This window comes from Lithobates pipiens, unplaced genomic scaffold (assembly GCF_037356315.1).
Source record: "Lithobates pipiens isolate NorthernLeopardFrog02 unplaced genomic scaffold, aLitPip1_a1.2 Scaffold_16, whole genome shotgun sequence".
NCBI lineage: Eukaryota > Metazoa > Chordata > Amphibia > Anura > Ranidae > Lithobates > Lithobates pipiens.
In genome coordinates this window covers 316,358,391-316,646,748 of record NW_027507748.1, presented here as the reverse complement: position 1 = coordinate 316,646,748, position 288,358 = coordinate 316,358,391, and the positions used below count along the sequence as shown (strand labels likewise).

At 42.5% G+C, this 288,358-nt stretch overlaps 1 protein-coding gene across 3 annotated transcripts; it reads left to right on the top strand.

Annotated features, from left to right (window-relative positions):
- Positions 1–70,308: 70,308 nt before the first annotated feature.
- ADORA1 (adenosine A1 receptor) lies at positions 70,309–260,172 on the top strand. 3 transcript variants are annotated; one of them, XM_077481656.1, is made up of 4 exons: positions 70,309–70,596; positions 126,224–126,595; positions 151,992–152,093; positions 259,418–260,172. In XM_077481656.1, the coding sequence occupies exons 2-4, from the start codon at positions 126,261–126,263 to the stop codon at positions 260,067–260,069; spliced, it is 1,089 nt and encodes a 362-aa protein (XP_077337782.1). In that variant the 5' UTR covers positions 70,309–70,596; positions 126,224–126,260; the 3' UTR covers positions 260,070–260,172. The 3 variants fall into 3 exon arrangements, with proteins under 3 accessions (XP_077337782.1, XP_077337784.1, XP_077337783.1); XM_077481657.1 differs by lacking the exon at positions 70,309–70,596 and adding an exon at positions 86,679–86,823; XM_077481658.1 differs by lacking the exon at positions 151,992–152,093 and having other exon boundaries at positions 70,315–70,596.
- The last annotated feature ends 28,186 nt before the right edge of the window (positions 260,173–288,358 follow it).

The window sequence follows — 288,358 nt, the reverse complement described above, 5'->3', positions numbered from 1 at the left end:
TCACTTTTAATTCACATATTTAAAATATCTCAGCAAAAGTATAAAATAGAACCAGTTCCAGTTCAAGACATGTTTCAGCCTAATAAGGTCTTGTTCACAAAAGTCAAACGACCATCCTGTGTTCTATTCCCTTTTCTCTGGGGTCCTCAAAACAGTGATCGCTCTTGCTTTATTGAGATATTAGGGTTGATTTACTAAAGGCAATTGACCATGCACTTTGCAAGTGCAGTTGTCCTCTGCAAATGCAGTTGCTTTAGAGCTTAGTAAATGAGGTGAAGCTTGATTTTGCAAAGAATACCTAATCACATGCATGGAAAAAAAAATGCATTTTTGCTTGAACATGATTGGATAATTGAAGTCAATAGAGCTCTCACTCATTTACTAAGCTCTGGCGCAACCGCACTTGCAGAGTGAAACTGTAGTTCCAAAGTGCACAGTCTGTTTGCCTTTAGTAAATCCACCCCATTGCTGTATTACGTACTGAAGACGTCTATAGTTTACAAGTGATAGAAACCTGTCATAATGCAAATGTTAATTCTGCCATTGTTGATATTCTCCTGAAAGTGCTAATTGCCTGGCTGTCTCCAGCTTTAATAGTGTCTGCATCGCCCAGGGCCGATTATAAGGCAGTATAGATGACCCTCTTGTACCAGGCCCCAGAAGTTCAAAAGGGGGGCCCGGGCATCTGTCAAGCAGGAGGGATGGCAGTGCTGCCTTATTGCTTCTCTTGTGTATTCTGCTGCAGCTCTGTCGGCTCCCAGGCTGTTATCTTTTTTAATTTTGTCATGAGGTTCTCCTTAAAATCTATAGCAGACCCAAAGGGCCTGGTATGCATTGGGGGGGACCCCACATCTTTTTTTAATTTATTTTTTATTGCTGGCATTCTTTTTTTTACATTCAGCAGTCAGTGGGGAAACCCGTCGGCAGCTGATGAGCCAGCAAGTTTCCCGGGCTGCTTCTTAACAACCAGCACAGAATTTGAATTGGTCAATCAATTTTTGACCGATTCAAAGTCTAATCATTCTGAAAATTTGGTATTTGTTAGAAAATAATGAAACCAAATTAAACTAAACAAATGTTTCCATTCCATTCTATGTCTAATGACCTTGTGGAGCACAAACAAAATTATCACATTGGTAAAAGCCAAAGTTGCATCAAAATCACATCAATTCGCAGGGTAACGTTGCAATGGAAATCACACAATTTTTAAGTTGCACAAGTGTGAATGAACTCTAATGCCACGTACACAAGACCGGACTTTCCGGCAGATAAGGTCCAATGGAATCATTTCATTGGATATTCTGATTGTGTGTGGGCTTCATTGGACTTTAAAAAAAAATAAATTCTGACGGACCTAGAAATAGAACATGTTTTGAATCTTTCCGACTGAATCAATTTCAATCAGGAAAACCGTTCGTCTGTATGCTATTTCGACGGACCAAAAACGACACAAGCTATTGGCTACTGGCTATTGAACTTCCTTTTTCTAGTCCTGTCGTATATCATCGCGTTCTAAACAAACAGACTTTGGTGTGATTGTGTGTAGGCAAGTTCATTTTAGTGGAACTCCGTCGGAACTCCGTCGGAACTCCGTCGGAAAGACCGTCAGAGTTTATTCTGATGGAAAAAACGGTCGTGTGTACGCGGCATTAGGCTATTTTTTTCTATGGAAGAAATTTCTCTAGAGTCTAGTGAATGGGGTAAAATGGTACTTTGCAAAGAATACCTCAAACACATGCAAGACAAAGAAAAATACTTTTGCTTGCACGTGATTGGGTGATGGAAGTTGGCAGAGCTTCATTTCATTCACTAAGCTCTAGGGAGAATTTACTTGCACTTCTCTTTCAAAGTAATCCATCTAATTTCAAGCCCAAAGTTTCATCTGCCAATCCACAGAAGAAGATCAAAAAATTGTGCTAAAATCTCTGTGATCAGATAGGGTGGGGTTTAATAATAGTGGGTCGGATTTAACATCTAAGACAATAATCCAGCACTAAGTTCATCGTGAATGACTGGTATTACTTTAATAATGCCTTTAGGTAAACTTATAGTGACTTATCAGTAAACAGTTTATGTGATGTAATAGGAGTTTACAGCTTTGATGTAATTTAGCATGATAAAGAGAAAGAGATAACATTTTAAATGTATTATACAGTCAGGGTCGGATTAAGAACATTGTGGGCAATGAGGATTTTGGTGGGGCTTTTTTATTAAAAATAAATAAATAAATAAATAAAAATGAAAACTATTTTTTGTTATAACAAATTAAATTAAATAGAGAGAGGGAGGATGGGAGAGATAGAAAGGAGGAGAGAGGGGTGAGGGGTAAGGGAGGGGGAATGAGAGAGAGGGGGGTGAGATAGAGAGGGGGATGAGACAGAGGTGAGGGGTAAGGGAGGGAGAATGAGAGAGAGAGGGGGATGAGACAGAGGTGAGAGGTAAGGGAGGGAGAATGAGAATGAGAGGGAGAGCGGAGATGAGAGAGAGAGAGGATGCACATGAGCATGCGTGGGAGTGACATCAATGCAGCCCGGCCAAGGCAAGTGAAGGAAGAAAGACTGGGTGAAGATGGAAGCGCCCAGGACCTGCCGGATTGATCCCAACACAGACCTGGAGGGCTCAGTCTGACACGTAAGTGTACCCTAATGTGCTAATATGCTGTGCATACTAGTACATTATGGCATAACCTACCTCAGGGCCTCTAAAAAGTAGTAATGTTAGCAAAGTTTACTACCGCTTTAATATCACAGGATCATAGGAACCTATCATGGGGCCCCCTACTGACCCGATGGCCCTTGAGCAGTGCCCAAGTGCATAGTTGCCAACATTAAAAAAAATTCAAGGACACTTTTTTTTTTACCAGTGGTATATTTAGAGTAGCTGACATCCCCTATGTTCCTCTATACATCAAAGTAGTAATCACAAAATGAAATGAGTACTAATAATGGGCAGAACAAATATGGTGACATTGAGGATATTCAGTATAATTTTAACCACTTAAGGACCGAGCTTCTTCAGTGTTTACAGGTTTCTTTGCTAGAAAATTACTTAGAACCCCCAAACAGTATATATTGTTTTTTTTTTCTAACACCCTAGAGAATAAAATGGCGGCCATTGCAATACTTTTTTCACACCATATTTGCGCAGCGGTCTTACAAGCGCACTTTTTTTTGAAAAAAATTCACTTTTATGAATAAAAAAATAAGACAACAGTAAAATTAAAGTAAAATTCAGTAAATTGATACCCAACATGTCACGCTTCAAAATTGCGCCCGCTCGTGGAATGGCGTCAAAATTTTACCCTCAAAAATCTCCATAAGCGACATTTAAAAAATTCTACGGGTTGCATGTTTTGCGTGACAGAGAAGGTCTAGGGCTAGAATTATTGCTCTCGCTCTACCGATCGCGGTGATATCTCACATGATATGGTTTGACTACCGTTTTCATATGCGGGCGCTACTCACCTATATGTTCGCTTCTGCACGTGAGCTTGGGACGTGGTGTTTTTTCAAAAAAAAAAAAAAAATTCTTATTTATTTTACTTGATTTTATTTATTTTTACACTGTTTTTAAAAAAAAATGGATCACTTTTATTCCTATTACAAGGAATGTAAACATCCCTTGTAATAGAAAAAAGCATGACAGGTCCTCTTAAATATGAGATCTGGGGTCAAAATGTCCTCAGATCTCCTATTTGGACTTAAATGCAATAAAAGATAAAAAAATAAAAAAAAATGTCACTTGAATAAATGACATTGAAAAAATGTGCCTTTAAAAGGTATGGGTGGAAGTGACGTTTTGATGTCGCTTCCGCTCCGTGCTATGGTATGGAGACGGGTGGGGGCCATCTTAGCCTCACTTGTCTCCATACCACAGAGAAGGCCTGTCCTGATCACCTCCGCCACTACCGACGGCTCCGGTAAGTGGCAGAGGGCACTGGAGAGTGGCGGGAGGGGGGTGGCACCTCTCCCGCTGCCGATAACAGTGATCTCGTGGCGAACCCACCGCAGAGACCACCATTATCATACACATGACCGGCGCCTGAAGAGATGGATATCTCAGTTGTGGCAGCAGCTGCTACCATTAACGAGATGTCCCTCTTCAAAAAATGGATGTACATCAGTGTGCGCAGGTCGTAAAGTGGTTAAAGAACTGTTTTTGTAGGTAAGAGGTATAGGGGAGGAGTATGGATGGTATAAAAGTGGGTGTATGTGCAAGTGAGTGAGAGGAATGTGGAGGGTATAACAGTGAGCACTATGTATAGGAGAGGAGTGTGGAGGATATGGCAGTGGGCACTATGTACAGGAGAGGAGTATGGAGGGTATAACAGTGGGAACTATGTACAGGAGAGGAGTGTGGAGGGTATGACAGTGGGCAGTATGTACAGGAGAGGAGTGTGGATGGTATGATGGGGCAGTATGTGCAGGAGAGGAGTGTGGAGGGTATGCTCGAGACAGTATGTACAGGAGAGGAGTGTGGAGGGTACAATAGGGGCAGTATGTACAGGAGAGGAGTGTGGAGGGTATGATGAGGGCAGTATGTACAGGATAGGGGTGGGGAGGATATGATTCGGGGCAGTATGTACAGGAGAGGAGTGTGGAAGGTGTTATGGGATCAGAAGGTACAGAAGAAGAGTGTGGAGAGAAAGACAGTTGGCAGTATGTACAGGAGAGGAGTGTGGAGGGTATGACAGTGGGCAGTATGTACAGGAGAAGAGTGTGGGTGGTATGGCAGTGGGCTGAATGTACAGTAGAGGAGTGTGGAGGGTATGACACTGGGCAGTATATACAGGAGAGGAGTGTGGAGGGTATGACAGTATGTACAGGCGAGGCGTATGAATGGTATGATGGAGCAGTATGTACAGGAGAGGATATGGGGGATATGACAGCGGGCACTATGTACAGGAGAGAAGTGTATGACAGTGGGCAATATATACAGGAGAGGATTGTGGGGAGTATGACGGGGGGCACTATGTATAGGAGAGGAGTGTGGAGGGTATGACAGTGGGCACTATGTACAGGTGAGGAGGATGAAGGAATCTGGGAAGGAAAATGTAAAGGTTTGTGGAAGGATGTTTAGGGACTGCGTAGTGGTAAAGCGGGCCATACATGGATTCAAATTAAACCAATTAAGCAGAGACCAGCCATAGTCGATCTATGTATGGGCTAGCTGATTGTACACGTGTTAATCTATTAACCGACTTGAGTCCAACCAGCCTGTCTGTTTTTTTGGGGCCTTAAGGAACAAAGCTAAATTTTAGACAACAAAATCCTAATTAACAAGAATTCAACTGCAGGTGATTCTAATTATTCATTAACCGCTTCACGCCCGCCCTATAGCCGAAAGATGGCTACAGAGCGGACGCTAACTGCCGGGAGGCCGTCCCGTGTCATCAGTGCCACAAAGTGCCATCTGTCATCAGTGCCACATATTAGTGCCATCTGTCATCAGTGCCAGGTATCAGTGCCATTTGTCATCAGTGCCACCTGTCAGTGTCACGTGCCATCTGTTGTCAGTGCCACGTGTCATCAATGCCACTTATCAGTGCCATCTGTCATCAGTGTCACGAGTCATCGGTGCCACGTATTAGTGCCCTCTGTCATCAGTGCCACGTATAAGTGTCATCTGTCATCAGTGTCACGTATAAGTGCCATCTGTCATCAGTGCCACGTGTCATCAGTGCCACGTATAAGTGTCATCAGTGCCACGTATCAGTGCCATCTGTCATAAGTGTCACGTGTCATTATCCTGGTGCTCCAGGGCCTTCAAAAGTGTAATAGGTAGTCAACAAGTTAGATGTGTAATTTATGCTCCTAGAACACATGATGGCGCTCCCTGCATGTTGGGCCTCTCTATGTGGCCAGGCTGTGAAAAAGTCCCACACATGTGGTATTGTAATACTCAGGAGGAGTAGCAGAATTTTTTGGGGGGTATCATTTGTGGTATACACATGCCACATGAGAAAAATAACCTATTACAATGACAATTTTGTGGAAAAAAAAATAAAAAAATCTTAATTTTGCAAAGAATTGTGGGAAAAAAATGACAACATCAAAAAGCTCACCATGCCTCTTACTAAATACCTTGGAATGTCTACTTTCCAAAAAGCGGTCAGTTGGGGGGTATTTGTACTTTCCTGACTTGTTCGGGTCGCAAGAAATGAGATAGGCCACCAGTACATCAGATGTGATCAATTTTATATGATTCGCACCACAGCTTGTAGACTCTCTAACTTTCACAAAGACCAAATAATATCCACTAATTCGGGTTATTTTTACCAAAGAGATTTAGCAGTATAAATTGTGGCCAAAATTTATGAAGAAAAATTAATAATTTGCATAATTTTGTCACAGAAACAAAGAAATATGCGTTTTTTTTCAAGATTTTTGGTCTTTTTTCATTTAGGCTGGGTTCACACTGCTGCGGGGGGAGATCCGGATGTGATTCGCACAGCAAATCACATCCGATCTCCGTAGCACTGCGAGTTCAGCCATACAGATAGTATGGCTGAACTCGCAGCTGTCCCGCAGCAAACTCGCACAGGACCCTTTTTTGGGTCCGCAACGGAATCGGATCGCATGGGGGTTCACACCATGCGATCCGATTCCTGTGCGAGTCGGCAGATCGCACTGCGATATGCCGACGGATCTGGGGGTGTCATTAACATAACATTGACACCCCCAGCCGTCCGCATAGGGCAGTGTGAACTGCCGGCGGGAGGTATGCGATGCGGGAAAACGCCGCGGATTCGCGGCGTTCCCGCATCGCAATAGTGTGAACCTAGCCTTATAGCGCAAAAAATAAAAACCCCAGAGGTGATCAAATACCACCAAAAGAAAGCTCTATTTGTGGGAAAAAAGGACAAAAAATTCATTTGGGTACAATGTTGCATGACTGAGTAATTGTCACTCAAAGTGTGAGAGCACCGAAAGCTGAAAATTGGTCTGGGCAGGAAGGGTGTTTAAGTGCCCAGTAAGCAAGTGGTTAAACAGGTGTCCATCAGAATATTGATTATAAAAGCCATTACTTAACAAAGAAAACCCCTTCCTGTTTCATGCTGTCAGCAATGGCACCACATGGAAGAGATATGTCACAAAGCCTGAGAAAGAAAATAATTTCTTTACACAATAAAGGTGAAGGCTACAAGAAGATCAGCAAAGCTTTATTTATCAGAATACTGTAGCAAAAGTGATTAAAAAATGTAGCAAAGAAGGAAACGGCAATCATCTCACAGAGACGTCCAGACCATCCACGGCATTAACATATTTACAGGAGTGTCTTCTGATGAGAAGGGTTGAAGAAAATCACCATGCCATACCAGTTCACAGCACTTAACTAAAGAAATAGAAAGCCAAACCGGGGTGATTGTTTCCCATGACACAATACAGTGTACACTGCAGAGGAATGGTATGCATGTGTGTCCGCCATGAAGGAAGCCTCTCCTAAGGCCCATGCACAAAAAAAGCCCACCAAGAATTTGCCCGAGCCCATGTTGAAAAAGAAGAAGACTACTGGAACTCTGTACTCTGGAGTGATGAGACCAAGATAAATGTTTTTGGAACTGATGGCTTCAAAAGTGTATAGCGTCGCAAAGGCGAGGACTGGGAGTACAAAGAAAAATGCACGAAGCCTACAGTGAAACATGGTGGTGGCAGTGTCCTTCTGTGGGGCTGTATTATTGATGCTGATGTCTGGGAGCTGCATTTCATTGATGGTATCATGAATTTACAGATGTACTGCTCTATATTGAAAGAGAAGATGCTACCATCACTCTGTGCCCTTGATCATTGTGCACTTTTCCAACATGACAATGATCCAAAACACACATCTAAGGTCACTGTTGAATTTCTGAAGAAGAACAGGGTGAAAGTGATTCAGTGGCCAAGTATGTCTCCTGATCTGAACCCAATCGAACATCTATGGGGAATTCTGTAGAGACAAGTTGAGCATCACTATTCATCCAGCATTCAGACTCTAAAAGAGTCCGTTCTTGAATAATAGAAAAAGATAGATGGTGCAATATGTTGCCAACTTCTTCATTCCATGCCTAAAAGACCTGGTGCTGTCCTTACAAATCATGGAGGTCATACAAAATACTAGATGTAGTAGTTTTCATTGTGGGGTGTATTCATTTTTGCATCAACTGAAGATTTTGTAATCAAAGATATATTATTACCTTAACTGTCATGTAATGAGCTAAATAAAATTATTTTTAACTCAGTTTTGTCAAATTTTTGGAAATTGTTCTTGTGTTAATTGAGATATTGATTACAAATGTACTTTTTAAAAGTGGTGTACTCATTTATGCTGAGCACTATATTTATTAACTAACACATCCATTGCAGATTCCAAAATGATTTTTTTATTTATTTGTACTTTTGGTATCAAATAATCACTTGTATATTCTTTCACTGCATATGCAGCAGCAGCACATGTTTTTTTGCAATAATTAAAGTATAAGGGGATAATCTAATTATAAGATTTAAGGTCATTTTCTACAATTATGTGTGTATCTAAACCTCTCTTGTTGATAATCCTGAGCATTTATACAAATCTGTATAATCCCATACAAGGTATATGTTACAGAACAGAAAGTGGTTAAGTCATTATAACAATAAATTACACATTTTTCTAAATGTAGTAAATAAAATATTTAGAATTTTTATATTGTTTTTATTTATAGTTGTGTCATTTTGTGGAAAGTCTTAAAAACAGGTGGAGGGGTTAGAATATTACCCAGTTTTTATTGTGGCCTGTGTTCCCATTGGGAATTTTCACGCTCTCTGTTTCAACAACAGATTAAAAGAACATATTCTGATCAGATAAACAAAAATAATTTGCCTTCGTCCCTATCACAACAGTTTTTCCACCACCTAGTATTTGGTGCAATTATGTTTGTTTTAATGGTTTAAAACAATGTATAATGGAGTGACTTTTTTTTTTTTTTTTAGAAATAAAAAAAATATTGTGTGAATTATGACAATTGTGTATTGACACATTATAAAATTGTTCTGTATAGATTGGTCTACTCAGTAATGTGCTTCATATAAAGTGCATCCTCTCTGTTTGTCTGCATCAGGTATATGCAATTAGAGGACCTCCAGCTGTTGCAGAACTACAAATCCCATGAGGCATAGCAAGAATCTGACAGCCACAAGCATGACACCCAGAGACAGAGGCATGATGGGACTGTTTTGCAACAGCTGGAGGTCCGCTAATGGCATATCCCTGGTCTAGATGATCATTGGCAATGAGGCAGAGAAATCCAAAACAGGAATAGAGGTGAATGCCTCCAAAGTGGACACCTCTTCTAATGACAACAAAACCCGGCAATACACTGACTGAAATTCAGGTTCAGCAGGGATTGGGCAAGTTTTGAAAAGTGTGTGGCAGTCCTGAATAAGTAATAATAATTGAATTCTGTTGATGGGACATGTTGAAATGTTTTCCTCAATTAGTCACTACAGCCAATCAGCTGCAGCTGTTTATCAGCCTATATTGTGAAAGAGACGGGTGTCACCATCAGAAAGCAATGTCCCGGTGGAGAGGAGGGCATTCATCCATAAATGTCGTTTGTGTGCATGGAGGAATCTGTTAGTTGGCTGATTTTTTTTAGAAAAAACTTAAAGTATATTGCTAGATTTAGAACAGATTGTCCTTCGCTTTGGAGAGATTTCTTCTCACTTCCCGATCTGTCTCTGTGACAGGAAATAAAAGGAAATTTCCTCAAAACAAAAAATAAAACAAATGGGGCTTTACTGCCCATATGCTACCAAAAGCTGAACAATTATAGCTTTAGATACACTATATTGTCAAAAGCATTGGGACGCCTGCCTTTACACGGACATGAACTTTAATAGCATCCTAGTCAAATGCCGTGTACACACGATCGGATGTTCTAAGGGGAAATGTTGGATGTGAGCTTGTTGGCGGTAAGTCCAACCGTGTGTATGCTCCATTGGACATATGTTATTGGACTTTCCGCCAGCAAATGTTTGCTAGCAGGTTCTTAAATTTTCCACCAACAAATGTTTGTTGTCCGACTTTCTGATCGCGTGTACACAAGTCCGTCGCACAAAAGTCCACGCATGCTCAGAATCAAGGATGAGCCAGCAGCGATTGGTCTTGCAAAACTAGCGTTCGTAATGGAGATATCACGTACGTCTTGTACGTCACTATGTTCGTAATTGTTGGCCAACATTTGGGTGAGCGTGTGTATGCAAGACAAGTTGGAGCCAACACCTTTCAAAAAGAAAACCATGGTTTTGTTGTCAGAAAGTCCAATCGTATGAATGGGCATTAGTCTGTAGAGTTCAATATTGAGTTGGCCCACCCTTTGCAGCTATAACAGCTTCAACTCTTCTAGGAAGGCTGTCCACAAGGTTTAGGAGTGCGTCTATGGGAATGTTTGTCCATTTTTTCAGAAGCACATCTGTGAGATCAGGCATGGATGTGGATGAGAAGACCTGGCTCACAGTCATCGCTCTAATTCATCCTAAAGGTGTTCCATTGGGTTAAGGTCAGGACTCTGTGCAGGCCAGTTAAGTTCTTCCACCCCAAACTCGCTCATCCATGTCTTTATGGACCTTGTTTGTGCACTCAGGAGTTCTGAGAGCTGATTAGAGGACAGGGACATGCCCCCCCCCTTAACATAGCACACAGGAACAGAGCTGAGGCTATGAATCAGTTTAGCCCCCCTCCCCGTCACCTTTTTACTCTTGGTGTCAGGAAAACTTGTCAGAAGTGACTCATGCAGGTAGCAGAGGAAGGAAGCAGCAGACAGAAATTACACTATGGGCTCTTAATTAAGAAAAGTACACATTATAAAGGGATATGCTTTGTTAATATTTCATGTCTGAGGTTTACAACCACTTTAAGTTCTGTGAGTAAATTTGAACTTGAGTTTTAGAGCTCTGTAAACTGCAGAGTTACTCCACAGAACAAAATTATGTGAAATGAAGCCAAGCTTCACTTGTTTCAAGAAAAAAAATAATTAAAAAGTCCATATACAATATTTTATTTTCACCTTTCTAAAATGAACATAAAACATGTTTTAAACATTTGTAATAGTACTGACTATAATATTTTTGATAAAAAAAATGTATCCTTTACATCCAAGTGAGCTTTTGCTTGTGCAATTCTACAGTTTCTTTATAAAGTTGTTTTTTTTTTTTCACAGAAGCCCTATGGGCTCATATCTAATATTATTCACAACCATAACTTGTGATGGGGAGATCCATTCCTATGAGAGGTTCATTCACCGGTGGTTTTCGCCGTTCTGTCGCCACAGTGCCATTACCTCAGCTCCTGGGGGGAATGTTGTTCCCACAGTGTCTCCAATCGTTAATAACCTTATCTATGCTTTTTAACCACTTGGGTACCGCGCTATTGCCGAATGACGGCATTAGCGCGGACCTAGATTTCCAGGACTACGTCTATTGACGTCGTCCTGGTTACGAGCGGCCTGCGCGCCCCCTGAGGGGCGCGCGCGGCGCGCTCTGTGATCGGCGAGTCCGTGAGACTCGCCTGATCACCGATCCGTGTAAGGGGTCGATCCCGACCCCTTATCACGTGATCAGCTGTCAGCCAATGACAGCTGATCATGTGATAGAACGGAGCCGGTAATCGGCTATTATTCCTCCTCGCGCTGACAGCGCGAGGAGAAAAAAAAAAAGCCGATCACCGGCGGCCGTGATCGGGACATTAGTCCCGATCACGGCCAGCAATGAAAGGCACCACATGCCACCTGCCAGTGCCCACCTGCCTCCCGCAGTGCCATCCTGAAATATAACAAAGTAAAAGTAAGTGCCCCCCGTCTGTGCCCATAATGCCCACAGTGCCACCCCACAGTGCCACCCCACAGTGCCACCCCACAGTGCCACCCACAGTGCCACCCACAGTGCCACCCAATCTGCCTCAAAGGTGCTGCACCCCAGTGCCGCCCATCAGTGCCCAGCAGTGCCGCCCATCAGTGCCCAGCAGTGCCGCCCATCAGTGCCCAGCAGTGCCACCTATCAGAGCCACCTATCAGTGCCACCTATCAGTGCCCATCAGTCCCATCTATCTGTGGTACCTATCAGTGCCCATCCGTGCCACCCATCCGTGCCACTTATCTGTGCCACCCATCCGTGCCATCTTATCTGTGCCCATCTTTGCCCATCAGTGCCGCCTTATCTGTGCCCATCGGTGCCGCCTTATCTGTGCCTATTAGTGCCGCCTTAACTATGCCTATCAGTGCCCACAAGTGCAGCCTATCAGTGCCCACCAATGCAGCCTATCAGTGCCCACCAATGCAGCCCATCAGTGCCCACCAATGCAGCCTATCAGTGCCGCCTTATCAGCGCACTTCAATGAAGGAGAAAAATGACCCGTTTGCTAAATTTTATAACAAACTATTAAAACATGATTTTTTTTTTTTTTTTTTTTGCATCTTTTTTTGTTTGTTTAGCAAAAAATAAAACTCCGAGCTGTAACTAAATACCACCAAAAGAAAGCTCTATTTGTGGGAAAAAAATGATAGAAATTTCATTTGGGTACAGTGTTGTATGCCCGCGCAATTGTCATTCAAAGTGCATCAGCGCTGAAAGCTGAAAATTGGTCTGGGACTGAGGGGGGTTTAAGTGCCCAGTAAGCAAGTGGTTAACCTAGATTCTACCCATAGGTAAATGTTGCGACTAAAGGTTTTTAGTTCCCTCCCTTCCCGTTATATTAACTACTATTTACGGTTAATTTACACTTCATTACAGACATATCCAGTATACAGCTGCTCCTAATGAGTGTAAATTGTCCACGAAACGCGTCAAGATTTTATCAATGTTATGTCACAGCAATCATGCGTTTACCATGTGTTTTTTACTTGTTTGAATCATGAATCAATTATATTTTACTAATCATGTTTGTACATATTTGGGTACATTGCTATTCTATTATTACTTACATGGAGTAATGTTATATTATGCAATTAGGCAATTATTTTTAATATTTTGTGCTTTGCCAATCGTGTTTATTATAATTCTGTATCTTATCTATTGAGTTGGTACTTTATTACCTTGCATTATGCTCATTTGTACTAATAAATATTTTATTTACTAATATTGATTGATTCATTCTACCTCAGTGATGTGTTTCATACAAAGTAACACCATCTCCTTTTCCCCATTTCCCCCTCTTCTACAGTTTCTTTGTTTTTCCTTGGATCTCAGCTTACCTGTGTTACTTTCCAATGTTGCTGTTTCAAAGAAAATGTACAATTAGCCTAGTCCCCCTAGCCAAGCACATGTTCCCCCTATAACTAATATTTCATTAAAACATGAATCGTGACCCATAAAACATAATTCTGACTTGGTATAGTTTGGTCCTGATTAACCAGTCATTATCTAGTTTATATTATTACCTAAGCAGCCTATATCAAAGAATTTCCTGGATGAATCACGTCTTTGAAATGCTTTTCACTAGCTCACGGCACCACTTATCATTTAGCTTACCCTTTACTCTTTCTATAGTATGTCAATAAGTATTTGTTTACTCTCACCTCCATCTTTGCCTTGGTGTTGGTACAGCGACGTCATAGAGGTGACTGAGGAATTCTTTAAATTCTTTTATTATTTATAACTTTGCTTCAAATGCAAGAGTGTTTTTTCCCTGCATTAAGTGGAGACCTATATTAAACTTACAATATATTTAAAGGCATTGTGGAAATTTCCCTTTGTTTCCTGTCTCAGAGACACATGAGGAAGTGAGAAGAAATCTCTCCAAAGGGAAGGACAATCTGTTCTTTGGTGTCAATAGAACAAGTGTCTCTTTTGGAAGCTTTCACATCTATTCTTGTTCTGGATTTCTCTTCACTTTCAGTCCTATGGACTATGATCATCAGAACAAATAGAGACGGTTCATTTTTCCAACAGGGACACAGACCACACTAGAAACTGGGAAAGTCTCCAAAAGTCTATTTCAATTAATACGTTTTGTAATTACATTTATTTTTGCTTTTTATTTACTTACTATACTTACTACAAAAATAAAATCTAGCTAGCGGGTAAAAATGTCCAATGCAGAGTAACAGCCTTCTGCAGGCTATCTCTACAACTATAATTATCATGTTTCAAAGCATACATTTTGATTTATTTAACTGTTTATTACATGTATTTATATAACGCCAAGCATTTATGCTGTGCTTTACATAGTTACATAGTTAGTCAGGTTGAAAAAAGACACAAGTCCATCCAGTTCAACCTTAAATACAAATACAATTAAAAATAATCGTACAATCCAATATACCGTACCCAATTTTATGCCCACAATTGATCCAGTAAATACATACCTATTTACTAGACAGTCACATCAGTCCCTGCCCTTGAGGAGCTTACAATCTAAGGTCCCTAGCTCACAAACATACACAGATACAAGGCTAATTTGGAAAGGAGCCAATTAACCTACAAACATGTCTTTGGCATGTGGGAGCAAACCAAAGGCCCCACGCAAGCACAGGGAAAACATGCAAATTCCATGCAGGTAGTGTAATGCTTGGGATTCAAACTGTTGATCTTAGTCTTCCACGTAGTTTAAAACTTTTGTTAACCAAATGTTCTTTTCTTGTTCAGATCAGAAACGAGTAGTGACTGCCAGTACAAAACATGTCTGCCCTATGTCATGGATAAGTCTCAGTATAATGTGAGTAAAAGGTTTACAGTATATCAAATAGAAGATTATGGGTCTGTCAATGTTTAACCACATTTAATAAAACCACTTCTACATTTTGGGCATGTCCATCGCTTGCTGCCATTTTTCTCCATCAAACTTCTCTATTTGTTTAGCCACTCGCCCTATAAAAATCATGGTTTGCTTCTAATGTGTGGATTAATTAAAGGAGAAGCACAGCCAAAGCTTGTTTGGCTTTACTTCTCCTGTAGACCACAAGAGTGCAGTTTGTTTTGTACTCCTGAGACCTGATTTCAGCAGACAGAAGGCTAAAGTCCGCTGTCTGCTGACATCACAGAGCGGTCCAGGCTTGGGCAAGATTGTGACAATGGAGTCAGGATCTGCCCACATGTCTGGACCGGCACCTGGTTCAGCCCGCCACTCCTGCCCCACAGCCCAGCACTCCAGTGAGCGCAGGAGGGGGACAGAGCAGACAGCAGTGACTAACAGTCAGCAGCTCTCTGCTCAGGGTGCTGTGAGAACCGAGTGATCTGCGTTGTTGGATTGCTCAGTTTTCAGTGTTAGAGGCGCCGGGGGACAGATGCAGCATCAGACCAAAGCAGCATCCACCTAGGTAAGTATGATTGGGGGAAAAAAAGTCCATACTTCTTTATTTAATGCCAAGGATCAACCATAGTGACCTTCTTACAGGAGCAAGATGCTTGTTTGGAGGGGATATTAAAGCGGAGGGCCGTTAAAAAAAAAAAAAAAAGTCAGCAGCTGCAAACACTGCAGCTGCTGGCTTAATCAGCCCACTTACCTGTCCAGGGCGCCCGCGATGTCGGCCGCCCGAGGCCGACCCGTCCCTCGGCTCTCGGGTCCCGGCGCCGCCATTCCTTGTAAGGGAAACAGGCAGTGGAGCCTTACGGCTTCACTGCCTGTTTCCTACTGCGCATGCGTGAGTCACGCAGCGCTTTGTGAATGGGACGCGCTGTGTTCTGGAACACACAGTTCGCAGAACACAGCGCGACCCAGAAGACGCCGCACGGAGGAGAGAAGAAAGAAGATCTCTGCGGAGGAGGAAGAGGCAGATTAGGATTATGTGCCTAGCAACAGGCACTTCTGGTAAGTAAAAAAAAAAAAAAAAATTCATTTTTTTTTTTCGATTTTTTTGTAATTTTTAATATTTTTTTTTTTCAGGGTGGCCCTCCACTTTAAGAAGAGAGCTTGCTCTGGAAAAGTCAAAACAAGGCTGAGAAACAATTATCAATGCTTGTAATACCACCAGCCACCACTAAAGAGAAACTTATAAAAATCTAGCTGATTGTACTCAAACAGGCATATAGAAATCTTGCATGCAATCTGGTGCCCTTTTAAGCTGGCCATAGATGGGTTTGCAGAAAAGGAAATTGCTTGATTCTCCCAGCAACACAGTCACTCTCAGAAGGGGGAGGAGGTGCAAGGAGTCGTCCCAGCCAGGAGATCCCACAATTGTTATTGCTAGCGGCTCTAGCCGCTGGCAGTAATTACATGGAAAATCAGACCTACTGGTTATACTCAAGTTGATCAATTGATCAACTTGGGTACAATAAGCCTACCTATACATGGTTCAAATCTCGGCCGATCCCTGCTAAACCTCTATTCCCGCATTCCACACACTTGATATTGATGGGGACATCACTAACACTGAGTTATTGTATTGTGAGAGGACTTCCCCGCCATCAGAATATACTGATCAGTGCTGCAGGCTAAATCTGACGGAGCAGATTGTACAGGTAAAATCTGAAAGGGCGGTTGTAGAGAAGTTGATCGACTTCTGTAAAACCACCCTGCCTAAACATGGTTCGAAATTCAGTTGGTCCCTGCTGGACCAGCAGAATTTTGATCCATGTATGGTCGGCTTTACTGTTTTAGGGAGTACCATTTTATTCTGTTGATGGGAGCACACCAAACGTTTGTGAATACTTATCCTGCTGGTTTTGTAGTCGCTGTGTCTGAAAGATTCTTTTGATAGCTTGTGAGGTGACAGTTGATTAACCTTATCTAAACACAAGCCTACAGGATTCTCTTGGGGATTGGTTATCAACTAGATGGTAATTCCTTCAATTTCCTGACCCAAGCTGTCTATTCAGATTGGAAATCGTGAACATTTGTCTAAACTGCCGACCACTGAATTAAGAAAATATCTGTAATATCATCATATGTCTATATTTTATTTTTTGTCACAATAAATAATTCCTGGAGCTGATGCATGTAATTGCTACATCTTTGAAGTGTTGCATTGCCTTTTTAGCCTACTTGAAGCCTCATATATACCCCAGACATTTGCACACAGTGTGGTTCTGCTAATGTTTCAATTAGCAATGTTAAAAGTGTTATTCATTAATCTTTCATGCTACATCAAATGTATATCTCCTCGGGCTACTTGTTATTATTTTACTAGAGGTAAAAGGGTGTATTATAAGCATTGATTGCTGCAATACAATATGTCACCCAAATATAGGGTCAGAGGCAGGGGCGGCCCGTCCATTAAAGGCGCACAGCGCCGCCCCCTCTCTTCAGCCACCCCCCTATAGGACTAATAGATAGATTCCCGCATAGCATGAATCTATCCATGGCCACTGCTGCCACCCCCTATTCAGGCATCCGGCCCATTTTCGGATGCTGGTTGCCTGAATTTCAGCGGCGCGGGTGTTTTTTTGAAGCACCGGAATAGAGCCATAGGCCGCGTACACACGGGCGGACTGTTCGCCCAACTTTGTTCGTCAAACAATCCGACAAACAGTCTGCTCAAAATTTGCATGAACGGACTTGATCACACACGATGAACGAACAGTCCGCTGAAAGCGTGCGCGATGACGTGAACGGCACGTATGACGGGACGAGAAATTCGACGTCCAATACACTGCAATGCAACCTTCGCCGTGTAAATCCTTTCTGAGCATGCGCGAAACTTAGTTTGTCGAACAAGCCTACACACGAGCGGACTGTCCGCTGAAACCAAGTTTCAGCGGACTGTCTTACGGAAATTCCGAAAAACGTTGTTCGTCAGACTGTCCGCTGAAACTGTCCGCTGAAGCCCACACACGAGCGGACTGTCCGCTGAAACACTGTTCAGCGGACAAAGTTGGGCGAACAGTCCGCCCGTGTGTACGCGGCCATAGGCTCTAATAGGCTTCAAAAAGGGTGGACTTGGAGCGCAGAACATTGCGCTCGCAGTCCATTCAGGTGTGTTAGAAAAGCAAATTAATATTTGCTTTTCTAACACTAAAATGCCTCTCTGCTAATCAGGTAGCATGGGTCTAATACCCATCACCTTATTGGCTGAAGGCACAGGTGCTTGTAGAATGGAAGAAGAGAAGAGGGGGAAGCATGGAGGATACAAGAGCCATCCCACAGCTCACTGGCTGCCTGACCCGCCACCAAGATGTGGTAAGTTCCAGGCAGAAAGCTGGTGGGCTGGGATTTGATGGGCACAAGTGGCTGCATTTGACGGGCACAAGTGGCTGCATATGACTGGCACAAATGGCTGCATATAATGGGGCACAAGTGGCTGCATATGATGGGCACAAGTGGCTGCATATGATGGGCACAAGTGGCTGCATATGATGGGCACAAGTGGCTGCATTTGATGGGCACAAGTGGTTGCATTTTACGGGCACAAGTGACTGCATATTATGTGTACAATTGGCTGCATTTGATTAGCACAAGTGGCTGCAAATGATGGGCACAGTGGCTGCATATGATGGGCACAAGTGGCTGCATATGATGCGCACAATGGCTGCATATGATGGGCACAAGTGGCTGCATATGATGGGCACAATGGCTGCATATGATGTACACAATGGCTGCAGGTAATGCACAGTGGCTGCTTTTGTTTGGCACAATGGCTGCATTTGATGGGCACAATGGCTGCATTTATGTGCACAGTGAGGCTGCAATTGATGGGGTTTTTTTCAGTATTTTTCAGAGTTAAAAGAAAATCTATGGTCACAGCATATACTTTGTTTTTATAACATCAGTGTTGTGATGTGGACATAAATACTGCTTTGGATCTCTACTTAGACTACCCTGATCTTATTCAGTGGATTCTGCTGAAGGGTGCAGGCTGGAAGTGAGTCCATCCTGGAAGCGAGTACACTGTGAGGGCATAAAATTCCGGTAACCACACAGCAAACCAAGGTGTGTATCAAGCAGATATTAACAGCCTCAGCTCACTCCATCTAGACCACATCCCTCAACGCATTTTGCACCTGGGCTTAATCCATGATTAGGCTCTGGGGCTAGGTGAAACACGTTGGAGGGTGTGGCCTAGACGGAGTGAGCTGGGGCTGCTATAATCAGTTGATACACAGCTTGGTTTGGTGTACAGTTACCAGAATGTCTTCTTTGCTCTCAAATCAGCATTGTAATAGCAATACAAGCAATAGTTATTTTAGACAATTCAATATACGCTTACTTAGAAAATCTCCTTTCATGTGTGCCTATCTGCTGGTTATCTCTTCCTACCGCTTCATAGACTACCTGTAAGCTTTGCAGCTTCTGCTCTGCTATTTGCTTTTCATTTTTAAGGACTACATATCCCACGGTACCTTGCTGCCTGCAAGCTTTGATTCCTGTATTGACTCCTTCGCTTGAAACACCTCCTCTAAGCACCTCTGTAGATCAGAATTCAGGCTTTGTGAAATGTGCGACACAGCAGTGCCTACCCACAGAGTATAGTTAATACGGGTGACAGAATTCAAGGAAGTAAATGTGTGGGGATCTTCACAAGGTGATTTTACAAACTTCAAAATCATTCAGATTAACAGTAGGCTAGATCACCTCCACACAAATTCTAAATGTTCAGGGTGGATAGAAACATAGTACAAGCACAATTGACATGGGCTTTGTCAACACATGGCCAGTGTTTCAAAGATTTTCACAAACTTTCAAGATAGCCACCTCTGCAAATTAAAATAGCCACCTCTGCATCATTCAATTCTTGGTTGACATTTATGTTGACATAAAAGAAAAGCAATACCACCAAACTATGTTCTATATCCGAGCAAGAGGAAGTTGAGCAAGGAGCACCAGATGCCAGAAGTTCTCAACATCCCTCTCAATGTCTAGTGGTCGTAAAGGTAATGGCAAATCTAATGAGTGTCAGTCAAGATTGGAGATCCAGTCAATGTGACATTAGACAATATCCTTCAAAAATAATCCAAACACACTTTGTCTTTCTGTCTCCTTGTAAAATCTTTTGTGAAAAACTGAAACTCTCTTTTTCCCCTCACTTCCATTTGTTTGGAAAAAGCAGTGCGGTCATAGTCCATAGTGTATCTTGGAAGCAGGAGGAGAGAGCTTTTGGTCAGAAAAGCATATGCTCCATCAGACTTTTACTGGCAGAATTCCAGCCAGCAAACGATTGAGAGCAGGTTCTCTATTTTTCTATTGTAAAAAATTCCGATTGGAAATTCCAATCATCTGTACAAATTCCGACGCACAATATTCCTACGCATGCTTGGAAACAATTCAACGCATGCTCGGAAGCATTGAACTTCATTTTCTCATTTCATAGTGTTGTACGTCACTGCATTCTTGACAGTCGAAAGTTCAGGAAACTTTTGTATGACCATGTGTATGCAAGCCAAGCTTGAGCAGAATTCCATCAGAAAAACCATCCAAGTTTTTTCTGACGGAAAATGCGCTCATGTGTACAGGGCATAACAGTAATGTCCTGTAAACACGGTCGGATTTTCCGATGGAAAATGTTCAATGGGAGCCTGTTATCGGAAATTCTGACCGTGTGTTGGCTCCATCGAACATTTTACATCAGAATTTCTGACACAAAATTTGAGATCTGAAATTTTCCGACAACATAATCTGTTATCGGAAATTCCGATCAGGTGTATACAATTCCAACGCACAAAGTTCCACACATGCTCGGAATCAAGCAGAAAAGCGCACTGGCTATTGAACTTCAATTTTCTCACCTCGTCGTACATCACCGCGTTCTTGACATTCGGAATTTCCGACAACATTGTGTGACCATGTGTATGCAAGACAAGCTTGAGCCATGGATTTTGTTGTCGAAATGTGTGATTGTGTGTACACAATATTAGTTGGATCACAATAGCAAAAAACTGCAATTTGGAGATTTGGAGGAGGCCAAGGGCAATAGAAGGTACTTTTTTGAATTAAGAATACATATTTGAACATAACTTAACCAGAGTTTAATGTCCCTTTAAGGAGAAATAGCTGCACAGTGACACAACAAGAGGTGGGCGAAGAAGGGTTCTATTATATCTTACGGCTTGCTACTTTTCTTCCTCCTACTCCAACTTTGCAGCCTTTTTCACACCCCTTTTTCATTCATAGAAGCTGTACTATAGTTTCCATCAATGAAAAGAACTCTGAATAGAGGATGGGCAGATGAATGAAAGGTCCACCTATTCCATTCATAGATAGCGTTTCATTAATGGAAGCTATAGTACAGCCTCTATAAATGGAGGAGGGGTGGAAAGGGCAGGCATAGTCGGCACGCTTGATGTGTGCCTATGACAGGTGTGGCAGCTGTATTAACCCCTCTAGCACCAGAAGATTACTGCTGTGGGGGTATGGGGAGGAGAGGACTTCAGATTTAATGTAAGAGGGCTGCCAGCAGCAAAAGGGACACTTCTCATTGAACGGAGTCTCATTATTTAGGAAATTGGCCATAAAAACTATTGCTTTCTTCACTGCTCTACAGGTTTGTCTGATGTATACCTATATAGTCCTAAAGTGGCTGGAATGGAAAGATGGACAGGTGGAATACTAGGCTCCATTCACAAAGTGGTACCTACCACTTTAAGAAATATGGAGTATTTATTTCATGAAACTATGTGGTATTTTATCTTATGTGATTTCCAGTGAGATGGATACAGTGGAGAAGGATTGGAATCCCTGTCGGTTTTTATTGCTAATTAAGACATAAAGAGGATTAAACCGTAGAAATATGCCAACTCACTAAGTCAGTGCAGTCCCTGCAGCATATGTATTAATAGATATATGCACACTGAAATATTTTGTTTCGAAATTTCGTTTTCATCCGAAAAATAAATTTATTTAGTTACTCCCGAAATTCATTTTTATTTATTTTGTTTAGTGAAAAAATGCATTCGTCTGAAAATCCAAAATAATTATCAAATCAAATCAAAGGGATACTTCTTTCACAGGACACATGTGGTGTATCAAAAACAACTAAGTTCAATTAAGTAAATACAAAATATCTTTGACACATATTGAATGAAAATGGTATCAAAAATCACACACATATATAAATACCCTTCTTCCACCATTAAAAAAATACAACATTGTCTTTTTTATTAAGGGTATGTGTGATTTTTTGATACTATTTTCTTTCAATATTTGAAATTTCTAAAGATATTATGTATTTACCTAAAGTATAACTAAAGGAAAAACTTTTTTTTTTTTTTTGTATTGGGTAGGGTGGAAAGGTATTAGAACACGTATTCGTTTCTTATTGCTGTCTGTCCTCATTAAGAGATTCACCCTTTATTTGTCCTGTTTTCCATTGTCATTGAAAGTGAAAGTAAAAGAAAATCCAAAATTTGGGGTTGTTCTGGTGACCTGGGGGACCCCAAGGGATTCCCTTAACCCCCCTAGCGGTAATCCCGAGTCTGGCTCGGGGTAGGAATTTACTGATAGGAGCGGTAACCCCGAGCCAGACTCGGGATGGCTTCGCTCGATGCAGGGGAGGACACAGGGATCGTTACTCACCTTGTCCCCTGGATCCAGCGATGTCCGCCGCGCTGTGCGATCGAGCTGTCCTCCGCTCGATTTACAGTGCCGAATGCCGCCGAGCTCCGTTCCCTGCGACGTTACGGCGCACGGGAGCGGAGAACGGCGGCAAATTCAAAAAAGTTAAAACACACTAAACACACACAGCACTGTAATCTTACAGATTACAGTGCTGTATTAAAAAATACACACCCCCTTTTGTCCCTAGTGGTCTGTGCAGTGCCCTGCATGCACTTTTATATTATAAATACTGTTTTTTACTGCCTGGAATTTGGAGATTGTCCATAGCAACCAAAAAGTGTAAATTTTTCAGTGTTTTAGGATTTTATTACATTATTGAATAAATGTTATTATTCTTTATTATATTATAAACTTTATCATACCCGGGATGTCTACTAGACTCTGGTTTGAACAGATTTAAGAGCGTTATTCCTAAGAATTACAGGACTACAAAATAAAAGCCAGATTTCCGTGCAAAATAATTGTACCGCTTTCAGCACCTAATTCCAGACTGAATCATACCGCCAGGGAGGTTAATTTGCAGGGATTGCTTCTCACGTCCTGTTTTGGCAATGGGACAGAAAGTGAAGGCAAAAAATTCTAACCTGCCATTCATTGCTCTATCCAAAATGAAAAAGAAAGTTTTGCCTTTAGTTACATTTTCAAGCTTTCTCAACTTTTTTCAACACAGAGGAATCCTTAAAATATTTTTCCAGTCTCAGGAAACCCCTGATAAAAATGACCATATTTACAAATCATGATACATTGGTATGATGTTCAGTGGTAAGAATGCACCTTACACTTGTGGTCACTGGAAAGAATTACCCACTCACAGATTAGACATGTGCAGACTAGAATATTTCGTTTCGTTTTTTCGTTTTCGTCTGTAAATTTTATTTATTTAGTTACTCCCGAAATTCGTTTTTATTTATTTCGTTTTTCGTGCAAAAATTGCATTCGTCCGAAAATCCACATGAATTACGGTCGAATCTGTCTTGGAAGGCTTATGGTATCTGTCGAATGGATAAAGAAGATTCGATGGAGCTGCTAAACTATATAGCCTATAGGCGGAGCATTCGATTGCCGAAATGTACGATTGCAGTGTCGTATAGTTGCGACGATCCCGTCGAATATTATTATAAACGTGCAACGATCCCGTCGAATATTATTATAAACGTGCAACGATCCCGTCGAATATTATTTTAAACGTGCAACGATCCCGTCGAATATTATCATTATTTTTTTTTAATTTACTTCCCCCACCCAATTCCAGTATCGTTTCTCTCTGTCGATTCTGTTCTCTCTATGTCGAATATTTACTCTCTGTCGAAGCTTTTCTATATAATAGGACTAATAGAGGTAAACGAAACTTAGGCACATTCGACCACAGGTTCAATAGACATATGGAGTCATGTCGAATCTCCTATTCTATATCGAACGGCCACTTCGAATCTCCTATTCTATATCGAACTGTTGTAACAACGAAAACGAAAAAAAGCATTTATTTATGTCGGATCTTTCGTTTTTCGGAATCTGCACTTTCGTTATCGTTTGTCAAAACGAAAACGAAAATACCTGAAATTCGGACGAAAATGCATTCAGACGAAAACGAATGCACATGTCTATCACAGATAACTAAAAACAGCATTTTCTGCTTGCACATGATTGAATGATGGAAGTTAGCGGAGCTTCCCCTCATTTACAAAGCTCTGGAGCAACTGATCCACCTCCACTTTATCCAAAACTAAAAAAAACTAGTTTTTTCTTTAGTTTTACTTTAGATAAATCAACTCCAATGATTTCCATATTTCGGTTTCTATGCATTACTGTTGAGAGAACTGATCCAAAAAGGCAGAGACTACTCAAAATTGGCTAACATATTTTTACATTCCCTAAATACCACATGCCCGGACCACTACTTAATTACAGCATGCATTTAATTATTTAATTCCTTCTGTGAATTGAGTATGACGCTTTTCCATGCGTTACTTACTGAGCGTTTTCAGCGTTTTGTGGTAAATACCGCAAAATGGGATAGTGAGTTGACAGTTTCAGGATCTAATGTGATATTTAGGGGAAAATGTGCCCAGACACCTAAATAATACTTTAGTGCGTGTAGCCCACTGTGAATTCTGTGTAGATTAATTTAAAAATGACTTAAACTTGCACATTACAAAGTATACATTATTATTATTATTATATAAGAATTATATAGCGCCAACAGCATTCATATAGCCGACATGTAAAATACATCTGATGAAGGAAACTGTACATGTACAAGCTGTAGCAAAGTCTGTAAAAAAAAAAAAAGAGTCCTCCTGCAAGTTAATAGCACAATGAAATACCTCCTTGTGGGGTGAATAATAGTGCTGAGTGCGTTTCCTATGGGTCACCTTTTTAAAGAAGCACTGAATGACAGTTTTAAAGAGCACATTGTCACTTTATTATCTGCATGATACTTGGACTTTATAGTGCTCCAGCACAGTTCACTCAATGACTGTATATGCATGCTGAGCCTAGTACAATATTATTATTATACAATGACTTCAGCTGCGATTATTGCACAGGAAATTATCCACTTTTTAGTGCACTATAAATATTTTTGCAGCTTGGGATTAGCATATAAGAGTGTGTACACAACATTGTGTTGTTTTGATTTGTTTGTGTTTTTCTGCACTTTTGTTTATGTGCCAGTTATCACAGTAATAGCATATCAGTCTGGTATAACTGCTCAGACATCGGCACTGCTGCACTTTTTTGCACATTTGCTCTTTATTATAGCATTTGTTTACTTAGGATTTACACCAGGAATTCCCCATGAATATAGAGGGTTCTGAGCACCCAAAACTAAGACCAGCGCCAATTCTATCCTTCTCTTTTCTCTAAACATTATTATGAGCTTACCTGTAGGTACAAATGACCAAGCAGCATTTACTACCGCTTTAATGATAGCTGTCCTTTAAGGATGCCTTTTACTTTAGCTTAATAACGTTTTCCAATACAATGATGAAATACAATTTTCCTTTTTCAAATTATTATTAAAAAGGCCGAATTTAAGCCTGTTTAATCTTCTGCTGAATGGTTAACTCCAAAGTATACACATTTCTGTTAGCTTTGCTTTTCTGTTAGATCATCGGAATATGACAAGGACAATGGAAGCATTCAGCATTACCATGGCGCAAAGTAAGCAAACATGATGAATGCTACAGGGTTAAATGATGTGTCAAAAAATACACATGAGAAGACAAGTATATTTCTGTACCATTCCATGCAGATTTCCTTCGGTAATTTTAGTCTACCTCAAAGTGTTTCCTAGTCAAATATAAGCATGTTTATTTAGTGAAGTGAGAAAAAAAATCTACGATGTATAACGCTGAGCTCAGCTGACATAGTAATACTGATTTACTAACTGTCATGCTTAGTCAAACACCTTATTTGATCGTTTGCTAGAAGAGTTTTAAGGATCCCCAGATCTGAAAGGCACTATGAGTACTATGTTCAACATAATGACTATCATCTTTTATGTGTTCACTGGTTGCTTCACTATTACTGTTATAGTACAGCTTCTATGAATGGAGGGTGGAAAGGGCAGCAAGGTCGGCATTCTTCACAATTGCCTATGATAGGTCATGCGGCTGTATGAACTCCCACAGCACTGGAAGACTACTGCTGCGTACGGGGGGGCAGAGGACTTCAGATTTCAACTGCCGAGTACACACACGATCAGAATTCTTGTCAGAAAAAGCTATGATGGTTTTTCCGATGGAATTCCACTCAAAATTGGCTTGCATACACACGGTCACACAAAAGTTTGCTGAACTTTCGACTGTCAAGAACGCGATACAACACTACGATGAGCCAAGAAAATGAAGCTCAATGCTTCTGAGCATGTGTCGAATTGTTTCCAAGCATGTGTAGGAATTTTGCGCATTGGAGTTGCTACAGATGATCGGGATTTCTGATCGAAACTTTTTCCGTCTGAGAAATTGAGAACCTGCTCTCAAATTTTGGGAGTGGGAATTTGGGCAGCAAAATTCCGATGGAACATACACACGGTCGCATTTTACGATGAAAAGCTCTTATCGGTCTTTTGCTGGCCGAATTTCCGATCGTGTGTACGCGGCATAAGAGAGCAACCACCAGTGCAAGGGACACTTCTCGATGAATGTTAGTATTGTCCCTTGCTGAATACAGAAAAACAAAACAAAAAAACCTTAGGCTTTAACGTAATGCACGTTAATACTTGCCATAACACTCCCTGATGTGTGCATTGACGCACTGTAACATGCCTGGTATACACAATGATATTATCGGACAAATGATTGCCCATTTATTTATTTTTTTTGCATGCCAATCTCAGATTGAATCTGATGAGTTTACTAAAGTCATGAAAATTCCTGTAGGACAGAAAAAAATTTGAAAGTGATGTTATGTGTTGTAATGCATTTGTATTGCATTTTCAAACGATAGCTGTACTGATTAAACTAAAATCGTACAATCTGGCATCGTACTAAAAAACATTTCGTGCATGTCCGATACAATAATATCAGATAAACTGTCATGATCAGCTCTCGAAAGCTCTGTACTAACGATCCGATTATCGTACAATCGCTTCGAAAGCGGTATTTTCCATACGATTTTCTGATCGCGTGTACGGCTTAAGTGTGAATGTGGCCCTTAAAAAAATTCTACTTGCTAATAAAATAAATTTTTCTGTGTATAAACCTTACAGCATAAAGATATAATTATTTCCTGCACAATAAATTATATGCAGACTGTAAATTATGTTTGCTCTAGCTGGTGTTTTGGCAACAGTGTAATTACTAGTTGGCAACTGTTCATTAGAGTAAATTATTTGTAAAGGAAGAAGTTGATGTTATTTATATACTTTATATAATCAAATGATTATTTTCTCGAGACGTGTCATCTTCAGCTACAAGGAAATTGAATAGTTCATTGGAAACGACATTATTTTGGCACTAATAAAGATACTTGTCATGAGGAGAGGAAGTACAGACCTCATCGGGGGTTATTTACTAAAGGAAAATCCACTTTGCACTACAAGTGCAAACTACAAGTGCAAAGTGCACTTGAAATTGCACTGAAATTCACTTAGAAGTGCAGTCGCTGTGGATCTGAGGGGGACATGCAAGGAAAATAAAAAACTGCATTTTAGCTTGCCCATGATTGGATGATAAAATCAACAGAGCTTCCCCTCATTTCAGATCTTCCCATCAGATCTACAGCGACTGCACTTCCAAGTGCACCTTTAGTGAAATTTCAAGTGCAGTTTGCACTTGTAGTGCAAAGTGCATTTGCCTTTCATAAATAACCCCCATAATGTTGGTGTTATGGTTGCCTATTATGCTGGTTCACTGACTTCAGTCAGTTGCCAAAAAAGTATGCAGATCGGGAGTACTGACTTCACTTACCTCTGTTGTAAAATTGTTTTATAGGGAGTCACAATGACAAGCAGGCATCTTGCATTTTCAGAGGGAGGCCACCAATATGGCCCATGTATTTTTCACTTATCAGTTATATGTTAAAGTGTTACTAAACCCACAACAGTAAAATCAGTCTGTGTATGCAGTAAAGCATGCTTGTTATGCCGCGTACACACAAGCGAATTTTCCGGCGTACTTAGTCCGGCAAACAATCCGCCGGATAGTCTGGTGGACTTTCTACCAAACGGACTTGGCCACACACGGACACACAGTAAGTCCGGCGTTTGCTAGCGCGATGACGTACAGTACGTACGACGGGACTAGAAAAAGGAAGTTCAATAGCCAGTAGCCAATAGCTTCCTTTTTCGTACTTGCTTCTGAGCATGCGTCATTCTTAGTCCGCCGTACTAGCATACTGATGAACGTATTGTCCGCTGAAACCCAAGTACGACGGGAAGATTGGAGTGCAAAAATACTTTCTTAGTCCGCCGGACTTCACGCTGGAAAAGTCAGCTGAAGCCCACACACGATCAAATTGTCAGCTGAAATGCGTTTCGGCGGACTAAGTACGCCGGACAATCTGATCGTGTGTACGCGGCATTAGACTCACTGTGGAACCTAAGGGTTTAATCCTCCAGATTGTGAAAAGGGCTGTTTGATCATGTCTTCTCTGATCCTTCCCTTCTTCCACAGTCCCCAATCCATCTCCTGATAGTACGGAGCCTTGGCGGCACTCTACACATGCTCAGTTTGGTGTGTATTGCTAGAAAGTTTTTATTTTCTTGGAAGGGTGCATGTGATCAGCACAGGGTCAGCACTGTCCAGACAGAGGGTCAGGGGCCCTGCAGCATCATAGGACAATCAGAGGAGAATGAAAACTTCTCCTACAAGCTTTAACCGGTGCTCAGCCAGACACAAAAGTCACAAAACTGCTATATGCTGCTGATGAGAAAAGGTATTTAGCAGTTTAAACTTACTAAAATAATTGCATCTTCATGTTCTGGGCAGTGCCAGTACAAGGTTATCCAGCGCCCAGAGTGAAGGTGGCAAACTGTGCCCCCCCCCACCTTTTTACCTGGGAGGATGGGGTGGAGCTAAAAGGCAAATGTATGTAATGTTTGTGGTATGCACTGAAATAGCACCAATTGTTGTGGTACACTGTCTGCAGCAAACTGAAGAGTTTAAAACTGAAGCACAAATATGGGGTTAACACAGTAGTGGAGAAAAAAAAATTCTCTGTGACAGTGGTGTTATTGAAAGGAAAAAATGTTCCTGTGTCAGCGGTGCTTCTAATGCCGCGTACACATGATCGGAATTCTTGCGGGAAAAAGCTCTGATGATTTTCCCAATGGAATTCCAATGGAATTCCACTCAAGCTGTCTTGCCTACACACGATCACACCAAATTCCGATCATTTAGAACGTGGTGACACGTACGACGGGACTTGAAAAAGTAAGTTCAATAGCCAGTAGCCAATAGCTTCCGTCTCGTAGTTGAATCTGAGCATGCGTGATTTTTGGCGTGTCGGAATTGCATACACACGATCGGAATTTCCGATAGAAAGTTTTTCCATTGGGAAAATTGAGAACATGCTATCAGTTTTTGGCTGGCGCAAATTTGAACAGCTAAATTCCAATGGAGCATACACACGATTGCATTTTCCGATGAAAAGCTCTCATTGGTTCTTTTCTGGTCGGAATTCCGATTGTGTGTACGCGCCATTAGAGAAAAAATGGTGCTGCGTCACTAGTGTTAGTCTGAGGACGGCCGTCAGTGGGACGAAGTAGGGATGGGGAGGTGGGCTCTGAGGGGTGCATGGAACTAGAGATTCTAGGGGGGCCATTTCATTTTTGCTGTGGATGAAAAGCAAAGCTTTGTGGTCATGGCATGAGTGCAGAACAGCTGTATCACCTTGTCCAGGTAGGTGGTGGTAAAAACGTGGCTCAGCTGCTTGCTTTTAGCATCCTTGGCCCACCTATGTAAAGGAATACAACAAGGGCCTTGTTTAGACTTGTGTTTGGGGGTGTTAAAAACAGGTGGCTAAGATGTGCCTTTCTTTACTGCCTCTCAACTGCCCACGCCCCCTCCCACACCCTATACAACCTGCAAAGGCAGTCATATAGGGGGATACACATGCACGGCAAAAATTACAATGTTGTATCCCCTATCACATTTGACAGGCAGGCATCCCACTGAACATGATTCATGTGAATGGGGCTGAGCTGCAGCCCCTCCACAACACCATGCAATGCATGTGAATTTTGAACGTGGTGCAGAATTTAAGTTAGGGTTAAAAAAAGGCTTGGAGGAGGCAATATAACGCCTTCTCTCAGTCAGGTAAACAATCTTTGAAAAGCAATCCAATGTAAATAACTTTTCAGAGGGCCATTGCAATCGTAAACTAGCTCTAAAGCTCTGAATCAGCAAGAGATCTGCTCATGGATCCTCTGCAGATTGAAGTGGGCTTTGCTCTGTTGGAAAGAATCCTCAGGGCTCCCCACACCTGACTATCTAAACATAAAACAGAGCTACTACCAGCTGGTCACATGTCACAGCCACCATACTGAGCTTAAACTGCATTTTGCTTTCGTTGTTGTTGCCACTTCATCCTTTTAAACCCAAACACATATAAATTACCCAGGTTCTGAGGCTAATTTCCATAGTTACATAGTTAGTCAGGTTGAAAAAAGACACAAGTCCATCCAGTTCAACCTTAAAAACAATAAATAAATAAAATTAAAAATATTGCACAATCCAATATACCTAATTTTATACCCACAGTTGATCCAGAGGAAGGCAAAAAAAAAAACATCGGAGCATGTTCCAATTTGCTACAGCAGGGGAAAAAAAAAATCCTGATCCCCCAAGAGGCAATCGGATTTTCCCTGGATCAACTGTACCTATAAATGTTAGTACCCAGTTATATTATGTACATTCAGGAAAGTATCCAGGCCTTTCTTAAAGCAATCTACTGAGCTGGCCAGAACCACCTCTGCAAGGAGTCTATTCCACATTTTCACAGCTCTTACTGTGAAGAAACCTTTCCGTAGTTGAAGATGAAATCCCTTTTCCTCTCGATGTAAAGAGTGCCCCCGTGTCCTCTGGGTGGACTGTAAATTGAATAACTCAACTCTTCGTTCACTATATGGACCCCTTATATATTTGAACATGTTGATCACATCCCCCTTTATTCTCCTCTTCTCAAGAGAGAATAAATTCAGTTCCTCTAATCTTTCCTCATAGCTGAGATCCTCCATGCCTCTTTTCAGTTTGGTTGCCCTTCTCCGCACTTTCTCCATTTCCCCGATATCCTTTTTGAGAACTGGTGTCCAAAACTGAACTGCATATTCCAGGTGAGGTCTTACTAATGATTTGAACAAGGGGCAAAATGATATCTCTCTCTCTGGAGTCCATACCTCTCTTAATACAAGAAAGGACTTTGCTTGCTTTGGAAACCGCAGCTTGGCATTGCATGTTGTTATTGAGCTTATGATCTACCAAAACCCCCAGATCCTTCTCCACCATGGATTCCTTCAGTTGTACTCCCCCAAAAATGTATGATGCATGCATATTCTTAGCCACCAAGTGCATAACTCATCTGCCACATAGTCGCCCAATTAGACAGAGCATTGAGGTTGGCTTGTAAATTGGAGACATCCTGTAAGGACGTTATTCCGCTGCATAGCTTAGTGTGATCTGCAAAGGCGGAAATGTTACTTTTGATCCCAGTCCCGATATCATTTATAAAGATATTAAAAAGTATGGGTCCCAGCACTGAACCTTAGGGTACACCACTGATAACCTTAGACCATTCAGAGTAATAATCATTAACCACTACTCTATGAATTCTGTCTTTTAGCCAGTTTTCTATCCATTTACAAGCTGATATTTCCAAGCCTGTAGACTTTATTTTACACGTGAGCCGTGTGTGCGGAATTTAATCCAGCTAAGTCACTAAGTGAGTTTAATTACCGTCTTAATCAGCCACAGAACCTGTGTAATTCATATGCTTTGGTTTTAAAGGTGGCAACCCTAGGTAGTATGGTAATTATCAAGTTAAATCCCCACTTATCAAACAATCCTAAAAAGCCATCCAAGCATAGCTTTTCAGAGGAGCAAGTCACTTTCATATATGTGAACGAGCCCTCAAAATATATTGGTTGGCCTTCAATATTGAGAAATACCATGATGTTTAGGTGAAGATTGAACTGTTTAGCCGAGGACCTGGACAATCCTTCTCTCTTTTCATTTAAAGTCTTCATGGTGCATGTGATACTTCATTCCATCATGCAAGTCCACCTAAAAAATGTTGTCAAAAGATAGCCAAACAGAAAAATTCCTCAATCTAGGTACAACTAATCTACAAGCATGGAGCACTAGCCCTGGATTCTTTCTCCTCTAAACTTTACCTACAGTAGTAGAAAAGTGTAGCCAACCAAACAAATGCAGGGTAATAAAGTGTTTATCTCCTTACCTGATAAGTGAATGATCACCGCACACCCAGGTTACGCCTTAGTTTTTACTGCCTGGCTACAGTCTACCCTGACATGTCAAGAAACACAAGCAGTGCACTGATAACTGAAGATAGCAGCACTGGGGCAGCCTGTAACAGCAGACCAGTTGGGAGATCAAGATACCGATGTCAGCCCGGTATTAAATAAGGCTGAGCCTGAGCAGAGAATGTTCTGTTATCATGTAAGGAGATAAGATTTATTTCCCTGTATTTGTTTTTGCCTACAGTAGAAAAAGAGAAGGGAACTGCTGGAGCTCCAAGTGCGCCAATGCTTGTACACAAAGACACTGCCCTCAGGGCAGAAGCCCCTTCCGCCCATGCCTTGTACCGGCCCTGGTTCTGGGGCTGAATTACTGGTGCAGCTCTCCATAGAAACCAATCAGCTATAGGGCTCACACTGGTACGACACAACAGTCGTACCACTTTGGATCCGACTTTGTCCTGCGACTTAAAGGCCCCCAGATGCCGGCCCCCCACCCTATGTGAATGAGTATGGGGTATATTGTACCTCTACCCATTCACATAAAAAAGTGTCAAAAATAAAACACAGTGCACCGGTTTTCAAAGTAATTTATTAAGGCAGCTCCGTCGTTCTGTCTCTTCTCCCCTCTCCGACTCTTCTGCCTGCTTTGCTGACGTCTTCTGCTTCTGACAGTTCTTCTCCCCTCTCTGGGTCTTCTCCGCTGATGTCTTCTAGTCCTCTCTGATTCTTCTCCCTCTGTCTGCTGCCTCTGCTAGGTCTTCTCCGCTATATTCTTGCTCTTTTGCTGGGTCTTCTCCCCTGTCTTCTCCCTCTGTTCTTCTTCAGATGTTGACTCAACGCTCTCTCGCTCTAATGCCAGGTGCGCGGTGTGCCACTACTTATATAGGCATGGGTCGGGGTCACTGGAAACCCACCCCTTATGGCGTTGCCATCCATCATGCCCCGGGTGGTGATGTCATAGGGGCAGGGCCTCTGGATTATGTCACATGGTGACCCCGCCCCATGCCTATATAAGTAGTGGCACATCACGCATCCGGCATTAGCATGGGAGAGAGCATTGAGTCAACATCAGAAGAAGAACAGAGGGAGAACGGCAAAAGGGCAAGCAAAAGAGCGAGAAGACAGCAGAAGAGACCGGGCAGAAGACAGTGGACAGAGGGAGAAGAACCGGAGAGAGAGTGGAGAAGAGCCAGAGAGGTGAGAAGAACTGGCAGAGGCAGAAGACATCAGCGGAAGAGGCAAAAGAGCTGGAGAGGGGAAAAGAACAACAACAGTCAGAGTTGTCAGGAAGAGGCCCTTGTCCTCATCAACATAATGACAAGGTGCTATTGGGTGGGGCGCAGGGCCCCCCTTCCCCAAGGCACTCACCCCCATGTTGAGGGCATACAGCCTGGTACACTTCAGGAGGGGGGCACTCACTCATCCCCAGCCCCTTTCCTGACCTGCAAGGCTTTGTGCTCGGATAAGGGTCTGATATGGATTGGGGACATGGGGGTTCCCCTTAAAATCCATACCAGACCGAAGGGCCTGGTATGCTCTTGGAGGGAGAACCCATGCCATTTTTTTTATATTTGAACATGGGGTTCCCCCTTCAAGATCATCAGAGCACAAGTCACATGCCACATTTGGATCAGTCAAGACAGTGGTCTGACGTTTATTCAACTTCATTGTTATTCAATGGGCTGAAATAGGATCAAAGTCAGACCAAAGTAGTGCAGGGAGCATTTTCAAAGTTAGACTGACTTGTGTCGGACATGTTAAGACGGCGCCCATAGCGAAACATTGATTTTTCACACGTCACCAATGTCGGAGCGTTTGTTGAACCAGTGTGAACCCTTTTTTTTTTTTCAAAGCTTAGTTGAGGTTAGAAGCTGATTGGCAACCATGCACAGCTGCACCAGATTTTTCACTCTCCAGTTTTAGCAAATCAACCCCTCTGTGTACTGTGTGAGACCAGATATAGTGAATGCAGGGTCCTGGGTTTAGTAACACTTTAAGGAGATATATAATAAAAGTATTAAAATCCTCTAAGACTAAGGCCTCATGCACACTGGTTTATTGTAAACACTGGTTCTCCTGACAGGCATTAAATCAGCGTTAAAAATGTACTGCATTTTTTCAAACCAGTTTAGCAGCGTTTGGTGTTTAGGCATTTATTTATTTTGTTGGCCAGAGCATTTCATTTACTCTGGCTATTGAAATGAGTAAACACTGAAGTGCTGAACGTGCCTAGCATTTAGACGCGTTTAGACGTGTCAAATGTTTTTTTCTGCCAATACTCCGCTGCTCCTAGACACACTGGCCGTGCCATTTTTTTTCCTGTCTCTAAACTCTGCTACCACTAAATGCTGCTAAAAGCCTAAGGGTGCACAGACACATAGGCTAACATGCAGGGCAGTTTAAAAAAACGCCAGAAGCCCCTGGGAGCAGCTGTAAAAACGTCCAGTGTGTATGAGGCCTAATGCTGGCCATACGCCTTAAAATCTGATTATACAACTACACTGAATGCCTTGGGTCATTTTTAAACCTGATTAACTATGTAACTGTTTAGCAATCTCCTTTAGCTCTACCAAACTTTGCAATCTAAGGGTCTGCCTGCTTGGATACAGATTTATTGGATTGTTAAGATCATGCTGCTGACCATCATATCTATATAGGCTTGTTGGCATCCAATACCACCACCTCTCCTTAGTGGCTATAACTGCCTCTGCTTTTCTGCAAAGGTTTTACTGCAAGATTTTGGAACATCTGTGCAAAATTGTGCATATTCAGTCTAGATTTGAGAGATAAAGTACTGATGGTTAAAAAGACCTGGTTTGACATCTGTGTTCGAATTAATCCCAAAGGTGCAGAGTAGGGTCAGCACTCTGTTCAGGCAACTCAAGTTCCTCCAAACCCAACTATGCCTTTATGGACCTGGCTTTGTGTAGCTGAAGTATTTTAGAGAGATATCCACATACCTTTGTTCATACAGTCTATGTTACAATTGGCTAAAAGAGTCCAGAAGGTACTCAAAGGATCTGAGAAGTCACAATGAGGTCAGAACCTAACATCTAGCCAACTAGCATGTTTAAAAAGAGAGGTCAGCAATTGCAGTATGCTATTTTGCCTTTTATGTTACTGCTAGATATGTGTGTTTTAATTTTTAGCTCATTTTATTCCAACAAAGGTCTTCTCGCCTATCACTCAGCCTGTGGACACATGCTGTTATTCTTTCCACAGACAGTGATACAATTTAAGACAATCATAGGGCAAAGGGATTGAAGCTCTAGAGAGACCATGTAGACTTTGGTGGGAGTCACGTAGAGGCCAACTAAGGATATGGAGGGACATCATTTTGTTATATATGAGTTTGTCTTGTTAGAACTACATTTAGCAGAGGTAAGTATTCTTTCAGGGACAAACAGCTTGCAATAGACTATCATGTGCCCCTTATTCACTCCTGGAAATAGATGTATGTTTTTTATATATAGGCATGTAGGAAAGCTGCATGTAGGGAGAGCAACACAGTATATAGTATTGGATTCAAAATATCGCTCTGCCTAGTTGGAGCTTTCTAATACAATTTATATGATATATTCTAAAATGAGTGAAACCTGGCTATCTCACTGCTTTGAAGTTTCATCCTGGTTTCTGATGGAATTCACTGAGATGATAATGGTTATTCAAACAGGCTTGTTAGTTTCACCAGTTCCTCCAGAGAACAATTCTTCAAAGACAGAGAGCAATCTTCCCAGCTGGAGGTGTAAATAGCATTCTAACAAAAGTAAAGCCTAATGCACACTATCAGTGGGCTGAACGTAAAAAAAAAATATGGAGGTACTGGAAGGAGCTCACTGTATCAACTATCCAACAATCTACCTGCTGAGCTTTTGTGTTTTGACAGGGGGACTTTCCTCACCAGAACACATCAGTCAATGCTCATCGCTGATTGGATGCTGAATGGTGTACACACGGTCCGAATGTCGGTCGGTTTCTGTTGAACTGGCCGATACCAGCTGATATTTGGCCCCTGCGTACCAGACTTAACACAGAAGCACAGATTGTTACACAAAAGATCTTCTAAATACAAAATATATGCAATATACAGTATCTCACAAAAGTAAATACACCCCTCACATTTTTGTAAATATTTGATTTTATCTTTTCATGTTACAACACTGAAGAAATGACACTTTGCTACAATGTAAAGTAGTGAGTGTACAGCTTGTATAACAGTGTAAATGTGCTGTCTCCTCAAAATAAGTAAACACACAGGCATTAATGCCTAAACCGCTGGCAACAAAAGTACAGAGTACACCCCAAGGTGAAAATGTCCAAATTGGGCTCAATTAGCCATTTTCCCTCCCCGGAGTCATGTGACTCGTTAATGTCTCATGTGTGAATGGGGAGCAGGTGTGGTAAATTTGGTGTTATCGCTCTCACTCTCTCATACTGGTCACTTGAAGTTTAACATGGCACCTCATGGCAAAGAACTCTCTGAGAATCTGAAAAAAAGAAGTGTTGGTCTACATAAAGATGGCATAGGGTATAAGAAGATTGCCAAGACCCTGAAACTAAGCTGCAGCATGGTGGCCAAGACCATACCGTGGTTTAACAGGACAGGTTCCACTCAGAACAGGCCTCGCCATGGTCGACCAAAAAAGTTGAGTGCGCATCCTCAGTGTCATATCCAGAGGTTGCCTTTGGGAAATAGACATATGAGTGCTGCCAGTATTGCTGCAGAGGCTGAAGGGGTGGGGGGTCAGCCTGTCAATGCTCAGACCAAACGCCTCACACTGCATCAAATTCATCTGCATGGCTGTCGTCCCAGAAGGAAGCCTCTTCCAAAAGTGATGCACAAGAAAGCCTGCAATAAGTTTGCTGAAGACAAGTAGACTAAGGACATGGATTACTGGAACCATGTACTGTGTTCTGATGAGACCAAAATAAACTTATTTGGTTCAGATTGTGTCAAGAGTGTGTGGTGGCAACCAGATGAGGAGTACAAAGACAAGTGTGTCTTGCCTACAGTCAAGCATGGTGGATGGAGTGTCGTGGTCTGGGGCTGCATGAGTGCTGCAGGCACTGGAAAGCTACAGTTCATTGAGGGAACTATGAATGCCAACATGCACTGTGACATACTGAAGCAGAGCATGATCCGCTCCCTTCAGAGACTGGGCCGCAGGGCATAATTCCAACATGATAACAACCCCAATCATACCTTCAAGACAACCATTGCCTTGCTAAAGAAGCTAAGGATAAAGGTGATGGACTGCCCAAGCATTTATCCAGACCTAAACCCTATTGAGCATCTGTGGGGCATCTTCAAATGGAAGGTGAAGGAGCGCAAGGTCTCTAACATCCACCAGCTCAGTGATGACGTCATGGAGGAGTGGAAGAGGACTCCAGCGGCAACCTGTGAAGCTCTGGTGAACTCCATGCCCAAGAGGGTTAAGGCAGTGCTGGAAAACAATGGTGGCCATACAAAATATCGACACTTTGGGCCCAATTTGGAAATTTTCACCTAGGGGTGTACTCATTTTTGTTGCCAGCGGTTTAGACATTAATGGCTGATATACAAAAATGTGAGGGATGTACTCACTTTTGTGAGATAATGCCTATATATATATATATATATATATATATATATATATATATATATACATCTACAGTATTATTATTATTATTATAATATAGGATTTATATAGCGCTAACAGTTTGGGCAGCGCTTTACAACATGAGGGCAGACAGTATACTTACAATACAAATCAATACAGGAGGGATCAGAGGGCTCTGCTCGTTAGAGCTTACAATCTAGAAGGGAGGGTCAAGTGGAAACAAAAGGTAATAACTGTGGAGGATGAGCTGATGCAGAATATGAAAATACAGCTGTTAGGTGTGGGTAGGGTAGGCTTCTGTGAAGAGAACGGTTTTCAGGGATCGTCTAAAAGCTAATAAAGTAGGAGATAAGTGGACAGATTGGGGTAGGGCATTCCATAGGTTTGGAGAGGCTTTGGAAAAGTCCTGAAGTCGAGCATGGGAGGAGGTGACAAGGGAGCTAGAGAGCAGGAGGTCTTGAAAGGAACAAAGAGAATAAGTAGGTTGGTATTTAGAGACTAGGCTAGTGATGTAGCTGGGGGCAAAATTGTGGATGGCTTTGTATGTAGTTGTTAGTATTTTGAGTTTAATTTTTTGACCGAGCGGAAGTCAGTCGAGGATTTGACAGAGAGGAGTAGCAGACACAGAGCGATTGGTAAGGTGGATGAGTCTGGCAGCAGCATTCATGATGGATTGAAGAGGTGATGGACTATGTAGAGGTAAGCCAATGAGAAGGAAGTTGCAGTAGTTGAGGCGTGAGATGACAAGCGAGTGAATTAAGAGCTCAGTTGACCCAGGGAGGAGGTGTAGATTGAAAATAGGATAGGTCCAAGAACAGAACCTTGGGGGACCCCAACAGAGAAAGGATGAGGAGAGGAGGAAGTAGAGTTGTAAGAAATGCTAAAGGTGTGGTTGGATAAGTAGGAAGAGAACCAGCAAAGAGTTCAGTCACGGAGACCAGGAGAAGGAGTACAGAAAAGTGTTGATTGGTTTTGGCCATTAGTAGATTGTTTGATAGTTTTAGGAGAGCAGTTTCTGTGGAGTGTTGAGGACGAAATCCAGACTGAAGGGGATCAAGAAGGCTATTATCAATGAGGTGGATGCTCAGTCAGCTGTAGACCAGACGTATATATATATATATATATATATATATATATATATATATATATATATATATATATATATATATATATATATATATCAATCATATAAAACAGTATAATATGACGGCCCTATAAACTGTTGTAGACCTTATTTTTAATAACAGTGTGCTGCATTTAATTGAGGGGAAACCTGCTACCATAAGTTGCACTGGTATCCAAAACAGGTGCCACTGGGTGAAGAGTCTATTGCTGGGTAACAAACAGACACACAGCCAAGATCTTTATTGTGTTATTATTATAATCATTTGTTATTTAGGCTAAAAAGTAACTTAGCAGGCTCCATTTGTTATAATAGGGTAAAAAGTAACTCAGCAGGCTCCAGGCTGTTTCCTTAGAAGCAATAAACATGTGGATGTGCATGAGCGATTAAATGTCATTGCAGTTCTTGGGCACTCAGAGCAAAGGTACACTCCTGAGAACACAGACATACAGACAATAAACCCGTACAAATGTTCCTATTTATATCAAACCATTTTAGTATTGGACTTCTGGGTGTAAGATAAAGCATGTTTTGTTTTAGTAAAGACAATTTAGTAAAGTACATTTAACCAATTTAAAACATTTTTGTGTCTGTATGTATTGGCTTGTTTCCGTGCACCTGACTACACCCAACATGCAGAATCTCATGATTTCTAAATGTCCTTGTTCCCACTTGTACACTCAATCACCCTACTCTCTTTGCACTATGCTAAAAAAAACATATTTGAGCTTTTATTGGCATATTCAGGCAGTTTTGGTCCCATAGGCGTCAATGGAAACACGCAATAAGCACATTTTTGTGACTGAAGAACGCCTGACTTTCTCTAGAACCTCTCCCCTCATCTGGCCTAGCCCATTAAGCAAACACCTGAAACTTGATACTCATGCAAAAAAATGCATGAACAAAGCTTGCAAAATGCTTGTAAGGGGCCTTCCACATGAAAGGTCTGATCGGGTCTGCCTGTCCGTTTTTCAGTCTAGCCAGACCCTTCATTCTCCTCTATGGGCAGTCCGATGTAAATGGATTTGGGGATTCATTCCCCTCTGTCTGGTTGGACTCGATCGGAGGGCAGTGAGGTGTAAATGGACAGCTGATCTGTTTACATCTGGCTGTCCATAGAGAGAGGGCTGTGTCTATGTCAGCTCTGCATAGGCAGAGCAGACATGGACCTGTCATCTGCCCGCTCTGCTCAGCACTGCAGGGGATCAGCAGACAGGTTCCCTGCTGAGCCAAACCGGATCTGGCCCATGTAAAAGGGGCCTAAAACTACTGAAAATAATTCTTCAAAATACACAAGAATAGAGATGATCTTAGGTGTGTTCGGACACAAGTCTGAGCCTGCCTAAACTATCCCGCTGGAAAGCTGTCAAAGCCAACATTCAATCTGAGGTAGCCTTTGATTGGCTTTTGGCATTGACAGCTTCTTGGCAGAATAGCATAGGTGGGTTTGGACTCATGTCTGCACTTGACTGGGCTCATCATTGCTCAGGATTAGGCTCTTCTCACATGTGAACTCTAAAAGATTCTGCTGAGTAGTGATGAGAGAATCTGCTTGGGTTGGATTGAAGGGCAGATTTTGCACACATGTTTATAGTCAATTGGATAGCCAAGCGAAGGACATGGGGAGCTGAGCACTGCCAGAAGGGACATGTACCAATGCAAAAAATAAAGAAAAATACACTTCAGCCATGTTCAATAATCTATAAATACCAATCTTGGGGAGATGCCTTAAAGTGTTATTTAAGGTAGGATTTTTTTTTCAAAATAACAAACATCTTATACAGTATTTAACTGCTCTGTGCAATGGTCTTGCCCTGATCCTCCTCTTCTCATGTCCCTTGCTGGTGCTCCTGGCCTCTCCCTGATGCTAAGTGCCCCCAGAGAAAACAGTTTGTTGTGGGGGCACCCAAGCAGGGTCACTCCCAAACCAATGCTCTGCGTGTCCATTCAGACACAGAGCCGCGGCTCAGCCCCACCCCCTCTCTCTTCTCATTGGCTCAGTGGCTGTTCCTGCTACTGTCTCAGCCAATGAGGAGAGAAGGTCCCCGGAGAGCCAAGGCTCTCATGCAAATCAGTGGATCACACCCATAGGTGCTAAAAGACATTTCCTAGCCGCTTTATTTTGTTTTAAATAAAGTAGCCAGAGATTCCCTTTCTATCTATACCAGAGCCTTATCCGAGATGATCCCAGAAAAAAAAGAACAGCGAGCTTAGGCCTCCCTCTCCTGAACCACACCAAGACTAAATGCCAAATTACTGCCCCACAACCATATAAATTGTGTGCAGTTGCAGGGCGGTTGCAGTGAATGTGTCGCGTTTGGTGGGCAGTAGTGCATTGCTAAGTGCCAAAGGGAGTATAGTTCCTGCCATGCCCAAACACCCCAAGCTGATGCCTTCCCAGGTAAAGGGGGAGTGATTGAGAGGTGGTAAAAATGCAGCTCAACCACAGACTTTTACTACCCCCTCATCAACTGCAAGTGTACACAAGCCCTAAGAGGTACTGTACATAATACCCCTGGTTACTTATTCACAAACAATTTACAATATAAATAAATACAACGCACATGAAAAAGCCCTTTAATATTTTTTTTTTAAACCTAATAAAAGTCCTGCCGCATTGCAAATCCATCATTAATCACGTCATCTGGAGATGTAGATTCAGACGCTGGGCCAGGACATAACCCACTCCTCTTTCGGGAGTGGGTTATGTCTGTGGGTTTTCCTGGCAGGTTCATTGTAATTGACATGGATCTACATTGATGACCTGATTTTTATTTTTTTTAGGGGGGGGGGGTTATTTTACCGACTTCAGCTCCAGAAGGTTTCCCCTCCTTCATGACCAGGCCATTTTTTGCGATATGGCAATGCAATATTTTAGCTGACAATTGCGCGATCATGCAACACTTTACAAAAAAAAATGTATGTCCTTTTTTTCCCCACAAATAGAGCTTTCTTTTAGTGGTATTTATTCACCTATGCGGTTTTAATTTTTTGCGCTGTATACAAAAAAGTATGATAATCTTGAAAAAAAAAAAAATATTTTTTACTTTCTGCTATAAAGCATTCCCAATTTTTTTTTTTTTAAATCTAATTTCTTCATCAATTTAGGAAAATATGTATTCTGCTAAATATTTTTGGTAAAAAAAAATCCCAATATGTGTATATTGATTGGTTTGTGCAAAAGTTACAGTGTCTGCAAACCATGGTATATGTTTATTTATTTATTTATTTTTCACTAGTAATGGCATCAGCGACTTATAGCGGGACTTTGATATTGTGGCAGACAAATCGGACACCTAATTGACACTTTTGACACTTTTTAGGTACCAGTGACGCCAATACAGTGATAAAAAATATGCACTGTCACTGTAATAATGACGATGGGAGTGAAGGGGATAACATCAGGGTGATCTAAGTTTTAGATGTGTTCCCTGGGAGTGATTACTAACTGTGGTGCATTGACTGGGGGAATGAAAGGATTTGTGTTCCTGCTTAACAGGAACACAGAATCAGCACATGCCCCTCTCACAGAAGGGTGATCTGCCTTTTTTCATAGGCAGACCACCATTCTGTATTTCTCCAGACCCACTCTAGACCCGCTGATTGGCTCTTACTGTGTCCAATCACAGAGGAAGTGGGTCGCCGACAGCATGCCCCAGACCCAGAAGTGTCAGATCACGTGCCAGGTATGTGATCTGGTGCAGAGTGGCTGCCCTGCCACAGTAAACCTATGGTGAGCGGTCTCACTAAGACTTAATAAAAGACTTGTATGGTGTGTTTATTTGCTGCTTATTTTTTTATTTTTTTTAATGAGTAACCAGGGGTACTTCTTGCTCATTGATGTAATGGGGTCTGGATACCTTTTCTAAAGGGAGCTTCCAGATTCTGATAAGCCCCCACAAACAGATTCCCACATCCACCAAGTTAGGGATGTGGGGAAGAGACCCTTGTCTTCATTAATGTGGAGACAAGGTGCTTTGCTGGGGGGGCTACCACATATTGAAAGTAAGTAGTCTTGTATGCTCAGAGAAGGTATGGATTTTGGGAGGGGCCTCATAATTCTTTTTTGTTATTTTTTGCATAGGATCCCTACTTTAAAATCCATACCCGAACCACATTCTTACCATTGTCTATTTTATTATCACGTGTTTGTTTAGCCAACTGAGATTAAAGCTCAAGTTTAAATTCTCAATAAAAAGATATGTGTTAACAACAAAAAAACCTGGAATTGATTACCAGGTGAATGCTGCATGAAATCAAGGTGACCCGACGGGGATATATTTATCAGAATAAGGGCCTGCCTCATGTGACAGCAAAGCAAACTTTTCAGTGGAGTGTGTTTAATCTGTTTGGTGTACACTAGATATTGAACTTTAACAGTGAGGCTCCATTCTTACCATTAATGAATGGAGAGTATGTTCTTAAATCAATTTCACCTTCCACAAAATCTGTTTTGTAAGCATTTTACACATTTGCTAGAGATATGACTGATTCAAGCATCACTTGTAACAGTTGGGGTTAACCAAATAGCATTGACGATTGTCCGGTATGTTTGGAAATGCTCAGTTGCTCAGCAACTGTTCTCATCTCTCCCCAGAAAAGAGAATTGGCCTTGGATAAGCCATGCTTGAATCACATTAGTACTTCAAAGATTCAAAAGAGAACAGTCATATCTGTCAGTGCTCGGTGAAAGATCTCTTGATGTATGGAACTCTTATAATAGCTGTAGCTCCCATGGCACCATTAATGTGTGTATATTTGTCAGAATACCTCTTACAGGCTTACAATTCCATACAAAGTATCATGGTGTGCATCAACCCACAATAATTAATCAGATGTAGTTGTTGGCTTAGGATGTCTGCTGATGATGTTTGGAAGCTTTTATATCTTTTTGTTGGTTTAAATTAAACCTGTTATAGGATAAATATAGGGGTTGCCATTGTCGAACTTCATCTAAAATATGAGCCGTCTAACTGTTATGCTAATGTTCTGCCTTCTGAAACAAGTATCTAGTTTGCATTATGCAAACTATTCTGGATCAAGGATCCAGTATATAGTATGCTTACTATTCCAAAATAAGTATCTAGTAACCAGTATAGCAACTGTTCTGGAAAACATATTCAGATAAGGAAAGCTGAAGAAAAGTCAGAATCCTTATCTACATACAGTGCTTGTTGTAGGCCAGTGCATCAGATGGAGGTAGTGCCAGTTAGGCAAGAAGCTTTTGCGGAAGACCCCAACATTGGCAGCCTCTGTATCTATCCCATTACAGGTTTTGTTTATTAGGGATACATGCTTTGTTACTTATATTAATGCCACTGCTTCCTATGATGTTAAAATGTCATACTAAATCTCATGGATATTTGATTAATATTGGTTTTTCCAGGTTCCAAATAATAAACTCTTCTGGTTAACAGCCCGTAGATTCTTTATGGATACATTTATAAGGTCTATTACCTTTGTGCATTCCTTTGACTATCGAACAACCTTGCATTCTTCTATAGGTCATGGGAACTCAAAAGAAGTCAACATGTACTGAAAAGAGTTTTCTGTGAACACCACAATAATAACATAAAATAATTCGTATGACCAATACAGCACAATGAGATATAAAAATCTATTCTTAAGGAAGTCCATTGGCTGCCTATTCTAAAGTATACTGTGGCCATTTGAATGGATTAAAGTTATACAAAAAGTTGCGCTAGATATACAAGAAATCTATAGTGAAAAAAGTAATAAAACTCAGTATAGATTATATATTAAAAAACAAATAAATCAAAAAAGAACACCATATGAGAAATTCAATCAAAAAAAAAAGTCCTTATAACCAAGAAATCCTGGTTCTAACTAAAGAATAATGAACAGGCAAATCGGTCCTTCTCAAAAATTTGATGAGACCTTCCTGGTTTTGCCAGTATCCCTTCCAGACCGGAAAAAAGTTGGACTCTTACCAGAATGGGTGGACTCCAAACCAACGGAGTCGTTAGCGCTGGCAGGCAACCCTCTGCAGGGATCACATATGCGTATTCCGTTCCCACACGCTACTGAGGGCGTGAGTACGTGCGAATCCTCTGAAGATTACTGACACGGGCCGAAGTGTTCCGGAACCAGCCGATCGTCCTGCTTTTCCTCTCGGTCGATACGAAGCAAAAAGGCAAGGTGGCCGTCCGATCACTATGAGTTCCTGGAGTTATCCAAAGCTCTCCAATAAGTTGTCATATACGAAGGTTTTTCAGTGAACAAACCTGTAGTAAAACATAAAACACTCGGGCCACCCGGCCACGAGCGAGGGGAAGTGGAAAACAAAAGTGGACTCCGATCGTGAACGTACCGTTAAACAATCGACAAATTTATTAAATAAAAAATAAATATACAGCAGACCAGAGGTATGACCCAAAATGGCCCGGTTGTAACAAATAAAAAAGAAAATAAATAAAAAAACGGTTAAATTAAGAACAAATATACACCCGTGCTGGGGAATATTCTAAAAGTGGTGGTATCAGCACAAACAGCCCTTTTGAATGGATTGCATTCTCCATATGAGCAAATTACCTGCTGGTTCAACTAAGGTGTAGTAAGTTTGGATGAATGCAACCGAATACAGTTTTGCTCATCTGTAGGGGAACACAGAGGTAGACGTTCATGTGAAGGGATCTTTTAGCATTCTTAAGCAAGCACGCTATCTAAACATCAAATTAAACTTCCTATACTGGATGAGTACAGCTTTTTGACCATATTCCACATTCATTTTATACGGATCCAACAACACACCAGCACACCAGTGGCCAAAAAATCAGGCTTCACTTTAGTGTTGTTGCAATTTATTCTATAGATGAGTTGGCGGAGAGAGGGTTAGGGGTACAGAGCTAGTAGCAGAAATAATGGTTGTCCTAATATGCTCAGTAGCATTTTCCTAATACTAAATTGAACCTTAATAAAGTAGAAGTAGCCAATTTATCTGCATTGACCCTGATATATTAGTAGCAGTCATAGTGAGCAATTGATTGACAGATAATCTCTTCCTTTAAGTAGATTTCTGACCCTTGACTCTATAAAGCAGCACAGTCACAGGTACTTTGGATGGCTCAGCAGAAATCCCCCTTGCGATTTCCTCTGGGAGCAGTTCCCCCCACACTCTCAAGAATGCTATATTGCATAGCTCCCAACTGTCCCTGATTTTGAGGGACTGTCCGTGATTTGGAACAAAGTTCTTCTGTCCCACTTTCCTCCTCATTTTGGTCTGATCTGTATAGTTGTATATAAAATGTGCTTTTTATCTTTCAAAAAGTGTTTCACAGTGCTAAACCTTTCATCCAATTTTTAAATTTCTGCATTTGTATATTTTTAAAGCCAGTATAAGGACTATTGGTGGTAAAAAAAGAACTTGTGGGTTTAACTTGTAGTGCCGGCTCCTGAAGAGCACGCGCTAAGTTTTTCTAAAGTTAAGGTTACACCTGAACTGCAGTTTGGTTTGGGTGAAATTGTCTAAATTTGGACCTCAGCATCAGTCTGACTGGACTATGGGGTGTTCAGCCTGGCCACAGGGGGCATTGTCTCTTCTGGCAGGCATGGAACTAGTCTGGTTGGATGCTTTAAGTTTATCCTCTCTCAGAGCCCGCCCAGTGGGAGTGACGCCCTTGCTGTGCTTTCTGGGAGAGGGTACTTAAAATGCGGATGTCAGGTGGTTCGGGGTTCCGGTCCAGAAAGATGTGCTGACTTCATGGTCCTGGTCCTCCTGACTAACCCCCAGGAAGGCTATGGCCTGGGGTGCGGATCCACCCGTCTTGTTGTCTCGGGCTGGCTAGCCCAAGGCAAGGAAACTAAAGGAGGATTCTGAGGTGTTTGGGTGCTGTCTCCAGTTTGGGAGAGACCCAGTGACTTCCTAGCTATCCAGGGGAGGACTCTTCAGAAGAAGGCCACGTACGGGTTGGTTTTGTAGCAAGAGCCTGGAGGAGCTGAAGTATCCGGTCTCGTGGATATCGCCAAGCTGGCTGAAAGATCCAGGTATCACACGAGTGTTCTACAAGTTTAGTTTTCCTACAGGTTCTACAACGTCTGTGGCAGAGACTTATTCTTGTATGTTCTACAAAAACGTCTGTGGCAGAGACCTGTTCCTGAAGTTAAGCACCTTGTTGGCTGCTAGACCTTGTGAGAGAGGGACTATTCAACTTGAGTGAACATCCAGTTGTGAATGGCTATTCTCTGGATTCAGTCAAAGTAGGCAAGTTCTTCATTATTGACTTTAACACTAAGAGTACCAGAACTTTCTTCCTAACCCTCTGATGCCAATTTAAGAGACTGTTCATTGTGTAAGTTTTTGCAAATAAAATCCCTTTATGCAGATCTGTCATCAGTCTCTCAAGTTACTGGGCCGTCTACCATGGGACACCCCTAGACGTGAATTGAGGAAAAGAAGGTAACGGTAAGCCCAATCAATCAAAAGAAGGTAACGGTAAGCCCAATCAAACCAGCAGCTCCTTCGGGGTTAGTGCTACAAACTAATTGTTTTTTTCTGTATAATTCTCCTTTAAGTGGGTGTGGCAGGGTGTGTGTCCTATACCTACAAACATTTGCTAATAGGTGTCCTTCATTAGCATCTGAAAAAGTTTGGAGGTATGATACTGCACAGCAGTCTCCTTTGAAGATGCTCCCTCTGGGTAGTCACCTTCCTATTTCTTTGGTTTCTAGCACAGGCCAGCTTAGATTCTGTTCCTTGGGCCTCTGCCACACGCCAGCTTAAATTCTATTCACTGGGCCTCTGCCATAGGGCAGCTTTGATTCAATTATTTTGGATTTTGCCACAGGCCAGCATAGATTCTGAGACCCTTGCACAGGTCTATGACTGAGGCCAGGCCCAAGAAAAACACACCTATTCACATTAATTTCCCCTGCAGACAAAGGCCTGAGAGGTAAGGCCAAGATCCTCTTACATTGGCATCCTCTGCAAGCAAGGGCCTGGGAGGGAAAACCCTCCTCACCAGGCAAAAGCCTAGCTTGCAAAAACCTTCTAGAAGTTTCCTCCACATATTCATTCTCTACTCTCTGCTCACACCACTGGAACAAAGCCCTCAATAAATATTACTAACTGATTACTCCTCACACTAACTAGTAGAGACAATTCAATAGCAGCAGGCAAAAATAATCAATGTCCAGACCTTAGGAGAAACCTAACAAACACAGAAAACATAAACAAAGCTCAAGCTGGCTACAGCCCCTAGCAGCAAAACACACCAAATTGAACTAGGGATACTCCAGATTAGGACAGGGTCTCCACATTAGCACCTGAACAGATTAGCCTAATGTCCAGCTATATTTACCATTATGGAACTGATGGATCAGTGTGTCTAGGGCAGCAGGATAAATAGGGAAACATCAAGTCACAAAATTTCTTAGCTTTCCCCACTGAAAGAAACACTGAAGAAATGTTTTCCCTCAAGTTTTGATTAAAGCGGGGTTCCACCCATTTAAAAGTCAGCAGCTACAAAAAGTGTAGTTGCTGACTTTTAATAATCACTCACCTGGCCCATGGTCCAGCAATGCGGGAGCATGCACGAAGCCTCTCTTCTCTCCCCCTCCTCTCTGCAGTTCCGGCATTCTAAAAGTTGGTGCACACACTGTGCATGCGTGAGCCGCGCTGCACGCTGTGAATGGCTGAGCAATCTTCTGGGACCTGTGATGAGTCCCAGAAGATTGCAGGGAGGAGGAGGGAAGTGGTCTTACTTCCGGCGCTGCGGCAACAGGGGAGGAAGTGGGAGCTGGGTGCCTGTAAAAACTGGGTACCCGCTCCCCCTCAAAAAAAATTACATGCCAGATGTGGCAAGTCAAGGATTTACGTTACCAGCACTTAAAACAGAAGTTCCATTTTTGGGGGGAACTCCACTTTAACAATACCCTTCAGAATCATGTTTAACTAATACCCTAATACATGGACGGAGATCTGAGAGTGATTCTTTGAAGTTCCCCCTTTCCCCCCCTTCTGATTCCTGGTGTATCTTTGAGGAGGCTGCATATACGCTATATTTATTTAGCGGGGAGGTAATTACCCAGTGTGTACACTAACACGTGGAATCACCTGTGTGGAGGAAGATTCGTGATGCACTTTATTAGCACGGAGTGACTTTATATTTATATTTGATACTTTCACTGGACTGTGTTCTCTCAATTAGTTGATTGTGTGTGTCCCAGCTGTTTTTTTCGTTTACTATATGCACTTAGCACTTTTTATGCAAATTTGCTTCACAGTTAGATTACTGTGTGTGTTTCAATTTTTTATGTTTACTATATGCACTTAGCACTTTTGATGTGTTATACAGTCATAAGATGCACTTAGCACTTTGATATCCAATTATTACGTTTATTGTTTATACACGGCTTGATTTATACAAGCACTTTAATTAAGGGTCATATTAATTTCCTTGTTGTGCTTGGTTTTTTTCATTATTATATTTGATTTTAGTTTTACCAAAATTATATTTTGGGGTGATTACACACCATTAGGTTACACTCCTAGTGAATAATCAAGTCTCCTCGGGCTCTACTTTAGTGTTCCACCCCCTTGGAAGCACAATACAACATTAGTTGTTGAGCGGAACAAAACTGTATCTGAGTCCCACAAACGAAAAACACAGTTTAATTCATTTTTAATGGTCAAAGCAAATTCACCCATCCATCACCCATCCTTCTAGAGCAGCTGATTCATGTAGCATTTACATCCTGGAACTTATCTGCTCTTAGCTCAGACATGCAGGCAGGAGGGCATGCTTAGCTGATAAGGCCCCTCCCCCTCCAAAATAAAAAAAATGCCCATGAAGACTCCTGGGATATATGACATCATCTTGGCCTAAGCCAGAAACCAGGAAGCAAAAAAAAAAAAGTTTAACCACATGCTGACCAGTGCACGACGATGTACGTCGGCACAATGGCACAGCTGGGCAAATGGGTGTACAGATACATCCCCTTTAAATCACGACATGGTGGGGTGCACACGCACTTCGTGTCCATGCCTGCAGGTCCCGCGGACTTGATTTCCGCTGGGGTCTGCGATCGTGTCACAAAGAGGCAGAACGGGGAGATGTAAACAAGGCATTTCCCTGTTCTGCTAGCAACATGACAGAGATCTACTGCTCCCTGTCATTGGGAGCAGTGATGTCTGTCATGTTCTAGTGAGACAATTTCCCCTCACAGTTAGAATCACTCCCTAGGACACACTTAACCCCTTGATTGCCCTCTAGTGTTTAGCCCCTTCTCTGCCATTGTCATTTACCCAGTAATCAGTGCATTTTTATAGCACTGATCATTGTATGAATGACATTGGTCCAAAAATAGTGTCAAAAGTGTCCGATGTGCCATAATGTCGCAGTCACGATAAAAATTGCAGATCGCCGACATTATTAATAAAAAAATTAACAAAAATGCCATAAATCTATCCCCTATTTTGTAGACGCTATAACTTTTGCGCAAACCAATCAATATATGCTTATTGCGATTTTTTTTAACCAAAAATATGTAGAAGAATACATATCGGCCTAAATTGAGAAAGAAATTTGTTTTTTTTATATATATATTTTTGGGGGATATTTATTATAGCAAAAAGTAAAAATATAGCTTTTTTTCAAAATTTTCGCTTTTTTTTGTTTATAGCGCAAAAAAATAAAAACCACAGAGGTGATTAAATACAACCAAAAGAAAGCTCTATTTGTGGGGAAAAAAAGGATGTCAATTTTCTTTGGGTGTAACGTCATACTACCGCACAATTGTCAGTTAAAACGTCACAGTGCCGTATCACAAAAAGTGCTTTGGTTTGGAAGGGGGTAAATCCTTCCGGGGCTGAAGTGGTTAAAGCCAGTAAATATAATATACTTTCCTATCTATTTACTAGGGCTGGCAGCATAAGGATTAAAAATAGTCAACGTTTACTGAGTGTTTCATTCTGCTGTAGATCTTCCATATAACAGGGCTAATTAGAACTGGAGTAAAGAAATAGGTCTAAACTGAAGTTACTACCCACAGCCACAAATTACAATTCTTGCTGCTTTTTTCCATTAATTGAAATGTGAAACCTGATTGTTTGCTGTTGCTAACTATTTTTGCTTTCAATTTATTCTTTCCAGTTTTAACAAATCATGTCTTTTGTTTTAGATCCACTGGTCATTTTCTTGAGAGTAACACAGAGACTGTCATTGATCTCTCTCTGGCTGATAATGCTAGTTTCATATGCCATGCAGTCACTTGGATGCCACCAGATTGTCTTTATCCTTACTCTGAGAATTGAGGAGTCACTGCTCCATCTGTTGTATACAGTCCAAATTGACCATAGACATTTAATGGGTATCCTTCCCACCTGTTGTGGGGTAAAAACTTTTTAGGAGGCAGCTTTGTTTGCTGACCATCTTGCTTCAGTGCTTTAAAGCAGCGGTCTCCAAACTGCGGCCCTTCGTTTGCTTTTATTTGGCCCTTGGGGCACTTTTCCTTCCACTGATGCAATTCACTATTCCTCCCACTGAAACCAACAAATTGGCATAATTATTGTTACTAACATCAACAACGGGGCAACATTTTTCCCATTGACACCAATGCTTGGTCACTAATTCTCCCTTTGACACCAATGATGGGGTGCTATTCCTCACACTGAAAATAACAATGGGGCACTATTCCTCCCACTGACACAAACGATTGTGCACTATTTCTCCCCCTAATGTTTAGTCCCAATGGCCACAGCCTGGCCCCCCCTAAAGTCTGAAGGACAGTAAACTAGCCCTTTGTTTACAAAGTTTGGAAACCCCTGCTTTAAAGTATAACTAAAGATAAAACTTTCTTACTAGTTTTGAATAGATTGAAGATGGATTAGAACCCCTGTTAGTATTTATTGCTGTCTGCGCCCCCCCACCCCCCCATTGAAGAGGTTCACACTCTCTATTTGTCCTGTTTGTCATTATCATTACGGTTGGGTTCACACCTCCAACGGATGCGGCTTGCAGCGGGAGTCCGGTGTGTCCCTGTTCTCTGTTTCATGGACGAATCAGGGCCAAATTTTTTTTTTACCGAACTACCACAATGTACTGTGCCACTGCACAGTGCATTGAAATCCCTGATTGGCTGAAGAAATGAAAGCTTCACTCAATCAGGGCACAGAACAATGTCAGAGCTATAATTGGATGCTGTCATGAGGACTGTATCCAATCATGGCTCATTGCTCTTAATCCCGCCCCACACTATAAAAGTATTCTTTCCATAGCGGCCATTTGTAGTGTGATAGCGGCGTGGAGAGAGATAGAACAGGGCTCTGTTTAATGCTATTAGACAGTGGGCTACTCTGATTCTATTGTCAGTGTAGAATATCAGTTAAGTGTGAATCTAGGGATAGTTCAGTGTGAGAGCAGTGCAACCATTTATCTTTACATTAGTGTTAATGTAAAGATAGTTCAGTCAGTGTAAGTGTAGTGCAACCATTCATCTTTACATTAGTGCGAATGTAGGAATAGTTCAGTCAGTGTGAGTGTAGTGCAACCTCCATTAATCTTTACATTAGTGTGAATGTAGGGATAGGTCAGTCAATGGGAGTGTAGTGACCGTTTTACACAGTATATTTTATTGCGTTACTGCACTCTTAACGCAGTATATTTCAGTTGCATTACTGCAAGTTTAACGCCATATAGTTCTGTGCGTTACTGCAAGTTTAACGCTGTATATTTCATTGCAATACTGCAAGTTTAATGGCATATAGTTCTGTGCGTTACTGCAAGTTTAGCACCATATATTTCATTGCATTATTGAAAATGTAAGTAGTTGTGTGCATTACTGCAAGTTTAACACCGTATAGTTCTATGAATTACTGCAAGTTTAACGCCGTATATTTCATTGCAATACTGCAAGTTTAATGCCATATAGCTCTGTGTGTTACTGCAAGTTTAATGCTGTATATTTAATTGTGTCACTGCAGGTTTAACACGCATATATTTAATTGTGTTACTGCAAGTTACTGCAAGTTTAACGCCAAAAAAAGACACAGACACTGGGATAAGTCCTTTATTAAAAATAAAAAAAAGATTCCAGCAGTGGTAATCTACTCTTGGTATCCTGCGATGTCTGATCTCTTCTCCGGGATTCAGCGATGGCTGATCTCTTTTCCGGGGTCTAGTGATGGATGATCTCACCTGATGATGTCCAGCGCAGTGCATCCTGTCTTCACCGGAGACACAGCGGGAATCCCAGCAGCCTGACAGGCCTTAGCTGAAGAGGACGGGGCCTCCTGTCACCTGACCCCACCCCCCTCTGATGCAAGGGGAAACCCGGGCTTCCCCAGTGACGTGCGTGTTACCCCGCCCTCCTCTGATGTAACCCAAACCCCTTTTAGGACAATAACTTGCATATTAGCCTTTAAAATTAGCACTTTTGAATTCGAACGTTTGAGTTCCATAGACTTTAATAGGGTTCTAAAGTTCACACAAATTGTAGGTCTGTTCGCAGGTTCTGGTGCGAACCGAACCTGTGGGTGTTCGGCTCATCCCTACTCAGGAATGCCAATGCATTGAGACTGAACAACCCCCACCCTTGCATGAGAGGTGAGAGGGGAAGCTAGTGCCCCGTACACACGAGCGGACTTTTCGACATCCAAACTCCGACGGACTGAGTCCGGCGGACTATCCGATCGTGTGTGGGCTGCAACGGACTTTAGCGAAGCTAAAGTCTGACGGACTTTAGAAATGAAGCATGCTTTAAATTTTCCCGACGGAACTCCGCCGGACCCGGTCCCCTTTGAAAAATCTGCTCGTGTGTGTGCTACTCCGACGGACTAAAACCGACGCTAGGGCAGCTATTGGCTACTGTCTATGAACTTCCTACGTCGAATCCAGTCGTACGTCATCACGTTCGACTCCGTCGGAGTTTGGTGTGATGGTGTGTGGTCAAGTCCGTTCGGTCGAAAAGTCCGCCAGAACTCCGTCGGAACTCAAGCGGAACTCCGGCGGAACTCCTTTGGAGGTCTGTCAGACTTAATTCCTCTCGTGTGTACGGGGCATAGGTCTCATTAGAAGAGTCTGTAGCACAATAAGGCTCAGAGGAACTAGCCCCTTTAAAGAGCCCTCTCAAGGAAACTGCCACAGCTTCACGCACACACAAAGACACACGTCTAAATCAATCTTCATCTCAAGAAAATAATTACATTATTGATGTTATTTTTACATTTTACATTTTGATATTATTCTTGTAATATTTTGCAATTTTATTAGTAAATCAATTTTTGAGTTTTTACATGGGAACTGAATGTTTTTTTTTTGGAACTCTCCTTTTTAATGCCATATATTTCATTGCGTTGCTGCAAGTTTAATGCCATATAGTTCTGTGTGTTACTGCAAGTTTAACATTGTATAGTTCATTGCATTACTGCGAGTTTACCGCCATGTAGTTCTGTGCGTTACTGCAAGTTTAATGCCGTATAGTTCTGTGTGTTACTGCAGGTTTAACATTGTATATATCATCACATTACTGCAAGTTTAACGCCATATAGTTCTGTGTGTTATTGCAAGTCACTGTATATTTCATTGCATTACTGCAAGTTTAACACCATATATTGAATTGCATTACTGCAAGTTGAACCTTGTATATTTCATTGCGTTTCTGCAAATTTAACGCCATAGAGTTTTGTGTGTTACTGCAAGTTTAACACCGTATAGTTCCGTGCGTTACTGCAAGTTTAAGGCCGTATATTTCATTGCATTACTGCAAGATTAACCTCATATATTTAACTGCATTACTGCAAGTTTAACACTATATATTTCATTGAATTTTTGCTAATTTAATGGCATATAATTCTGTGCATTACTGCAAGTTTAAGGCTGTAGATTTCATTGCATTACTGCAAGTTTAATGCCATATAGTTCTGTGTATTACTGCAAGTTTAATGCTGTACAGTTCAGCGAGTTATTGCAAGTTTAACGTCATATAGTTCTGTGCGTTACTGCAAGTTTAACTCTGTATATTTCTATGCATAACTGCAAGTTTAACGCTGTATATTTCATTGCATTGCTGTAAGTTTAATGCCATGTAGTTCTGTGCATTACTGCAAGTTTAACTCTGTATATTTTGATGCATTACTGCAAGTTTAATGCTGTATATTTCATTGCATTACTGCAAGTTTAATGCCATGTAGTTCTGTGTGTTAGTGCAAGTTTAATGTTGTATATTTCTTTGCATTTCTGCAAGTTTAACACTATATAGTTCTGTGCATTACTGCAAGTTTAACGCTGTATATTTCATGGCGTTACTGCAAATTTAACGCCATATGGTTCTGTGCATTACTGCAAGTTTAACGCCATATACTTCTGTGCATTCCTGCAAGTTTAACACCATAAATTTCATTACATTACTGCAAGTTAAACACCATATAGTTCTGTGCGTAAGTTTATCACCAAGTAGTTCTATACGTTACTGCAAGTTTAACGCTGTATAGTTTGGTGCATTACTGCAAGTTTGATGCTGTATATTTCATTGCGTTACTGCAAGTTTACCATCATGTAGTTCTGTGCATTACTGCAAGTTTAACACTGTATATTTCATTGCATTACTGCAAGTTTAATGCCATACATTTAATTGCGTTACTGCAAGTTTAACGCCATACAGTTTTGTGCGTTACTGCAAGTTTAACGCCATATAGTTATGTGCGTTACTGCAAGTTTAATGCCATATAGTTCATTGCATTACTGCAAGTTTAACACCATGTCATTCTGTGTGTAAGGTTAACACCATGTAGTTCTATGCGTTACTGCAAGTTTAACGCTGTATAGTTTGGTGCATTACTGCAAGTTTGATGCCGTATATTTCATTGCATTACTGCAAGTTTAACACCATATATTGAATTGCATTACTGCAAGTTGAACCTTGTATATTTCATTGCGTTTCTGCAAATTTAACGCCATAGAGTTTTGTGTGTTACTGCAAGTTTAACACCATATAGTTCTGTGTGTTACTGCAAGTTTAACACCGTATAGTTCCGTGCGTTACTGCAAGTTTAAGGCCGTATATTTCATTGCATTACTGCAAGATTAACCTCATATATTTAACTGCATTACTGCAAGTTTAACACTATATATTTCATTGAATTTTTGCTAATTTAATGGCATATAATTCTGTGCATTACTGCAAGTTTAAGGCTGTAGATTTCATTGCATTACTGCAAGTTTAATGCCATATAGTTCTGTGTATTACTGCAAGTTTAATGCTGTACAGTTCAGCGAGTTATTGCAAGTTTAACGTCATATAGTTCTGTGCGTTACTGCAAGTTTAACTCTGTATATTTCTATGCATAACTGTAAGTTTAACGCTGTATATTTCATTGCATTGCTGTAAGTTTAATGCCATGTAGTTCTGTGCATTACTGCAAGTTTAACTCTGTATATTTTGATGCATTACTGCAAGTTTAATGCTGTATATTTAATTGCATTACTGCAAGTTTAATGCCATGTAGTTCTGTGTGTTAGTGCAAGTTTAATGTTGTATATTTCTTTGCATTTCTGCAAGTTTAACGCTATATAGTTCTGTGCATTACTGCAAGTTTAACGCTGTATATTTCATGGCGTTACTGCAAATTTAACGCCATATGGTTCTGTGCATTACTGCAAGTTTAACGCCATATACTTCTGTGCATTCCTGCAAGTTTAACACCATAAATTTCATTACATTACTGCAAGTTAAACACCATATAGTTCTGTGCGTAAGTTTATCACCAAGTAGTTCTATACGTTACTGCAAGTTTAACGCTGTATAGTTTGGTGCATTACTGCAAGTTTGATGCTGTATATTTCATTGCGTTACTGCAAGTTTACCATCATGTAGTTCTGTGCATTACTGCAAGTTTAACACTGTATATTTCATTGCATTACTGCAAGTTTAATGCCATACATTTAATTGCGTTACTGCAAGTTTAACGCCATACAGTTTTGTGCGTTACTGCAAGTTTAACGCCATATAGTTATGTGCGTTACTGCAAGTTTAATGCCATATAGTTCATTGCATTACTGCAAGTTTAACACCATGTCATTCTGTGTGTAAGGTTAACACCATGTAGTTCTATGCGTTACTGCAAGTTTAACGCTGTATAGTTTGGTGCATTACTGCAAGTTTGATGCCGTATATTTCATTGCGTTACTGCAAGTTTAACATCATGTAGTTCTGTGCATTACTGCAAGTTTAATGCTGCATATTTTATTGCGTTACTGCAAGTTTAACACCATATAGTTCTGTGTGTTACTGCAAGTTTAACACCATATATTTCATTGCATTACTGCAAGTTTAACACCATATATTTCATTGCATTACTGCAAGTTTAACATCATATATTTAACTGCGTTACTGCAAGTTTAACATCATATATTTAACTGCGTTCCTGCAAGTTGAACGCTATATATTTCATTGCATTATTGCAAATTTAACGGCATATAGTTCTGTGCATTACTGCATGTTTAAGGCTGTATATTTCATTGTGTTACTGCAAGTTTAATGCCATATACTTCTGTGTATTACTGCAAGTTTAACACTGTAAAGTTCAGCGTGTTACTGCAAGATTAACCTCATATAGTTCTGTGTGTTACTGCAAGTTTAACTCTGTATATTTCTATGCATTACTGCAAGTTTAACGCTGTATAGTTTGGTGCATTTCATGGCTTAACTGCAAGTTTAATAGCATATACTTAATTGCATTATTGCAAGTTTAGCGTCATATATTTAATTGCGTTAGTGCAAATTTAATGCCATATAGTTCTGTGCATTTCTGCAAGCTTAATGCCATATAGTTCTGTGAATTCCTGCAAGTTTAACACCGTAAATTTCATTACATTACTGCAAGTTAAACGCCATATAGTTCTATGTGTTACTGCAAGTTTAACACTGTATATTTCATGGCATTACTGCAAGTTTAATAGCATATATTTAATTGAGTTATTGCAAGTTTAACGTCATATATTTCATTATGTTAGTGAGAATTTAACGCCATATAGTTCTGTGCATTACTGCAAGTTTAACGCTCTATATTTCATTGCGTTAGTGCAAGTTTAACGCTATATAATTCTGCGCGTTATTGCAAGTTTAACGCTGTATATTTTATTGCATTACTTCAAGTTTAATGCCATATAGTTCTGGGTGTTACTGCAAGTTTAATGCCATATAGTTCTGTGCATTCCTGCAAGTTTAATGCCATAAATTTCATTGCATTACTGTAAGTTAAACGCCATATAGTTCTGTGTGTTACTGCAAGTTTAACACTGTATATTTCATGGCATTACTGCAAGTTTAATAGCATATATTTAATTGAGTTATTGCAAGTTTAACGTCCTATATTTAATTGTGTTACTGACAATTTAACGCCATATATTTCTGTGCATTACTGCAAGTTTAACTCTCTATATTTCATTGCGTTAGTGCAAGTTTAACGCTATATAATTCTGTGCGTTACTGCAAGTTTAACGCTGTATATTTTATTGCATTACTTCAAGTTTAATGCCATATAGTTCTGTGTGTTACTGCAAGTTTAACGCCATATAGTTCTTTGCGTTCCTGCAAGTTTAATGCCATAAATTTCATTGCATTACTGCAAGTTTAACACCATATATTTCATTGCATTACTGCAAGTTAAACGTCACATAGTTCTGTCCGTTACTGCAAGTTTAACACTATATATTTCATTGTGTTACTGCAAGTTTAATGGCATACATTTAATTGCATTACTGCAAGTTTAAGAACATATATTTAATTTAATTGTGTTACTGCAGGTTTAACGCCATATAGTTTTGTGCGTTACTGCAAGTTTAACACCATATAGTTTTATGCATTACTGCAAGTTTAACGCTGTATAGTTTGGTGCATTTCATGGCTTAACTGCAAGTTTAATAGCATATACTTAATTGCATTATTGCAAGTTTAGCGTCATATATTTAATTGCGTTAGTGCAAATTTAATGCCATATAGTTCTGTGCATTTCTGCAAGCTTAACGCCATATAGTTCTGTGAATTCCTGCAAGTTTAACACCGTAAATTTCATTATATTACTGCAAGTTAAACGCCATATAGTTCTGTGTGTTACTGCAAGTTTAACACTGTATATTTCATGGCATTACTGCAAGTTTAATAGCATATATTTAATTGAGTTATTGCAAGTTTAACGTCATATATTTCATTGTGTTAGTGAGAATTTAACGCCATATAGTTCTGTGCATTACTGCAAGTTTAACGCTCTATATTTCATTGCGTTAGTGCAAGTTTAACGCTATATAATTCTGCGCGTTACTGCAAGTTTAACGCTGTATATTTTATTGCATTACTTCAAGTTTAATGCCATATAGTTCTGGGTGTTACTGCAAGTTTAACGCCATATAGTTCTGTGCATTCCTGCAAGTTTAATGCCATAAATTTCATTGCATTACTGTAAGTTAAACACCATATAGTTCTGTGTTTTACTGCAAGTTTAACACTGTATATTTCATGGCATTACTGCAAGTTTAATGCCATAAATTTCATTGCATTACTGCAAGTTTAACACCATATATTTCATTGCATTACTGCAAGTTAAACGTCACATAGTTCTGTCCGTTACTGCAAGTTTAACACTATATATTTCATTGTGTTACTGCAAGTTTAATGGCATACATTTAATTGCATTACTGCAAGTTTAAGAACATATATTTAATTTAATTGCGTTACTGCAGGTTTAACGCCATATAGTTTTGTGCGTTACTGCAAGTTTAACACCATATAGTTCTATGCATTACTGCAGGTTTAATGCTGTGTAGTTCATTGCATTATTGCAAGTTTAACACCATGTAATTCTGTGCGTAAGTTTAACACCATGTAGTTCTATACGTTACTGGAAGTTTAACGCTGTATATTTTGGTGCATTACTGCAAGTTTGATGCCGTATATTTCATTGCATTACTGCAAATTTAACACCATGTATTTCTGTGCATTCCTGTGAGTTTAAAGCTGTATAGTTCTGTGTGCTACTGCAAGTTTAACGTTGTATATATATATTTCATTGCGTTACTGCAAGTTTAACAGCATATATTTAATTGCATTACTGTAAGTTTAACGGCATATATTTCATTGTGTTACTGTAAAATTAACGCCATATAGTTCTGTGCATTACTGCAAATTTAACCCTCTATATTTCATTGCGTTACTGCAAGTTTAAAGCCTTATAGTTCTGTACGTTACTGCAAGTTTCACGTTGTATAATTAATTGCGTTACTGCAAGTTTACCACCATATAGTTCTGTGCATTTCTGCAAGTTTAAAGCCATATATTTCATTGCTGCATTACTTTCTTTCATTGCTTGTTACTGCAAGTTCAACACTGTATATTTCATTGCGTTACTGCAAGTTTAACGCCATATAGTTCTGTGTGTTACTGCAAGTTTAATGCCATATAGTTCTGTGTGTTACTGCAAGTTTACCACTGTATAATTTGGTGTTACTGCAAGTTTAACACCATATAGTTCTATGCATTACTGCAGGTTTAATGCTGTATATTTCATTGCATTATTGCAAGTTTAACACCATGTAGTTCTATACGTTACTGGAAGTTTAACAGCATATATTTAATTGCATTACTGTAAGTTTAACGGCATATATTTCATTGTGTTACTGTAAAATTAACGCCATATAGTTCTGTGCATTACTGCAAATTTAACCCTCTATATTTCATTGCATTACTGCAAGTTTAAAGTTCTGTACGTTACTGCAAGTTTCACGTTGTATAATTAATTGCGTTACTGCAAGTTTACTACCATATAGTTCTGTGCATTTCTGCAAGTTTAAAGCCATATATTTCATTGCTGCATTACTTTCTTTCATTGCTTGTTACTGCAAGTTCAATACTGTATATTTCATTGCGTTACTGCAAGTTTAACGCCATATAGTTCTGTGTGTTACTGCAAGTTTACCACTGTATAATTTGGTGTTACTGCAAGTTGGATGCCGTATATATTATATTGCATTACTGCAAGTTTAACACCATGTAGTTCTGTGCATTACTGCAAGTTTAACATTGTATATATTTAATTGCATTACTGCAAATTTACCACCATATAGTTCTGTGTGTTACTGCAAGTTTAAAGGCATATATTTCATTACGTTACTGCAAGTTTAACGTCATATAGTTCTGTGCGTTACTTCAAGTTTAACGCTGTATATTTCATTGTGTTGCTGCAAGTTTAATGCCATATAGTTCTGTGTGTTACTGCAAGTTTAACGCTGTATAGTTCACTGAAAGTTTGATGTTGTATATCTCATTGCGTTACTGCAAGTTTAACACCATGTAGTTCTGCGCGTTACTGCAAGTTTAATGCTGTATAGTTCTGTACATTACTGCAAGTTTAACGTTGTATATATTTCATTGCGTTACTGCAAGTTTAACAGCATATATTTAATTGCGTTACTGCAAGTATAACGCCATATATTTCATTGCGTTACTGCAAATTCAACACCATATAGTTCTGTGCATTACTGCAAGTTTAACGCTTTATATTTCATTGCGTTACTGCAAGTTTAATGCCATATAGTTCTGTGCATTACTGCAAGTTTAACGTTGTATAATTCATTGCGTTACTGCAAGTTTAACGTCATATAGTTCTGTGCATTACTGCAAGTTTAACGCCATATATTTCATTGTGTTACTGAAAGTTTAACGTCATATAACTCTGTGCGTTAGTGCAAGATTAACACCATATAGTTCTGTGTGTTACTGCAAGTTTAATGCTGTATAGTTTGGTGGTTACTGCAAGTTTGATGCCGTATATCTCATTGCGTTACTGCAAGTTTAACACCATGTAGGTCTGTGCATTACTGCAAGTTTAATGCTGTATAATTCTGTGTATTACTGCAAGTTTAGCATTGTATATATTTAATTGCGTTACTGCAAATTGAACACCATATATTTCATTGGGTCACTGCAAATTTAACGCCATATAGTTCTGTGCATTACTGCAAGTTTAACGCTCTATATTTCATTGTGTTACTGAATGTTTAACGCCATATAGTTCTGTGTGTTACTGCAAGTTTAACGTTGTATAGTTTGGTGCATTACGGCAAGTTTGATGCTATATATTTAGTTGCGTTACTGCAAGTTTAACGCCATATAGTTCTGTGCATTACTGCAAATTTAACACTGTGTGGGGTTATTTATGAAAGGCAAATCCACTTTGCAATACAAGTGCACTGAGGGGAAGATCTGAAATGAAGGGAAGCTCTGCTGATTTTATCATCCAATCATGTGCAAGCTAAAATGCTATTTTTTTTATTTTCCTTGCATGTCCCCCTTAGATCTACAGCAACTGCCCTTGAAAGTACACTTGCAGTGCACTTTTAGTGCAAAGTGGATGTTTGCAAGTTACTGCAAGTTTAACACCATATATTTCATTGTGTTACAGCAAGTTTAACACTGTATAGTTCTGTGCGTTACTGCAAATTTACAGATGTATAGTTCTGTGCGTTACTGCAAATTTACCGCTGTATAGTTCTGTGCATTACTGCAAGTTTAACGCCATATAGTTCTGTGTGTTACTGCAAGTTTAACACTGTATAGTTCATTGCGTTACTGCAAGTTTACCGCCATGTAGTTCTGTGCATTACTGCAAGTTTAATGCCATATACAAACTAAAATAGTGTAGCGCTAAGGCTAATAATAGCCATGTGAAAAATGAATCAAAATCACAAAGTGAACAATAGTGTGCAGTATGCTAGTGAAAGTCCAGTGACCAATGTGAAACTGGTAAATACAAGTCTGTCTGGAGGATTAAAATCCAAATCGAGATCAACTGTAATGTCTCGGAGATGGTGACTGCACAAGGATGTAAAGCTTGTGACACGAAGAACATCAATGCTTAAAACACTCAATGAGGTACTCTTACCAGCAGAGGTGGACACACATACCATATGGCAGTGGGTCAAATGCGCATGGATGGTTGTCCTTGGGTACAATGGCAAGGTCCCAGATGGCTCTCTTTAGGTATGATGATGAGGTCCCGATCACAGGCATAGGTTCACAGCCGGAGATGATCTCTAGGCACTTCCACAGCTTCAAAGTCCCACTCATCAGTATTCACCGCTACCAAAAATATCATGAAAAAAGAGGGGTAAAAAGGGTGCTCCAAATGGTGAAGATCAGCCAATAATGTTTTATTGGAAAATTTCTCACAGTCAAGGAGACATAAAAAGAACACAATTGTGTAATAAAAATGGCATAAAAACGTTTAAAAAGCAGTATGGGAGTCTCAAATAGCCAGTCCTACGCGTTTCGACTCAAACGGTCATCAACAGGGGCATCATGATGTTGTGCATTTCTGCAAGTTTAATGCCATATATTTAATTGCGTTACTGCAAGTTTAACGTCATATAGTTCTGTGCGTTACTGCAAGTTTAACGCCATATATTTAATTGTGTTACTGCAAGTTTAACACTGTATATTTCATTGCATTACTGCAAGTTTAACGCCTTATTTTTAATTGTGTTACTGCAAGTTTAATGCCGTATATTTCATTGCGTTACTGTAAGTTTAACGCCATATATTTCATTGTGTTACTGCAAGTTTTATGCCATATATTTCATTGCATTACTGCAAGTTTAGCGCCATAAAGTTCTGTGTGTTTCTGCATGTTTATTGCAGTATATTGCAGTATATTATAGTGTATCCGTGGAGTGTGTCTGTGTAGTGAATACTCAAATTAAAGTGCAACAAACACCACTTTCAATTGATTAAAGTGCATCCACATACACATTTACACATCTTTATTACATTTTGTTAATAAGCACCCCCCCACACTCACCCCCCCATCATGTCTGGGAGGACAACAAGGAGAGGCAGACGTTCCCTGTACACTGTATGGAGGCCAGCAACGTATGTGTCCACAGTTAGAGGTGGACATGGCCAATCCTCAGGCAGGGCATCATATCAATTTTTGAAATGATGCCCATCATTTCAGACCAATTTTTCTTCACCTGTTTGACAGGTGTATATCATTGAAATTTTTGACAGCAAGGCCAATACTTGCTTTCATCAAGAGTACCTCTATAGGTTTAAGGTGTGAAGGTGCCACCGACACACAAAGACCAATTTTTCCACACCCCTTACTTCTATCCAAAGTCTGTGGTAGAGGCACCAAAATGTATCCCAAAAAATCTCTAATCTTGTTCCAAGTGCACAACATTGTGGCCTCATCATACAGCATGGCTCCCCAAGCCTTTGCTTACAAAATAAAGAAAGCTTGCATGAAAAAAAATTTTTTTGGGCTTTATAAATGTAATTATTGCTGCAGAAGCTTCTATACACAGTACAGATGTGCCACTTTACAGGTGGACTAAAGGGACCCCCCAGGCACTGTATTAAAAGGAATTTAAAATTTTTATGCTTTCACTTTAAGCATCAATAAATCACCGCTCACTTAAAAATAAAGTTTTTTGCTAACTTTTTTTCATTGATATATGTCCCCCAGGGCAGTACCTGGACCCCCATAACCATTGTATGCCCAATTACTTGTATATAAGCCTTTAAAATGGGTACTTTTGATTTTTCGTGTTCGGGTCCCATAGGCTTCGAAGGGGTTCGTTATTTGGTTCTGAACTTTTGCAATGTCTGAAAGTTCTGGTGCGAACCGAACAGGGGGTCGTTCGACCCATCCCTAGTGATGGACTGGCCAAGCATGTCTCCAGACCTAAATCCTATTGACCATCTGTGGGGCAGCTTCAAACGGATGTTTCTGTGATGTCTTCATGGAGGAGTGGAAGAGGACTCCAGTGGCAACCTGTGAAGCTCTGGTGAACTCCATGCCCAAGAGGGTTAAGGCAGTGCTGGAGAATAATGGTGGCCACACAAAATATTGACACTTTGGGCCCAAATTGGACATTTTTACTTAGGGGTGTACTCACTTTGTTGCCAGCAGTTTAGACCTTAATGGCTGTGTGTTGAGTTATTTTGAGGGGACAGCAAATTGACACAGTTATACAAGCTGTACACTCACTACTTTATATTGTAACAAGGTATAATTTCTTCAGCATGGTCACATGAAAAGATATAATAAAATATTTACAAAAAGGGGTGAGGGGTGTACCCACTTTTGTGAGATACTGTATACATAGGGAGAGAGAGAGAGAGAGTTCTGGTTTTATTTTCCTGATCAGCATTCTATTCTGCGCCTGTGTTACTTTCAATACTTCTGGGTATAATAAAAAACAAAGTAAAATAAGAAACTGTGCTAATTTGAAAGGGGAACGAAAACGATTGCTCCAAGCTGCAACTCTTCTACAAGATACATACAGTACAAATATTATATTTCAAAATGAAGCACGCTAACAGAATCATAATAATTAGTGAAATAGGCATAAATTATAAAAAAGTCCACATGTGTAGAAATAAAATGATAATTGATCGAAAATCAACGGCTATGGTGGTAAATGCTGTTGATATTCAACCAATTATCATTTCATTTCTACACATGTGGACTTTTTCTAATTTAGGACTTTTTCCTTAATTATTAATATTGCGTTATCATGACTCATTTGGAAATATAATCAAAAAAAAGAGAAAAAGAAGATTGTGTTTTATTTATATATCATTTTAAATAATGCAGATTTATTCTGCAAGTGTAATGAAGCTTTGCATTTTTCTTAATAGTGATGTGGTAATATGCGCTGTAAATACTCCTACGTTTATTCCTCTGAGAATTTCTCTATCAGTGATTTAATGTACAGTATGTGTTTAATAATATTATGAGTCTCTTTATTAGTATTCATCTTACATTACTCACTGAAGTATTTATAGGAAATTAGACTTCCTTGCAATTTTCTGATTTCCAGACCAATCCCTCCTGTGCGTACAGTACAATAAAACCTGTGCCAAGCAGTGCAGATATTTGGTGTCTTTACAATTAACCCCTCTAGTGAGTGATGAGAGAAGTGCAGCATGCGGGAAGAAAAAATGTAATTGATACAATATTGAAGCATGCCTTGGACAATGTGCAGTACAAAACAACCGCAGTTTCAAATGTACATGTGAGTTAGCCATTTATTATAGTTATGTTAAAGAGAAAAATCCTATGTACATAGGAAACTGCATTGCAAGATGCATGATATCCCTATGAAAAAGAAAATGATTCTAGAATGGTGATTCTTCAGCTGCATATTTAGTTTATTGCCTTGCTGCAGTATGCACTTTTCACAAGCATAATGCAGTACATCTACAGTATTCTAGCAGAGATTTATTATGATGTTTTATGCAGGTGCTAAGTGACAATCATTTAGCAGAAACCTGGCTAGGACAGTGCACAGCATTAAAGCATATGTAAGCCCAGTTGATAAAATCTTGTATAAGCTTTACCATACTAATGTGATTTCATAATTCAGTCATTTTTAATCATTTTAATCTGTAGCTGAATATTGGGATTAGCAAATATTCTCTAAATCTAAAAGGCAGGTGTATTCTTACTTAAATCTTGGTGTGCTTTGTGTATTTCTCCTAGATCTATGCAGTAAGCCAGTGTAAAATACTGTCTCTGTCCAGAATAAAGACCTATCACTGCTGCTCTCTTTCCCTGTGCACGGTGACTGGTCTTGTCCTGCCCCCCCCTTCTGTATATTTCTGCAGGCAGCCTTTAGTGGGTGGGTTCTGCTGGGTCCCTCCCACAGCTCTGCTCTCTGCACAGGCAATGTACAGCACAATGATGATGCCACAAGGTAATAGCTGGGTAAAGGTATTGTGGTGCTCACAATGAGAGTTTATAATCTTTGTGGATATTAGGAAATATAATGGGAAAGGTTTGTACCTGAAATCCAGCTTTACCTACTACAGTACTAGCCTGCATTGCCTCTCAAATACCAGACAATTTTTCAATTTTCAGTGCTGTGATAGTCCATCATGCAACTGTGTCCCCAAATAGATGTTTTATATAATTTTTTTGAAACAGATAGAGCTTTCTTTTCATTGTATTTAAAGAGGACGTAAAGTCTTATTTTTTAATTGTACCTACAGTTAAGCCTATAATTAGGCTTACCTGTACATACTGTGAATATCTCCTAAACTTGCACCGTTTAGGAGATATTCAGAGTGCATGCAGCCGGTGATGTCAGAGTCTATGCTGTGCTAACAGTGGCTTCTGCACGCATGTGCAGGAGTGACGTCATCAGGGCTCTGGCCAATCACAGGGCTGGAGTCCACAAACCTGGAAGAAACTCAGGGGAAGATGTCAGCTTTCTCAGCGGTGTGATGGCACCACTGAAGGGCTTTGTTCTAAGTTAAGTATTTCATATTCTCATTATGCCTTTGTCTTAGAAGTTTTTTTTCTAGGGGTTTACAACCTCTTTAACCGCTTGCCGTTGACCATCGGGAGGGCGTCCTATGATGTCCCTCCATTTAAACAGGGAATGCGTATGATTCCCTGTTCCTTCACTGGCGGCGCGTCACGGAGACACCCTTCGCCACGAGGGGGGTGAACAGTCATTGGGCATGGCTGTTTACCACATGATTAGCCGTGATGAAGTCACGGCTGACCACAGGTGGTACCGCCCCACTTTACGCGGTGCATGCGCGCGATCTCGAGCGCGCTGCTCGTGCATGTCAGTGGCGACATGTTCCCGGGAACACTGCTCAGCACCGATGCTGGTAAACAGCCATTGGCCGGCAGTTGTTTACCACGTGATTGGCTGTGATCCTTTTACAGCCGATCACTAAATGTCAACAAACCGCGGTAACATCTCGTTCTCCTCCTCACACACAGATCAATTATCAGTGATTGGCACCATAGTTTGTATACTCTATAACTTTCACAAATAATATACACTGATTTGGGTTATTTTTACCAAAGATATGTAGCAAATATGTAAATTTTTATAAATTTTGGGCAAAATTTAGGAAGAAAAATTACTAATTAGCAACATTTTATGACAGAAACAAAGAAAAGGGCTTTTTTTCACAAAATTTTCGGTCTTTTTTTATTTATAGCATGAAAAATAAAAAACCCACTAGTAATTAAATACCACCAAAATAAAGCTCTATTTGTGTGAAAAAAAGGACGCATGTTTCATACAGTGTACAGTGGGTACAGTGTTGCATGACTGAGTAATTGTCATTCAAACTGTGAGTGCGCTGAAAGCTGAAAATTGGTCTGGGCAGGAAGGTGGTGTAAGTGCAAACAAAGTATTGTCCTCAATTTATGTCCCTCATTAACTGACTCAGAGAGGTAGGCTGATGATGTCACAACCTCTGACTCAGCCAGTCAGAGGAAACTTTGTATTCATTGCTAGAATACATAGCTTTCTCTGAATGGCTGAGCTCCACTGTGATAGACTGTAATGTGTTCCGGGGGGAGATAGGAAGGTCTCGGCTTGATCCCAGAACACAGTGCTGTATACGGCCTCAGCTACATACAGTTTATACCGCACATCCAGCTGCCTCACATGTTAGTGAAGGACATATTTCGATTAGGCTAAGCTGGCCCATCAAAATCCATGTTTGTTCCTCTGTGCCCCTGTGCAAAGTAAGTCTATTGGGCGTGGTTTTGTAATTATCAGTCAGCTTCGGAACCTGCAGGCCATTAATGAGGAAAACTGCTGGGTCTGCAACCTTTAGACGTGATTTCCTCTTGGGAGTAGCTCACGAAAAATTACATTTTTGTTGCATGGGATGCTTGAAATCTGACTTGTATCTAAGTGTAGATTTCTGGGAAAATCTGGCATCAGCACATGTAGATACAGGGAATATCTCCTGAAAAGTGCAGGTTTAGGAGATATCCGGGGTAGCTACAGGTAAGCCTCATTACAGGCTTACCTGTAGCAATAAGTGGATTGTAAGGGTTTACAACCACTTTAAAGAAATTTGTGTGATAAAGTGCTGCGCTAAAATATCAGTGTATATCAGCATTTCATTTTTCCCGATGGTGGATATCACTTCCTTGGTGGTCAACCTGAGGTCTTATGTTGAATTGCCTACTATCACGGGATTATTTACACTCTGAAGATTAATATATTTATATATGCGTCATTTAACACTGGTCTGTTTACACTGTTCAATTTGGGACCATTATCACCTTTATGCACGTTATATGCATGCTCACTTGTGCGGATTTTTTTAAACATTTGTTACATATATTTTGTTATTCGCATGTAACACTAATTTTTGATACAATTGTTTGTATGTCATATATGTAATCTTTAATAACTGCCTATGGACTGTCATTGGTCCCCAAAAAGTGTCACTTAGTGTCAGATTTGGTGTTGCTAAAGCGATCTTTGCTAAAGATCGCTGATCACTGCCATTTCTAGTAACAAATATAAAAAAAAAAAAAAAAAAAAAAGTTCCTAAATCTATCCATAGTCTGTAAACGCTATAACTTCTGTGCAAACCAGTAAATGTACGCTTATTGGAATTTTTGTTTTCACCAAGAATATGTAGCAGAAGACATATTGACTTAAATTTATGAAGAAATTCGATCTTTTACATTTTTTTATTGGATGTGTTTTATAGCAGAAAGTAAAAAATATAGTTTTTTCTTTTCTTTTTTTTTTTAATTGTCAAACTTTTTTTGTTTATAGCACAAAAGATAAAAACCACAGAGAAGATCAAATACCACCAAAAGAAAGCTCTATTTGCGGGGAAAAAAAGGACATCAATTTTATTTGGGTACAGCGTCGCACGACCATGCAATTGTCAGTTAAAATGGCCAGGTCATGAAGTGGGTGGGGGGGACCTTCCGGAGCTGAAGTGGTTAATATCAACATTGTATATATTTAGAATATTTTCTATTTATGATCACAGTTGAAATATAATTGTGTAGTTCCTTTCAGTAGTGATATTTTAGAGCAGCACTTTATCACACAGGCTCAATTACAATATGATTTGTGTCGCAATTGTATACACTGTAATATTTTTTCTTTGTCTGCTGTTTTTATCCCCCCATGAAAGTGAAGTTACCCTTTAAAGTAACGCAGTGGCGAATAGCAGAAAATGGCCTGGTCATGAAGGGGGTAAAATCTTCCGGAACTGAAGTAGTTAATGAGAGAAAAAAAAGTTTATTATACAAACTAGATGTCATTCATTTGGTGTTTACAGTGACTTTCGCAGCATTGATTGCAGCCACAGCAAGCAATGGGTTACAGCTAAATATTTTGACAGCCAGCCAATGACACGTTTCTCCCCTCCCACTCTGCCTCTGCAGGTTAAACCCCCCCATTCTAGCAGGATGCTCTCCCTTTAAGTAACTCTCCAGAGACTAGTCCTGAGTATCATGTGATTACTGATTCATTGCAACATTGTTGGAAGCTAGTAAAAGCAGGCAAAGCAGAAGGAGTAGAGGTGTATCCAGGAGAGGAATGTACATTTGGATGACACCGTACACTGCAGTGTTGTATCAGGACCTTGCTGGGAGACACTGCAGGACCACTTCAAGGACAGCAGCGAGGGGGGGGGGGGGGGGATGCTCTGAATTGGGGACAATGCAAAATCTGCAAGCGATTGAAGATGCAGGAATGGATTGTGACAAAGACATGGTAAGCATCTATTGAATGCTTTGTAATTGTGTTGCACTAGCTTCAGGGGATGGTATTTAGACTATGTGGAATGAAAGTATGATCATTGCATGGGGAGCAATTAATAGCAAGGGTTCTTTATCTTATTCCCAAAAGTCAATACGTAAACATGACATTATCTAATGACAACAAACACGTGTGTAGACAATATACACTGCACATTAATCCACCGCAGGGACGGCCATAGAGATGATGGAAACTGGGAGAAGGGGAAATCAAACATGCAATTTAACAAAAAAAAAAAGCTAAAAGTTCTTTATAGATCAGGGGTGTGTAGGTCTATTTTAACAAAAAAATAAAAAAAATTCAAGGATCAATAAAACAAAGCTGAATTCATTAATCATGCTAATTGGTTACTATATGTCACGTACTTTGTTGAACATCATTGTTTCTTAATAAGGCCATATGTATCTCTGGCTTATTTTTGCATTTTTCCCCTCCGTAGCACATAGATATGATGCAAATGAATACTTTAGGCTCGATTGCAAGCACAGACAGCATTGTGCTTACATGCCGGGTGCCTTCGCGCGCCTGCGCGTACGTGAACATTGCTTGATCTTTAGGCTGTGGCTAGGTGATTACATACATAGGTGAAGAATAGTTCACTAGGAGTCATTTCCAGCTCAAGAATAAAATAGATGTAGAATATAAATGAGAAATAATGCGTTCCAATATTTATATTTATTGATCAATACATTGGGATGTATTGGTATACATGCAAACCATTTTATATATTTTTTTATATTATTTCAATTCTTCTACTTAAGCTATTTGAGTGCTTTTATTGATTTCAGTGAAGCAACGGTGTCCAGCCTGTATGAGTATGAATAAGTTCCAATACATTGATTTAACCATATTCATATTCTATACATTGGAGTGTATTGCTATGCCATCATATGTTTAAATTGTTTTTTTATTTAAAGATATTCCAATGCCCTTTTCATTGACCTTAATAAGCAAAGCTTTTGGAGCTATGTTGACACCAGAAAATTTACTTTTTCACAGGTATATAAAATAATTTTACTATATGTAATCGTCAATACATTGGGGTACCTACAAACCATTATATAGGTTTAAATTTATTTTTTTTGACTAAAGAGATTTCAATGTCTGCTGTCCACTAAATTGATTTTAATTAAGCAAAGCTTTTGGTCTGTATATATAATTGTTATGGACATGCAGACAAGCAAAAAAGTAATGCTAGGGGGCGAAACGCGTCTGAGGGAACTCTCCTGTGGGTAGAGAGTAGAGTTAAAGCCATCCTACATTACCTGGTTTAGTTTTGGTCACAGTGAGTCTATGTCTTGTGTAAGATCAGTTGCCATTTTTCTGTAGCATGTTGAACAGTTAACTTTTGACAAGTACATCAAAGAAGTTTACCAGATAAGGTAAGCTTGTCGCAACACTGAACATAGAGAAAATGCATAAGCAGAGGTTACCTTCAGTAGAAGTTGCATGTGAAAGCATTTCCAGACATACAGGACAGCATATGCAAACATGACCTTGAAACAGCTTTTGCACTTTTTCATCCTCTAGCCAGTTTAAACTGACTGGTCTGTGACAGGTTTACCTTTTGTGTGAGGGCTTTTTCACACGGATGACCGGGGGGGGGGGGGGGGGTGACAAAAACAGGCTATGATGTTGCTGCCCCATGACTACCTAAACAAGGACATGCAGCTACTCAGGTCTATAGCGATGCTACAGTTGGTGTAAAAATGAACCAGTCTGTTCAGTGCTGGGACCAGATAATCCAGTGCCCAAGGCAAAGATGCCAAATTGTGCCCCCCTCCCCTGCTTCATTATGTGTGAACCTATGAAGAGGTGAAGGAGAGAGAGCACAGCCTGCATCTCCTCCAGGTTCTCTGCTCCTCACTTTGCTGCTTCCAGTGCTGGGCTGACAGAAGTAGTGAAGCTGCTGTCGCTACTCCTGTTGGCCTTATAGTAGAAGGAACTTGCTGTGCCCCCATCTTTGCAATACATGCTGTGCCAAGGGCAGCTACCCATTCTGCTACCCATTCTTCCCACCCCTTGTCCTGGTCCTGCCCCTGTTAAATTCATCAAACAGTACCATCATTGAATGTGACCCATTCAACTGCGTGCAGTGCTGTGTTTTACCCTTTTCAGGGCTAGAACAGGTGGTGATGAGACAACAGATACCTGTCAACTGTCCTCTGTGAAGGTTCTCATTTATCCAGGTCAGGGTATAGCAGTTAGTTACATTCAGCTGGAATTAATATTAACCACTTTAGCCCCAGAAGATTTGGCTTCTGAATGACTGGGCCATTTTTTGCAATTCGGCACTGCGTCGATTTAACTGACAATTGTGCAGTCGTGCGATACTATACCCAAACAAAATTGGCATACTTTTTTTTCCCACAAATAGAGCTTTCTTTTAGTGGTATTTGATCGCCTCCGAAGTTTTTATTTTTTCTGCTATAAACAAAAAAAGAGTGACAATTTAATAAAAACACACAATATTTAGTAATTTTTGCTATGATAAATATCCCCATTTTTTTTAAAAAAAGCTAATTTTTTTCTCAGTTTAGGCCGATATGTATTTTTCTCCATATTTTTGGTAAAGCAAATCGCAATAAGCGTATATTGATTTGTTTGCACAAAAGTTATAAAGTCAACAAAATAGGGGATAGATTTATAGCATTTTAATTATTTTTATTTTTTTACTAGTAATGGCAGCGATCTGCGTTTTTTTATCATAAGTGCGACATTATGGCGGACACATTGGACAAATTTGACACATCGGTGATCGGTGCTCGATGCTATAAAAATGCATCGATTACAGTAAAAATGTCACAGGCAGTGAAGGGGTTAACACTAGGGGGCGATCAAGGGGTTAACTCTGTTCCCTGGGAGGTGATTCTACCTGAAGGGGGGGGGACTAACTAGAGGAAGTGACGGATCCTGGTTCCTAGCTAATAGGAACACATCATCTGTCACTGCTCTCATAACAAAACACGGATTTGTGTGTTTACACACACACACTTCCGTGTTCTGTCCCTCATTCTCACAATTGTTCGTGGCTGGTGGTCATCTATGCAGCGGGTGTGCGCACACACCTGCTATTCTGATCCCGCGAGCCAACGTATAGCTATGACGGTTCGCAGGATCGTGCCAACCTGCCACAGTATAATGATGGCGGCTGGTCGGCAAGCAGTTCAAGATGCTTGTTGCTGCTTGTTCACATGGACGGCCAAGGGTTGGTAAAAGCAGGCAATTGAACCGTGATTTTAATCCCTTCTCAACTGCCCACTTAAAGAAGGGCATGCAGTTGCTCAGGGTTGTATACGTGCTGCTGCAAAAGTAAAACCGCATGTCGCGCTCAGCAGACAGTACTGCTACTGAAAGCAACCTATTTACATGTATAGGGCCTTTATTTAACCGCCCTTTAAACCTCCACAAAAGATTGCTTTTCAGAGGGGCAGCAAGGGCTGCCATACGTCACAATCAGTGCATAGAACGGAAAGAGCTGCTTGATAAGCAGAAAAAAGTATTCAATATATTATAGAGCCATGAGACAAACTAGCACTATTTGATGGCATTGGTATATGACAGAGTTAGGAAACAAACCTTTACATTTCTTAACATAATTGTAAACCCTAACCTTTGTGTGCCAGGGCACTATGGGGTTCATTTACAAAAACTGGTGCAGCTCTACATGAAACCAGTCCGCTTCCAGTTTTTTTTTTTTTTGTCAAAGCTTAATTAAACAAGCTGAACATAGACGCTGATTGGCTAACATACACAGCTGCACAATATTTTCACTATCTGGTTTTAGTAATTCAACCCCTATGCTTATAAATTGATTAATGGCATGTAAATGGGTTTTAATTATGGTAAATTTGTGTGTGTTAAGTCCCTAGTAGTATATTCCTGTCTATTTTAGGGTATCAATTAATTTTATAGTGAGCAAAGTATGCATGATGTTACCATTTAGTTATATCAGGGGCTGTCTAGGCAGGTGAATGGCTGTGAATAGTTAGTGAATGGAGTAGAGATGATATGACAATGACCCCTTATGTATAAGGACAAATGTGTGAACCAAGTGATAATGTACTCAGTGGCAGCACATGGCAACGTGGAAAGGTGTGAGAATAGCAGATAACAAACATTCTTACTGTTTCTATAGATTATTGGTCACGCTACTCACTGACGTCACTGCACTACTGAAACTATACATGCCTGCACACTGATCACTGAACGATCATAGCAGCCTTCTATTCTGTTTGTTAGGGTCTAACCCATTATATCTTAGTCTGCTGTAATGTTCTCATTTGCATATTTATCTATCATTACCTATCATTGCAAGGATTTGCCTACAATCTGTAGAACAAAGCAAGCTCCTGTAAGCTCTAAAGGCATTGCAAGGGTGTCCAAAGATCCATAACATATATTACAGCAAAGCCAATCGAACTTGCAAATTTGATCATAATGTCGCATTTTATTGTAGATTCAGACAGCTTCTAAAGTAATTAAAATTTAGAGCCCAGGGTGGCATTATAGAATACTGATTCGTTTTGCAGTTCATAGGGTTATATAGTAGAGATGCATGAACCACTCCCCTGGCTATTTGTTTGATTCCCATGATCTGCTTTACGATGAGAATAACTATGCAGGGGTGTATCACCCCCCCATTGGCTATAGGATTATTTTTTTGTTCTTTTTCCTGGCAAAAAAAATAATAATCCCTACTGAATATTCAAACGTCAGCTGTTTTGTGATCTGAACACATGAAAGACAGAAAGGTGTCCAGAGGGAAATGTTATAGGCTTTCCATTTAATTCTAAATTACTTTTTGTATGCCTGTTCTGGGAGGTGTTGCATTAGAGACAGTTAGAAGTAAGGAGCTGATGGTAAAGAGAATGGTTTTTATTTTTAGTTTTTTTCTCTTTTGGAGCAATAATATCTGCAGTGTTCTCAATACAAGATTATATCTGTGTAGAATGTCATTGTTCTACAAACACCAGAAATAAATATTACCAGGTATACTGTATGTAGGTTGTATTTAATACATCTGATCATCTATGAGTAACATGGCACATTTTCATTGGTCTTTGTCGACCTTTTGTATTTGATATAATATATGTAAAATTAAATGATGGATAAAATGTAGACTTTAAGAGACGCTCGTACACTGGTCTTTCATCTTCCCAAACACCCTAGGACACATTCACTCAGGGTGTTCCATCTGCAAAACTTGCTTTTCAGCTCAGATGTGAAGGATGCAGGAAGGAAGCTTAGGAGATAGAGGCTGCCATTGGCAAATGAAGTGCTCCCAGGGCACTCAAGAAGATAAGCAGTTAGCATAGACACCTCAATGGCTGACTTTACCTCTGGGTTTTTTTTTTTTAAAGATTACATTCCAAACATATTCAGTTCCTATGTTTACAGCTTTGGGCTTGTGTCAATGGCATTAGTTTGGCATCAAGTTTGAGATGCTTCTGAGATCATTTAGAATTCATTGACTGGTGTATTTGACTAGAATTTGACGTGAGGTCAGTTCTATTTTACATTCCCATAGACTTGTATGGGAATGCAAAGCCTGTTGCCACAAGCCCATGAATAGTCTGACATAAATGCTTTTTAAATGTTTACATTTTTGTTTATTTTATTTTTCAAGATGCTAGTATCCTTCTCCCACCCTTGTATGCAGACTGTCAAGCCTTTTCCATGATGGTTAAATCAAGGGACCATTTAATCTTTAGTTAGAGAAATCCGTGGGTTATTGCCTTGGGCTGCAGGTGGTATCGCCAAAGGGGAAGCACAATATTGATGAACAATGTTGATTGAAGTGAAGTAGTAGACGTCATAGGATACAGGAGAAATAACTGCTGCAGGGATATAGAGTAAGTGTAGTATCAAAAACTTCTGCATGTGTACCAGAGTTCTAAATCTAAAACCTAATTGATGCAGTATATAATGAAACTGGGTCTCCTGAAATCTAGGCTATATTATTTTTAATAAGGAAATGGTACACATTATAACATGAAAGAAAAATTACTAAAGAAGTAAAATTGTAGAGAAAAATTCATTGGACAATTTGCATGTAATATATACAACGTGCAATAAAACTTTGAGAGTTTCGGATATAAGGCCCAGGATTCATGAATGAGCACAGGAAAATTTTCTTTTCTTTGAGCCTATTATTGAATTACAGCCACGGACTCTGTAAGACGCCTAGGGTTATTTTCAGCTATCCAGTCTGCTTCCTGTGGTTTACAGTGGTCAACTTTGCAAGCTAAAGGCTGTGGCTGGGCTACAGCCAAATGTCCTTTGTGCTTGCCATCTGGTAAGCAGTTTTAAATTATGGTGGTCGGGCACTTTTTCTTTGTGTGGTGTCACTGTTGTGTCATGTAAAGGAGGACTGATTTCCCTATGGACTATTATTTTGCCTAATCATCATTTATCTACTACATTTAAATTGGGCTATTTGGCACAGTTCTCCCCCTTTTTCTTTTAATATATCTGTTGGATTAGTGTACAAAAAATAGCTGGCAAAATGTCTTTTTTTTTCCCCACTAATCTCAACTACGGTAATCACTATGCAGTATGTACAAAAATATGTTTCTTGCGTTGTATAAACCACAACATACTGTATTTAATATACCTTGTATAATGTACTGGCTTGATCAGAGCAAACATGTAATTTACCAAGCCAGTGTGTTGTGGCAAACATCTGCATATTCACCACCTGTCACTAGGAGAGATGCTAGGTGGAAAAACTGTAATAGATGTCCGAAAGAGGTTGTTTTATGGACATACTATTTTAGAGATTTTTCCTTCCTTTCCACTTGTCACTTGGAGAGGATCTGAAGAAAAATCTCCCCAACAGGGACATAGCAATATGAATTTCCATATGTTTTAAACAGACACTCTAAAATAGCCCCCTCCTGTAGATACATAGGGGTTGATTTACTAAAGGCAAATATACTGTACACCGCCCCGCATAATCTTGATCATTTTTCTACTTTTTCTGATTATAATCTCAGAGCATCATCAGTGAACTCAGTTTAGTCTAGTTAACTTTTGTAAAGAGCTTGCTTTAACTGAAGTGAGTGTAAGAATATGTATATAGTTTTGTGTGCTTAATCCCAAAGCAGTGGATCTCTGTAGATCAGTGAGTTCATGAAATGCACAGTGAGTATCTGACTGTGATTCCTCAGGAAGTTACAGCCAGCTGCCCAATCCAAGATCACTGAACCAGGGACCCACAGTGGTGAGAAGAATTGGTAATGGGAAGACGTCACTGGACTCCATGGGCTTGTAAGTACCTGTGTTTTTTTTTTTGTTTTTTTTTTAAATTGTCAGCAGATACATATGTATTTGTAACGGCTGACTTTTATTTATTTATTTTTTTAAATGGGTAAAATTCCTCTTCAAGTAATTCTTTAATGATTTACAGGGCAGATCTTGGGCAGGGAAATGATCATAGGCAATTGTGGAAAGTAGAGACGACCCTCAAATACTAAAGTCCAGATGTGTGAGAGAAGTGATAATGTACGTGCACACAGTAACAGCACTCTGCAGGGTGAGATAGTGTAAGAACAGCAGATAATGAACATCCTTGGTGTATAAATAGTACAATGTTTGTGTACATCAGAACCAACAAAGGAAAAAAATGGAACAAAAGTCACTGTGTGGTGATTTAACGTTACGTATATCAGACAATAGTTCCCAACAAAGACAAGTTCCTTTTATTTTAAATCATTTGTTTCTTTAATTAGTATGATAGTACATTGTTGGCGAGGTTGAAAAAAGTCATCAAGTCCAACCTGTGTGTGTGTTTTTATGTCAGCATTACACTGTATATCCCTGTATGCTATGGTTGCTCTGGTGCCTATCTAATCGTTTTCTGAAATTATCTATGCTCCCTGCTGAAACCATTGCCTGTGGAAGAGAAGTCTTCATCCTTGCCGTTCTTATAGTAAAGTAACCTCTACGCAGTTTAAGGTTAAACCGCTTCTCTTCTAATTTTAGTGAATGGCCTTGTGTCTTTTAAAATTCTGTTTCAAGAAAGAGTTTTATTCCTATTGTGGGGTCATCAGCACGGTATTTGTATATTGAAATCATATCCTCTCTCAAGTGTCTAATCTCCAGAGAGAATAAGTTTAACACTTGCAGTCTTTCCCCATAGCTGAGATCCTCCAGTCCCTAAAATAGCTTTGTTGCCCTTCTCTGGACTTTCTCCAGTTCTAGCACATCCTTCCTGAGGACTGGTGCCCAGAACTGGATAACATACTCCAGGTGCGTCCAGACCAGAGTCTTGTAGAGTGGGAGAATTATCGTTTTATCTCTGGAGTTAATCCCCTTTTTAATGCATGGTAAAATTCTGTTGGCTTTGCTCATTTATGAATACATTAAATAGGATTGGACCCAGAACAGAACCCTGGGGGACCCCACTTTCCACACCGGACCAATCTGAGTACCCTCCATTTATCACTACCCTCTGAGCTCACCCCTGTAGCCAGTTTTCAATCCATGTACTCACCCTTTGATCCATGCTGGCAGACCTTAGTTTGTACAGTAAACGTTTATGGGGAACTGTATCAAATGCCTTTGCAAAATCCAGATAAACCATGTCTATGGGCCATCCTTTATTTAGATGGCAGCTCATCTCCCCATAGAAGGTTAATAGATTGGTTTGGCAAGAACGATTATTCATGAATCCATGCTGATTACTGCTAATGATACCGTTCAAAAATCTTGTATATAGTCCCTTATTATCCCCTCCAAGAGCTTGCAAACTATTGACGTTAGGCTAACTGGTCTGTAATTCCCTGTGATATATCTTGGTCTTTTTTTAAGTATTGGTGCCACATTGGTTTTTCTCCATTCTTCTGGTACCATATCATTCAGTAGATTGTTCTTAAAAATAAGGAAGTCTGGCAGTTACTTGACTAGAGTTCCTTAATGACCCTTTGGGTGCAAGCCATCTGGTCCAGGTGACTTATTAATGTTAAGTTTATCAAATCTATTCCTATATCTATCCTCTGTTAGCCATGAGGGTGCTTTCTGTGATGTGTCATAAGGATAAACATTGTAGTCCTGGTTTCTGATTCCCCTTGTTTCCCTCGTGAACACTGAGGAGAAGAATAAATGCAGTACCTTCGCCATCTCTCCATCTTTTGTAACCAGATTCCCTTCATCATTCTTGATGATGGTAAGGTTCAATTGTGTGACTGGATGCTATTTTGGGGCAAACTCAGGTCCTATAGGTTATCTTATATAGTATTGTACCACCTGTTTTTTGTTTTGTTTTGTTTTTTATCAGGAAAATGTTTATTGTACCAAAAGTCAACAGGCATACAATACACTAAACAATAAGGGTAAGAAACCCAGGACATACAATAAACAATTCTACATAATTTACTATATGTACACTGACAATATGACCTGGTTCCCATATTACCCCAAAATTGTTAGGTAAGTAGAGGATATTTTAGACATGAAACATGACACATAAGTACAAAGTCAAAACAAAACATACATTTAAAAAAAAAAAAAAAAAAAAAAATGTACCCAAGAGTATTATTTTCCCCTTACGGAGGATGAAACCAACAGCCAATAGGCCATATATAATCTAATGTTTTGCCAACCCAGGAAAAAGTAACAGAGGCAGCCTCCCCGACAGAGAACTAGGTGCAATTTTGAATCCGTCTCGTGTAAGATTACTTAATACAAGTCCAATTCCTCCGTGTCCTACCATGGATAAGGAACTAAGAGATACTGAGCACTTATACCTGCAGTAATCTATGCTTAATCAGTTGAGGTGGGGTGAGCCCAGGAGTATCCAACCATGCCTGCCAGATAGAAGAGAACTTGCGATTGCCATTTCTGTGTTGATATGTTAGCCATTCTCTTATAATTATGCAATTGACCTGTTCTATGCAATATTTCCTAGTGGGAGTGTGTGAGGATAGCCGGAATCTAGATATTTGTTTCCGGGCTATGTACAGAAGCTTCAGTACAGCTATATTACTCAAGGAGAACAAAGACTTCCTCATCTACTGCTCCCAACAGACAAACCATAGGATCTGGTGGAACCTTAATCATATATACTGCAGAAATAGTATAAGTAGCATCTGTTTAATCGTTTCCAGGCATTGATTTTATAAGGGCTTGGTGGATATCCAGTGCATAGGCATGCGCACAAGGTGTGCCAGGTGTGCCCATGCACACCCTAATCACCCTGTGCAGCAAAGATTCCCCCTACTACCCTGGCTCTCCCCAGCTGGCTTCTCTCCTCTCCGCTTCCCCAAAATGTTGCTGCAGGGATGTTTTAGGATAGGTAGGGGAAGGGGCCGGTAAATAGGTAGGGGAAGGGACCTGTAAATATGTAAATTGCCGGCCCCTTTCTTTTCTGAACGAACATCGCAAGTGATGAGTAGTGTATGTTTGAGCTTTGGGATGCACACCCTAATGCACTAGGCTGCACACACCTATGATCCAGTGTATCACCACCATTACTTGCCATAAAATAGAAGTAAACCTTAAAACATAATTCCACTTTTGTTGAGAAAAAAACATCCCCCTCTGGATGATCTATGTACATTGCAAGGATTATAACAACCTTTGCTGCAGATTCCTACCTTTTGTTATTTGAAGTAATCCATGTGTGTTTGTCTGTGCCTCTGTACTGAGTGCGTCTAATGGAAGTGGTTTCATAATTAACTGTCAGGTGTGCAGCTGCAGGGCACTAATGAGTAAATCTGCTGGGCCTGCATCCCTTCAGACATGTTCCTATTGAAAGTATCTCTTCAAAAAGGACAAAAATGAAATTTTTGTGTCCTGAAATCTGACTTGTATCATAGACCCCATACACACTTTTAGATTTTCTGCAGATTTTTTGTTTTCAGATTTACCAAAAACCCTTTTAAAAAAAAAAACAACATCTATATACCAATATACAGTATCTCATGAAAGTGAGTACACCCCTCGCATTTTTGTAAATATTTTATTATATATTTTCATCTGACAACACTGACGAAATTACACTTTGCTACAATGTAAAGTAGTGAGTGTACAGCTTGTATAAGTGTAAATTTGCTGTCCTCTCAAAATAACTCAACACACAGCCATTAATGTCTAAACCGCTGGCAACAAAAGTGAGTACACCCCTAAGTGAAAATGTCCGAATTGGGCCCAAAGTGACAATATTTTGTGTGGCCCCCATTATTTTACAGCACTACCTTAACCCTCTTGAGCATGGAGTTCACCAGAGCTTCACAGGTTGCCACTGGAGTCCTCTTCCACTCCTCCATGATGACATCACGGAGCTGGTGGATGTTAGAGACCTTGCGCTCCTCCACCTTCGGTTTGAGGATGCCCCATAGATGGTCAATAGGGTTTAGGTCTGGAGACATGCGTGCCCAGTCCATCGGTGTGTCCCCTGACCAAGCTTACACCAGTAACAAAGAGATAACCCCTGCCCACACCTATAACTGGCCTTCACAGCAAGAAACACATGGAAGGGCGAATGCATTAAAGACAAAACCAGAGAAAATTCCCAGCTAAAAAAAAAAGTGTTGTTTGTATAAATTAGCAAAATGGAAAATATATGAACCCAAATCAAATCAATATTTGGTGTGACCACCCTTTGCCCTCAAAACGGCATAAATTCTTCTAGGTATACTTGCACACAGTGTTTGAAGTAACTTGGCAGGAAGGTTGTTCCAAACATCTTGGAGAAATAACCACAGGTCTTCTGTGGATGTAGGCTGCTTCTTTCTGTCTCTTCATGTGATCCCATACAGACTCACTGATGTTGAGATCAGGGCCCTGCGGGGACCAAACCATCACTTCTAGGACTCCTTGTTCCTTACATCAAAGATTGTTCTTAATGACATTGGCTAAATGTTTGGGGTTGTTGTCTTGCTGCAGAATACACTTGGGGTCAATCACACGCTTCTCTGATGGTATGGCATGATGAATAAGTATCTGCCTGTATTTCTCAGCATTGTGGACACCAGTGATCGTGACCAAATCTCCGACTCCATTTGCAGAAATACAGCCCCAAACTTGCAAGGAACATCCACCATGCTTCACTGTTGCCATGCTTCAACAAACTGCCTCCTGCTACAGCTAATTAATTAAAATTTTGCCTCCTCAGTCCAGTGTACCTGCCGCCATTTTTCTGCACCCAAATTCCTATGATTTTGTACATAGTTAGGTTGCTTAGCCTTGTTTTCACATCGGAGATATGGCTTTTTTGCCATAATTCTTCCATAAAGACCACTTCTGTCTAGAATTTTCAGGACAGTAGATGGATGTACGTGGGTCCCACTGGTTTCTACCAGTTCTGTGCTGATGGCACTGCTGGAAATCTTCCAATGTCAAAGCTAAGTAAGCATGATGTGTCAGCTGCATTAAGGTTCCTTGGCCGATCTATGCATCTACAGTCCTCAACGTTGCCTTTTTGTTTGTGCTTCTTCAAAAGAGCTTGAACAGCACTCCTCAAAACCACAGTCTGCTTTGAAATCTTTGCCTGGGAGTGACCTAGCTGATGCAGTATAACTACCTTGTGTCTTGTTACTGTGCCATGGTGTATGACCTGTGACATGAAATGGTCTTCCACAATTCCACAACCACACCTTAGCAGAGTTTGGCTGTTGCACCCCCCCCCCCCAATTTTTAAGTCTCCTACACAGCTGTTTCAGGTTTTGACTGTGTTTAAACCTACATATGATATTAATCATTAGCACCTGCTTGGTATAATTGATCAAACATACATCTGACGCCAATCCTACAAAGCACATTTTGATTTGAATTTTTCTTCTGTTACCTCACTATTTCATTTTGTAAATTGATAAAAAAAGTATTAAATTTATATAATTTTGAAATCATTCTTACTTTACAACATTTTGTGTGTGTGTGTGTGTATTCTATTTTGGCTCACAATATTTATTATATTTTACATGTATTTAATTGCACTATGATATATATATATATATATATATATACACATACATACCGTATATACTCGAGTATAAGCCGAGATTTTCAGCCTCTTTTTTGAGGCTGAAAGTGCCCCCCTCGGCTTATACTCGAGTCATCGCTGTCTGTCTGCCCGATCAGCGTGTCGAGCAGACAGACAGCGGCCATTCTAGGATTCAAAGGCCGCGCCTCCGTCGGTGATAGGCGGAACACTGAATTTCCCAGCAGTCTGTGTTCCGCCTATCACGGACATCCTCTCATCCTCGTCCGTAGTATGAGGATGAGCGGACGTCCATGATAGGCGGACCACTGACTGCTGGGAAATTGAGTGTTCCGCCTATCACGGACATCCGATAGGCGGAACACTCAATTTCCCAGCAGTCAGTGGGAAATTGAGTGTTCCGCCTATCACCGACGGAGGCGCGGCTTTTGAATCCTAGAATGGCCGCCGACGAAGAGCTGAAGGACGGAGGCTTGGCTCGGGACGGGCCGGGACGGGACGCAGGCTGGACGGGACGCAGGCTGGACGGGACGCAGGCTGGACGGGACGCAGGCTGGACGGGACGCAGGCTGGACGGGACGCAGGCTGGACGGGACACAGGCTGGACGGACACAGGCTGGACGGACACAGGCAGGCTGGACACAGGTAGGCTGCACGGACACACACACACACACACACACACACACACACACACAGATGCATGCACACACACACACACACACACACACACAGGGATGGATGGACACACACACACACGGATGCATGGACACACACACACACACACACACACACACACGGATGCATGGACACACACACACACACACACACGGATGCATGGACACACACACACACACACACACACGGATGCATGGACACACACAGGGATGGATGGACCCACAGGGATGGACGGACACACAGGGATGGACAGGCATGTCTCACCCTCGGCTTATACACGAGTCAATAATTTTTTCCAGTTTTTTGGGGGTAAATTGGGGGCCTCGGCTTATATTCGGGTCGGCCTATACTCGAGTATATACGGTATATATTTTGGCACACTTGGCAAGTGTATATTACATTGAGCGCAGTTTATATAGTACTAGAAGTGTTGTCTGTCTTTATGATATTGAAGTATTATTAAAGGTTTTTTCTCCAGCCAAGTAATACAGCCAAATATTCCTGAGCTTTAAAGTTATTGCAACGGTGTCACTCCAAAGATTTTAATATAGATTTGAGAAAAAGAATTAGACTTGAAAATGTGATCTTAACCACTTACAGACCGGACCATTTTGCTGGTCAGAGACCAGACCACTTTTTGCGATTCGGCACTGCGTCGTTTTAACCGACAATTGCGCGGTCATGCGACGTGGTTCCCAAACAAAATTGACGTCCTTTTTTCCCCACAAATAGAGCTTTCTTTTGGTGGTATTTGATCACCCCTGCGGTTTTTATTTTTTGCACTATAAACAAAAATAGAGTGACAAGTTTGAAAAAAACGCATTATTTTTTACTTTTTTGTTATAATAAATATCCCCCAAAAATATATAAAAAAACTTTTTTTTCCCCTCAGTTTAGGCCGATACTTATTCTTCTGCATATTTTTGGTAAAAAAAAATCACAATAAGCGATTATTGATTGGTTTGCGCAAAAGTTATAGCGTTTACAAAATAGGGATAGTTTTATGGCATTTTTATTAATAATTTTTTTTTTTTTTACTAGTAATGGGGGCGATCAGCGATTTTTATTGTGACTGCGACATTGCGGCGGATACATCGGACATTTTTGACACATTTTTGGGACCATTGTCATTTATACAGTAATCACTGCTATATAAATGCAGTGATTCCTGTGTAAATGACACTGGCAGTGAAGGGGTTAACCAGTGGGTGGCAGTGTAGGGGTTAAGTGTTCCTAGGGGTGTGTTACTAACTGTGGGGGGGCTTGGCTTTCATTTAGTGAACACTGATCTCTGCTCCAATCACATGGAGCAGAGATCAGCGTCACTAGTTGCTAGGCAGAATGGGGAAATGCTGTTTACACGGCATTTCCTCCATTCAGCCGCCCCGTGAGACGATCGCTGGTATGGCCGCGGCGATCGAGTCCGCGGGACCCGCAACTGGACTCACGGGGGTCCCAACCGGCACGATGGCAGGGCGGCATTGAAGATTGGACGTACCTGTACGCCAATATGACTGCCTGTGCCATTCTGCCGACGTACATCGGCGTGCGCCGGTCGGGAACCGGTTAAATGTCAAAAACTATTGAAAAATGGGACTGCTTATGCTGTAAAACTAAATTTTGACTAGGCTTGTTATTCAGGATTATCTTAAAAAATCTTAATTCTAACTATAATTGTAGGCTTTGTTTTCACCTTTTTGTGTTTTTTAGAGCTTATTCCATCTAACTCCATCTTTTGCATCACATTAAACCTATATAGCAGGGATATGCAATTAGCGGACCTCCAGCTGTTGCAGAACTACAAGTCCCATGAGGCATAGCAAGACTCTGACAGCCACAAGCATGACACCCAGAGGCAGAGATATGATGGGACTTGTAGTTGGAGGTCTGTTAATTGCAGATCCCTGCTATATAGGATGTAACATAGGGTGCAAATGGGACCCTCAGACCGCCCTCCCATGATAAAGCACGGGAGGTTCTTTTCAACAGCCTCTCTGCAACAGCTGTCATTTTTTGAAATAAATGTACATTTTTTTCCCCTGCAAATATTTTTGCCTTTATTTATTTTTCTAAAAAGTGGAAAATTGTGCATGTAAAAAGCACCTAAAAAACCGGAGGCTGCACAACACTCTTGGGTTGATTTACTAAAACTGCAGAGTGCAGAATCTGGGGCAGCTGTGCATGGTAGCCAATCAGCTTGTTCAATTAAGTTTTAATAAAAAAAAAAAGAAATGGAACGCGATTGGTTTCTATGCAGACCTGCACCAGATTCTGCACTCTCCAGTTTTAGTAAATCAACCCTCTCTGTGTTTTTGATGTCTTCATCAGACAGAGAGTGATACAAGGCATACTTTGCTTTCAGCCACAGGGTGTTGCATGCCTTATCTCTGCTGTGTTGTGTAAAAACTCATACTCTGTTGCATGTACAAACTCGTGCATTGGCTGGGTGCTGCCTTCAAGTAGCCACTACGGACACTATCTGGTCTTCCCTTACTGATTTATCGTAGCAGACCTGGAAGCGATCCCTTTGCTTTTTATGACATGCCTGCTTATGTCATGTGTTTGTGAGTATAACTACTGTTGTTTTTCATTTCTCAATACATTTTATTAAGGTAATGTACTAGGTCGGTGTGCCCTCTTTGTTGTTTTGCAGTGTATATAAGGATAGCCATTGTCCTGAGGGACAGCAAGACATATTGGTGGTGATGAAGAGTTGATACAAATTTGCCTCAAAGCATATCATTCGATCCCAGGAGAGCATTCTTTTGCTGCCTTTAAGTGAACCTATTCTGTACCCTTATGTACCCTTATGTTGGGACTAGGGCTGAAACAACGAATCGATTAATCGTCAACTAATCGATTATGAAATTAATCGATTACTATTTTCATAATCGATTAATCGCCCAGTAACATAATGGGTTAAAAAACACTAAAATGAGCCCTTTATAGTACAAAAAAAGCAAATAATCGCTACTGTAAATATTACTCTCACTGTTCTACAGTAAAAAAATATTAACCCCTTATAGTAGTGATTATCTGCTTTTTCTACTATAAAGGGCCAATTTTAGTTTTTTTTAACCCCATTACATTACTAAACGTGTTAGACCTGGTTCACATCTATGTGTTTTTTGGTGCTTTTTGCAGAAATGCACTAGTTCATTTACATGGTTTCCTATGGAACACGTTCACATCTGAAAGGGTCAGGGACTTTTAACGCAAAATGGTGTTCAATATACTTCAATGGAGAAGCTGCAGAAAAGCATGTAATGCGTTTTTGCAGCAATTTGTGTTTTTTAATCTGCCCAAAAAATTGCAAAAATGCCAACTGCAGTAAAATTGCGTGCGCAGAAATCAAAACACACAGCAAAAGGCACTGCAGAAACAGATCAAAAGCAAACTGCATAGGTGTGTACCGAGCCTTATGCTGGCCACACGGATCAATTTTCGGATTAGAATATTCAGACAAAAAAATCTTTGTACATTCGCTGAATGAAAGAATTTTGTTTGAAATTTCCACTTGTTTTTAAAATGAATTTAATATCTGAACAAAAACCACATCCACTGTCTGAAAAGTCCCTTGACGAAGAAGTTTTCTATTATTTCTAAATTTTCCCATCACTGTGGTTGAAAATGAATGTCAATTTGACCCACTTTTTTTTTTTTTTTTTAAGGTTATTAACCGATTAATCGATTAATCGAAACAATAATCGGCCAACTAATCGATTATGAAAATTATCGTTAGTTGCAGCCCTAGTTGGGACCCTTATGTAAACAACAAAGGTCTTGTTTGCACTCTTTCATTATATGCAAGCAAATCCAGCCACTCATCTCAGTTCTGGTAGAGTTTAGATATACTTTACGACAGGCGTAGACAAATCTCAGAGACTGGTTAGCCAGCTGAAGAAGGTAGGTGTCATCATGAACAGGTGTGACCAGATTGTGTGGATTGCAAAGAGGAAACCAAAACACATGTAAAGTGAATAAGAATAATGTTTATTTAAGATAAGTGATATAAATAAGTAAACACCGCAAATACAAATAGTGCTCAACCAACCAACAGAAACCCACAGACAACAGATAATATATATAGCCAAAGGGAAGTACCGAAATCAAACACGTTAGCCAGGCCAGGGTCATACACAGGGGATCAGCAAATGAACAAGGGCAGGACAGGAGAGGGAGATAATGGATGGGATCAAGCTTACAAGGGTACAGGAACAGAGGAGACACAGGATCAGGATGGGTTCAGGCTCAGGCTCAGGCTCAGGCTCAGGTTCAGGGTTCAGGGTTCAGGTACGGGTCAGGGCGCAAGGAAGAAAGATACCAAGGCCAACATGTGAGTGCTTGCTGGGTATTTATGGGACTGCCAGTGATTGTCCTCATGTAACACCTGAGCACAGGGAGTGTTGTCTGCTCCATACTGCCAGGATCCATCCGCTGGTGGACGTCAGTACTGTGGCCCAATGATGACATAACATCAGCAGGGAAAGACTCTCCTGACAGTTCCAAACTGCCAGGAGACACCTGTGGGTGGACCTCAGTACTGCACACCAAATGATAGATCTTACCAGCAGACGGACCCTTTCCTGACAGTAGGATGTAGCACACTACAGTTGGTTGCCATGTCTGTTCATTTCTCAATCCCATTTTACTGATAAACGTGTGTGTGTTGGTTTGTGTGTAACTAGATCACTAAAACTGACCCAGACAAATCCTGTTGCTATTGCTTTTTTTTTATCTGATCCATACATGTATGTGGTACACAGTACTGATGACCTGATCTGTCCACACACACACTTACACACACACACACACATAATTGACTCATATGCGCTCTATTTCAAGGTACTGACCTATATGTTCTATCAATCATTTGCACACAAAAAGCAGCAGAAGACACACTTGCAACCGGTTGAGGAAATCTAGTGGTGGTTGTCAAAACTGCATATAAAATTCCTAAATATCTGGTTGTAATGTCCCAAAAATTCCCAAATACTTGGTTGTAATGTCTCTTCTGCAAGGAAATAAACTTTCCTGCCTGTGTGCAGTGGCTCACAGCATGTAAGCTGAGCTGCTCATGGGCCGGTCTGATCCTCAGTGTGCCAGAATGATGGCTTCCTGTGCAGGAATGATATCATCCTGCACCGGTCAATGAAGGCGTTCAAAAACTGGAACACAGAAGAAGATGCCTCTAAGGGACAAGACCGTTGATGATTATAGAAGCTGCCTTTATTTAACCTTGTCCATTTAGAGGCCCCCCCGCAGGCTTTTTCCGGGTCTATTGCACTTTTTGGGGTTTCGTGTTAACATGGCCTTATGAACAGAATATAAAGCTGCAAGGATCTCCTGTGGGTTGGAATCCCACTGAAAATGACAATCTCATCCAGCTATGCCAAAGCATTTGCTTTGTGGGCTCATGCGGTACATTCTCTGAAATGAGGTTGGGGGCCCCACGTAGGGCAAAAATGAGGATCCTGCACTGGTATGACACATCTAGTATCACAAAAGCTGATTGTGGTTAGTGTTTAAGGGATCTTGCCAATGCTTTGAGCATCAAATTTGAATATTTCTTGCCAAATTAGTTTATTATTTTTTAAATATAACAAAGATTGACAAATTGAGTACATACAAGGATGGTACAGCGCTCTAACTAAAATAAAATGATTACTAACATATTAAAATTAATAAAAAGTTCAAAGATAGCTTTTGAGTCAAAAAGTCCACGTGAGGAATCTTCAGTGGTATACAGTCAGTTCATGCATAAAGTGACTTAGTGCCAAGGGGGGGACCACCACCAATGGTAAAATTGGCTGCTCACCTCATCGTATGGACCCTTTAAATTACAGAGGGTCGTATGCACTTAAATATCAACTCATCCAATCGCTGTACTCCTCTCCGACAATATCCGACCAATTCACAAACGAAAACACAGCTTTCTCCTATTCAGAGTCAAATGAACTGACACGTTCGTGGAATACCCACACTGGATCGGTATATAGCAGTATTCACAATTCCTCAGACCATGTGGATAGAAAGACAGGCCATAGTGCTCTCCATAGAAAAACGTTTTAATGATGAATATACATAAAAAACACACTTACAATAACGAAGCTTCATACGATCTTTAAAATGATCAATGACCGCGGGTGACGTCACGTGATCTCCGTCCATACGTTACGTCCCTATGGGCGGGACTTCATCAGCGGACACGGCTTTCCGTGTCCGCTGATGAAAAAGATCGTATGATAAAGATCTATGAAGCTTCGTTATTGTAAGTGTGTTTTTTATGTATATTCATCATTAAAACGTTTTTCTATGGAGAGCATTATGGCCTGTCTTTCTATCCACATGGTCTGAGGAATTGTGAATACTGCTATATACCGATCCAGTGTGGGTATTCCACGAACGTGTCAGTTCATTTGACTCTGAATAGGAGAAAGCTGTGTTTTCGTTTGTGAATTGGTCGGATATTGTCGGAGAGGAGTACAGCGATTGGATGAGTTGATATTTAAGTGCATACGACCCTCTGTAATTTAAAGGGTCCATACGATGAGGTGAGCAGCCAATTTTACCATTGGTGGTGGTCCCCCCCTTGGCACTAAGTCACTTTATGCATGAACTGACTGTATACCACTGAAGATTCCTCACGTGGACTTTTTGACTCAAAAGCTATCTTTGGACTTTTTATTAATTTTAATATGTTAGTAATCATTTTATTTTAGTTAGAGCGCTGTACCATCTGTTTGATATGTTGTATTTTGGGATTTGGTAATTGATCCTTGGTGTCCAGCAGCTTTTCGTAAAGGGGTTGTACTGCGCTGATTTTTTCTGTATTTACATACAAGGATGGGGGTACAACATTCAAATAGCAATAAAGCTAAACATATTGATTTATGAACAGGATGAGTACATGACAATGTAAAAATGTAACAAGTAGTACAACGAATAAACTAATAAAGTATTACATCGAAAGCATTAGAAAATTCCATCACAACAAAAAAGTAAGCTAGTGGCTCATTTTGCAAGAGCAGTAATAAGGAGATCGATCTAATAGGTATATTTTAAAAACAGAAGAGATCATGGGGGTTATTTACGAAAGGCAAATCCACTTTACAATACAAGTGCAACAGTGTACTTGAAATTGCACTGAAAGTGTACTTGGAAGTGCAGTCGCTGTAAATCTGAAGGGTAGCTCTGAAATGAGGGGAAGCTCTGCTGATTTTATTAGTCATTCAGCTAAAATGCTGTTTTTTTATTTTCCTTGCATGTTCCCCTCGGATCTACAGCGACTTCCAAGTGCACTTTAAGTGCAATTTCAAGTTCACTTTGCATTTGTAGTTTGCACTTGTGGATTTGCCTTTAGTAAATAACCCCCATGTGTTTCTAAGTACCGCACAATATTTAAAGAAAGGTAGAAAACAAAAAATAGGAGTAGCTAGAAAGAAGAGGGTAGGCAAAAGGGGGAAAGGGAATGGGGGGGGGGGGTGTTACAAGTGGTGATGCGATCCCAAATGAATAGAAAGTACTATCAAGGCAAGTAGAGTAAAATTACCAATAATAGTGTGTATCAAAGTCTGGAGGTAAACAATGTTTAACCCAAGGAAGCCAGAGTTTCTCAAATTGACCAAATCGATCTCTTTTGATTGCTTCCATTTTAGCATGAATAAGAGCTTCATTAGTTCTGTGTATGGCTTGGCTAGAATTAAATATTGAGTTTTCCAAGCCTTAGCAATGGTTTGTTTGGCGGGTTGTTAGGAGCTGTAAAAGAAGGCAAAACTGATTCTGTGTGATCCCACCAGGCTTCAGGTTTAACAGGCTTGTAGCAAGATTGGACTGAATAGGTGTATCAAAGATTTTGGAGTCAAAAACTGCTAAATATGAAGTTGAGTGCCAGACTCTGAACAGCCACAAAAACAAGCTCCAGGGTAATGAGAAGCATATTTTGATATTCTAACAGAAACCAAATACCAACGAGTTAGTACATTAAAGTTAGTTTCCACAGCAACAGCATTAGAAGAAATAGTTTTAGTGGTGGACCATATGCTAGACCAGTGATTCTCAACCAGGGTTCCGTGGAACCCTAGGGTTCCTCCAAAGGTTGCTAGGGGTTCCTTCAGCATTGGGCAATTTCTGCCAAGTTCTCACTGACACCATTGATCTTTTTAGCCATCTGTAAGGAGGTTATTCTTCCCAATCACCCTAAACGTAAGGACCATTCTTCCCACTGACCATCACACTAATGTATCATGAGTTGTAGATTTCTAAAATTTAGCAGGGGTTCCCCGAGACCAGAGAACTATTTCAAGGGTTCCTCTGTGTTGAAAAGGTTGAGAAAGGCTGTGCTAGACAATTCAGTAGCATTAAATGAGTGATTAAGGTCTAATTTTCATTTGGAGACATATGAGGGGGGACCAGTGTTAGTACTAGCTAAAAAAGTCCTCCAGCATGAGGGTCAGAAATACATATGCATTCAAACTACATCTGGGATAGTTGGAATTGAGATAAGGTTGGAAAAAATAATTGGTTTGCAAATATCGGAACAGTTCTGATTGAGGAAGTCCAAATGTATCACACAAAGTATGAAAATATATGGAGGAGGCAGATACCAAATTATATAAATGGGATAAATTAGCTGTATCCCATTATTTGAAAAAATTAAGAGCGATCCAGGGTAAAAAGCAGGATTTGTAACAAAAGAAAGGATCGGTAAATGAGGAGATTGAAGGCCAAGAGAAGTTTTGAATCTGTCCCAGATGGATAAAGAATACGGTGGGGTTTGAAAAATCATTAGCACCTCTTTATTCTATTTATCATGTGCTTTCAGAAAATAAATGGGTTGGGGGGTCTTTCACAAATTCTGAAAGCTATAAGTGAAAAATAAAAAATAAAGGAAAAATTGCAAAAATGGTCTTGCACCTGAGTGTACGAAATGGAGCACAGAGCCTGGCAGCAAAAGGGTAAAGGACTTTGTGAAGCATTTTTTCAAATTGCCTCAGAACAGAAAAATGAGCAGGGTCTGTAAAAGATGTCATATTCCCTGTGTGTTGCAACAGATACCTTAGAGCGCTGAGAGGATTTTACTGAGAGTGAGGTACCAGGGGCATGGGATGCAGCTAGTGCCATTCTGACTGAAGCCTGACGCAGTGCTTCTTTGTTGTTTTTTGGCTTCATTTTCAGGCGAGAACTCTCAAGAACCATTACATTTAGTGCTGGGGGTTATTAGTAGACCAAGTAACAATATTTACCGGGTGAAGCTGAGCCGGGACACAATATAATACGGTAGAAATGTCCCATCAGGAGCAGAGCTCTAAGCTGGCATGTGCCTGACAAATTTGAATATTTAATTCAGTTTCTGGAAGTTGTTTTAAAACCTTTGGCTGCCATTTGGCTTGGGTTTAAGCACTATAGGGGTTTGGCCACTAGCTGTTTTAGATTCCTGCATGATTAAGGGCTAACTTTTTCTGTACCTTTTCTAAAATAGCTTTACTCTGAGCTTTAGGTGCCCAATAGGGTATCCTAAGGCCCATATGAAGCACCTGAAGCTCAGAGAAAAGCCATTTCACAAGAGGTACAGAAAAAGTTGGCCCTTACTGTCATACAGAAATCTTAACAGCTATGTTGACATGAGGCTCAATCAAAATGTTATAGTAAATTAATTCGGTCTGGTAATTCCCTGGGCTCAGTGTCATCCTAACCTTTGGTATACATTTTCGCTGGTAATTCTTTAGGATTGCTTCCTGCTGAAAGTATGTTTGAAGGGGCTTTCCCTTTTTGAGCTGGTATACCTGATAGTTTGATATCACTGACTCTCTCTTATCTCATGGGGTCCCTGCCACTTTGCCATAAGTTTACTCTTTAAAACGGGCACCAAAATTAAGACACTGTATTCTCCTTAAAAGGTTCAGATTTTGGCAGAGCAGGTATAAACTGTAGACTGCATCTCTTGGGCTTGCTGCATACCTTCCTGAACTCTGGCACAGTCATTGGCAGTTATAATTTTTGCACAGTATTAAGGCAGTTTAACACTACAGTCAGATAATGTGTTCACTTCCTCGTCATCCATGTCTTCTCTGCTCCTTCACAGGTAAACTGCTTTTAAGCATCTTAAGCATTTCCCTACTGTGTATGCTTGACAACTGACAAGCAACTGCACCATGGCAAATTGCTATTAAACATCTTAACCATTTTCCTTCTCATAATAGTACCCTCTCTCTCCTTAAATTCAAATTTAACTATACCACAAGGCAGAGTACAATATACTGTATTTATTTAATGCTTATTTCTACTCTGTCCTTATTAATGCACTCATCACCAGTTGTCTTCAACAACTTATTCCTCCAATCAGCAATGAACTCTTGAAACCTTCACTATTTTAATCTCTCTGCTATATACTACCTCAACATCAAAATCTTAGCCCTGTCTTGTCCTGACATAACTGCTCTGGAACAGCTTGCTCTCTTCCTGCCTTAAGACTTGTCCCCCTTACTACACACAGAATTTGACCGCAACAGGTAATTCCTTCTTCTATGCTGCCATTGAGACTTATTACATAACTTTCAATTAAACCCTCTTATCCAGTCCTCCTCAACTCTCTTCAAACTTTTTAACTCTCTACTGTGTCCTACACCTTCTAATTCATTCACTGCCCAGGACATTGACAATCATTTAAATTAGAGATTTTATAATGAATCGCATATATCTTGTTTTCATTTTTATTTATTTTTTCCTCTTTTAATTCTGCTACCACTGGGAAGGTTGCTAAATGCCTGATGCCCACATAACCACTTGGACCCTGTTCCCTCACCGTGGTTATCCTTTTGCTCTATTCTTCACTCTCATAAAAAGAACAAATCCTCTGCTCTTCCAAGCCACTAACTAAGCATATGGCAGTTCCTGATTAGGTGCCCCCTAATGGGTTTCCCAAAATACAGGCAGCAGATGTACCTTTTTTACCATTCTATCAGCAGTCAGCCTTTCACCCAGCAGCAGGCTCTCACATTTTTGTGAGTATTTGAGCATCAGTCAGATTTCATATATAAAGGCTTGTGGGTACAGCTGAGACTAAAACCCCTGTAAAAAAAAAGTGACCAACATTCTGCCTGTGTGTATGTCAGTTGGCCTCCGTCGAACGTGCATGCTGGAAAACCAGCATTCTTCCAACCCCCAATCAACACTTTCAGCCAATGGCAGAGAGTGCTGATTGCAGTGTTCTGGCGGGGGGACTATCCCCCTGTCAGAACACAACAGCTCAGAGGGGGAGATCGCTGGACTTACCTTGTATGGTTAGTAAAGTTTTTTTTTTTCATGCAACCCACTGTATTTCATAAAACAAAAAAACTGTAGTGTGTACCAGGTAAGATGTGGACCTAGAAACTGAGGCTCCACTCCACGCAAAACTCTACAAAGCCTAGGGGCTGCAGGACCCAGTCAAGCTAAATCTAAAAAAAACATTTTCTCCATTAACAGGCACAAATACCATCACCATGTACAGTGGTGTGAAAAAGTGTTTGCCCCCTTCCTCATTTCCTGTTCCTTTGCATGTTTGTCACACTTAAGTGTTTCGGAACATCAAACCAATTTAAACAATAGTCAAGGACAACACAAGTAAACACAAAATGCAAATTGTAAATGAAGGTGTTTATTATTAAAGGTGAAAAAAAATCCAAACCATCATGGCCCTGTGTGAAAAAGTGATTGCCCCCCTTGTTAAAACATACTATAACTGTGGTTGTCCACACCTGAGTTCAATTTCTCTAGCCACACCCAGGCCTGATTATTGCCACACCTGTTCACAATCAAGGCATCACTTAAATAGGAGCTGCTTGACACAGTAAGGTCCACCAGAAGATCCTTAAAAGCTACACATCATGCCGAGACCCAAAGAAATTCAGGAACAATTGAGAAAGAAAGTAATTGAGATCTATCAGTCTGGAAAGGGTTATAAAGCCATTTCCAAAGCTTTGGGAATCCAGCGAACCACAGTGAGAGCCATTATCCACAAATGGCGAAGACATGGAACAGTGGTGAACCTTCCCAGGAGTGGCCGGCCGCCCAAAATTACCCCAAGAGCGCAGTGACGACTCATCCAAGAGGTCACAAAAGACCCCACAACAACGTCCAAGGAACTGCAGGCCTCACTTGCCTCAGTTAAGGTCAGCGTTCATGCCTCCACCATCAGGAAAAGACTGGGCAAAAATGGCCTGCATGGCAGAGTTCCAAGGAGAAAACCACTGCTGAGCAAAAAGAACATCAAAGCTCGTCTCAATTTCTCCACAACACATCTTGATGATCCCCAAGACTTTTGGGACAACATTCTGTGGACCGATGAGACAAAAGTGGAACTCTTTGGAAGGTGTGTGTCCAAGTATATCTGGCGTAGAAGGAACACTGCATTTCATAAAAAGAACATTATACCAACAGTAAAATATGGTGGTGGTAGTGTGATGGTCTGGGGCTGTTTTGCTGCTTCAGGACCTGGAAGACTTGCCGTGATAAAAGGAACTATGAATTCTGCTGTCTACCAAGAGATCCTGAAGGAGAATGTCCGACCATCTGTTCATGTACTCAAGCTGAAACGAACTTGGGTTCTGCAGCAGGACAATGATCCTAAACACACCAGCAAGTCCACCACCGAATGGCTGAAGAAAAACAAAATGAAGACTTTGGAGTGGCCTAGCCAAAGTCCTGACCTGAATCCTATTGAGATGTTGTGGTATGACCTTAAAAAGGCCGTTCATGCTCGAAAACCCTCTAATGTAACTGAATTAGGACAATTCTGCAAAGATGAGTGGGCCAAAATTCCTCCAGGACGCTGTAAAAGCCTCATTGCACGTTATTGCAAACGCTTGGTTGCAGTTGTTGCTGCTAAGGGTGGCCCAACCAGTTATTAGGTTTAGGGGGCAATCACTTTTTCACACAGGGCCATGATGGTTTGGATTTTTTTTCACCTTTAATAATAAACACCTTCATTTACAAATTGCATTTTGTGTTTACTTGTGTTGTCCTTGACTATTGTTTAAATTGGTTTGATGTTCCGAAACACTTAAGTGTGACAAACATGCAAAGGAACAGGAAATGAGGAAGGGGGCAAACACTTTTTCACACCACTGTATAGTAAGAAACCTAGATGACGCAAATAAACTGGCCACAATCCTGCCAGCCAGTTGCTCCCAATATGAGTGTGTGCGCATTGCATGTTATATTAGATATATATTAGATATATATATTACATGTAACTCCACACAGTTTAGTGAATTGATCTCAAGCCTGTGGGGTAGCTGCAGGAGATTCTGTCTGAGAAAGATCTGTTGAGAGAATTACTGGATAAAAAGTTTGAACATTGTCCTGCTAAAAGAGACGATTGTTTAACCACTTGAGACCCGCGCTATAGCTGAATGACGGCTACAGCGTGGATCTCCTTTGCCGGGACTACGTCTATTGACGTCATCCCGTGCACGAGCGGCCTGCGCGCCCCCTGAGGGGCGTGCGCGGCTCGATCTGTGATCGGCGAGTCTATGAGACTCGCCTGATCACCGATCCGAGCAAGGGGTCGATCCCGACCCCTTATCACGTGATCAGCTGTCAGCCAATGACAGCTGATCATGTGATATAACGGAGCCGGTAATCGGCTATTATTCCTCCTCGCGCTGACAGCGCAAGGAGAAAAAAAAAGAGCCGATCACCGGCGGCCGTGATCGGGACATCAGTCCCGATCACGGCCAGCCCTGCCAGTGCCCACCTACCCCCTGCCAGTGCCCACCTGCCCCCTCATCACTAAACAGCATTAAAAAATAAGTTCCCCCCGTCAGTGCCACCCAGCAGTGCCCATAGTGCCACCCAGCAGTGCCCACAATCTGCCTCAACAAAGGTGCTGCACCCCAGTGCCACATATCCGTGCTCATCAGTGTCATCTACCAGTGCCCATCAGTGCCGAGCAGTGCCGCCCATCAGTGCCCAGCAGTGCCACCTATCAGAGCCACCTATCAGTGCCACCTATCAGTGCCCATCAGTCCCATCTATCAGTGGTACCTATCAGTGCCCCTTAGTGCCACCCATCCGTGCCACCCATCTGTGCCACCCATCCGTGCCATCTTATCTGTGCCCATCTTTGCCCATCAGTGCCGCCTTATCTGTGCCCATCGGTGCCGCCTTATCTGTGCCTATTAGTGCCGCCTTAACTATGCCTATCAGTGCCCACCAATGCAGCCTATCAGTGCCCACCAATGCAGCCTATCAGTGCCCACCAGTGCAGCCTATCAGTGCCGCCTCATCAGCGCACTTCAATGAAGGAGAAAAATGACCTGTTTGCAAAATTTTATAACAAACTTTTAAACATGATTTTTTTTTTTTGCATCTTTTTTTGTTTGTTTAGCAAAAAATAAAACTCCCAGCTGTAATTAAATGCCACCAAAAGAAAGCTCTATTTGTGGGAAAAAAATGATAAAAATTTCATTTGGGTACGGTGTTGTATGCCCGCGCAATTGTCATTCAAAGTGCATCAGCGCTGAAAGCTGAAAATTGGTCTGGGACTGAGGGGGTTTAAGTGCCCAGTAAGCAAGTGGTTAATAAATGAGAGCTGATTTGAACAGTTTAAATATTTTTCACCATTAACCTAGTGTGGTTGAACATGCTAGAAATCCAGCAGTGATATAAATGATCTACGTGATTTTGATCAAGGAGCACGAAATCCCAGTTGTGCAAATGCAGCAAGTAATAACTGCCACAAGTAATAACTGGTATGATAGCTCCAGCTATTTATTGTAGTATACTCTGAATCAAGAACAGGTAATCAGTGGTCCAAATAATATATGTACATTACTGCAGCATAATGCCATGTACTGTTTTTACATTAATTTATCCAAAGATAATTATTGCAAAAAGATTGACTGGAATGCCAGGAAAGGGTTAAAATGACATTATCGCTGTGCCATATACAGTGACCTTGGACTCCAAGCGTACTATTTTTTTATTTATTTTTTTACTCGTGTTACGGAAAGTCCTAGAAAAGTGCCTGTCATACATGACTGTGCTCTGTATTTGGTTTATTTTTGTGTAGGGAAGAAATATTATCAGGAATTTCAGTGTTGGAAATATAATTGGCTGGGAAGGTAGTAAGAAAATAGCTTGCAAGAGAAAACTCAGTGGGCAGTGGTCATTGGCATTTTAGAGTGTGTGTACTTTTCAAATTTGCATCTGAAATGCTTTCTACTACAATCTACATACCTTTCCTACTTTTTATAGTTCCTTGTAAACTTAATTGTACCCTCCCTGGTGTATTGTTCATTAACATTACTGGCCTATTTTCTATCCAAAGATAATGATACATTAGTGGGTGGAAACTGACTAGTATAATCCACTTGTATTAGTAAGTTTCACCTAGGTGCATGTACCGTATTTGCCGGCGTATAAGGCGACTGGGCGTATAAGACGAACCCCTATTTTTCAAGTGAAAACATAGGTTTTGGGCAATACTCACGGTATAAGACTACCCCCCTTCTGAGGCAACACCATTTAAAAAAAAAAACATTATACCCATTAAAAAACACAAAGCAAGAATGCCAACTACTCATCCGCCATGCTGTGATATGTCATAAAGTAAATCAAACATTAATAACACAAACAGAGATCTATTGAATGCCACAACTCTGGAAAGTAGAATTTTTCACTAACCAAACCTATACCACTTTTGGGTTACAGTCTATGGGAATTGTCCACCAAAATGCATTTAATAACCCCCCTGTGGACGTTGGGCCCCCCCCAGAGTTCATTCGTCAGTGGGAAAGAGACCTGGGACTATGCTTTACCCCCCAACAGGTAGGGAAGATCTTAGCACTGACACACAAGGCCTCACTATTTCCAAGAATCTGGCTATAAAATAGTATCCCGTTGGTATAGGGTTCCCTATCTCCTACATAAGATGAACGACTTAATTTCGGACGAGTGTTGGCGTTGCCAGTCCGCGATGGGGCCCATGATCCACATCTTCTGGACGTGTCCTATGCTGGACGCGTTTTGGAGGGATGTGGTGGAGACAATTAGGCGGCTTACCTCGGTGGATCTTCGGGGTAACCCCGCCGCATGCCTTCTTCATTTGACAGACCGGCCCGTCCGGAAGTATAAACAGACTCTGACAATGCAACTACTGAACGCGGCGTGCGTATGTATACCGGTGATGTGGAGGCAACCCCAACCCCCTACGAAGACCTTATGGTATTCTAAAGTTAATTATGTTCTCCGGATGGAGGAACTGACCGCCCCCCTTTACAATACTGAGGAAAAGTTCTGTGAGAAGTGGAGACCCTGGAGGTACTTCACTGGCACTCAGACATACCTGCGCGAGGTTGCAACTGCGACCGACCTGGCAGCTGCCTGATGCCTATGTTGGCGCGTTAATCTGGGAAGCTGGAAGCGGGCCCTTGGCCATCTTCCATGGATGGAACTGGAGTCCCCCTGTGTGGTCCCTTCTGATGCCTACACCTACCCCTCTCCCTCCCCCCCCTTTTTTTTTCTCTTCTCCTCTCTCTCTCTTTCCCTTTCCTCATCCGCTACTCTGTATCTATCTCTTCTTTCTTGGCCCGCCGGGCCACGGCCATGTGGGCCCGCGGTGCTGGTACGGCCCTGCATGGACCGACTAGCTATGGAACGGCCGATCTATAATGTTACTCTCTGGGGGGGGCGTCACTAGGATGCTGGAGACCCCCTGGTAGCTAGCTTTTTTGCCACAGAGAGCACGGTACGTCCATGCAGATCAGCATATGTGTACATTGTATAGGCGACTAAACATTTTCCACATACGATTTCATATCTTTTACTGCTTGTACGTTGAACTGAAGTGTATGACAGAGCCAAATTGTTGTGTTTTTCAGAATGTATTGTTTACTCTGTACAACTGGCTCTAAAACTCAATAAACGAATTTAAAAAAAAATAACCCCCTGTCATATGTCCCAGATTTACCTGTCCCTCTTGGGTGCCTGGGACCTCAAAGGCAAACAGCAGGATGTATAGTACTAGGAGATCAGTGAATGGATTTACCCAGGGAAGTATGGTGAGCAGTGTATTCTTTTAATGAATACAACGCCTGCTTGGATTGGCAGAGGCTGTAGCATCATCAGCCCTTGCCTCTCTCTCTCTCTCTCTCTCTCTCTCTCTCTCTCTCTCTCTCTCTCTCTCTCTCTCTCTCTCAAAGCCAATTGACAGAGGTTGTTACTCCAATCCAAGCAGGCTCTGTATTCATTAATAGAATACATCGCTCGCCGGGATTGGCTCAACGGCGTATACTGTTTGTAGCTGAAGCCACATACAGTATTAGCAGACATTTGGGGGCTGACATCCATCGGGCAGCATTGTATACCCGGCGTATAAGACAACCCCTGATTTTTGGGCATTTTTTTTAAGTGTAAAAGGTAGTCTTATACGCCAGAAAATACAGTATATGCAGATAAAGCTGGAGTAATGACTAATGGGGAGTTAACAACTAATTTTAAGAGACGGTTAAAGAGGCCTTGTTGGACCGTTGATCTCAACAGCAATCTTCTAAAAAAGTCAAATTTGCTAGCAAGTTAGGAGGCACATTGGAAGCCAAAAAAAAGTTGTTTGGAAAGGGAAACATGCTGCAAACAAGCATTTTAAAATATCTGATTTTTATATGTTCTTACCTGGAAATTTTAAGTTGGTGACAGGGTGTCTATAGATGTTCCGGAAGCTGAAGGATAGTTAGGAGGCACTTTTCTGCCTACTTTTCACACAGGAGCTGCAGGATGAAGACTGCTAGATTCAGTGACCTGTGTCTGTGTACAGTGTAGTTTTCTTTTTTCATTGACCTCTTCCCGTTCTAACCAAATACGTGTTATGGTTGGAGCTGAGTTTTCAGGAATACACGCTGAATTTTTAGAATTCTATTTAACTGGGTAAATGGATTACATTGCATCTTAATATTTCATATTTACCATTTTCAACCAGCAGGTAGTACTCTTTTTCAACACATTCAGGCAAAGTCAGCTTTTCCCTAATTGAATCATTTTTACCACTTTGCTGTGAAAAGGTTTTACGATATACTGCTCTGAACACACAGCACAGGTTTAGTGGAGGGACTTCTCTCCCATTCCTCCACACCTCACCCTGCTCAGATGGTTCTATATAAATAACTATTCCGAAAACAATTGCTGAGTTGTCATACTAGAAGACTCTAAAACTGTATCAATACTGTATCATGATAGCACTTTTTTTTTCTTTTTTTGTTTCTGTGTGTTTTGGGGCGATTCACACATTCAAACGTTGTCACCAGAGCAGAGGCAAGGGTAAAATCAGCCAATGGGGACAAATGCTCTGGTGACACCTGCCTAAAGCTTTCCATACATTATACAATTTTTTTTTATTAAATTTCCCTTAGATTTACCTTCAACTATGTAGTGCAGGTGCCTACCTGATTGCAAATAAATTTAAAGTATTTAGGTTTGACCTCTTATTATATGGTTTTGGTAAATCTAAAGGAAAATTGTATAATGTATGGACAGCCTAAAGCCTGGTATACACTAACAGTTTATTTTTTGGTCTGCATGAAAAAAACAGACAGCTCCAGTCGGAGCCGCTGTACAAACCATGCAAGGTTAGTTCAGCGATCTCCCCTGCTGAGCTGTTGTGTTCTGACAGGTGGATGGCAGAACACTCCAATCAGCACCTTCACATTGGCCGAGAGGGCTGATCAGGAGTCGGTCAGCTGCTGGTTTTTCAGCATGCATGTCCGAAAGAAGCCGGCCTAACGGCTCGCTTCTGTCGGACAAACTGACATTCATAAGGGCCAAATGTGAGAACCAGCTATTGTCTTCCAACATTCGGCCCATGTGTATGGAGCTTAACCACTTCCCGACCAGCGCATGACGATGTACGTCGACAGAATGGCACGGGCAGGCATATTGGCATACAGGTACGTCCAATATTCAATGCCGCCCTGCCATCAGGAGCGCGCCGCCGCCGGCGCGCTCCCACGCTGGTCGGGACCCCCGTGAGTCCGGTCGCGGGACCCGCGGACTCGATCGCCGCGGGCATCCCTGCGATCGTCTCACGGAGCGGCCGAATGGAGGAAATGCAGAGTAAACAGCATTTCTCCATTCTGCCTAGCAACTAGTGACGCTGATCTCTGCTCCATGTGATTGGAGCAGAGATCAGTGTTCACTAAATGAAAGCCCAACCCCCCACAGTTAGTAACACACCCCTAGGAACACTTAACCCCTACACTGCCACCCACTGGTTAACCCCTTCACTGCCAGTGTCATTTACACAGGAATCACTGCATTTATATAGCAGTGATTACTGTAAAAATGACAATGGTCCCAAAAATGTGTCAAAAATGTCCGATGGGTCCCCCACAATGTCGCAGTCACAATAAAAATCGCTGATCGCCGCCATTACTAGTAAAAAAAAAAAATAATAAACAATTATTAATAAAAATGCTATAAAACTATCCCTATTTTGTAAACGCTATAACTTTTGCGCAAACCAATCAATAATCGCTTATTGCGTTTTTTTTACCAAAAATATGTAGAAAAATACGTATCGGCCTAAACTGAGGGAAAAAAAATTTTTTTTATATATTTTTGGGGGATATTTATTATAACAAAAAGTAAAAAAGAATGCGTTTTTTTCAAAATTGTCGCTCTATTTTTGTTTATAGCGCAAAAAATAAAAACCGCAGGGGTGATCAAATACCACCAAAAGAAAGCTCTATTTGTGAGACAAAAAGGACGTAAATTTTGTTTGGGAGCCACGTTGCACGACCGCGCAATTGTCAGTTAAAGCGATGCAGTGCCGAATCGCAAAAAGTGGTCTGGTCTTTGACCAGCAAATTGGTCCGGTCTGAAAGTGGTTAAAGTGATTCTAAAAGCTTTTTTTTTATCTTAATGTGATCTATGCATTAGGATAAAGAAAACCTTCTGTGTGCAGCAGCCCCCCTCAGCCCACCTAATACTTACCTGAGACAAATTTTCCTCCAGCAATGTGCACAAGTGCCTCAACCGTTCAGGACTCTCCCTCCTGATTGGTTGAGAAACAGCAACGGCATCATCCGCTCCCGCTGCTGTCAAAGTCAGTTAGCCAATCAGAAGAGGGGGTGGGGCCAAACCACGTCTCCATGTCTGAATGGACACACAGCGCTGTGGCTCAGCTTCAGGTGCCCCCATAGCAAGCTGCTTGCTGTGAGGGCACTCAACAGGAGGGAGAGGCCAAGAGACTCGAGAAGAGGAGGATCTGGGATGCTCTGTGCAAAACCACTGCATAGAGCAAGTAGGTATAACATGTTTGTTATTTTTAAAGACAAAAGAAACAGAACTTTAGAATCACTTTAAGGCAGGAATTCGCTTCACTTTGTGAGATTTCCTCTTGATTCATTGAACTTCTGGGACAGAAAGTAATGGGACATCTACTCAGCAGGGTTCAGAAAGCAGAAAAAAGGTTCTGGATATTAAAACCTATTATTATGCAATTTTAATGGCACGAGTGGTGGAATGGGTAAAGGATAATAAAGAAAAAAGCTGGGTTAAGTTAGAAAAATGGTTAAGTAATGTTTCATTAGGTAAAGTGATATGGATTCTGTCACAGCTAAGAGATTTAGATGTTCACACTCACACAATTACATGGACCGCAAAGGTAATATGGGATAGGATTCATAAAAAACTAAAATGGGACCACAATTCCCCCTTTAATACCCTTATGTGATACTAATTATTTTTCATCAGGGAAAGAAAGGACATTCGGAGGGTGGATTAGAAATAGGGAGGCACAAGTAAAAGATATCACTAATAAAGGTAAAATCTGCACATTTCAGGAACTAAAGACAAAAAAAGAGGTTTTAGATATTAATTGTTGGAGATACGCTCAGCTGAAACATTTTGTGGAAACCCTCCCACACCCGATTAGATCAGCAGACAGCTTGCTCCCATTAGAGCAGTTGTGTGTGGCGACTGAAGGAAGGTGAGGGATTGCGAAGATATATAAATTACTGAGTGGTTTAAAAATAACGGAACCCCCTGCATACATAAAAAAATGGGATGAAGAGATTGGGATAAGAAGTACGGAGGCAGAGATTAATAAGATATTAAAGATGCCACATGCAATCTCACCGGACTGTAGTTTATTGGAAATGAACTACAAGTGTATGGCCCGGTGGTATATAACCCCAGATAGAATACAGTGGTGTGAAAAAGTGTTTGCCCCCTTCCTCATTTCCTGTTCCTTTGCATGTTTGTCACACTTAAGTGTTTCAGAACATCAAACCAATTTAAACAATAGTCAAGGACAACACAAGTAAACACAAAATGCAATTTGTAAATGAAGGTGTTTATTATTAAAGGTGAAAAAAAATCCAAACCATCATGGCCCTGTCATTGGATGTGATTGACAGCAGCGCGAGCCAATGGCTTCGCTGCTTTCAATCCATCCACTCCAGCCAATCAGCGGCCAGGCTGAGCGGCGAAGAGGACGGCGGGGGCGAGCGCGGGATTTTCGAGGGGTCAGGTAAGTAAAACGGGGGGACTGGGGGCGCCAGCAGTGTGAGATGTTTTTTCACCTTAATGCATAGAATGCATTAAGGTGAAAAAACATTTACCTTTACAACCCCTTTAAGTGTGACAAACATGCAAAGGAACAGGAAATGAGGACTTTTTCACACCACTTTTTCACACCACTGTACATCAATTTCAAAAAGGGCTCTCTAATCCATGCTGGAGGGGATGCTCAGAAATAGGCTCTGTGGTCCATATTTGGTGGTCATGCCCTAAAATTTAAGTTTTCTGGAAGACTATTACGAGTCTAGATATCCCAGAGGACCCTAGGGTATGCCTGATTCATGGGACCACCTTGCCTATTAAACAATACAGGCTAGTTTACTAAATGCTGCAAAGAGTTTAATCCCCTGCCAGTGGAAAAATCCAGAGACTCCCTCTTTGAAAAGTTGGTTTAGTAAAATCAATAAAATTTATAATCTGGAGTATTTTAAGCATAGTGGAGAACCAGGAGAAACAGGATTTGTAAAGAGATGGAAAGCCTGGGAAAAATACCAACAAACACCAAGATATGTTGTTAGGATGGCAGAAGTATTATAGAATGAATACGGGCTGAATGTGTTGGTTATTTGATACTGAGTAGAGTGTATTATGTGTAGTACCTCTGCGATGAACCCTATAGGTATAACATAAAGGGAAGATGGGCTACTGCTGCATACACTGGTAAAGGGGAAACTCTGACCCCAATAAAAGCAGAAAAAAGACGTGATAGTGTTGCGCTGTATAAGGAAAGGGGAGGGGGAGGGGCAAAAGGAAAAAAAGAAAGAGGGGGAGGGGTGGATGATCAGGGGTGGATAAAAATAAAAAATGTATATATATATATATATATATATATATATATATATATATATATATATATATATATTACACCATAAAAGTAATTAATCGTGTACACATTATGTATTCCCTATAGTAAATGTAAAATATAAAATCAAGCAGTATGTGAATCAAAGTGTCATAAAGATCTATATAGCATAACTAGCAAGTGCTAAAAGTGCAAAAAACTTCAAATAAACCTCAAAGTGACTAGTGCACACTTCAATAAAGTGACTAGTGCACACACGAATAAAAAAATGACAAAATCTCATTCAGAAAATAAATGCGTGGAGCAATTCATATAAATAAAGTGATAAGTGCCAATAAGTCCAAATAATTAGTCGCGTAGATGAAAAAACGCTGGAAGAGAAATCAGTGCAACTATTGCGGTTGTGCTGTTCAAGCAACAAATAAAGCCATATTTTGTGCTGTGCAAATCATGCAGACAATTCAGTGGCACACTCCTCCTTTCCCCTTCGTGGGATAAATGGGTGGATGGCCCCTTACCTTACCACTGTAAGGTTACAGCGTATAGTAACATATGATGGCCAATGTGAAGATTCCTTTCTCTTTATATCAGATGATATGGTGGCAGATGAACCTCATAAAATGTAAGAGACGTTGCCAGATAGTGTAGTATTTTGATCACTCGTTTTTATTAAATAAAAATAATCTAGCTACTCACATTTTTGAAGTTAAAAACAGGCATGCAATGTAAATACAGTGATGGACAGCAGGTCTGGGCGTCACTTCCTGGTGTCTCTCTCTCTCTCTCTCTCTCTCTCTCTTTCCTAAAGAGAGAGGGACACCAGGAAGTGACACCCAGAGCTGCTGTCCATCACTGTATTTACATTGCATGCCTGTTTTTAACTTCAAAAATGTGAGTAGCTAGATTATTTAGTCTAGTCTTTAATTTTATGGTGTACAGTCCAGTCTACTACCCTAGATAGGTGGCACGCCCAATAATAATTTGTGCCAGTTGGTTGATTATAGCTGATCTGTGGATGGCCATGTCGCCATAAGAAATCTACACATTTCTTTTTTGTAGGAGTTGAGAAATGTAGTGTGTAGCTTGATGGAGGTTGCCTGCAAGAAGAAAAGCACGGAGACGTAGGAACGTAGGTGCAGGGCTGGCATGACTCATGCACCAGGATAGCCCCTATAGGGTTAATCAAAAAGGAGAGGGGGGGTGGAGCTGTCAGCCGAGGAGAGGGGCGGAACCCTATTTAAAGGGGGGAGGAGTCAAGTACGGCAAGCGTGGGTCACAGCAGTTGGAAGTTGCTGGACGCGCTGCCGGATCGTTCGTTGCTGGGACAGCGTGGTTGCACGGGCGGGAGCGGTGAGCTGTGCGGGGGGGTCGGACCATCGGGCGCAGTTTGCGGTTGCGGTTCTCGGGAACGTGCGGGACTGGTTGCCAGTATGTCGGACATTGCGGAACTTTTAGAGAGGCTGCGAGCGGCGGCCGCCACGAGGGGGACGGACTGGCTACAATCACAGGTTACTGCCATCATGCGGGAGGCGGCGGGGGGGCCTGCTTCGGGGGGGGGGTTCCACGCCACGTGCTCGGCGGTCCAGGCCGCCGGAGCGCTTCTCGCCTGGGCCATCTACCAGAGCCCTGCGCCAGCCTAGGAGCCCGATAGCGGACCCGCCGGCCCCCCTTGCAAAACGGTCTTCTGCTGGGGCACGGGGGGGGGTCCGGGCGGAATCCTCTTCTTGGGCAGGGCTCGGGGAGTGGGGGTTTGGGGTCTGGGGACGCCCCCTCCCCACCGGCGCGGACAGAGGGAGGAAGGAGCACGGTTCCCCCGGCCGCGGCGGTGTTGTTGCCGCAGGGGGAGACCCGTCGCAGGAGGAACAGCGTCACGCCTGCGCGGCAGCTACCAGACGCTGCTGGGAGGCCGGTGCGGGCAGGAAGTGGAGCCACACCTGGACACAGAGGGAGGCCGGCGGGGCCCGCGCGGGGTCGCAGTGCGGGTGCCTTGCACAGCGGGATGGCGGAAGGTCGGGCCTATGGCGACGGCGGAGCGACGACTGGCAACGCAGACACGCCCCCGGGCCGCTCGGCGACCGGAGGGCCTTCCACGCCTGTGCTACCTGCGGCAGAAGTGCGCTCTGAAGGTGAACTGTCGGGTTCAGAGGCGGAGGTCCACGATCGGGAGGAGGCGGCTGGAGCATCCGGTGGGACGGCTGGAGGGAGCAGACCCAGGCAGCCAGGTAAGAGTTTGCCTTTATCTTCTTCTTCTCTTTTCCAGGGGGCTTTTGGGGCTGGCCTGGAGGGGGGGGTTGGGGGTTCCACGGTGCCGCGGGGGGCGGGGGTGCTACCCGCCTCCTGTGGGACCCAGGTGTCGGTGCAGGCGTTGCTGGGGGGTTTGCAGGATTTGATAAGGCGCTTCGCTGCTGGTGATGGTGGGGGCCCCCCGCAGATTGCCCCCTGGGTTGGGGACCTGGGGGCGGGCATGGGTTCTCCGCGCGGAGGGGGAGTGTCTCGGGGGGTCGGGGCAGTATCTAGGGTGGAGGCTGGCGAGGGGCTGGGGCCGATGCAGGTGAGTACTGAGTTGCAGGCGCCGGGAGCGGTGCCAGGGGGTCCGGTGTCGGCGGCTGCGGCCGGGGTGCTGGAGGTAAGTTCCGGGCTGGGGGCGGGGGCGCCGGTGGCTGGAACGACCTCGGGGGAGGACAAGTCGGCGAAGGAGGTGACAGCGCGGTAGGACGTGGTGCGTTTGGCGGACGCTGCCAGATGCGAGGTGTATGTTTGCTACGAGGGTCCCTTGGGGGCGCATTTGAAGCAGGACGTGAGGGACAAGATCAAGAAGGGTGAGTATGTGGAGATATTTTCACTGCTGCCCCTGGAGAAATTTAATTTGGATCGGGTCAAGCCGGATAGTTCTAAGAAGGATGATGAGGAGAAGAGGAGGTATCGTTTGATTCCGCGGACTTTTTCTAATTGGCTGCAGGCGTTTGCCATATTGGCGAGCGTGATTGGGGAAACGGCGCCGGAGCACTGCTCGGCTCTGTTTTGTTATATGGACGCCATTGGGGAGGCGCACCGGGTGTATGGGGGTTCGGCTTGGCTGCGTTATGACGAGCAGTTTCGGCAACGGAGGGCCGTGCGTCCGGATATTCGGTGGGACCACAAGGATATCAGCCTCTGGATGCGCTTGATGTCGTCGGCGAGGGCTCCTCAACCGTTTTTTCATGGGGGGGCCGGGGGAACTTCCACCTCTGGACTTCCGGCCGGAAAGAAATCAGGGGTGTGCTGGCAGTTTAACGAAGGGTCCTGCAAGTTCGGGGGGTCCTGTCGTTTTCGGCACGAGTGTTCCGGGTGCGGGGGGGGTCACTCGCTCTCCCGTTGTTTTAAGAAGGGCAAGCGTGCCGGCGAGCCTGGTTTTAAGAGGGACAACCCCGGTGAGGGTGGAAAGGATGCGTCCTTTCCTAAGTAGATACCCGGACAGGGAGGCCGCGCGGGTGTTGGGGGAGGGGTTTTCGGTGGGTTTCCGGATTCCGTGTTCTTTGGACGTGGTTCCGCCGATGGCGAGGAACTTGCGGTCGGCCTTGGGGAATCCCGGGGTCGTCGCTGACAAGCTGGCGAAGGAGGTGGCGTTGGGGAGGATGTGTGGCCCGTTTGCGGAGCCGCCTTTGCCGGATTTGGTTGTGTCTCCATTGGGGGTGGTGCCTAAGAAGGAACCTAACAAGTTTCGGCTTATTCACCACCTTTCTTTTCCCAGAGGGGGCTCGGTGAACGATGCTATTGATCCCGAGGCCTGTTCGGTGTCGTACACGTCCTTTGATGCCGCGGTGGGTTGGGTGCGGCGGTACGGGAAGGGGGCCCTTATGGCTAAGTCCGACATCGAGGCAGCTTTTCGGCTGTTGCCGGTGCACCCAGAGAGCTTCCGGCTGTTGGGGTGCTGCTGGCAGGACCAGTTTTATGTGGACAAGTGTTTGCCTATGGGCTGTTCGGTGTCCTGTACTTTGTTTGAGCTTTTTAGCTCGTTTTTGGAATGGGTAGTGCGCGACGTGTCGGGTTGGGCGTCGGTGATTCATTACCTTGATGATTTCCTCGTGGTTGGGCCTCCTGGTTCCAATGTGTGTGCGATCCTGTTGGCCACGTTGCAACACATTGCGGATCGATTCGGGGTGCCATTGGCGGCGGACAAGACGGAGGGGCCGGCTTCGGTTATGTGTTTCTTGGGCATTGAGATAGACGCCGACATGATGGAATGTCGGCTGCCGGCGGACAAAGTGGAGGGGCTGAAAAGGGAGTTGAGGGAGCTGGTGGGCCTGCGGAAGGTGCAGCTGCGGAAGCTGCAGTCGGTTTTAGGTAAGTTGAATTTTGCTTGCCGGATCATACCGATGGGCAGGGTTTTTTGCCGGCGGTTGTCGGCGGCTACAGCTGGGACACAGGTTCCGACGCATTTCATTCGGTTGACTAGGGAGCATAGGGCGGACATTCGGATTTGGCAGACGTTTTTGGAAGGATTCAACGGAAGGTCGGTGTGGATGAAAGGGCCGGTGAGTAACTTCGACTTGGAATTGCTGACGGACGCGGCTGGGTCCACTGGCTATGGAGCCTTCTTTCAGGGCCAATGGAGTGCGGAAGCTTGGCCCCGGACGTGGGTTGAGGCGGAGTATACGAAAAACCTGGTGCTACTGGAATTGTTTCCGGTGGTGTTTGCGGTGGAGGTTTGGGGGGAGGCATTCCGGGATTTGAAGGTCCGGTTGCATTGCGACAACATGGGCGTGGTGCAGGTGATCAATCGGATTTCGGCGTCCTCGCTGCCGGTGGTCAGGCTGCTGCGTCACCTGGTACTGCGCTGCTTACAGATGAACATTTTCTTATATGCCGTCCATATTCCGGGAGAGGACAATAATGTGGCCGATGCTTTGTCTCGATTTCAGTGGCCGAGGTTTCGGGCGTTGGCTCCGGATGCGACGAGAGAGGGGATCCCCTGCCCGGGGTGGCTCTGGGAAGTTGCGTTGGAGTATTGCCGGTGTCAGTGTTATTACAGTGTCTTTATGTCTTTCACGTAATCTTCTTCCATTGAGTTGGTGCTAAACCAATATGAACAATTGGGAGTGGCCAGATTGGATTTTGATCACTTTGATCACTTCTCTTCTCCTCTTCTCCTCTTCTTCTCTTCTTCTTCCTTTGCGATGTTGACACAACGCTCTCTCTCTGGCCGCAATGGCAGGGACGCATTGTGCGGCGACTTATATAGGGACAAGGGGCGGGGTCACCGAGTAATGTCACAGAAGATCCCCCAAGACAGAAGAAGAGAAGACCACCGGAGCTGTCTAATAAATTATTTTAAAAACTTGTGTTGTTTTTTTATTTACACTTTTTTTTCACCAGGTGAATGGGTAGGGGTACATCGTACCCCATACTCATTCACATAGGGTGGGGGGCCGGTATCTGGGGGCCCTCTTATTAAAGGGGGCTCCCGGATGCCAATAAGCCCCCCACCCGCAGACCCCGTCAACCAGCGGCCAGAGTAGTCAAGAAGAGGCCCTTGTCCTCATCAACACAGGGACAAGGTGCTTTGGGGTGGGGGGCCCCAGGGCCCCCCTTTCCCACAGCATCCCCCAAGTTGAGGGCACGCGGCCTGGTACGGCTCAGGAGGTGGGGCGCTTGCTCATCACCACCCCCTTTCCTGACTGGCCGGGCTGCGTGCTCGGATAAGGGTCTGATATGGGCTTTGGGAGGGACCCCCACACAATTTATTCGGCATAGGGCTTCCCCTTTAAGTCCATACCAGGTGACGGGGCCAGCGAGGTGTCAATCTCGCCGCCGAAATCGGCGATATTGACTTCCTTCACTAGTCCCGTCTACCTGAAGTTCAAAATGAGGTGTCAATCTCGCTGCCGACTCGCAGTCCAGCGGACAATTTTTGAGTCAAAACTTCCTTCTAAGTCCGCCGGACTTTTGGGGGAAAAAGTCAGCCATAGCCCACACGCGGGCAGAGGGTCCGGCGGACTCTGGTCTGCCGGATAGTCTGATCGTGTGTACGCGGCATTAGTTGAGCTACAAACTGAAATTTTTTAGGTGGAGGGAAGTAAAAATAAAAACCTAAAATAATATGGTTGTATAAGTGTGTACTCCCTTAAACTAATACTTTGTTGAAGCACCTTTTGATTTTTTACAGCACTCAGTCTTTTTGGGTATGAGTCTATCAGCATGGCATATCTTGACTTGAGTTTCTTTGAGTAGTTGTCATGCTGAATGATGTTCAGCTTAGTAGCAGAAGCCTGAAGGTTTTGTAACAATATTGACTGGTATTTAGAAGTGTTTATAATTCCCTTTACCTTGACTAAAGTTCCTGCTGAAGAAAATCAGCCCCAAAGCATGATGCTGCCACCGCCATGCTTCACTTTTGGTATGGTTTTCTTTTGGTGATGTGCAATGTTGTTTTTGTGCCAAACATATCTTTTGGAATTATGGCCAAAAAGTTCAACCTTGGTTTTATCAGACCATAATACATTTTCCTACATGCTTTTGGGAGATGTTTTCGCAAAATTTAGCCATTCTCAGATGTATTTCTCTGTAAGAAAAGGCTTCTGTCTTGCCACTCTACCCCATAGAATACAGGAGATTTTTGTCACATGTACCAGACAGCCAGTACTTGTCAGATATTCCTTCAGCTCCTATATTGTACGCCACTGTTGGCAGCCTCACTGACCAGTTTCTTTCTTGTCTTTTCATCACTTTTGGAGGGACGTCCAGTTCTTGGTAATGTCACTGTTGCCATGTTTTCTCCACTTCACCATGACAGTCTTCACTGTGTTCCATGGTATATCTAATTCTTTTGTACCCTTCTCCTGATAATACCTTTTAGCAATGAGATCCCTCTGATGCTTTAGAAGCTCTTTGCGGACCATGACTTTTGCTGTAGGATGCCACTAAGAAAATGTCAGGAAAGACCTACTAGAACAGATGAACTTTATTTGGGGTTAATCAGAGGCACTTTAAACGATGGCAGGTGTGTACTGACTCCTATTCAACATGAGTTTGACTGTGATTGCTTAATTCTGAACACAGCTACATAACGAGTTCTAAGAGGGTGTGCACATTATTGTATTTTTTTTTTTTACTCATCCCCCGCCCCTAAAAGACTTCAGTTTGTTTTTTAACTGAGTTTTACAGTTTATAGGTCACATTAAAGGTGTAGAAAGTTCTGAAATTACTTATCTTTGTCTCATTTTTTTACATCACAGAAACCTGACATTTTAACAGGGGTATGTAGACTTTTTATATAAATTGTATATACCGGAATTTTTTTATTTATTTAAATTTTTTATACTAGTAATGGCGGCGATCAGTGACTTATAGCGGGACAATTGGACACTACCTGACACTTTTGACATTTTCCGGGGACCAGTGACACTAATACATTGATCAGTGCTAATAAATATGTACTGTCACTGTACTAATGACACTGGCTGGGAAGAGGTTAAACATCTAGGGTGATCATAAGGTTAACTCTGTGTCTAGCCAGTGTCGCAGGGACAATAAATCCATCACTCCCCCCCCCCCCCCCTATCAGAACGAAGCTCTGCCATGTTTACATAGGTAGTGCTCTGTTCTGTGTCTCTGCTCGGTGATTGTGGGTGCCAGCGGACATCCAGTTCCTGGCATCCACGGATTTTGCCGGCGGTTGTCGGCGGCTACAGCTGGGACACAGGTTCCGACGCATTTCATTCGGTTGACTAGGGAGCATAGGGCGGACATTCGGATTTGGCAGACGTTTTTGGAAGGATTCAACGGAAGGTCGGTGTGGATGAAAGGGCCGGTGAGTAACTTCGACTTGGAATTGCTGACGGACGCGGCTGGGTCCACTGGCTATGGAGCCTTCTTTCAGGGCCAATGGAGTGCGGAAGCTTGGCCCCGGACGTGGGTTGAGGCGGAGTATACGAAAAACCTGGTGCTACTGGAATTGTTTCCGGTGGTGTTTGCGGTGGAGGTTTGGGGGGAGGCATTCCGGGATTTGAAGGTCCGGTTGCATTGCGACAACATGGGCGTGGTGCAGGTGATCAATCGGATTTCGGCGTCCTCGCTGCCGGTGGTCAGGCTGCTGCGTCACCTGGTACTGCGCTGCTTACAGATGAACATTTTCTTATATGCCGTCCATATTCCGGGAGAGGACAATAATGTGGCCGATGCTTTGTCTCGATTTCAGTGGCCGAGGTTTCGGGCGTTGGCTCCGGATGCGACGAGAGAGGGGATCCCCTGCCCGGGGTGGCTCTGGGAAGTTGCGTTGGAGTATTGCCGGTGTCAGTGTTATTACAGTGTCTTTATGTCTTTCACGTAATCTTCTTCCATTGAGTTGGTGCTAAACCAATATGAACAATTGGGAGTGGCCAGATTGGATTTTGATCACTTTGATCACTTCTCTTCTCCTCTTCTCCTCTTCTTCTCTTCTTCTTCCTTTGCGATGTTGACACAACGCTCTCTCTCTGGCCGCAATGGCAGGGACGCATTGTGCGGCGACTTATATAGGGACAAGGGGCGGGGTCACCGAGTAATGTCACAGAAGATCCCCCAAGACAGAAGAAGAGAAGACCACCGGAGCTGTCTAATAAATTATTTTAAAAACTTGTGTTGTTTTTTTATTTACACTTTTTTTTCACCAGGTGAATGGGTAGGGGTACATCGTACCCCATACTCATTCACATAGGGTGGGGGGCCGGTATCTGGGGGCCCTCTTATTAAAGGGGGCTCCCGGATGCCAATAAGCCCCCCACCTGCAGACCCCGTCAACCAGCGGCCAGAGTAGTCAAGAAGAGGCCCTTGTCCTCATCAACACAGGGACAAGGTGCTTTGGGGTGGGGGGCCCCAGGGCCCCCCTTTCCCACAGCATCCCCCAAGTTGAGGGCACGCGGCCTGGTACGGCTCAGGAGGTGGGGCGCTTGCTCATCACCACCCCCTTTCCTGACTGGCCGGGCTGCGTGCTCGGATAAGGGTCTGATATGGGCTTTGGGAGGGACCCCCACACAATTTATTCGGCATAGGGCTTCCCCTTTAAGTCCATACCAGGTGACGGGGCCAGCGAGGTGTCAATCTCGCCGCCGAAATCGGCGATATTGACTTCCTTCACTAGTCCCGTCTACCTGAAGTTCAAAATGAGGTGTCAATCTCGCTGCCGACTCGCAGTCCAGCGGACAATTTTTGAGTCAAAACTTCCTTCTAAGTCCGCCGGACTTTTGGGGGAAAAAGTCAGCCATAGCCCACACGCGGGCAGAGGGTCCGGCGGACTCTGGTCTGCCGGATAGTCTGATCGTGTGTACGCAGCATTAGTTGAGCTACAAACTGAAATTTTTTAGGTGGAGGGAAGTAAAAATAAAAACCTAAAATAATTTGGTTGTATAAGTGTGTACTCCCTTAAACTAATACTTTGTTGAAGCACCTTTTGATTTTTTACAGCACTCAGTCTTTTTGGGTATGAGTCTATCAGCATGGCATATCTTGACTTGAGTTTCTTTGAGTAGTTGTCATGCTGAATGATGTTCAGCTTAGTAGCAGAAGCCTGAAGGTTTTGTAACAATATTGACTGGTATTTAGAAGTGTTTATAATTCCCTTTACCTTGACTAAAGTTCCTGCTGAAGAAAATCAGCCCCAAAGCATGATGCTGCCACCGCCATGCTTCACTTTTGGTATGGTTTTCTTTTGGTGATGTGCAATGTTGTTTTTGTGCCAAACATATCTTTTGGAATTATGGCCAAAAAGTTCAACCTTGGTTTTATCAGACCATAATACATTTTCCTACATGCTTTTGGGAGATGTTTTCGCAAAATTTAGCCATTCTCAGATGTATTTCTCTGTAAGAAAAGGCTTCTGTCTTGCCACTCTACCCCATAGAATACAGGAGATTTTTGTCACATGTACCAGACAGCCAGTACTTGTCAGATATTCCTTCAGCTCCTATATTGTACGCCACTGTTGGCAGCCTCACTGACCAGTTTCTTTCTTGTCTTTTCATCACTTTTGGAGGGACGTCCAGTTCTTGGTAATGTCACTGTTGCCATGTTTTCTCCACTTCACCATGACAGTCTTCACTGTGTTCCATGGTATATCTAATTCTTTTGTACCCTTCTCCTGATAATACCTTTTAGCAATGAGATCCCTCTGATGCTTTAGAAGCTCTTTGCGGACCATGACTTTTGCTGTAGGATGCCACTAAGAAAATGTCAGGAAAGACCTACTAGAACAGATGAACTTTATTTGGGGTTAATCAGAGGCACTTTAAACGATGGCAGGTGTGTACTGACTCCTATTCAACATGAGTTTGACTGTGATTGCTTAATTCTGAACACAGCTACATAACGAGTTCTAAGAGGGTGTGCACATTATTGTATTTTTTTTTTTTACTCATCCCCCGCCCCTAAAAGACTTCAGTTTGTTTTTTAACTGAGTTTTACAGTTTATAGGTCACATTAAAGGTGTAGAAAGTTCTGAAATTACTTATCTTTGTCTCATTTTTTTACATCACAGAAACCTGACATTTTAACAGGGGTATGTAGACTTTTTATATAAATTGTATATACCGGAATTTTTTTATTTATTTAAATTTTTTATACTAGTAATGGCGGCGATCAGTGACTTATAGCGGGACAATTGGACACTACCTGACACTTTTGACATTTTCCGGGGACCAGTGACACTAATACATTGATCAGTGCTAATAAATATGTACTGTCACTGTACTAATGACACTGGCTGGGAAGAGGTTAAACATCTAGGGTGATCATAAGGTTAACTCTGTGTCTAGCCAGTGTCGCAGGGACAATAAATCCATCACTCCCCCCCCCCCCTATCAGAACGAAGCTCTGCCATGTTTACATAGGTAGTGCTCTGTTCTGTGTCTCTGCTCGGTGATTGTGGGTGCCAGCGGACATCCAGTTCCTGGCATCCACGGATTTTGCCGGCGGTTGTCGGCGGCTACAGCTGGGACACAGGTTCCGACGCATTTCATTCGGTTGACTAGGGAGCATAGGGCGGACATTCGGATTTGGCAGACGTTTTTGGAAGGATTCAACGGAAGGTCGGTGTGGATGAAAGGGCCGGTGAGTAACTTCGACTTGGAATTGCTGACGGACGCGGCTGGGTCCACTGGCTATGGAGCCTTCTTTCAGGGCCAATGGAGTGCGGAAGCTTGGCCCCGGACGTGGGTTGAGGCGGAGTATACGAAAAACCTGGTGCTACTGGAATTGTTTCCGGTGGTGTTTGCGGTGGAGGTTTGGGGGGAGGCATTCCGGGATTTGAAGGTCCGGTTGCATTGCGACAACATGGGCGTGGTGCAGGTGATCAATCGGATTTCGGCGTCCTCGCTGCCGGTGGTCAGGCTGCTGCGTCACCTGGTACTGCGCTGCTTACAGATGAACATTTTCTTATATGCCGTCCATATTCCGGGAGAGGACAATAATGTGGCCGATGCTTTGTCTCGATTTCAGTGGCCGAGGTTTCGGGTGTTGGCTCCGGATGCGGCGAGAGAGGGGATCCCCTGCCCGGGGTGGCTCTGGGAAGTTGCGTTGGAGTATTGCCGGTGTCAGTGTTATTACAGTGTCTTTATGTCTTTCACGTAATCTTCTTCCATTGAGTTGGTGCTAAACCAATATGAACAATTGGGAGTGGCCAGATTGGATTTTGATCACTTTGATCACTTCTCTTCTCCTCTTCTCCTCTTCTTCTCTTCTTCTTCCTTTGCGATGTTGACACAACGCTCTCTCTCTGGCCGCAATGGCAGGGACGCATTGTGCGGCGACTTATATAGGGACAAGGGGCGGGGTCACCGAGTAATGTCACAGAAGATCCCCCAAGACAGAAGAAGAGAAGACCACCGGAGCTGTCTAATAAATTATTTTAAAAACTTGTGTTGTTTTTTTATTTACACTTTTTTTTCACCAGGTGAATGGGTAGGGGTACATCGTACCCCATACTCATTCACATAGGGTGGGGGGCCGGTATCTGGGGGCCCTCTTATTAAAGGGGGCTCCCGGATGCCAATAAGCCCCCCACCCGCAGACCCCGTCAACCAGCGGCCAGAGTAGTCAAGAAGAGGCCCTTGTCCTCATCAACACAGGGACAAGGTGCTTTGGGGTGGGGGGCCCCAGGGCCCCCCTTTCCCACAGCATCCCCCAAGTTGAGGGCACGCGGCCTGGTACGGCTCAGGAGGTGGGGCGCTTGCTCATCACCACCCCCTTTCCTGACTGGCCGGGCTGCGTGCTCGGATAAGGGTCTGATATGGGCTTTGGGAGGGACCCCCACACAGTTTATTCGGCATAGGGCTTCCCCTTTAAGTCCATACCAGGTGACGGGGCCAGCGAGGTGTCAATCTCGCCGCCGAAATCGGCGATATTGACTTCCTTCACTAGTCCCGTCTACCTGAAGTTCAAAATGAGGTGTCAATCTCGCTGCCGACTCGCAGTCCAGCGGACAATTTTTGAGTCAAAACTTCCTTCTAAGTCCGCCGGACTTTTGGGGGAAAAAGTCAGCCATAGCCCACACGCGGGCAGAGGGTCCGGCGGACTCTGGTCTGCCGGATAGTCTGATCGTGTGTACGCGGCATTAGTTGAGCTACAAACTGAAATTTTTTAGGTGGAGGGAAGTAAAAATAAAAACCTAAAATAATATGGTTGTATAAGTGTGTACTCCCTTAAACTAATACTTTGTTGAAGCACCTTTTGATTTTTTACAGCACTCAGTCTTTTTGGGTATGAGTCTATCAGCATGGCATATCTTGACTTGAGTTTCTTTGAGTAGTTGTCATGCTGAATGATGTTCAGCTTAGTAGCAGAAGCCTGAAGGTTTTGTAACAATATTGACTGGTATTTAGAAGTGTTTATAATTCCCTTTACCTTGACTAAAGTTCCTGCTGAAGAAAATCAGCCCCAAAGCATGATGCTGCCACCGCCATGCTTCACTTTTGGTATGGTTTTCTTTTGGTGATGTGCAATGTTGTTTTTGTGCCAAACATATCTTTTGGAATTATGGCCAAAAAGTTCAACCTTGGTTTTATCAGACCATAATACATTTTCCTACATGCTTTTGGGAGATGTTTTCGCAAAATTTAGCCATTCTCAGATGTATTTCTCTGTAAGAAAAGGCTTCTGTCTTGCCACTCTACCCCATAGAATACAGGAGATTTTTGTCACATGTACCAGACAGCCAGTACTTGTCAGATATTCCTTCAGCTCCTATATTGTACGCCACTGTTGGCAGCCTCACTGACCAGTTTCTTTCTTGTCTTTTCATCACTTTTGGAGGGACGTCCAGTTCTTGGTAATGTCACTGTTGCCATGTTTTCTCCACTTCACCATGACAGTCTTCACTGTGTTCCATGGTATATCTAATTCTTTTGTACCCTTCTCCTGATAATACCTTTTAGCAATGAGATCCCTCTGATGCTTTAGAAGCTCTTTGCGGACCATGACTTTTGCTGTAGGATGCCACTAAGAAAATGTCAGGAAAGACCTACTAGAACAGATGAACTTTATTTGGGGTTAATCAGAGGCACTTTAAACGATGGCAGGTGTGTACTGACTCCTATTCAACATGAGTTTGACTGTGATTGCTTAATTCTGAACACAGCTACATAACGAGTTCTAAGAGGGTGTGCACATTATTGTATTTTTTTTTTTTACTCATCCCCCGCCCCTAAAAGACTTCAGTTTGTTTTTTAACTGAGTTTTACAGTTTATAGGTCACATTAAAGGTGTAGAAAGTTCTGAAATTACTTATCTTTGTCTCATTTTTTTACATCACAGAAACCTGACATTTTAACAGGGGTATGTAGACTTTTTATATAAATTGTATATACCGGAATTTTTTTATTTATTTACATTTTTTATACTAGTAATGGCGGCGATCAGTGACTTATAGCGGGACAATTGGACACTACCTGACACTTTTGACATTTTCCGGGGACCAGTGACACTAATACATTGATCAGTGCTAATAAATATGTACTGTCACTGTACTAATGACACTGGCTGGGAAGAGGTTAAACATCTAGGGTGATCATAAGGTTAACTCTGTGTCTAGCCAGTGTCGCAGGGACAATAAATCCATCACTCCCCCCCCCCCCCCCTATCAGAACGAAGCTCTGCCATGTTTACATAGGTAGTGCTCTGTTCTGTGTCTCTGCTCGGTGATTGTGGGTGCCAGCGGACATCCAGTTCCTGGCATCCACGGATTTTGCCGGCGGTTGTCGGCGGCTACAGCTGGGACACAGGTTCCGACGCATTTCATTCGGTTGACTAGGGAGCATAGGGCGGACATTCGGATTTGGCAGACGTTTTTGGAAGGATTCAACGGAAGGTCGGTGTGGATGAAAGGGCCGGTGAGTAACTTCGACTTGGAATTGCTGACGGACGCGGCTGGGTCCACTGGCTATGGAGCCTTCTTTCAGGGCCAATGGAGTGCGGAAGCTTGGCCCCGGACGTGGGTTGAGGCGGAGTATACGAAAAACCTGGTGCTACTGGAATTGTTTCCGGTGGTGTTTGCGGTGGAGGTTTGTGGGGAGGCATTCCGGGATTTGAAGGTCCGGTTGCATTGCGACAACATGGGCGTGGTGCAGGTGATCAATCGGATTTCGGCGTCCTCGCTGCCGGTGGTCAGGCTGCTGCGTCACCTGGTACTGCGCTGCTTACAGATGAACATTTTCTTATATGCCGTCCATATTCCGGGAGAGGACAATAATGTGGCCGATGCTTTGTCTCGATTTCAGTGGCCGAGGTTTCGGGCGTTGGCTCCGGATGCGACGAGAGAGGGGATCCCCTGCCCGGGGTGGCTCTGGGAAGTTGCGTTGGAGTATTGCCGGTGTCAGTGTTATTACAGTGTCTTTATGTCTTTCACGTAATCTTCTTCCATTGAGTTGGTGCTAAACCAATATGAACAATTGGGAGTGGCCAGATTGGATTTTGATCACTTTGATCACTTCTCTTCTCCTCTTCTCCTCTTCTTCTCTTCTTCTTCCTTTGCGATGTTGACACAACGCTCTCTCTCTGGCCGCAATGGCAGGGACGCATTGTGCGCCGACTTATATAGGGACAAGGGGCGGGGTCACCGAGTAATGTCACAGAAGATCCCCCAAGACAGAAGAAGAGAAGACCACCGGAGCTGTCTAATAAATTATTTTAAAAACTTGTGTTGTTTTTTTATTTACACTTTTTTTTCACCAGGTGAATGGGTAGGGGTACATCGTACCCCATACTCATTCACATAGGGTGGGGGGCCGGTATCTGGGGGCCCTCTTATTAAAGGGGGCTCCCGGATGCCAATAAGCCCCCCACCCGCAGACCCCGTCAACCAGCGGCCAGAGTAGTCAAGAAGAGGCCCTTGTCCTCATCAACACAGGGACAAGGTGCTTTGGGGTGGGGGGCCCCAGGGCCCCCCTTTCCCACAGCATCCCCCAAGTTGAGGGCACGCGGCCTGGTACGGCTCAGGAGGTGGGGCGCTTGCTCATCACCACCCCCTTTCCTGACTGGCCGGGCTGCGTGCTCGGATAAGGGTCTGATATGGGCTTTGGGAGGGACCCCCACACAGTTTATTCGGCATAGGGCTTCCCCTTTAAGTCCATACCAGGTGACGGGGCCAGCGAGGTGTCAATCTCGCCGCCGAAATCGGCGATATTGACTTCCTTCACTAGTCCCGTCTACCTGAAGTTCAAAATGAGGTGTCAATCTCGCTGCCGACTCGCAGTCCAGCGGACAATTTTTGAGTCAAAACTTCCTTCTAAGTCCGCCGGACTTTTGGGGGAAAAAGTCAGCCATAGCCCACACGCGGGCAGAGGGTCCGGCGGACTCTGGTCTGCCGGATAGTCTGATCGTGTGTACGCGGCATTAGTTGAGCTACAAACTGAAATTTTTTAGGTGGAGGGAAGTAAAAATAAAAACCTAAAATAATATGGTTGTATAAGTGTGTACTCCCTTAAACTAATACTTTGTTGAAGCACCTTTTGATTTTTTACAGCACTCAGTCTTTTTGGGTATGAGTCTATCAGCATGGCATATCTTGACTTGAGTTTCTTTGAGTAGTTGTCATGCTGAATGATGTTCAGCTTAGTAGCAGAAGCCTGAAGGTTTTGTAACAATATTGACTGGTATTTAGAAGTGTTTATAATTCCCTTTACCTTGACTAAAGTTCCTGCTGAAGAAAATCAGCCCCAAAGCATGATGCTGCCACCGCCATGCTTCACTTTTGGTATGGTTTTCTTTTGGTGATGTGCAATGTTGTTTTTGTGCCAAACATATCTTTTGGAATTATGGCCAAAAAGTTCAACCTTGGTTTTATCAGACCATAATACATTTTCCTACATGCTTTTGGGAGATGTTTTCGCAAAATTTAGCCATTCTCAGATGTATTTCTCTGTAAGAAAAGGCTTCTGTCTTGCCACTCTACCCCATAGAATACAGGAGATTTTTGTCACATGTACCAGACAGCCAGTACTTGTCAGATATTCCTTCAGCTCCTATATTGTACGCCACTGTTGGCAGCCTCACTGACCAGTTTCTTTCTTGTCTTTTCATCACTTTTGGAGGGACGTCCAGTTCTTGGTAATGTCACTGTTGCCATGTTTTCTCCACTTCACCATGACAGTCTTCACTGTGTTCCATGGTATATCTAATTCTTTTGTACCCTTCTCCTGATAATACCTTTTAGCAATGAGATCCCTCTGATGCTTTAGAAGCTCTTTGCGGACCATGACTTTTGCTGTAGGATGCCACTAAGAAAATGTCAGGAAAGACCTACTAGAACAGATGAACTTTATTTGGGGTTAATCAGAGGCACTTTAAACGATGGCAGGTGTGTACTGACTCCTATTCAACATGAGTTTGACTGTGATTGCTTAATTCTGAACACAGCTACATAACGAGTTCTAAGAGGGTGTGCACATTATTGTATTTTTTTTTTTACTCATCCCCCGCCCCTAAAAGACTTCAGTTTGTTTTTTAACTGAGTTTTACAGTTTATAGGTCACATTAAAGGTGTAGAAAGTTCTGAAATTACTTATCTTTGTCTCATTTTTTTACATCACAGAAACCTGACATTTTAACAGGGGTATGTAGACTTTTTATATAAATTGTATATACCGGAATTTTTTTATTTATTTAAATTTTTTATACTAGTAATGGCGGCGATCAGTGACTTATAGCGGGACAATTGGACACTACCTGACACTTTTGACATTTTCCGGGGACCAGTGACACTAATACATTGATCAGTGCTAATAAATATGTACTGTCACTGTACTAATGACACTGGCTGGGAAGAGGTTAAACATCTAGGGTGATCATAAGGTTAACTCTGTGTCTAGCCAGTGTCGCAGGGACAATAAATCCATCACTCCCCCCCCCCCCCTATCAGAACGAAGCTCTGCCATGTTTACATAGGTAGTGCTCTGTTCTGTGTCTCTGCTCGGTGATTGTGGGTGCCAGCGGACATCCAGTTCCTGGCATCCACGGACTGGCCTCTGCTGAGGAATGATAGCAGAAGTGGCCTGCCAGCGGATGATGTCCCCGCCTATTATGATGTCACAGTCCCAGCATCCTCTGGGACTGTGACACCGGTGATGTCCCTATATAAGTCGCCACGCATCGTGTCCGTGCCATTGTGAGCGGAGGATGCAACGAGACAACATCTGAAGAGAAGAACAGAAGGCGGGGACAGCGGCGACAGAAGACCGCCTGTAAAAGAGCTAGAAGAAGGCGCGGTGGCCCGGCAAGAGGAACCCCGAAGAGGGGGACAAGACCCCGAAGTCGGAAGAAGAGGGCGGCGGCGAGGAAGAGAGCCAGGCTCCTCCGCTAGTAAAAGAGCTAGAAGAAGATAGTGGAGGAGTCCGGCGAGAAGACCCCCGAAGACGGAAGATCCCCGGAGCTGTGCAATGAACTATTTTAACCCTTGTGTGTTGTGTTTTTTTTTACTTTTTTTACTTTTTTTTACAGGTGAATGGGTAGGGGTACATTGTACCCCATACTCATTCACATAGGGTGGGGGGCCGGGATCCAGGGGGCCCCCTTATTAAAGGGGGCTCCCGGATTCCGATAAGCCCCTCGCCCGCAGACCCCGACAACCAACGGCCAGGGTTGTCGGGAAGAGGCCCTTGTCCTCATCAACATGGGGACAAGGTGCTTTGGGGTGGGGGGTGGTGCGGCACCCCCCATGTTGAGGGCACGCGGCCTGGTACGGCTCAGGAGGGGGGCCGCTCGCTCGTCCCCCCCTTTCCTGGCCGGCCGGGTAGCGTGCTCGGACAAGGGTCTGATGTGGACCTGGGGGGGACCCCCATGCCGATTTTTTTCGGCGTTGGGGTTCCCCTTTAAGTCCATACCAGGTGGTGGGGCCAGCGGTGTCTCCTTCGTGGGCCCCGCCTACCTGGAGACGCGCTCAAAATGAGCGGACTTTTCTCTGGGCGGGAAAAGTCCGTTCATTTCAAAAGTGCGGCGGACTGGCATACGCACGGCCGGATTGTCTGCCAAAATGCAAGTCCGGCGGGAAGATTGGAGTGCAAAACTACTTTCTAAGTCCGCCGTACTTTCGGGTCAAAAAAGTCCGCCGGAGGCTACACACGTGGGGATTGTCTGGACTTGAGTTTGCCGGACTTTTCCACCCGATTGTTTGATCGTGTGTACGCGGCATAAGTGTTACTCCAGTCAAAAAATTATGTTTAAGTTTTGGATAGCATAAGGAAGGATTAACTGGTCATGCAATGACATGGGATTGCTGAGCGGTCCAGACAGTAGGTGGCAGCATGTGGTGAGAAGCATGATGTCCACTCGGTGGTTTCCAGGACCAGCGTGATGTCAGGCTGCCTCCATTCTTAAGTACGAGTGGTATGTAACTAGGATGTTTTGTGACAGGGGGACTGCCTGCAGTTTGTTCAATTGGTTAACCAAATCATATAGGAATGATAAGTAACGAGATTTTGGAGATAAATCACTGTTTGACACAGAATGCTTTTGTAAATTAATCTTGTACATGCTGTGCATTGTGGTTACATTTAGTGTCAAGGTGACTACACAAAATATTGCTCATTTAGACCAGAATGCATACTTTTCAAGCACTCAGTTTGAATCCACTTCAACAGCAAAATGAATGCTCCCGCACACTACAATGCTATCTTGGAATGAAGAGGCTGTACTAAAACATTATGTATTTTATCATGTCCACTTAATTTTTGTTTGTGCTAAAAAATACTGCAAAATGCATGGCAAGGCACCTGGGGTGAGCCATCCCTTAATTGTTGCTTGAAGGTAAAAAGGCTTGCTGAACTGGCATAAAAAGGCACGTTCATCAGCACATATGCAAATTATTAATAGAATAGTAATTGTAGATGGCATTGACAGCTTATGGGATGTATATTAAAAGGTTGACAATGCTGTTAAAGACTATGCAGTATACATTTACTGGCAGACGCACTGCACTATGTGCCACCCACTTTTCTTAAGATTCCACTAAGTCAGCATGTGTTTAATATTTGATGTGCGCTAAACTAAGCATGTCTATATTTTTCTAATGACACCTATTATTCTCCACTGCAATGTGCCATGCATGGCAATTTTTTGGATTTACTGTATCTTACAAGGTTTAATTTAACATTTTTTATTTCCAGGTTCAGGATTAACAGCCATTCTCCACATTAAAGCAGCATGGGCACCTCCGTCTCACTAGCTGTCTACATCATCATTGAAGTGCTGATAGCCTTGGTCTCGGTACTCGGTAACATACTGGTGATTTGGGCAGTAATTGTGAACCAGGCACTTCGAGACACCACTTTCTTCTTTATTGTGTCATTGGCTGTGGCTGACATTGCAGTTGGAGCACTGGTCATTCCTTTGGCCATTATAATTAGTATTGGATTGGAAACTGAGTTTTATAGCTGCCTTATGGTGGCTTGTATTATGCTGATTCTGACACAGAGCTCCATACTGGCATTGCTAGCCATTGCTGTAGACCGGTATCTACGTGTCAAAATCCCTACAAGGTAGGTTCTAAAAAAACTCATTTTAAGTGTGGTTCGTATAATGGTTTGTCTTTAAGGTCTTCTTAATTTCTTTACCCTTGTTCCCTTTAGGCCTACAAGCAATAGGGTTGATTTTACTAAAACGGGATAGTGCAAAATCTGGTGCAGCTCTACATAGAAACCAATCAGCTTCCAGGTTTTTTTTGTCAAAGCTTAATTGAACAAGCTGAAATTAGAAGTTGATTGGCTACTATGCACATCTGCACCAGATTTTGCACTCTCCCATTTTAGTAAATAAACCTCAATGTCTCTTCTCCTTCTGTCAGGAGTAAATAGTCACTACTGTGATTATGACCCTGTGTTCTTAAATTCTAATGGAGATAAGCAATATTTGATGCCAGGCAGGACAACCTATTGAAGAGCTTGGGAGTGGGCTAAAAAACAATTGGTACATGAATGATTGGGAAAATAGTTAACCACTTCTGTACTGGCCTGTGTATATACCCCTTCTTTATCAGGGCATTTTTTTCAGTGCTGTGATAATATGCCTGAAAATCTCTTAGCCATACCACAATGTACCCAAATCATTTTTATAACTTTTTTTCAGACAAAGATTTCTTTTGGTTATAGTTAATAACCACTGAGTTTATTTGTTATCATATAAAGGAGAAAGGACCAAGAATTTTGTGAAAAAAAATGCTTTCCTTTTCTGTTATAAAACATGTCAAATGCCAAGACAAAAATTACCCCTTTTTTTCCCCCAAGGTAATCAAATTTTTGCCACAATTATTTTGGAAATAAAAAAAGCCTGCTGCTATTGAAGTGATTACAACATGGAGCCTTGGTACACTATACACACCACATCATTAATGTATATATCATCGGTCAACCATAGCGATTACATGGTACAGAGCTGCTCAGATCAGCTCTGTACAATGTCTATGTAACTAGCATTCCTGGAAATAGACATCCACTTCCTGTTCATGTGTCTTTGTTTTTTTTTTGTTTTGTTTTTTAAACAGCGGTAGGGAGGTGGTTAAAGGACAACTAATTAAGTTGTCCATTTTAATGAACGTAGCAGTAATACTAATGCATTGATAACGTATTTATAATGATTTGATCTAACCACAAGTATTCGGTAAAGAAAAACAGTTCTAAGAGTGTGGATTATAGCACATGTTGTTCTCTGATCTTTTTCTAAAGAAATTGCTGTTTGTTTTACAAATCCTTTCTCAAACCAAATATTGAATGGGAAGGTTATCTTCCTATAACCCTCTGAGCAATATTGATGTGTTAATGAACCTGCAATGTATGCATGCGTATGAGTGAGCCTGAGAGGGTATCTCTGCAGAAGACGCATGAAAATTTACTTTTTTTTGTCAGCACAGACGTAAAAAAAAAGCAGTGAGCCAATACCATGAGCCAGAAATTTATGAGGGGAAATCTGTATAGAAAGTGTAGCACTAACCCCCGAAGGAGCTGCTGGTTATTTTTGGGCTTACCATTACCTTCCGCTTCTCCTTGTTGCACATCTAGGGGCTGTCCCGTGGTGGGTGACCCAGTAACTTGAGACTGACAATAGATCCAATTGAATGGATTTTATTTGAAAACTTCAACCATTGAACAGTCTTTTAACTTGGGATCAGAGGGTTGGAAAGGAATTCGGTTACTCTCAATGTCAAAGTCTATAAATGACTGCATCCAGAGAATAGCCATTCGCAGCTGGATGAACACTCAGGTTGGACAGTCCCTCTCTCACAAGGCCTAGCAGCCAACAAGGTGCTTACTCAGGAACAAAGTCTTTGTCACAGACGTTGTTGCAGAACACGTAGGAAACTAAGCTGTAGAACACTTGTAGGATACCTGGATCTTTCAGCCAGCTTGGCGATTTCCACAAGACCGGATTCTCTTGGTTACTTCAGCCCTTCCAGGCTCTTGTTAGGAAAACCAAACTCACACGTGGTGTTCTTCTAAAGAGTCCTCTCCTGGAATTCTCGAAGTTCAGTGGGGTGTCTCCCAAACCGGAGACGACACCCATCCACCTCAGAATCCTCCTCTAGTTTCCATGCCTTGAGCTAGCCAGCCCTGAGGCATTAAAGTCGAGTGGAACCTCACCCCAGGCCTTAGCCTTCCTGAGGGCTGGTCAGGAGGACCAGGACCAAGTAATCAGCACATCTTACTGGACCAGAACCCCAAACCATGTGACGTCCGTATCTTAAATACCCTCTCCCAGAGGGCACAGCGAGAGGGCCACTCCCACTGACCTGACTCCAAGAAAGTGTAACTTAAGCAATTGACAGGAACCTTAGTTCCACGCCTGCCACCAGAGACAGTGCCCCCCTGGTGCCAGGCTGAACATCTCACAGTCCAGTCAGACTGACACAGAAGTCAAATTTAGACAAATAGACCCAAACCAAACTGTAGTTTGGGTAAGGTTTTAACTTTGAAAAACATAGTGCGTGCTCTTCAGGAGCCCGGCGCTACACCAGCATGTATGGAATGGCTCCAGGTTGCCATATTGCAGGGAAGCAACTTATAATTTTTTTGACCCTTTAAAAAAATTGTATTTGTTGGAAGGTTCTTTTACAACAATAGATTTAAAAAAATTGCTCATGTAGCAATTATATATGTTGTGTCAATTCTTTTTCTTTTTTATGCTATATTTCTATTAACCATTTTGGACCCACTGACCTAAAAAAAGTATGCAGATCAGGAGTTTGGACTTTACTCTTACTTTCCAGTCTTCATATTTGTTATGGGTCAGCAGTTCTGCTTTTTACAGCCGGTCAGCAATGACCAGGGACTAAAATAACATTTCCACAAAATATATCCTTTCTACCACACACATATTGTTTCATAATTTAGATGGGAAGAGATCTCCTCCTGTTGCAGCTCCCTGGCCTTCTAGAAACCAGAAGCCTCAATCTCATTATATCTGCCAATCTCAGGTATTCAAGCGTGCCATTCTTTTTGATTTATTGCAGTCTGTTTTCAAGGAGAAAGGTGTTTGAGCAATCTAGATTCATATGCCTAAAAGCACTTACTATAAATCAGATTAAAAGTCCTATACCCATTAAAATAATACTAAGCAGAGCCTGCCAAGTTATTCACAACCTTGTAGAGAAGTGGAGTAGAATGGATGTGGGGAAGTGGAAGGGATGAAGGTAGGTAAAGTGCTTCTGCATGACACAGCTATTGAAGTTTGTGTTTTGTAGGAAACCAAATTGCTTTATGAATGCAGGAGAGCTCACCCATACTTTGGCATTATAATGATTGCTACTGCTTTGAATATTTATATGAAGCTGAAAGTAGATCCCTGCTAGATGGGCTTACTTCTTGCCAAGAAAAACATCGGGCTGATCTGCATCTTTTTGCATACTTCATTTTGTTGTTCACAGGACAGTTCTAAAGGATGGGAACCTTACCATGTATTCTATAACGAAATGGGTAATATTTGGATGGAGGTGGGGGGGGGGGGGGGGGTTATGTTTGTAAATTCCCTTTCTGAATTCCAGGTATTTATTTTTAGCATAGTTTTATTTGATCACTTTGGACCAATGCAAGTATACATACAGTACCGTATACGCTACCTGACCAATCCCTGTGGAAGCAGAGAGTCACTGTAGTAGCAGCAGCTAATGTCTTGTTCCTTTCATATCCCCTGCTGAATGGCTGCCTGGCTGCATAGTCATTGTTTCCGCAAAGGGCACCATGCAGAGCACACTTTTCAGTTTTCACCATTAGCTCCACCTTGTCCAGTCAGAGAACGCTTTCATCAATTGGAAAAAATACAAGACTTTCTTTAAATGGCACCCTTGCTGAGTGAGTGATCATACAGGCACAATAGAATGTCCACAGGGGTCAGTAGGGCATGGCATATGTATATTTACTTTGTTACTATGTAAAAACAAAAACATGCATACAGTACAACCTCCTATGCTCAAGTGTGATGCTCAGGTACTGATAGACTTTCACTCATCAACTCTTTAGGCATGTCCATGCTTTGCTGCCCTCTTATCACTGGGAAAGCCCTAATAACACTGAAACAGAAAAAGAGGGCACACCAGCCTAATGTATTACCTTTTTATAAACCTTTTTACTGTAGCAATAAAATAGATGTATACTCACAAATAGCTGCATATTAAAAGCTTAACAGAATGATACACGGTCCATTCTTTCAGATCTGCTGTACATGTTTCAATTACGCAATGTTCTCATCCAGACCTGTGTGTCTTATGAATTTTGAGGAGCTCTGTAAGTTTTAGGCAGATGTGAAAAATTGCTGTAAATTTAGGAATGCTTCCTTTAGAAATAGAAGTGTTAATAGTTTATTTTTTTTATAAATGAAATAATGGGAAGTAAATGAACAGAAGAGAAATCCAAATCTAATCAAGATTTGGTGTCACCACCTTTTTGTCTTCAAAGCAGCATCATTTCTTCTAGGTACCCTTGAACACAATTTTTGAAGGAACTCGGCAGGTAGGTTGTTCCAAACATCTTGGAGATCTAACCACAGATCTTCTGTGGATGTAGGCTGCCTCAAATCCTTCTGTCACTTGATGTAATCCAAGACCGACTCAATGTTTGGGATCAGGGCGCTGTGAGGGCCAAACCATCACTTCCAGGACTCCTTGTTCTTTTTTACATTGAAGATAGGTTTTTAATGACACTGGCTGTATGTTTGGGGCTGTTGTATTGCTGTGGAATAAATTGAAGCCAATCACCCAATTCCCTGATGTTGTGGCATGATAAATAAGTATCTGCCTGTATTTTTCAGCCTTGAAGACACCACTGATCCTGACCAAATCTCCAACTCCGTTTGCAGAAATGCAGCCCCAAATTTGCATGGAACCTCAACCATGCTTCACTGTTGCCTGCTGACACTCATTAGTGTACCAAGCTCCAGCCCTTTGGCCAACAAACTGCCTCCTGCTACAGCCAAATTTTTCAAATTTTGACTCCACAATTTTTCTGCACTCCAGTTCTTAAGTTTTCATGCATAGTTAAGTCACTTAGCATTGTTTCCACGTTGGAGATGTGGCTGTTTGGCTGCAATTCTTCCATGAAGACCACTTCTGGCCAGAATGACCAGGTTTTCACCAGTTCTGTGCTAATGACACTACTGGATATTTTCTAATGTCGAAGGGAAGTAAGCATGATATTGTCTGTTTTCTGCTGCACTGAGTGTCCTTGGCTGACCACTTTTTCTATGGTCCTCAACATTGCCCCATACAATGGTGATCTATCTTCAGCTCAAAGATGAAAAAGGAGTCCTGGAAGTGATGCTTGACCCCCACATAGTCCTGATCTCAAGGAGTCTTTCTTGGGTTACATGAAGACACAGAAGGATTTCAGGTAGCTTCAACCACAGAAGATCTGTGGTTAGTTTTCCAAGATGTTTGGAACAACTTACCTTCAAAACCTGTGTACAATTGTACCTAGACAAATTTATACTGTTTTGAATGCAAAGGGAAATCACACCAAATATTGATTACATTTAGACTTGACTTCTGTTCACTCATTTTGCATTTTGTAAACTGATAAAGATAAACAATTCAAATATATATTTTTGAAAGCATGCTTACTTTACAGAATTTCTCCACTTTTGCACAGTGTTTGTGTGTGTGTGTGTGTGTGTGTGTGTGTGTGTGTGTGTGTGTGTGTATATATATATATATATATATATATATATATATATATATATATATATATATATATATATATATAGTTATACGGTATCTCACAGAAGTGAGTACACCCCTCACATTTCTGTAAATATTTTATTATATCTTTTCATGTGACAACACTGAAGAAATTATACTTTGCTACAAAGCAAAGTAGTGAGTATACAGCTTGAATAACAGTGTAAATTTGATGTCCCCTCAAAATAACTCAACACACAGCCATTAATGCTTAAACTGCTGGCAACAGAAGTGAGTACACCCCTAAGTGGAAATGTCCAAATCGCACCCATAGTGTCAATATTTTGTGTGGCCGCCATTATTTTCCAGCACTGCCTTAACCCTCTTGGGCATGGAGTTCACCAGAGCTTCACAGGTTGCCACTAGAGTCCACACCTCTATGATGACATCATTGAGCTGGTGGATGTTAGAGACCTTCCACCTTTCCGTTTGAGGATGCCCCACAGATGCTCAATAGGGTTTAGGTCTGGAGACATGATTGAACATTCCATCACCTTTACCCTCAGCCTCTATAGCAAGACAGTGGTCGTCTTGAAAGTGTGTTTGGGGTCGTTATCATGTTGGAATACTGCCCTGCGACCTCGTTTCCGAAGGAAGGTGATCATGCTCTGCTTCAGTATGTCACAGTACATTTTGGCATTCATGGTTCCCTCAATGAACTGTAGCTTCCCAGTGCCGGCAGCACTCATGTAGCCCCAGACCATGACACTCCCACCAACATGCTTGACTGTAGTCAGTAGACTGTAGTTTGTACCCCGCACCTGGTTGCCACCACACACGCTTGACACCATCTGAACCAAATAAGTTTATCTTGGTCTCATCAGACCAGAGGACATGGTTCCAGTTATGCATGTCCTTAGTCTGCTTGTCTTCAGTAAATTGTTTGCAGGCTTTCTTGTGCATCATCTATAGAAGAGTCTTTCTTCTGGGACAACAGCCATGCAGACCAATTTGATGCAGCGTGCAGCGTATTGTCTGAGCACTGACAGGCTGACCCCCCCACCCTTCAACCTCTGCAGCAATGCTGGGAGCACTTATATGTCTATTTCCCAAAAACAAACTCTGCATATGACGCTGAGCACATGCACTTAACTTCTTTGTTCAACCATGGCAAAGCCTGTTCTGAGTGGAATCTGTCCTGTTAAACTGCTGTATGGTCTTGCCCACCATGCTGCAGCTCAGTTTCAGGCTCTTGGCAATCTTCTTATAGCCTAGGCCATCTTTATGTAGAGCAACAATTTTTTTTTCACATCCTCAGAGAGTTCTTTGCCATGAGGTGCCATGTTGAACTTCCATTGACCAGTATGAGAGAGTGAAAGGGATAACACCAAATTTAACATACCTGCTCCTCATTGACACCTGAGACCTTTTAATACTAACGAGAACTAGTGTAATACATCGTATACTTAAAGAAAAACTTCACTTTTGTTAGAAAAAATAATATAGCATATAAAATTACTACACATAATGTGTTTAAAAAGTACCTATCATTGTAATATGGTAAACTAGTGATGTTCTGTACACCATTGGTGTACAGAATGCCTCCAAAAATATTTCATGCTTGTGTAATTAGCGCACTGCTTGTCCCAAAAGTCTGCACTAAGGTATGCAAAATATTTTGCCATTTCCCACAGTAGAAATGTTGGCTAAACGCTCCTTAAGGTTTTTTTAAAGGGACATTGTGGCTTTCTTCATTAGAACACGTTGATTTGCTTGGGTGATTATGAGAGCAAATCCTTCCATTTAGGAATTAGTCTAGAAAGGACATGTTAAAACTAACAGCTACTGTTACGGTAATAATCTGCAACAAAGCTTGGTCGAATCCTAACAATCTAAACAGATCACAAAGAGGGGAATGTTGTGTGGTGTTCTTGTGGGTGGGTTTTTTCCCCTCAAAGTGGAGATACATTTTAATATAATTCAAATAAAATCAAAATTACTATTGCTTGAATCTTGCAGACAGCATGGTTCTGTGATTTTTAAATTGAGCTCTCCAATTTATGTATGGTCTATGAATTTTTTTCACCCAGGATTTACACAATTCCATATATATATATATATATATATATATATATATATATATATATATATATATACACACACACACAGTGATAGAAAGTAATTATTGACATTATATGAGGCACAGTCAGAAGACTGCACATTCAAATCACAATTGTATTTTTACAAAACTGACAATTATTGGGCTATATAACAGACATTAGAAGTAAGTGTGCCATGAGCAGGTTCAATGCATATGAAAAAATGCATTATTGAAGATTTTATCAGTAAATCCAGATATGCAACAACATTTTTCCATGCAGATTTCACATTTTCCTTCACAACTCAATGCTGACGGCAGCCTTCTCACATCCTAAACCCCCCGTTAGTTGGTGGGACTTTTATTATATTAAAGGTACAATAAGGAGACTGTGGGTGGAAGGTTTGTTGCAAAGCTTGACTTTTTTTGACTGGAAAAGTTTAATTTCTCATCTAAAATTAGCTGCATCTAATTATTAATAGACAGTACCTGCTGATTTTCTTTTTTTCATGCACTTCTGAATCCTCGCAAGTACTGTATGCTTAGAAGACATATGCTTAGTAACAGATTGTTTTGTTTGATACAGACTTCTAGATTTTTCTGTTTGACTGGGCATCTGTATACTGGTTAGATACTCATTTACCATGCCTAATGGTACATGACAGCATATATCATACCTAATGAAGAAGACAACCATTAGGTTGACTTAAAATCATGCAGTTTTAATCTATGCAGCCAGCAGACTATAGCTGTTCACCTTTACCCCCCTTTAGTCAATAGGATCTATAATTAATAATGACAGTTGGTATACGGTATTGTTTTAAGCTCCCTGGGTGGTGCTAGCAGTACGGCATACTGGAGAGAAAAAATAAAATGCATAAATGTTCTTAACAGCCCCCTCCAAGATTACTAAATTGCATACACTGTACATTTTCTACCATCCACCTCCTCATCACTTCCTTCTTTCGCACCTAGGTGAGCATGACATATGCTGTACAACCCACAGCCTCTTAAGATATTATGTCATGTATCGTAGAGAGCTTCAAGCATTAACTCTTGAGCTTTTGTGAGATTTCATCTTACGCTTATATTGCTGATACTTTGTAAATGGGTAACCAAAGCAACTACTTGGCTAGATCCCTTGTGGCTCATTGTCAGGGGCACAGCAAAAAAAATCTGCCCCACCTGATATGCCAGGAGACAAACTGGGAGTGCCGGAGAATTGGGGCAGTGGGAAAAGCTTGGAAGAAAAAAGTTATCTATGGACCGCATGGAATAGTAGAATGTTCTTCTTCTTTTGACTCTTTTGGGAGTATGGACAAAGGGATGGAAGCTCTAATTAAAGCAGAACTTCAGTAATTTTTTCAACTTCCCATCTATTAACCACTTAAGCTCTGAACCATTTTGCTGGCCAAAGACCAGAGCACTTTTTGCGATTCAGCACTGCGTCGCTTTAACTGACAATTGCGTGGTCATGCGACGTGGCTCCCAAACAAAATTTACGTATTTCTTTCCCCACAAATAGATCTTTCTTTTGGTGTTTTTTTATCAACTCTGCGGTTTTTATTTTTTGCGCTATAAACAAAAAATAGCGTAAATTTTGAAAAAATAATTTTTTTTGCTTTTTGCTATAATAAATATCCCCCAAAAATATATAAAACATTTTTTTCTTTCCTCAGTTTAGGCCGATATGTATTCTACATATTTTTGGTTAAAAAAAATCACAATAAGCGCTTATTGATTGGTTTGCGCAAAAGCTATGGTGTCAAAAAATAGGGGATAGTGTTATGGCATTTTTATTAATATTTTTTCTTACTGTTAATGGCAGCGATCAGCCATTTTTATCATGACTGCGACATTATGGTAGACACATCGGACAATTTTGGCGTGATTTTGGGACCATTCACAATTATACAGAGATTAGTGAAATTAAAATTGCATTGATTACTGTGTAAATGTGGATGCCAGTGAAGGGGTTAACACTAGGTGGCGCTGTAGGGGTTAAGTGTGTCCTAGGGATGTGTTCTAACTGTAGGGGGGTGGGCTAGCTGTGACACATCACTGATCATAGCTTCCGATCACAAGGAGCTATGATCAGTGACACTGTCACTAGGCAGAACAGGGAGATAGAACAATATGGTAACCGGGGTAATTGGCGCTACCTACAAATAAAACTCCTTACAAATAGAGTGAAGAGAAATCCTTCTGCCGGGATTCCTCAAATCCTATAAGATCCTAATTGTTTACAATAGGATCAAGAAAAACGGCAACAGAAAACAGTTCCTACTAGAATCTATTACAATCATACAATCATAAAGATAGTCTAATGTGCATCAGCCACACCCTACAGAGTAAGGTCGGTATATATAAGAATTATATATATAATCCCGAATAGATCATGTGTTCATCCTAAAAAATATATATATAATAAAAAAGGGGTATATGCCAAAAAGTGAGCAACAGGGAGATGCTTGTTTTATATTAGCATCTCCCCGTTCTTCCTCTCCGTGAGATGATTGCAGGTATGACCTCAGACATCGAGTCCACGGGACCTGCGATCCCACTCACGGAGTTCCCAGCCAGCGTACCTGTGCGCTGCCAACGGCACACACGCAATGGCATGGTGGAAAATTCAAAGGGACATACAGGTACGCCAATTTGCCCAGTCATGTCATTTTGTCGACGTACATCAGCGTGCGCCGGTCGGGAACTGGTTAAATCTTCTGCCCTTGTTGTTTTAACTTTGGATAGTAAAACTTTTTTTTTTCTGCCAGTGAATACCTTATACAGCCCACTTCCTGTTTCTTGTCTGGTAAAAAGCCTAGGCTTATGACATCATGCACAGCTCTCTCCCTCACTCTTGTGAGAGTTTGCCAGGAAGGGGGGGGGGGGGGGTGAGTCATAAGAGGGCCAATGAGAGCTGCAGAGCTGGAGGTGTGCCTCTGTGTGGTTGTGTAAATCCAGGAAGTGAACAGGCAGCAGCTTCAGCTGCCCACAGTTAAAATGGTTGCAGCCAGACTCAGTGAAGGGAGAATTCTTCAGGATATTTGGCAAGTACAGAATCATATATATAAGATAATATGCAAAGTGGTTGGAGGGAAGCTTTAGAATGGGAAAGATATTTTTCTTACAAATTATGTGAGCAGACTGCAGTTCCACTTTATGTAAGAGAAAATGGCTAGAAAGCTGTTGTAAAAACACACCATGGGAAAATTTTGAATTTCAGGCCAGTAAGTACATATTCAGAGCACTTTTAACACATTTCTCTGCTAAGCTTTGGTCTGAACCACAATGGAGGCTTCCGAGATCAATTTACTAACCGGTAAAAACAATCTACTGGAATTAGTGAGGCAAACGACATACAATATTTATAGTTTATTGTAAAAGACTCATCAGAGTGCACTATAGAGCTTTATCTAGAAATTACTACTTAAAAAAATAAACTATTCATATCCAGTTAATTCAACTCAAATGTAACCGACTGTAAGCAAGAAGTGATTTTTTTTTGTCACATTTAGGTAATGTTTCGAAACATTAAGCTTATTTTCACTTTAGCTATAAAACCTCTTCATCTGAAACTGATTTTTGAGGACTATCTATGATACAAAACAGACCTAAAATAGGTACATAAGCACTTCTACAGAGGAAAGAGACAACAGTAAATACAGTATTGTATGATCATTGGGAATGGGTACATTTTTCACAATCTGCTTTTTACTGCTTGGAGGCTTTCAGATCTCCATACATTGTATAGTAGTCTGATTAGCACTGGGTGCAGATAAGTGGATGTTAATTCTGTCCCACCCAAGATTAACAAAAGTAGCAGCATCTGGCTGATAAAGGTTGATGTGTTTCTGGAAAAAAAACAAAAACATTTTATATATATATATATATATATATATATATATATATATATATATATATATATATATATATATATATATATATTGTTTTAGCAGACGTTGTTGCAACTTTTTACGTCACAGTATTTGCGCAGGAATTATTTTCAACTTTTTTTGGGGGGAAATAAATTAATAAAAAAAAAACAACACTGACGTTAGCCAGATTTTTTTGTATAATGTGAAAGATGATGTTACGCCGAGTAAAGAAGTAGGTATTATTATTATTATTATACAGGATTTATATAGCGCCGACAGTTTATGCAGCTCTTTACAACATTAGGGTAGACATTACAATACAATAAAATTCAAGACAGGGGGAATCAGAGGGCCCTGCTCGTTAGAGCTTACAATCTAGGAGGGAGGGTCAAGATATACAAAAGGTTAATAGCTGTGGGGGATGAGCTAATGGAGAAAATAGTGTAGTTGTTAGATGGAGGCAGGATAGGCTTCTCTGAAGAGGAATGTTTTCAGGTATCGCCTAAAAGTGGATACATTTGGAGACATTCTGACAGATTGGGGTAGTGAGTTCCAGAGGATGGGCGAGGCTCGGGAGAAGTCCTGGAGGCGGATATAGGAGGAGGTGATGAGGGAGCGAGAGAGCAGGAGGTCTTGGGAGGAACGAAGTGAGTGATTAGGCTGGTATTTTGAGACTAGGCTAGTGATGTAGCTGGGGGCAGAGTTGTGGTTGGCTTTGTAAGTAAGTGTTAGTATTTTGAATTGAATTTGTTGGGCAAGTGGCAGACACTGTGCGGTTTGTAAGGTGTATGAGTCTGGCAGCAGCATTCATGATGGACTGAAGGGGGGGTAGTCTATTTAAAGGTGAGCCAATGAGGAGAGAGTTGCAGTAGTCAAGGCGAGAGATAACCAGGGAGTGAATCAGGAGCTTTGTGGTTTCATCGGTTAGAAAGGGACGTAGTTTAGAGATGTTTCGGAGGTTGAAGCGGCAAGCTTTGGAAAGTGATTGGATGTGGGGCTGAAAGGAGAGTTCAGAGTCCAGGATAACACCTAGCACCCTGACATGTGGGGATGGGTGGATGGTTGTGCCATTACTCTTGACAGTGAAGTCAGGGGAAGAGGCACGTTGGGGAGGAAATATTATAAGTTCGGTTTTGGACAAGTTGAGTTTGAGGAAGTGTTGTGACATCCATACAGATATGTCTATTAGTAAGTTGTTGATACGTGAGGAGACCATAGATATCTAACATGTCACACTTTAAAATTGCGCACACTTGTGGAATGAAGCCAAACTTCTTTACTTATAAATCTCCATAGGAGATAATTTAAATTTTTGTACAGGTTACATCTTTAGTGTTACAGAGGAGGTCTACTGCTAGAATTATTGCTCTCGCTCTAACGATTGCGGCGTATGTAACCTATGTGTATCTGGCTCTGATATTAGACAGTGCCCCACCAGCCACTGACCTCACCGCACGTCCCTGGTTCAGATGGCTTCTTTATTTTACTTTATCTCAAATTTTAAAGATCTGTAAGCATATGCCGTCCTAACACAATAGTTATGTAAGTGGTGGTAATATTGGAAATGGGTATTGGTTCAGTTGAAGAATTTGGCATATTTACAGCCAGACATAACAAATAACATAAACACTGCTAATAACTGATATATTGCTTGATGTACTAAATAAGCTTTAAGTGAACATGTGGCCAGGCTATAGACATTCAAATATATTTTTATATTCGTATTGCTAACAAGTAGAACAAGTCCTCAGTGACTTGTGTAGCTGCGGGCACTGTAAAGTAATTCCTCCTCAAAATGAAGTACAGTAGACTAAAGTCATTCAAGACATTTTCTAAATGGCTCCACTCACCCTACTCTTCCAACAATATCTCCTCTTTTTTACATGGAGAGTTTGAGGTCAACAACTCCAGTGCTTTTTCTTTGAACTTTGAGTTTGATTTGATGTATGGTGCCTGCAGCTATAGAGTTAAGTGAGAGCTTGTTTTAAAGCTCATTTCTTTCAGTACAGGATAGAAGCTTATATTAATCAAGACAATGGTTTATTTGCTGCAATTTTCAGGTGAGAACACTAGTACCACCCCTACCAATCCTCTGCTGGGTTCACCTCGGTTACACAGAACATGCCTTGTTTTACTGGCCCTAACCTAGCTTAGACTATTGTGACCCTGCAAATAATATCTTATGATGTATGGTGTTTTTTTGTTTTGTTTTTTGTCCATAATATTTTAATAAAAAATAATTAACCACACATAGGCAACATAAACAATGAAAAAGAAACCGTGTGGTCAATTACAAACATATTCACTCCCTACACAAAATGGGCCTATCCGGGCCAGACCAGGTAAGACAAGATAAATGTGATCTACAAAACTGAGAGCACCGTCCATATGTGCCTGCCTCCTGAAACCATAGCCAGGTGTACCGCTGGATGTTGCCATTGGGAGCAGTGCATTGTTCCAGATCCCAAACTAATTACTAGCAGGAGCCAATAAAAAAAGGATTTAAATGGCTTGCGTAGACTGTCGCCTGTATCCAAGATACCTGGATTACTGTGGATTAAAGGCAAAAAATTATATTTGAACAATAAAGTAATTAAAATAAAAAGGGGGAGGGGGAGCACATCGGAAGAAGGATAAATCTTGTGAGGAGGTGAGGGGCCCACTCCCAATGCCCTCGCCTAGAATGGCACAATGAAAACACAACCATAAAATGGAGAGGAAAACCGTGCAATACACACATGACAGATCCAGGTCAAAGCCATGACTGCCCCTTGGTAGTGACATTGCAGCTATATCAAGGGGGCAATGTAATCTGTTTGTACTCATCCAAAGATTTATAATGAAGCCAGCACGCCCATGTTTTTGTAAAGGACGACATTCAATCTTGAGCTGTATAAATCAATTTTTTAATCTTCCCGATTTTTATTCATGTGACTAAGCCATTCCTTCAAGCTAGATGGGTGGTTATCCAGCCAATGTGTTGGCACATAACCCAAGTGCATTAATCATATGCAATGGCAAGGATTTGTGACATTTTGTTATTGATTCACTAAAGATTAAAATTAAGACATTCATCAAAATGAAGACTCTTTTTGTGTCTTTGTATGGAAGAAATGTATTTATATATACAATTTAAGTGCTTATTGGCCTAAAAATAATGCTAAGAAGCAGTATCCTATGTTATCATTGAAGTGCTGATAACCTTGGGGTACTGATAACATTGGACGTCTATTTCTTAAATCCATGAGTTTTTGGAGCCATTGTATTAACGATCTGATGTTAGTACAGCAATTTTCCCTGCTGAGCTGTTGTGTTCTGACAGGGGGGGGGGGGCAACCCCCCATGCTAGAACACTTAACACTTCGGTCAGCGATCTCAGCCATTGGTGGAGAGCGCTGATCGGGAGATGGTCAGCTTCTGGTTTTCCAGCATGCAAATCCGACAGATGCCAGCCAAACAGTGGCTTCTGCCGGACCAGCTGCCATACACATGGGCCGAATGTCATCCGTTTTTTATTGAACAGGCATTCGGCTCATGTGTACTAGGCTTAAGTCTAGAGTTAATGTGCCCTGGCAGGTAAATGGCTCTGGAAAGTGAGACCGTAAAATAAGTTTTTTGAGCTATTGGGAATACTGGGTGAGGGATTCTCGTAATACACATTCCCCAGTAAACTATTTATTAAAATTCATACCTCAGCACTTGCAGTTCATAACTCTCAATACTGCTAGCTTTTGCTCTCAGTGCTGCTTCCCTGAACTTCTGCTCTTTACAGAAGAAAGTTAAAAGTGAACAGTGGAAACTGGTGTCAATCTTTTTTTAAGGAAGGAGGAGGAGGGAAAGTCAAAGGATGCCTTACCATCTTAGTCTTTAGAGCTGTGTGCTTCTATTGATGCACACAGAAAACAAGCTTAAAGGGTAGGTAAACCCTAACAACGAACATATGTCCCATTTGTTTTTATTTGGTCTGCTAAACCTAACGCTATAAAAATGTTTTGCTATATCTGTTTTAAAAATACCTGTTGATTTTGCCAAAAATCTTGTGAGCTGATAAATTTCTGAACCCTCTGTGCTCTTTGCCTGTGCACATAGAATCAGAAGGGGTGGAGGGTGGAGATGAAAACAAAGAAGGCAGGGCTGACACTACTTGTTCAGGAATTCAGAGTCATGTCAAAGAAGGAAGGTTGAAGAATAGTAAATTTACCCCCCCCCCCACCCCCCTTCTTTTTTCTTTTTTTTTCTAACCTTGCTTTAAAGCAGAAGTCTAGTTCATTTGGCTGGGCTTCTCCTATCCTGTGACCCGTTTTCAGCGGAGAGCGGTCTGAAGTCCGCTCTCTGCTGATGTCACTGGAATCAGTCCAGGCTCCGCATCATTCTGACTTAGGAAGTCTGGATCCACCAGGTGCCTGGACTGATGGCAGTCTCAACCTCTCAGCAAGCACCTGAGATGGCTGCTCCCCACCCCTGCACAGATTTAGCGCTCCAATGAGCATGGAGGAGCAGAGCAGGAGAGCTGCTGATTGACAGGCAGCAGCTCTCCACTCGGGGAGGTGAGAGAACCGAGCCATTGGCGGTGTTCGGTTGCTTCCCATACTTCTCTTTTAAAGGGAACATTTTAAGAAGGAAACCTGCAGGCTGCCATTGCAGCATAGCCAAAATACAACAAGTGTTTTGAAAAGGTTTCCTGCAATGATGGCAGCTCCTGTTTTAGCACATTATCTTTTACTAGTATGTTTCTCTCACTTTAAGTTGTATAATATGCAATATATTATCACGTATGGCAGGAATCATAAAAAGTAGGCAATATAACTTGTAGTTGGATAAATCAGACTCAGTGTAGCTGAATGATGGCACTTTTTTCCCCCTTGAATCGCATATGACGTCCTTCAGGTTAAAACAATGGTAAGACCATTGCTAAGTTTATCGGCCTATGCCTCAGAGTATACTCTTATATAAAACAATATGCCTAAAGCTACTAATGCCCTTTTCCTCTGCTATACCTGTTGCTTGTCTGGAAGCATTTTGTATTTATAGTATTGTGAATATTTAATGTTCTTCTCACCCAATCTGTTGTACTAAAAATAACTTAACAAAATGTCATAATAAAATGTGCTGTTTTCCTTGGTTCCCATTTGATTCGAGACTAAAGGAGTTATATTCCTACATTAAAAGTGGTGTTATAATTATACTTGACAGCTGATGCAAATTACATTTTTCACATGCATGTTAAAATCCACATTTCTTGCTAGAAATTACCTGGAACCCCCAAAAGTTTTATATTTTCTGAAAGCAGAGGCCCTGGGGAATAAATTGTGGTTGCTGTCATTTGTTGCACACATTTGTGAAGCCCTTTATCAAAGGCAAATTTTCAGGAAAAAATTAATTTAACTGCATTTTAGTGCAGTAGAAAAGATGTAGCTGGTGCACCCAAACACAATTTAATATCCATTTTTTTTTTTATTAAAATTTCTTAAAGATTATATTGCATCAAGTTAAAGGATACCAAATACAGTGCCTTGAAAAAGTATTCATACCCTATGACATTTTCCACATTTTGTCATGTTACAACCAAAAATGATCTTTTATTTTAAAAAGATTGTATGTAATAGACCATCACAAAGTGGAACTTAATTGTGAAGTGAAAGGAAAATAATAAATGGTTTTAAATTTTATTTACAAATAAATATCTGAAAAGTGTGGCGTGCATTTGTATTTAGCCCCCTTTACTCTGATATCCCTAACTAAAGTCTAATGCAAGGGTCTTCAAACTATGGCCCTCCAGTTGTTCAGGAACTACAATTCCCATCATGCCTAGTCATGTCTGTGAATGTCAGAGTTTTACAATGCCAGCTGGAGGGCCGTAGTTTGGGGATCCTTGGTCTAGTGGAACCAATGGCCTTCAGAAGTCAAATTATTAGTAAATAGAGTCCATTTGTGTGTAATTTAATCTCAGTATGAACGCCACTGTTCTGTGAAGCCCTCAGAGGTTTGTTAGAGAACATTAGTGAACAAACAGCATCATGAAGGCCAAGGAACACACCAGACAGGTTAGGGATAAAGTTGTGGAGAAGTTTAAAACAGGGTTAGGTTATAAAAAAATATCCAAAGCTTGGAACATGTCACAGTGCACTGTTCAATCCATCATCTGAAAATGGAAAGAGTATGGCACAACTGCAAACCTACCAAGACATGGCCATCCACCTAAACTGACAGGTTGGGCAAGGAGAGTATCAATCAGAGAAGCAGCCAAGAGACCCATGGTAACTCTGGAGGAGCTGCAGAGATGCACAGCTCAGTTGGGAGAATCTGTTCCCAGGACAACTATTAGTTGTCCACTCCACAAATCTGGCCTTTATGGAAGAGTGGCAAGAAGAAAGGCATTGCTGAAAGTAAGCCTTAGGAAGTCCCATTTGCAGTTTGCAAGAAGCTATGTGAGGAACACAGCAAACATGTGCAAGAAGGTGAGATGAGACCAAAATTGAACTTTTTGGCCTAAAAGCAAAACGCTATGTGTGACGGAAAATGTACATTGTACATCACCCTGAACACACCATCCGCACAGTGAAATCTGGTGGTGGCAGCATCATGTTGTGGGGATGCTTTTCTTCAGCAGGGACAGGTAAGCTGGTCAGAGTTGATGGGAAGATGGATGGAGTCAAATACAGTGCAAACTTAGAAGGAAATAAAGACCGACATATCAGGTTGTACCGGCATTTTCCTGTGTGGACATCTCCTGTAAGGACTGATCCCGTCCACTGAGCATATACAATGCTTTACTGAAGCAACTTCTGGGATTGGTGGTCTACTCTATACACATACTGCTTGTTTGGAGCCATGCTAGATGTCATCTGAGCTAAAGCGACTGGATTTAAATCTAAAACCTCATGCATATTGATCCCCCTGAGTAAGGGGGTTCGCAGGCTCTCTGCGAAGGAAAGGAAAAACCAGCAAGGCTGACTTCAATGCCATTTTCCGTTTGTTTCCAATGGATGGATCTATAATGATGTTTATGAATCCATGCTTTACTAGGCTTCTATAACGTGGAGTCTAGCTATCCGGTAAGGGTACATCTATTATATTTCACAGTGGAAGGTGCACTTTGAGTGTTTTTGTCATCCATCAACCCAATAATCAAGTCCTTGGCCTCTTTATGGACACTTTTTGGACTAATTATTATTATTAATTTTATATCGTTCATCAGACACTAGCATGACAATCTTTTGTCTTTTATAATCTTAGAAGAGAACCTGTTAAGAGTCTGCAAAAAACTTGAGACCGGGGTGGAGGTTCACTTTGCAGCTGGACAACGACCCTAAACATACAGCCAGAGCTACAATGGAATGGTTTAGATCAAAGCATATTCATGTGTTATAATGGCCCAGTCTAAATGCAGGCCTAAATCCAATTGAGAATCTGGGGCAAGACTTGAACATTGCTATTCAGACACTCTCCATCCAATCTGACAGACCTTGAGTTATTTTGCAAAGAAGAATGAGCAAAAATTTCACTCTCTGGATTTGGAAAAAATGTGAAACCCATTTATAATTTTCCTTTCACTTCACAATTATATGCCACTTTGTGTTGGTCTATCACATAAAATCCCAATAAAATACATTTATGTTTTTGGTTGTAACATGACAAAAAAGGTGTATGAATACTTTTTCAAGGCACTGTATGTCAAGATTTAACACTTGCGAAATGGCGAGAAACTATACTACTTCAATTTACTTATATTTTTATTTTATTTTTTAACTTATCAACATGACCTGTACTCTTTCTGGAGATCTGTCCTCTACCCTCCAAGGCAGGCGTTCAAACAGAGATGTTTGATCAGCAGCTTCTCTGGCTATAATGGCCAGGGAAACACAGCACTGAAACCGCGTCCTTGATGATGTCATACATCCCAGACGGCTTCAGGAGTGAGCTAAGGGCAGATGGATTCCAGGAAGTAAATGCTACATGAATCATCTGCCCTTATTCAAGATAGCTACAGCCAGAAATGCTAGAGGGGGTTTTTCAAAGTGATTTCTCAGCAAAATAAAGCATGGAGACATGAATGGATGGGTGAGTTTGCTTTGAATTCTATAAGCTATTATCCTCAAATACTTTTCAAACATTCCCTATGCTATGTACAAACTATGGGCTCTCAAACAATGAGATATTTCGATATCTAGAAAATTAAGTATTTCTATATGCCTCTTATTGGGTCAGGTTTAGCACTTCGTCAGATGTCTAAATTTGAACATATTTGTATAAGTGACCCACATGTTAAAGGTTTAATTTCATATGTGTACCAAACCCTTATTACTACGCCCAATGAGGTACTTACATCATATTCTGTTAAATGGGCACAGGATCTGGGTCGAATATTCAACAACAATGACTGGTCCAACATTTGGTTAGCTACTAAATCATCATCTCCCAACTGTTATGCTTTGGAAACTAACTTTAAAGTTCTGGCTTTAAACTTTAAAGTTCTGGCTGAAACTAACTTTAAAGTTCATTTTCGATAAAATGACAGCTATTGAAAACAATAATATTAGTAAATTTCACATGATTTGGCAACCATGGGTTAAACATTTCTTTCCTTCTGATTTTGACCAGTCATTGCTGTTCCCACAATAAAATGTATCGCTGTTGTGCTATTGATTTATGTCATGTACCAGGTCACTACCTCAAGAGTTTTCATCTCATCCCTTTTCTTCTCTCTTTTCCTCCTTTTCTATCCCTCTTCTTCTTTTTTATTTATTTTTTTATTTATGTTTTATCTTTCAAAAGTTGGTTTATTTATCATCAACATAGAGAATCGATCTCTCTTTTAGAGGATCTATTCTTCAAAACTTTCTTTAAATACTGGTTGTGCTGAGCTAAGGTTAACCAGGAAAAGTTTAACTTTTTAATCACATCTGCCCCCACCTGTTCACAGCTTGAACCCATTTGGGGTGGACAGGTGGTCTGGAGGCATATTTCATTAATTCTCTCATATAGTTCGTTCCTAATTTAGTTCAGTACTTATAATATTATAGTATACCATCTCTATGTTACTTATACTTTCACTTATAACATACCTAATCTATGTGATCAATACCTGATTATAACTATATTGTTCATTTACGATACTCATGATATGATGCTCGTTATGATCTGTAAACTTCCCTTTTTTTTTTTTCCTTGAAATTCAATAAAAAGATTTAACGAGTTTGCTTTGAATATTAAAAATAAATAAAATGGTGTTTTGGTTTGTGGTGCTCAGATGCAGTGTAGTTCCGCTTTAAGTTTTTGCACTGTATGTGATGGATCACCTTTTAAGCAAAGCCAGCTCTACCACCAGGTGCAGTGAGACTGACATCCCTATAGGTACCATTCTATAGAAAACAAAAATGTAGTCTAAAATGTTTCATTGCAGCTTTGCATCTTTAACCGGTTCCCGACCAGCGCACGCCGATGTACGTCGGCAGAATGGCACGGGCAGGCATATTGGCGTACAGGTACGTCCAATCTTCAATGCCGCCTTGCCATCGCAAGCGCGCCGGCGGCGGCACGCTCGCGTGCCGGTCGGGACCCCCGTGAGTCCGGTCGCGGGTCCTGCGGACTCAAACGCCGCAGGCATACCCGCGATCGTCTCACGGGACGGCTGAATGGAGGAAATGCCGTGTAAACAGCATTTCTCCATTCTGCCTAGCAACTAGTAATGCTGATCTCTGCTCCATGTGATTGGAGCAGAGATCAGTGTTCACTAAATGAAAGCCCAACCCCCCCACAGTTAGTAACACACCCCTAGGAGCACTTAACCCCTACACTGCCACCCACTGGTTAACCCCTTCACTCATTTATATAGCAGTGATTACTGTATAAATGACAATGGTTCCAAAAATGTGTAAAAAATGTCCGATGTGTCCGCCCCAATGTCGTAGTCACAATAAAAATCACTGATTGCCGCCATTACTAGTAAAAAAAAATAATAATAAAAAATTATTAATAAAAATGCCATAAAACTATCCCTATTTTGTAAACGCTATAACTTTTGCGCAAACCAATCAATAATCGCTTATTGCGATTTTTTTTACCAAAAATATGTAGAAGAATACGTATCGGCCTAAACTGAGGGGAAAAAACTTTTTTTATATATTTTTGGGGGATATTTATTATAACAAAAAGTTAAAAACAATGCGTTTTTTTCAAAATTGTCGCTCTATTTTTGTTTATAGTGCAAAAAATAAAAACCGCAGGGGTGATCAAATACCACCAAAAGAAAGCTCTATTTGTGCGAAAAAAAGGACGTCAATTTTTTTTGGGAGCCACGTCGTGCGACAGCGCAATTGTCAGTTAAAGCGACGCAGTGCCGAATCGCAAAAAGTGGTCTGGTCTTTGAGTGGTTAAACACCCCCTACACTCTTGTTACTATTGCACAATACAGACGTGAAAGGAGGATTACGTGGGTAAGCAGTCACTGCAGCCACTGCAAAGGTTCTGAAGGTGAGGGTGAGGAAAGTTACTAACTGGAGAATGACTGTGATTTGTCCCTAGGATAGTTCTATAACAGGGGTGCCAAACTCCATCGCCCCCCCCATGCCGAACTGCATGAAATGGTGGGTGTGGCCAAATTGCACTAACAGTAATGTGCAGAGTTCCTCTGTAAAGGAGGGCTGTGCTGCACCTGTGCTCATTCCACCAGTCCAGCAAACCTATGTTACCTCCCAGTAGCCGAATGGAGTCCCACCAACAAATGGCATGGACCCCATGCACGCTCTTACTTAACTCTTCACTTCCTGTACCACATGACCAGGCCATAGTTCTCTGTAACACTAGTCTGCTCCCGGTTGCCATTGGAGACAGACCACTAGGAAAGGGGCCAGAACATCAACCCCCCCTTGCTACCAGAGGACCTATGACCATACCAGGTACCATGCTTAACAACTGGTTGCTCGTAAATTGTTCCTCCACTTGGTTACTCATCACAACTACGCTCCTCCTCCTTGTAGTGATGTTACTTCATACCTGCTGTTACAGACCCAGGTTTTTTTGGAATATGCCAGCACCAACAGTTTTACTGTTGCAATGCTGCATGGCAATACAAAATAAATAATGTTCTGTCCCTGACCCTAACTAATAAAGCATAGTGGCCCAGGCATACCTCCATGAGGTGAGAGTCCATAAAGGCATTGTCCATGGCTTGAATGCTGTCCGTGATTCCTAGTCTCTTAAACGCCAACACTTGTGCCCTCAGGTGTATTTTCAGTCTGTTCCCTAGCCGCTGGTCCCTGCTCTGATCTTGGCTGTCCCCCTATTTATACTACAGGTGGGCCCACCAAAACCAAAAGCCCAAAAAAACGGAGCTGAAAATGTTTAACCCTTTCCCCCAGCCTGGGCTGGCTGCTAAATTATTAACATACACATTCCAACCTGCCTACACAATGGTTATTTGCATTGCTATGCCATTGAAAGTGAATGACAATGCATTGCAATTGACATTGTGTTTTACTATGTGGTTGTAGAGCACAGCACATTTTACTTTAAATGCATATGTGTGAATTGGCCCTAAAGTGGTTTCATTGTATCTGTTGAAAGTTTTTTTTTTTTTTTACTAACCTCTTTTTTACTTTGCTATGTTTACATTGCTACTCTTATTTTGCCGTGTACCGTATATACTCGAGTATAGGCCGACCCGAGTATAAGCCGAGGCCCCCAATTTACCCCCAAAAAACTGGGAAACCTATTGACTCGTGTATAAGCCGAGGGTGAGATATGCCTGTCCATCCCTGTGTGTGTGTCCATCCATCCATCCATCCCTGTGTGTGTGTGTGTCCATCCATCCCTGTGTGTGTGTGTGTCCATCCATCCATCCATCCCTGTGTGTGTGTCCATCCATCCATCCATCCCTGTGTGTGTGTGTGTCCATCCATCCATCCATCCATCCCTGTGTGTGTGTGTGTCCATCCGTGTGTGTGTGTGTGTGTGTGTGTGTGTGTGTGTGTGTGGCCTTGTGTGTCCAGCCTACCTGTGTCCCGAGCCTCCGTCCGGTCCCGAGCCTCCGTCCGGTCCCGTCCCGTCCCGAGCCTCCGTCCGGTCCCGTCCCGTCCCGTCCCGAGCCTCCGTCCGGTCCCGTCCCATCCCGAGCCTCCGTCCGGTCCCGTCCCGTCCCGAGACTCCGTCCGGTCCCGTCCCGTCCCGAGCCGAGCCTCCGTCCGGTCCCGTCCCAGGATCACCGCTCTTCGTCGGCGCCCATTCCCCTGTTCAAATGCCGCGCCTCCCTGTCTGTGATAGGCGGAACACAATTTCCCAGCAGCCTGTGTTCCGCCTATCACGGACATCGTCTCATCCTCGTCCGTAGTACGAGGATGAGACGATGTCCGTGATAGGCGGAACACAGGCTGCTGGGAAATTCAGTGTTCCGCCTATCACAGGCGAAGGCGGAGCCGGAGGCGCGGCTTTTGAATTATAGAATGGCCGCTGTCTGTCTGCTCGACACGCTGATCGAGCAGGCAGACAGCGATGACTCGAGTATAAGCCGAGGGGGGCACTTTCAGCCTCAAAAAAGAGGCTGAAAATCTCGGCTTATACTCGAGTATATACGGTATGTTTTTTTTCTTTTGTGGTTAGGTTATTTGTCACACGCTGTAGATTATGATTTTTTTCAAAGGTCCCCGAGAATCCCTGGGGCCATAGCAAACATAAGCTGCCTTTAAATCCTCTTGTTCAAGTGGATCTAAGTTTTAGACAAAACACAACCTGTACCCACCCACCTTCCCTTGTTCAATCATTTAAGCTAATAACAGCTATGTATTTGCCTGTCTGCAGTTTCAGGATCTGTGATCAGATGGCGCTAATTATTGGTTGACTCTGCCATCTACTGACCGCTTGTGCCCTGCCACCAGTTGGGGTGCCTCCATTAAGGGCACATGGGCGCCACCCCCCCCCCCTCCAGCCACCCCCCTATATGTATCATGGATAGATTTATACATTGCATAAATCTATCCATGGCCGACGCTGCCACTCCCTATTCAGGCGTCCAGACCCTTTTCGGATGCCGAGCGCCTGAATTACAGTGGCGGATGTTGTTTTGAAGCACCTGATTAGAGCCATATGCTCTAATAAGCTTCAAAAAAGGTGGATTGCGAGTGCAGAGCATTGCACTGGCAGTCCACTCAGATGTGTTAGAAAAGCAAATTAATATTAGTTTTTCTAACACTGAACCTCCTCTCAGCCAATCAGGAGGCATGGGTCTAATACCCGTCACCTGATTGGCTGAAGGCACAAGCGATCCCATTGGCTGCCTAGCAGAAGGCAAGAAGAGACGCACGGAGGACACAGGAGACACCGACTGACTCGCGCTACCTATCCCACAGCTCGCCACTGTCACCCGCTGCCTGACCTGCCACCACAATGGGATAAGTGCAGGGCAGACAGTGGGTGGGCAGGTGGGTGTCACAGTTAGCTGCATATGATTGACACAGTTGGCTGTATATGATGGGCACAGTTGGCTGCATATGATGGGCACAGTGGCTGTATATGATGGGCACAGTTGGCTGCATATGATGGGCACAGTGTCTGTATATGATGGGCACAGTTGGCTGCATATGATGGGCACAGTGGCTGCATTTGCTGGGCACAGTTGGCTACATATGATGGGGCACAGTTGGCTGCATATGATGGGCACAGTTGTCTGCATATGATGGGCACAGTTGTCTGCATATGATGGGTAAAGTTGGCTGCATATGATGGGCACAGTTGGCTGCATTTGATGGGCACAGTTGGCTGCATATGATGGCACAGTGAGGTTGCATTTGATGTTTTTGTTTCAGTATTTTTCAGTTCGTTTGTGCCCCCCCAAAAATTTTGAGCACCAGTCACCACTGCCTGCCACAACAGCTGGGCACAAGTAGGGGGATTGGAGCTGCTGACAGGTAAGGGCTCATTCAAACCATGTGCGTTGTGTGGTATTGCACAATAAAGTCAGTGCTCATTAAGAAAATGGTAATTTGGCTACTGCTGGTAAAAAAAAGTAATGTAAAAAAAAATTCAAAATGTATAAAATGCATGTCAGTGCAAGTGTGTTGAATCCAGTGTGTGTTAAAATTGGTTACATTGAGCCCTGGTTCACATTGATGCTACTTTGAAATCATGCAACTTCACTTGAAGTAGCGCAATTTCAAAGTAGCAAGGTCAGCACGATTTCAACTGCTACTTGATAGACATTTTTGTGGCTTCATGCATAGATGTCTATTGAAGTTGCACCTGAAATCGGCAAAAGTAGTGCAGGAACTACTTTTGCAAATTGGTGCGGTGCCGCAAAATCAGTGTTGCACCAATTGGAACAGTGCCATTGCTTCCAATAGGCTGCGACTTATCATGCGATTTGATCTCTCAAGTTGCATGACAAATCGCTCCAATGTGAACCTAGGCTTAAACTAGGATTTAGGTCCACTTGTGAAGGCATTTCAAATAGGATTAGAACCTAAGCAGAGAAAGTTGCAGTCTAAGCCTTGGGAATACTGCAATCATGTTTTAAAAATAGATGAAATAAACACAATCTTAAAATAACATCTCATTAAAAACACCAGTGCCCATTATGATGAGTCCTTATGCTCTACAGAAAAAATTGCACAAAACTGGTGTTCTGAAAAAAAAAATGTATTAAAGAGGTTAATATAAATTACAATAAATGGTTGTAGAGTTGAGGAATTCCATGGTAGTGTAAAGGGTCTCTTACTGGAAATTATGGAAAGGTAGAACGGGGAAATATATCTGACTTTTATTACATTCTTTCAGTTACTTGACCCAGACTATTGCTCATTGCGTTTTCCCACCTATAACTGGAAGATCTTGAATTACTTTTTATAGGAAAATTCAGAAATGGAATACGGTAACTGGATGACCCTTGGGATCACGGATAGCTGTAAATGATTTTTAATCTGCATTATATCTTGTTATGCCTTGTTGTACTTTTATAATCCGGTCAGATAAGGTCATGGGAAGTAGAGATTTCATGTGGGCCACAGACGAAAATATTCTAAATTTCTTTTGAAGTCTACATTATTCAGTTGGCCAATTCTGTAATTAGAACTAGAAGAAATAAAGACTGATATTGATACTGTTCCCATGTTAAGGAGTCCTTGCCAAGTGCTAAGGATATATCAATATATGGGCAAAAGGAGGCTTTCTAGGAAAAGCAAGATGGAATTATGAATTATTAAACTGCAAAAATAACCATATTTCGTGAATAATGTGTTATTACATTTACAAGAAGTGTTAAAATAATCAAATAAAATGGCTTTGTGTATTGAATAATGTAGTGATTAGGTTTGTTAGATCACACTCTAGTTATTATTATTATTATTATAATACAGGATTTATATAGCGCCGACAGTTTGCGCAGTGCTTTACAACAGTAGGGCAGACAGTACAATTACAATACAATTCAATGCAGGAAGAATCAAAGGGCCCTGCTCATTAGAGCTTACAATCTAGGAGGGAGGGTCAAGTGATATGAAAGGGTAATAACTGTAGGGGTGAGCTGATGAAGGAAATAAAAGAACAGTTGTTAGGCGGAGGCAGGGTAGGCTTCACTGAAAAGAAAAGTTTTCATGGATCACCTAAACATAGATAGATTTTGGAGATAGTCTGACAGATTGGGGTAGGATATCCCAGAGGATGGGAGAGGCTTGGGAGAAGTCCTGGAGGTGAATATGGGAGGAGGTGATGAGGGAGCTAGAGAGCAGGGGGTCTTGGGAGGAGCAAAGAGGACGATTAGGTTGGTATTTTGAGACTAGGTGAGTGATGTAGCTAGGGGCAAAGTTGTGGATGGTTTTGTAACTTATTGTTAGTATTTTGAATTTCATTCGTTGGGTGAGTGACAGCCAATGGATGGATTGGCAGAAAGGGGTAGCAGACGCTGAGTGGTTTGTAAGGTGGATGAGTTTGGCAGCAGTATTTATGGTGGACTGAAGGGGGGATAGTCTATTTAAAGGTAAGCCAATGAAGAGGGAGTTGCAGTAGTCGAGGCGACCGATAACCAGGGAATGAATCAGGAGCTTTGTGGTTTTATTGGTTAGGAAGGGACATAGGCTGGAGATGTTGCAGAGGTTGAGGCAGCAAGCTTTGGAAAGGAATTGCATGTGAGGCCGAAAGGATATTTCAGAGTCCAGGATAACACCTAGCACCCTGGAATGTAGGGATGGGTTGATGGTTGTGCCATTGCTCTTAACAGAGAAGTCAGGGGAAGAGGCATGTTGGGGAGGAAATATTATGAGCTCGGTTTTGGACAAGTTGAGTTTGCGGAAGTGTGTGACATCCAGACAGATATCTCTGTTAGTAAGTTAGTAACTCGTGAGGAGACTGATGGAGTGAGTTGAGGGGTGGAGAGATAAATTTGGGTGTTGTCAGCATAGAAATGATATTGAAAGCTGTGTGAGGCAATCAGCTGACCCAGGGAAGAGGTGTAGATTGAAAATAAGAGAGGTCCAAGAAGAGAATCTTCGGGGACCCCAACGGAGAAGGGAAGAGGAGAGGAGGGAGTAGAATAGTAAGTGGCACTAAAGGTGTGTTGGGATAAGTAGGATGAGAGCCACCGAAGAGCGCAGTCACGGAGACCAAGGGAGTTTTTTTGAGGAGGAGGGGGTGGTCAACTGTATCAAAGGCAGCTGAAAGGTCCAGAAGTAGTACAGAATAGTATCTGTTGGTGTTTGTGATTAGTAAGTTATTTGTGACTTTTAGAAGAGCAGTTTCTGTGGAGTGTTGAGGGTGAAATCCAGACTGAAGAGGATCAAGAAGGTTATTCTTTATGAGGTGGTCACACAGTTGGTTGTAGACCAGGAGTTCAAGGAGTTTAGAGGAAATAGGGAGCAAGGAGATAGGGCATAGATTGTTAAGGTGGTGATAAGAGAGGGGAAAAGGATTGTTGGAGAGGTTGCATGGACCCCATAGGTAGGAGAATACAAGGTTAAGGATGTTGCCATCAGAGTGAGTAGAAGCCTGTACCCATTGCTTCAGGTCAAATGAGGAGGTAAGACTTATGCCGCGTACACAAGATCGGAATTCTCGTCGGAAAAAGCTCTGATGTTTTTCCCGACGGAATTCCAATGGAATTTGGCTCAAGCTGTCTTGCCTACACATGGTCACATCAAATTCTGATTGTTTATAATGCAGTGATGTACAACACGTACAATGTGACTAGAAAAAGAAAGTTCAATAGCCAGTAGCCAATAGCTTCTGTCTCGTAGTTGAATCTGAGCATGCGTGATTTTTGGCGTGTCGGAATTGCATACACACGATCGTAATTACCTATAGAATGTTTAGAAGTAGCAGGAATATTTGTATTAACAGGGATTTAGAAGTCCATAAGAAGGATTGTGGGTATTTCAGAAGATAGAAATTAAAGTTGATAATGATCCAGGGGGATGGTAGATCGCAGCAATTCTTAGTTCTATTGGATCACTGTTTAAAGAGGACCTGCCACTTTCTGGTTTATGTTGGATTACTGGTTTACTTGTAAATAGGAACACTCATCACATTCTTGTTAAAATATACAGGGCCGTCTTTAAGGCAGGGCAAAAGGGGCAGCTGCCCTGGGCCCTGTCATTGTTGTGGGGCCCAAAGCAGCTGCCTCATACTTGCCAGCTATCCCAGTTTACATTTCCTTGTCCGTTGATGTTTTAGTCCTGTGCTGCTACTAATGCTGCCCAGCTCTGCCCTTTTGTTGTGTACAGATGACTCACCCGCAGACCCTGTGTTTACATGTAAATTGCCAGCATTCATATGTAAATAGCAGTGACATGCATATGTAAATAGCTGAGGCCAACTACATTGATATGTAAATAAAGGCAGCATTGATAGGTATATCATGCCCCCCTGCAGTGAGGAGAAGATGTGCTGTAACCTATAGCAACCAGTGAGCAGTATTACTGTACAGCAATCTCTAGCAGCCAATCAACAAGCAGAAATGTGCTGTAACCTCTAGCAACTAATCAGTGTGCCTTAAGGAGTGCTGTAACCTCTAGCAACCACTCAGTAAGCAGTAATGATATGCTGTAACCTCTGGCAACCAATCGCAATCGCTGCCTGATCTGATACAGTAAACTGATTTTAAGTCTAGCTGCTATTTATTGTATGTCTCAGAGAAGGTGGAGAGTGAAATTGCATGGAGGGAGGGGGGCCCTAAGAAATTTTTTGCAGAGGGTCCAATCAATATTAAAGACGGCCCTGAAAATATACTCTCCATCTTTAAAAATCATATGACTTTGAGCAAAGGAGAGTGAATTACCTTTGCTCATGCACTCTATTGCTCTGTGAATTTGCTTTCTCACGGAAAGACAAAAGGCAAAAACTGAAGTGCAAATTAACTAACCCGTAGCAATAATTCAGAAATTTCACTGAAATCAGATGAATAAAGGCTGAATGCTAATGGACTTTTTGTGCCTATTGCACTTTTGCTATGAGTTAGCCTCCATCCACTGGGTTTTTAATGGCATACATTTCCCAGAGAATATTGCCTGACGTGAATACTTTCATTCTCATGAAGTCAGTGCTACGGATCTCTTTATGATTATATAGCTCAGATGAGCCCATATAATGCTTTACAAACAATGGATGTTAGATCAGTGTAAAAACCTGCATTGTAAAATTTACCTATGCCCAAAAATCCTATACCTTTTTCTAGAGTGGTATACAAACAAGCCAAGAATAATTAATTTATAAGTATATTTATTGATGTAGTTAAATGCAACAAACTAGTTCCTTTCAAATTTAGATATACTTTGTAATGAAGTCTAATTAACATTGTTCAGTTTTCTAGAGTATAGTTGCCTGATTCAGGTCAAATTATCCCATGAGCTGAAAAGTCAACCAGAAGTGTAATTATACAAGATAGGGCACCATTTTTTTAGGGCTCCCTAACCTCTATGTTAAATGCTTATATGTCTAATTACTGCTGTCTATTTAACCCCTACATAGCTCTTTTTTTCCAGTCCTTGCAAGAGATGCTTAAAGTGATTGTAAAAGCTATTTATTTATTTTTTAGTTAACAATAACAAACATGTTATACTTGCCTGCCCTATGTAATGGTTTTGCACAGAGCAGCCCAGATTCTCCTCTTCTAGGGTCCCTATTCGGCTCTCCTGGCCCCTCCCTCCTGTTGAGTGCTCCCACAGCAAGCAGCTTTCAGACACAGAGCCTCGGCCCGACCCTGCCCCCTTTCTCTCCCGATTGGCTGACTGACTTTGATTGAATGACGCCGCACTGCGGGCAGCCGAGATAATCCTGCAACATCACTGGATCTAGAGGGACCTCAGGTACATATTAGGGGGGCTGCTGCACACAGAAGGCTTTTTATCCTAATGCATAGAATGCATCAAAGTGGATGTAAACGAAATTCATGATATTTGAGCTGGGCACATATATCTGCAGTGTTTTCTTATCTCTCTTCAAAATGCTATGTCCCGTAGCTGTCTCCTGCCCCGTTCTTCTGTTATCGGCCTGATAACTCCTGACAAGTTCTCTGTCACATATGATAAAAGCAACTGGAGTTTTGTGTTGGGGAGATTGCTATAAATAGTGTAGCGCCAGCTCCTGAAGAGCACGTGCTATGTGTTTTTGAAATTTAAAGTTACCCTTAAACCGCAGTTTGGTTTGGGTTTGATTACTCAAAATTTTGACCTCAGCATCAGTCTGACTGGACTGCCGGGTGTTCTGCCTAGCCAAAGGTGGTGCTGTCACTTGCGGCAGGCATGGAAACACAGTCCAGTTGGGCGCATTAAGGTTGCTTTCTCTCAGAACCAGCCCAGCGGGAGTGTCACTCTTGCTGTGTCTTCTGGGAGAGGGTACTTAAGGTGCGGATGTCACATGTTTCGGGGTTTCGGTCCAGAAGTATGTTCTGACTACATGGTCCTGGTCCTCCTGACCAGCCCCCAGGACTTCCATGGCATTGGGTGCGGATCCACCCGACTTTACGCCTCGGGGCTAGCTAGCCCGAGGCGAGGAAACTGAAAGGAGGATTCGGAGGTGGTCCAGTGCCGTCTCAGTTAGTGGAGAGGCTCAGCAACTGTGAAGTTATCCAGGGGAGGACTCTTCAGGAGAAGGCCACGCAAGTCTGGAAAGCTGAAGAACCTAAGTGAATTCAATCTTGTGCGGTATTGCCAGACTGGCTGCAAGATATTGGTACCATACAAGTGTTCTACAAACTTTCAAGTTTCCCTCACGTGTTCTATACCAAATTCTGAGGCAGAGACTTATTCCTGACTCGAGTACCCTGTTGGCTGCTAGGGATGGTGAGAGAAGGACTATCCAATTAGGGTGAGAATCCAGTAGTGAATGGCTATTCTCTGGATTTATTCAAAGTGAGAGACTGTTTCATACTGATTTTAACATTAAGAGTACCTGGACTTTTCACCTAAACCCTCTGATCCTATACTGAGAGACTGTTTGTTAACTACTTTTTTGCAAATAAAAATCCCTTTAAGTGGATCTGTCGTCAGTCTCTACAGTTCTTGGGCCATCTACCTCAGGAAACCCCTAGACGCATACGAGGTGAAGAAGGTAACGGTAGGCCCCATAAATTCAGCCACTCCTTCGGGGGTCAGTGCTACAATAGATTAGCACTGAGCTGAACAATTCAACAAAGAGCTGAAAGTCTCTACCTATGAGGAGAGGGGGGTGTGTGTCTTTCCTCTAGTCAGCTGTCTTGGCTGTATTCCCAGGCTTCACTGTAGTGTTAAACAGGAAGAGAAAATCTCCTAACACGATGTGCACTTTCTAAACAGTAAATACAGATGAAGACAGCAGATATACATCCCTGTGTATCATCTAAGGCTGTTCACTTCACTGGGTATATGTGAGGGTTTACATCCACTTAAGATAAAAAAAACTTCTGCTTTTCAACCTCTTTAATTCTCTCACATCAATTGTAAATGTTGGTCTTTAGGATGGCCATAGGCATGTGCATAATTGAGGACATCAGGCTGGAAGACTTTGGTCCACTTTCTTGTTCAATAATTTTTATTGTAGGTATATCAAAAATATACAGTAATACATATGCTCCTAGAAGGCCTCCTTTTCAAACAGGCATATCAAACCTAAATGAAACATATATGTATTTTGGGGAAAACCCCATAATTGCCCAGGTGGCCAGGACATTTTTGTCAATGATTCCTTAGTGGGTAGTCCTGGACACCAATAGGCAACTAAAGAGGGCTGAACAACCCATCAAAAGAAAAAGAGCAGAGAGCAAAACAGGAGCGAGAGGGAAAAGTAAAGTAAGGAGGAGAAAAGAGGGGTACGGACCCAGGGTCGCCTGAGACATCAGTTAGAGTCGACCCACGCTTGTCAGGGGAAAATCAGGGAGGGCATAAGTCAATCATGGTTCCCAGACCATGGTGTGTCGTGGAGAATACTAGACATCATTAAGCATCATGGCCATAAGACATCCCTCACTCCCTGTAAAGGGACTGTGAGTATCTTTCAGGCCTGGGCAATTGTCCTTTTGGCTGCTATGAACAAATAAGATGCCAGTTTTTGCTGACGAGCAAATAGGTCCGAAATTGGGCAATGCAATAAAACAAATTTAGCGTCCTTTCGGATATTTAAATGGAGCAACACTATAAGTCGGATTTGCTTGGGCAATACAGGCTGGAACCCAATACTAGCGCAACAACACTTTATACGCTGCCTCTAAGGTGGCAGTATTAAATGAACATTTAGCGATCAAAGGCCTTAATCCAAACATTGGTCCACTTTCACACATGCCTGTATCTGCAGGGACTTAAAGTGGAATTTGAAAGTATGTGAGCACCACAAACCAAAAACGCAATTTATTTCATTTTTAATATTCAAAGCAAACTCCTCCATCCATCCAGGTCCCCCATGATTTATTTTGCTGAAAATCACCCTGAAAAAGACCCTCCTAGCATTTCTAGCCTCGGCCATTTTGAATAAGGGCATATGATACATGTAGCATTTACTTCCTGGAATCCATCTGCCATTACTGTGATGAATCCCTAGAAAATCTTGTGCACGCATGGTACAATATACCAGTGGCGGAACTACCGCCATAGCAACACATGCGGGCGCTATGGGGCCCGCAGTCAAGTGGGGCCCGGTGAGGACAGGCGCCACGGCTCCGCGGGAGATAGCCGGCGGCTCCGCGGGAGGTCCGCGGGTAGTCCGCGGCTCCGCGGGTGGTCCGCGGGCGGCTCCGCGGGTAGTCCGCGGCTCCGCGGGTGGTCCGCGGGCGGCTCCGCGGGTAGTCCGCGGCTCCGCGGGTGGTCCGCGGGCGAGAGTGGGCGGTCCGCGGGTGGTCCACAGGCGGCTCAGTGAGTGAGAGCGGGCGGTCAGAGGATCCGTGGGAGGCGGATGAGAGTGGCCAGTTCGCTGGTGAGAGAGTGGGCTGGCCAATCAGGGAGCTGACAGGCGGGGAGCATAGAGATGACATCATCTCTGGCCGCCCTGCATCCCTGCAGTGCAGTTCCCCCCTCACTGGGCAGGCAGCCAGGAAGCAGAGAGCTGACATTATCTCTCTGCTGTCTGACTGATAATCTGCTGCCTGACTCTGTGACACAGCAGGAAAGTGGCAGAGCAAGTGACAATCCATAATGTGTGGCAGGCGACGTGGCAAGTGACAATCCGTAACGTGTGGCAGGTGACGTGGCAAGTGAAAATACATGACGTGGCAAATGACAATCCATAATGTGTGGCAGGCGACGTGGCAAGTGACAACCCGGGACGTGGCAAGTGACAATCCATAACGTGTGGCAGGTGACATGGCAAGTGACAACCTGGATGTGGCAAGTGACAATCCATAACATGTGGCAGGTGACGTGGCAAGTGAAAATCCGTGACGTGACAAGTGTCAATCCGTAATGTGTGGCAGGTGACGTGGCAAGTGACAACCCGGGACGTGCAAGTGACAATCCATAATGTATGGCAAGTGACAATCTAGGATGTGGCAAGTGACAATCTGTAATGACGTGGCAAGTGACAATTCGTAATGTGTGGCAGGTGACGTGGCAAGTGACAACCTGGATGTGGCAAGTGACAATCCGTAACATGTGGCAGGGGACGTAGCAAGTGAAAATCCGTGACGTGGCAAGTGACATTCCGTAATGTGTGGCAGGTGATGTGGCAAGTGACAATCCGTAATGTGTGGCAGGTGACGTGGCAAGTGACAACCCGGGACGTGGCAAGTGACAATCTAGGACGTGGCAAGTGACAATCCGTAATGTGTGGCAGGTAACGTGGCAAGTGACAATCCGGGATGTGGCAAGTGGACAATCCACAACATGTGGCAGGTGACATTCTGCAACGTGTGACAAGTGACAATCTGCATCTGGTGGCAGGCGATGTGGCAAGTGGACAATCCGCAACATGTAGCAGGTGATGTGACAAGTGACAATCCTTAATGTGTGGCAAGTGACAATCCAGGACGTGGCAAGTGACAATCCATAATGTGTGGCAAGTGATGTGGCAAGTGACAATCCAGGACGTGGCAAGTGACAATCCATAATGTGTGGCAAGTGACGTGGCAAGTGACAATCCAGGACGTGGCAAGTGACAATCCATAATGTGTGGCAAGTGATGTGGCAAGTGACAATCCAGGACGTGGCAAGTGACAATCCATAATGTTTAGCAAGTGACGTGGCAAGTGACAATCCAGGACGTGGCAAGTGACAATCCATAATGTGTGGCATAATGTGTGACTTATCTATCTTGGCAAGTGACAATCTGGGATGTGGCAAGTGGACAATCTGCAACATGTGGTAGGTGACATTCCGCAACCTGTGACAAGTTACAATCTGCATCTGGTGGCAGGCGATGATGGCAAGTGACACGCTCAGGGATCCCACTGATTTTGCATTATGGTGAGTTGAACTATTTCATTTTATATAACAGAACAGAAATTGGTTAGAAGGCCTGGAGGTCTGCAATGTGTTCCCTTCAGGGGCTGCATACAGTATAGTGCATACTTTGTTGTTCAAAATTAATATAAGCTGTTGCCTGGGTACTGTGCCACATGGGTGTGGTAGTCTGTTGTTCAATGGCATTAGTTCATTTTTTTTTTGATGGGGGGGGGGCCCATACAACATTTTGCTATGGGGCCCTGTGATTTCTAGTTACGCCCCTGCAATATACATTTAAATTTTGGAAGGTCAGTCATGCAGGTAGGAGGGCATGGTTAACTGAGGAAGCCCTTCAGCCCAGATGACAGAAAAAACAATGTCCATGACAACTCCTGGGAGGTATGACGACATTTTGGCCTAGGCCAAAAACAAGGAAGAAGCTTACGAAATGTTAAAAGGGTAAAAACAGTGTTTAAAACAAGTGAATATATTATAACTTCTTATCTATTTACAAACAGTGGCAGCATATGGATTACAAATAGCTCTTGTTGATTGAGAGAGGAATGTCCCTGCTTTAATAGAGGCAACAAAATCCTTGTCTGCTACACTGTGCTTTCTTCCTTTCTATTGGGGAATCCTTGTAATAAAAAGCTTATGACTGCTAAGACATAGCCCTAAACTAATGACACTGAAAGTTTCTTAGTAAACAAAAACATTGGAAAGATCTTAAGAGAATCTGCTAATCTATTTTGTAGGGCAGCTAGAAGGATGAACACTGGTAGTGTTTGTGTGAGTAGCCATTTAGTGACCATTTACTGGGCGGGACAAGATATGCAATATTGGAGATCCGTTATGTTGTATAATGATAGTCATTTGCAGAGTAGTAAAATGACAGTTATTTACTAGATAGGGCACTTTGTAATTACCATGTAGGGGAATGATAGTTAATTAGAACATAATTGTGCTAATTTACTCCCATAGGACTGTGTTTTTCTCCTATTTCCTGCCTAAGTACTGCTTTTTTCTATTTTAAGGAATGGTGAAAGCACATTTAGTTTGAAGAAATTAAAGATATTTGCTGAGGATGATGGCATCATTTTTACAGTAGGAAGATTTTACACTATGACCAGTTGATGTTGCAGTTTACCAAACCTTAAAGCTGGTGTCCATGTTTCTTGTAAATTTAAATAGTTCCTTTGGACCAAGCTGGTCATTATTTTAAAAGCCAGCAGCTGCAGTATTTGTAGCTGCTGGCTTTTAAAAAAAAAAACACGGCGGAACTCCCGGCGGACTCCCGCTTTAAGGAAAAGTGACAGAAAAGTGAGGCTCTCCGAAAAGCATAAACCTTTTTGTCTATAATTAGCACTTTTATTGAAAAATTATTAAAAAGTATACGGTACAATAACTGGCTAATGCGCGCTTATGGGCAGGATCAACAGGTCACTGTCCAAAATCATATGGGGATAAAGTGCAACTGATTGAGTCCTAATCACTGTCAGAACAAACACAGGTGGGGGGATCGAACACATAGCAAACATATATATAAACGTATACAAAAAACCTATAAGAAAGACACGTCCGGACGCCGGTGAAGTTGGTGTCAGTCCAAAATGACGCTAATAGTATGCACCAAGAGATCCAAAATAAGGATCAAATGCACTGCCACCAATTTCCCCGGGGGCTCGAACCAATTATAATGGAAAAGGTAGGGCTCAATGTCCAAAGATACTGTTATATTGGCAACAGTATTGCCTATTAGTTCAAAAGAGTAGTATAAGTCACTATATAGGTGCCGTGGTGCATTGAAAAGTTATTTCCTGTGCATCCATGTACCATATAATCATAAGGATGGAACTGTTCAAAAATAGTGCTTACACATCCGGTGATTGGAAACAGGTTGCGGTATACTCACAGAATTCGGATGTTCATCTATGCCTTTATTCAGGCATATATAGCATAACGTGAATGTTGTATCCTGTGGCTCAATGGCCGTATACCATATATTAGCTCCCTTTGCTGGCGGGGACCCACAGGTCATGTTTATCATCCAGCGTGTCTGTGCTCGTAGCCCAACTGGGGATCAGCGCAGTAGCGCCGTGTCCAGGTGGAAATGACGTCAAAAAGGTTTATGCTTTTCGGAGAGCCTCACTTTTCTGTCGCTTTTCCTTAAGTGACTTCTTATCTTCATGTTATAGTCTATTTAGAGGTTAGAAAGCATTAACAGTCTGAATTTAGGTACTTTTAACGCGTTTAGTAGGCATAGTTGTTACTATTATTATATACAGTACTACTTTAAGCCTTTAAGCTTTGTAAACAGGTGTGTGTTGTTTTTTGTTTTTGCCCCCCCCCCCCCCCCTCCATATTATATCCAAGGGTTGATGAGTAACTCCACTTTCGAGGAGAAAAACTAGGAAATAAAAAAAAATTATATAGCATATACAATTGTGGCTCAAGTCCTATTGTAAGTTAATATTAAAAATTACCCTTCCTTTTTAACCTGCAGCGCTGTCATTTTCTATAAAATGCAGTATTGCTACCTGGAGGTATTCTATACACAAATGTCCCCCAGAACCTTTCCTGCCTGTATGATTGGCTCACTGGTTTTCCCAGAAGTCTGCACGAAGATAACAAATCAGATTTCAGGCATCCCCTACAACAAAAATTTTATTTTTGGTGAGATGCTCTCAATAGGAAATCGTGTCTAAAGGGATGTAGATACTGCAATTGTCCTCATTAGGACCCTGTAGGTGCAGCAGCTGATTGATAATTCTGAAACCACTCCCATACAGATTCATGTTTCACATGGATACAGACAAACACAAAGTGATTTCTTCAGAATAACAAAAAGTAGGTTTCTGCAACAAAGTTTGTTAAAAATCCTTGTAATGTACATAGATCACCCAGAGGCGAATGCTGTTTTTTTTCTCAATAAAAGTGGAGTTACTCTTTAAAGTAAAAGCCATATTAATTGCCTTACAACTCCCCCTGGCCAGTTTCTGTGCTCTCCTCCTCTGCCCAAAGCTCCGGGTTGTGAGTATGGCCCTAGAGTTATTAGGTACAATACAGGGAAATTCAACCCTGTATTGTGCTTGTAGGGATGCATGAAAAAGGTGTACATATTTATCTTATTCCTCACTACAGCAGGGTGCCTCCAGCGCTGTGACAGAACTCCCACAGCCTGCTCTGTAAACCTGCAAATGACTCCGGTCCCACTCCAGCCTCCTCAGTAGATAACAGGGTTAATGTCCTTGTATTGTATGGGATGATGCAGAGGCTCCTTCCACAGAATGAAGCTGCGACCAGAGGAGGAGAGCACCGGAATGGGAACGTAAGGCAAGTACTATAGCCTGAACTTTAAAGTGGCTCTAAAGTATAGGTGTTTTTACCTTAATGCATTCCCTTCCAAAAACACCCTAATAACTATCTTTCCCTTCACCACTTACCTGACTCCTCTCATACTCCAGCACTGTGCCCATTTGCCATTGGCTCCTACTGCTGTTTGTCAAATTCTGTGAGGAGGTTGGAGATTGGAAGTTGGAGGTTGGAGGAGTGGAAGGAGGATAGGGGCCTCTGGGATTCCTGTGGGTGTATTTGTGTATGTGAGTCCCCCATCCTAACACTTGGATGCCTTCCCATTTCCTCCCTTTGTCCCCTTCTCTTAGCTTTCTCAGCTCTCCCTTTTTTTTTCTTTTTCCCCTCTTTATCCTTGCTCATGAGGGAGTTTCCAATGTAATGTGTTAAACAAAAGGCTGTTATATTGCAATATAATCATTAAAAATGTCTCATTCCACCTAGATGGCATTTATAGAAAGTCTGTATTGATAGCTCCTGATGAAGAGGACCTTGTCTGAGAAACGTATTGAGCTGTAAAAACTATTATAAGCAAATTACTGCAGTATTGAGGCTGGTTTTATGAAACTGTATTTTATTGTAGTCTGTTTTAAATGTGGACTGAATATTGTCTAATTTTAGGTAAATTTGAATAAATAATATATTCTGCGCTTTAAAAGTCCAGCGCCTACACTATAAGCCCTTGTACACACGGTCGGATATTCCGATGGACAATATCCGATAGGACCATGTTGTCGGATAATCCGACTGTGTGGAGGCTCCATCGGACTGTTTCTGTCGGAATATCCGACAGACAAAGTTTTAGAGCTGGGCTATAAAACTTTCCGACAACATGATCCGATTGGACTTTGTCCGATTGTGTGTAGAGAATTCCGATTGGACAAAGTGCCACGCATGCTCAGATCAAATTCCTAGACCAAAGCTATTGGCTGCCTGAACGTAGTCCTGTCGTAACGAATTAACGTCATCCCGTTGCGTACGGTCAGATTTTCCGACAACTTTGTCTGACCGTGTGTATGCAGCACAAGTTTCGGACAAAATCCTACAGATTTTGTTGTCGGAATGTCCGACCGTGTGTACAAGGGCTTAGTATAGTTTTGATGCATCAAGTTTAGGGATGTGGCACAGAAGTTGAGATGAATTATACTTCTGATTGAAAGCAGCGGAGAGAGGGGGGTGTGGAAGGTTGGCATGGCTGAATCCTGATGTGTGGGTTTATTGGTATACACACCCTGGCTTGGGAGCATGCGCCTGCATGGGTGCCCCCAGAGCACACAGCTTGCTATGGAGGCACCTACAGGAAAGAGAGAACAATGCTGCTGGGAACTACCAAGGAAGAGGTAAGGGACCAGCAGCACAGAGCAAAGTGTACATTTCTTTTTTGTATTATTTAATTAAAAAGAATTGTCTTTAGAACCATTTTAACCCCTAGACACAATGAGCAGTCAAACCATGCAGTACAGAAGGCCCCTCAAATCCTGGATTTGAATTTCAAATAGTGGTACTAAGCAGTCTTGAAAAATTTGTAAAAAAAGAGCAAAGAGCTCTACCTGATGACTACATATGAAAAGAATACATTTGTATGCAAAATCTAACCATAATAACTAGCAGAATTATTTTTAAAACTACTATACAATCCCTTTACAATGAAGACCGATAAAAGCATAATTCACCTTCATCAAAAAACTGCCTATGCAGATAAGGGGTATCTGTAGATTAAAACAAGCTGTGCCGCTCCATAGTTGAATAACCACATCTGTATTGGGGTGGGGGGGGGGGGGGGGGCATGTGAAGAGGCTTTAAGAACTCTTATGAATATGAAAAAATTTGAACTTTGATTTACTTGAATTCTGTGACATGTATTCACAATGCCCTGTGAACAGACATTGCTGTCACACATTTCACAGTGCCTGCCTTCTGAACTACAGAGGTGCTGAGAGGAGAAGCTTCAGAAGGAGGAATCAGTACAGGAATCATTTCTAGGCAGCAAGGTACCATGGGATATATAGTCCTTAGAAAATGCAAGTAAACAGCAAAGCATTACAGACAGAACTACACAAAATGAAAGGGTGTTTTTTCAAATAAGCTTATATTGGCTTTTCAAATAACAACCTTTTTTATTATTACAATGCAGATGTTATAAAATGAAAGTGAATACCTTAACATTGCTCATAGGGATTTTATTTAACCCGTCCCATATTGGTGCTTCTCCAAAATGTTATTGTGAACTTGGTTTGATTATTACTTGGTCTTCATAATGATATTAAAATACCTTCTTTAAAAAGCCCATGGCGTGCAAACACACCCAAAAAACTTCCACCCGGTGCATAAAAAAAGTGCACACACATAAAGAGTGAAACACTAAAAAGTGCAGACGGGTGCCTGATGTCCTCCAAAAGAAGGACCATACCCTGATCCCCCGGGGCGTTAGGCTCCAGACGGGGACTGAGGTACCAGACTCAACAAGTGGTCCCCGGACGAAACCGGAAGACCTCCTTTCCCCGGGAGGACTGCCGAAACAGAACCTCCTAGGTACTTGGTACTGTGGGGGCTTCCCCGAAGGTAGGCCCCCCCTCATGGAGATTGGACCAAGCCAGAAGGCCTATGTCCGCTCTCCCACAAGACATTCAGGATTGGTCTGAGGACCGACACCCTACTAATCAAAACGTGAAGTGACAAACAGTGACAAACACACACAAATAAAATAAATAAAAAGTGAGGAAGGCATAGTGAAGAGGAGAGTGAAAAGTGGCCATTGTGCAATACAATGACCGGCCCTCCGGCCAGGAATCAAAAATTCCTCTGGTCCTAGCCAAAAGGCCGGGCCCTAGAGGCAGGTGTAAAAAAAGCGTGTAATGGTGACGTGACCTAGGTGCCTAAATCAAAGTGCTGACGCATAATGATATTAAAATATACCCACTAGCAAATTCTGGGGCCCTTCAGAAATGGATGTATTTATTTATTTACTGTGACATTTTAATGGTGGGATTCCTTCAACTAATTGTGACTTCCTAATTTTTTTTTTTAAGATTATTTTTTTTTATGGAAAGGGATGGGGGTGATTAAATGGCTGCTAACCATTAGTTAGGCTCTTGTTAGCTAAGCATGATGGTCTTCAAGTACATATCCACAACAGCTTTGGCAGTCTGGTAAGACAGCTTCCAAACCACCCACCAGTGGACCACTGTGACTCAAGGAATGGTGGGCGGATCTAAGGATGTTTCTTCTCTTCAAACTGCATAAGACTAAATAGGCTGGCACTCTGTCCCCCAACACCCACCTTCCTACGACCTGCCACTGGGTATGATATTAAGAGCTGAAGAACTCGAGAAATTGCAGCTTCAAGGAAGAAAAAATATTTCAACAATACCACAGCATTTTGAGTCAATGATACATGCTCTTTATTAATAATGTAAAGAATTTGACTTTACTACTCCTGGAACATATTAGAAAATCTTTAGGAAATTGCAGGTAAGTCGCACGAAAATCACAGGTACTCCCGCACTGCAGCTAAACCACAGCACAGCAGTGTGAAAAAGCCCTTACATGGCTGCTTTCATTTGTATTTACTTCTGCCTAGACTAAGCCCTTGTACACACGGTCAGAGAATCCGTCGGAATGTGTCCTATCGGACCGTGTCGTCGGATAATCCGACTGTGTGTGGTATGCATTGGACTGATTCCGTCCGAATATCCGTCTGACCCAATTTTCCAACATGTTGGAAATATTTCCCGACCAACTGGGCCGGTCGGACATACTCCGATCATGTGTAGCGAATTTTGATCGGACCAAGTGCCACGCATGCTCAGATCAAATTCCTACATCAAAGCTATTGGCTACTAGCCTGAATGTAGTCCCATCGTAACGAAATTACGTCATCACGTTCTGAAAGATCGTATTTTTCGACAACTTAGTCCGACCGTGTGTATGCAACAGTTTCGGACACAATCCGTCGGACTAAATCCGACTGACAAAATCCGACGGATTTGGTTGGCAGAATCTCCGACTGTGTGTACAGGGGCTTAGGCTGGGCTAACATGGTTGAATTTTGAAAGAATTTTCTTTTGAAAATCAGAAAATTTGTGCGATTTCTGATCCGATGGTGCTAACATTGATTTCAAAATTCGACAAACCAAGCCTTCAATTTCTCCTAATGTTGCTACAGAAAAGCATTTTCTTTTCGATTACATTTCTTGCACAAATCTCCCATTATTGATTAGAAATTCATTAAATTTTTGAAAACTTTCCAACAGATTCGATGGGCGCATGAAAATCGTCTGTTGCTGCAGCCCGCTAATGGTGCGATATACGAACGAAAATTCTTAGATAAGATTTTCGAAAGAAAATTCTTTCAAAATTCGACCCATGTATGGCCTGCCTAAGGCTTCAAACTCCCAGTTATATTTAATTTATTGCCAAGTTATAGCACAAAAAAATGTGAAAAGTCCAAGGATGCTAAATGGAAATCACAGTATACTGTGCATCTGTCACCGACCAACTGAACATTAGAAAAATACAGTAGCTAAATTTTTTTTTTAGACATTTATAGCAAATCTGTTTAATTAATAGTGACATGTCCAAATCAAGTGAACTGAGAAGTAAAAAATAAGCTCAGCTTATTTTAACCCACGAATGTTAAAATTAAAAAAAAAAAAAAACAGCCTTAGCAGACATTCATCCTTCCATTTAGTTTATTTCAGTGGCATGCATCTTAGCCAATGTCAGATACTGTCTAGATCCTACTGTGATCACCTACAAAATGTCATTTCTGCTTTGGATGTAACCTTCTGCCCCTTTTTCTGTGTCATTCGCTTTTGAGAGATTGATCATGGGAATAGTTTAAGCTCAATAGCTGTTTATATAATGCGCAATATTAGGGATTAATGTTCAGAGGTGAAAAATGTAGCTGAAATGTTTTAGAAGTAATTGTTTTACACACACCAGTACATTTGAGATCTGAGTCTTCCTTAATATCAGAGTGGAGGAGGACTGTATGGATAGCTGCTAAGAATACAGAAAAGAAAATGATGCAATATCTCACTGGGGGGTGGGGGGGGGGGGATTGAGGTCAGACACAATTTTCAGCTGATGTTTACATTTATATATATATATATATATATATATATATATATATATATATATATATATATATATATATATATATTTGAACATATACCATGAACAAGAAGGTTTTTAAAAATGTACCAGTCTATGACAATTTAGACCCTTTTCACACAGGAGCGGCAGGTTTTAGCGGGGCTTTACCGCTGTTTAAGCAGCTTTTTCGGGCGCTAGCGAGGTGCTTTTAACCCCCCAAAAGTGGGCATATTACGGCGATTCGGAAGCGCTGCCCATTCATTTGAATGGGCAGGGGCGGTGTAAGAACGGTGTATACACCACTCCTACACCGCCCCAAAGATGCTGCTTACAGGGCGTTTTTTCCCGTCCCGCAAGCGCACCACCCCAGTGTGAAAGCACTCGGGCTTTCACACTGGGGAGGGATGAGAGGCAGTTTTCAGGCGCTTTACAGGCAATATTTTTAGCGCTAAAATGCCTTAAAACTGCCTCAGTGTGAAAGGGGTCTTAGCCCTTGTACACGCGATCGGAGATTCCGACGACCAAATCCGTCTGAGTTATTCCGACGGATTAATTCCGGACGAGGTCCGGAATTGATGTTGCATGCACACGGTCGGACCAAGTTGTCAGAATTTCCGGTTGCCAAGAACGCAGTGACGTAAGCCGCGTTCGGCGGGACTACGTTCAGGCTAGTAGCCAATAGCTTTGGCCTAGGAATTTGATCTGAGCATGCGTGGCACTTTGTCCGTTGGGGTAGGCTACACATGATCGGAGTATGTCCGATCGGAGCATTTTGTCGGAAAATATTTCCGGCAAGTTGGAAAAGTTGGTCCGACGGATATTCCGACGGAAACAGTTCGATGCAGACCACACACAGTCGGAATATCCGACAAAACGCTCCGATGGGAAACATTCCAACGGTTTTTGGAAATGTTTCTAATGTAAGGAAGATGGCATCTGCTGGTACAATAAAATTGAATCACAAAAGCCCTATCCAAATCCTTTTACTGTAAACATGAACACATGGATATGGTCTTCTTTAATTGAGCAATTAGTATGTTTATTTATATTTTATTGATCATTTGAATTTCACTAGTAATATGTCTGGGACCCTTTTCCAAATACTGTAGCAAATAAAACCAAACCAACAAACAGCTGCTGCCCAAAGGGGCCCATTTTTGTTTCTTCTTTCAGATTCAGCAAGAAAACTGATTGCTATAGGCAAGTGTTTAAACTGCATGTAAATCAATAATACAAAAATATTATATTGATCACCCCCTACTTTAGCATGCAAACTGCACCCATTATTAAAAAAAAGTTCCCCCTTTTTGAAATGACGCGTATACTAAGAGGCATGCAAAGCACTGTATCCAAGGACAGCAACTCTCTCTGTGCCTAACGCCAGTGTGCAATGATGCCGTACCCTGTCAGGAACTATAACTTTCTGAAGTCCTTGCTTTGTACTAGTACACATGGTTGTCACCTAATTGGCGGAAGTGCTGGGGCAAGCATTATAAAGCCTAATTTCTTAACTGGGGCTAAATCCACTACTAAGAAAATACTGGGACACTTATTTTCCAGCCATGACCATTTTAGATACACGTTTACACTAACCAGACACTTTATTAGGTACACCTTGCTAGTACTGGGTTGGACCCCCATTTGCCTTCAGAACTGCATTTGTGGCATGGATTCAACAAGGTGTTGGAAACATTCCTCAGAGATTTTGTTGATATTGACATGATAACATCATGCAGTTGCTGCAGATTTGTCAGCTGTACATCCATTATGCAAACCTCCTGTTCCACCACATCCCAAAGGTGCTCTATTGGATTGAGATCTGGTGATTGTGGAGACCATAGGAGTACAGAGAACTTATTGTCATATTCAAGAAACCAGCTTGAGATGATTTGAGCTTGGTGACATGGCGCATTATCCTGCTGGAAGTAGCCATCAGAAGATGGGTACACTATAGTCGTAACAGGATGGACAAGGTCAGCAACAATACTCAGGTAGGCCGTGACATTTAAACGATGCTCAATCAGTACTAATGGCCCAAAAGTGTGGCAAGAAAATATCCCCCACACCATTACACTACCACCACCAGCCTGAACCGTTGATACAAGACAGGATGGATCCATGATTTCACGCTGTTTATGCCAAATTCTGGCCCCACCATCTGAATGCCACAGCTGAAATTGAGACTAGGCGATGCTTTTCCAATCTTCTTTTGTCCAATTTTGGTGAGCATGTGTGAGTTGTAGACTCAGTTTCCTGTTCTTAGCTGACAGGAGTGGCACCCAGGGTTGCCTTCTACTGCTGTAGCCCATCTGCTTCAAGGTTTCGATGTGTTGTGCATTCAGAGATGCTATTCTGCATACCTTGGTTGTAATGAGTGGTTATTTGAGTTACTGTTGTCTTTCTATCATCTTTTTATCATCTCAAACCAGTCTGCCCATTCTCGTCTGAGCTCTGACATCAACATAGCATTTTTGTCTACACAACTGCCGCTCACTGGATATTTTCTCTTTTTTGGAACATTCTCTGTAAACCCTAGAGATGGTTGTGCGTGAAAATCCCAATAGATCAGCAGTTTTTGAAATACTCAGACCAGCCTGTCTGGCACCAACAACCAAACACCAACAAAGTCACTTAAATCCCCATTCTTCTCCCGTTCTGAAGCTCGGTTTGAACTTCAGCAAGTCGTCTTCATCACATCTAGTTGCCTAGATGCATTGAGTTACTACAATGTGATTGGATGATTAGCAGTTTGTGTTACCAAGCAATTGAACAGGTGCACCTAATAAAGTGGCCGATAAGTATATGTTCTAGGCTTTTTTTTATTCAATTTTTTTTTAACTAGTTTGTTTGTAAAGTGCTTGGCACTTGTTTGGACAGTGATTAAACCTCATAATATAGATAAACCAGGTGAAACTTGTATCCAGCCTGAAGCCTGGTACACACAATGAGATTATTGGATGAATATTTTTTTCTTGCATGCTAGCTTTATATCAAAAATGAAGAGGTTACTAAAGTTATGAAAATTCTTGTACAACAGATTAAAAATTCGGAAGTGATGTAATATTTTGTATTGGAAGAAACCTGTACTGATTAATTGAAAATCATATGATCTGGTATCATATGGGAAAATTTTTCGTGCTTGTCCCATCAGATAATTTCACACAACCCATCCTGATCGATTTTGAAAGCGGTATACTGAAATGATCAGTTTATCAGTTTATTGTACGATAACTGATATTGTTTGTATCATTTTCTGATCATGTGTACTAGACATTAGCCTACATTAAAGCTGTATCTTTCTGATCTGAATGCAAATTTGCTGCCAATTGCAGTATAATGCCGCGTACACGCGATCGGAAATTCGGCCAGCAAAAGACAGATGAGAGCTTTTGGTCAGAAAATGCAACCATATGTATGCTCCATTGAACTTTTGCTCGCCGAATTCCAGCCAGAAAAAGATTGAGAGCATGTTCTCAATTTTTCGGTCGGAAAAAGTTCTGATCGGAAATTCCGATTGTCTGTACCAATTCCTACGCACAAATTCCTACGCATGCTCGGAAACAATTCCACGCATGCTTGGAAGCATTGAACTTAATTTTATCGGCTCGTCGTAGTGTTGTATGTCACCGCGTTCTTGATGGTCGAAAATTCAGTGAACATTTGTGTGACCGTGTGTATTCAAACCAAGCTTGAGCGGAATTCCGTCGGAAAAACCATCCAAGTTTTTTCAGATGGAAAATCCGCTCGTGTGTACGGGCATACATTTTTTTTTTTTTAACTATCTGAATTGGTTGTGCCTACATTCTGGGCTCTTTATCTAATTTAGAGATACTCCCGGAATCAAGTGGCTTAAGAGCAGCTTAACAATAATGTCCCCCAGATTGTGTTGATCTTAATGATCCTAGGTAGATAATTCAGTGATATATACATCACAAACGTCAATGGAGAATAGCTTCTAGCTGTAGAAATTCTTGGTGAAAAGGTCTTTTTAATTAGTGTGCACTTTCTGGAGGTGAACACTGTACTGATTGACAGGGCTGTCTCTCTAGAGATTCCATAGAAATCAGGGCTTTTCCATTTCATAGCCTACTGTTCCACTGTGCAAGAAGCTATTCATATGCAGCTGGCGTGATCACTTGTCAAGGCATCATTTTATATTTTACAGTTCTTTTTTTACAGGCTGTCTGTAATCCAGTTCAACACCATTTTACAAATCCTTATCTTTGATAATTATCCTAGAATAGGTTGCAAATACAACCAGGCCAGTATTGTGTGCCCACGGTTTTCTCAGAGGCGTACCTTATCATTTTATTGGAAATTCTTTTGGTGTAATGGATGTTTTTATTACTGATCTGGGTGAGTGTTATACCCCGTGCTTAGAAAATAATGTTAACTCTGCTATCAAAACGTTTCCTCAATTCTTAACAGCAATGCCTCAGACAACACTTTTTTTTTCATTTGTCTTCCATGGAAATGGTTGCCTTATAATGAAAGTCACATCTGTTTAGTCTGTATTTGCATAGCAACAGAAATCTCTGATGGACGTTCTTATGAATGCCCATCACTGTCTAATGGAGTTTTTTTAATTATTATTATTATAAAGTACTCTCTATTTTACTTACCTGTTATAAATGGAATGGAATTCATTTGAATATACTATCTGGCCCTTTGCTAACCACACAAAATATCTTGAGTACTCAAATCAAGGTCCAGTCTGTATTGCATACCTCCCAACCATAAAACCTAATAGAAGAGGGCACTTTGGGACAATAGTGAGTGTGGCTACTTTTGAGATACAACACGAAAAAAGCACGGCTTTGATCAATGAGGCAAAATGATTTTCAGTAAAGGTCGGCTGTTCCTTCCCAAGTGCTCAGGCTCGGATGTCCTCCCACACATCCATGTAGAATAGCTCAGGCAAGCAAACAAATGGAGAGCCGGCCACTCTGGAATACCTTATGAAGTTTATTGAAAGATGGTTAAGAGCAAACATGTTTCGGCAACCCTAGCCTTGATCACAGCACTTTGTGCTGAATATTGGACATGGGTAAATTAGTCTTGAGCCTTATTAGTAAAACTACCTAGTATACACTGTACACATCCTGAAGTCCTTGCACCTATAAAATATCCCTAAATTATTATGCTATGAGTGTGAGCCTCAGACACACACACACACACACACACACACAAAGCTAAAGGATAATAAAAACATAATAAAACTGAATATAGACAGAGCTGACTCTTTGTCTGAGCCTACTTTTATGGCCAAGCACAATTTTATTGATTTTACAAAACCATATTACAGATTGTGGTCAAGGCTTAGGACAAAAAGATTGTTCATTCTTGTAAAGTGTAAAGATGGTAAAATAGCTTCTCTGCTGTAATGGTATTAATAAGCGGTATATTGTTGCACTTCAATAAACAATAACAGAGCATAGCAAGAACTACAAATATGTGGTGGTATAGTAAACAAAATCTTTGCAAATATAAGGGTCAAACTTTGAGGAGTGCATGGTAGGGGTGAGCAAGGAAGAGTGGGATTAAGAGGGAAAGAGGGGAAAGTTGACAAGGAAAACAGTAGAGTGGTGGTCTAGCCCAACCTAAAATACAAACAAACTATCTGTTCCAGCTAGGAGAAAATCAACAATACCTAACAGCCAAGTATATTCACATTGTGTCAGTTACCCTGGCCTTCATGTTCTCATGTAGCAAAGTTTGTGTGATCCAAGATTTAGTTTTGGCTACAGTGGAGGTCTTCCACGCTCTGCCAATAGTATGTTTAGAAACTGTGAGCAGTGACGTCACTAGGGTTGGTATCACCTGGTGCAGAAAAACATGGTGTCACCTCCCCCCCTCCCAAAAACAATGCTGTATGTTGTCAGGGTACAGATTGTACATTATATGTACACCATACTGTTCATGCTAAACAGACCAGTCTGTACCTTGACACCATACTGTACGTTATATACACTGGTCTGTATATAACGAGAGGAGAGATGCGGTAGAGAGAGCGACAGGGGAAAAAAGAGTTGGCAGAGGAAGAGGGAGGCAAAGATAGAGAAAGTGGGGTGGGTGAGAGAGGATGGGCAGAAAAAGAGGGGGTGGAATAAGGGGGGAGGGGAGAGGGGAGGAAGAGAGGAGAGTAAAAGAAATAAGAGAGAGGGGGAGAAAAGATATGGGGGGGAGAGAGAGCAAAAGGGGAGAGAGAGTGAATGAAGGAAGATGGAGGGAGGAAAAAAAGGGAGAGCAAAGGAGGGGAGTGGTGAATAACTGAAGAAACTGAAGACTGAAGAAAATGAGAGAGACTGTAGGGGGGCTGGGGGGGGGGGGGAGAAGAGAAGAGAAAGAGATTAGAGAAAGATAGAGGGGGAGAAAAAAATAAGGGGGCAGAAAGAGAGGGGGGAGCTAAAGAGGAGAGATAGGTGGGTGAAAGGGAAGAAGAGAGGGGGAGCAAGTAGGGGGATAGTGTGAGGGGTGAGAGAGAAAGGGAAGAGGAGAGGGTGGAGATTAGAGAGAAAAGGGGAGAAAGGGAAAAAAGGAGGTGAGAGAGGGGGAAGAGAGAGAGGTGTCAAAGGGAGGGGGGATGGGGGTAGAATAGGGATGAGAGAGAGAGGGTGGAGCAAAAAGAGGGGCGAGAGAAAAAAGGAGGAGGAGAAAGGGTGCTGAAAGAGGAGAGAGTGTGGGGGGGAGGGGAGGAAGTGAGACGGGGAGAGAGAATGGAGAGATGGAGGCAGAAGGGGAGGGGTAGTGCAAAAGAAGGTGGGGGATTAAGGAGTTTTGTTCTGTGTGCAAAAGTTTCACTCATTATTATTTATAATTTATTATTATGCCTCCCTCCTTTCGGGCTGGTTCCCCTTTAGGCAGCTATAGCAGCCATTGTTTCATATCTCCCACCTAGCTGCTCACAAAACACTGATCACAGCTCATTGCAGGCATTGTACGCAGAGGATTGGCTAGAAACAAATGGGAGGCAAAGTGTGGCATTGGATAGCTGGTGAAGTGAGGGAGGAGCTGGGAGAATGGACAGGATGGGACTTTGAGCACTTGCAGCTCGATTGCTGAGCAAGATGACCCTCCTGGTGACAAGTCAGGCAGAGTCCTGCTATCTGCCCTTAGAAATTACTGTGATGCAGAGATAGGGCACCAACCACCTGCACCTCCGAAGATAAAAAGTGCCATGACTCCTACCTCCTCTGGGCCCCCATGGGGCGGACAGAACATACTTGTGGTGGCCCTGGTGTCACCCCTCTGGTGGGTTTTAACCGGGGCGGTCCGCCCCCCCCCCCCCCCCCTGCACCCCCCTAGAGACGCCACTGGCTGTGAGGACTTGACTCATCAGTTTAAATTGTACTTTGAATAGGTAGAGGGATCGAATACAAAGAAGGGCCTATAATGGCTAACAAGAACTGCTGAGCCAGCAGGCAAGTCCACTATATATGGGAAAAGGTTCCCATTTGTCTACAACCCCAAAAACAGGTGGAATGGTAACCAGAGACAAATTGTGCAATTTTAGCAGGCACCAAATACCAATGAGTCAAGACTTTATAGTTGGTTTCTTGTCTGAGCCTACCTTAATGTAACACACAGACTGGATTGGTCTGACTGTTTGATCCCAGGTTCCATTCCCTAGTAGGCACACAGCAGCCAGGCACAAAATATTTTTATACTTAGAGACCGTAAACAGACCATTCAGCCTTTTTTACTTTTTTTTTTTTTTTTTGTATTTTTATTTATTTTTTGGTCTAAAACTTGGATGGGGTAGGTGAGCCTAGGTATACTCCAGGAAACTAACATACTGATGAGGACTCTAAACTGAACCAGAACTTCAGGGTGAAAACGCCCCCTTTAAAGTTAAGAGGAGTTAAGGAAAGTCTGTAGAGCCAAAGAGGCTGGTACTCACACTTTCTGATTTCCAGGCCACCATGTGCAGGGTCAGCAAACTTCAGTACTCCAGCAGCCTGTATCTGGAATCTGTAGTGGACTTTCTGAGAAATCTCCAGGAAGGATAGGGCTGAGGTCCCCCAGCCTAACAGCAGCAAGGGACCCCACAAAATGTTGCATTCCATTGTGAATTTCTTAGGGATGCCACAGCCCTCAGACTGTGTCTTACTCTCCCAGGAACAAGAGATTTCTTCTCTGGACTCTGATCCATTTATACCTCCCTCAGCCGCTGTTGGTCACTTGCATCTCATCCAAGAATTGGCTGAGGAGATATCAATATGCAGGCTAGGATTATAATTCTTCCTCCCACTATGACCCAGAATACCCTGAGAGACAGGGGGAAACAACTGAGCCCATACCATCATACCAGCCCAATTAAGTCCAAAGCAGACCTTACTAATCAAACCATGCCTCCCTGATTACATAGAGGCCAAAAACGAAATTTAGCATAACAGTAGCTCTGGATGCACTACATTAAATAAGAAATAATTTGTAAAATAGACATAAACAAGCAACTGTTAAGAAGAAAAAAAAACTTTGAATACAAAACCTGGTGTATAGAGTGCAGGGTTTAGGTCTATCTTACACACTAAGTAAAGTGTAGCAGTCAGCATATACAATTTACATCCTTGTATACAGGATGCAGTAGTCAGCTGTATGTATACTAAGGACTCTTACGGTATATTGCTAATTGGTGGAAGTAAAAAATTCTACAGCCAATGGAAGTTAAAACGACCCAGTTGTGGTGTGGATAGAAATCATGCCAAGGGTAAATGTCAGGGAGGAATGCTTGGTGCCGTTGTTTAGTGTCAGGAAATAATGACCTGTTAGTAGTTAGCAGAGAAAAAAATGTTCAGCGTCATTGGGAGGACAAAATGTTCAATGTTGGTGGTTAGTGGGAGCAAAAACTGCCCAGGGATGGTGGGTAAGTGGGACCAAAAAAATGTCTGGCATCAGTTTTTTTATGGGAGAAAAATGCTTTGACATCAATGGTCAGCGGAGGAAAAATTGTAAAGAAAGGCATTGGTGTCAGTGGCATGGGGGAAAAATGCATTAAGCCCCCATACACACCATCATGTGTTTTTTGTGTTAAAGCCTTTGGACTGTAGATGAGAACCCAAGCTCTACCGCTGTATAATGCAATTAGCGTGCAGAGTAATTGGTGCTCTGGCTAATTGAGTTCACAGTGAATCCTTAACAAGTACAAGCATCATAGTATCACAGCAGTAACATCATCTAAAAACTGACGCGTTTCGGCCTAAGCCTTCATCATAGCATGAATATATGACTTTAAAAACAGGTATATATAAAGAAACAAACTTCCTAATGTGAGAGGGGTGGTATTTAGCTTAATTAAAAATCTTCACATTGATGACAAATGGAGATGATCAAAACCTGGGTCCGGTGATCACATATGACAGGGGGTTTAAACAGGAAACACAAGATATTAACCATTAAAGTCCCACTGATGCAACAGTGGAAAAATGTCTTTTAAATCACAGTACAAAATAAATAATACATTTCAAAGTCTTATTTAAAAAACAGGCTAATATCCATCCTGTTATTCATACCAAACGGCATCCTATTTTTTTAATGTATGTATCCACCACACCTCCCGTTGGAGCAGGGTGCGATGGGTGTCCCCCCTCTTGTAGATTGTTTAATTTGTTCTAGACCATATAAAGAAAAAGTTTACCTCCATGCACTGTCTTGAAATGTTTAGATACATTAAAAATGTTTTTAGCATTTTTAGCATTTGGATTGGCAGTGTCATTGTAATGTTCTGAAACCCTGATTCATAAATGATAAATGGTACACCCCATATATTGTATTTGACAGGCACTATATTCCACTGCATAGATCACTGATTTAGAACTACAGTTAATAAAATGTTTGAGAGTGTAGGTTTTGCCTGTAGAATAAGAGGTGACAGTTTTGGTCTCTCTGTGTCTTTTGCATTGTCTGCACCTGCCACAAGGGAACCATCTTGTGGTACTTAGCCATGTGCATGAAGGCTGATGTTAATGAACGGCTGGGAGGTAAAATAGGTCCCAAGATGGGGGCCCTTCTACTAGAAAAGCTGCACCCCTGCTGCAAAATGTATTATAATGCTTTATCTGCTTTATATAAAATAGGAAGATATTGGGGGTTATTTACAAAAGTCATATCCACTTTGCACTACATCTTAGGGCTCTCTGCATTTTTTAACATGCTATTTCTGTCCAGGGCTGGACTGGGGCAAAAATTTGGTCCTGGACTTCATCCAGACTGGCCCACTTTAATAAACCAAAACAAAAACAGTATATAAACTATACACAATTCCGTAAAAACACATAAGTAAAAACATTCCACTATTGGGCATAGGACAGGGCATAGGACAGGGCATAGCCTATTGATGCAGCCTGAACAGTGCTCATCGGCGCAGTCACACCAGTGCCCATCAGCGCAGCCACACCAGTGCCCATTAATGTAGCCTGATCAGTGCCCATCAGTGTAGCCACACCAGTGCCCATTAATGCAGCCACTCCAGTGCCCATCAGAGCAGCCACACCAGTGCCCATCAGTACAGCCACACCAGTGCCCATTAATGCAGCCACACTAGTGCCCATTAATGCAGCCTGATCAGGAGCCTTTACTGTATATGAAGGTATCAACTTTGTGAAACCTGATGTAAAATGCATGCTTATGCAATCCACAATGTAAATCCCAGTGGCAGGCTGACATACTGCAAGGCCAAGACATAGCCACCTAACAGAAACAGCAGTTGGCTGCCTGTAATTGCTTTTTCTATTTCACAAATTGGTATTTACATAAACATTTGGGGTGGTGCAACCAAACCTGCTGGCCACTGATACTGAATGATAATGTTAGATTGTGGAGCTTTGGATCATAACAGTGTTGCTTAAAAACAGTTAACAAGGAACTTCATGTCCATCATACTTTTTTTTCTTTTCATCTGAGTCCAGTATTTTACCGCAGTGATCCACTATTGCAAGCCGGGTCCCACTTGGCCATTTTCCCTTCTGACATTATTGGAAGCCAGTTTGCCTCTTCTTGATTGAGGCATTTAGCCCCCTGATGACGTATGCCCAGGTGCGCCCTCCTCTGGTCTGTGTTGAAGCTAATATTTCTGGGATGTGACTTGTGTATTCTATGACCGCAAATCACTCTTTTTAGTAACACCCATGATGAGGGATAGGCCCAGAAAGGTTATAAATTCTGAAACATTTATACGTTTCAGCCAAATTCTCTGGCAAGGGTCAAATTTGGGTTTGTGGCAATAAATTGATCGGCATATAAATTTAAACCACAATAGATTGGAAAAGATTTTCAGTGAAAAACAGCTCATAAAAGCCAAGGGGAGTAAATCCCGCTGTTTCCACTTGAATTCTGGGTTGGTCAGTGAATGGGGGAAGTACGGACACTGCAGAAGTGGTGGGCTGCCAATTAGGATTTGCAAGCGTACCCAGGAAGGACACTATGGTGGCTGCGGGACACTACTTGTGCTAGCCACCGCACCAGCTTGAACTGCACTTATAGGACTCACCACATCTCCAAGTGTTACTGCAGTGCTGGTTTGTCTACGACCAGGATGTACTAGGCCGCTGATGCTTGCCAGTTCACCAGAAGGTAGAGTGGCACTAGTACTTGATCTCTGCTGCATACAAGAACCATGCGATTGCTGCACCTCAGTAACAAAAGAACAGGGTCGGGTACGCCTGACCTTAGCAGGGACCACTACTCTGTCATCAGAGCAATCTGTCAGGTGTGACCGGAAGGCCTGTGGAACCCAGAATCCCTTGGAGAGGTTGGGAAACCATTGTTTCAGCTCCCCATGCACTTAATATGTCTAAGTCACCTGTGTCCATTAGGGGCACAGGGTGACTTAGATTCCTTAAAATGGGACAGTAATATTTAAGCACAATATCTCCTAGGATATATAGAAAGACTATTTTTGGTTTGTTTGATTCTGAACACAACATGTTAATTGAAAAAGCTGATTACATTGGCCTCTGTACAATATAGGAGACAGACCAACTCCTACTGAAGCCCCTGCTATTGTGAGTGGGTGTCGTGTGTTTATACATATGATTAATGTATAATCTACTGTGTGAAGCTCAGTGACAAGTCTGACCTGTAATGAAATCCCTATTAATAACAACAATGGCCAGGTGGGCATGGAGTCACCTTGGCTGCTTTAAGGGACTAATTGATTAGCTCATGTTAATTTATGTTTCTGGTTACAGGTGTATTGTTAGAGTAATATGAGCGGGGGGAACCTCCTCTTTAAGTATATAAGACTGTATTCTTGTTCTAGTAAACAGTTCATGCTGAGCAACCAACCAGTATTGCCTTGTTTGTGGTTGTCAGTGGTTGAAAAATCTGATATCTATATTCAGACTGGGAGGAAGCGGTATATGACGAAAACACTCAAGCGGAGTGTGGGACGTTTGGTTACATCAGGATTCCGCTGCTCTCTACAGGTTTGAATACTGAGCCTGATTCTTACAGTGAGGCTTCCCCTTCGCTCCCATCTGTCAGCATTGTTTAGGCCTCTTCACTAGTGTACCTCTATTTGGACATTATGGCCAATAAATGTATAGGTATCTAGTGTGACTCACAGGTAAAAAAGCACCTGGTCTTCAGAAACTGCTTGAACCGCTACAAAAAAATGTAACTGCTAGTGCTAGCAGGGATCAGGCGTGACTCTGCTAATGCTGTGGTTTTCTGTACTGTGTATTGTAAGTGACAGTGATCTACTGATACTGCACTTGGGTAAGCTGGGCTGGGCAGAGGGGCTAAACGCAGGTGCTGGCAGGTGTCTGGGCTGATCATGCTAACGCCGCATTTTTTGGGAACATTATATTATTGGGGACACTAGTGTAGTTCTGATCAGAAAAAAGATATTGATCCATTCAAATGCTATTCTAGTACTGGAGATGTATGGTGTGTGTTAGTGCTACTGGCAATCAAAGGGTTAAAATCTGACGCTGTCTGGGATTGAAGCTGACGCTGACACTAACTGACGTCACCCGTGACACTAATACCGTGATCAGAAAAAAGATCTGTACGCTATACTGATGTCACTGTGACAGGAAGTGAAAGGGTTAACTGGGGGTGATCAAGGGGTAAACCTTTATTAAGGACTATATGGCGAGTACCCTAAACCTATCTGGGACTACCGCTAACTGTCCTAAAGCTGTTCAGTTTCATAAGTGACACCAATACAGTGATCAGTAAAAAATCGGAAAACTGCACTTAATGACACTGTGACAGGGAGTGAAAGGGTTAACTGGGGGTGAGGGGTGGCGATCAGAGGGTTAAAAGTGTGCCTACGTGTCCTGGTGTTAGTGTAGTGTTTGGTGTACTTACAGAAATGGGCTCCACGAGGGGAGATGAGGAGACTCTGTCATTCGCCAGAACCTTGCCAAAATTGCGGTGGGTGTTCGGAAACTGGTTAAGGGAACAGGATCCTTTTTTTTTTTTTTAGGTTAGAGGCACCCTACACTACAGCACTAGGGTGCATTTGATGTCATCAAGACCAATGCAGGAACCATGGCAAGGGACAGTAGACACAGAAGCACTGTTAACTCTTGCAATGCAGGCACAGCCCTACTAAAAGGGAGATTCAGATTTAAGAACTGGTGGTAAACTGCAATTTATTATATTTTTGGAAATCAGCAGAAATCAGCAGAAACTCCCCCAACAATTGGTAACACAGTTTTAAAATCTCCCGTTTTTTTTTTTCTTATTTAATAATTTTTATTGAGATTAGGAGAAGTTTTACAAACGTACAAAGGGTAAGTGAGCTCAAAGTTTACATATGTGTGACATATTGCATTGCATACTGTGTAGCCATATATAGCTTAGGGTAACAAAGTGTTTAGACCAGAACGATATTAAAGATTGATGAATAAGCATAATGAGAATGAAGTATGGTTCAGTAGGGGTCCTGCAAACTGTATACATACTTGGATATAACCTATGAGTAGAGTAGGAGAGAACCAGGAAAAAGTGGGGCAGCAGGAGAAGAGTTAAAGAAGAGGAGGAGGGAGGGAGGGTCCAACCAGGAGGAGTGTCACCAAGCTGGGATGCATGTTGTAAAAATATTGTCATAATTCCAATATTGGCAGTCAAAATTATACGTAAGAAGATTTGAGACCCAAACATCCCAAAAATCAATTGTATTTTTAATGACTAAACATTGTGGAATGATTTGCTTATTTTATATTTCTGATATATTAACTCTGTACTGAAAGTGTATATTTGTGTATGTACATTATGTGTATTCTTCAAACAGAGAGGATTACAATTTGAGATTGGTCCCTGTGGAGATAATGCAGCCAGCTGCAGGCTCCCCACAACCAATCTCAGGAGAGCGGTAGGGAGGCGAGAACACCCGGGATGACAGCTGTGAGCCAGAGTGACGGGGGTCTCCACAGTTCAGTTCCTGGAAAAGCTGCTCAATACATCCAGATGTAAATCCTGTGTTAGCGGTCCACCCAGATGCTGGGGGGGTGCCAGCGGCACTGGATACCACTCCTTTGGGAATTAAAAGTTGGAATTGCAGAACCCTGGCATGAAGGAATAGATGGCTGTAAAATAACATGAAAGCATCTGCCATGACATAGTTAGCCTTGCTGAGCTCAAAGTGAACAAAAATAACCCCTGCTCTGTGTCATCTCAAGTTCAACATTGCTCTTTTTTTCATTTAAGAGCCACGTAAGGGGGAATGGAGGTAGGGGTAGATCAGGGGACCCTATGCCCCAGAAGGGTTGTTTAACGTTAAGTAATGACTACATGCAATTGATAGACCCCGATTACTTTGGCCTGTAATCTTCAATCCGCCATTGCCTAAGCCAGGAGCTGTGAGTGACTGGTGAGGAGGACCACCAGCAATTCAAGCCTGAATACGAGTCATTCATACCTTTACCAGCACAGATAATCAGATATAAATGTATATGTGTACAAACCGGCTACTTACTCATTATTTATCATTTGCCAGGAACATTGTATTCAGTGTATAAATGGTTACTTTTCTTTTAATGGTTGGCAGACAGCCGTGACTGTTTTACTGATTAATATTGTCGGTAAAATAATAAATGTATCACTATTTTTTATCATTACTGTCTTCAACCCAATTGATGAAGAACTGAAATGGTATGTGTTTTTTTTCTTTTTCAAATTCAAATTCTTACATTTATCTGAAGCTCGTTATCTATTCAATGTTACCTGACTTATTGCATTTTATACATCCAATACTATTGGCTATAGGTTATTTGGTTTCAACTGTGACCCAGAGGAGGGGATGTTGGCTTGATATTGTATTATGTTTTTTCTAGCCTTTATGAACAGGGTGTTTTTTTGGACCTCTGAAACGCAAGGGCTCGGTGCAGGACACAATTCCTCCACACCAAACTCCTTAAACAATGGCTTAATGGAGCTGGCTTTGTGCAAAGGGGCACAGTCATGCTGGAACACAAAGAAGCCTTCCCCAACTGCTGCCTGAAGGTTGGAAGTGCACACTTGTCTTTTATGCTGTATCTTTATCAGTACCCTTCACTGGAAACACCTGACGTCAATAATTTGGAGGAACATCCAGATTCTTTTTAAATCATAGAGTTTAGGCTTGTTTTACAAAATTACCTGCACAGTAGAGTTGCACGATTGATCTTTAAAAAATTGCGATCTCGATTCAACCCTCCTTACCACAGCATTTCCTCAATTTAGTGCAGAGAGTTCTCTGCGCACAGCTGACAGCTGTCAAAAAGAAAAGCAGGCAGCCTGCCAAGTTTATCACAACATTGTCAGTGCTGGGAGATAACTATAAAAAAAGAATCATTGAGTTCTTTTAGATCAAAGGAATGAACTTCAGTGTGTAAATTAGGTCAGTTTAACCACTTAAAGACCAAACCTTTTTCTGACACTTTTTGTTTACAAGCTAAAATCAGTATTTGTTGCTAGAAAATTATTTGGAACCTTCAAACATTATATACTGTATCTCACAAAAGTGAGTACACCTCTCACATTTTTGTAAATATTTTATTGTATCTTTTCATGTGACAACACTGAAGAAATGACACTTTGCTACAATGTAAAGTAGTGAGTGTACAGCTTGTATAACAGTGTAAATTTGCTGTCCCCTCAATATAACTCAACACACAGCCATTAATGTCTAAACCGCTGGCAACAAAAGGGAGTATACCCCTAAATGAAAATGTCCATATTAGGCCCAAAATGTCAATATTTTGTGTGGCCACCATTATTCTCCAGCACTGCCTTAACCTTCTTGGGCATGGAGTTCATCAGAGCTTCACAGGCTGCCACTGGAGTCCTCTTCCACTCCTCCATGACCACATCACGGAGCTGGTGGATGTTGGAGACTTTGAGCGCCTCCACCTTCTTTAGCAGGGTAGTGGTCATCTTGGAGGTGTCCTTGGGGTTATTATCATGTTGGAATACTGCCCTGTGGCCCAGTCTCCAAAGGGATGGGATCACACTCTGCTTCAGTATGTCACAGTACATGTTGGCATTCATGGTTCCCTCAATGAACTGTAGCTTCCCAGTGCTGGCAGCACTCATGCAGCCCCAGACCATGACACTCCCACAACCATGCTAGACTGTAAGCAAGACACACATGTCTTTGTACTTTTCACCTGGTTGCCACCACACACACTTGACACCATCTGAACCAAATAAGTTTATCTTGGTCTCATCAGACCACAGGATATGGTTCCAGTAATCCATGTCCTTAGTCTGCTTCTCTTCAGCAAACTGTTTGTGGGCATTTCATGTACATCATCTTTAGAAGAGGCTTCCTTCTGGGATGACAGCCATGCAAACTAATTTGATGCAGTGTGCCATGTATGGTCTGATCACTGACAGGCTGACCACCCCCACCCTTTCATCCTCTGCAGCAATGCTGGAAGCACTCATACATCTATTTGCCAAAGACAACCTCTGGATTTGACGTGGATCTTGTGCACTCAAATTCTTTGGTCGACCATGGCGAGGCCTGTTCTGAGTGGAACCTGATCGGTTAAACCAATGTATGGTCTTGGCCACGGTGCTGAAGCTCAGTTTCAGCGTCTTGGCAATCTTCTTATAGCCTAGGCCAGTGATGGCGAACCTTGGCACCCCAGATGTTTTGGAACTACATTTCCCATGATGCTCTGGCACTCTGCAGTGTAGTGGAGCATCATGGGAAATGTAGTTCCAAAACATCTGGGGTGCCGAGGTTCACCATCACTGGCCTAGGCCATCTTTATGTAGAGCAACAATTCTTTTTATTCTGATCCTCAGATAGTTCTTTGCCATGAGGTGCCATGTTGATCTTCCAGTGACCAGTATGAGAGAGTGAGAGCAATAACACCAAATTTAACACACCTGCTCCCCATTCACGCCTGAGACCTTGTAACACTAACGAGTCACATGACACTGGGTAGGGAAAATAGCTAATTGGGCCCAATTTGGACATTTTCACTTAGAGGTGTACTCATTTTTGTTGCCAGTGGTTTAGACATCAATGGCTGTGTGTTGAGTTATTTTGAGGGGTCAGAAAATGTACACTGTTATACAAGCTGTACACTCATTACTTTACATTGTAGGAAAGTATTGTTTCTTCAGTGTTGTCACATGAAAAGATGTAATAGAATATTTACAAAAATGTGAGGGATGTACTCACTTTTGTGAGATACTGTATATATTTTTAGAAGAGACCATAGAGAATAAAATGGTGGTTGTTTCAATATTTTATGTCACACTTTCTTTGCGCAGTGGTCTTTCAAACACAGTTTTTTGGCAAAAATACGCTTTAATGAATTTAAAAGAAACAAAACAGTAAAGTTAGCCTAATTTTTTTGTATAATGTGAAAGATGATGTTACTGAATTGCGAGAGAATTGTGATCTTTATTCTAAGCAAAAAATATCATAATTCTCCTTTTAGCCAGAATCGTGCAGCTGTATTGGACAGATATTTCTTTAATCTTTAAAATATTAGACAGTAATGGCAAGTTTATGAAGCTTAAATGCTTGATAGCCAGGGATCCTAAGGCCGCGTACACACGCGCGGACTGTTCGCCCAACCTTGTCCGCTGAACAGTGTTTGGGCGGACAGTCCGCTCGTGTGTGGGGCTTCAGCGGACAGTTTCAGCGGACAGTTGGACGAACAAGGTCTTACGGAAATTCCGAAAAACTGTCCGCTGAAACAAGGTTTCAGCGGACTGTTCGCTCGTGTGTAGGCTTGTTCGGCCAACTAAGTCTCGCGCATGCTCAGAAAGGATTTCCACGTCGGAAGGTTGCATTGCAGTGTATTGGACGTCGAAATTTTCGATCCGTCGTGCGTGCCGAAACGTCATCGTGCACGGTTTCAGCAAACTGTTCGTCCGTCGTGTGTGGCCATGTCCGTCCATGCTAAGTTTGAGCGGACTGTTTGCCGAAACTGTTGGACGGACAAAGTTGGGCGAACAGTCCGCGCGTGTGTACGCGGCCTTAGACCTATGTTTTAGGACACATAATAAAGTTAAAAGGGAGAAACAAAACAGGATGCTGCATTATCCTTTATGATAGGTTAAAAAAAACTTTGGCTACAGGCAGCTCCAGCAAAATAGTTTGTAGTTAAAGGGGTTGTAAAAGTAAATGTTTTTTTTTACCTTAATGTATTCTATGCATTAAGGTGAAAAAACATCTTACACTGCCGGCGCCCCCAGTCCCCCCGTTTTACTTACCTCACCCCTCGAAAGTCCCGCGCTCGCCCCCACCGTCCTCTTTGCCGCTCAGCCTGGCCGCTGATTGGCTGGAGTGGATGAATTGAATGTCATGATGTCATGATGAAATGCTGTCAATCACATCCAATGACGCGGTGCGCCGGGGGGCGGGGCCGTGTGATACAGCGAGCGGCTATAGCGAGGGAGCTCGCATGAACGTGAGAAGTACCTGTGGGAAGAAGCAGAGACATCCGCCGAGGGACCCTAGAAGAGCAGGTTCGGGGCCACTCTGTGCAAAACGAGCTGCACAGTGGAGGTAAGTATAACATGTTTGTTATTTAAAAAAAATAAAAATAATTTACTTTACAATCCCTTTAAGGCAGTAAACATCGATTCACATTCTTTTATTGCTAAGCCCTGTAAAACCGTTAAATATTTATTTTATTTTAAATAAATACTATTAATCCTAGGAACTGGAATTAGAGATGATTTTATGAAATAAAAAAAAAACACCTAGAGAATTGCTAGTTCACTGTAGCAAAGATAACTGACCTATGAATGTGCAAAGTACAGTGCCTTGCAAAAGTATTCACCCCCCTTGAATTTTTACCTATTTTGTTACTATACAGCCTTTAGTTCAATGTTTTTTTAATCTGAATTATATGTGATGGATCAGAACACAATAGTCTAAGTTGGTAAAATTAGAAAAATATATACATAAAACTATTTTTCAGAAATAAAAAAACTGATAATTGGTATGTGCGTATGTATTTACCCCCTTTGTATGAAGCCCATAAAAAGCTCTGGTGCAACCAATTACCTTCAGAAGTCACTTAATTAGTGAAATGGTGTCCACCTGTGTGCAATCTAAGTGTCACATGATCTGTCTTTACATATACACACCTTTTTGAAAGGCCCCAGAGGCTGCAACAGCTAAGCAAGAGACACCACTAACCAAACATGGCCATTAACCAAACACTGCCATAAAGACCAAGGAACTCTCCAAACAAGTAAGGGAGAATGTTGTTGAGAAGTACAAGTCAGCGTTAGGTTATTAAAAAAAAATCCAAATCTTTGATGATCCCTAGGAGCACCAACAAATCTATCATAACCAAATGGAAAGATCATGCCACAACAGCAAGTCTGCCAAGAGACGACCGCACACCAAAACTCATGGACCGGGTAAGGAGGGCATTAATCAGAGAGGCAAGGTAACCCTGGAGGAGCTGCAGAGTTCCACAGCAGAGACTGGAGTATCTGTACATAGGACAACAATAAGCTGTACGCTCCATAGAGTTGGGCTTTATGGCAGAGTGGCCAGAAGAAAGCCATTACTTTCAGCAAAAAACAAAATGCCACTTTTTGAGTTTGCGAAAAAGCAGGAGACTCCAGAAATGTATGGGGGAAGGTGCTCAGGTCTGATGAGACAAACATTTAACTTTTTGGCCAGCAAAGAAAACACTATGTCTGGTACAAACCCAACACATCACATCACCCAAAGAACACCATCCCCACAGTGAAACATGGTGGTGGAAGCATCATGCTGTGGGGATGTTTTTCAGCAGTCAGGACTGGGAAACTGGTCTGAGTTGAGGGAAAGATGGATGATGCTAAATACATGGATATTCTCAAGCAAAACCTGTACCACTCTGTGTGTGATTTGAGGCTAGGGCGGAGGTTCGCCTTCCAGCAGGACAATGACCACAAACACACTGCTAAAGCAACGCTTGAATGGTTTAAGGGGAAACATGTAAATGTGTTGAAAAAGCCTAGTCAAAGCCTAGAACTCAATTCAATAGAAAATCTGTGGTCAGACTTAAATATTTCTGTTCACAAGGGCAAACCATCCAACTTGAGGGAGCTGGAGCAGTTTTGCAGGGAAGAATCCCAGTGGTAAGATATAGCAAGCTCATAGAGACTTATCCAGAGCGACTTGGAGCTGTGATAGCCACAAAAAGTGGCTCTACAAAGTATTGACTTTAGGAGGGGTGAATAGTTATGCACATTGACTTTTTCTGTTATTTTGTCCTATTTGTTGTTTGCTTCACAATAAAAAAATAAAAAAATCATCTTTAAAGTTGTGGGCATGTTCTGTAAATTAAATGATGCAAATCCTCAAACGATCCATGTTAATTCCAGGTTGTGAGGCAACAAAACACGAAAAATGCCAAAGGGGTAAATAGTTTTCCAAGGCACTGTAGGTTAGATAAAGTTTAATTGAGTTTGTAGACTAATGGTAGACAATCTGTTTGCAGCAACTTAGGCTGCCATATACAGTGCAAATTTCTTCCCTGCATCCACAGGTTGCAGGAAAGAAATTTACATGATTCCCCCATCAACACAGACAGTGCTGACAGGAGAATCCCTCCTGCGAAGCAATTGTCTGCTCCCATTGGGGTTGGGGGGGGGGCGCCCCCACCAGGAGAAGAGAGTGAATATTACTAGCGGCTAAAGCAGCCGCTAGCAATAATCGTAAGAGAATCAGGCAGGCTGGTTGTACCCAAGTTGATCGATCAAATCATCAAGAACATTCAGCTTGCTCATTGACGATATATATAGATATATATATATATATATATATATATATATATATATATATATATATATATATATATATATATATAGGAAAAACAATGAGACACGTGCTTACGATGAAAAAAATCTTCTTTTAATCCAAATTTTCAGGAATAATTACATAGCAGTATTCGCAGTAGCCACTGTACAGTTCCGAGCACACACCCGCTCTTCGTCAGGCTATCTCTGGCATGTGTAATATCCTACTACTCACACTACAGCCTCATACACACGATAGGACTTTGTACAAACTTTCCCTTGGATTTTTGTACAAAGGGCGTCGGCCGAGAACTTGTATTGCATACACACAGCAGGACTTTTTCAGCCAACTTTCACCAATTCACGTGGTTTTTCTGCTCTTTACCGCCACCTTTGGTCAACTTCTGTATTGTTGTCTGATCTTTTGCATTGGTTCTGAGCATGCCTGTTTGTACTTTGTACAAAAGTCCTATGGTTTTCTGTACACACGATCAGACTTTGCTCCATCGGACTTTTGTTGCCAGAAAGTTTGTCTGTTCGCACAGCCAACAAAAGTCTGATGAAAACCCAAAAAGTTTGTCCGATGGAGCGTACACACGGTAGGATGTTGCTCCAAAACAGCTAATTTGCATGTTTGTTGTCAAAAAGTCTGATCGTGTGTATGGGCCTTACCTTATAACTACTAACCCTCAACAGGTATACTGCTCAGGTGTGTAACCCAAATCACCTAATCGCTACAATCCTAGTGGTTAAATCTTAACCCCTTCATATTCAACCCACATCTGAAAGTCACACTTTGTCTTCCATATTAAGAGCGAACGATAAAAAAAAGAAGATTTTTGCATCGTAAGCATGTGTCCCATTGTTTTTCCTGAATCTAATGAGTGGAAGATTGGAAGCTCCATAGTGATGGTGCTTATCTAAACTTCAAGTGATAAGAAAACAAAAAAAAAATATATATATATATATATATATATATATTTATTTTTTTAAACTTAGCCCTTGTACACACGGTCAGACATTCCGACGGAAAATGCCCAATCGGACCATGTTGTCGGATAATCCGACCGTGTGTGGGCTTCATCTGACTTTTTCCGTCGGAATGTCTGACCAAAAAAGTTTAGAATTCCGATCGGACAAAGTGCCACACATGCTCAAATCAAATTTCTAGACCAAAGCTATTGGCTTAAAATAAGAAAAAAGAGCTGCACCGACAAACTGCAAGAAACAAATCACAAAGTCCATAAAAAGTTTGTGTTATTGAGGAAAAGGAGCCGATCGCACCACAGTGATTCCACACTTCCTTATCACTACTGTGCCCAGCCACCGGAAAATAAATGTGCTTACCAGACGGTAAAGCATAAGATGGCTACTAGCCTGAATGTAGTCCCGTTGTAAATAAATAACGTCATCACATTCCGAAACAATCGGATTTTCCAACAACTTTGTCCGACCGTGTGTATGCAACACCAGTTTTGGACAAAATCCGTCGGAAAAAATCCGATGGATTTTTTTGTCGGAATGTCTGACCGTGTGTACAAGGGCTTAGAATTTGGCTCTGGCAGATTAACAAATACTTTTCTGTTCTTGCAGCATTTTTAAAGAGACAAAACATAAAGGAAATGTGCAAGCAATAAAGAGTTATGCTGATTTATTTGTGTTTTGTCTAAACATGCACTTTAAGGATTTTAGCATGAATACCTATTTTCTAAAATATAAATTTCCTAATTCCCATCATCCAAATGGCACTGAAGATCTGAACATTGCATTATTCCTTTTTAACTAATTAGATTTCATCTTTCAAACAACCTATGGTCAGAACAATGTCTCGTGATTGCTGATTAGTTGTCTACCAAACTTTGCACACTACTACTTGCCTTATTAAATGAGCCAGATATTATTTCTGTCTGTCTGGTCTTGCATTGTTCACTATATATACATAATTTCATTTGTGAACTTAGCAAGCGGCATGAATATAAGTTGCGTTCCGTGAGCAATGATGCATAGTGTTCAGCCCAGGGTGAATTCTACTCTACTTACGGAGAATTCATGTCCTTTTGCTGGGATCTATTCATGTCTTCCAGGCTAGGTCTTAACTGTCTTCACACTTGTAAGAATTATACATGCCCTAAAATATTTAGTTTAGAACTAAAATGAAACCGACAGCTCATCTCCTCTTACCCTCCAGCCACTTGTGCAATGAAATAAATGTATGTTTAATTCAAATACCAATTGCAAATAGTTGTGGCTTATTAGGAAGACTTCACAAATAAAAATGAAAAATCTCAATATTTAAATACAAGTAAAACTAAAAAAACACTTTAATAACCGTGTGGGTTTAATGTAAGCTGCTATTGGGAAGATTGTAAAGATCTTGTTATTTTGCAAAGTTTTCTCAACTGTCACTTTTCTTAAATAGAATGTAACAAAAAAGAAGGTTTTCCCCAATGCGTTTTTCAGATTCTGTACAATAATTATTTCCACTAAGGCCTAATGCACACTGGAGGTTTTTTACAGCTGCTTTTTTTGGCTTCAGACATTTTTTTCTGTAGCCAATAAACTCCCCAGCATGTTATCCTATGTGTCCATGCACATATAGAGGGTTATTCACTAAAGGCAAATCCACTTTGCACTACAAGTGCACTTGAAAGTGCAGTCGCTGTAGATCTGAGGGGGACACGCAAGGAAAATAAAAACATGATTGGATGATAAAATCAGCACAGCTTCCCCTCATTTCAGATGTTCCCCTGAGATCTACAGCGGCTGCACTTCCAAGTGCACTTGTAGTGCAAATTGGATTTGCCTTTCGTAAATAACCCCCATAGGCTGTTATCAGCAGTTTTTGGCAGGGGCGTCTTCTGGCTGGAAAAAAACCCAGAACTAGGGGTTTTTAAGAGAAGTTTTTTTGCTGTAAATACACTCTACCTGAAAAAAAGCTTAAAAACGCTGAAAAGCGCAGCTATTCTGCATTTATCAGCGTTTTGGAACCATAAGCTTTCGTGGTAGTATAATTTGGTTAAAAAAAGGCAAAAATCGCTACAGCTAAAAAATGCTGAAAAACCCTACTGCATAAACTCAATAGCTACAGCTTTCTACAGCTAACGCTTACGATGTTTTTTATAACGTCCAGTGTGCATGAGGCCTTAAAGGGCACCTGTACTTTTGGTGAAATTACACTATGAAGCAAAGTAGCAATGACAATTGCTGTCTTTTTAAAATCCTGAAGATTTTGGTGAATTTTTGAAGACTGGTGTTATATCTACACTCTGTAGCAATGTGCTCTGTGGCCTTTTATATATGTATATATATATATATATATATATATATATATATATATATATATATATTACTTTGGCAAATGTAGATAATGGTTAAAGGGAAAGTATATAAGAGATCAGCCTCATGTTTTTTAATGAGTTGGTTAACTGACAGGTTAAATGTAATTGACGAGTATAGCTGCTCTACATATATATAGTCACAAATTATACACAGAAATACATTTTGTAGAACAATAACAAACATTGATAAGGTTATTTGCTGTTACTCTTTTTTTGCAGCTTTGAAGGCAATGCATGGAAAGAAACCCCAATCCTTTACATTACATAACTGGGGTGCCTTTAAAGATAAAGGGGAAAATAACAAAAGAGGCCACGGAAAAGTTCCTTATTATGTAGTAGTTTGACAGATAGCTAGATACACTATATGATGAGAAGGTAAAATGCAATGGTGCATTCACATTTGTAAGGTTGCCGAACTCCCTAATGGGGGATCAGACAACCTCGAGTGAATGCAGGGAATATGACTGTCCCTGAGCAGAGTAAGGTCACTTCCGATGCTCGGTTGGGTGATCTGGACGATCCTACGCTCAGGATTCTAGTGTGTTCACAATTATGCCCCATATACACTATCAGATTGTCTGCTGATTTTTTTCCTTCAGGTTTACCAAAACCATGTAGTGCAAGGGCCTGCCTGATTGCATACAAACTGAAACTCCTAAGATTTGACCTCATATTATATAGTTTTGGTAAATCTGAAAGAAGTTCTATGGGCCCCAAAAGATGGGAAAGTGGTGTCAGCAGTGGCGCCCAAATGTCAAGGAGAAGCTGAGAAATGGATTTAGAGATTCAACATTTATTGCTCACAGAATAGGATAAAACATTGTCAACACGTTTTGTGGCACTACACTGGCCACTTTCTCAGGGTGGTGCATAAAACACATTGAACAGCTGTGATTTGTGTCCCGTGTTGTTTGTGTGTTCCAGCACACTCATATGGGATATGCCTTTAGGCGGTATGTGATGTTGAGTTCCTATTTTCAAAGACTGCATCGGTTACGCTGTATTTTGGCATTGCATTTTAGATGCGCAATTAATTTTTTTTTTTTTTAACGGTTAACATTTAGCTTGGATTTATTCCAATCTCAACAACCCAATGTGATTAATTTCCATGGGGGAGGGGGGGGAGGGGGGTGCATTTTATGTAGTGTGGGCTGTGACACCTGCTTTTAGAGGTAATAGGCCTGAACTGATCAGTGGAAGTAGCAACCACAATAGAAGCTATAAGAAGCTAAAGCTCTCACATTTTTACAAATTAGTCAGTGGCATGAAATTTTGGTTGCACATGTTGTTTATAGTACTGGCACTTTGATGTGTACATTTTTATTTTTTATAGAATTTGATATAGCACTGCACCAAGTTTATGTTTAATACGACAATTTAGTAGTGTAATTGTTGAGCTTTCAAAGATGTTAAAACGGAGTGCACAAAAGCACTTTAAAACCACAGGCCCACATTCTCCACACCTCTCCCATCCCTGTATCCCCTAATTCTCAAAATATTAAAAAACAGACTTCAATTAGGTTTTTGTTAAATTTGTTCAGTGTCCATACAATATGTGATCACTTGAATGGACAGCAAATAGAGCAAAATATGGCAGATTTTATCTTGTAATAACCAACACAAAGTGGCACATCATTTTAAAGTGAAAGGAAAATGATAAATCATTTTCAATTTTTTTTACAAATAAATATGTGAAAAGTGTGGTGTGCATTTGTATTCAGCAACCCTGAGTCAATACTTTGTAGAACCACCTTTCCCAGCATTTACAGCTGCAAGTCTTTTTGGGTACGTCTCTACCAGCTTTGACATTTTTGCCCATTCTTTTTTGCAAAATAGCTCAAGCTCTGTCAGATTGGATGGAGAGTATCTGTGAACAGCAATTTTCAAGTCTTGCCACAGATTCTCAATTGGACTTAGGTCTGGACTTTGACTGGGCCATTCTAACACCTGACTATGCTTTGATCTAAACCATTTCATTGTAGCTCTGGTCATTGATCTGGTCTGGTTATTGTCTTGTTGGAAGGTGAACCTCCACCGAGTCTCAAGTCTTTTGCAGGCTCTAACAGATTTTCTTCTAAAATTGCCCCGTATTTGGCTCCATCTATCTTCCAATCAACTCTGACCAGCTTCCCTGTCCCTGCTGAAGAAAAACATCTTCACAACATGATGCTGCCACCACCGTTTCATGGTGGGTATAGTGTGTTAAGGGTGATGTGCAGTGTTCATTTTCCACCACACATAGCCCTTTGCTTTTAGGCCGAAAAGTTCAATGTTGGTCTCATCTGACCAGAGCACCTTCTGAACAGTTTCCCTTTTATAAGATTTACTCTTGAAACATGACCATACATGATTATGTGGAAATGTGTAGTAATAAAGATTTTAGTTTTGGATCCTGCATGCACATCCAACAATCATCTGCTGCCTGGCCAACTTTTCACAGCCATCTAATTTGCTTTCTCCCTGAAAAAAAGAAGATTCAACTTGGTATGATAATTACAATGACTCTATCAGATACATTAGGAACTAGTTTGGAAGTTTCTTGGAATATGCCATTTCTATCCCAGCATTTGGAGACATTCATACTGTATATGCAAATAAAATGGAAGCTCTTTGTAGATGTTACCCAGCATAGAATTCTAGTTTTTGTCTTGTTTTTTTGTCAGTACAGATTCCTATAGCTCTTCTTATCTGGCTATGATTGTGCCATCTCCAACAAGAGATAGTTAGTAGTTATACAGCATTCCTCTTTCCATATTTAAATTGCATTAATTATTTAGAAAACCTGGTCTCACATTTAAAATTTAAAATAGCTGCTGATCAGCAGACTAGGTAACCTAAGTTGAGCTTTGATGTTTTTGTGCTGGCTGGTTGAGTGAAGAAAATGAAAATGAAAATAAACAGCAGTCGTTTCCATGGGAACAGCCTTCTGCTCACCATGAGCCGTTAACCACTAAATCTGTTCAATCTGCCAGGATAAAGTGACTTACCCTTCAGCTAAAGACAGCAGTGGAAGAAATCATTCTTTTTTTAACATCCCTTTATTTTAAAAAGAGGATTGCACTACCCTTACACTTTTGGAATATACACTCTTTCTTAAAGAGAATGCATTTGCATTCCCCCATCCCCCTTCATGCCGGTTTGCCCAATTTCCATTTTATAGTTTGCTGGGATGCTTTTATGGCCTATCTAAGTGGCTGCTGATCTTGATGGCCAAGCACTCAAAACATTTCTTATAATATCTAGCTGTACCAGATAATTTCTGTTGACAGGACCGGATTAACATAGGGGCTATTGAAGCTGCAGCTCCAGGCCCCTTACCTTAAGATAGGCCCATTTTCCAAAAAACATGGGGATCGGGTAGCTGAAGAACTACCCCACCACTGGTCAAAATTTGGAGCTCCTAAGACTTATGGATCCGGAGATACGGAGCACCTTGCACAGCCTGCCAGAAGCTACATACCACTTGCCGACCACCCGCCGAATTATAAGTCAGCTGTTTGAAGAGGAATATCATTGTTATGGCAGCAGCTAGCTGTCATAACCCCGGTATCCTCTTCTTCAGTGGGCAGTCAGATTTTAGATAAAAGTGGTCTCTGCAGCAGATTCGCTGTGAGATCACTTTTATTGGTGGTGGGAGAGGGCCCTCAAATTCTTCTCAGTCTGTAGTATGCAGCTGACTGAGGGGAAGATGGCCCCCGCTCAGCTCCATACCATTGCTGGGCAGAAGCAACATCAAAACGGCACTTCCTCCCATAGCTCTTAAAGGGACATTTTTTTTTTCCAAACGACATTTTATATTTTATTCCATTTTAGTGTAAATATGAGATCTTAGGTCTTTTTGACCCCAGATCTCATATTTAAACAGTCCTGTCATGTTTTTTCTCTATTACAAGGGATGTTTACATTCCTTGTAATAGGAATAAAAGTAAAATGTAATAGGAATTAAAGAACGCAAGCTCTCGGGCCTCCCGTAATTGCTGGAAGAAGCCTTAGGGGTATTAGAGGAACTGCTATCGGGGGACGAGGTGACCCTAGCAATAGCCAGAATGCAAACTGGCAAAGCCCCGGGACCAGACGGATACTCGTTGGCGTATTACAGAACCTTTGGCGACATTGTGATACCTCATTTCTTAGCTGCTTACAATGAGGCTGGTGAAGGAGCAATCCCCCCGGTGGACTCATTGAGGGCCTTTATTTCTGTAATACTCAAGGAGTGCAAAGACCCCCTACTGTGCCAAAACTATAGGCTGATATCCCTTCTGAATGTCGACTTGAAGATCTTCACAAAGGTTTTATCAATGAGGCTTTCGGAATGGATCCCGTCACTAGTACACTCCGACCAGGTTGGGTTTATGACATCAAGAGAGGCGAGAGACAATACTACGAAAGCCATTAATCTGATTTACGCTGCTAAAACACGGAATATCCCGATGTTACTGCTCTCAACCGATGCAGAAAAGGCGTTCGATAGGGTTCACTGGCCTTTTCTAATGGAAACCAGAAAACGGAAGTGTTAAACGTTTCACTGCCACCCTCCTTGTACTCCTTGCTACGAGAGGATTTTCCTTTTAAGTGGGCAAGCTCCCACATTAAGTACCTGGGCATCCGACTGCCCAACAAACTGGAGGACATCTTCTCCATCAACTTCCCTCCCCTACTGCAAGACATTAAAAAGGACCTATAGAGGTGGCAACAAGGCATGTTCTCGTGGTTCGGGAGGTGTAATATAATAAAGATGAACATTATCCCCAGAATACTATACCACCTTCAAGCCCTCCCGGTTAGGATCCCAAATACCTTCCTCAGGGCAACAAACAGAGCACTGACTATGTTCATCTGGGCAGGTAGGCATCCGCGCTTGGCGCAGTCCATCCTGCATTTACCAAAAGCGCTGGGGGGAATGGCTTTTCCGGATGTCTCACTATATCGCGCAGCGTGCCTCCTGACAAGAATCATTGACTGGTGTCGACATGAGACGCTCAAGCAGTAGATCCAAATAGAACAATACCTGACAGGGGCAACCCTGGTGGGGCTGCCCTGGTGCCAGAAAGGCCTCCCAGAACAAGTGACAAAACACCCTACGGTGGGCGAGACCTTGAGACTGGCTCAAAAAACCTACCGAGAGCAATCAATTGCGTCTCTGCCCTCACCACTGACCCCAATAATAGGGAACCCAGACTTTAAACCGGGATTGACAGATACCAGGTTTCAGGTTCTCAGAGATAAAGATAGACATCTACTGCGCCAATTCATCAGAGGTGGCAGGTGGATGTCTAGAGATGACATAATACAAGACCCTCTTTTGGACGACCTTCCCTTTTGGCAGAAAATACAACTAGCACACTTTATTAGAGAGCAACCCCAACCGCAGCTATTTTTGAGAAACCTTACACCCTTCGAGCTTCTTTGCTCGGAACTGGAGCCGATTAGGCACACGATATCGCTAGCTTATCAAATTTTGGTCACACCTCCCAAGGAATTTAGACTTCCTTATATAGCTAAATGGGAACGGGACCTGGGAATACAGCTGACCGAGAGGCAAGTGGAGAGAATACTTCTCTTCACGTACAAAACATCGATGAGTGCCAATCAGCAGGAGGCAGGATACAAAATCTTGTCACGCTGGTACTACACCCCAGTCAGAATACACGGCATGTTCCCCCAGAGCTCGGACCGCTGTTGGAGATGTGGAGAAGAGGCAGACAGCCTCCTTCACATCTTCTGGTCCTGCAGGCTTCTGACACCATACTGGACAGAGATACATTGCATTATACAAAAGTTCACAGACAGGAAACTACCCAAGACCCCTGAGCTCTTTTTAATACACCACCATGACATACCATGACATACCAAGCAAAACGTACAGAAGGTCCATCCTCCCAGCACTGATCACAGCAGCAAAAAGCTGCATCCCCCATTTCTGGAAACAGACGGAGCCTCCGACAGTGGCGGTGTGGTTGAAGCGAGTAGCGGAAATGCAGACTATGGAAGACCTCGTGGCCACAGACAGGGGCCTCAGGGAGCAGTTCCTCAAAAAATTGTACTATTGGCTGGAATTCTACTACTCAGTGGAATATGCGAGGTTGACAACATAAATGGGAGGGCTCAGGGACCCCTAATTGGGTGTGGTGACACAGATGGGGGGCTGGAGGATGGGCGAATCCCCCCCTACTCCCCATCCTTCTTCTTACCCCCGGGCATACCCTCCCTGCTGGAGTCTACCCCTTCCCTCTTCCCTACCTCTTTCCCCCTCTTTAGCTTACTTTACCCTCACATTTCTTTTTCTATCTATCCCTTTAACTAGTTGCTGACCGCCTGCCGTCAAATGACGGCCAGGCGGCGCACCTATTGTGGCGGGAGGCCGTCATATGACGGCCTCCCGTTTAAACAGGGAATGCGCGCGATCGTGCGCGCGCATCCCTGTTTCTTCGGTGGCGGCTTGTCACGGAGACACCGCTCGCCACCGAAGGGGGTGAACAGCCATTCGTTATGGCTGTTTACCACGTGATCGGCCGTGATGAAGTCACGGCCGATCACAGATGGTCACACCCCGACCGACGTGCACGTCGGTGGCGGCGTGTTCCCCGGGAACACTGCTCGTCACCGACGCTGGTAAACAGCCATTGGCCGGCTGTTTACCCACGTGATCGGCTGTGATCCAAAAATGTAAACAAACTGCGGTAACGGGATGTTACCGGGTTCTCCTCCTCACACACCGATCGTGTGTGAGGAGGAGATTGCGGTAACATCTCGTTACCGCATACAGTGTACACCAATCATACTGATTGCCCCCCCCCAATAAAGAGGACCTGTCACCACCCCTCATAGTACCTGTCAATCACAGTCCATCAGAGTACCTGTCACAGTCCATCAGAGTATTTGAGTACCTGTCACAGCACATCAGAGTACCCGAGTACCTGTCACAGACCATCAGAGTACCTGTCAGCCCATCAGAGTACCCGAGTACCTGTCACAGCCCATCTGAGTACCCGAGTACCTGTCACAGTTCATCTGAGTACCCGAGTACCTGTCACAGCCCATCAGAGTACCCGAGTACCTGTCACAGCCCATCAGAGTACCCGAGTACCTGTCACAGCCCATCAGAGTACCCGAGTACCTGTCACGGCACATCAGAGTACCCGAGTACCTGTCACGGCACATCAGAGTACCCAAATACCTGTCACGGCACATCAGGGTACCCGAGTACCTGTCACGGCACATCAGGGTACCCGAGTACCTGTCACGGCCCATCAGGGTACCCGAGTACCTGTCACGGCCCATCAGGGTACCCGAGTACCTGTCACGGCCCATCAGGGTACCCGAGTACCTGTCACAGTCCATTAGAGTACCGAGTACCGTATATACTCGAGTATAAGCCGAGATTTTCAGCCTCTTTTTTGAGGCTGAAAGTGCCCCCCTCGGCTTATACTCGAGTCATCGCTGTCTGCCCGCTCGATCAGCGTGTCGAGCAGACAGACAGCGGCCATTCTAGAATTCAAAAGCCGCGCCTCCGGCTCCGCCTTCGCCTGTGATAGGCGGAACACTGAATTTCCCAGCAGCCTGTGTTCCGCCTATCACGGGCATCGTCTCATCCTCGTACTACGGACGAGGATGAGACGATGCCCGTGATAGGCGGAACACAGGCTGCTGGGAAATTGAGTGTTCCGCCTATCACGGACATCCGATAGGCGGAACAGCAGTCAGTGGGAAATTGAGTGTTCCGCCTATCACCGACGGAGGCGCGGCTTTTGAATCCTAGAATGGCCGCCGACGAAGAGCTGAAGGACGGAGGCTCGGCTCGGGACGGGACGGGCCGGGCCGGGACGGGCCGGGACGGGCCGGGACGGGCCGGGCCGGGCCGGGACGGGACGCAGGCTGGACGGGACGCAGGCTGGACGGGACGCAGGCTGGACGGGACGCAGGCTGGACGGACACAGGCAGGCTGGACACAGGTAGGCTGCACGGACACACACACACACACACACACACACACACACACACACACAGATGCATGGACACACACACACACACACACGGATGCATGGACACACACACAGGGATGGATGGACCCACAGGGATGGACGGACACACAGGGATGGACAGGCATGTCTCACCCTCGGCTTATACACGAGTCAATAATTTTTTCCAGTTTTTTGGGGGTAAATTGGGGGCCTCGGCTTATATTCGGGTCGGCCTATACTCGAGTATATACGGTACCTGTCACAGTCCATTAGAGTACCGAGTACCTGTCACAGTCCATCAGGGTACCCGAGTACCTGTCACAGCCCATCTGAGTACCCAAGTACCTGTTCCAGTCCATCTGTGTACCAGAGTACCTGTCACAGTCCATCTGAGTACCCGAGTACCTGTCACAGTCCATATGAGTACCTGTCACCGCCCTTCAGAGTACCCAAATACCAGTCACCAAACCATCAGAGTACCTGTCACCAGGCCATCAGAGTACCCGAGTACCTGTCACCAGGCCATCAGAGTACCCGAGTACCTGTCACCAGGCCATCAGAGTACCCGAGTACCTGTCACCAGGCCATCAGAGTACCCGAGTACCTGTCACCAGGCCATCAGAGTACCCGAGTACCTGTCACCAGGCCATCAGAGTACCCGAGTACCTGTCACCAGGCCATCAGAGTACCCGAGTACCTGTCACCAGGCCATCAGAGTACCCGAGTACCTGCCACCAGGCCATCAGAGTACCCGAGTACCTGTCACCAGACCATCAGAGTACCCGAGTACCTGTCACCAGACCATCAGAGTACCCGAGTACCTGTCACCAGACCATCAGAGTACCCGAGTACCTATCTCCAGCCCATGTCTCATAGAATATACGTTGGGGTGTTTGCTTTCCAAAATGGGGTCATTTTGTGGGTAATTTCACTGTCCTGGTGGTCCAGGACCTTCAAAAGTGTGATGGGTAGGAATGAAATGAGATGTGTCATTTATGCTCCTAGAACGCCTGAACGTACTACTTCAATGTTCGGCCTCTCTATGTGGCCAGGCTGTGTAAAAGTCCTACACATGTGGTATCGCCATACTCGGGAGGAGTAGCAGAATGTATTTTGGGGTGTAATTTTTGCTATATACATGCTATGTGTTAGAAATATCTTATAAATTGACAATTTTGTGTAAAAAAAAAATGCGTTTTAATTTTTTTCCACATATTCCAAAAACTTCTGTAAAAAAATGAACCGTTCAAAAGACTCATTATGCCTCACAGATTATACGTTGGGGTGTTTGCTTTCCAAAATGGGGTCATTTTATGGGAAATTCCATTGTCCTGGTACTCTAGGTGGTTGAGAAATGAGATGCGTAATTTTTGCTCGTAGAACGTCTGAAGGTACTACATCAATGTTAGTGCTCTGTATGTGGCCAGGCTGTGTAAAAGTCCTACACATGTGGTAACCCCGTACTCGGGAAGAGTAGCAGAATGTATTTTGGGGTGTAATTTGTTGTATGCATATGCTGTGTGTGAGAAATAACCTGATAATATGACAATTTAGTAAAAAAAAATAAAAAAAAATAAAAAATCTTCATTTTGCAAAGAATTGTGGGAAAAAATGACAACTTAAAAAAACTCACCATGCTACTTACTTAATACCTTGGGATGTCTACTTTGTAAAAAGGGGTCATTTGGGGGGTATTTGTACTTTCCTGACTTGTTAGTGTCTCAAGAAATGAGGTACACCTGATGTACTGAAGGCCTGATCAGAAGTGATCAATTTTCAGTGATTGGCACCATAGTTTGTAGACTCTATAACTTTCACAAAGACCAAAAAATATATACTAATGTGGGTTATTTTTACCAAAGATATGTAGCAGTATAAATTTTGGCCAAAATTTATGAAGAAAAATTACTAATTAGCAAAAATTTATGACAGAAGCGAAGAAAAAGGCATTTTTTTCACAAAATTTACGTTTTATTTTATTTATAGCACAAAAAATAAAAAACCCACTAGTGATTAAATACCACTAAAAGAAAGCTCTATTTGTGTGGAAAAAAGGACGCAAGTTTCATATGGATACAGTGTAGGATGACTGAGTAATTGTCATTCAAACTGTGAGAGCGCTGAAAGCTGAAAATTGGTCTGGTCAGGAAGGGGGTGTAACTGCACTGTATTGAGGTGGTTAAAGGAACGTTGACTCATGACTCAACATCAAATTTCACCCCATACTTGCTAATGAACCAAAAGTACCAACACAAGGGACATAAGGAGCTTGATACTCATGAGACTGTTATCCCAGAATGGGAACACAGTAGTCTCGACCCAGGGACGTAAAATGATTTCATTTTCATATGCTCTGGAAGTCGAGATGCCCAGACATTGTAATTACAGCAAGTTCTGCCCTTTGTAACCAAGTATGTTTACAGCTACTGTATTGTTATTTTGCAAATAAAGAATAAAAAAAAAAAAAAAGAACGCAAGCTCGTGTGCAGAAGCGAACGCATACATGAGCAGCGCCCGCATATGAAAATGGTGTTCAAACCACACTTGTGAGGTATCGTTGTGATCAATAGAGCGAGAGCAATAATTCTAGCCCTAGACGTCATCTGTAACTCAAAACATGCAACCTGTAGAATTAAACATGGCCTATGGAGATTTTTAAGGGTAAAAGTTTGTCGCCACTCCACGAGCGGGTGCAATTTTGAAGCGTAACATGGGTATCAATCTACACCAGTAGTGGTGTGGTACACCAGTAGTGGCTTAATCTTCAGATCGCCACTTGAGTTTGCACACAGCAAAAGGGTCAATCTGTCCTTCATGGGCTTGTGCGCCAGCAGTGCCTTTTCCTCCTGCGAGATATAGGTTCTGTCCAGCATCTTTTTCCAGAAGAGCCCTTTTTCATCACAGTTGAACACTTGTTGAGCGACGTATCCTTCTGTCTTCATGAATTCTGCAAATTCTTGTCTAAACCTTGTCTAAACTGGAAGCCTCACCATGTCTTGTCACGCTGTGGATGCCACTTCTCTTGCGGAATTTTTCAAACCACTCTCTACCGGCTTTAAATTCTTCATTTGCTGCACTTGTAGAGGGTTGTATTTGCAGCAAATATTGTGCAGTTTCCTGGCTTTTTCACAGATCATAGGTTCACTAATGCTATCAACACAGATGGATGAGTAGGCGCTTGCATCAAGCCTAGTGTAAGCACTTAAGTCTGACATACATCTTGGGGAATAAGGGTAATTACTGAAGCATGAAAAGACTACAATAAAGTCTATGGGGTCCATGCAATAACACCTTGAGAGGCAGCCCTGTGAAAAGCAGGAAGCAGCTTCTGGAGCAACTGAGGAAAAAGCACAGGCACCAATCTGAGTGTAGTAAGTTAGTGAGTTTTAATACACATGTAGATAAAGGTACACAAATGGTAAAACGTCAGTAGGCATTGAGCACAAAGTGCATACGGCGTCTGCGGGAAGGGTACATTTGAATAGCTTCTGCGGTGGATACTCGGACAGGCCGCGATGGTGGATGCTGAGCTTCCTGGAGCCTGGGATGCACAGGGAGCCAGAGATGACGTGACTTCCAGAACGTGGTGAGGGAATGGACAATGCGTTTATGGAGCATGCTCTCCTTCTTCAGGCCTTACTAGGCCTGAAGGAGCATATGCTCCATAAACGCATCAATATTCTCTCACCACACCCCGGAAATGACATCATCTCTGGTTCCCTGTACGTCCCAGGCTCCAGGAAGCAATGGCATCCACCAGCACGGCCCATCCAAGTACCCACCGCAGAAGCCATTCGGATGTGCCCTTCCTGCAGACGCTGTATGCACTTTGTGCTCAGTGCCTACTGACATTTTACCTTTGTCAGTACCTTTATCTACATGTGTATTAAAACTCACTAACTTACTACACTCAGATTGGTGCCCATGCTTTTTCCTCACCAACGCTATCACCTGCCGGCTGTTTCTCATTCAACCACACTAACAAAAGTTTTTCCACCTCTTCCAGAACTTGCGTCCTCTGCTTGATTAACATCGTTACTCTTTTTGCCACATCAGCTCCTTTGATGGCAGCTTTCATATTAGTTGAGATTGTCGACTTTGCCATCATGTATGCCGAGGCCAGATTAGTCACACGAATACCAAGGTCAGGCTTTCCTACAATTTCCTTCTTCAGCTCAATGGTTATTTTCGTCACAACCTTATTATTACAATTCCTGCTCTGAACAGTCTTGTCACCTTCATTACCGCTCTGCACGTTCTTTTTACCACCATGCTTGCTCTGCACATTCTTGTCACCTGCATTACCACTCTGCACATTCTTGTCACCTGCATTACCGCTCTGCATATTCTGGTCACCTGCATTACCCCTCTGCACTTTGTCACCTTCATTACCGCTCTACACTTTCTTGTCACCTTCATTAATGCTCTGCACATCCTTGTTACCTACATTACACCTCTACACTTTTCTTGTCACCTCTGTACCTTCTTTTCAACAACATGCTTGCTCTGAAGAGTCTTGTCACCTTCATTACTACTCCGCACTTTCTTCTTACCACCATGCTTGCTCTGAATTTTCTGTGGAGCCATACTGGGTGTCCGGTACAGTAGAATACAGTATGGATTAAAAAGCTTTACAGCAAGTGCGCACAGGGATGTACAGTACAGTACTGTACAATATGTGCTAAAAAGCACACCAAAAAGCTTCTCAACACTGCAAGTGTCTTCACAGTACATTTTCAGTGTCCCTCTGTGACTGCGATCTCACCTACAGGAAGTCGCGGCCACATGTCAGAGCAGGGAAGATGGCCACAGCTTGTATTCATGAACAAAGCACATTTTTGTGAACTATTCTGTTCGTGAACCCAGTTGTTCGTGAACAGAAGCGTTCATGAACCAAGGTATCACTCTATTTCTAGAACTGAACACAGCCATCAGTGCTGGAGAATTGTCTGCTTTGAGGTAATAAACCACATGGACACATGCAAACATGGCCTTTAGCAATATATATTTGTGCAGACTACAGATACTTCTGGAGAGTGCACTCTGTTTACAGATTCCTGTTTGCGTCAATGCTCTCATGTATCTTCTTGAGCACTCTAGTGATGTTTGGTGACTGCCAGCAGCCAGATTTGTTGAGTATTTGCACCTGGTCCAGAACTTGCAGTCATGAAATAACTCAATACACTGAACTCTGTGTTTGCAAGCTACATTTGTTTCCAGTCATTTAATTACAGAATGTATGCAATGCATTCCCAACAAGGTTGGCAATGTTTCTTTACTATGTAACATAGTACAGAATGTATTTTTTTATAGATAATAGCGAGTAAACAGAGACATAAAAAAGACAAAAAAACAACCAAATATCTTTTAATTTTTCATTAGAACTTAAACCGTAACTTCCCCAAATTGTAAATAAATTCACAAATCAGGAAACAACTTGCCAAATATACTTGACTTTTTTCTAAAGCAGTGGTTTGGTGCCTAATTTGATCATGGATGTGTTTGGAATGGGTCACCCATGTAAAAGCAGCAAATCATTAGCAAGAGATTGCACATATGACTGATAGCACAGACCTGTGGAGCTACGTGCGAGTACTTGTTAACCGAACAAGATTGTGAAAAGACCAACGCTAGTTGGAAATATAAAGAAAATACAATGAACATTAATATTTTTTGCCTTCACTAAATAAAGCTTACAGAAATAATGGGCATCCGCAATGTGGTTGAGCTTTAGCGATCAAGGCCTTAAGTTTAACAAGCAAAAAAAAATAATGAAACAACAAAAAAGGAATTCTATAGTTGCAAGACAGAATACTTTAAAAAAAAATGTATAATAATTTCGACCATGCAAGGGTAATTTGTTTGAGGCAAAATCAGCATGTAAGACAGCAGCTCTTGGTAGCTAGCTAGTACCATACCAATAGTTTTGACAATGTTCTGCAGTCATTCTCATGTGCAGTGCTTGACCCCCCACAATGATATATTATGAATATGGCGCTGTTATAGTTTCTGTTTGTGTGGTTTATTTATTGTTCATCCATTGCTGTTGGCTTTGCTAAAATTTTGACATAAATTCCTTTCTTGGGTTCCAGTAAGGTGACCACTTTCCCATTTGGGTCACCACTTTCCCATTTGGGTCCTCAAAATTAAAAAGTATAGGAACTTCTTTTGTAAAGAGTTTTTAAAGTAAGCTTACTATTTTTTCATATTAAGTGCATGCATGCTAAGCAATGTGCCAATGCAACGCTTCCAGTTTTATTTTACCTCTTGACAGCGGTCACAGTGCTCCACCCAACAATGCCTTCATCGCATTTCTCTAGAAAGACAGAGCCATCTTTGTTCAGGCAACATCTACATTTGGCAAAGAGTTCTGGTTTAGAGATTTCACAATCCTAATGCCTTTACGTTTTGGCTGTTAAAAAATGTCTGACAGTGGCCAGCCTCCTGCTCAATTTGTGACTTGGTGAGTTGGTGTTGCAGTCTGATCACTGGGTGAGTAAATATTTTTTCCTGCCTGCAGAAAACTGATACATCATCTCTACCTAGGCACAGACACATGACTGAACCTCAGTGTGCTCTTTTAATTATAGAAAGAACTGGGTCAGCTTTACATTCAATCATCAAGCATATTTAAGAAGGTCAGCATTGGCTGCCACCATATTTCTCGTATGACCAGAGTTGTACAATATGGAACAGTGCCAGGGTTTAGTAGGGCTAATGATGCATAAACAGGTGATAATTTCACTCAAAATTGTGGTGCTAGCTAAGGCTCCAGCATAAAGTGTACCTAAAGCTAAGGCTGGGTTCACATGGTCGAATTGTGGTAGCATACACAATACACATTAACACACTAATAATTTGTTGTGCCTCAACAGTGGGAGCCCAACCTTGAATGTTGATAGCTGTTTCATTTTCGGTTGTTATCTGTGTTCCCAGTTGTGACATTTGACCATTGTCCCCAGGACTAAAAGTGAGGGAAATAAGAATAGGATAATAACTTTCAATGGGGACACATGTTTGGGTAACAGATGCTTAAAAAGAAATTTCCTTCTCTTTGGAGGGATTTCTTCTCCCTTTCTCTAGCCGCCTGTTGTGTCTACAAGGAAGTGGTGGGAAGTCCTCCAGTGAGGCACAGATGGCACAGATCTACAATGAACAAAAGTTTTGGCTTAAAGGCACCTTTCACACTGAGGTAGTTTTCAGGCATTTTAACGCTAGAAATAGCACCTCAAAAGCGCCTGAAACCAGCCTCCCAATCATTTGAATGGGTGCTTTCACACTCGGACGATGTGCTTGCGGGGCTGTAGAAAAAGTTCTGCAAGCAGTATCTTTGGGGCGTGTTTGGAGCGCTGTAAATAGCGTTCCAAAAATTCCCCTGCCCATTGAAGTGAATGGGCAGCACTTCCAAAGCGCTGAAATTTTTTTCTTTTTTGGGGGTTTTAAGGTCACGCTGTCATGTGACCTTAAAAAAGGTGACTCGCTAGTGCCTGCTAAATTGCAGCTAAAGCACCGCAAAAACGACCGTCACTTTAGCGTCTGTTTTAGCAGTGCTTCAGTGTGAAAGGGGTCTTTGGTTCACTTTTAACCCTTTAGCTTCCCTGCTTTTTGTTTTTACTATGATAAAAATAAATGTACTAGAAATATTGCTGTGGCATTTAGTGGCTATAGCATGATTATTGATATGTTAAATGAGTTCTCACTGGTTTCTAGTTTATTCTATTGCACACAACACAAATTCAGAAAACAGTTTGGGTGCACAGAGATCTTATTGATCTGTGGATGCAATTAAAGCTGTGTTATATATAGGGCAGCATTATATTGATTTCTGAGTGGAGCTGGTTGGGCTTATTTGTTCTTCTAAATGGTTTGTATACTTTTGGAAAGGCTTTTGGGTATTTATGTTTTTCATCTTGTGTTGAATAATATTTTTCATATCAGTATTTAACAGTCCTTGTTTCTGTCTTTGTTCTATGTAAGTCTTCAGGCAGTAGGACTAGCACACAGGATAGCTGTGCTTATCACATCACTGTCCTCCCCAAGGCCTTTTCTACCTGATTGTGTTGGCTGGCTTCCTGCTGAAGCTGCTAGTGGGAAACATTTCACTGGAGTGCTGCCTGCTTGAGCAGTGATGATGCACGTCATTGTGGCATCTAATTCATGGCTGTGAGAAATGAATATTGATGTCCTGGTCCTGGTAAACTTAACTGGCCTCCTCTCAATGATAAAGTTAAAACCTCTCTAGGAAGAAATGAAGTCCCAGGGGTAAAAAAGCATCCCCTGTGGGTCTGGACATCTTATTATACGATCTCAAGCCGCACTTGAATCTTTTGAATCACTTATGCAAAATCGCATTATGTATGGCACATGTTAGGTCGAACTCACAGCCACATTATAAGACTGACCTATCTAGCTCTGTAAAGAAGAAATTGCTATACCTATCTTTTGTGTAGCCACCCTGGTCAGGTCCCATGCTGAACTGTCAGCGGCCGCTTCTGTGTGTGGGAGTGTGCAGAAAAGGTAGCCAACAACGGAAGCCCCATAGTAACTCTATGGATAACGTCCCTTCCAAGAAATTTCCCAGCTGTCTCCTGCACACAGCATCCGCCGCTGGTGACCGGGTTGGCTTACGAAAAGGTATGTATAGAAATTTCTGCACTAAAGGATTTAGATAGGTTAGTTTTAAGCCTGGTATACACTTTTAGCTGCTGTACGAACCATGTGAGGTTAGTTCAGTGATCTCCTCCGCTGAGCTGTTGCCCCCACCAGAACACTCCGATCAGCACGCTCTGCCATTGACTGTGATTGCTGATTGGGAGTCAGTCGGTTGCTGGTTTTCCAGCATGCTCACCTGACAGAAGCTGGCCGAAGGCTGACCTCAGAGAAAACGTCTATTCAGACGAAACGTACGTCGGCAGGGCAATGCAGGAAATAGTGGTGACAGCATCACGTTTGTGAGAGTGCTAGGACATTTTTTTTTCCAATGCCTGTGATTACAGTTTTGTTGTAAGTAGTTTTTTAATAAATTTCCCATTTTTAATCTGGACACTGCGCAATGAGGTTTCCTTTTCTCATATGATCTATGGTTGGATCGACTTCTGTGGATATCCTGTGGTTTATCTTTGGCTTTTTCACCAACGGTCCCCCACAAGGAGGCTGGATAAATCAAGATGATCTGCACCTAATGTGAGGGGTAATAAAGCTCACAGATGTGAGTATAGACCTTGCTAGGTCTTTGGATCTGGCAAAAATATATTTTTGCCTGACTTATCCAAGCACTGGGTGTTGCACTGAATTCAAGGACTTTGCACAATATCAACTTATGGATTTTTCTTTTTCTTATATATTTTTTACAATATTTTATATTGTTTGTCTGATTCATGTATTTAGACAGCGCAGCACGTTCTTTTATATTTATTGGATGTTGCTGTGTACAATATTGTGAGTGCTGCTGTCATATAATCATATATTTTTCACATATTTTTCATTTATTCACTTATACACTAAGCGCAATATTTCTCTTTATCCATGGGGGTGTGAGTGTCATGGTCTGGAGCTGAACTGAGGAGCTGCAGTTCATTAAGGGAACCATGAATGCCAACATGTACTGTGACATACTGAAGCATGATCCCCTCCCTTCGGAGACTGGGCCGCAGGGCAGTATTCCAACGTGATAGCGACCCTAAACTCAACTCCAAGACAACCACTGCCTTGCTAAAGAAGCTGAGAGTAAAGGTGATGGACTGGCCAAGCATATCTCCAGACCTAAACCCTATTGAACATCTGTGGGGCATCCTCAAATGAAACGTGGAGGAGAGCAAGGTCTCTAACATCCACCAGTTCCATGATGTCATCATGGAGGAGTGGAGGAGGACTCCAGTGGCAAACTGCGAAGGTCTGGTGAACTCCATGCCCAAGATGGTTAAGGCAGTGCTGGAAAATAATGGTGGCCACACAAAATATTGACAATTTGGACCCAATTTGGATATTTTCACTTAGGGGTGTATTTACTTTTGTTGCCAGCGGTTTAGACATTAATGGCTGTGTGTTGAGTTATTTTGAGGGGACAGCAAATGTACACTGTTATACAAGCTGTACACTCTTTACTTTACATTGTAGCAAAGAGTAATTTCTTTAGTGTTGTCACATGAAAAAATATAACAAAATATGTACAAAAATGTGAGGGGTGTACTCACTTTTGTAAGATACTGTATGTGAACCCAGCCTTAACTTCACAGTAGGCTTAAAGAGGGAGTCCACTTAAAACAAAATTATTAAAAGCCAGCAGCTACAAATACTGCAGATGCTGACTTTTAATAAATGGACACTTACCTTTCCTGGAGTCCAGCGATGCCATTCTCGGTGAGGGAATCAGGAAGTGAAGCATTGCGGCTTCACTTCCCGGTTCCCTACTGCGCAGGCTCGAGTCACGAAGCGCAATGAGACTGGTCACGTGTGGGTCCCAGCAGACAGCGTGGTGGGACAGGAAGAGGCATAGACTCCCGTGGGTGTCCATGCCCGGAAGTGGGTGCAAATACCTGTCTTAGCCCTTGTACACACGGTGTGAGATTACGACGGAATGTTTCCGATCGGATCGTTTTGTCGGATATTCCGACTATGTGTGGTCTGCATCGGACTGTTTCCGTCGGAGTATCCGACGGATCAACTTTTCCAACTTGCCGGTAAAATTTTCCGACAAAATGCTCAGATCGGACAAACTCCGATCATGTGTAGCCTACTCCGACGGACACGGTGCCACACATGCTCACAATCAAATTCGGACACGGAAGTGCTTGCTCAGGTAAAACGACTGCTCGTAATCGATATAGCACATTCGTCACGCTGCAATGTTAAAAATTCTTTCATGAAGCGCATTCTCTTGTTCTTTACAATGCTGCAAGAATGAACTTCTTTTGATGATCATAGTCACACACCCTTCTCCTGAACGTATTTCCTGAGTCTTTTTTACTCATTTCAGCAATACAATTTTTTAAATCGTCACATCTACACATTTTTTTTGTTTTTTTTTGTTTTTTGGGGGAATTTTGTGTTTGTTTTTTTTCATAAACATCTCCTTTTTTGACAGTTTGCTCATCTTTGCATTTTTTGGGGTGTGTTTTGTGTGTCAACTTACCACAACAACATTATTATCTTTTTTGTATTTTCTTTTTCTTTTTTAATCTACAGGAGGTTGTTTAGTGTTGGTGCCCCTTGTTATTCATTTCACTTTGTATTTTTGAAATGTACCTGCCTGCTCACAAATAAACTGTCCTTTTTGAAGTAAAACACATACGCAAGTATTTCTTTAAACAAAAAAAAACCTTTATTTAGGTGTCAGTAACAGATAAAGAGGGAGGCAGCGATGGAGAAACTGGGGAGATTAGCGAAGCCTTTGGCCCCCAGGGCACACATCAACTATTTAAACGCAAAAATTGGTGGCCTGAGGAATACATGTCTGAGGGAGAGAAGTCTGGTTCTGAAGTCCATGAAACCGGGAACAGCAGCAGATGACATCTATGTTCCCAGGCTGTGGTACTACAAGAGGCTGCATCTTCTGTCAGACCAGACTGAACCCAGGTCACCACACTCTGGTCTTCCTTCCACGCTTCCTTCCAGGCTGTGGCTGTGGTGCTGGAGGTGTGGCAGAAGGAGGAGGAAGAGGAGGAGGAGGGGCATGGGCCAAATCACATAAGTGTGTTGCTTGTGTGATTTGGCCCAACAGACCCTTGTTGAGGGTGTGCATAATTATCTCCTCACACAAGAGCTGTTGCCCCTCCTCCATTTTCTCCAGTTTGCACGCAGCCAGGGAGGCAAAGGCCTCTTGATAGGTGGGGGTGGCTTTGAGGGCCGCAGAAGCCTCCCCGATCAGCCTCAGAGCCGACTCCTCCCCATTCCCCACCTTTCTCGCCCTTTTGCGTGGAGGGGAGGGACCTGGCATTCTGTCAGGCTCCTCCGTTCCCGCCCACTGCCTGGCTGCCGCTTACCCCTGCCTCATCCTGGCTGACACTTTCCACAGCCACCTGCTGGTTGCTGCATTCCACACCCTCCTCCTGGCTGATGTCTTCCTGTGTATGAAAAAGGGACATAGTTTTACTTTTTGGGTCATCAAACACACACAATTTTCACATCAAGACTGTTGCAAATTGTTAAGCAATACAAGAGACTATCATTCTGAGCCCAGCATTTTTCTTTCTTGTCCGAAAGGTTTTGGCCACTACTGTCTATTGATATGTGAAACACTTACTAAAATCAGCAATTAGTGAGCAAAAATCAAGTTAACATCATTCATTTTTACTCCCAAAATCTGTACAACAATACTATACCTGGCTCAAGCTGGGCTCCCCCAGTTCTTCCTGAGTGGAAGGCCCAGGTTGGGCGTCGGAAGACTCAGCGGGTGTGGAATGTAGCATAGGACGCGTGGAAGGAAGAGTAGAGAGGGATTCTCTGACATCAGCCTGGTCTGACAGAAAATGCATCCTGTTATAATACGACAGCCTGGGGACATAAACGTCATCTGCTGAAGCTCCAGATTGCATGGACTGCAGCACATTCTTCCTCTCCTTCAGATATGTACTCCTCAGGCCACTGATTTTCACTTGTAAATAGTGGATGTCTGCCCTGGGGACCACCGGCTTCACAAACTCAACCAGATTCTCCATTGCTGCCTGCCTCTTTTGTCTGTTACTATAATGAGGGTGCGTCGCTTGCCACAGGCAGGGCAGCTCCCTGTATTTATCGATGAACAGAGGGAGGAAACTGTGATCATTGAAACCGTCCATAATCTCTGCAAGACACAACACAAGACAAACCCTAATATCAGGCTAAACTCCACTAATGCAGGCCTCAATCTAGAAGCAGTATAGCCTAGTGATGTACCAAGTTCAAAATTTTACCTTCGTTTGCACGATCGTCGCATCAGCTTCTCCCTCTGTTCACAGATCGTACGTACGACACACGCGTGTTGCGTTTTATATACATTGCACACGCGTAAAACCCTGGCCGCCCCAGACATTCTTTCTAGGCTATTCCCCTCCCCTTTACTTTCGGCGCAGTGGGGAGAGCACATGGCGGAGAGAACGCAGGTGCGCAATCAGAGTTCCACATAACGTGGAGGAAGGCGAGGAAAGCCCGGAGCCTGAAACGTCATCCTGGAAGAGAAGATTTAAGGCCTCAAATATGTCTTTTGGAGAGATGTTGAAGATGGTGGACATATTGAAGAGGACCGACTATGATGGGAAGTATGGACCTTACCCAAACCCAAATATCAGAAAGGCCAAGATCATGACTAAAGTTCTGAAGAGTCTTCAGAAGAATTTTGGGGTACGCCGATCCAAGGATCAACTGAGAAAATGCTGGTCAGACCTGAAACTGAGGGAGCACGATCAGTACAGAACACTTCCAAGCAATGTTTTATATTCCAATTTCTGCCCTCTGTGTGCTAATTATTCATTTTTTACATTCTCATAGGGGAGAGAAGACTCTGGAAGTCTGAGGACACTAGGGACCCCACACCTCCCAAAGAAGGCAAAATTCCAACACCAGAAGCAGAGGAGCAGGAGGAGGAGGAAGGAGAGATCGTTGAAGTTGGACAAATTGCCACCACAACAGGTGAGTGTCGGAGAACACAGCTTCCGGTAAGCTCATCAATGTCTGTCGACATATTTATAATACATGGTGTGTTTTTTTGCTTTGTTTTGTAGGTGATGTGGAAGAAGAATCACCTTTTACCAGTGAAAGTGCCCAGATCCTGATTGGGGAGATAATGGGGTGCAATCGGGATTTAGAAAATATACAGCAAAACATCAATGATGTTAAAAATAAAATGAAGAACATCATTGATGTTTTGGGGAGAGTGTGAAACACCCCAAACTGGCTAGGGTTTTAGTTTTTTGATTTTAAACAACTTTTGTCTTTTACAAAAAGCCAAATTTCGAAGATGCACACAGTGTGTCAACATGCGCTATCTCCCATCATGGGGGATCAATGTATGTGTTTTGTGGAAAGTGGCTGAGTTGAAAGGGGTTGCAGCCCCAAAACATGTACATTGATCCCCCATGATGGGAGATAGCACATGTTGACACACTGTGTGCATCTTACAAATTTGGCTTTTCCAGGGGTGACACCCCATGTGATGAAGGCAATATCAGCCCAGTTTGTACATACTCATGTCTGATATTGTCTTCACTTTTCAAAGTTGAACTTTGTAAGTTCCTGTGTTCTGTATGTTACGCTTTAAAACATGCCTGTTTACACAAAAACACCAAGTTACCCAAAAATTACCTTAAATAATGTTTTTGATACACCCAATATGTTGGTTTGTTGTAAAACCCTTTTCTAAATGCACATGTGAATGTGCTTTGATTAAAAAGTGAAATTATCAACAATGTGTGGCTTCCTTTTTCAATGCGCAAAAGCAGTATTTGGAGTAAAGTTGTTGGTTTCTGTGGCAATGGGTGTTATTTACTAAAGGCAACTCCACTTTGCACTCCAAGTGCAGTTTCAGGTGCACTTTTGCAGTGCACTTGTAGTGCATAGTGGATATGCCTTTAGTAAATAACACCCACAGTGATGTGTAAATTTTCACAATCATGCCATTTTCCTGAGCCCACATATTTCTGTCATGGTGCTGAAAATGAGCAAGATTTTGGTCAGTAATGCACTACATTCATTAGTTAACAAAAACAAGGTGTGTGTGTAGCAGACCCACAACATAATAAGCTTATCTGAAGAAGAGACTGTCCCCTCATCTCGCTCAGAACTTGGGTTTGCACTGTTGTAGAAAAAGGCACAACAAGAAAAAACATAAATTTACCTAGGAGACACCTAAAACCAAGCCAAGCAGTAAATGAAAACAAAGATTATTGTAGTTTCAAAGAAAAATGTATTACAAATATGCCTCTCAGACATTGTCTGGCATATCAATGGCCCCCCTACCCACAAAGTACTCCATGTATTGGGTTCTGACCTCGCGGGCGCTTTGGGGGGGAAAGCCAGGATGGGCAGCTTCAAGGCCCGTGAGGTTCTCATTTTCAAGCAAGTCTGCATCTTGGACAACTGAGACCGCATAGTTTGCAGAATGTCTTTTTAGGAAATTGTGCAGAACACAGCAGGCCAGCACAATGTGATTTATTTTGTATTCCGCCATGTGGATAGGCGTTAAAAAAAGGCGGAACCGGCTGGCCAGAGCCAGAAGAGTGGTGAAGAACACTTTTGGAATACTGGCCAGCTGGTTCCGCCTTTTTTTAACGCCGGAAATTAAAAATCCTCTGGTCCGGGGTGAGGGTCCTCATCGGGAAAGGCCGCATCAGATGGTTTGCCAGGGCAAACGCCTCATCCACGACGAAGACGAAGAGGAGTCCTTCCTGATTCTCTTCTGGGGGTGGCAAGCCCAGACTGCCACTATGGAGAAGCCAGTAGAACTCCGTCCGTGAGAACACTCCACCATCCAACATCCGGGCATTTTGCCCCACGTCCACATACAAGAAGTCATAGGTTGCAGACACCACCGCCAACATCACGATACTATTAAACCCCTTGTAGTTAAAATAGTACGACCCCGAGTTGAGTGGTGGGACGATGCGGACGTGTTTCCCATCAATTGCACCTCCATAATTGGGAAAGTCCCAACGACTGGCAAAGTGGGAGGCCACAGTCTGCCATTCCTGTGGCGTTGAAGGAAACTGTGGAGTGAAACAAGAGAAAAAATTTGTAATTTTGCAAATCAACATTGCAAGCAGATTAGACACCAACATTTTTGGCCAAGATCAGTATAACATTTTGGGAACTGAGTATTTAAAGCCTAAAGAATAAGGTCCCCTTATCAGAGTCACCCCCCCCCCCCCATCCCCCCATCTAATGGACCCTTGCTAAAAAAAGGGGGGGATGTTTTGGACAGGTAACCCTCTCCACTTGATTGAGAGCTGAATGCCTAAATAATGTGTGATACTTTGGGAAACCCCTCCTTACTTACACTATTGGCAGCCCACCGGACAGGTAAGAAGTGTCATAATACCAAAAAGAAAACAAAATGGAAGCACATTTTCACATTCTGCTATTACATATCAAGATAATAATAGGGGGAAAACAAAAAAAATGATAGCATTTGAAAGTATTGAGGCAGGCCCTTGCACTACATGCTTTGGTGAATTTATCCATAAATGTGACCATCAAAAAGGTAGGTATAGTGTGTATTGGGTTTGGTAAAGTCAGCAGATAGAGGATTGCTATCAGCTGACCTAGCAGTTGGGGGGAGGGGGGTTCCTAATGAGTTACCAACCAAAAAAAAAAAAAGTCACTCTGCATGAATTGAAGCACACACATAACATTTGTAGACATTTTAGGGGGTGTTTAGGGGAAAGCAATACTATGGAGCTGACAAAAGACATTGGCAAGTGACTAGACTATAGTTTTATGGGCCAAGAAGAGCATGGTGGGGAAGTTAGTGAGGCAAATATGCATGAGGACAAAGGGGCAGAGTATATGAATTAGAGCATATTGCAATGATGGTAATTAGGGAATGAGGAAAGAAATGCAAGACATTATCAATCATTAAATACATAGAATGTGATGTTAAAGTATAAAACTTACCTTCATATAGTCCTTCTGCAGGACCTGAATGATGGCAAAACAGGTCTATGGAATAATGTTCCCCAGAACCTGGGGGGAGATGCCTGTGGAGAACTTGAGGTCCTGAAGGCTTCTCCCTGTCACCAAGTAGCGCAACGTGGCGATGAGCCTCTGCTCCGGAGAGATGGCTTGCCGCATGCAGGTATCCTGCCTGGTGATATAAGGGGACAGCAAAGCCAGCAGACGGTGAAAAACAGGGTCCGTCATCAGGAGATAATTCCTGAAATCATCAGGATTATTCTCCCAGATCTCACGGAGCAAAGGCATGTGTGAGAACTGGTCACGCTGGCGCAACCAATTCTTGGTCCACAAACGCCTCCCCTCCCTATTCATGGACCGGGCTTGTGTCAAAGTAAGAACCCCAACACGAAGCCCCTGCACAGCACAAACTCTACGACGAGTACGTAGATGAAACATGGTTTGAAAACGGTCGGCTGGTCAGAACGGACAACAGAAAGCCCCGATAAACAGCAATTCCTGAAAGAACGACCTGAATAGCAGAAGCAAGCAGACAATAAGCAATGCAAATCAAAGCGTACTATACCAAGATATAGTCCACAATGAAAAGCAAATGCTTACTGACTACACGCACTGATTATCAGATCCGCAAAGACAAGCAGAAACTGAAGAGCAGTACCGAACTGAAGCACAAGTCTGAAAAGCGCGAATCTTCTCTCACCAAACTTCTACTAACACGCGATACACACAAGATCAGCAGAAAGAGCCCAAAGGGTGCCAGACGTGGTGCTGAACTTCCTTTTTCTAGTCCCGTCGTACGTGGCTTACGTCACCGCGTTCTTGGCAACCGGAAATTCCGACAACTTGGTCAGACCGTGTGTATGCAATATCACTTCCGGACCTCGTCCAGAATTAATCCGTCGGAATAACTCAGACGGATTTGGTTGTCTGAATCTCCGACCGTGTGTACAAGGGCTTAGACAGGTATCTGCACCCCCCTCCCCCCTTAAATGTGTCGGATGTGACACAGGAGGGTTCTGAAAAGCAAAGGTTAGATTTTTGTGTGAACCTCCGCTTTAACTTTGCATTGAGCAGATTTAAGCAATTTAAGATGAACACTTTGGCACCACCTGGGTACTCCATCTGACTGAACTGCAAAACAATTCCACAGAGAACCCTGAACATTTAAGTGTTGTTCTGTTATTCAGTAGGTTCTTGACATAATTAAAGCTTGTTAGCGTATATATTGCAGATGCCAAACCTTTGTAATGTAAATGGAAAATATTGTATGGAGGTCATAAACATCGTTTTTTTTTTTCTTTAGAAAACATTTTTTTTTATATATATTTACAAATACAATTTAAAATGTAGGAAATGTGATGAAAATTGCTTAGTACAGGTTTTATTCTATCATCCTTGGTTAAGAGATGTGAATAAGATATGAATTAGACATTGAGATATTTACTCAGTATTGGCCAGCCACCCATTTTCTGTGATTACTTTCCTCCCATTTACATTACACATCTACATTATACTGATTATACCAGCACAGCTCTCAGATTACATATTCAATAATGAAAGTAACATAGGTCTCAATCCACAGAAAAATGTTATACAAGACTGTATAACCTTACCTGCAGTAGCAGTTAGGAGCTGCTGTGCTTTGCATTTAGCCTGGGGGGGGGGTTTCATTTATATTCAGATAGATTCCCTGATAACATATATGGCATAGCATGCAGTTAGAAATGGTTTCTAATTTCTGTGAACAATGTGTAATTGCCCGATATCAGATAACGTTAAAGTCCCTGCATTAATATTCTACCCATATGTACACATCCACAGCTCTCGATTGTTGGAAGCATAGCATTTTTTTAAAAGCGCAGAGCAGAAATGAATACAGATTAGCTGGAAATTGGTGTTTTTAGCTTCTGAAATTTGGTGTGGTTGTTTTTAAAAATAGACATTTTGGGGAAAAATTTAAATTTTCTAATATTTTCAGCATCTCCAAATTTACTGCATGAGATTTTGGCACTCTTTATCAGACCCAAATTGCAATTAGATGGTGACCCCCTAAACTCAGTCCAAGCCAAACCTAACCCATAGGTCTATCTTATAAATGTTACTGTGGACAAAATAAAAAATACCATATGGTTAAAGCGGAACTAAACTTGTAAAAAAAAACTGCAAGTAGACTATGCTTATTGCAGAAGAGACCTGCTATGTCTCTGTAATAACACGCTTGCCTGCCTGCTCAGTCTTCTATTGAATGTGTACTGAGATTTTGCGCATTTTAGTTTGCATTACCTGCACACGCCAGCTTTGCTGGAATGACTGACTTCTGTGCACATGCCAATCAAGAGGCTGAAAACCTGGCAAACGGAAGTAGCCAGGGAGAAGATGGCAGCCAGGGAAGTACATGTTGCATCAGAAGGTGGAGATCATTATGCTGGGAGTTTAGTTCCACTTTAATAAACGGGTCTGTCAATGGCATTTCCAAAGCAGGTTTTATTTCTCTGTGGACATCCCCTCTGTAACCTGGTTTTATTACCTGTTGATCCTGATAGTACATCTCTAAAAAATGTACACTTCCTGGTACATGGTGACAGTGCTGTTCTTCAATATTGAAATCAAGCAGCCTAGTTGTTACTATAGCGCCAGGCTCCTGAAGAGCACGCGCTATGTGTTTTTCAAAGTTAAAAACTTTACCCAAACTACAGTTTGGTTTGGGGCTATTTGTCTAAATTTGACTTCTGTGTCAGTCTGACTGGACTGTGAGATGTTCAGCCTAGCCACAGGGGGCACTGTCTCTGGTGGCAGGCGTGGAACTATGGTCTGGTCAGGTGCTTAGGTTACTCTCTTTTGGAGCCAGGTTAGTGGGAGTGGCCCTCTCGCTGTGCCCTCTGGGAGGGGGTATTTAAGATCCGGATGTCACGTGGTTCTGGGTTCCGGTCCATTATGAAGTGCTGATTGCATGGTCCTGGTCCTCCTGACCAGCCCCCAGGAAGGCTATGGCCTGGGATGCGGTTCCACCCAAGTTTAATGCCTCGGGGCTGGCTAGCCCAAGGCATGGAAACTAGAGAAGGATTCTGAGGTGGATGGGTGCCGTCTCCGGTTTGGGAGAGACCCATTGAACTTTGAGCATTCCAGAGGAGGACTCTTTAGAAGAACACCACGTACGGGGGTTTTCTTAACAAGAGCCTGGAAGGGCTGAAGTAACCGAGATAATCTGGTCTTGTGGATATCGCCAAGTGGGCTAAAAGATCCAGGTATCCTACAAGTGTTCTACAGCTTAGTTTCCTACGTGTTCTGCAACAACGGTGTTAAAGACTTTGTTCCTGAGTAAGCACCTTGTTGGCTGCTAGGCCTTGTGAGAGAGGGACTGTCCAACCTGAGTGTTCATCCAGCTGCAAATGGCTATTCTCTGGATGCAGTCAAAGTAAGCAAGTTCCTTAATGTTTATAGACTTTCACATTGAGAGTACCTGAATTCCTTTCCAATCCTCTTATCCCAAGTTAAAGACTGTTCAATGGTTGAAGTTTGCAAATAAAATCCATTCAAGTGGATCTATTGTCAGTCTCAAGGTACTGGGTCATCTCCCACAGGACATTGCCTAGACGTGCAACAAGGAGAAGTGGAAAGTAATGGCAAGCCCAAAAATAACCAGCAGCTCCATCAAGGGTTAGTGCTACAGTGCCATAAGGACAGGGTAGTCCTATAGTTTTAAATGAACTAAGGGCTCGTTCACACTAGAACAGGGCTCAAAATTTAAAGGCCTGGCTACTAGCCAGGCCTTAAGAGTTACTCGATATCCATTGCCCCACCCAACCTCTGCCCTACCCCACCCCTAATTCCATCCCTAAACACACCCTCATAAATTATCTCATGAAATGACACTGTTAAATGTTTTATGCAGAATTAAGGTACACAGATAAATATTAACAACAACAACTTGATCAGTGCCCATCAATGCAGCCTATCATTGAATATAAGTGCCCATCAGTGCAGCCTCATCAGTGCCCATCAATACAACCTATCAGGAGAGAGCAAAGGGGTGAAAAATAAGGGGGAAATTGTGACAGGAATACAGCCAGCATGAGGGGGGCGGGGGATAAAAGGAGGGGGGGGGCGCTGGTGATCCTGGCGGTGGTATGGGAAGACAGGAAAGCTGCAGGGGGATTCGGCTGATAAGTTTTGGAAGCAGTAGTAGGTACACTAGCAGGGGTGGTATGATTGGGTTGAGATGAAGAAAAGGGATTGGGTCATCTGGCTGAGGGGAATGTTGGTTTCAGAAGAAACCCCGGGTGGTGACAGCTGTCACAGGGAGATGAGTTGGCAACCTGGCCGGCAGAGTCTTCCACGAGTGTGCATGGGGACCGGTGTGAGCACAATAATTTGTAGTCCAATGGTAGCTGTGCTCGTTGCTTGGAGGAGAGAAGTGGGTGGTGCGGAGGATGAAGGGATAATGTTGGCGTGCGGAGGACAATAAAGAGGTTTTGACAGGTTAGGCATGATAGGGGAAGGGGAGACCTGAAGGGAGAAGATGCTAACCAGATGGGTTGGTATCCGAGTGCCGGCTGTAACTTCTGGCCATAGCCCTCCTCCTCCTCTGATGTCTCTCCATGCTTACTCTCAGCTAATTTTCACTCGCCAAATAGAAATTTTGAGGGCTGCCCTAGAATGCAGTGAGGGAAACCCACATCCATGCTCATTTCCCACACCATGTTCAAAACACACTAGGTGTGCGATCAGCTGCAGGTGTCAATGCGTATTCCTAAAGACATCCCAAACACAGATCTTATTTTATTTATTTGTTTATTTATTACAGGTACTTATATAGCACCTTCAATTTACACAGCAATTTACATATATATTATACATTCAAATCAGTCCCTGCCCTCAAGAAGCTTACAGTCGAAGGTCCCTAACTCACATACTAGGGCCAAATTAAACAGGAGCCAATTAACCTACCAGCATGTCTTTGGAGTGTTCAGGAAACCATATTACCCAGAGGAAACTCATGCAGGCACAGGGAGAACATGCAAACTCCAGGCAGGTAGTGTCTTGGTTGAGATTTGAACCGGTTACCCTGCTGCCGCTAGGTCAAAGTTCTAACCACTTAGCCACTGTGCTGCCCAGTGTGCTTACATGAACCAAATTGCATGGTACTGCAGAACCATGCAATCCAGTTGCAGTGCATTTATTAAAGCAACTGAAAATTGCAACGTTCAGAATTGTACAGGAACGCCAACTGTGATCCTGTGCTTTTCAGGTGTGAACTGGCCCTTTAAAGTAAGAGACAAATTAAAGACCAACTCCAGCTAACACTTTTAAGCAATTACAACAGCAAACGTTGTATAATGGGGAGCACATCTGCTGTTTTAACCCATTATTGTCTTGCTCAGGTGATACACATGGCCCACTGGAGTCCTGCATTGTTGAGCCCCAGAGTTCCCAGTATTTAATCTGCTCATGTGGACATCCTGAGAGCAGCCCAACCTGGCATAACTAGAACCCCAGTGTCCTTCCTGCCAACAATGAACCCTGCAGTGGTCCCATTACACAGGGACAATTCCGACGGAAGCATCCTTCTGGTATAAACAGCTAACAGACCACACAATGATACTCTTTTCTGTACAGTCACTTAAAGCCCAACTCCAAGATATTAGCAACCCTCCCTCCCGACCTCCCTAATTGGTGGTATGAAAAAAAGAATCCTATCCAAATGTCAAATTAGGTCATAGTCACATGGCCTGATCCTTCCTTCTCTGTTTCCTTCTGGGGTCAGTTTTTGGGTGTCAACATTACTGCCTGCATACTGTGGACACCTCCTATTGATGGAAGTGACACTTCCAGCAGCTGGGTCATTTCTCATGGGCTATAGATGGGGAGTTACAAGTGGAGAGATAACAAGTGGGGGAAAATGCCCAGTACCCAGGGCAGAAAATTAGCTTGGCTCATAGAGGAAACTTTGACTTTGATCCATTATCCATGTAGCTGAGCCTTCCTACATTTAATACAGTACACCTCTTAGTGCAGTAAATGGTTAACTTGGGCCAACTATTAAAAGGGACACTAAAATGTGGAATTAGGCTTTAAAGTAATATTAAAACCTCAGTGTTATTAATTGTAACACATTGAGCACAATACAATACAAAAAAAATCCTTAGTAAACTATTTGTTAAAATCCTTACCCCACTACTTGTCATTTACAACTTTTGATCTTCAAAGCTTGGAGAGGAGCAGAGAGCTGTGTGTTTCTATTGATGTACACAGTGTAGGGAGACACCACTCTAGTCCCTGCATGCAAGGTTGACTTTATAAGACGCTGTAGAAGAATGGAGTTTCCTTGAAACTGGAAACCTGGGGCAGTGGTCATGGTCCCACCTTAACCTGGAACATAAATGAGGATTAAAAGATGCAAACAGCTGCAAACTCCAGTAAGGGTTCACACCAGAATGCAGATGTTTTTGTGCATTTCCGCATGGCATGTTTTTGACAACCCATTCATTTCAATAGGCTGCCAAATGCGCGACTCAAAAAAAGTATGGCGGGAGCCATTCCAAACCACATAATACTGTGGCACCATGCAATTTAGTGGCTATAAAACACATGCGTTCTCTAATGCATTTTGGGTGTCATTAATGATTAACGTTACCCATACACATCTAAAGAACTCAAGTGATAATATCACCTGCTGAATTTGCTTAAAAAATCCAAAGGATTTAATATTACTTTAAATGTCTTTTGTTTCAAAACAGGACTATTTTAATCAACAAAATGTTCAGTTCTTGCAAGGGGCAAAGGGGCAGAACATTTCAAATGAACTTGGATTGGCAAAGTGGTGATAGTGCTTTAACTTGTTTCCCAGTAACCCTGAATCATTTATTTAGCACACAAACTTCTTCTGTTCCAGACAGTTGGTCAAAGTCTAAAAGTACTTATAGGGAAGTTGGCTGCTGTCCAGCATTAGGGATTTTGATGTTTTACTTTGATATTTGAACAATATAAGAAGTCCCCATGTCTGAGCCTTCCTAGTGTCCTCTGAGTATAAGCAGAGAAGCTGAGTCAGACTAACCATAAATAAATAAATAAATAAAATAAAAAAAACTCTTAAAGCTTCTGTAAACCTTAAATGAATGACCTTTTGGTTTTCCTAAAGTGATACTAAAAACACACTGTTTAATTTGCATTATCCCTTCTCTTTCTGTATTTTGATGATGGCACTAATATTATTTTAATGGAAAAAAAAGTACAATTGTCCTATGTGATAAACAGATGTCACATAACCCAGCCCTTTCCCAGCCTGTCTACAGGGAAACATAATCAGGAGGAACTTCTAGTCCTCTGCTGCTGGTCACATGTTAAAAAGAAAAAAAAACAGCTTTTGGATTATAGAGTAAAAATAAATAATATCAATAAACTGTTTTAAATGGTCACACAAATATATATATATATATATATATAATCAAATCTATTATTTTTTAGCAATAATGTGGTGATGGGGTGGATTTCTGCCAGTCTCAGGCTGTGTCATCCAGTCTGTTTCTTAGAACAGGAGAGAGATGAAGCCTCCAATAATCTACATGTAATATCCCACTCCCTTTGTGTTTAGCTGGTTAGTGGGCATAGAGGAAGAGGGACGGAGTGGGCTGTCATTTACCACTGTGTATACACCCACATGTGTGACTCTATAGTCACATTGGCTGCTCAGATGTGATGGGGAGGAAATGCTCAGTATAGAAACTTGCTGAAAACTGAGCATGTGCAGAGTTTCCACCACAGCTGCAAAATCCCTAGCTGAATTGGGGACAAGAACAGAAGGTGGAGATAGAGAGCAGCAGTATCAACCAGTTTTTTTTTTGCAGAATACAGAAAACAAATCTCATAGTGACTGAGTATGAACAGCATACAATACACCATTTATTGTTAGTTTTTTATGATGAGGGTTTAGTGTCCACTTTAACCACTTCCTGACCAGCGACAGTACATACTACATACTACTACTGCAGCAGGTTGGCTGTAGTGTGCACGATACAGCTGTACGTCACTTCATGCAATACATAGTGTGGGTGCATTTGCACGCTTCCGATGCTGCACATGGGTCTGACAAACTCGATGTCTGCCGGCCACCCGTGATCACAGTAGAGAGGCAGAATGGGTAAACAAGGCAGATCCCCGTTCTGACAGGGGACAAGATTGAGATCTGCTGTTCCTATTGATCAGGAACAGCGATCTCTGTGTTGTCCCAGTGAGCTCATCCTCCACACTATTAGAAAACACCCAGGGAACACAGTTAACCTCTTGATCACCCCCTAATGTTAACCCCTGCCAGTGTCATTTATACATTGATCAGTGCATTTTTTTAGCACCGATCACCATAATAATGGCATTAGTCCCAAAAAAGTGTCACTTGGGGTCAGATTTGTCTGCTGCCATTACCAGTAATAACATAAAAAAAAAGTCCATAAATCTATCCCCTATTTTGTAGACGCTATAACTTTTTTGCAAACCAATCAATATAAGCTTATTGCGATTTTTTTTTTTTACCAAAAATTTGTAGCAGAATACATATTGGCCTAAACTAATGAATACAATTTTTTTTTACACACATATATGATATATATATATATGATATATATATATATATATATATATATATATATATATATATATATATATATATATATATATATATATATATATATATATATATATGTATTATAGCAAAAAGTAAAAAATATTGTCTTTTTTTTTTTTTTTTTTTTTTTAATTGTCGGTCTTTTTTTATGTATAGCGCAAAAAAATAAAAACCGTAGAGCTGATCAAATACCACCAAAAGAAAGATCTATTTTTGGGGGAAAAAAAATAATTTTATTTAGGTACAGTGTCGCACGGCCACGCAATTGTCAGTTAAAGCGACGTAGTGCCGTATCGCAAAAAATGGCCTGGTCATTAACCTCTCAGGCAGTATGATTATGCTGAAAGCGGTACAATTGTTTTGCATGGAAATTTGGCTTTTTATATTGCAGGCCTGCAAACACACATGAATGAAAGTGAAAGTTTGTAAATCACAAGCTGGTAGAGCAAGAATAAAAAATATAATGTGCTTTAATTTGTTCAGCCAGTGATGGGCTTTCTTGGTTTTATAGCTAGTTACTATATCTAGTAACTTCCAGAACCTGCAACAGTGGTCACCAGTGGCAGTCAAAATCCACAAACAGTGGCTGTATCTGCTTGGATGTAGCCACTGTCTGGCTGAGAATTTTCCACTTGGCTCTTATGATTTTTCAAGCAAAGGTTGAAGGACAGCACTAGTTATCAGGAAAAGGCCAAAATGTTGGCAGCGTATTGTCAGATTAAGACTTAATATATATATATATATTTTTATAATAATAATAATAAATGTGTTCTATTTATCTGCTAAGTGCAATAGGCCTCCTCGTGGCTCCTCCTCTTCTCTGTGTGCCGTTATAGGAAGCTGCCTCCTATGGAGGCACAAACAAGTGGTTACTGCCCCCACCTGTAACTGGTCACTGCAACAAGGAGCATTGGAAAGGCAAAGCATATGAAAAAACAAAGAGATTTCCAAGCTCAACTTACCGACCAGCCTGCGACCGACCGAATTGACCTGTCCAACCGTATGCGTTAAAAACAGGGGTTTAGTTTGCACATACATGCATAAGCAACAGAGCCCCGGCAAGGCACCCCATTTTCTGTGGATCCAAACTCTAATTTCTGTTTCAACAATTCCAACAATGGAAGCACATGCATTTAGATCAGGGGTAGGGAACCTCACAGGCATGACTCCTAGAGGCAGAGGCATGATGGGATTTGTAGTTTCAAAAAAGCTGGAGAGCCGAGGTTTCCTACCCCTGATTTAGTTGAACAGGTGTAGGCAGGGCCAGACTTACCATTGGGCTTGGCTGGGCTCAAGACTAGTGTACTTGCCTTGGCACACAGTCACGCCCAGTCCCGTCCTATGATGGACATAGCACAGGGACTGGGCGTGACTGTGAGCCGAGACGAGTACACTCGGCTACTCTCTGCCCGCTCAGGACTGCGAGAGGACCCGAGAGCCGATGAGAGGACCTGAGAGCGGCACCATTTTTAAACTTCAAGACTGCAATGACAAGGCTGCAAATGACAAGGTTGCAAATGACACTGACAAGGCTACAAATGACACTGACAAGGCTACAAATGACACTGACAAGGCTGCAGATGGATGGACAAGGCTGCAGATGGATGGGCAAGGCCGCAGATGGATGGGTAAGGCTGCAGATGGAGACTGATAAGGCTGCATTGATGGGCATTTAAATTTAAGTTTTTTCCTTAAACTTCTCTCCTAAAAGTTTTTTTCCTTAAAATTCCCTCCTAAACTTGGGATGCGTGTTATACGCCGATAAATACGGTAATGTATAGAAGGTAGGGCCCAAAAGTGACTCAAGCCCAGGGGCCCCCACCACCCTAAGTCCTGCCCTGGGTGTAGGGCAGATAAACCTGAAGGGAGCCCACCCCTTTTTAAAGGCGCAGGGGCACACTGAACACCCAGCCCATAGCACTATGGCAGCAAAGGTGTCAGTGCGTTACCTGGTCAATATAATTCATAGTACAAACAAGTGGTTACTGCCCCCACCTATAACTGGTCACTGCAGCAAGAAGCATTGGAAAGGCAAAGCATATGAAAAAACAAAGAGATTTCCAAGCTCAACTTATCAACCAGCCTGCAAATAACCGAATTGACCTGTCCAACAGTATGCGTTAAAAACCGACCAAGATTTTTAACGCATACTGCCGGGGCTCTGTGGCTTACGCATGTATTTGCTAATGTGTTCAACTAAACCCCTGTTTTTAACGCATTCTGTTGGACAGGTCAATTCGGTTGATCGCAGGCTGGTCGATAAGTTGAGCTTGGAAACCTCTGTTTTTTTCCCTATGGGGGCACACCTGCTGGTTTGCGTCAAAGCTGGGCTGTGTGCGTTCAGTGACGCATGTAGCACAGCTCAGCCCCCTACTCCCTTTTCACAGGATTTGATTGACAGCAGCAGGACCCAATGACTACCACTGCTGCCTCCATATCTTGTGAGGAGAGAGAGAGAGGGGAGAGAGCTGCCCTGGATCAATATAGGACACGGGTAAGTATTTAGGGAAGTGAGGGTGAAACCGCTGGGATATTTTTTATCTTAATGCAGGGAATGCGTTAAGGTAAATAATGCATTGTCTTTCCAACTGGTTTAGGTTCATCCAATTTTTCATATTACATTTTACAAGATGACCAATTTAAATGTGAAAGAGAATTTGGTATTAATTATGCATACTACTTGCGCTTGCTTTGATGACTTGTTTTTCACTTTACGGCAGCTTAATGGCTAACTCAGATCTATGTGTTTTTTTAAACTTGTACCCCGATATACTAATTCAATGCTCTGAATTGTGTGCTGCAGTGGAGAAAATGCTGTAGGTTTGATTGTTGGCTATGTTGTGATATGTTGGCAGCCCATTCAAATGAATCATTGTTAATGAACCGCAATGCAGCACATAGATTATCTGAATGGGTCCTGTTTATAAAATTTATAGTTTTAACCCTTTTTTTTTTTTTTTGGTACTGCACTAGGTTTTTGCATCCTGTCTTTCTTTGTTTTCTTTTTTTTTTTTTTCTTTTTTTTGCTCAACTCACGTATCCCTGATCATCGATAAACTGTGCTGTAATGATCAGTTCTTTCAAAACCTTTTAGGATTTGTAATCCCTTTGATTTGATTTTACCCTTTATTCCTAGAAAAACTTTTATTGTTGCAGCATTTATTTTATTTTTTTATCATTTAACCTATATTAAAGCAGATCTTTAAAATTGTATTTTTCTTTTTTAACCAAGTTGCAGTCTCTGCACAATTCAGATACTCACCCACCCAGCGGATCCAGCACTGTCCTGCTGAGATCCTCTTCTCTTCTTCCATTGATTGGCTCCTGCGATGTTCTTCGTGATGTCATTGAGAGGCTTCCAGCTCTTTTGGGTTCAGCCTCCTGATGACTCACCGCTAGGCCTACTCCCAATCCTCATGTGCTCCTTTGTGAATGGAAGACAATGCCTCCTGGGATATGTGTTGTGCTTATCCAGGAGGCACAGGAAACACAGTGCACATATTTTTATTATTTTTTAGAACATATTCCACCTTCACAAGTGGCATCTAATACATGTACTGTACTATATAGTTTACCAAAATACCTATATGTCATTCTTTCAGATTTTATATGCCACTTTATGATTCCATTCCAAAAGTGTACTTCAATATGTAAAATGCTTTAGATTTGTTCATTACATCAATCAGACATAACTTTATGACCACCCACCTAATGTTGAATAGGTCCCCCTTTTGCCACCAAAACAGTCCTGACACATCGAGGCATGGATGCCACTACACCACTAAAAGGGTATGCTGTAGTATCTGACACCAAGCTGTCAGTAGTAGATCCTCCATGGATCAGACTTTTTTTCCCAGCACATCCCACAAATATTTGATTAAAATTGAGATCTGGAGAATTTGGAGGTCTTGCTGTTGTGTTCCTCAAACCATTCTTGAACCATTTTTGCATTGTGGCAGGATGCATTATCCTGCTGAAATAGACCACTGACATAAGAGAACTCTGTATCGTGTATTTGGTCAGCAACTATGTTTAGGTAGGAGGTACATGTCATGTAACACCAACATGAAAGGCAGCACCCAAGCTTTCCCAGCAAAACATTGCACAAAGCATCACACGGTCTCTGCCAGCTTGCTTTCTTCCCATACTGCATCCCGGTGCCATCTCTTTCCCACTTAAGCAACGCACAAGCACCCAGTCAACTAAATGATGTAAAAAAATGTGATTCATCAGACAGGGCCATCTTCTTCCACTTCTTCATGGTCCAGTTCTGATGCTTGTGTGCCTATTGCTATAATGCTGGTAAAGGTGACAAGTAGTCAAAAAAACTTTGTTCCCATAGCTGCATTTACATTACTTACCTCAATGAATGAATGAAATATTTGTATAGCGCTCAACGCGAACTGAATCGCCTCAAGGCGCTGCAAAGAGTTTTGTTGTCCAGCTTCTAGAAGAGCAAGGTCTTAAGTTTTTTCCTGAAGGCCTGGTGGATTTCTTCCAAGTGGATGTTGGTTGTAGAGCTTTCCATAGCCGTGGTCCTTGAACAGTGAATCTCTGTTCCCCCTTTGATTTGTACCGGGATTTGGGAAGGTTTTTGTTAGATGATCGAAGACTGCGGTTTGGTGTGTAGCGTTTTATTTTCTCTAGTAGGTATTGAGGAGCGTCTCCATGCATGCATTTGTGGGTGAGGCAGAGGGTCTTGAATGTGATCCGATTCTTTACGGTTAGCCAATGTAGGCTCCTTAGGGAAGGGGAGATTGATTCCCAGGGTTTTTTTTCCTGTTATCAGCCTTGCCGCCGTGTTTTGGATAAGTTGTAATCGCGCAAGTTGATATTGTGGTAATCCTATGTAAAGGGAGTTTGCGTAGTTCAGTCGTGAATTAATGACTGTTCCAACTACCACTGCTTTGTCATTCTTTGGGATGAAAGGGATGAGTCTGCGTAGCAGGCAGAGCAGATGGTGAGAACCATTGACTACTGCTCCTATTTGAGCATCCATTGACATTTGTGAATCAAAAAATGACCCCGAGACTCTTGGCCTTGGTCTTTGGGGAGATGGTCTGCCCAAAGATGGTGGGTGGTGTCCAGAAGCTCTCGGTTCGGGAATTATGGTTTGCGTGTAGTATAAGAAGCTCTGTTTTTGATTCATTGAGTTTGAGGGAGTTAGTGGTCATCCAGTCTTCTATCAAATTGAGGCAATTTTCTAGTTGTTGATGATGGTCTCTTTGTCTGGTGATACGGAAGTAAAGTTGCGTGTCTTCCGCGTATGAGTGGAAGCAGAGGTCTGATAATCTGATGATTTGGAGGAGTGGGCAAATGTATATGTTGAAGAGGACTGGCGACAAGGGTGATCCTTGAGGGACTCCGCAAGCGACTGCCTGGGTTTCAGAGGTGAATTCTCCTAGTTTCACTGTCTGTGAATGATTTCTTAGGAAGGACGCAAACCATTGAAGATCTGAGCCTGTGACTCCTGCAACTTCTGTGAGGCGGATGAGTATTGTGGTCGATTGTGGTATTGTTCTACTTACCTGTAGTAGAAGTATGTTCTACATATGTCAGCTGGATTCTGTAGAAATCTACAATGCAGGAATGACAGGTACTCTTCCTGCTGAAGGAGTAATAGCTCTGAGTCTTCTGTAAGATTGCACTGCATGTAACTCAATATGTGAATGAAGGAGAGAATCAGACTATCCCCAATTCACAGATTGTGCTACATGCAGTGTAGTCAATGTACTGGTTTTCCTCAAAGGAGGGAGGCTCACTATAATGGAGCTCTCCCCAGCTAAACATCCTTCTCTTTCCATTTTTCTACTACTGCCATTGTTAACAAAACTGGTCCAAAAAGATCCATACACCCACTCTTCAAGTACCACCACTGCACCACAAATAACCTAAATGTGCAACAGCTGCTACTTTAAATGAAATAAACATAAATAAGCATTTACAGTGTAAACTAAAGTAAATAGTAGTGCTAAGCAGTATATATAAATAAACCCAGTGACAGGTGATAGTGATCAACACTAATACATAAATAAACAACTAATAATAAAGTTTGTGCAAAATAGTCCATAAATGAGACTAGATTATCTCAAACAAGTAAAGCTGAATATATTCTGATGTGAGATCTTCAAAACTTTCACCACACCACGTGCACTAAGTGTTTCCACTCCCCTTTGGTTAAAAACTCACCAAATGACAATGCCTTGCACTCTCATGCTCGGCAAAACAGCATCAACCCTTACAAGGTTAGATATCCACCGATATTTAGACGTGACACCCGATATCATAGACTCTCCATATATAACTAAACAAAGTGCTCCAATAATGCAGTATCGTTGTAAAAAGTTTAGTTTAGTTTCTATTAAAACATCTTCAAACATTGCACTCACATAAGCTCAAATCAATGAAGCCTAGAGGCATCCACTTGCAGCAGCAAGTACTGGTGTAATGTGATCTCAGCGGACACAGCATAGGTGAACTGAATTTCACCAATGAACTATCGTGATCCTCTGAAAACTCACTTCTGGTATATAGCGTCAAGTGAGAAAAAAACCTGGTTGCTGTACAGCCACGTCCCAATTACTCATAGGATTGGCTGTATGGCACGGCAACCCTTCCTTTATAGTACCTCATTATTTAAACAAGAGGCACCTGCATCACATGTGCAAACAGCATGCCCCAGTAACCACAATACAGCCAACACTTCCTCTGTCTATACTCATATTGCAAGATACAACAACAATCATAGTCAATGCATTCATTTAAAATCTGCACAGTATAAAGCATAAGCGATTCCGCCACTGCTAATCACTGAATAAATGCATATGCATATACTGTTAAACAATAAATATAAATATATGTATAAAAAATGATATAAAACTTTTTTTCATATAAATACATACCCTTTAACCTTTACATTACTACATAGCAACATACTTCTTATTAATCAATTATAAAATTGTTCAGCTAGCAAATCAAAGGTTTGCTATGACAAGTAAGGCCAGTGTACAGCTTGTATAACAGTGTAAATTTGCTGTCCCCTCAATATAACTCAACACAGCCATTCATGTCTAAACTGCTGGCAACAAAAGTGAGTACACCCCTAAATGAAAATTTCCAAATTTGGCCAAATTAGCTACTTTCTCTCCCTGGTGCCATGTGACTTGTTAGTGTTACAAGGTCTCAGGTGTGAATGGGGAGCAGGTGTGTTAAATTTGATGTTATCGCTCTCACTATCATACTGATCATTGGAAGTTCAACATGGCACCTCATGGCAAAAAACTCTCTGAGGATCTGAAAAAAGGAATTGTTGCTCTGCATGAAGATGGCCTAGGCTATAAGAAGATTGACAGGACCCTGAAACTGAGCTACGGCATGGTGGCCAAGACCATACAGTGGTTTAACAGGTCTGGTTCCACTCAGAACAGGCCTCGCCATGGTCAACCAAAAGGGGTTGAGTGCATGTGCTCAGCGTCATATCCAGAAGTTGTCTTTGGGAAATAGCCGTATGAGTGCTACTAGCATTGCTTCAGAGGTTGAAGGGGTGGAGGGTCAGCCTGTAAGTGCTCAGACCATATGCTGCACACTGCTGCAAATTGGTCTGCATGGCTGTCTTCCTAGAAGGAAGCCTCTTCTAAAGATGATAGCCCACAAACAGTTTGCTGAAGAAAAGCAGACTAAGGACATTACTGGAACCATGTCCTGTGGTCTGATGAGACCAAGATAAACTTATTTGGTTCAGATGGTGTCAAGCATGGTGTCAAGCGCGTGTGGTGACGGAAACCAGGTGAGTCGTACAAAGACAAATGTGTCTTGCTTACAGTCAAGCATGGTGGTGGGAGTGTCATGGTCTGGGGCTGCATGAATGCTGCCGGCACTAGGGAGCTACAGTTCAATGAGGGAACCATGAATGCCAACATGCACTGGGACATACTTAAGGTGAGCATGATTCCCTCCCTTTGAAGACTAGGCCGCAGGGCAGTACAACATGACAACGACCCCAAACGGAGCGCAAGGTCTCTAACATCCACCAGCTCTGTGATGTCATCATGGAGGAGTGGAAGAGGACGATGACTCCAGTGGCAACCTGTGAAGTTCTGGTGAACTCCATGCCAAAGAAGTTTAAGGCAGTGCTGGAAAATAATAGTGACTAGACAAAATATTGACACTTTGGGCCCAATTTGGACATTTTCAACAAAAATGTGAGGGGTGTACTCACATATATATATATATATATATATATATATATATATATATATATATATATATAATTATATGGATTTTTTTCAGCGGGAAAGCACCTCCAGCACTGACTGTATGTAATGGGAAGGGGTGCAGTGGTCTATTGTTTCTGGTGGGGGGGGGAGGTTACTGTTGCTGGGGGTGGAATTTATATTGCTGGGGGGGAAGTTGTTGCTAGGAGAGAGCTACTGTTGAAGGAGGGGTCTATTGTTGCTGGCTGACAGAGGGTCTATTGACACTGGCTGTGCGGAGATCTGTTGTTGCTGCCGGGAATCCATTGTTGCTGGCGGGGGCCCTATTATTACTGGTTGCAGAGGATCTATTTTACTGCTTTTCTAGTTACCATGACTAAACTGCATGCAAATAACTTAGCACCACAAAATGATGATTGGTTCTGTATTCTCTAAAAGGGCAGTACTGGGAGGTGGGTAGGGGGTAGAAACTAAGAAATGATATTCAGAGATGGGCAGGGGCAGAGAAAAGGGGTGACTCAGAAAGGAGGAGTTCCTACACCTATTCTCTGAGAAAAAAGGCCCTGTATATAGATAGATAAGTCTGGAATTGCCGCACTTTAAATTTATTGAAAAATTCAAGAAAAATATATACAAATACCAGGATGTTGTTCCATAACACCTGGTATTTGTATATATTTCTTCTTGAATTGTTCAATAAATTTGAAGTGTAGTAATCCCAGACTTCTCTTTCTATATGTGGCCATCTTCGAATCTTAAAACCCAAATTACATAACATTTTTTGTCATGTAGCATAATGGAGAAAAGTATTTTGACTCTGTAAGCACAGATTTAAAGGACACCACTGTGAACATTTATATTTTTACTAGCACAAATGAAATGTTACCCCAAACGCCAATTGGCTGTGATTTTTAAACTACTAGGTAAATTACGATTTAAATGGTAGTGCATTACATCTGCAATTGTATTTTGCTCCCAAAGCTGAAAAGAAAATACACTGGCCTACATATAAATTTTATTTTAAATCCATGTTAATGATCCCAAACCAATTCTTATTGAGCCAGACTATGTTGCATTAGCCAGAAAACCTGTAAAGTTTTTAAAAATCAAAAAAACACAGTTCGGTTCTTTAGTTGTCAGCCAGAAATGTTATTACATAGGTGGAAAATGCTAATTTATTTTGAAATGTAGTCTAGCTAAAGGGTCTTTTGAATTCTACAAAGGTTAAAATCATTCTGGCAGAAGTGTAATCAGCTATTAAATTGTTAATAAATTAAATGAAAACCAAAACCAAAAATGTAATATACTGCAGCTTACCAATCATTAGATCTGGTGGATATATATATATATATATATATATATATATATATATATATATATATATACGTTAGGCTTTTTTCCCCTTTGTTTTCACCTGGTGATTTGGCCAGTAACACATCTTCTGTATTATACAGACACCACTCTGAATGAAGGAGGACAGAGGGCAGATTTAGACAGCATTGTTAGTCTGGGGGAGTGTTGGAAGATTTAAATATAGTAACAAATTGAATCAAAATCCAGCTAATACTTTATCCCAAAAGAAAAAAAAATGTATATTGTAACTGATTATAAAGGTTTTACCTAAATGCTGGTCATTTTAAGCACCCCTGCCAGTGTTCAATAGTTTCTTATCCCTGGAACTGCAAGAGAGCTTGTTCTCGAAAAACAGACTTTCTGACTGGGTCACAAGGCAGGAATAAAGGAAAGAAAGCCTAAACAGGGGAACTAATATATCCATCACATCTAAGAATAAGCTGCAATATAATAAATGTTTGCTTTTGGGTTCAATACTGCTTTAAGCCTAATAAACAACTCTGGCCTGAAGGCTTTACAGCTCTAATTATACGAAAAGGGCAGATTATCTGGGCCCCCACCTTGTCACCATGTTTATTGGCATGCAAGAGGGATACACTCTGCCTTGGGAATTGGGACTTCCTAATGGCCCATAAGCTGAACCTCCTAGCGAAGATCCTTGCAACTAAACAGTGTGGAAGTAGGAGCCATAACAGGTCAAGATCACTTGATGCTATGACATCAACATTGGATATTTCTTGCTCAAATCTTTTATTTGGCAAGGATATAAAAAGATGTAGATTATACAGTACGCCATGCAACTGTTAACAATAGTCGTCTCCGCGCAGGGATCGGAAACATGTACCAAGACTCAAAGTATGGTTACTTTGTGGTGCATTACAAACTGCTGTGCAAGTAAAGCGATGTGTAAACTGTTGGCGCTATATAAATCCTGTATAATAATAATAATGTCTAATCGCTCATTTAGCCCATGAGCACTAATTTATTTTGATAGCCAGAATACTCTATTATTCTGGCCAATTAAATTAATTATTGCCCAAGCACTTGACGTGCCTAAAAGAGTCTATAAAAATGTGGCTTTGTGCGCATTTTTAATGCTGATTTTTTCCTCCCGGGAGAAAGGCGTTCAGGAGAGCTGGACAAATTCCGACACAATCAGAAAATCGTACGACAAAATACTACTTTCGAAGCGATCATAGAAGAATCTGACTGTACAAGAATCTGATCATTGGTACACAGCTTTCGAGAGATGATCACAATTGTTCATCCGAAATTATCCGAAGGGACTGCAGCGGCCATAACCTGTAGGGCAGCCTTGACTTATTGGGCTTACGGGTTACCTCCGCTTGGCTTGTACTTTCACGTCTAGGGGTTCCCAGGGTTGATACCCAACAACTTGGATGCTGACACCAATAATGTCCTTTTGAAAGTTTTTATTTTGCAGGGGTAACATCCAACAACACAGTCTCGTATAGGAACAGAGGGCAAGGGTGAAGAACTCAGGCACCTTGAAGTGCAGACATAACAAAGTCTCTAATACCACCCAGAGAGTAGCCACTCGCAGCTGGGCACGTCAAAGCTGGACAGATCTCTAGCCAGAGATTATGGCAATCAGCATGTTGATTCAGAACTTGTAAAATCTCTGAACGTGGACAAGTTGTAACTGAAAGTGAACAGGAACCTTTTTCCTCAGTACCTGGAACGTTCTCTGTCTCCTTGATAGTACTGGAAAAAGCGTGGATTCGTCAATGTCCTTCCCAACTTAGCAACCAGGCACTTCTCAGGATGGCCCTCCTCTGAAGAGTCCTCCCCCAGTCACTTTCACGAGCTGTGGGGCCCCTCCAAGCCGAGAGCACCACACCTTGAATCCACCCTCAGTTACTGCGCCTCGGACCAGCCGGTTCCGAGACTCGGGAACAGACGGATCCTTACCCCAGACCAGGCGGGTCTATTGGGGGTAACCGACAGAAGCATGTTGTGGGATGTCGAACACCCGTGACCGGGACCCCTCGCGGGGCTACCCCGGCCCTGGAAACAAGAACAGACCACTCGGGCCTCACAAACTCCTCTGAACACGTGACCTCAACATCTTAAGTACCCCTTCCCAGACTCCTCAGCGGGGCCCGGCACACCCACTGATTGGTTCTGAGAAAGCTGATACCCAAAACGTCCAACCAGGCCTGGTTCTGGCTTGTCATGTGCACTTCACTGGGCACATGACCAAGCAGAACTCTGACACAGCCCAGCCAAACTGATGTCAAAGTTAACCTACATAATTAACCATCAGAACCCCACTTCTGTTCTGAGGCAAAAACTAAATTTACACATGAATGACACTTTGTCCAAAATGTCATCCGCTACAGGACAAACACGAAAACTTTTCTTGTCCGATACCAGATCGTGCCATTTTCCTTTAATTAATAGAGTTTTTGTCCAAAAATACAACACATTACATCACTTCCAACGTTCTCTTCTGTACGAGAATTTTCATAACTTTAGTAACTTCTTCATTTTCAAAATGAGACTAGCATGCAAAAAGAAACCAAAAAAAAAACAGGCGACCATTCATCTAATCTCATCGTGTGCACCAGGCTTTAGAGTTAGGGCCCAAGTGGGCACATGCAGCGCGCTTTTAACATTAGTTGGTTAGGACATTTTCTGAAATCATTCAGAAGTCATTGCAGGTGTATTTAACCTGCATTTCACCTGCTTTGAGCTGCTTTTGTATTCCATTAGACTTGTATGCAGAGAGAAGTAGTTCTAAAATGAACAAAAACCTGTTGACACTGTTCTTTAAAGTGGAATTTAAAAAGAGGAACTACAGTCTGCTCACATAATTTGTAATAAAAATATATTTGCAATTCTAAAGCTTCCCTCCAACCACTTTGCATATTTTATATAATACTGTGATTCTGTACTTGCCAAATATGCTGCAGAAATCTCCCTCCATAAAGTCTGGCTGCAAACATTTTAAATGTGGGCAGCTAAAGCTGCTGCCTGTTCACTTCCTGGATTTTCACAGACACACAGAGGCACACCTCCAGCTCTGCAGCCCTGCAGCTCTCATTGGTCCTCCTATGACTCATCCCCCTCCCTTCCTGGCACACTCTCACGAGAGTGTGAGAGAACTGTGCATGATGTCATAAGCCTAGGCTAATGACCAGACAAGAAACAGGAAGTGGGCTGTATAAGGTATTTACTGGCAGAAAAAAATATTTTACTATCCATAGTTAAAACAACAAGGGCAGAAGATTAATAGATGGAAAGATGAAAAAAATACTGAAGGTCCACTTTAAGCCCAGAAACCAGACAGGCAGGATTTTTAATGCATAAGAGTCCTACTGTGTAATCAGTATATAATTTCAGCAATGCTGAGATTAAAACTCCTGGTGCTGAGTCTCTGCCCACCTCTTTCTACTGTGCCACTTACAAAGCACAGCACAGTAATGACATTGCAGCTGTGCTTTGTGAATAGCACAGCAGAGGCATGGAGGCACAGGACCAGGACTAATGTCTATCAAAGACTCCATTAGGATGCAGTGGGGTGTGGGAAGTATGGCTCTTGCTGTGAATTCCAGCAGCATTTAGCAAACATAGAACTCCTGAAGTATGAAAAGTTTAAGTGCAAGTTAAAAAAAATAGAGTATATTCACATTTTTTATCACATATTCAAAGTTCACAAATAAAGTAAAAATAACTGTACCTAGAGTTGGGCTTTAACAGAAAAAGGCTTTTTAAAGTGGTTGTAAATCTCAGAAATGAAATATAATCCCTCTATATGTACTTGTCTCAATCCAGAGCACTAAATCTCATTTCTGTCTGCTGCTTAATTTCTCTGCTACCAGCATAAATCTGTTTTTTGACACCAAGAGAAAAAAGATGACAGGAGAGGGCACTCACCTCGGCCCTGCCCACCGGTCCCTCTTCACTGGTGGCGATTGACAGCCATTGGCTCCCGCTGCTGTGTCTCAGCCAAGGAGGAGACAGAGAGCCAGGAAAGTAACAGCTCTCCTGCACATTGCTGGATTGAGATTGGGCTCAGGAAAGTACTGGGGGGGGGGGGTCTTCATACTGAAGACCTTCAGTCTTTGCAACCACTTTAATGAATGAATAACGATCGGCCAAAAAATAAAGCAGTCTTTGCCTCCACCTTTCACAGAACGAATGTACATACAGTTTCACAGGATTAATAGCTCTGCAAAAATATTTGTAGCGGGTGTCTCACTTTATAAAACGCGATCCTGCCAAGCTGGCCGGAACAATGTACACAGGCTTTCCAGCTTGAAATAGGGAGATCTGCTTGCAGCTGCAAGGGGGATTTTTCACCCCACCCTTCCTGTTTTCACTGACTGAGTAATGAAATGTGAGCTGACACACACACAGAGCTGTGCATTCAGCAGCCTCTCTTGTGCCCCTAATGGCCAGAAGAAGAAAATCAATTAAAGGCACAGTTACAACAGCCAATGGGAAAGACTGTACTGAACTGCAGAGAGACCTGCAATGGATTCTGGGACATGCAGTGTCCACACAGAACAGCCCCATAGACTGGTATACAGGGAGAAATACAAACCCCAGCAGGCTTTGCTGACAGGAAAGTAAAAGACTCAGTTTTGTGTACTGAGGTAAAAGTTCAGTCAGCCACGAGGGAGTAAAGAGACCAGACCTAGGAGAGAGGTGCTGTCTCTCTGATGATTTCTCTGCGTGATTCTGGCCTCCGCCGACTGTCAGGACATCCAGCCTGAGAGAGGGGGATCCCAGGTGCATATCAAGGCTCATCTCCACCAACAGTGAACCGTTCCAGTGTCAGGGGACCAGTCGGGTCGCCATAACAGCCTGCCTGTTCCAGGACATTTGTTTGGGCCTTGATCGCAGGATGTGGTGAGAGGGCATTTTGCCCAACTCCAGGGAATAGAGACACTGCACTACAGAAGGAGTTATTTCAACACTGTATACAGAAATCATTATGGGTAGTTATCTTGCTGACACTTGTAGTACCGCAGGAATAAAGGATAAGGCAATCCATTTCTGGGACACTGTCTACAGACACCATTGTCCTCTCACCTTGTTGAACAAAACCCTGCCTGTTTTACATGATAATCTGGGCCAGTAGTGTTGTTTGGCCCTGCTATCCAGGAGTTAAAGTGCACCAAGGAAAGTGGCTCGCTGAAGACACCAAAGCTTATCTTTACTTCAAAAGGACTGAAGCTACTAGTGTCATACAGATCCACACACACATATTCAGGGCTCTGTTACACATTGGGTGTGTGGGACAGTTTATCTATAGGGTTAAGCCATTACTTGTTGACTTGAATAGGTGTGTAAAGTTGGGGTCAGGGGACAGTGGAGAGAGGCCTGACACAAAGGGAGTCATTCCTCTGCTCTCCTCCGGCGTTGACTCATAGAGCCAACCTGAGTAAAGGTAACCAATCTAATTTAAAGTGCCTTATTGTGCTTTATTTACCCTTAAAATGTGTCTCTGCTCTCTGGGACATTCTCAGGTTTGGAATCCCCTAAAAGCAGTTTGAATATAGGATTGAGAACTATATTGCTCTTTAATCTCAGTTATTGATCTCTAGTTGATTACTTGATTATATAGTGTTACTGTCTGTTAACCTTCCATAGAAATATTGCAGTAAAGACAATTTCTGTGTTTTATCATAACGTGTGTTTCTCATTGGTCATTGCACTTACACTATTGCCAGGTGTGCCAGAGGGGGCTGAGGCTGTTATTAGGTCTGAGAGGCAGAGTAACAGCCCGAACCCTCTTCGGGGGTATCGGTAGATATTTATTATATAAATACGCTTCCCATAAATTCACTCCTAAACCCTGTGGACAGCCTTCCCATAATGCCTCTTTCACACTGGGACGCTTTGCAGCACTAAAAATAGCGCCTGCAAGTGCCCTGAAAGAGCCGCTGCTGTGTTTCCAGTGTGAAAGCCCCGAAGGCGGTGCGCTGACAGGACGGTAATAAAAGTCCTGCTAGCAGCATCTTTGGAGCGGTGAAGGGGTGGTGCATACACTGCTCCTTCACCGCTCCTGTACATTGACAGCAGCACTTTGCAGTGGTTTTAACTCTTTCTTAGGTGCAAGCAGGGGGTGAAAATGTGCCCCGCTAGTGGCCGAAAATCGCCGCAAAATTGGTGGTAAAGCACCGCTAAAAATAGTGGCGTTTTACCACCGGTGACGCCCCCCGCCCCAGTGTGAAATGGGTCTAAGAGTTGAAGCTGTTGAAGATGCTACAGCTGCAAAGGGTGGGCCAACGCAATATTGAACCCTGCAGACTAAGACTGGGATGCCATTAAAGTTCATGTATGTGTAAAGGCAGGCGCCCCAATACTTTTGGTAATATAGTGTACATTGATGTAGGCATGTGCACATCTGTCCTTACCCTCTGTAGTCATTAGCATTGGATAGGAAGCTTTAGATGTCAAACAGATTTGACAAATAGCCACATAATAAATAAATACATTTTTATTTACGATTTGAGATGTGGGAATGTGGGGACACTAGTGGAACAAGTGAATCGTGGATGATCTGTTGCTTTTGAACTTTTGTTGTGCACTTATCATTGTAGCCCTTGTATATGGGCTTTTATGGACTTTAAAGGAGTTGTAAAGGTAAATATTTTTTCACCTTAATGCATCCTATGCATTAAGGTGAAAAAACATCTGACAGTGCCAGTGCCCCAGCCCCTTCATTTTACTTACCTGACCCCTCAAAAAAAGTCCTGCGCTCGCTCCCGACGTCCTCTTCGCCACTCAGCCTGGCCGCTGATTGGCTAGAGTGGATGGATTGAAAGCAGCGCAGCCATTAGCTTGCGCTGCTGTCAATCACATCCAATCACGCGGCGCGCCGGGAGGCGAGGCCGAGTGATACAGCAGGCGTATAGCCGTTGGCTGTATCATGGGAGAGTGCCCACAAGTGCTTCTCACTATGCGAGGGAGCTCACATGAACGTGAGAAGTACTTGCGGGAGGAAGCCGAGACAGCCGCTGAGGGACCCCAGAAGAGCAGGTTCGGGGCCACTCTGTGCAAAACGAGCTGCACAGTGGAGGTAAGTATGACATGTTTTTTATTTAAAAAAAAATAAAAAAATGTACTTTACAACCCCTTTAAAGTGGTTGTAAACCCTTACAAACCACATTTTAATACAGGTAAGCATATAATAAGGCTTAACTGTAGCTACCCCGGATATCTCCTAAACCTGCACAGTTTAGGAGATATCCCCTGTATCAGCATATGCCGACATCATCGGCACATGCACACTCCCGCACGTCATGGCGGCTCCCGCACGTCATGGCGGCTCCCACACGTCATCGCTGCTCCGGCGAATCACAGCGCCGGAGCCCACGATACCTGGAAGTAACTCCGGAAACCATGTCGCCGGCCGGAAGCTGTGTACAGGGACTGTTGCGAGGGCTTCGATCTAAGGTATTTCATAATGAGCTAGTATTTTTTTATCTGTGTATCTGTATTTTTTACTCATGTGTCTTTCACTTAAGGCTCTTGTCATTCCGAATTGTGGGCCAAATTGCTGTGATGCTGTGCGCGAATCAAAATGGTGGCAAGTCAGTGCAATCCCAATGACACCCCGATCGCGGTGCAATTTTGCCTCAATTCGTTGGGTGACACCCAAAAGAAGTATAACTACTGATCTTTAGCGCTGCTTTATGCACTTATTTAAATTTTGGTCGTGATTGCATTTCATTTTAAAATATCTTTACTATATCACACTGTATTGTTGATTTTATATTGCGCAGACAAGTCCAGCATATGCTATGTGTGTTTTAGTATGCGCACAGCTTGACCCTGAAGTAATAAATTTTGTGCAATTAACGTACATAAGTTCTCTCTACCAGGAATACAAATGTAGATGGTCAGGAATGGCATTATGTATTCATTCAGGTTTGTGATATTATGAATCTTTAAAGCAAAATGATGCTCTTCTTCCTGTAAATCAAAGCGTTACATACAAGTGGCCATTAAACCACAATTTGCTTTGCACGAAAAGTTAATAATACACGCCTGCACACATTTTTGGTTTTTTTTGCCTTATTTAAGGCTCCGTGCACACTAGTATTTTTTTTAAGCTCCTATAAGCTATTATGAGCATTTTTTTTTCTGCTCCTAGAAGCTATTAGTTTTATCCCATGTGTCCATGCACACTATGTCATGTTAGAAGAGTTTTTTTCAAGCTTAAAGGGGTTGTAAACCCTCATGTTTTTTTCACCCTAATGCATCCTATGCATTAAGGTGAAAAAACTTTTGACACTGACCGGCCCCCTAGCCCCGCCCCCCCCCCCCCCCCCGTTTTACTCACCTGAGCCTGTTCGTTCCCTCCGCGGAGACATGCTCTACCTCTCTGCCCGGGGTTCTCGGCTCTTGATTGGATAGAGTGATAGCAGCACAGCCATTGGCTTTCGCTGCTGTCAATTAAATCCAATGACGGTATTTTGTGTCTATGGACTCAAATGCTGGACTCGGGAGCGCGCCCGCAAGGTAACCCCCAGTGAGAGCGCTTCTTCTAGGGGGTTTACCGATGTGAGGAGGAGCCGCAAGCACTGTTGGGGGACCCCAGAAAATTATGATCGGGGCCACACTGTGCAAAACGAACTGAGAGTGGAGGTAAGTATGATATGTTTGTTTCTTAAAAACAACCACTTAAAGAGTTAAGGAGCAGAAAAAAAAAATTTGCAAGAGTTTTTTCCCAGTAGAAAAAAATGGCAAACACTCCCAACCTCTTTTCTTCAAGCCTTTTTTTTTTATGTACTGTAAAAACACACATGAAACGCTAATGCTACTAAAACACTACTGCAAGCAGGCACATAAATGCTTTTATCAGTTTTTCATCCAGTGTTTTTTTTTTGCCTTTTTTAAGCTCATAAAGGCCTTGGAAATGGCCTTATTGAAAGTAGAGCTGTGACCTTCCATTAACCACTTTCAGACCGGACCATTTTGCTGGCTTAAGACCAGACCACTTTTTGCAATTCGGCACTGCGTTGCTTTAACTGACAATTGCGCGGTCGTGCAACGTGGCTCCCAAACAAAATTGACATATTTTTTTTCCCACAAATAGAGCTTTCTTTTGGTGGTATTTGATCACCCCTGCGGTTTTTATTTTTTGCGCTATAAACAAAAAAAGAGTGACAATTTTAAAAAAACACATTATTTTTTACTTTTTGCTATAATAAATATCCCTTGAAAATATATATACATTTTTTTTTTCCTCAGTTTAGTCCAATACATATTCTTCTACATATTTTTGGTAAAGAAAATCGCAATAAGTGATTATTGATTGGTCTGCGCAAAATTTATAGCGTTTACAAAATAGGGGATAGTTTTATGGCATTTTTATTAACAATTTTTTTTTACTAGTAATGGTGGTGATCAGCGATTTTTATTGTGACTGCGACATTATGGCGGACACATCGGACATTTTTGACACATTTTTGGGACCATTGTCATTTATACAGAAATCAGTGCTATACAAATGCACTGATTCCTGTGTAAATGACACTGACAGTGAAGGGGTTAGCCAGGGGGTGGCAGTGTAGGGGTTAAGTGTGTCCTAGGAGCGTGTTACTAACTGTGGGGGGCTGGGCTGTGTGTTAGTGAACACTGATCTATGCTCCAATCACAGGGAGCAGAGATCAGTGTCACTTGTTGCTAGGCAGAATCCCCGTGAGACGATTGCGTGTATCCCCGCGGCGATCGAGTCCACGGGACCCACGACCGGACTCACGGGGGTCCCGACCAGCACGCGTGCGCACCACCGCCGGCGCGCACGCGATGGCAGGGCAGCAATTTCAAATGGACGTACCTGTATGCTAATTTGCCTGCCCGTGACATTCTGCCGACGTACATCGCTGTGCGCTGGTCGGGAAGTGGTTAAAAAAGAAAGTGTTTTAGCGCCTAAAGTGTTACTAAACCCAGGATCCTGCATTCATTATATCTGGTCTTTCACAGTACACAACTTGCAAATGCAATTATTTTAGTAAACATATAGGCTGCTTTCACACTAATGCGCTTTACAGGCGCTACAGCGCTAAAAATAGCACCTGTAAAGAGTCTCTCTTGTCACTCTTTCACACTGGAGCGGTGCGCTGGCAGGACAAAAAAAGTTCTGCAAGCTGCATCTTTGAAGCGCTGTAGAAGCGATGTATACTATACTATTCCAAACTAAAAAAAGGTTAACTTATCCTTTAAAGCAGAACAAATTTTTTATTTTTTTAAATTCTTTTTAGTTCTTTCCGTTATTCTCATAGCCCATCGCTTCCAAGTTTTAATGATGTGCGACATGAATGGGTGTGTCAGTTTGCAGCCTGAGCTCGTAATGTAATGCTGCATAAAACAGCACTTGCTGCCAAAGATTTTTTGAACACCAAGCAATTATTGCTGAATATGTTATCTGCTATTTTCATTCTTTAAAGCGTGACTCCACTTTTGTTAAGAAAAAAATAATCCCCTCTGGGTGAGAATGTCATTGGCTATAGCCAGCAAGCCTGATGTTGTTATCTTGCTGGCAGGGAGGGCTCCCCGCCGGCAGAATACAATCGCACAGCAGGAGTAATTCCCCCATCCACCTCGGATGTGGGGATGGGAGAATAAGGTAATTCTTGTATGTTCAACACGTTGGTTGAATGGAAAAAAATGCCGTGGCTGCAGGAAAGAAATGTTCTCGATTTCCCCATCAATACAGAAAGTGTTGATGCAGGAACCTCTCCTGCCGGGCCATTGTCTTCTCCCAGCAGAGAGGGATTCCTGCAGCAATACTGTTTGAATCTGACAGGCTGGTTGTACCTAAGCTAATCGGTCGATCAACTTGGAACATTCAGCCTACCCATTAATGGTCTGAATCAGCAGGACCCGGCTGAGATTCGAACGATCTTCAAGCTCTCATCTGTCTCCTACAGACTGTCCCCTTGCTACTCTAGCTCCCACCCGTCTCTCCTAGGTAGAGCCCTCCTGACTCCTGGAAAGATACCTTGTCTATCAGGGTGGAGCCCAGATCCATAGTCTGGTCTCCTCTAAAAGCCCAGCACACACATGCACAAGCAGTGTGCCAGTTATTCACAAAACATGGATCCAGGATTGGAGTTCTCTAAGGAATCTTCAAGCTGCAGGTCCCAAATTTACCAACTGAAATGCTAGTTTTTGAATTACTGGGGTGACAGCCATGCAGACCAATTTGATGCAGTGTGGTTTGAGCATTTACAGGCTGACCCCCCCCCCCCCCCCAGCTCCTTCAACCCCTGTAGCAATGCTGGCAGCACTCATATGTCTATTTCCCAAAGACAGCCTCTGGATATGACGCTGAGCATGTGCACTCAACTTCTTTAGTTGACCATTGCAAGGCCTGTTCTGAGTGGAACCTGTCCTGTTAAACCACTGTATGGTCTTGGCCACCATGCTGCAGCTCAGTTTCAAGGTCTTGGCAATCTTCTTACAGCCTAGGCCATCTTTTTGTAGAGCAACAATTCTTTTTTTCAGATCCTCAGAGAGTTCTTTGCCATGAGGTGCCATGTTGAACTTCCGGTAACCAGTATGAGGGAGTGAGAGCGACAACCCCAAATTTAACACACCTCCTCCCCATTCACACCTGAGGTATATTAATGAGTCACATAACACCGGGAGGGAAAATGGTTAATTGGGCCCAATTTGGATATTTTCACTTAGTGGTGTACTCACTTTTGTTGCCAGCTGTTTAGATATTAATGGCTGTGTGTTTGCTTATTTTGAGGGGACAGAAAATGTACACTGTTATACAAGCTGTACACTCACTACTTTACATTGTAGCAAAGTGTCATTTCTTCAGTGTTGTCACATGAAAAGATATAATAAAATATTTACATAAATGTGAGGGTACCCAGTCCTAGATTCCAGTCACCATTAGCACATGGTTAGGCCTTACGCTGAATAAGTCTCAACAGTTGAATAATAGCCATTCGCTGGCAGGGGTCTGCACTCCCCTTTAGTGTAGCAACCAATACCATGAAAAAGGACATTTGTGCTAACTGAAACAACTTGGTGGACTACTGATCCCAGAAAGTCCAATGAAAATCCTGTCAACCCTCCTGGCTGCAACAACTTGACTTCAACAACACCATAGTATCTCCCTCTGGTTTCACATCCAATCCTGGCATGTCTCTCCCAGAGCTTCTCACTGTGCTTCTCACTCACCGGCCCCAGCATGGTCCCCTCCTGAATAACTTCCCCGCGAGTGCATCCAACTGTCCTCCTCCTGCTCCTGTTCCAGGACACCTCTCTGTGACCATGTAGAGAGAGGTTCCCTCCCAGCTCCCAAGCTCCAGGCCCGAGTTCACCCCCCCAGAAAGGGGTTTTCCTCAGGGGCCATAACAGTCTAATACTCCATCTTCCACCGACAACTCCTCCCCCAGCAGGCTAACCATGAGAATATATAGGAGACCTACCCCATGCCAATCATAGTTGGGGATTGGTCAGAGCTCCCAGATACACTCCATGTCACTCTCACTCTCTGCCTCTTTTACAGAACCCTCTGTAAACAAAGGAGGCGCCAGAGAGATAAAGTACTTGTCAGTCACCTGCTGCTACCCTAAACCACTCTCCAGCCCCCAGATCAAAAACAAACAGGCCTAGTTCACAGCTAGGCCTGCCTAAATTTACCTGCACTGGCTGTAACAAAAACACTACTCTACCTAAGTTAGAGGGTGCTACATTATATATACACACACACAAACGTGTGTGTGTGTGTGTGTGTGTCTCAGTCATTATGGTTTACAAGATCTTTAAATAGCAGCCTGCTTTCTTTAATATCTGCTTTCTATATTTCCACAATCAATTCTTAGCGCTTATGACACATAAGGCTTTGATTCTTCTTTTTAACATTCAACACAGTGTGCATGTAGAGATTAAAAAAACATTGGACTCTTCAAAGGCCTTTGCTGCAAGTACACACCGAGACCTTTCATTACCAGCAAGGTCATAGTCGTTTTTTTTCTGTAAGTGATTCTATCTCCCTCCATGTGAATACTCCAGCTTTATGTTGGATTCCTGTTGATAAAATGGATAAAATACACATTAATTTTCTATTCTACAGAGGGGTAATCCTGCTATATATTAGAGAAGAGAAATCTCAGAGAAAATTATTTCATTTATTAATGTTATTATTGGATAGATTTTTGAATAAAAGCCTCCATAAGTCTAATAAATGCTGTCATGCAATTTTTGTGCTGAAATAACACAATTCATCTATAGGACCAGGCAAAGAGCAGATCACCTTGGAGCATGAGCTTAAAAAGGGTCCCATCAGGCTATTTAATGTAATAAATAGAAGGGCAAATGCAGTTTGAATCCTGACACTTGCTGCTTCTCAGACAGAAAGGGCTCGACATATGGGGTCCAATGTGTTTAAACAACATATTGCCACATCCGATTTAATTTGCAGCTGTATTTTTAGCTGCTGCAGTGTATGCTAATGCCATCTGATTCATCAAAGGGTGACGTTTTCATGCATTAATGATATATGTAGATGCCCATACATTATTAATACCCGAGATGTTTCCCTCCCAGTGTTATCACCTAACTGAAAATATTTATAGTCAGTTAAAATAGAAAATCTGGGTGCTTACAAACCTTTAGCCTTTTACCTGCTATAATCAGAGGAAAACCTAGTAATACACAAGGCTTACACTTAAAAAAAAAAAACCCTAGAAGAGCCTCATCTGCCAATCATATGTCATGGTGGCCCATGGCAAGAGGATCAATGGGCTTCTTCACACCATGGACAGCCAAAACAATGAGAGGAGAGGGTCTAGAAATATAGAGGGGAAAAAAAAGATTCTTGGGGTTTTTTTAAATTGTTTTTATGACGCAAGGTTTTTACCATATACAGCAATCTATACAACCGGCCTTTAACGCCCTCCCAAGAGATAACTTTACTGTCTATGCTTCCTGGCTCCATAGCCTCCCAAAAACGTACCCTACTGCGCTTCTTCCTGTCAGCCGCTAGACAGCTTATCCCCTTATTCTGGAAAACTACAACCACCCCCACATTGACCTTGTGGGTCTCCGCGGTCAATCACATCATGCGCATGGAAGAGATGCTGGCCCTCGAGAATGACACCTTTGACAAATGTAAGACCCTATGGGTTATTTGGATAGACTATTCTACCTCAGACTCCCTTAAAGCATTATGGACACCCCTGGGCCAACCCAGCAGTACATGTTGATTGCATAATGCAGGTTCGATATACCAAGGTCTGCTTGATCCCCCCTCTACCTCTGTCTTCCCTCTCTCTCCCTCTTCCTCCCTCTATTACTCTTTTCTCAACCTCTTTCCCCCTATCGGTCTTCTTTCTTTCTAATTTATCTCACAGTCAGATGTTGTACTACACAATAGTATGGGCTCTCACTGCTCCTTGTAAAGAGTATCACCGTCTCTTCTAGAAGACGGTGGTGTGTTAGTGCCTACAACGGTAATGTTTCCAATGATAAACGAAAAGTGAGACTTGCACTGTATTACCCTATGTCATGGTCATCTGAAAGATATTTGTATTGTATTATTTTATTTGGTTAAAAACAATAAAAAAACATATTTGACTCTAAATTATTTTTATGAGCTTTATCTTTAATGTGACACCTTTCTTTTTCCATTTCCCCAGCAGCACATTCCTTTTCTTTGCTTGCTCCTTTCAGCAGTTGAGAGCAAGGAAAGAAAGATCTGTGTAAATGCCAAATTGGGTAAGAGTCCCCAAGTGACAATGCTGAGAGAATGCGCTGCTTACTGGAAATAAAAAGCCGTGCCATTTCTAGGGTTACTACTACATTTTAGAGAGGAGGCCCTTCCCTGTTGTGCCAGGGACGGGGGCTTTTTTTATTCTGATGGGTTTTCTAATCTTAAAACAAGTGACCAATAGTCCCCCTGTAATAATATGATAAAATAGTGATCTTAAATTATCAACCACACACTACTGGCCTACAATAAAAATCAGCATTACCCACTTCAATACAGGGCACTTATACACCTTCCTGCCCAGACCAATTTTCAGCTTTCAGCACTGTTGCACTTTGAATGACAATTGAGCGGTCATGCTACACTGTATCCAAACTACATTTTTATAATCTTGTTCCCACAAATAGAGCTTTCTTTTGGTGGTATTTGATCACCTCTGAGATTTTTATTTTCTGCTAAACAAATAAAAAAAATACAGAAAATTTGGAAAAAAATGTTTTTGTTTCAGTTACAAAACTTTGTAAATAAGTAATTGGGGCACTGATGGGCACGGATGAAGTGGCACCAATCAGGTGGCACTGATGATGGACACTGATGGGCACTGATATGCAGCACGGATGGGCACTGTTAGGTGGCACAGATGGGCACTAATATGCAGCATGGATGGGCACTTATAGGTGGCACGGATGGGCATGGATGGGCACTGATAGGTGACACTGATGTACTGTAATGTATGGTACTGATGGATGCCAATCAGTGCCAAACAATAATGCCTGCCAATCAGTGATGCCCATTTTGGGCACTGATTGGCATCCATTGTGGGCACTGTTTGGCATCCCTGTTGGTCTAGGGTGGCATCCCTGGTGGTCTAGGGTGGCATCCCTGGTGGTGGGCATCCCTGGTGGTCTGGTGGATTTCCTGGTGGTCCAGTGTGGGCATCCTTGGGGGGACTGCTCTGATAATCGATCAACACAGACCCACCCTGTCAGAGGAGCAGCCAATCGGCTCTCTTCTACTCACGTCTGACAGACGTGAGGGAAGAAAAGACAATCACGGCTCTTCCTGTTTACATCGTGATCTGCCGTGATTTGGTCTCTGACAGAGACTCTTTACCTAGATTGGAGTTGCGGAGTGTGTCAGATGGGCACACCGCAACAACAATTGCCCCGGAGGCACACAGCGGCTTAATATCCTGAAGACGTCATATGACGTCCGGTCAAGATATTAAAAACACTTTGCCGCCATCATTTTGCTATATGGTGGGCGGCAAGTGGTTAAAGTGTACGTAAGCATAAGTCTTGTTTGACAAATCTCATTGTATACATTTTCCATGATTGTGAATCTGTTGCCAAGTTTTTTACTTGGAGATCCTGCTTCTTGCAAGCTGACAATGTTAAACCACTCCCTCATTATTAGCAACAGAAGTATCAGCTTGTCTTTTCAGCTCCTTCAGTTGGCTGTAGAGATGCACAGCAGATTGACCACCTAATGACCAGATAAAGAAGTTCAGTGGCTTAACCTTTGCCAACCTGCAACAGAACTGCTATTGCTGGCAGTATCTCCAGGTACAATGCCAGCAATACTGAAAAATCGATTGTGGGCTTGTTTGTTGGATGACACAAGCAGGCAGCTAGCCCTCATGAATGCTGGCCATATTTTGCTAAATACGTTTATTTCCCTATCATCCTCACCTTCTTTTGGTGGCTATATTCAGACTTTCCTGAAATATTTTATTCAGACAAATGCCATATTTCATTCAGACAAAATCAACTGCTGAAAGGAGCAAGCAAGGACCACTAAATGGAGTTGCTGATCATAGGAAATCAATGCAATAAAAATACAGCCATAATTCATGAGTGCCAGAAGAATGCTGGTGACCTTTGTCCAACAGATTTTTTTATACCTAGACTCCTACTTCTGATAGTCAGGTGCTGTGTACATTCAAGGATATTTTCTCTGTCAACCAAAATTCAGTTGCACTCAAACCTATAGAAAATCACAATCAGTGAAAGACATGTCACAACAAAAATCCAAATGAAAATCTGTTTGTCAAAATCACTTTTCCTTTTGTTTGATAGTAAACAATATCAAAGTAAGGCGCTCAACACATACAGTATTTTGTGAGAAGACTACTCCATAAAAAAACATATACAGTCATTAATGATGCAAAAACATGTTGGCGTGCAAACACTGTCACTTCCGGTTCCTATAGAAGTCACTTCTGGGCCCAGATATCCGGTCTTTGGAGTGCACACCAGACTCCATTGAGTGGAGCAGCAATTCTTTCACGGAGCTATTTACATTGGTGCTAATTCTGGGCACTTAGGCTGGGTTCACATATATGCGAATTGGATGCGAAGCAATTTGCATGACAGGCGAGTGTGACCGGCTCTCAATGGAGCCAGTCCACATAGGTCCAGGTCAGCCGCGGTCCAGATTGCAGAAGGGTCCTGTGCATCTTTGGGGCCAGTTCAGGTGCAAATTCAGGCAAAAATTTGCACCGGACCCCATGGTGTGAACCGCAACCGCACATATGTGAACACGGCCCTAAATGTGTGAGTGGGCATTTTATATATTTTTATGTTTGTGCTTTTATTTATAGTTTAATAAATACTACACTATAAGAACTTTATTTTCTGGTTTGGGTGGCTGCATAGAGTCCAGTGAAGAGGAAGGAATTTGCAGAAGGAATTACCTGGACCTTCACAAATGGCATCTTTGATTTGCTAAACAGAGTGGCCAGACCTTTGTTCATTTTGAGAACATGGGCTTGTTGTGATTGTACAGTATATATGTGGTGGTGGGTGGTTGTCTGGTGCACAATATAAGAGAAGCATGTGGAAGAACTGAAAGTGTTTTGGAGACACACTTGGTGGAGAAATTGGAGCATCACTAGTGAACTGTGTCTCATTGCTTGTTATACGAGTGTTCTTCAAAAAATTTCCGCACTTTTTTTAATTCTATTACAGAAAAAGTGTGGGAACTTTTTGAAGACCCCTCGTATATTCTCATTATTGCATCTTTCATGGCTTTTTTTTTTTTTTTTCTATAGCGTAGTTTTTCCCTATTTTTTATCTTTTTTTGCATAATATGTGATGAGCACCTTACTTTGATATTGTCCTGTTTTTAAGTTGTGTGGTCACACTTAAAGGGGCAACTTCACGTTGTTTATTAATTTGACAATTTTGGCACAGAAGGCTGGCGTTTTTATAATCTTTGCATTGTGTTTATTAGTATCTCTAGTATCTTTTTGTGCTTTCAGATGTCCCTTCCCTTTTGTATCTATCCTTTCTACACTTTAATTTCTGTGGGCAGGTTTTCATTTTTAGGGAATAGTTATTTAAACTTGGACAAAAGAAAACACAATGGTGTTTTATACTAATGGCAAGCAATCAGGTTTCAAAATTGATTAGTAACCCTAAACAACGTTATTCTTTTTCTATTCTATAATTTTAATGAATTGGTACCTCTAGCGTTTCATGTTTTTGCATATAATGTTGCTGTACAAAATAAATGGATAATAATATGGCAAAGTCTGTCTATTCAGAAGTACTGGCTCCAATATGAAATGTTCAATCATGATTTAATCCATTATTGTACTGTTTAGCAAACCTTGTATGTTTTCATTGCATTTGAATATCAGCATAATAGTCTGTCTGAAATGATGATGGTGTTTTGAAGCAGTGACAAATGTGTATAGCTAGAGCACATCAGCCAAACGGATAAAGGTCCGTGACTTCACTACAAACACAGCCAACTGCATGTGACACTTATAAGGACAGAGCATTGTGAGCGATTGGTAGAACAGCCGCCACCATTGTAGTGTGCCCAGAAGGGTTCAGTGCTCTTGTTGTCCATGAATCACAGATGTCCCACTATCTGAGCCAAATACTGGAGGGGGAAATTATTCTCATTCAGCAGAGATTACATTTGATTACCAAATTCTTTGTTATTTTATGTCATTTCATTCTCTTTTTTTTTATGTTTTCAAGCCAACTAAGGAAGGGTCTAATGTAAAATACAACTAAAGGATCTGGTATGGCAATCTAAAAAAGTAATAAATCCAGTTACAACATGAGGCATAAGCCTCATAAAGTTAACAAAAACGTAATTTACCTGACAGGGACAAATTCTCTTTTAAATGTGTTTGACCTTCTCCCCCTTGCAGACACTGCAGCTCAAAGTGTGATATTTTCAGAAACAGGGGCATTGCAGTCAATCCAGAAATTAGAGGGCAAAACTAGATGTGTCCAGGAGCTGATAGACAAGCTACAGGCTTGTGAATCGGCAGTGACAATGCCGATAGCCACTCCCTGCAACATGTTTTTATCCCACTGTGGCACAAGCAAGCACAATCTACATGAGTGGCAACTGTGCTTTGGAATCTGGAGCAGTGCAGCGTAGTTGCCACAGCATCACAGGAAGCCACATTGATTGGACTGCACTTCACTGCAGGCTAAGCAGGTGTTTGTGGGACTTTACAGGGGGACTAGCAAAAAACTAAGTACAAATGCACTTATAATTTAGTGTTACTTTTTTTTATTAGAAGGCCATAACTGTACTTTAATAGAGAGGCAGGAGAATTACAGTGATGGTGTGTGTTTGTGCGTAATATGTGTGTATATAATATAAAACGATTATGGCCTATACCAGGGGTGCCCAACCTTTTTAAGAGCGAGGGCCACTTAAGCGACTTGGTAACTGGTCGCGGGGCACAATGAAAGAGTAGGCGGATGATAGGTCCACGCATGGACACAGCCCACTCTACTCTATGGGTCCTCTGATCTGCTCCACCCAGACAGAAGGGGATTGATCCCTTCTGTTTTTTTTTTATTACTGAATCAGATTGGAGGTAGGCGGGTGTAAATGGACACAAATCTGTTTACATCTGCTGTTTCATAGAGGTGAAAGGAGGGTCCGACCGATTGTGTGAAAGGAGCCTTTCACACTAATGCGCAGTGCACCTGTGTCTTTCCTGCAGGTTAGCTACACTTTGCCATAGACTTCTATTATATCCTGCAGGTATGGTGCACTTTCTGAAAGCACACCAAACCCGCAGGTAATAACAGAAGTCTATGCCTCAGTGCATGTAACCTGAAGGTGCACTGCACCTGCCGATCAATTTGCAGCCCAGTAACCACTGTGAAGATATGCCCATATATATACTGCAATTTTAGTAATAAACTGACCTTTAATAACAGAATTCCATTCAGGTATTGCCTGCTGTTGCTGTCCCAGGCAGAGTGCAATTGGTATCACTCCGCCTGTGGCAGGAGACAGTGCTATACAGGAAGCATCGGCTTATACAGCTCTGCTCCACAGCCGCTTTCTTTGTCGGCTTCATTAACAACACAGATGCTCTGGGATGGCGGGTCGGCAACCCATGATCTGGGCTTGCCAATGTGCCATCCCACAGTAGGAGGTCGCGGGCCAAATCAGAGGGCTCCGCGGGCCACATGTGGCCCTGGGCCACTGGTTGGGCACCCCTTGCCTATACAGTAGTATGTTAGTTAAAGATGAATTCCAGGTATCTGGCCAATGCCTCTGGAAGCTGGATATCACTGAAGCAGACACCGCTACTCCAGGGATCTCCCTTGCTCTTGGGTCCTGTGCTGAGCAGTCAGCCTGATGTATTATAAACACAGTGGGTTTGATGCTCAGAATGGATGCCTTAGTGAATGCTTTGAATGTTCTGAATAAATGCTAAAAAAAGTGTTCTGGATGGAAAAGGTGTAGAGGCAGGGCAGTAAGATCATGTCCATGCAGAGCTGCTGAACTCCTGTGTTTAGAATACATCAGTACAGAACTCAAAAGTAAGAGAGATCACTGGACTGTGTCTACTTCAGTGATTTGTAGCTTCCACAGGCGTCAGCCAGGTATTGCACATACAGAGTTAAATTGGTTCAAAAAGCTGGACCAATGTAACTATGTGAAAACATACCATACCTGGAATTCATCTTTAAGCGCATGTACCCTCTCCAGTGGAAAAGCAGCTACTTATGTCCTACTCCATTCTACATCTTGATTCTTTTGAGCTAGACATCCCTGGTCTATGGACATTGAAAGTCTTCTTTTACTTAAGCATAACTGTCCTGTGAAAGAACGCTATGTGCTTGAGGATGCCTTTAACTGTCCCTCTGAAAATTTATCTGAGATTGATCACTTTTCAGAGGGTGGTTGACAGGTGGCTATGAAGGGATATGTCGCTTCCTCATCGTCTGTTTTAACCATGAAAAATCTGCACCACCGCAGGCATTACAGGTGGTTGCAGTTCAGCCCCAATACATTTTTCTAAGGCATGTGTACAGCCCTGAACAGCTGCATGTTCTCTAAGTGGACAATTGAGGAAGGGGAGGGTTTTGGGGAGGGGGGCGTTAAAACCATAAATTAACTGCCGAATTTTACTTCCAGCCCCCCCCCCCTAAATCACCTAATGGGTTCTTTTGATTCTGGGGGATTCTGGTGACAAGATCTTTGCTCTTAAGGTTGCACACCTTCTAAGACTAGTTATGATTCAAATATTTTACTTTCTGGGTTGCTGACCTGAACTGGGCATGCAGATTAGAAAATCCCATTAAACCCAAGTTCCTGATCTGCATACTTTTGTTGGATTAGTGGTTTAAAGTCTTTAAACCACTTTAAACCACTGGATTAGTATGATGAGTCATCTTTACCAACCTCCAAATTCTCTCCATACAGTCTTTTTTTGAAGGAACGCTATGCTTAGATAAATAAGAGGGCACCATTGCCTCTATTACCTGTGCTTTTTAGGAAATCCAGGCATTTGGGTTTTTCTTAGGAGCTCTGGTTCTCAAGGTGTCTTACCTGCCATGACAGTCCCTCCAAAAACCTCCTATCCTTTTATACTGTATTTGCTTAATATTCGTGATGTGACTGTAGTAAATGACTCCTTTACATAATTACCCGTTGATTAACATATATCTTTTTCCTTTTCAGTTACAAAAGTTTTGTAACAGCCAGAAGAGCCGTGATTGCCATAACTGGATGCTGGGTCCTGTCTTTCATTGTTGGCTTGGTTCCCATGTTTGGATGGAACAATATAAGCAACCTGAGAAAAGAACAGAACTCCACTTTTGGTGAAATATTTATAACCTGTGAATTTGAAACTGTGATCAGTATGGAATATATGGTCTACTTCAATTTCTTTGTCTGGGTACTTCCTCCCCTCATCCTGATGCTAATTATTTATTTGGAAGTATTCAACCTAATTCAGCGACAGCTTAACAAGAAGGTGTCTTCCAGCTCAAAGGACCCACAAAAGTACTATGGAAAGGAACTGAAAATTGCCAAGTCATTAGCTCTGATCTTATTATTATTCGCTCTAAGCTGGCTACCACTACACACATTAAACTGCATTACACTGTTCTGCCAGACTTGCAGCACCCCTATGATCATAACTTACATTGCTATTTTTTTGACCCATGGAAACTCTGCTATGAACCCCATTGTCTATGCCTTCCGTATTGAAAAGTTCAGATTTACGTTTTTGTACATCTGGAAGAAATATTTCTGCTGCAAAAGTGGAAGAGAACTTAACAGAGCGAACACAACGAACATTGAGAGATCTTGTTCAAAACATGTCCTCTAAAGTACCCAGGTTTTGTATACTATAATACTCCAAATAAGCAAATAACCACTGTCTGTCCAACTGTCCATTTTAACAATAAAGTGCTGTTAAATGATATGCAGAATTCAGCTTCAGCATATTCTGTTTGTTTACATCTGCTGCAAACTTTTCATGTGTATATAGTAAATACAGACTTATCCAGGATCTTACTAACACAGATGCATATGGGAGTGTAAACCCTAAATGTCGTTCAGTATTAACTTCTATTACACATAATGATACCGCCACCATGTGTTCACATTGAGCATACGCTGGTGGAAAAACAAAGGTGACCATTTTATAATGTTGAAATTGAAATTATACAATCTTGTTTTTAGTGCATATTGATTATGAAAAGGGATCATCACTTTCAAACCGTTGTAAGCGAAAGGTGGATGAGGAGAGTCCACTGCAACCTTATAGCTCTTATTTAAAAAGGATTACACTACTTCAAGGTGCATGCAAATGCTTTTTTTTTCATAGACACTGATAGTAAATTCTTTTAGAACGTTGAAAAGAGCAAGAAAAAACATTGTATCATCGCTACTTCAGTATCCTACTCTTGTTTTATAAATCAAAATAGATAAATGTAGCCTCTCAACCAAGTTCCCGAGGTGCTTCCTATCTCTAAATGAAAAGCTTTAAAACCTACTATGTGGACGCACATTAACCAAATGACTATAGAGTACAGCAATAGTTCTCAACCATAGCACGATGGCCCGCTGCTAGGCCTCCCTATTCTTGGACCTGAAGGCAGCTGCAGATCCCTTACCTTACAACAATGCCTCCCAACTCTCATAGTGCTCCCATGGCACCTGAGAGAGCCCAGCCTTCCACATTGTGCCCCCCCCCCACTTCACTGCATTGCCCCCCGCCTTGCTGCAGAGCATTCATCCCTCAATACTGCCTCCAACAATGTCCTTCAGCGCCACTTCAAAACACCTAGCCTCCTGGAAAGACCCCAACCCCCTTCCAGAGACCACATTACTGAAAGTTGCCTCCAGCCCCCTCCAGAGATCTCATCCTCTAATAGGCCATTAAGTCTGTTGCAAAGTCTATTCCAGGTAATCGCACAGTCAGTGATTACCAGCAGTCAATATGGATGGATGTACTTTGTGAGCACCCAGCCACTAGCACTGCAGATAATCACTGGCTGCGTGAACAATCACAAATAAGTGTGGCAGCTGACAGCCTCTACAGGCTCGGCAGCTGCAGCTACCAATCCCAGATGCCTTCCCTGTCAATCCTAGCCATAGGAATCTATTTCTTGCTGCTGGGATTCAAATCATAGATAAAAGCCTGTATGAATTCAGCCAGGATCTGTTTTCATTACAAACCATTTATTGGAGGTTGGGTATTAAACCTGAACTCCAGGCACAAAAACTTTCATACAAATATATTCCTCAAAGGCTACAAAGGATGTAAATCCACTTTGTGTGCAACAAATGCCTTTGAAAACCCATATAATATCTTGTAAAATTAGCAGTAAGATCATTGCTGTGCTGCATAAAGCCTTTGCAGAGAATAGAGGAGTTGGGGGAACCCAACAGACCTACCCACTAAAGGCTGCCTGCCAGAGGCGGCCCATCCATAGAGGGCGCATGGGCGCCACCTCCCCTGTCCATGCATCCAGCCCTCTGATCTACATTTCAGTGACGCCGGATCATTGATTTCAATACGGGGTTGGTGTTTTTTTTAATCACCTGATTAGAACTAAAGTCCTTCCCGCCAATCTTGAGGCAGGTCTGGGAGACCTGTTTCCAGATTGACCAAAGCATCAAGTGATCCTATTGGATGCCTAGCGCTTTGGCAGAAGAGGAGACACAGCGGAGGAAGCTGAAAGCTGGAGGAGTGGACACCAGAGCCACAGCGGCTGCTGCCTGCACTCAAGGAGAGCAGGAGAGGACACCCCAGCACATGAGCGGGTAAGTGACGGACCGCCCGCGGGCAGGGGAGGGGTTGCTGTTTCAGTGCTGTGCCACACCGCCGGGGAGGGGGGGTGTTGTTTGTTTGCCGCCCCCCCCCCCCCCCCAAAGAAGAACCCACCAGCCACCACTGCTGCCTGCAAATAACTACATTACGAGACAGATACAAGACCAGTCACTCTGCACAAGGAGAGTGAGCAGCAGTGACTGGTCTTTATTATAGGAAACTCCTGGGCAGAGGTAAAGTTTGACACTGGATTACTGCACAGATTTGGAAGAAATCCACAAAGGCCACCAAGATTCAAATGTGTATTAAGACTACACATCTCTTGTAATTAGATAACATTTCCTGAACCTGAATGCTTTAAAGCGTTTGTTACCCAAACATTTCATGTTCCTGATATGTGGCTGTTGTGCCATGTACTTGTATGAGAAGTATCCTGTTCTCTTTGTATCGCTTTCTTTATGTGAAATCTCTGGTGTGAGTGACGGGCAATATGTGAGATGGCCCTTATGCTGAATGTTTATACACCACCTAGTATAATGTGGTGGTTTTTTACTAAAAATTAAGTGTGCAAAATCTGGTGGAGCTCTGCATATAAACCAATTAGCTTCCTGGTTTTATTGCCAAAGCTTAATTGAGCAAGCTGAAATTAGAAGCTGAGGTGAGATATTTCTGTGCTCCTCTAGACTTGATAGCTTTGAAATCCTGAGGCTGGGTTCACACTATGTGTGGCCGCACATTTATGTACCCTGTTCATATCATGCATGTGTGGTGGTGTGCAGAGAAATGCATCTCAACCGACATGGTGTGAACAAGCCCACAACGAACACAGTGCTCTCCCTGACAAGGCCTTAGGCTGGATTCACACCTATGCATTTTTAGTGCTTTTTGCATTTTGCAGATTTGTACTACAGTCCATTTAACATTGTTTCCTATGGAACACGTTCTGTAGTGCAAATCTGCAAAATGCAAAATGCAAAAAGCACAAAAAATGCATAGGTGTGAATCCAGCCTTAAAGTGGACATTTTAGACCTCAAATACACAAATCGAAGGTGCAAGCACATCCCCAAAAATCATTTGTAGAAATAAAATTTTTGTTTAACTTAAAGTGGTTGTAAACCTATGAAATGAAAAATGGAAATAATGGAAAAAATAACAATAAACCATATACTTATGTAGTATGTACGTACCTCAAGGCGAAGCACAGTATCATTTCTCTCTGAATGAGAAAAATGAGTCGCAAATGAGTCTATCCATATGAGTCGCATCTATTGGGTTATGTTCACACCAGATAATCTTAAAAGATGACCTGCCCCCACATCCTTTCAGCACACAACCAGTGATTGGCAGCCTTCATGTTTCCCTATGACAATGTGTAGGAATGGGGGGGTGTGTTCATCCCCTTCACTCAGGTCTTAGATTACACTGAGCTCTCGTTTCTATTCTAGGCAATGCGTGAGGTCAGATCCCTGCTCTCTGCCTTCTGGAGCTGAGAAAAAGCCTTTGATCTGTGTGTTTTAGAAGGCTGTAGAGAAGAGCAGACGGCAGATAAATATATACAACTTATATAGGAGAATTAGTTTAATTTCTGTGTATCACCTGAGACTAGACATTCAGTGGATCTATGTAAGGGTTTACAACCACTTTAACATTTTTTTTTCACTCTCTGATTTTCAGTAGGCACTTGTGATGTAACCAGAGCCTCACAGCTGCCCCCTGGGAAAACAACATCATATGCGTCTTCCAGGGAGATCTTAACTTGATCTGGCATGGCGTGTTACTGAACAATAAGTTGTGTTAGATCAGGCCCAGACAATCATTAGTTAGATGGCACAGAATAATTATTTTAATTTTTTTTTAATGGTGTCTCTGGATATGGCAATCTAAAAAAGAAAGAAGTGGTCTCCATTTTCTAAGTTTATTGATTTCTCTAAATGCATTTATTTTGTGCGTGCAGTTTATTAATGGGCATCTGCCTTTTTCTCCATAAGGATAGCACTATTGTTGTTCAGGCATCAATCAGAGTCAGCAACTACTTTCTGGATTGAGATACCAGCTTAAAGATGACACGATCATGTAAACCCTGCTGTCTATGCAGTTATTGGCTGTGTTCAAAAATGCTACAAACTCTCATCTTTTGACTTAATAGAGCAGAGGGGACTCAGGCATTGTCTTCTCCTGCCTGCAGCAGACTGATGACATAAGCAATGTCAACTAGGTGGTGCCCAAACACTGTTCTTTAATAATAAATGTTGCAGCTTTTTTGGAAACTGATACAGTTGCTGTATATTGTGGCATGGCAGGAATGTATTTGTGCAGTATAAAATGTTAGATTAAAAATCTAATGCTCCTCTTATTTCCACAGAGTCCAAAAAGTCCACAGTTATCTCTTCATAGGCAAGTCTATCTACTATAGATCTAACATATCAGACAATTCCAGAGGAAAGAGACCCTCATGCCAAAATATTTATAATCTCCACCAACATGCACCACTGGCTAAAAGCTTTCTACTGGTTGGCCAGGAGGAACATAAATATTCAGAATCCATGGTTACTGTGGCCATAGAAGTGTGGCTGAAGTGAGTGAAAACCTTGAAAAACAACTCATTGTATAGTTTTGAACAGTATAGTATAGTATAGAATTGTATAGTGTGTATCCAGCTTAAGGCCGGGTTCACATTGGTACAACAAACGCTCCGACATTGGGAGTTAATGTCACATTACGTGTGAAAATCAATGTTTCCCTATGAGAGCCATCTTAACTGGTCCGACACAAGTCGGACTGACTTTGAAAATGCTCCCTGCACTACCTTGGTCCAACTTTAGTTCTGTTTCAGCCCATTGAATATCATTGAAGTCAGATCCTTGTCCTAACCATCTGACTTGTGACATCCGACATGGTGATTACAGCAGCAGCAAAGGGAATTTATGTCACACTGAGATTGTTTTGATTGGTCAACGGACAAGTCAGACTATTTGAAAGTCGGAGCAGAATCTTATCCTGTTCATTCAAGTCAGATGGAAGTAGCACCAAAGTAGGACCGATGTTGCAGGGCAAAGTAGGATGACAGTCATACAACAGTAGTGTTGTACCAGTGTGAACCCGGCCTTAGACCTTTGTCATGTGGAATGCTGGGTGCCACACTGCCTGTTCTTCAAAATTCTCCCAACTTAACCCTGCTCCTCCCATGCATGTGTTCATTGCTATGAAAAGGCGATTCACCACCAGGACAAAATTGGATCGCTTTTCAATAGGAATTAAAAAAAGAGCTTGCTTGGAGATTTTGAAGACAAGGTTGAGCAGTAGTACCCAGTGAGCCACATAGTAATGACCTTGGCAGAGCAGGGACAGGTAAGCATGAGGTGTGCTGGCAGTGGGCATCTAATGTAGATCCAAAAGGAACACCAGAAGGCACCTAAGTTTAGCATTAGAAATACTTTAATGATAAAAAGACAATAAGCAACTCACAAAGGTAGCAAAATATGGCGCCTCTCATAAACACATCCCAGTACAGATCTTATGTAGATTGATGGCAAATCACTCCATTCCAGGAAACAGCATCACCACTGAAGACCAGCGGGAAGAAACCAGAAAGCCAGGAATCTCGACTGAGTGCAGCAGTTTACACTCCCACAGTTTTATCCCTTGGGCCTTTACTCAGCCACACAAAACAAACTTCTTGCGCCATTTTCTTTAACTTTTTATCTACTGTTTATCCACATATGCAATATACTGTGCTATCTAGGTGCATTTGCATGCCATTAGAAATGGATGGTACTGCAAGAGCCCAGAATGACAATTCTGCTGTACAAATATGTCTTTGTTGCACCTTCATCCAGAGTATAGGCACCCTTATACAGGACATGTGTTATTGGCCAGATCACCAGGTGAAAATAGACTGGATAAATGCCTACAAAAAAAGTAAATGAATGTGGCCACCACATCTAAGTATTGGTAAACTGCAGTATATTACATTTTTGATTTTGTGTTTAATACAGCTTTAAAAGCTTCAGGAAAATAGTTTGAAGCTTGTTAAATGATTACCAAGTTTTGGTTAAACATGAAGCACTTTATATAAGCATTTACAACCTAAGATTAAACAATGTCAATGGGTATGAGGTCTATATTTCCTCTTCCAGCTGACAACTAATAGACTCTTCTGTACCCCTGTGTGAAAACTGAATCACAGATCAATGCAGAATTGCTGCACTATCTGGATGCTAAATGTGTTTGATCTACAGACAGGTTCAGGAGTTCAGACGTTATTTTGATCGTATTGATGGCTATAAGTAGCTTTGCCTTCACAGAGGCTATAATCTATACAGAGGGGCATGATGGTCCACTGTCCACACAGTATGAGAACTTGTGCCCAATTACCTTATTATACCTAATGATTTATGCTGCATCTGTCCATACACTCTTTGTGCTCGGCTGGCATTTCATATGGCATCTATTTACATAAGCATAGCAGCAGCTGTGTTTGCACAAAAAAACAGGCTGGGCATTCTGGCATGACTATTGCCAGTGCCTGCAATAAGCACTCCAGAAATGCTAACTATGTGAAATTTTCAAATTTGTAGAATAAAACTGAAATGCTGTAGTCTGCATGGTGAACTTACATTGTTAAATCATCTGTAATGCTATCATCGAACACATAAAATATTACCTGCTTTACCTATTACAAAAGCCTTACTCAAATGGCTTTCTATTTATCTTTATAGCATTATGCATTTTATATAACCATATAGTTTTCAGTCTTTTATTTAGGTTTTAATTTTTTTACAAGAAGGGGGTTGCAGTCAGGGCATAAAACATAGTATTATACGGTACACAAAATTAAAAAAAACCTGTAGCATGTGCACAGCAGAATACAAATGTTGACCAGGCCATTGATGTCCATTTTGCAGTTACATGGCTTTTGATAAAGACCTGGTGTGAATAAAGGTCTATTTTGCAAGTAATTATTTATCGTTGTGTTTTTCTTGTAAGATGCAAAGGGTCGGAAAGGCAGCAGAAAAAAAGGGCCTTGGGGCAGGATAATGCAGGGGAAGGGGCGAGGGAGGTGCAGGTGGGCATGGAGAGTTTAGGGAGGGAAGAAAAAAAAGGTGTGTGTGGAGGGGAGAGTATGAGTTGGGAGGCTTTCCAGAATTGTTTTTACTTACTCTAAATTACTGAACAAAAGATTGAAACATGAATGCAGATCAACAACCTTGCTCATGTCTAGAATCATTTTGAGCTCAGGGCAAACTTTGGAGATGTGCTAGGTGCTTCCATTAAACACAATCACCCAGGATGCACATATACATATCAGTATATAACAAGTGATAGCTCCAAATTATTTATATGGTAGGGGCACAGGAGTGTCCAATGTAGTTCCCCAGTTTGGCATTAAAGTGAGTAGGCAGTGTATCCTAAATAGCTGCTAGATGCCCTCAGGGTAGTAGTGGGGTGCACCCTACATAGCGAGGTAGTGCCAGCTCTGCCAATGCCAGTGTGGGACACCTTGGAGAATAGAATCCTGCTATGAAAAAAAAATATGGTGGAGCCTAAAGTCACCATGAAAGGTGCATGGGGACTAAGCTACAGCAAGGATGTAGGCTGTAAGGTGCTATCATTTGGAACTTCCCCTTGGAAGCAGGGGAGGAAAGGTGCAGGACTTTTGGGACTACTCATGGGATGCAGGGCTTTGGCAAAATATAAACAGGTACAAGCTCTTCAACTTGAACCTTCACTTGTTATTGCTCTCTATCTATTGTTGGCAAGTAATGTGAAATCACCTCTAGGTTGAATAAAGTATGTAAATATGTAAATCAACAGAGATCAGTAAACAGTTGAAAGACTTTCATTGTTTGGACTCCTTCTCTAACCTCAACATGGGGATGTCCTTTGAAAACATATGCTGCGGGGTGACGCTGCTATTGTGCTCCATTGTTGTAAGGCCGGAAGCAGGTATGTGACAGACTGCTTCGTGTGAGCTGGTATGGCCAGGCTGGGAATCTCCAAGGGTGAGCTTGTGTAATGGCAGGTTCCAAGAGAACTACAAAGAAGAACCTGTGTCATTAGTACCAAGGTAGGTCTAGGGGACCATTCTTTGTCAAGGCAGGAATGGATTGAAGAATGCATATGTTCCCTCACCACTTGGTTAGTTGTACACATGGAGAACATGCAGCCTACCACATGGCTTCCTTTACACAATACACTTACAAATGGGGACATACTAACTTTTGTTTCACAAAAAATGTATTAAGGTTTTCAAAATAGGTATGATGCAACAAACAAAAATGAAAAACCATCTAAAAAAGGAAACAAGACTGAATCAAAAGAAGTACAGGAGATGGGGAAGCTGTCTCCATGCTTACGCTTAACAGTATAGTGTTATGAACATGCAATGTAAATGGCAAAGAGTACAACAGGACAATAAGGAAGATATAGAAAATATAGTGGCACTGGTAAAACTTGTTGACTATCAAAGGGCACACAACAATATAGATAGGTAGAGCTGAAGACATCCTACCTTTATGTTATCTTCAAAGGTTGGAGATTGGTTAAAGTTGGTTCCTTGAATGTCCCACAGCTGCATTGGAATTTTTTAGTATTTTATCCCATATGTGGATATTTTAGGCTAGGGTTGTACTACTGAGAGATTTAAACTTTTTATTGTTGGTTATTTCCTTAGCAGACTCCAGAAGATGATTTCAGTATGCTGTATTTGAAGAAACTGCCAACAATTAGTCTCAGTAGTCTCAATCTATCAGCAAAAAAAAAAATGTCCCACTGTAGTTCTAGCCTTAAAATGGGACTGTACTTTTAGTGCAATTATTATTTTTGAATCCCCAAGCCCCTCTTGTAGACTTTTACTAAAGTGTCCTTAATCCAGCATGACCACGGCTGTGTGGCCTCCTCAATACTGGATAGCCACTTGTCAAAATCTGACCAGTCCAAAGCAGATGCTCTTCAATCTCCAAAAAAATCATATAAAGATTGAAGAGCACATACAATCTTACTGGATCATGGATAGATGAGTATGATTGGGCAGGGGGAATAAAAAAAAATGCAGGGCTATTCACACTGTACTGTAGTAGATATATAGGAAGAGACAAAGGTGTCCATTTATGAAGCAGTGAACAGTGGTGATCCAGAGGATCGCCACTGATCACAGTCCATAAACAGTTTATGAAACAGAGATAATTGGGGGAGAACGTGTTTGAACACGTTCTTCCACCGATGATCGGCGCACACAGAGAATCCTCATTGACTGACAAAGAAACAGCCAGTTTATGAAGCTGCAATCTCAACGCTTCACTGGTGTTCTGTGTCAGAATTCACCACCCCGATTCACCAGCTCAGAGGTGGAAAATCGGGGAGTGAAGAGAGAATCCCGGAGGGAACTGAGGAGGAAAGAGGAAGATTATTAACTTCCTTCTAACTCGTTAAGGTCCCCCCCAAGACAGTAACCATGTCCCCCTGTGATATATATATATATATATATATATATATATATATATATATATATATATATATACTGTGTGTATACATATGTATATATAATGTGTGTGTGTATAAATATATAAAATGTGTGTATACATATGTATATATAATATATGTATATATATATATATATATATATATATATATATATATATATATATATATATATGTATATATATAAAATGTAGGGGGACTCTTTATTTTATTAGCATTAACCATGCTGTCTGTCCGTGTATTGAGCGGTGATAATGTATCACTGCTTAATAAACTGACATCTGTGTTTCCGTGAATTTCTGGTACTGTAATCTTGTAAAGTCTCATGAGATTCCAATATCAGGGGCCGTTCTCCACTGTTTGAAGCCGGAAAATGAAGCAGTGATTTTTTTTCACTGCTTCATAAACGGACAACATAACAGCTCTAGCCAACAATGATACATAGAAATCTTTGTGATAACAAAAAGGTATCTCTATATTGTTAAGTGTGTACCTGGGTAATGTCAAGGCACTGCCTGAACTGAACATTGCACCACACTGATTTTACTGAATAGTAAGAAAGCTCATTTTATTATCCATGTCTAGTTTTAGCAAAAAGTTCAGTTTCTCGGAACAAAGCCATTTGTATATCTGTTAATTAAAGCACTTGTAGAACTGATTAATCTCTGTTTTTCTAGAGACCTGCTTTAATTGTGTCTGTGCGTTTTTCATTTCCGCTGTGGCATTTGGGGACGATGATATTTTGTAAGATAGGTCTTACAAACCTAATAAAATCCTGAGCCTCCTCCATCACTTTCCAAAAAAAAAAAGACAGTAATTAATTTTGAGTTGATAAGTCATTCAACTGACAAGACGATTAGTGTTATAGTTAATATTTTTCACATATAACTTTGTAATATAAAAGATGTGACAAGGTAAGTGCACACAGCAGCACTGTGATGGAGCATAGGCATTCAACCTGAAAACTACAAAGTGTATAACATGGGCCACTAAACAATTTAAATATGACAAGATTTCTACATACATGCACAAGATAAGTGTGCACAGCACTTGACTGGAGCATAGGTATCCAGGGTGAAAACTGCAGAAACGTGTATAACATAACAACTAACAAAGTATGTTTTGTAGCCCATGCTCCCAACATTTTTTTTCCAGTTTTAGCACACCACATGGAAAATTCAAATGTTTGTCACAGATTTTAACACATCATAATATATCATAGTCAAATTTAAAACATTGTAAGTTTACCTACTGTTTATATTAAGTTACCTAATAGGATACATTCAGTATGTCTAAGTTCACTTATTTTACTGAAGATTCAATGACACATCCAATTTCAGCAAAGAAAGAAAGAAAGCGCTCTTTTTTCTACACTTTAATAACACATTTGAAATAAATCAATCACTTATCACCATCTAGTGTAGCTGCCAATTTATTGCAATAGTGAACACTTAAAATAAATGCAAAATAGTAAAAGAAATAGAATAGTGTAAGCATATTTACTTGTTGCGCTACTCCCATAGGAGCTGCAAGTTTACTGTCCAGGTCTTGCCCGCAGGCTTTACCCTGCAGAAAGGTACACTGTCTTATTCACATATTTCTTTGATGATCAGTCTAGGGGTGTTGTTTTTCTTGTTTTTTTTTGTTTTTTTTGGAGAACTTGGATAGAGTTGAGGGTAGTGGTGGGATACTCCAAGGATAAGAACTATGTACAACTGAGGACGTAGGTGTTCTTTAGGACAAGCTATATTGAAGTCAGGGCTTGAAATAAACAGTCGATTTTCAGCTTTAAGGTAGTAGTAGTAGTTGTAGTAGTTAACTGTGAGCAGAGCCTATTTAAGTAGTAGATTAGGTGGACAAAGCTCTTCAGGACAATAACCAATATTCCCTTTAAATGGCTGACTTTCCTTAGCACCAGAGGGTTGGCAAAAGTAAAAAAAGTCTGCAAGATCTTTCAGAAATTCTGTACTCCAACAAGGTCCAATGAGCAGCTGGTTGCCTCCTTCCAACTTCCAAGTGACACTTTACTCTGGTAATACCAGACCAGATCTTCTGTGGACAACCTACCTTCAGTCAGCTTTCTTTAGCTCCATGGTCTGAGCATCCAGGCCCTCGGATCGCCCACCTGAGGTCTCACAACAGTAGTCATAGCAGCAGTGTCTGGGAGGGCAGCATGCCCTCCTGGCTGGACCAGTCTGCTTAGGGAGAAGACCCTGTGCTCAGTGTGCTCACTATATATATATATACAGTCTCTTAGCATGCCATCAGAGCCTGCCTCTCTGGGATAGCAGCATAAATATTGATATATTCCTGACCTATCTGCATAGCTCCACACCTATCATCCAGAAACTTCTCAAGTTCCTGGATACAGAGGAAGCTATAGACCAGACTGGCAGCAGCTGAACACATTAAGCAGACCCAACCAGCAGATTGCAGCTTCACTGGGTACAGTGAGCAGACTATGCTTATACCTAGCAAATACAGCCACACAGACTACAGTGTGGCAACTAAATTCACCTATCAAAACACAAACTAAACTCTATCTACTTAATTCTGCTACACATTAATTGGTGCCAAATATTCAAAATGTCCATATATATATATATATATATATATATATATATATATATATATACACAGTCATGGCCGAAATTGTTGGCACCCCAGAAATGTTTCCAAAAAATCTAATATTTCTCACAGAAACAAAAGAGGGAGGAAAAAAGCAAATTGGACATAATGTCACACAAAACTCCATGAATGGGCTGGTTAAAATTCTTGGCACCCTTAACTTAATAGTGCACACCCTTTGGAAAAAATAACTGAAATCAGTCGCTTCCTATAACCATCAATAAGCTTCTTACACCTCTCACCCAGAACCACTCTTCGTTTTCAAACTGCTCCAGGTCTCTCTTATTGGAAGGGCGCCTTTTACCAACAGCAATTTTAAGATCTCTCCACAGGTGTTCAATGGGATTTAAATCTGCACTCATTACTGGCCACTTTAGAAGTCTCCACGCTTTGTTGCCATCCATTTCTGGGTGCTTTTTGAGGTATGCTTGGGGTCATTGTCCTGCTGGAAGACCCAAGATCTCAGATGCAAACCCAGCTTTCTGACACTGGGCTCTACAGTGCAACCCAAAATCCTTTGGTAATCCTCAGATTTCATGATGCCTTGCACACATTCAAGGCACCCAGTGCCAGAGGCAGCAAAACAACGCCAAAACATCATTGAACCTCCACCATATTTCACTGTAGGTACTGTGTTCTTTTCTTTGTAGGCCTCATTCCGTTTTTGGTAAACAGTAGAATGATGTGCTTTACCAAAAAGCTCTTTCTTGGTCTCATCTGTTTCACGATGCCTTGCACACATTCAAGGCACCCAGTGCCAGAGGCAGCAAAACAACGCCAAAACATCATTGAACCTCCATGATATTTCACTGTAGGTACTGTGTTCTTTTCTTTGTAGGCCTCATTCCATTTTCGGTAAACAGTAGAATGATGTGTGTACCAAAAAGCTCTTTCTTGGTCTCATCTGTCCACAAGATGTTTTCCCAGAAGGATTTTGGCTTACTCAAGTACAGTTTGGAAAACTCTAGTCTTGCTTTTTATGTCTCTGTGTCAGCAGTGGGGTCCTCCTGGGTCTCCTGCCATAGCGTTTAATTTCTTTTAAATGTCAATGGATAGTTTGCGCTGACACTGATGCTCCCTGAGCCTGCAGGACAGCTTGAATTTCTTTGGAACTTGTTTGGGGCTGCTTATCTACCATCCGGACTATCCTGCGTTGCAACCTTTCATCAATTTTTCTCTTCCGTCCACGCCCAGAGAGATTAGCTACAGTGCCATGGGTTGCAAACTTCTTGATAATTTTGCGCACTATGGACAAATGCAAATCTAGATCTCTGGAGATGGACTTGTAACCTTGAGATTGTTGATATTTTTCCACAATTTTGGTTTTCAAGTCCTCAGACAGTTCTCTTCTCCTCTTTCTGTTGCCCATGCTTAGTGTGGCACACACAGACACACAATGCAAAGACTAAGTGAACTTCTCTCCTTTTTGTCTGCTTTCAGGTGGGATTTTTATATTGCCCATACCTGTTACTTGCCCCAGGTGAGTTTAAAGGAGCATCACATGCTTGAAACAATCTTATTTATCCACAATTTTGAAAGGGTGCCATGAATTTTGACCAGCTCATTTTTGGAATTGTGTGTAACATTATGTCCAATTTGCATTTTTTCCTCCCTTTTTTGTTTTGTTCCAATACACACAAAAGGAATAAACATGTGTATAGCAAAACATGTGTTACTGCAATACTTTTCTGTGAGAAATACTTGATTTTCTGGAAAAATCCCTGGGTTGCCAACAATTTCAGCCATGACTGTATATATATATATATATATATATATATATATATATACACAGTATCCCACAAAAGTGAGTACACCCCTCACATTTTTGTAAATATTTTATTATATCTTTTCATGTGACAACACTGAAGGAATTACACTTTGCAACAATGTTAAGTAATGGTGTTACGTACCTGGCATGTGAGCCTGACATGCGAGCCTACAACTCGCTCGTGGCTTGCGGACCACTGGTAGTGATACAGCAGCCACAGGAGCACGGTGGGGTATGAGTTCCTTTAAACAGTTCAATAGTCCCTGTAGTAGCGGTGATCAGCACAACACGACGCTTGACTGGTGGCAGGCTGGGATGAAACACAGAGCAGTACCAGATGCAGTCATAGTAGGGCTGGGAGCTGTAGCAGGCTGGATTAGCAAGATGCAGGGTCAGACAGGCCGGGTCAGTAATAATCAGGCAGATCAGGCATAGACGGTAGGCAGAAGAGAGGTCAAATCATAAGCTGAGTAGTACCGGAAGATCAGCAGACAGAATCAGCAGGCAGGATCAGAGTCAAAGGGAAGCTGGGATCAGAACAGGCAGCAGGCAATCACAGGTAATGACAAGCTGGATCAGATTCAGAGCTCACATAGGAAACAGGATACAACACGGAAGCTGCAGACCCAACAGCAATGAACCTCTGTAGGAGCCCTGTTTAAATAGCCCGTCTGACTTCAGTATTAGTGACAGGTGTGTGTCAGACTTCACGTACCTGACTGATGAGCCCGAGATTAGTGATGGACGAACGTTTCGCCCGGCGGTCGTTTCGCGGCGAATTTCCGACATTCGCGGTCCGCACGTTCGAACGCCTTTTTCCGTCGTTCGCCGCGGCGGACTTACGTGTTTAATGTATACAAGAACTTTAACCTTTGGTGACACGTTTATCATGTGATACAGGACAGCCAATTGAGACATGACAGCACATGGACACTTGGACATTCCCCCTAACCTATAAATACACCCGATCCGGTGGCCATTTTACATTCTTTCTTCTGTTACGATAGGGACAGGTTCCTGTGTGGAGTAGGGAGAGATAAACCACTAGCTATTTGGTACACAAAAGTTCTTTTCAGGACTGGTATAGGTGTTAGGTGTTGATAGGTTTGCTGTGCTGCTGATTCTTGCAGCAGCCTGAGTGTCTTTTGTTAGTTTAGAGAAAGGGAAAGGACGGTGTATGCTACAGGGACAGCCAGATTAGTCTTTCATCATCATCATCATCATCATCATCATCATTAGCTGTTACTATCAAGGTCCACAAAAGAGCTGTTCCAGTAACCACTAATCGTTCTCTTTTTTTGCCAATTTGTATAGGGACAGGAAGGAAGCAGTGTTGTCAGGCAGTGAGGGTAATTTTAAAGACTTGCTGTTATTATTAGTTCCACAAAGGTTCTTTTCAGGACTGGTATCAGTGGTACAGTAATAGGCTTGTACATGTATAATATTCTTTCTTCCAAATATAGAAAGGATATTATACTTGACTGCTGCCCTTCTGCTGCAGTCTGCTAAACATTCACAACTCACTTGTTCCACAAAAGTTCTTATAAGGACTGGTAACTTGGTATAGGGTGCTACGGTACATAGGCTTGAGTGCGGTACAGTCTGCTGTTCTGTAAGGACCGCTATCGGTCCACAATAGATAGGGTTGACGTGCACCACTGCTGACCGCTGCCCTATACTGCAGCAGTCCTTCAGCGGTATAGGGACTGACGTACAGTCTGCTAATCACTAACACACAACCTGCTTGTTCCACAAAAGTTCTTATAAGGACTGGTAACTTGGTATAGGGTGCTACGGTACATAGGCTTGAGTGCGGTACAGTCTGCTGTTCTGTAAGGACCGCTATCGGTCCACAATAGATAGGGTTGACGTGCACCACTGCTGACCGCTGCCCTATACTGCAGCAGTCCTTCAGCGGTATAGGGACTGACGTACAGTCTGCTAAACACTAATACACAACCTGCTTGGTCCACAAAAGTTCTTATAAGGACTGGTAACTTGGTATAGGGTGCTACGGTACATAGGCTTGAGTGCGGTACAGTCTGCTGTTCTGTAAGGACCGCTATAGGTCCACAATAGATAGGGTTGACGTGCACCACTGCTGACCGCTCACCTATACTGCAGCAGTCCTTCAGCGGTATAGGGACTGACGTACAGTCTGCTAATCACTAACACACAACCTGCTTGTTCCACAAAAGTTCTTATAAGGACTGGTAACTTGGTATAGGGTGCTACGGTACATAGGCTTGAGTGCGGTACAGTCTGCTGTTCTGTAAGGACCGCTATCGGTCCACAATAGATAGGGTTGACGTGCACCACTGCTGACCGCTGCCCTATACTGCAGCAGTCCTTCAGCGGTATAGGGACTGACGTACAGTCTGCTAAACACTAATACACAACCTGCTTGGTCCACAAAAGTTCTTATAAGGACTGGTAACTTGGTATAGGGTGCTACGGTACATAGGCTTGAGTGCGGTACAGTCTGCTGTTCTGTAAGGACCGCTATCGGTCCACAATAGATAGGGTTGACGTGCACCACTGCTGACCGCTCACCTATACTGCAGCAGTCCTTCAGCGGTATAGGGACTGACGTACAGTCTGCTAATCACTAACACACAACCTGCTTGTTCCACAAAAGTTCTTATAAGGACTGGTAACTTGGTATAGGGTGCTACGGTACATAGGCTTGAGTGCGGTACAGTCTGCTGTTCTGTAAGGACCGCTATCGGTCCACAATAGATAGGGTTGACGTGCACCACTGCTGACCACTGCCCTATACTGCAGCAGTCCTTCAGCGGTATAGGGACTGACGTACAGTCTGCTAATCACTAACACACAACCTGCTTGTTCCACAAAAGTTCTTATAAGGACTGGTAACTTGGTATAGGGTGCTACGGTACATAGGCTTGAGTGCGGTACAGTCTGCTGTTCTGTAAGGACCGCTATCGGTCCACAATAGATAGGGTTGACGTGCACCACTGCTGACCGCTGCCCTATACTGCAGCAGTCCTTCAGCGGTATAGGGACTGACGTACAGTCTGCTAAACACTAATACACAACCTGCTTGGTCCACAAAAGTTCTTATAAGGACTGGTAACTTGGTATAGGGTGCTACGGTACATAGGCTTGAGTGCGGTACAGTCTGCTGTTCTGTAAGGACCGCTATAGGTCCACAATAGATAGGGTTGACGTGCACCACTGCTGACCGCTCACCTATACTGCAGCAGTCCTTCAGCGGTATAGGGACTGACGTACAGTCTGCTAATCACTAACACACAACCTGCTTGTTCCACAAAAGTTCTTATAAGGACTGGTAACTTGGTATAGGGTGCTACGGTACATAGGCTTGAGTGCGGTACAGTCTGCTGTTCTGTAAGGACCGCTATCGGTCCACAATAGATAGGGTTGACGTGCACCACTGCTGACCGCTGCCCTATACTGCAGCAGTCCTTCAGCGGTATAGGGACTGACGTACAGTCTGCTAAACACTAATACACAACCTGCTTGGTCCACAAAAGTTCTTATAAGGACTGGTAACTTGGTATAGGGTGCTACGGTACATAGGCTTGAGTGCGGTACAGTCTGCTGTTCTGTAAGGACCGCTATCGGTCCACAATAGATAGGGTTGACGTGCACCACTGCTGACCGCTCACCTATACTGCAGCAGTCCTTCAGCGGTATAGGGACTGACGTACAGTCTGCTAATCACTAACACACAACCTGCTTGTTCCACAAAAGTTCTTATAAGGACTGGTAACTTGGTATAGGGTGCTACGGTACATAGGCTTGAGTGCGGTACAGTCTGCTGTTCTGTAAGGACCGCTATCGGTCCACAATAGATAGGGTTGACGTGCACCACTGCTGACCGCTGCCCTATACTGCAGCAGTCCTTCAGCGGTATAGGGACTGACGTACAGTCTGCTAAACACTAATACACAACCTGCTTGGTCCACAAAAGTTCTTATAAGGACTGGTAACTTGGTATAGGGTGCTACGGTACATAGGCTTGAGTGCGGTACAGTCTGCTGTTCTGTAAGGACCGCTATCGGTCCACAATAGATAGGGTTGACGTGCACCACTGCTGACCGCTCACCTATACTGCAGCAGTCCTTCAGCGGTATAGGGACTGACGTACAGTCTGCTAATCACTAACACACAACCTGCTTGTTCCACAAAAGTTCTTATAAGGACTGGTAACTTGGTATAGGGTGCTACGGTACATAGGCTTGAGTGCGGTACAGTCTGCTGTTCTGTAAGGACCGCTATCGGTCCACAATAGATAGGGTTGACGTGCACCACTGCTGACCGCTGCCCTATACTGCAGCAGTCCTTCAGCGGTATAGGGACTGACGTACAGTCTGCTAATCACTAACACACAACCTGCTTGTTCCACAAAAGTTCTTATAAGGACTGGTAACTTGGTATAGGGTGCTACGGTACATAGGCTTGAGTGCGGTACAGTCTGCTGTTCTGTAAGGACCGCTATCGGTCCACAATAGATAGGGTTGACGTGCACCACTGCTGACCGCTGCCCTATACTGCAGCAGTCCTTCATCGGTATAGGGACTAAGAGTTTTGTCACAGGGTCATTTAAAAAATGACAGGCAGAGGAAGAGGCAGGCCCTTCCGCAGGGGTGGTAGGGGTAGGGCAGGAGCAACAGGCTTGAGCCAAAGTGGGAAGTTGCAGAAGGTGCGTTCAATTACTTTAAAGGATGCACCAGACTTGGTTGAGTGGCTCGCTCAGCCTTACTCTTCTGCACCCTCCTCATCCTCTCGATCTGCACCCTCTTCTTCACTCTCTGCTATGTGCACCCCCAAAGACACTACCACCAACAACACGACCACCACCACCACCACCACATACCTTCCGCTTGAGTCACTGGAATTATTTTCCGATCCATATCAAGAGGACATTTCTGATGCGCAGCCACTCTTGGTATTGGATCAGGAAGAGGAGGTAGCAACAAGCGCTACTCAGCAGTCTGACGCCAGTACCCAGATCAGCCCAAGGAGGAGGTTGGTCCCCGGTGTTGCTGCCTACTCCGAGATCTCTACTTATAGCGGTGGGGAAGGTGACGTTGATGATGACGTGTCTAGTGATGTCACGTGGGTGCCCACAAGAGAGGAAGTGGAGGGGAGTTCAGAGGGAGATATGGACCAGCAGATAGGGAGGAGAAGCAGCAATGACTTACATTGCACAGCAGGGACAAAGCAGACTGCAAATGTATCAGGAGCGAGTCATCGACCATGTACGGTCACATCTGGCGCTCCCAGGACACCGGCACATGGCTCCGCAGTGTGGGCTTTTTTTAACGTGTCCGCTGCTGACAATAGCGTTGCCATCTGCAATCTTTGCAGTCAACGCGTTAGTCGCGGTAAGCCCAATACTCACCTAGGGACGACCGCCTTAAGAAGGCACATGAGCAGCCATCACCGAGCCCAGTGGGAGCAACGGAACACACAAAGCCACACTGCAGGCTCTCACCGTCCAGCCTCGTCTTCTACTTCTCCTTCTCCTCTCTCCTCACAATTGTCCTCCACTCCACCTTCCATCACGCCAAGCTCACATTTTTCTGCAAAAAGGCAGGCTTCCGTGGGCCTAATGTTTGAGCGTAAAAAAATGATGACGCCGGATAACCCTCTTGCCCAACGGTTGGCGGCTGGCTTGTCAGAACTCATAGCCCGCCAACTACTGCCATATAAACTGGTGGACTCGGAGGCCTTTCGCAAATTTGTGGCCATTGGAACACCACAATGGAAGGTCCCAGGAAGGAAGTATTTCTCAGAGAAGGGCATCCCAGAGCTATATGGCCATGTTCAGCGGCAAGTGAATGTATCTCTGGCACACAGTGTCGGTGCCAAGATACATCTGACCACAGACACGTGGTCTAGCAAACACGGGCAGGGAAGGTATATCAGTTTTACTGCCCACTGGGTGAACCTTCTGACGGCCGTCAAGCATGTAACCCGTGGCACCCGTGTAGATTTGGTTTTACCGCCACGGATTGCATGCAGGCCTGACTCTTCTTCTCCTCCTCCTACTCCATCCTCCTCCCTCTCCTCCTCAGCTGCCTCCTCCTTTTCCGCTGCTAGCGTCTCTTCCACTGCACCGCCCAAGCTCCCCAGAACCTATTCCACATGCCAGGTGAGACGTTGCCATGCCGTGCTGCGTCTGTTGTGCCTGGAAGCAAAGAGCCACACTGGCCCGGCACTCCTTTCAGCTTTGCGTTCACAGGCAGATGAGTGGCTAACACCGCTCAATTTGACAGTTGGTAAAGTGGTGTGTGACAACGGTGCCAATCTGCTTAGCGCATTGAAACAGGGCAAAATCACGCACGTGCCGTGCATGGCACACGTCTTAAACTTGGTCGTGCAGCGATTCCTTGTCAAATACCCTGGGGTCCAGGACATCTTGCGGCAGGCAAGGAAAATCTCGGCCCATTTCAGAAGATCTTACACGGCCATGGCTCGCCTTGCTGACATTCAGCGGCGACACCATCTGCCGGTCAGACGTCTTATTTGCGATTGCCCGACGCGATGGAACTCAACCTTCTATATGCTTGATAGGCTGCTCCAGCAGAAACGTGCAGTTAACGTCTACCTGTATGAACTCTGCGAAAGAAACGGTTCTGGGGAGCTGGGTTTTTTTTCACCGCGCCAGTGGCTGCTCATGCGCGACACATGCAGACTTCTGCGGCCATTTGAGGAGATCACCAAACTGGTCAGTCGCAGCCATGGCGCCATCAGTGACATGGTACCTTATGCCTTCTTTCTGGAGCGTGCATTGCGTCGTGTCATTGATCAGGCTGTGGAGGAGCAGGAGCGGGAAGATGAGGAAGTCGCAATGCTGGATGAATTCCCAGGGGGGGCTACTCTATCTGAGACAAGTCAACAACAGGAGTCTGATGAGGAGTCAGAGGAGGATGGTGCCGGGGCGGATGAGCAGGAGCAAGAAGAGCATGCTTTAAACCTTTCTGGGATCCCTGTTGTGCGAGGATGGGGAGAGGAGAATGAAGAGGACGACATTATCCTGGATGATGAGCAGGAGCCAGGCCACCACACCGCTTCCACTTTAGTGCAAATGGGGGCCTTCATGCTCCAGTGTTTTAATAGGGACCCCCGTATAAAAAGCATGAGGGTCAAGGACCAGTACTGGGTGGCAACGTACTTAGACCCCCGGTACAAACACAAAATGGCGGAAATGTTACCGCCGTCGCAGAGGGCTGTCAGAATGCAGCACTTCCAGGCCTTGCTTCGAGAAATGCTGCATTCTGCTTTTGCGTGCGCTGGCAGAGGAGCAATTCCCACTCCCAGAGAAGGATTTGCGGGTACCAATCCAACAGCGCCTGCAAGAAGAGGCCGGTTTGAAGATGTGTTGGTGACTTCGGATATGAGGTCATTCTTTCAGCCGACCCATCGACAGGTGTCATCCGGATCCAGCATCAGGGAACGCCTAGACCGTCAGGTGTCCGACTACATTGGGTTAACGGCCGATGTGGACGCTCTGAGGAGTGATGAACCCCTAGACTACTGGGTGGGCAGGCTTGACCTCTGGCCAGAGCTTGCCCAATTTGCAATCGAACTGTTGGCTTGCCCCTCATCCAGTGTCCTGTCCGAAAGGACGTTCAGCGCAGCAGGGGGGATTGTGACCGATAAGCGTACTCGCCTAGCTCACCACAGTGTTAACTACCTCACATTTCTAAAAATGAATGAGGCATGGATCTCGGAGGAATTCAACACATGTGACCAGTAGACCATGTATATGTCTATAAACTATTTTTTTAATCAAGCACACAGACCTTCTTAATTCATTTGGCTCACTTCCTTGACCCAAAAAAGCACACCGTACTATATGCCCCTACCCTCCTCTTTGAAGAGGTTGAGCGGTGTCATATTTCTACTGGGGCTGCTTATGATATCCCTGTGCTGTGCTGACTTCCTCCTGGGGGTTCTTATTATGAAGGGATCACACTATCCCTGTGCTGTGCTGACTTCCTCCTGGGGGTTCTTATTATGAGGGGATCACACCATCCCTGTGCTGTGCTGACTTCCTCCTGGGGCTGCTTACGGTGCTGCTGTCAGTGCTGTATGTCACGGTGCTGCTGTCAGCGCTGTATGTCACGGTGCTGCTGTCAGCGCTGTATGTCACGGTGCTGCTGTCAGCGCTGTATGTCACGGTGCTGCTGTCAGCGCTGTATGTCACGGTGCTGCTGTCAGCGCTGTATGTCACGGTGCTGCTGTCAGCGCTGTATGTCACGGTGCTGCTGTCAGCGCTGTATGTCACGGTGCTGCTGTCAGCGCTGTATGTCACGGTGCTGCTGTCAGCGCTGTATGTCACGGTGCTGCTGTCAGCGCTGTATGTCACGGTGCTGCTGTCAGCGCTGTATGTCACGGTGCTGCTGTCAGTGCTCTGTATTACGGTGCTGCTGTCAGATGCCTCTATCACGGTGCATGTGTCATTCCGGTATGTCACGCTGCTGGTGATCATCTCCTGCACCCTCTTCTTTGCCTACCCTGGTCCCTGACCTTCCCTCTCCTCCATTGCCTTCATTAGCTCCATAGTCCTGAATTGTTAGAACAATTTCCCAAATAAAATAAAAATGCTTGTAGTTATCGATCCCAAATTCACCTCATACATGTATTATGTCATTGTCCAGATGGTGGGACTACGTTTTACCCCCTAATAATTACCACGTGGCCGCAAATTCGACATGAAGGTTTGCAAAGTTCGCCTCCCATTGAAGTCAATGGGGCCCGCGGCGAACGTTCGGTTTCGCGAACGTTTGGGTCCGTTCGCATTTCGCTTTCGCGAAACGTCCCGTCGGAAGTTCGTCCATCACTACCCGAGATAGCAGGGAAAGGCCTCCCTTACGTGTCTGGTTCGCAGGCCCCTGGTAGTATGGACAGGAGGCATGGGAGCACAGATTGGTATGAGAGCCTGGTGGGTTGTTGCTGGAGAAGAGGCCCAAGGGCTAGATGCAGATGGGTCGGTGGTTTCCAGGTAGCTGGACGCCGGCAGCGGATGCAGAGCAGGAGCTGGTGAGGCAAGTCCAGTCACAGGCACGGTCGGCAACAGACAGGCGGTGCAGTACAAGGGATCAGGCAAGTTCAAAGTCCGGGTCACAGGAAAGGTTGGCAACAGGTGGGCAGCACCGTACAGTGGAGCAGGCAGGTTCAAGGTCACAGACAGACCGAGGTCAAGGGCAGGCAGCAAACAGGACAATCCAAAGGTCAAGCGGGGTCAGGAAATCAGGAGCTTTAAACAAGGTAACAGGTACTAGGACACGGGGTGCTGCAGATCGGACAGCACCGAGCACACTGCGGGGACAACCTAAATAGGCCGATTAGCGCCAAGCAGCATGCGCATGCCGACGCGCACCAGGCGTGTGCACGCTTGCACGCACGAGCGCCCGCCCAACCGCACGCATCATGTGCACAAGCACGCGCCCGCACATTAGCACGCATAGTAGCACGTCTGTTCTGGGCATTTCCCTGACAGTGTGTCTTAAAGTGCTTGCCAGGATCTTACATGGAAAGCCTGTCTTCCCTGACAAATGGGTGTACAGCTTGTATAGCAGTGTACATTTGCTGTGCCCTCAAAATAATCAACACGCAGCCATTAATGTCTAAACCATTGGCAAAAAAGTGAGTGCACCCCTAAGTGGAAATGTCCAAATTGGGCCCAATTAGCCATTTTCCCTCCCCCGGTGTCATGTGACTCGTTAGTGTTACAAGGTCTCAGGTGTGAATGGGGAGCTGTCAGGGCTGGGCTCAGCCCTTCCTTCCTCTGAGCTGGCCACTCAGCTGTTGGCTAATTGCCAGCTCCTATCTCTCCTTAATGACTTACCTATTGATGATATCCTGCTCATGAGTCCTGCCTACTTAAGCCGTCCAGCCCAGATGATCTCTGCCTTCACCCTGGTCAACATTACAGTGACTATCTCCTGCGTTCCTGTTAAAGACTTGCTTTGCTGACATTCCTTCTGGCTCCAGATCCTGCTTGCTGTTCCACTACGCTGATCTCTGGCTTCCTGACTTTCTGGCTTGTCTGACTATCCATTCTGGTTACCAAATTTTGGCTTTATTTTTACTACGTTTGTTCTATTTACTTTTATTATTAAACAAGTGTGATTTAACTGTACTTCTGTCTTGGTCTGATTCATGGTTTCTGACAGTAGGCGAAGGCCATGAATTCAGAAGATGCAGTCAATCCACTTGTTGGTAATATTTTTTCCAGATTGGATGAGCAGGATCACTGCATGGATCAGTTTGCCATGGCATTACAAATGTTCCTGAGTCACACGGCTCACCTGGAATCTCCTGCTGCTCCGGTACAACCTGTGTTGTAGGCTGTCCCTGCTACTGATCCAGTCTCTGTGCAGGCATCCGCCTCAAGTATTATCTCTATAAGAGGTATGTCTGGTTCTGCTCTGCTTCCCCAGCAATTTGGGGGCGATTGAGTCCAATGCAGAGTGTTTCTCAACCAGGTTGAGATATACTTTGAGATGCTGCCCCAGACATTTCCCATGGACAGAAGCAAAGTAAGTTTCGGGATATCTTTGCTTTCTAAGAGAGCCTTGGCCTGGGCAAACCCTCTATGGAAGACACAAAAACCTGTTGTCTTGAGTTACCCTGAGTTTGTGGCTTCTTTTAAAACGGTATTTGGTGTTCCCACACGCTCCGCTTCTGCTGCCAAGTGACTCATGTTCATCAGATTACGAGAACTGTTACCGATTACACCATAGAATTCTGTAATCTGGCAGCAGAGGTTGCTTGGAACAATGAGGCCCTCGTGGCAGATTTTTCTCATGGTCTCTCAGATACCATCAAGGATGAGATAGCAGCCCGAGATATATCCATTGAGCTGGAGAAGTTGATCATGTTTCCCATCCTCCTTAACTCCAGACTCAGAGAAAGACTCTCTTTTAAAGAGAGCTTGTGGAAGCCTCCTGTACATTTGTCTCCGAGCTTTGCAGTCCCACCCTTGCCTCCCTCACTTCCCATGCTGGTACTGAGTCGGTCAGTGAAGATGAACCCATGCACTTGGGCTTTACACGTCTCTCTGCAGATGAGAGAACACTTAGGATGAGAAAGACATTATGCCTTTATTGTGGCCAGGCAGGCCACTTTCTGAAGTCTTGTCCTACCCGTCCAGGTAACATCAGAACCTTGAGGTCCTGTCACGGACAGGTCTTAGGTGGCGTTGTTTCATGCCCAAGTATCCAGAAGGATAAGCCCCTGGTTTTGGTTACCCTTTCTTGGGCTGAATTGTCCATCGAGGTACAGGCTCTAATTGACTCTCGGTCTGCAGGTCTATTCATTGATGCTGCCTTTGTATCGAAGCACTTGATTCCACTGCAGCTGCGTGACACTCCACTTGCCGTTGAGGCTCTTGGCGGGAGACCTCTACAACCTGCCCATGTGACTTATGAGACTGTTCCATTGTCCATGGCCATAGGGGCTCTTCACCATGAGATAATCCAATTCCAAGTTATTTCCTGACCTAAGTTTCCACTGGTTATTGGTTATCCTTAGTTACAGAGGCACAACCCCTCTTTTGATTGGCTCCATGCTGAGGTTCTCTCCTGGTCGCCACAATGCAGTAAGACATACTTCCAGAAGCTGGTGCTTGTTTATTCTTTCTGAAGAAGAAGAGTGGTGAACCGAGAACCTTGTATTGATTATAGGGGTCTCAATCATTTCACGATTAAGAATGCCTATCCGATTCCGCTGATTACGGAGTTATTTGACCGCCTCAAGGGAGCAACGGTTTTCAAGAAGCTTGATTTGAGAGGGGCATACAATCTTGTGAGGAGTATGTAGGGCGATGAGTGGAAAACTGCGTTTAATTCCAGAACAGGCCATTATGAGTACCTCGTAATGCCTTTTGGCCTTTGTAATGCCCCAGCAGTTTTCTACGAATTTATTAACAATGTCCTCCGAGATTTGTTGCAGTTATGTCTGGTGCTTTATCTCAAGGATATCCTCATATTTTCCAAGTCCCTGCAGAGCCACCACACAATCTCTATTGTAAATCGGAGAAGTGAGAATTCAATCATGAACAGGTTAAATTCCTGGGTTATGTCATTTCCACTGCTGGTTTTTCGATGGAACCAGAGAAACTTTCAGCAGTCCTACAGTGGCCCCAATGCCTTGGGGTTATGTCCTCTGCAGATTTTTCTTGGCTTTGCCAACTATTATCAGAAGTTTATTTGTAACATCTCGTCTTTGGTCAAGCTCCTGACTGATATGATCAGAAAGGACGGTAACCAGAGTCCATTACGGCCTTTGAGAGTCTCAATGATGCCTTTGTTTCTGCTCCTCTGTTGGCACATCCTGATCCTAGGTTACCTTTTATCCTTGAGGTTGATGCTTCTGAGACTGGAATTGGTGCCCTTCTGTCTGAATGTCCTACCTCTGAGAGCGCTTTGTATCCTTATGGCTACTTTTCCAAGAAATTGTCACCTGCAGAGTGCAATTTTAGGAGATTGGTGATAGAGAGCTGTTAGCAATCATTTTAGCCCTGAAAGAATGAAGACACAATGAAATCCATAGACAGTCACCAAGGCTGCCCCCAAGTTGCAGCTTTGGTGACTGTCTATGGATTTCATTGTGGAGTTACCCAACTCCCAGGGCAACACAGATATCCTTATGGTGGTTGACCGATTCTCGGAAATGTCTCATTGTATTCCACTTAAGAAGTTGCCCACTTCTAAGGAACTGGCTTCCATTTCTGCTTGGGAGATCTTTTACATGGGCTACACAAGGTGATTGTCTCAGACAGGGGTAGTCAGTTTGTGACCCAGTTCTGGCGAGCCTTTTGTGCAAATTTGGGAATTCAGCTTGCTTTCTCCTCTGCCTATCTCTCGCAGTCTAATGGGGCTGCAGAATGAGCCAATCAGTCCTTGGAGAAATTCCTACATTGCTATATTTTTGACCATCATAACAACTGGTCAGACCTCTTACCTTGGATGGAGTATGCTCACAATAGTGCCTTGAATTCTGCTTCCGGATTGTCCCCGTTTACGGCAAATTAGGGTTTCCAGCCTTCCATGTTGCCTGACTCATTTGTTCCACAGAGTATTCCTGCATTAGAGGAGCATCGCCGTGGTCTTCGTTCCACTTGGGCACAAGTCCAGGAGGCTTTGCGACATGCTAATGATAGGTACAGAATCCATGCTGACCGCAGACGCCTGACTGTGCCTTCCTACCAGGTTGGGGACAGGGTCTGGCTGTCATCTTGAAACCTCTGTCTTTCCGTATTCTTCACAGGATTAACCCAGTGGCTTACGCATTAGACCTTGCTTCTAATATGCATTTCATGTCCCCTTATTAAAACCTTTGGTCTGCAACCATTTTACCACCTCTGTGCATGTCCTCACCCTGCACAGGTTGAGAACCGTGAGGAGTTTTAAGTACAGTCCATGGTTGACTCCTGTAGGTTCCATGGGCGCATACAGTACCTGGTGCATTGGAAAGAGTACGGTCCTTAGGAACGCACTTGGGTCTCATCCTCGGACATACATGCCCCTGTCCTCCTCCGTGATTTCCATAGATGTTTTTCCCCTCAAGCCTGGTGGTCCTCCGAGGGGGAGGGGTCATTGAGGAGGGGGTACTGTCAGGGCTGTCAGGGCTGGGCTCAGCCCTTCCTTTCTCTGAGCTGGCCACTCAGCTGCCGGCTAATTGCCAACTCCTATCTCACCTGTTGATGATTTCCTGCTCATCAGTCCTGCCTACTTAAAGTGGAGGGCCACCCTGAAAACAAAAAAAAATTTAAAAATTACAAAAAAATCTAAAAAAAAAAATGAAAAAATTTTTTTTTTTTACTTACCAGAAATGCCTGTTGCTAGGCACATAATCCTAATCTTCCTCTTCCTCCTCCGCGGAGATCTTCTGTCTTCTCTCTTCGTCGCGGCGTCTTCTGGGTAATGGGTCGCGCTGTGTTCTGGGAATTGTGTGTTCCAGAACACAGCGCGTCCCATTCAGAAAGCGCTGCGGGACTCGTGCATGCGCAGTAGCTGCGGGACTCGCGCATGCGCAGTAGGAAACGGGCAGTGAAGCCATAAGGCTCCACTGCCTGTTTCCCTTAGAGGGAATGGCGGTGCCGGGACCCAAGAGCCGAGGGACGGGCAGGTAAGTGTGTTTATTAAGTCAGAAGCTGCAGTGTTTGCAGCTGCTGACTTTTTTTTTTTTTTTTAAACGGCCCTCCTCTTTAAGTCATCCAGCCCAGATGATCTCTACCTTTGCCTTGGTCAACATCACAGAGACTATCTCCTGTGTCCCTTTTGAAGACTTGCTTAGCTGGCTCCCGATCCTGCTTGCTGTTCTACTACGCTGATCTCTGTCTTCCTGACTTTCTGGCTTGGCTGACTATCTGTTACTGTTACCGAACTTTGTCACTGGTCACTGGAAGTTCAACATGGCACCTCATGGCAAAGAACTATCTAAGGATCTTAAAAAAAT

Bases quoted from the DNA above. Each gene is read 5' to 3' on its own strand.
- ADORA1 (XM_077481656.1), top strand. From the start codon at position 126,261: ATGGGCACCTCCGTCTCACTAGCTGTCTACATCATCATTGAAGTGCTG. The intron at 126,596-151,991 runs GTAGGTTCTAAA...TTTTTGTTTCAG, and splicing joins CGTGTCAAAATCCCTACAAG to TATTTTTCAGTTCGTTTGTG. The intron at 152,094-259,417 runs GTAAGGGCTCAT...TTTCCTTTTCAG, and splicing joins GGGATTGGAGCTGCTGACAG to TTACAAAAGTTTTGTAACAG.